Below are 243,793 nucleotides of genomic sequence, written 5' to 3' on the forward strand. Positions count from 1 at the left end.
TATTTCTGATTAATTTAATGTTATCTTCATTGAAAAAAACTGTGCTTTTCTTGCAAAAATAAGGAAATTTCTAAGTGACCCTAAACTTTTGAACGGTAGTGTATACACAGCGATAGTCTCCACCTAAAAAAATATATACAGTTTACTTACCTTAGCCCGTGGTGCCTGCTCCAGCTGGACGCGTGTGAATACTTCGGACTAGACGCATGCACAGACCGGCGTGATACAGTATCACACCGGCCTACGCAGGGAGTCTTCCCAGCGCCTTATAGGCTGCAAGCCGAACGTGACCGGCTGCAGCCTATAGTATTAATTTGTCTCTAAGTCCTGAGGACTCAGATACAAATTAATGTGACTGCCGTTAGCACCGGGGCCCTCTGGACGCCATCGGGCATGAGGGGCCCGTGCGATCATGTGCGGTTTGGCCGGCCATGGGCCCCCGGGGAGCCTTGGGCCCCGGGCAGCCGCCCGAACCGCACTAATGATAATCCGCCACTGCACGCCTGTCCTGCTACACCACGCCTGACGTCCGCCTGCTGCCTAAGTCCCAGCCGAGACTGTCATTGCTTTTGTCTAAGCTGAACTATACGAACTATACGAACTATAGCCTGTGACATGCGCCCTGTTGGCCAGCTGCCATACCGTCAAGGTGGTACGGCCCAGTGGGTCCACGCACCCAACGTGACAGTGCATAGGTAGGGAGGATGCTTGAAAAGCAAGAAACCAACATGTCTGTGTGTCAAATTCTGCAGTGACGAGTCGTGGCTGGAATAAGTCGTCACAGTGGTCTGGGCTGGATGGAGAAAAAAAGGGAAAGTGAATGATTCTAATCAGAGAAAACATCACCTGTGAGTCACTAGATATAAACGTGCTGTAATCACTTATATTGTCTGCAGACCTCCTGTGTATAACTGGCACCTACCTACATAGTGGTAATATTGGTCTTTGTATAGTGGTTTTTTATTCAGTACCAGTACGGGGGTATTATTCTGTCACTATGTGGTTATGGTGTGGCAGTATTATTCAGTAACAATATGGGGGTATTATTCAGTAACAGTATGTAGGTAATATTTCATTTGGTATAGTGGTATGATTTAATAACTGTATATGTATATAGATCGGTTTTTTTGTGTGAGGGGGACATATGCTTTGGGTCTTGCAAGACTCCTGGACGCGCTAGAAATCAGTGATGAAGCCTCTGCACATCGCCTTCTAAATTGACTGCATTATTGATACAGTAGATCTGCATCAGGTTTCCATTCATGGGTTTTGTCAGACCTTTCTGTCAGGGAAACCCATGAACGCAAACCAAACGGAAACCATAGCCTTCCATTTGCATTACCATTGATTTCAATTGTAATGTTTCCATTGCAAATGGTTTCCATTTGTCTCCGTTCCGCAAATTATTTCCATGGTCTCCGTTCCATAAGGTTTGTTTCCACCAAAAAAAACAAACCTTATCGAACGGAGACCAAGGAAATAATTTGCAACGGAAACATTACCTTTGAAATCAATGGTAATGCAAACGGAAAGCTCTGGTTTCCGTTTGATTTGCTTAAATGGGTTCCCCTGACGGAGAGGTCTGACGTAAGCCATCAATGGAACCCTGATGCAGATGTGAACAGGCCCTAATTCAGCATTTGGGGCCCCACTTTTAACTTTGGCCAGGGCCACACTTTGTCTAAAACCGGCCCATCAGTCTGAACTGTTGACACCTGACATAAAGGCTTCATTAATTCATTCTCTGTGCGCCAAATTCTTACCGCCCATCAGCATGGTGCAATAGAAATCTAGCTTCACCTGAGAAGGCAATGTTTTTCCATGGCTCAGTGATCCATTTTTTGCGTTCTTTTGCACACTCAAGTCTTGCCTTTCTGTTTCCCTTAGACAGCAATGACTCTCTAATGGGTTGTTTGCCATTACAGCCCATACATGTTAAAGAATGCAGAGTTTTGCGTTCGGACATACAGTGGATATAAAAAGCCATCACACCCTATCAAAATGCCAGGTTTTTGTCATGTCAAAAAATCAGTACAAGATGAATCATTTCAGAACTTTTTCCACCTTTATTGTGACCCATAATCTGTACAATTCCATTGAAAAACAAACTGAAATCATTTAGAGGGAAAAAATTAAAATAACAAAACTACAATAATGTGGTTGCATAAGTGTGAACACCCTCTTATAATTGGAGATGTGGTTGTGTTCAGAATTAGCCAATCACATTTAAACTCATGTTAAATAGTAGTCAGTACACAAATGCCATTATTTAAAGTGATTCTGAGTAACCCCGTATAAAGTTCAGCTGTTCTATTAGGATTTTCCTGACATTTTCTTTTTTGCATGTGACAGCAAAGCCATGGTCCGTAAACAGCGTACAACACATCAAAGGGATCTGATTGTTGAAAGGCATCAGTCAGGAGATGGGTACCAAAGAATTTCTAAGGCTTTAAATATAGCATGGAACACAGTGAAGACGGTCATCAAGAAGTGGGTTACATTAGGCACAACAGTGACATTACCAAGAACTGGATGTCCCTTAAAACTTGATGAAAAGACTAGATGAAAATTGGTCCGTGAGGCTACCAAGAGGCCTACAGCAACATTGAAGGAGCTGCAGGACTTTCTGGCAGGTACTTGTTGTGTAGTGCATGTGACAACAACCTCCCGTATTCTTCATATGTCTGGGCTGTGGGGTTGAGTGGCAAGACGGAAGCCTTTTCTAACAAAGAAAAACATCCAAGTCCAGCAATGTGTTGCAAAGACCTACATCAAGTCTGCCAAAAGGATGTGGGAAAACGTGTTATGGTCTGATGAGACCAAGGTTGAACTTTTTGACCATAATTCCAAAATGTATGTTTGGCGCAAAGCCAACACTGCACATCACCAAAAGAACACCATACCCACAGTGAAGCATGGTGGAGGCAGCATTATGCTTTGGGGCTGTTTTTCTGCAGCTGGAATAGGGGCTTTAGTCAAGGTGGAGGGAATTATGAACAGTTCGAAATATCAGTCAATATTGGCACAAAATCTGTAGGCCTCTACTAAAGAGCTGAAGATGAAGAGGAATTACACCTTTCAGCACGACAACGACCCGAAGCATACCGTCTGAAAACAGCTCCGTAACATACCCTAAGGCTGTGCATATTTATGCAACCACATTATTTTTTTTTAATTTTTTTAATTTTCCACGCTAAAAGATTTCAGTTTGTTTTTCAATACAATTGTACAGATTATGGGTGACATTAAAGGTGTAAAAAGTAACAGGGGTGTGTAGACTTTTTACATCCACTGTATTAGTTGGAAAACCAGCGTTATGTTCGGTTGCAATTTGCTTGACAGTGCACCGCCTGTTCGTCAGAAAGATTCTTGACATCCTCCTCTGACCCCTTTCTTCGATGAGTTGTTGTCCACAGGATAACTTTTCACACCATTCTCAGTATATCAGAGTAACAGAGAAAGAATGAGAGAAAGAATGAGAGAAAGAATGAGAGAGAGAATGAGAGAGAGAATGAGAGAGAGAGAGAGAGAGAGAGAGAGAGAGAGAGAGAGAGAGAGAGAATCAATTAAAAGGGCCTCCCTAAAATTTTTCACAGAAACAGTGCCACTCTTCTCTATGAGCTTTGTCTGGCATTGCAGTTCATTCCTATTCACTTGAATGGTGCTAAACTGCATTAACAAGCACATCCTATGAAAGCACAGTGGCATTATTCTTGGATTTTTAAATTTTTTTTTTATTTCCTTTCATCTTAAATCAGGAAAATTAAGGACTCCTTGAGACTAGTAGATTTTGGAATATAAAAAAAAAAGTGTTAAAGTATTTGCATGATCATTTGTGCAAGATAATAACATTTTCTTTTTGAGCTGTATGAAGTGGATGAAACATTCTTTGCTAGCAGGACAGATTTGAAGCAGATGTTCACTTCCTTCTTATTCATTCCTCAAAGATCAAAGAGTCTTTTTAGATCAACAGAGTCATCAAATATGAGAGGAATGATTCAATGGACCTCAGAAATTGTTCTAACTAAAGCCTTTGTTTTGTATATGACACAAAGAAATACGTGGTGTCTTCTATATCATTTAGATTACTCCAAAGGAAATAACATTCAGTGTGTCAAAGAAACATTGTGAATTGTTTTGCAAGCCTTAGCCTGACATAGAGCACAACTAATTCCATTTTTGTTAACTGCATTGTTGTTATTGCATATATTAATAAAGAAGACTTAACTCAGGTCACTGCGAGTAATAAAAAGAATTATATCAAATCTCCCAAAATAAGCCATGCCCTATACAACCAACATTGTAAAAACAAATTGTAGAAAAGGACTAGATTGTTGTAATATTGTCCTATATTAGTGGGCATTCAAGTAATTTTGCACCTAAAAACATGGCACAATGAAGATGCCCATACACAGAAGATGACAGTCGGCCAAACCCGCCAATTTTGGCAGTAACAGCCGACTAGCTGATGTGTATGGGGCTGCCCTGAATTTCCCCTAACGGCAAAAGGAAGGGGAAAGAAAGATCAGGCATGTTGGATTTCAACATGCCTGATCCACTACTCTTGAAGGAGACAGAAATGTCTGGCAGCGGTTTATTGCCCTCTCCCCATTGAATACACATGCATGTTCAAACGTTCCAAGCATGTATATGGAGCAGTCGGGAGAAATAGCTATCGGCCGAATGAGCGTTCAGCGATAGATATGTTAGGTGTATGTGGAAGATTTGCTGCAGAAATTTCTGCAACTTTTCCATTTGTCTGAATGCGTTAGTAAAAACCCACATAACAAGTAGCAACCCACGTGTATAACCAAAAAGTCCAGCATCGGAGTGAATTTCCAAATAAAAACAGCACTTTATTTAAGCATGTATAAAAGATCCATTTGACGATAGCCGGACAGCTTGGCTGTGCATTTTAGACGTAGTCCTTTGTCATAGCCTATAGCTGTTCTTAAAAACACACCGTTTGGATCACGTGATCCTTAATACTTGTAACAAACCAGTTGCAATACAGACAAAAAGACAAATAGAAAATAATATCATAATAAAACATTAACAAAAATACCAGATTAATATCATAAAGTTTTATCATTATTACAATTATATTTTATACATAATATCTGGTTCAAAGTAAGAATCATTTAATGAAACCCTAATAATAATTGAAAGGGAAATATTGCTGCAAGGTGTCTTAAAGGTACAGTAACCTAACATAAAAAAATCACTTCATTACAATTGTCCCACATAACAAAATCAGTAGTGATATATCAGATCTGTAAATTAAAGGGGTTTTCCATCAGGGACTTTTATGACATATCCACAGGACATGTCATAAATTTCAGATGCGGATCCCACCTCTGGGACCTGCACCTATCTCTAGAATGGGGCCCCCTAAACCCCGTACTACCTTTTTCTCCTCCTGTTGCCTCCCAGCCACTTCCTGACTATATGGTCGGGAGTTACGAAAACAGAGTAGCTCGCTCCCATCATCCCCGGATGTCAGCTGTATCCTACAGCTGACATCCTGCTGTATTTGTGGCGACCGAAGTTAGCTTCGATCCCTGCCATTAACCCCTTAAATGCAGCGGTCAAAAGCGATCGCTGCATTTAAGGTGTTTTGCAGCTCAACGGCACCCCAGCAATTAAATTGCTCGGGTGTCGATGGCTGGAACGGCAACTGGAGGCTTATTAGTGGCCTCCTGGTCTGCTTAGTATGGAAACCTTCCAGGTCCCACCCAGAGTCTCAGGAGCTGAGCCGGCGTCATCAACGGTGGATGTCAGCTATAAGTTACAGCTGACATCCACCTGTAATGGCAGAGACCGGAGCTAGCTCCGATCCCTGCCATTAACCCCTTAGATGCAACGATCGAACGCAATCACTGTATCTTAGTGGTTGGCAGCAGATGGGCAGCTCTGCCCTGCAATCGCCTGGCTGTTGACTGCTGCTATGGCAACAGGAGGCCTAACAATGGCCTCATGCACTGCCATTACGGAAGCTGATTAGGCTCCAACCGGAGGCGAAGCCTAATCAGTTTGCTGTCAGTGAATGATTGACAGATCTAATACATTGCACTACATAGGTAGTGCAATGTATTAGAAAAAAATCTGACAGTTGGACCTTCAAGTCCCCTAGTGGGACTAAAGAAAAGTGTAAAAAAAAGAAGTAAAAAAAAAGAAGTAAAAAATATGATAAAAGTTTCAAGTGATATAATAAAACACAATCGCCCTTTTTCCTTTATCAAGTCCTTTATTTTTTTTAAACTCGTTTGATTGAAAGAGGTACATAAACACAAATGGTAAAAGAAACTTCTGGGCCCCCGCACAGCGGACATGCCCAATAGAAATACAAAAGTGTGTGTTACAATATCATGTCAGCAATGCATGGCATTACATTAAATCTCAAACTTATACAAGAAATAAACTAAAACATAGCATATAAAACATATCACATACATATGCAGTGCATGACATTCCGTATTCGCTTGGAGGCAATGATACATTACAATATGCAAGAGATATAGAACCAGCAAAATCCCGAGCCCATCCGGGTGACATAAGGTAACAATGAGGTCGTATCCCAACCTAAACCATAAATTACCCAAAAAGACAGCATTTTTGCAGAGCCCCTAAGTAGGGATTGCTCTAAGAGCCATAGATAATGCATTGTTAGAATAAGATGTGAGCAGAATTACACCAACGATCCCACACCCGATGAAATTTATCAGGGCATCTTCTATTAATGTAAACAGTTCGCTCATAGGGTATCATAGAGTTAATCAGTTCTATCCACATAGATTTAGTAGGAGATCGAGGATTCATCCATCTAATAGCTATAGCATTCCTAGCCATAAATAACGTCTCCCGAAGGCACGTACGAGTAGGAACAGAATACTTCCCATCTTCCGCTAATCCAAATAAGCAACCCCTGGATCCAGTCTAACTGGGACCTCAAATACCCGGGATAACAGGTCAGTAACGTCGGTCCAGAAAACTTGAAGCACTGGACATTCCCATATCATGTGATGAAAATCAGCAGGTTCATAGAGACACCTGTGACAACTGGGATTAGGTCGTCTACCCATTTTATAAAGGCAGATCGGGGTAAGATAGCTCTGGTGTATGATGTAAAGCTGTATAAGCTTATTGTTAATAGCAGGAGATACGAATCTATGCGACTCCAAAAGATCCGATCTGGAGTCCTCATCTAGGGATGGGATCAAGGACTGCCACCTATCCATTGCTGGGAAAGCTGCTTTATTTGCCTTCGCGTGGAGAAGATAAGAATAGATGGATGAAATCAACCCTCCAGGGCCCTGCGATCTAATAATGCCAATCAAGGGATAGGTGGAGATAAGTACTTCTCTTCCCCTAAACTGGGTCATAAAAGGCTCATCTCGGAACCTGATAATTCTCCTCAACCTGGGTAAAGGAGAGCAGCACATTATTCACAAATAGATCTCCCACAGTATTCACCCCCAGTATCGACCAAAATGCATCATCCTGTGAGGAAGTTAACTGATCAAGTATCGCATTCTGCCATAGGGGTGTTTCCGCTATTATTTGGTCATCCCATGAGATCTAAAGTGCCGCCAGCCAGACATTACGAGCAACCTTATGTACCGGTAAGGATCTCCTACTAAGGGAAAGTAAAGGGTCTAGTGCAGACCATAATTTAGGAAGGCCCAAATAGCTTGCCAGACATAGTTCCAATCCCTCTGGTGCGTCAGGTGACACCCAGGCGGCCATATATTTGAGCTGACTCGCCGGGTAGTATAGATATAAGTCAGAAAGGGCCAATCCCCCTAAATCTCTAGGTCGTTGCAATTTTGGCAGTTGTAATTTAGGTCTAGAAGATCCCCATATAAATTTAATAAGTTGCGATTCCATCTCCTGGAAGAATGACCTGGGAATATATACAAAAATGTGCTGCAGAATATATAGACATTTAGGCTGAACCACCATCTTGATAAGGTTGATACGACCTGCTACGGAAAGAGGCAACCCCGATCAAATCTTAAATTTATCCCGAAACAGCGGAATTAGGGGAGCAACATTTGCCTGTACCATGTCAGCGTCTAATCTCGTGATTTGAATTCCCAAATATTCAAAACTAGAAACCACCCTCAAGCCATACACCAAGGACCCCACCATAACGTTTCTGGGCGGAGAAAAGTACATCAGACATGACTTGTCCCAATTAATAGACAGACCAGAGAATTCTCCACACTTATTATTTATGGTCATTGCTGTATCTAAGGACTCATCAGGAGATGACATGAATAGCAACAGGTCATCAGCATACAATGCCACTCGGTGCTCCGCAGAGCTTAGGGGTATGCCCTGGTAAACCACATCAGATCTAAGAAAAATAGCTAGGGGTTCCACAGCAATAGCAAATAATAAAGGTGAAAGCGGACAACCTTGTCTGGTGCCCCGAGCTAAATTAAAGTATGGAGAGAGCTGTCCGTTTAAAAACACAGCCGCCCTGGGATGTAAATACAATAAGGAGACCCACTGACAAAACACAGGACCAAATCCAAACCCACGCAGAATATGGAGTAAGTGTGGCCACTCAATGGAGTCAAAGGCCTTGGCTGCATCCAAAGATGCCAAGGCCCAGTCCGCTCCCTGTCGCGATGCAATCTGGGAGACAATTTGGACTCTGCGTAGGTTGTCTGACGTACTTCTCCCTTGTATAAACCCAGCCTGGTCAGGGTGGATAATAGAAGGCATAATACCATTAAGCCTATTTGCCAATACCTTGGACAATATTTTATAGTCCACGTTAAGTAATGCTATGGGTCTTTAGGAAGAACAATCCAGTGGGTTTCTTTATCCGGTTTAAGTATCACCACTACTGTGGCCTCATAAAATGAGTCAGGCAGGGACCCCGCTAACAAAGATTTATGGTAGGTATGAAGGAGTTCTGGGAGTAACTGCTCTTGGTATCTCAAATAAACTTCCAAAGGTATGCCATCTGGCCCCGAGGCTTTCCCCATAGACATATCCTTCACGGCCTCATTTAGCTCTTCTATCGTGATCATGCCATCAAGTAGGAGTCTCTGTTCATTAGTTATAGAGAGGCAGGTGATAGATTCACAGTATAACCGTAACTCTTCTGCAGACTTCGTAAACCTAGAGACATATAAGTCTTTGTAGAAATCAGAAAATGCAGAAAGCATATCCGACGTAGCGGTGAGAATAACACCATTAGGGCTTCTAATTTTCAAAATAGCTGGGGAGGAAGTGTTCTGATGGACTAAGTGTGCTAACAGGCTGCTTGATTGGTTTCCCTGTTCAAAATATTTCTGATTTGCAAAGAACAATCTACGCTTGCTTTTTTCAGTCAAATACAACAAATATTGCCTACCCGCCTGTAACCAGCTGACCCTATTATTTTCCGATGGGTCTGAGACGTAGGTGGCTTCCAGTACTTTGCAGGAGTTAGCTAGGTCCTGTTCCCTTTTAACCGATTCCCTTCTTATATAGGAAATGGAGGACTGAAGACAGCCCCTCAGATAGGCTTTCAGTGCATCCCAGTAAGCTGAGTGGTTGTGCCATTCACGATGCCCTGTGTGTATATGTGAATTTGATCAGGAATGCGATCCTGCTGGGTAAATTGAGTTAACCAAAATGGATGTATTTTCCTGCATATGTGGCTTCAACTTTGGGACGTGGTCAACCTAACCATTATAGGGGAGTGATCAGAAAACGCCCGGGGAAAATGCTCTACAGAAGAAAGCACCGAACACGCCCGCACATTACCGCAGATGTAGTCAATACGGGACAGTGTATTTCTCCCCGGGGTATAACAGGTATATCTAGGACATCAGGCCACATATACCTCCAAAGATCATACCAACCAACCTCTTCCAGGTATGACAATAAAGGAAGGGGCCTAGATACACAGGGAGGATCAGTCCCCACACCCGGTCGAAATCTGTCCAATGTAGGGTTAGCTACAGTATTATAATCTCCCATGCAGATGACCTTAGCTTGGGGATACGCTAATGCAAAATTGGCTGCCTCATATAGTATCGCTAGGGATTGGGCAGGAGGAATATAAACACCCAGGAGGACAAAAGGTTGACTCTCTATCCAGGCATGCGCAAAAATATATCTCCCGTCTGGGTTCTCCTTCATGATTCCCGGCTCCCATCTCAGGGATTTATGAATAAATAGGGAAACCCCCCTGGAATATGAGGAATACGTGGAATGTGCTGACCATTGTATCCATGGCTTCCTCATAAATTTAATGGTGTCTGGCATTAAATGCGTTTCTTGCAAACATATTACTTGTGGGCCTCGTGCTCTGATCTGGGATAAAACTTGATTGCGTTTACGCGGCTCTCCCAATCCCCGCACATTCCAAGTAGAGATGAGCGAACCGGGACAACCGAACCTGGTTTCGGTCCGAACATTGGGAAAAGTTCGGTTCGCAGCGAATCCGAACTTCACCGGGTTCGGCCGAACCCGTTTTGACCGAACCCGGCGACATTTTGGCGCCTGCCACATGTTAGATGTAAAATGGAGGATTTCACAATATCACCTGACATCAGGCTACCCCATAATGCCTTGCAAACTGCTCTCCCAGCCAATCGGGAGGCAGCATAGGGGCGGGCTCAATCCTGCAATAAAAGTCTATGCACGGAGCTCAGCGGCCATTTTAGAGACAGGAGCTGTAGGGATAGCATCTCTGTGCAGTAAGGGAAAGCGTTAGGAATCTAAAAGGCAGGAATACAGCAATCGAAGGGGCTCATCCACTACTCACTACTCAGCCAGTGTGTGAATACGCTTTTATAAGGGGCTCATCCCCGTTGCATCCAATTTGCAATACAGGCAGCCTTTGTAGTACTACAACGCCCAGCATTCCCTGAGTCAGTGCACAGTGGCTGATAAAAATTCTCATTCATTGCCATTTGCCAAGCCAGTGTCAGTGTGTGAATACGCTTTTAGAAGGGGCTAATCCCTGGCCGTTAACATAACAAACAAATAACAATCCAACTTGCAATACAGGCAGCCTTTGTAGTAGACGTAGTACTACAACGCGCAGCATTTCCTGAGTGCACCGCGGCGTGGCTGATAGAAATTCTCATTCATTGCCATTTGCCAAGCCAGTGTCAGTGTGTGAATACGCTTTTAGAAGGGGCTCATCCCCGGCCGTTAACATAACAAACAAATAACAATCCAACTTGCAATACAGGCAGCCTTTGTAGTAGTACTACAACGCCAGTGGCGTAACTACCGCCGTAGCAGCAGTAGCGGCTGCTACGGGGCCCGCGGCATGAGGGGGCCCGTGACGCCCGCCGGCACGGGCCCCCACCATGGCCGCAGGCTCCGCTAGCAGCCGCTATGGCTGCTACAGCGGGACGCCACTGAACAGTACGGCAGAGCAGGGAGGTATCTCCCCGCTCTGCCATTAAACAAAAGACATGTATCCCCTATCCACAGGACATCCACAGGATAGGGGATTCATGTGTAATCGCTGGGAGCGATAAGGAGAACAGGGGACTGAAAGTCCCCTGACGTTCTCCATTACAAACCTCGGACTTCCGGGGTCTGTGTCGGCAGCTCCGGAGAAATGAATGGAGCGCCGGTCCCACTTGTGCGCATGCGTGACCAGCGCTGCTTTCATTTTTAGTGAGCTGCCGACACAGACGCTGGAAGCCCGAGGTTAGTCATGGAGAACTTCAGGGGACTTTCAGTCCCCTGTTCTCCTTATCGCTGCCAGCGATTACACATGTATCCCCTATCCTGTGGATAGGAGATACATTTCTTTTATTAGGACACACTGCAGGTCGCATTTTTTTGGGAGGGGGGATGCTGTATGGCGTTCCCTACAGGGGGGGGGGCTGTATGGCGTTCCCTACAGGGGGGACGACGCAGTATGGCGTTCCCTACAGGGACGACGACGCTGCATGGCGTTCCCTACAGGGGGGCGACGCTGTATGGCGTTCCCTACAGGGGAGGACGCTGTATGGCGTTCCCTACAGGGGGGGACGCTGTATGGCGTTCCCTACGGGGGGACTGTATGGCGTTCCCTACAGGGGGGACGACGCAGTATGGCGTTCCCTACAGGGGGGACGACGCTGTATGGCGTTCCCTACAGGGGGGGCGACGCTGTATGGCGTTCCCTACAGGGGGGGAAGCTGTATGGCGTTCCCTACAGGGGGGGGCTGTATGGCGTTCCCTACAGGGGGGGGCTGTATGTCGTTCCCTACAGACCCCCCCCTGTAGGGAACACCATACAGACTCCCTGTAGGTAACGCCATACAGTCCCCCCTGTAGATAACGCCAGACAGCCCCCTCTGTAGGGAACGCCATACAGCCCCCCCATAGATAACGCCATACAGTCCCCCCTCTAGATAACGCCCTACAGCCCTCTGTAGATAGCGCCATACAGTCCCCCATGTAGATAGCGCCATACAGTCCCTCTGTAGATAGCGCCATACAGCCCGCCCCTGTAGATAGTGCCATACAGCCCGCCCCTGTAGATAGCGCCATACAGCCCCCCCCTCTTTAGGGAACGCCATACAGTCCCCCCTGTAGGGAACGCCATACACCCCCCCTGTAGGGAACGCCATACAGCCCCCCCCGTTCCGCCATACAGCCCCCCCGTTCCGCCATACAGCCCCCCCGTTCCGCCATACAGCCCCCCCCCCGTAGATAACGCCATACAGCCCCCCCGTAGATAACGCCATACAGCCCCCTCTGTAGATAGCGGCATACAGCCCCCTCTGTAGATATCTACAAAGGGGGCTGTATGGCATTATCTACAGGTGGGCTGTATAGCGTTATCAAAAGGGGAGGTTTGTAAAAAATGCATTATCTACAAGGGGGGGGGTTGTGTGACACCCAGGGGAGGGGGGGCCCCAGTCAAAAGTTTGCTATGGGGCCCAGTCTTTCCTAGTTACGCCCCTGTACAACACCCAGCATTCCCTGAGTGCACCGTGGCGTGGCTGATAGAAAGTCTCATTCATTGCCATTTGCCAAGCCAGTGTCAGTGTGTGAATACGCTTTTAGAAGGGGCTCATCCCCGGCCGTTAACATAACAAACAAATAACAATCCAACTTGCAATACAGGCAGCCTTTGTAGTAGACGTAGTACTACAACGCCCAGCATTCCCTGAGTGCACCGTGGCGTGGCTGATAGAAATTCTCATTCATTGCCATTTGCCAAGCCAGTGTCAGTGTGTGAATAACCTTTTAGAAGGGGCTCATCCCCGGCCGTTAACATAACAAACAAATAACAATCCAACTTGCAATACAGGCAGCCTTTGTAGTAGACGTAGTACTACAACGCCCAGCATTCCCTGAGTGCACCGCGGCGTGGCTGATAGAAATTCTCATTCATTGCCATTTGCCAAGCCAGTGTCAGTGTGTGAATACGCTTTTAGAAGGGGCTCATCCCCGGCCGTTAACATAAGAAACAAATAACAATCCAACTTGCAATACAGGCAGCCTTTGTAGTAGTACTACAACGCCCAGCATTCCCTGAGTGCACCGCGGCGTGGCTGATAGAAATTCTCATTCATTGCCATTTGCCAAGCCAGTGTCAGTGTGTGAATACGCTTTTAGAAGGGGCTCATCCCCGGCCGTTAACATAAAAAACAAATAACAAACCAACTTGCAATACAGGCAGCCTTTGTAGTAGTACTACAACACCCAGCATTCCCTGAGTGCACCGCGGCGTGGCTGATAGAAATTCTCATTCATTGCCATTTGCCAAGCCAGTGTCAGTGTGTGAATACGCTTTTAGAAGGGGCTCATCCCCGGCCGTTAACATAACAAACAAATAACAATCCAACTTGCAATACAGGCAGCCTTTGTAGTAGACGTAGTACTACAACGCCCAGCATTCCCTGAGTGCACCGCGGCGTGGCTGATAGAAATTCTCATTCATTGCCATTTGCCAAGCCAGTGTCAGTGTGTGAATACGCTTTTAGAAGGGGCTCATCCCCGCCGTTAACATAACAAACAAATAACAATCCAACTTGCAATACAGGCAGCCTTTGTAGTAGACCTAGTACTACAATGCACAGCATTCCCTGAGAGCATCGCGGCGTGGCTGATAGAAATTCTCATTCATTGCCATTTGCCAAGCCAGTGTCAGTGTGTGAATACGCTTTTAGAAGGGGCTCATCCCCGGCCGTTAACATAAGACACAAATAACAATCCAACTTGCAATACAGGCAGCCTTTGTAGTAGACGTAGTACTACAACGCCCAGCATTCCCTGAGTGCACCGCGGCGTGGCTGATAGAAATTCTCATTCATTGCCATTTGCCAAGCCAGTGTCAGTGTGTGAATACGCTTTTAGAAGGGGCTCATCCCCGCCGTTAACATAACAAACAAATAACAATCCAACTTACAATACAGGCAGCCTTTGTAGTAGTACTACAACACCCAGCATTCCCTGAGTGCACCGCAGCGTGGCTGATAGAAATTCTCATTCATTGCCATTTGCCAAGCCAGTGTGTGAATACGCTTTTAGAAGGGGCTCATCTCTCGGGTTTTTATTCAACTTGCTGCACTCCAGCAGTGAAATGTCTGGTAAAAAAAAGGTTGTGAAAGGACTGGGTAGAGGAAAAAACACCCATGCCGTGTCCTCTTCCAGTCCAAATGTTGGATCTGTTGGTGCCAGACCCAGTACCAGCATTTGTGGCACAAGATATGTGCCCAGTTCCACTAGTAGCAGCAGCCATGTGCCTGCTGGTAGTAGTAGCAGTATCAGCAAGCCACAGACTTGTCCATCTCCTCCGGTGGGCGGGTTACTTTAGACAATACGGCCATTGTGGACTGGTTGGCTGGCTCGCGGTCATCTCAGCAGGAAGACTCTGACGATCTGGCTTCAAGCCAGGTTTCGTTGGATTCCAGATCCTCTACAGTTCCTTGGCACAGTGACAGTAGTAATATGGGTATTTCTAGCGTTTCCATTCCATAATATTTGTCTTCACTCCCCCTTCCTAGCGGGAAGCCATCTTTCCTGAGAGTCCTAAGAGACATCTCCTCGGGTGCGAAGGAAGAAACTGAACAACATAGTGATGATGATTTGTTTTCCGCGAGTCAGCCAACGGAGTGTGTTGCGGCGGTGGTGGAGGTGGAAGCGGTGTCCGAGACGCATAGCTGTGGTAGTGGGGGTGTTGGTGGTGGTAGCCGTGGTACTACCTCTTTACGGTACTCTGGCGTGTGGCAATTTTTCTGTACCTTCCCGGAGGACGAAAACATGGCACAGTGTCGTATCTGCAAGCATAAAGTAAGGCGTGGGCAGGGCAGCAATGTAGGAACTACCGCTCTACGTAAACACATGGAGCGGCATCACAAGGCCATGTGTGAAAATCGACATGCCCCACCATCATCATGTACATCTAATGAAGACCCCTCTGCCGCTGCTGCTGCTGCTGCTCCGAGTCCCTGTCATCTAAGTAGTAGCCAGGCCTTATCCACCATGTCGTTGTTTTCATCATCATCATCACTGTCATCTAGTGCTCCTCCTACGTCCCGTCAGTTATCCATTACGGAATCGTTGTCCAATAAGCAACAATATATACCCAGTCATCCACTTGTCGTGCGGCTTAATTCACACCTGGCTAAGTTGTTGGTGGTGCAGTCGCTGCCGAGCCACCTGGTCGACTCCGCCGGCTTCAAGCAATTGATGGCGTGCGCTCAGCCTAGGTGGCGAATACCTAGCCGACATTACTTCTCCAAAACAGCTGTCCCTGCCTTGTACAAGCACGTGGAGGAAAAGGTGGGCCAGTCCTTGCAATTATCCGTGTGCTGCAGGGTACATGCCACCGTCGACACATGGAGCAACAACTATGGGCAGGGACAGTACATGTCTTTCACGGCCCACTGGGTCAATATTTTGCAGTCCGATGCACCACCGCAGCAATGCCAGGCATTACCACCTCCACGCTTGTATCTTTCTAGTTCAACTCCGGACACCAGGCGCCTACCATCCTCCTCCTCCTACTCCTCCTCCTCTTCCTTGCCCTCCTCAATGGAGGTCTTCCCGTCCCCGACAGGACACAGCGTATCTTCCACTCCTCCTCCCTCCTCTTTACATAGGTGCAAGGTGAAGCGCCACAACGCTGTCTTACACCTGCTGAGCCTGGGCGAGAAAAGCCACACAGGGCAGGAGCTGCTGCTGTGCATCAAGGAGGAAATTGCACGCTGGCTGTCTTCTCTGAAACTCACACTGGGCAATGTTGTCTGCACTGCGTCTAGGTCACCTGACACACGCTCCTTGCATGGCACATGTGATCAATCTGGTCATAACACGCTTCTTAAAGTCATATGTTGGTTTGAAGGGTGTGCTGGCCATGTCCAGGAGGGTTTGCGTTTGCTTTAGACGTTCGTCTGCATTTAAGCACACCCTCCTGGACTTGCAGCGTCAAAACAATCTCCCAGAACACAGCCTGATTTGCGACGTTCCAACACGCTGGAATTCCACACTGCACATGTTGGACCGTCTGTACGAACAGCGGAAAGCCGTGAATGATTTCCTGATGCAGCAGACGGGCAGCGTTTGGAGCCAGTGTATTTTCGAGCTCAGGCACTGGCAGCTGGTTAGAGACGCATGTCGCGTTTTGAGGCCCTTTGAAGAGGCCACACGATTTGTGAGCCGTGACGCTAGCGGAATGAACGATGTTATGCCGCTGATATTCATTATGGAGCAAACGCTCACAGCGATGATTCAGCAAAGGATGGAGGAAGGATCACATCTGGCTATGGATGTTGAGGGGGAGGAGGAGGATGAGGATGAGGAAACAGGACCTGAAGAGGAGCTGGATTTGGAGATGGAATCACAGGAAGGGATAGGGGACGAGGCAGCCGCACAACATGACAGTGATGGTGATGACGAGTCTGACGACGACCTTGATGATGGACAACCATGGCAGTATGGGGCGGAGATGGAACCAACCGGGCCCTCTGAAACGCTGGCCAGGATGGCGAGCTGTATGCTTCGTTACTTGCGCGCTGACTGTCGTATTGTTAGCATGAAGCAAAGAGATGAGTACTGGATAGCCACACTTTTAGTGTATAAAGCCAGAATGGGGAGTTTTTTGCGCCTTCCGAGAGGGAGGCAAAATTGGCTTATTATCGAGAGAAGCTATGCAGCCAGCTTGTCACGGCTTTCAAACGGCAAACACCTGCTGCAAGCATGTCTGACCGGGGGGCCACTCTCCGCTCCCCACTGTCTCATCGTTCCACCGCCTCTGGCAGAGCTACCTCTGCAATAGGCGGCAGCAGCAGCAGCAGCCAATTCAGTTTGGAAAATATGATGACAACATTTTTACATCCAATACCCCGACCTGACACACATCGTAGTCACCAAAGGGATGTTCATCATCACCAGGTGCAGCACCTAAACAACCAGGTTCACTCGTACCTGGACTGTGCCCTTTCTCCGTCAGAAATGCTGATCCCAGACCCCATAGACTTCTGGGTCAGCAGATTGGATCATTGGCAAGAACTGGCCCAGTTTTCCATGGGTGTACTGTCTTGTCCACCCTCCAGTGTAGCGTCACCCCTAAGCGAACAAGATTGTCCGCCAACAGCTTGGAAAATCTCACGTTTCTGAAAATGAATCAAGCGTGGATCGGTGAGGATTTTAAAACCCCTTTGCCTGATGCCACTGATTAGATCTGACATTGCTGCTGCTGCTGCCGCTGCCGCCTGCTACTGCCGCCTGCTACTACGGGATTCTGTCCTGTCCACTCTTTTTTTAATGTGCCGCTGTTGGTGCTGCTACTACTTCTACCACCAATCCACCCCCAGTGCCGTCTACTACAAGCAGGCCTGCCCCACCACAGGGCTTTGTCCTGTGATTATCCAGTATCTTTTAATGTGCTGCCACTACTACTACCACCCTTGCTTTCCGTTGCCTACCTCTACTACCACCAATACACCTCCACTGCCGTCTGCTACAAGCAGGCCTGAGGCCTGCCCCAACACAGGGCTTTGTCCTGTGACTGTCCAGTGTCTTTTAATGTGCTACTACTACTACTACCACACTTGCTGTCCGTTGGCTACCTCTACTACCACCAATACACCTCCACTGCCGTCTGCTACAAGCAGGCCTGAGGCCTTCCCCACCACAGAGCTTTGTCCTGTGACTGTCCAGTCTCTTTTAATGTGCTGCTACTACTACTACTACTACTACTACTACTACTACTACCACCCTTGCTGTCCGTTGGCTACCTCTACTACCACCAATACACCTCCACTGCCGTCTGCTACAAGCAGGCCTGAGGCCTGCCCCACCACAGGGCTTGGTCCTGTGACTGTCCAGTCTCTTTTAATGTGCTGCTACTACTACTACCACCCTTGCTGTCCGTTGGCTACCTCTACTACCACCAATACACCTCCACTGCCGTCTGCTACAAGCAGGCCTGCCCCACCACAGGGCTTTGTCCTGTGACTGTCCAGTCTCTTTTAATGTGCTGCTACTACTACTACCACCCTTGCTGTCCGTTGGCTACCTCTACTACCACCAATACACCTCCACTGCCGTCTGCTACAAGCAGGCCTGCCCCACCACAGGGCTTTGTCCTGTGACTGTCCAGTCTCTTTTAATGTGCTGCTGCTACTACTACTACTACAACCCTTGCTGTACGTTGGCTACCTCTACTACCACCAATACACCTCCACTGCCGTCTGCTACAAGCAGGCCTGAGGCCTGCCCCACCACAGGGCTTTGTCCTGTGACTGTCCAGTCTCTTTTAATGTGCTGCTTCTACTACTACTACCACCCTTGCTGTCCGTTGGCTACCTCTACTACCACCAATACACCTCCACTGCCGTCTGCTACAAGCAGGCCTGCGCCACCACAGGGCTTTGTCCTGTGACTGTCCAGTCTCTTTTAATGTGCTGCTACTACTACTACCACCCTTGCTGTCCGTTGGCTACCTCTACTACCACCAATACACCTCCACTGCCGTCTGCTACAAGCAGGCCTGCCCCACCACAGGGCTTTGTCCTGTGACTGTCCAGTCTCTTTTAACCCCTTAATGACCAGCCTATTTCGGACCTTAATGACCAAGCTATTTTTTACGTTTTTCAATCGTCGCACTCCAAGAGCTATAACCTTCTTATTTTTGCGTCTACATAGCTGTATAAGGTCTTGTTTTTTGCGGGACAAGTTGTATATTTTAATAGCACCATATTTAGGTACATATTATTTATTGATTAACTTTTATTAACTTTTCTTTGGGGGGGGGGTAGAAAAAAATCTGAAATTTCGCCACTCTTTTTTGCGTCCTAAATCTACGCCGTTTACCGTGTGATATTAATAACACAATAACTTTATTCAGCGGGTTGTTACGATTGCAACGATACCAAATTTGTATAGTTTTTGTATGTTTTACTACTTTTACACAGTAAAAACGCTTTTTTTTCAAAATTATTTGTTTTTGTGTCTCCATATTTGAAGAGCCGTAACGTTTTTATTTTTTCGCCGATGCGGTTGTATGAGGGCTTTTTTTTTGCGGGGCGACTTGTAGTTTTTATTGGTACCATTTTGGAGTAGATGCGACTTTTTGATCACTTTTTATTAAATTTTTTTAAAGTCAGTATTCACAGAAAACAGCAATTTTTCCATAGTTTTTTATTATTTTTTTTACAGCGTTCACCGTGCGGGTTAAATAATGTAATAGATTTATAGTCGGGGTCGTTACAGACGCGGCGATACCAAATATGTGTAACTTTTTAACTTTATTTTGTTTTTTTAATAGTAAAGCAGTTTGTAAGGGGAAAAGCTGGGTTTTTCATTTTTTTTTCACATTTTTTTTTTAATTAACTTTATTAAACTTTTTTTTCACTTTTTTACTAGTCCCATTAGGGGACTATAATATGCGATTCTGCGATCGCATTTATAATACACTGCAATACTTTTGTATTGCAGTGTATTACTGCCTGGCCGTTTAACACGGACAGGCATCTGCTAGGTCATGCCTGCGGCATGATCTAGCAGGCATTCCTTACAGGCAGACCTGGGGGCCTTTATTAGACCCCCGGCTGCCATTAGAGACACAGACTTTCGGCGATCGTGTCGCCGGCTGTCGGTGGGGGAGAGAGGGAGCTCCCTCCCTCTCTCCAAAACCACTCAGATGCGGTGCTCGCTATTGAGCACCGCATCTGAGGGGTTAAACGTGTGAGATCGATACTAATATCGATCTCACACGGCAGAGCAGGGACGCTCCCAGCCCTCAGCTGCCTCTAGCAGCTGAGAGAAGGGAGATCTGACAGTTCCCTGCTCTGTTTACTTATTCCGATGCCGCGACGTAAAAAGTCTATGGCATCGGAATAAGGCCCGTTAGTGACCGACGTAGAAACACGATGGGCCGGTCACTAACGGGTTAATGTGCTGCTACTACTACTACTACCACCCTTGCTGTCCGTTGGCTACCTCTACTACCACCAATACACCTCCACTGCCGTCTGCTACAAGCAGGCCTGAGGCCTGCCCCACCACAGGGCTTTGTCCTGTGACTGTCCAGTCTCTTTTAATGTGCTGCTACTACTACTACCACCCTTGCTGTCCGTTGGCTACCTCTACTACCACCAATACACCTCCACTGCCGTCTGCTACAAGCAGGCCTGGAGGGCTTGTGAAAAGCCATTGCTTGTTGCTTTTACATCCATGTATGGATGAACCCCGGCAGGCATCTGCCAATAAAAAGGGTCAATTTTAGGAGGGCTTGTCAAAAGCCATTGCTTGTTGCTTTTACATTACATCCATGTATGAATGAACCCCGGCAGGCATCTGCCAATAAAAAGGGTACATTTTTGGAGGGCTTGTGAAAAGCCATTGCTTGTTGCTTTTACATTACATCCATGTATGGATGAACCCTGGCAGGCATCTGCCAATAAAAAGGGTATATTTTTGGAGGGCTTGTCAAAAGCCATTGCTTGTTGCTTTTACATCCATGTATGGATGAACCCCGGCAGGCATCTGCCAATAAAAAGGGTAAATTTTAGGAGGGCTTGTCAAAAGCCATTGCTTGTTGCTTTTACATTACATCCATGTATGGATGAACCCCGGCAGGCATCTGCCAATAAAAAGGGTAAATTTTTGGAGGGCTTGTCAAAAGCCATTGCTTGTTGCTGTTACATCCATGTATGGATGAACCCCGGCAGGCATCTGCCAATAAAAAGGGTAAATTTTTGGAGGGCTTGTCAAAAGCCATTGCTTGTTGCTTTTACATCCATGTATGGATGAACCCCGGCAGGCATCTGCCACCATAAGGGGTCAATTTTTGGAGGGCTTGTCAAAAGCCATTGCTTGCTGCTTTTACATCCATGTATGGATGAACCCCGGCAGGCATCTGCCACCATAAGGGGTCAATTTTTGGAGGGCTTGTCAAAAGCCATTGCTTCTTCTTTTACCACCTTATATGTATGAACCCTGGCAGGCATCTGCCTCCAAAAATGGTTAATTCTTGTACCTTTTTTAACAATGCATTAAGCATACAACATGCACAAGTGCAGTGGTTTCTGTTAGTTATCACCGTGTCCCATCCGTTTTCCTATAGCCATACATGTTGGCGTAACTTTGACACTAACTTTGCCTTAAAGACAGCTCAAAAGTACTTGGATACACTCATGGGTGACCTAAGAGTGTTATACAGAGCTTCTAGGGCTTTTAAACAGTGTTATACACGATTTTTAGGGGCTTTCTTGTATTACAGGTTCGGTCAGAACTATTACGGTCTGAATCTAACTTTTTCATGAAATTCGGGAAACAGCCAAACCGAACTTTTCATAAGTTCGCTCATCTCTAATTCCAAGACAGAACACATAAAGACATCATGCACCACTAAATGAATGATCCTTAAATAGAAATAGAAGATTTAACATAACGACAATAAAGAAGGAGGGGGAAATCAGTCTCCTTGCCAAGCTAGAAGACACGTCGAACTAGGGGAATAGTATATCCCCACTGATACACGGGGGTAGTCTGTGTGAAACTGGAAACTCTGCACAGACTATTGTTCCACCCTCCAGCATCTCCAACCCACACAAGACAAGTATATAACCCGTCATACAAGAACCCGCAATAATAGAACTGGGACCTCCCAGTCATGTAAAACTCAGTGCACAATGATCATCGCATTGGATGTGGGACAACAAGTCGCCCCAGGACGGGCCAACAGCCCGTCCAGGGACAACTCAGGGCCCCCAACGAGAAACAGCAATTCGATCAAAAGGAAAAAATACAGTGGTAAGAAAGAGTATACACACAGTGAAGTCATGTCAGATATGCATATAGTATACCACAGAGCAGCAAACTGGATCGACGTCAAAAAAGAAGAAATTCCGATAATGAAGTCCCAAAGGCAAATCGCAGCTCCACGAAAGTCACCGAGTCACCGTGTCCACGGCTCAAGAGGTCAGGTAAAAAAACAGCAATCACGGTCTTAGATCCGGAATATTTTGGCTATTCAGCCATTCGTCAGCCTCCCCGGAGTGTTGAAAAAGATAGATCTGTCATGATGAACAACTCGGAGCCATGCTAGGAAGACCATGGAGTATTGAATCTGAAGATCTCTCAACCATCGTTTAACTCCAACACAAGAAGCCCGAGCTTTCTGAAGTGATGCAGAGAAATCTGGGAAAATCGTCACCGTGGCGGTGTTGTGAGTGATCCGGCCCTTTTGGCACGCAGCTCTCAAAATGGCGTCTCTATCTTTACTGCTGAGTAATTGAACCAACATAGGCCTAGGCATGGCCCCCGGCGGGGGTGGTCTGGCAGGAACGCGGTGTGCCCGTTCAACCGCATAAGCCACAGATAGTGTAGCATAAGGCAACGTATCTTTGAGCCATTGCTCCATAAATGTCCCCGGATCCTTGCCTTCAGTACGTTCTGGCAAACCCAGGATACGAACATTATTCCTGCGCATCCTGTTCTCGAGATCATCCGATCTTTGTGCCCATGCATCTGCCGCCCTTTCCAGGACCCCAATTTGCCGTGCCAGCGGGGCAGAATCATCCTCTATTTGAGAGTTCCGATTTTCGGTATCTCGTACCCGATCTCTTAGTTTCTGGAGGTCCTGATACATCAATCCAAGGTCCACCTTAACCTCATCAATTTTCCCAGTAAGAGAAGTGGTAGACTCACGTATAGCAGTCAGGAGCTGTGCTGTGACTTGCTTCAGTAATGGTTCCGAATCCTCATCTCATGGAGGGTCCCCCTCCTCATGCTGCTGTCCAGGAGTAACGGCGCCATGATGGCTACTCGATCTGGCGAACTCTTTGAGACAGTCAGCGGCCGCCAAATGGCGTGTCTTGCTCATTTTGAGCTCTCCTCTGCTATGCCTGTGATTGCCCCGAGTTCAAGGAGTATTTGCGGGAAGTTTTACGGCAGGATTAGTGTAGAAACACTGAAGCCGGGACGGCGCTCTTACAGCATGCGACTGCTCGCGGTGGGAGTTAGCCACGCCCCCTCTATCAAGTCCTTTATTATAAAAAAAAAAAGAATAAACCATACATATTTGGTATCACCGCAACCCCAACGCCCTGAACTATAAAAATCTTATGTTATTTTTTTATGCGGTGAACGGCATGGTAACTTTTCCCTACAAAAATTTGAATAAAAAGTGATCAAAAAGTCGCATGTATCCAAAAATGGTACATATAAAAACTATAGCTCGTCTCGCAGACATCAAGCCCTGATACAGCTCCGTCTATGAAACATTTAAAAGTTATGGTTCTCACAACATGGCAACAGAAAAAATACATTATTTTTACAAAAGTAATTTTATTGTGCAAAAAGTTGTAAAACATAAATTTGGTATCACCGGAACCATACTGACCTGCAGAATAATGTTATTTAGCTTCATTCCATAAGCATAATAGGACCACATATGGGATATTTCCTAAAACTGCAGAACCTGGGCAATAAATATTGAGTTGCATTTCTCTGGTAAAACTTTCCGTGTTAATTGAATTGATTTGATTGAATTGATTGAAAATGAATTTCTGCAACAAAAAAAAAATGAAATTTGTAAATTTCACCGCTACTTGAATACTTTTCTAGCATGGGGTGACTTATTGGGGGTTTCTAATATATAAGGCCCTAAAAGCCACTTCACATCTAAGCTGGTTCCTGAAAAAATAGCCTTTTGAAATCTTCTTGAAAATGTGAGAAATTGCTGCTAGTGTTCTAAGCCTTGTAACATGCTAGAAAAATCAAAGGAAGTTAAAAAAAGATGCCAATCTAAAGTAGACATATGGGGGATGTTAATTAGCAACAATTTTGTGTGGTATAACTGCCTGTCTTACAAGCAGATACATTTAAATTTAGAACAATGCAAATTTTTTGGGCAACATTTTTGTGTTTTTTACAATTAAATACTGAATGTATTGAGCACATATTGCCAGTAACATAAAGTCCAATGTGTCACGAGAAAACAATCTCAGAATCGCTCGGATAGGTAAAAGCATTCCAAAGTTATTACCACATAAAGTGAAAGGGAAGGGGTTAATAGCTTCTTACTGTGATCTTCTACTCGTATAGGCTAAAAAAAACATTTTCTACCCTGAAATGAAAAGGTAGAAGTATCTACACCATAAATACCCCTAAAATATCACAACTTCCTAAATATATTTGCTGCGTTAAAGTTGTCAATCTGATCCTAATGCAAATTTTAAAGGGTCTGTAGTGCATCCAACATATTGTGTGTTGCAACTCTTACGTAGTATCTTAAATGTTTTTTTTTTCACGTTTTGACAACTGATGACCTATCCACTGTATAGGTCATCAGAATATGATTGGTGAGTGTCTGGCACCTGGACCCTGCACTGATCCGCCACTCCGGCTGCCTCTGGGCACCGGACGATTTTGGCGGAAGCATATGGCTCCGGTCAAAGAATAGCAGCCGAGCTGCAGTACTGCAGCTCTGCTCCTATTCAAGTGAATAGGAGCAGAGCTGTAGTTCTGACCAACGGACGTTATGCATTGGTCGGAGCCAACTACTTCCGGCTCCAACTACTGCATACCGTTCCAAACGTCCGATTCACGAAGGCGGCTGGTGTGGCAGATCGGTGTGGGGTCCAGGTGTCGAACAGGCACCGATTATATACTGATGACCTATCCGGTGGATAGGTCATGAGATGTCAGAAAGTGGAAAAGCCGTTTAATGTAAATAAACTTATAACACAGCATTAGTATGGGTTTATGAGGTTTTGTTCCTGTCAAAACAAATCTGATCAGCTTCTATGAGGAGGTAAGTTCTAGACTGGACCTAGGTAAGGCTGTGGATGTGGTGTATATAGACTTTTCAAAGGAGTTTCATACTGTGCTGCATAAACGGTTGGTGTATAATATGAAGATGCTGGGACTGGGGGTGGTTTTTAAAGGTACATCCTCAGAGTGGGTCACAGTTGGGTTCCACAGTGGTCAGTAATGGGCCCTCTTCTTTTTAATATGATTATTAATGACCTTGTAGAGGGTTTACAGAGTATAATTTCAGTATTTGCAGATGATACTTGTAATGATGGGGGTAGGGAAACAGACAAGTGAGCCCTAATCTACCCGCCACTCAGTCCCTGCCTACTTGCAACGACCCACCCTAGGCGACGGGGTACAACTGGGCGACGGTCCCTACACTCAATAAGTGCACGACAGACAAACAGACAAGGGATCACAGAACCTAAGGGAAACGGGGCAGTTACCCACGGCAACACCGTGAGCAACAAGAGTAGTAAACGAGCCGAGTCAAACCAGGAGAGTACGGGGCGCCAAACGCAAAGCAGGAGAATAGTGAACAAGCTGAGTCAAACCAGGAGAGCACGAGGTACCAAACACAGAGCAGGAGAGTAGTCAGCAAGCCAGGGTCAATACGAAGCAGGGACAAATAGTACAAGAAGCTGCAGCAGAGCCAGGAAACCAACAGAGAAGATTCACAAGCAAGGAGGAACAGGAAAGGCAGGTATAAATAGACAGAGGGCGGGAGCTAGCTCCGTCTGGCCAGGCTGTGATAGGCTCTCCCACTCCTAAGCCTGCCATCCTGAGTGGTGGAAGATGGAGTCAGTCTCACAGACCTAGAAGCAGGTTCAGACTGATTACCTATGGGCGTTGATAAAGAAGCTGTGCCTGGCAGATCCTTTACAGTACCCCCCCTTTTATGAGGGGCCACCGGACCCTTTCTAAGAGGACCTGGTTTATTGGGGAAACGAAGGTTGAACCTCCTGACCAATATCCCAGCGTGAACATCCCGGGCGGGTACCCACGTCCTCTCCTCAGGCCCGTATCCTCTCCAATGGACCAGGTACTGGAGGGAGCCTTGGACCATCTTGCTGTCCACAATCTTGGCCACCTTGAATTCCACCCCCTCAGGGGTGAGAACAGGGACCGGAGGTTTCCTCGAGGGAGCCAAGGACGGGGAGCAGCGTTTAAGGAGGGAGGCATGAAACACGTCGTGTACTCGAAAAGATGGGGGCAACTCCAGTCGGAAGGAGACAGGATTGAGGACTTCAATGACCTTGTACGGCCCTATAAACCGGGGAGCAAACTTCTTGGACGGGACTTTCAGGCGCAAGTTCTTTGACGATAGCCACACCAGATCCCCGACCTTAAACAAGGGGTTAGCAGAACGTCTTCTATCTGCCTGAGTTTTTTGTATGCTCTGGGACGCCTATAGGTTCTTCTGAACCTGGGCCCAGACTGTGCACAGTTCCAGATGAACGAATTCTACCTCGGGATTGTTGGAACTACCAGGTGAAACTGAGGAAAACCGTGGATTAAACCCAAAATTACAGAAAAAGGGGGAGACCCCTGACGAGTTACTGACCCGGTTATTAAGGGAAAATTCGGCGAGGGGAATGAATGAGACCCAATCATATTGACAGTCAGAGATAAAACACCTTAAATATTGTTCTAGAGACTGATTAGTCCTCTCAGTTTGGCCATTAGTTTCAGGATGGAAGGCAGAGGAGAAGGACAGATCAATTTCCAACTTTTTACAGAAGGCTTTCCAAAACAAAGAAACAAATTGTACCCCTCTGTCAGAAACAATATTGACAGGGACCCCATGGAGACGCAGGATGTGTTTGACAAACAAGGTAGCTAACATCTTAGCATTGGGTAGTTTCTTGAGGGGCACAAAGTGGCACATCTTACTGAAGCGGTCTACTACAACCCACACCACCGACTTGCCTTGAGATGGAGGCAAATCGGTGATAAAATCCACGGAGATATGGGTCCAAGGTCTCCGGGGAATGGGCAAAGAACGTAGTAAGCCCGCTGGTCGGGACCTGGGAGTCTTGGACCTAGTACAAACTTTGCGGTGACCCAGGCCACCAATAGTTTCTGGCAATGAGGTGCTTGGTACCCAGGATGCCTGGATGACCATATAGTGCGGAGTCATGATTTTCCCTAAGTACCCTTAGCCGGAATTGCAGGGGAACAAACAGCTTGTTCTCAGGAAGGTTCCCGGGAGCTGAACCTTGATCAGCCGCAATCTCAGAGACTAAATCAGAATCAATAGAGGAAATGATTATACTTGGAGGCAAAATACAAGCAGAATCTTCCTCCGAAGGAGGGATAGCCATGAAGCTACGCGACAGTGCATCAGCCTTAATATTTTTAGACCCTGCCCTATAGGTAACCAAAAAGTTGAATCTGGTAAAAAATAACGCCCATCGAGCTTGTCTCGGGTTTAGCCTCCGGGCAGATTCTAGGAAAACCAGATTCTGTGGTCGATAAGGACCGTTACCTGGTGCCTAGCCCCCTCCAGGAAGTGGCACCACTCTTCAAATGCCCATTTAATGGCTAAGAGTTCGCGGTTGCCAATATCATAGTTACTCTCCATGGGCGAAAACTTCCTGGAGAAGTAGGCACAGGGACGGAGATGGGTGAGGGACCTGGTACCCTGGGACAAGACAGCCCCCACTCCCACCTCGGACGCGTCAACCTCCACGATAAACGGCTCCATTTGGTTGGGCTGAACCAGCACCGGGGCCGAGATAAAGCACTTCTTAAGGACCTCAAAAGCCTGGACAGCCTCAGGAGGCCAGTGGAGGAGATCAGCACCTTTGCGAGTGAGATCCGTAAGAGGCTTAGCGATGACCGAGAAGTTAGCAATAAATCTCCTGTAATAATTAGCGAACCCCAGGAAGCACTTTAACGCCTTCAGGGAGGCAGGTTGGACCCATTCCGCCACAGCCTGGACCTTGGCGGGGTCCATGCGGAATTCATGAGGAGTGTGGATTTGACCCAAAAATTGTATCTCCTGCACCCCTAACACACATTTTTCGGTCTTCGCAAACAGTTTGTTTTCCCGAAGGACCTGGAGCACCTTCCTGACATGCTCAATGTGGGAGGACCAGTCCTTGGAAAACACAAGTATGTCATTAAGGTACACTACAAGAAATACCCCCAGGTAGTCTCTTAAAATCTCATTTATGAAATTCTGGAAGACCGCGGGAGCATTACACAACCCAAAGGGCATGACGAGGTATTCGAAATGACCTTCGGGCGTGTTAAACGCAGTCTTCCACTCATCCCCCTCTTTGATGCGGATAAGGTTATAAGCCCCCCGTAGATCAAACTTAGAGAACCATTGGGCCCCCTGAACATGATTAAAGAGATCAGGAATCAAAGGAAGGGGATACTGGTTCCTCACAGTGACCTTATTCAAGTTTCGGTAGTCAATGCATGGCCTAAGACCACCATCCTTCTTCCCAACGAAGAAGAAGCCAGCACCTACCGGAGAAGTAGAGGGGCGAATGTAACCCTTGGCCAGGCATTCCTGGATATACTCTCTCATGGCTTCACGTTCGGGACAAGAGAGATTAAATATCCTACATTTAGGGAGCTTAGCTCCTGGTACCAAATCGATAGCGCAATCGTATTCTCTATGAGGGGGTAACACTTCGGAGGCCTCCTTAGAGAAAACATCAGCGAAGTCCTGAACAAACTCAGGTAGCGTGTTCACCTCCTCAGGGGGAGAAATAGAATTAACAGAGAAACATGACGTCAAGCATTCATTACCCCATTTGGTAAGATCCCCAGTATTCCAGTCAAACGTGGGATTATGCAACTGCAACCAGGGAAGGCCTAAAATCAAATCGGACGATAATCCCTGCATTAACAGTACAGAGCACTGCTCCAAATGCATGGAGCCAACAAGGAGTTCAAAAACAGGGGTATGCTGTGTAAAATAACCATTAGCAAGAGGAGTGGAGTCGATACCCACTACCGGGACAGGTTTAGACAAATCAATCAAAGGCATAGCTAGAGACATAGCAAATTCCACAGACATGATATTAGCAGAAGACCCTAAATCCACGAAGGCACTGCCGGTAGCAGACCTACCACCAAAAGAGACCTGAAAGGGAAGCAAGATTTTATTAAGTTTCATATTCACGGGAAATACCTGTGCGTCCAAGTGACCTCCCCGATGATCACTTAGGCGCGGAAGTTCCTTCGGCTGCTTATTCTTACGCCCAGGACAGTTGTTTACTTGATGCTTGTCATCCCCACAGTAGAAGCAGAGACCATTCTTCCTGCGGAACTCTCTACGTTGTTGGGGGGACACGGAGACCCCGAGTTGCATAGGTACCCCCGAGTCTTCCGTGGAAGAACGAAGCAACGGAACCTCGGGAGGCATCATGGGGGATTCAGAGGAGAAAACACCAAGACGTTCAAGTCGTCGTTCCCTGAGACGTCGGTGAAGTCGTACTGCTAAAGCAATAACCTGGTCTAGGGAGTCAGAAGAGGGATAGCTAACTAGCAGGTCTTTCAGGGCGTTCGACAGGCCCAACCTAAACTGGCACCTTAAGGCAGGGTCATTCCACGATAAGCTACGCACCATTTCCTAAAGTCAGAGCAATACTCCTCAATAGGTCTCTTACCCTGACGTAAGGTCACCAGCTGACACTCGGCAAAGGCAGTCTTGTCAGTCTCGTCATAAATGAGTCCGAGAGCAGAAAAGATCAACGGAGGAAAGTTCAGGGGCGTCAGGAGCCAAGGAGAAGGCCCATTCTTGGGGCCCCTCCAGGAGCCGGGACATAATTATACCCACCCGCTGGCTCTCAGAACCTGAGGAGTGGGGCTTTAAGCGAAAATAGAGCCTACAACTCTCCCGAAAGGAGAGAAAAGTCTTCCGGTCCCCTGAGAACCGGTCAGGCAACTTGAGGTGGGGTTCAAGAGGTGAGTTGAGGGGCACTACCATGGTAGCATCAGGCTGGTTGACCCTCTGAGCCAGGGCCTGGACCTGTAGGGAGAGACCCTGCATTTGCTGAGCCAGGGTCTCAAGGGGGTCCATAGTAGTGTCAGGGACTTGGGTAGACTAGGTATATAGGCTTGTGAATATGTAATGATGGGGGTAGGGAAACAGCCAAGTGAGCTCTAATCTACCCGCCACTCAGTCCCTGCCTACTTGCAACGACCCGCCCTAGGCGACGGGTTACAACTGGGCGACGGTCCCTACACTCAATAAGTGCATGACAGACAAACAGACAAGGGAACACAGAACCTAAGGGAAACGGGGCAGTTGCCCACGGCAAAACCGTGAGCAACAAGAGTAGTAAACGAGCGGAGTCAAACCAGGAGAGTACGAGGTGCCAAACGCAGAGTAGGAGAGTAGTGAACAAGCCGAGTCAAACCAGGAGAGCACGAGGTACCAAACGCAGAGCAGGAGAGTAGTCAGCAAGCCAGGGTCAATACGAAGCAGGGACAAATAGTACAAGAAGCTGCAGCAGGGCCAGGAAACCAACAGAGAAGATTCACAAGCAAGGAGGAACAGGAAAGGCAGGTATAAATAGACAGAGGGCGGGAGCTAGCTCCGTCTGGCCAGGCTGCGATAGGCTCTCCCACTCCTAAGCCTGCCATCCTGAGTGGTGGAAGATGGAGTCAGTCTCAAAGACCTAGAAGCAGGTGCAGACTGATTACCTATGGGTGTTGATAAAGAAGCTGTGCCTGGCAGATCCTTTACAATACTAAGCTCTGTAAAGTAATCAATATAGAGGAGAATAATATAATACTACAAAGGCATATGGAGAAGTTGGAGCTGTGGGCAGAGTAATGGAAAATGAAGTTTAATGTGGATAAATGTAAGATTATTCAATTGGGCCGAGAAAACAACTTCTACCATTGTGTATTAAACACTCGGTAAAACTGCCACTGAAAAATATTTGGGGATATTGGTGGACAGTAAACTTTTCTTTAGCAACCAGTGCCAGGCAGCTTGTGCCAAGAAAAATAAAATCATGGGATGAAGCAATAGAGGCATAGATGCTTATGACAAGAACATAGTTTTTCCTCTATACAAATCACTACTCAGACCACACATGAAATATTGGGGCAGATTTATTAATACAGTCTTAAATTCAGACAGTTTAGAATTAGACTACATGTGCCAAATTTATCACAGTGGCTCATACTGGATGATAAATTTGGAGCCCTTTATAACACTTCTGTCTAACTTTATACCACATCATGATTGGCTTATTTTAGTCCATTCTTTTGTGCCAAAAAGTTTGGCGCAATTTGGCATATTGCAAAAATCAGCAGGTTTGTGGACCCACTGGGTTACACCCCCGGTTTGGTTTAGGGCCAACTCTAAGGGCATTGTCTAAGCAGCCTCCCTGGTTTTCACCCTTTAATCCCTATACAGGGATCTGGCCTTCGCTGCGGGGAGACTGACAGGTCGCTACCTCTTGAGGTAGTCCCGGTGGAGTAGCTGCTGGCCAGATAGATGCAAGACAGGCATAGGTAGATGGTACCTTGATGGATGGAGGCTTGACTGCGGATCTCGGATAAAAGGTGGACAGCAGACAGTGGAAAACCAGCAGGTAGTTGCCAGCTGGACACAGGCAGGTAGTGGATTACTGAATGCAGGCTGGTAGCAGATTACCGGATGCAGGCTGGTCGCGGATAACTAGATGCAGGCTGGTACGGATTACTGAATGCAGGATGGTAGCGGATTACCGAATGCATGCAGGCTTGTAGTAGATCACCGGATGCAGGCTGGTAGCGGATTACTGCATGCAGGCTGGTAACGGATTACAATATGCAGGCTGGTAACGGATTACTGAATGCTGGCTGGTAATGGATTGCTGGATGAAAACTGCTAGATAAGGCTGATAACTGGTAGATAAGCAGACAGGATCAGGTGCAAACAGGAACCTTTGCAGGATAACACTAAGTTTCTCAAATATTGCTATGGTACCAAGTCCTGGCGGGAGAGGCAGGGGTGATTGGGTGATGTATGAATTGTGCGCTATGCCCCTTTAACCCCTTTGCTCTCAGCGAAGTACTATTTTGTCGTGCTAAGTTTATCGTTCACGCTCAGCGCCAGAATAGTACGTCGCGGGAGTAACGGCCATTTCGGCCGTCTTCCCGAAACATACAGGAGCTGTGACAGCTGCTGTCTCGTACAGCAGTTGCCGCAGATCCTTCAGCGGGGACCGATCACTGTGTCCCCACTGACTAACCCCTTGGAAGCTGCGTTCAATAGCAATCGCGGCTTCTTAGGGGTTAAGCTACCATCGTCACCCCGCTACATGATAGCGGCTGGCGATGGTGGCTATTGCTATAGCAACCGGTCGCCTAACAATGGCGTTCGGCTATGTCATCTTCTGAAGACTAAGTCAGGACCCACTATGCTTGCTGTCAGTGAGTAGCTGACAGCTCTAATACACTGCACTACACATGTAGTGCAGTGTATTAGAATAGCAATCAGGGCCTCCAGCCCTCAAGTACACTAGTGGGACAAAGTAATAAAGTTAAAAAAAAGTTGTGTAAAAATAGGAAAATAAAAGTTTTAGAAGTAACAAAAGTAAAAATCACCCTTTTTCCCTGATCAGTCATTTATTATTAATAAAAATAAACAAATAAACTATACATAATTGTTATCGCCGCGTCCGTAACGGCCTGAACTACAAAAGTATTTCATTATTTATACTGCACGGTGAACGCCAAAAAAAGAAAATAATAATAAACCATACCAGAATCCCAATTTTTTGGTCACTTCACTTCCCAAAAAATTGAATAAAAAGAGATCAAAAAGTCGCAGGTACCTAAAAATGGTGCTGATCGAAACTACAGTTTGTTATGCAAAAAACAAGTCCTCACACGGCTTTCTTGATGGGAAAAAAAACTGTTATGGCTTCTAGAATAAGGCAACACAAAAAGTAAATGATTTTTAATAAAAAGTGTATTTTATTGTGCAAACGCCATAAGACATAAAAAAAACTATAAACATATGGTATCACCGTAATCGTATCGCCCGCAGAATAAAGTCAATGTGTCATTTATAGAGTACAGTGAACGCTGTAAAAAAAATAGAATAAAAAACAATAGTGGAATTATTAGACACACACGCCTCTTAAAAATAGAATAAAAACTGATCAAAAAGCCGCATGCACCCCATGAAAACTACAATGAATTCCTCAAAGGGTCTAGTTTCCAAAATAGGGTCACTTTTGGGGGGTTTCCAGTGTTTTAGCACCACAAGACCTCTTCAAACTGGACATGGTGCCTAATAAAAAGGAGGCCTCATAATCCTCTAGGTGGTGCTTTGCTTCGGAGGCTGGTGCTTCAGTCCATTACCGCACTAGGGCCACATGTGGGATATTTCTCAAAACTGGAGAATCTGGGCAATAAGTATTGAGTTGCGTTTCTCTGGTAAAACTTTCTGTTTTACAGAAAAAATTTAATAAGAAGGATTTTCTGACAAAAAAAATGAAATATGTAAATTTCACCTCTACTTTGCTTTAAATTTCCGTGAAACACCTAAAGGGTTAATAAACTTTCTAAATGCTGTTTTGAATACTTTGAGGGGCATAGTTTCTAAAATGGGGTGTTTGATAGGGGTTTCTAATATAGAGGCACCTCAACACCACTTCAGAACTTCTTATACCACACCCCGATGTACCGCATGGCCGTGTCCAGGATGTGTTATGAGGCAATACTTCGCTTCTTACATTATACTGAAAATGAGCAGTGCCCACCCTAAGATGACCACAGTTTTGACTGTTTGTACAAACGGAGACCCCTATTAGACCATTTCAGTGCCCGGTTTTCCAAAGCATACACCGCTGAGAATTGTATTTCTATTGATGAGTTCTTGGTACATTTTAAAGAGAGGCTTCTATTCCGCCAGTACCTTCCGAGTAAGAGGACAAGGTATGGCGTGAAGATGTATAAGCTGTGCGAGAGTGCATCAGGGTATACCTACAAATTTAGGATATATGAAAGGACACCAGTATTCAGCCTCCATAATGCCCCCCCCCCTTACTGGGAGGTAATGCAAAAATTGTGCCACCCCTACCTGGATAATTTTTATACCAGCGTCCCACTCTTCAAGTGCCTCGCTTCCAGAAGTAGAAGAAATCTGAGAAGCCTACCTAAGACTCTGCTTGGGCAAACACTCAGAAGGGGTGAGAGCTGGGCACAATCTAGAAGCAACATATTGTGTGTCAAGTACAAGGACAAAAGAGATGTCCTTGTATTGACAACAATACATGCCCACACCAGTACCCATGTACCTGTACGAGGTACCAGTACAGAGACCCCCAAATCAGACTGCATCCTGGACTACAATAGGTATATGAGAGGGGTGGAATTTCAAGTGGTGGTTATCAAGAACCTAATCTTTAGGGACCAGGAAGGGGGGGCGCCCAGTACTTCTGGAAGCGAGGCCACACGCGTCGTACCAGGGCAACACTTTCCAGGACAAGTTCCCCAAACTGACAAGAAAGGAAAAAGAGGTGCAGAGTCTGCTATAAGAGGGGGATAAGGAAGGACAAAATATACCAATGTGACACGTGTCCCGAAAAACCAGGGCTCTGTATGAAAGTGTTTTAAAATGCATCATACATCCCTTGATTTCCAATCTACCCCAGTTTTGCTTACGTTGATGCACTCCGCACAGTTTATCCCCCTCATCTTTCCCCTCTGGGCCCTGCTGTGTGCCCAGGCAGCTGTTAACAGCCACATGTAGAGTTTTGCCGTACTCGGGAGAAAACACATTACAATTTATGGGGTGTATGTCTCCGGTGGCGCATGCTGGGCACAATATATCGGACACTGAAATGGCATATACGTATTGAAAATTGCAAATCTCACTCTGCACCATCTGCTGCGCATTATCTTTTACACAGTTACACAGTACCTGTGGGGTCAAAATGCTCACTACACATCTAGATGAATGCCTTAAGGGGTGCAGTTTATAAAATGGGGTCCCTTCTTAGGGGTTTCAACTGTACTGGTAGCTCAGGGGCTTCTGAATACATGACTTAGCACCAGAAAATCCCCAGTAGGCCAAATGGTGGTCCTTTCCTTCTGAGCCCTCCCATGGGCCCAAACGGCAGTTTATCACCACAAATGGGGTATTGCTGCACTCAGGACAAATTGGGCAACAAAATTGGGTATTTTATTCCTTGTGAAAATAAGAAATTTTGAGCCAAAACTACATCTTATTGGAAAAAATTAAAAAACAGTTAGAATTCACAGCCCAATTCAAATAAAATATCTTTTACACAGTACCTGTGGGGTCAAAATGTTCACTACACATCTAGATGAATGCCTTAATGGGTGAAGTTTTTAAAATGGGGTCACTTCTCAGGGGTTTCAACTGTACTGGTAGCTCAGGGTCTTCTGCATACATGACTTAGCACCAGAAAATCCCCAGTAGGCCAAATGGTGGTCCTTTCCTTCTGAGCCCTCCCATGGGCCCAAACGGCAGTTTATCACCACAAATGGGGTATTGCTTCACTCAGGACAAATTGGGCAACAAAATTGGGTATTTTATTCCTTGTGAAAATAAGAAATTTTGAGCCAAAACGACATCTTATTGGAAAAAATAAAAAATTGATAGAGCTCACAGGCTCCCTAAGCTGAAATTGCTACCCCCTGATATACCTCGAGATGTCATTGCGTGCATTCATTTTTTCCAGATAAAGGAGTCTCTTATGTCAGTATCTCGAAGATCCGGAACACTACCAAACCCGTATGAGAAAATTCAGTTATATGCGGATCTATCCCAGCTGACTCTACAAGCAAGACGTCGCCTTATCCCTATAACTACGACCCTGAGGAAGAATAATATAGCTTATAAATGGGGCTTCCCGACTAAGCTCCTGATCCATAGAAATGGGGCACTACATGTTGTGACAACGATGGATGAAGGTGAGGATCTGTTGGCACGATGGCAAGTGTCTTTGAGGACCCCTCCTAAACTGGATAGAATTTCCCCGGTACGAATTTCGCAGGAATGGAATGATGGACCAACTCATCGTTGAACTGTCATGTACCCTAACATCAATATGAGGTCATAGGAGTCTTCAGACTGACTTTTTCACCCCGTTTTTTTTTCTAGGAAACAGTCCGCCAAGGAATTTGGTGGAATAATATTAGTTTAAATATTATTGAGAATGTTTTTTATGTTTATGTTTCCATCTTTCCCTTCCCTTTTTCCCTATTTACCACTGAAGAATATGTATTGGGTCTTTGAGGTAATTGTTACTGGAGATGAGATAGGGGAGATACTTGTATACACCCTTAGCTACATTCAGCTATTTTTAATATTAAAGCATGGAGCTTAAACTTATGTCCTTAAATGTTAAAGGCTTAAGTTCCCCATTCAAGCAATCATTGATGTGGAGAGATGCGCTTTCATCTCAGGTGGATGTGCTTTGTATTCAGGAGACGCATTTCTCCCAACAGGCTAGTCCTAGATGTACGCACCATAAATATCCTCTTATCTATAAGGCTAATGCATCTCAAAAAAAGGCGGGAGTCATGATTGCCTTCCGGGATTCTGTATCCTTCCATTTAACTAAATCTATTGAAGATGAGGGGGGCAGATTCATTATATTGGTGGGACTTCTTAATAATGTCCAAACAACGCCTGTTAATATTTATGCTCCCAACTCCGCTCAAACCCGTTTTTTAAACAGACTTAGAAGATGATTTTAAAAAATTGCGTGTGGACAAATTATTATTTGTGGAGATTTTAATCTTATACCAGATGCCCAGTGGGATACTACTAGTCAGAGCAGGAGATTTCCTTCTACATTATCCCCCTGGTTACATAACACAGAATTATATGATACGTTCAGGTGTTTAAATTCCTCATCTAGAGAATATACATATTATTCACCAAGACATCAGACATTCTCTAGAATAGACCTCTTCCTGGTAGATAGAGAAACGTTACGGTATATTAGATCATCGGGTATAGGAGATACAACCTGGTCCGATCATGCTCCTATATATATACAAATAGAACTCTCACAAGCCAATCGTCCTATAACAACATGGCGAATCAATAATTTTCTTCTTAAAATTCCTACTTATAGAGATAATATTGCAATCAAACTGCAAGAATATTTTCAATTTAATGCGGTCGAAGACATCAGTCCTTGTTCAGTGTGGAATGCTCATAAAGCAGTGTTAAGGGGAATTTTGATTCAACAAGGAGCTCGTTATAATAAACAAAAACTAGCTAAATTTACTTCCCTAATGGACCAGATACGATCTCTTGAGATACAACAACAAGAGAAAAATCCCAGTCTGGCCATGAGGATCTCATGTCCTTAAGACGTCAACTCAGAGCCTTATTACTAGATGACTATGATAAAAAAATTACTTCCCTTCGGATGACATACTATACTTCATATAATAAAGCTAGTAAATTAATGGCCCAGAGAATTAAGGGTAGACGCCTAAAATCTGCTATCCCTTACTTGATTTCACAGGAGAATGGATCTAAGATTACACATCCACAAGATATAGTTAACCAATTCGGCGCCTATTATTCTACACTATACAATCTTAAAGAGGATTTGTCTACCTACCAACCTACCGACCTGGATATTAATGCCTTCTTAAAATCTGTACAACTTCCGTCCCTCGGGCAGGATCAATTATCCCTAGTAAATGCTAATGTCACCCCTTTAGAGGTTGCTAAAATGATTGGGGTATTAAAATCGGACAAGGCACCAGGTCCAGATGGGTACTCTAACGAGTATTATCGTACTTTCTCACCTATTCTTTCCCCTTATATGACAGCAGTATATAACTGGGCTTTAGAAAAGGGAAATCTTCCTAATGAAATGCTACAAGCCACGATAGTTACTATTCCCAAACCAGGAAAACCCCCCACTACCCCAGCCAACTTCCGTCCAATTTCTCTACTTAATTGTGATACAAAAATTTATGCAAAAATTATAGCTACTCGATTGACAGATATTCTTCCTACCCTGATACACCCTGACCAGGTTGGATTCATGAAGGGGCGTCAGGCCTCTGATGGCACTAGGCGTATTGTTAACCTCCTAGCAAAAATAGGAAATAGCAGGACGCCTTCTCTCTTCCTTACTTTGGATGCAGAGAAGGCGTTCGATAGAATACATTGGGGATATATGTTAGCGACGTTACGGAGATTTGGCTTTGGGGGACCTATATTACAGGCTATTCAAGCCCTTTATACACCATCTTCAGCTAGGGTGTTTTCTGGTGGTTCCCTATCTACGCCTTTTAATATTACAAACGGGACTAGACAGGGATGTCCACTATCACCGCTGTTGTTTACGTTAGTCATAGAACCTTTTGCGGAAGCAATCCGTTCTAATATAAATATAAGAGGGATATCTGTAGGTTTTCGTCAACATAAATTGGGTCTATATGCGGATGATGTCATCCTGATGATTACTGACCCTCTATCTTCTCTCCGGGAAATAATGCAGGTAATATTAAGGTTTGGGACAGTCTCATATTATAAGATCAACACTACGAAATCCCAGATGCTAGGGCTTTTTATTAACCATACATTGAGAGAATTTATTCAGGCTGAATTCCCTTTTAAATGGGAGGATATATCTATCCCTTATTAGGGGATCCAAGTGGGGTTCCCACTTTCTTTGATGCCTAGGTTGAACTTAGATCCCTTGTTATCCTCTATTCAAGAAGATCTTAATAGTATTTCTAAATATGAACCATCTTGGTTGGGGCGTAATGTCTGTTATAAAATGTTTATTTTACCAAAAATACGATATTTTTTACGTACTATATCGGTTCCTATACCTTCCCCTATCCTTATGAAGTTTCAAAAACAACTGAGAACATTTATTTGGGGAGGTCATCATCCGAGGATAGCTGCATCTACACTGATCATTAATAGACGTAGAGGGGGGTTAGGGATGCCTAATATTGTAATTTATCACAAAGCATTAATTATCAAGCAAACAAGTGCCTGGATCTTAAAGACATCCTTGCCTAATTGGATCTCCATTGAGCAAAATCTTATGGCCATTAATTCTCTCAGAACCGTTCTATTAGCTTATGCGGTAAAACCATCCTTGCCCTTGCCAGTGGCCCCCACAGTAAAGGTCTCTGTACAGGCCTGGTTGTCTCTCTTATCGGCCACCTCCTCTATTGAAAGAGGAGAGCCAGTTCCCTTACCCTTGAATGTTCTTGAATTGATGATACCAGGTCTGAGGGTAGAGAGATGGGTAAGAGGTGGTATACAGCTTATATCTGATTTATATTACCAAGATAGTCTTCGAACTTTTTTAGATCTTGCAGATAAATATCAGATTCCAGGTAGGAATATATTCCAGTATATGCAGATTACATCCTATCTGAAGAAATTCCCTACTACTACGGCCTCCCTACCAAGATTTATAAGTGATCATTTCTCTAATCCTAGTAAAGGGGACCTGAATTTTACAAAACGCATTTATGATTACTTTAATGGATATGTGGAGATTGCCAAGCGGGCTCACTTTTTGAAATGGGAGCAAGATTTTGGACAGGCATTTACTATTGAACAGTGGCCAGCAGCTATTAAGTGGACGATGAAAGCTTCTCTGTGTATGAACCTCTTAGAGGTCTACCATAAAGTGTTAATGAGATGGTATTACACTCCATTCAAATTAGCAAAAATTTACCCCCATATGACAGGCCTGTGCTGGAGAGGATGTGGCCAGATAGGTTCTATTTTTCATGTTTTCTGGAGGTGCCCTAATATAGTGCAATTATGGGAGGAGGTATTTTCTCTTATCTCTTCGGTGCTGGGAATCCCTATCAATAAAGATCCTGCGTTAGCTTTATTGTCCATAGGATTGGAAGATTTTCCACGAGATTTTAGGTATTTGGTGGGACATGTGCTTCTCACTACCAAACTTCTAATAGCTAAGGCTTGGAAATCCTCCACATCTCCCTCATGTCAGGAAGTAATAGGTAGGGTATCCAATCATTGTATTTATGAACGCCTTTTTTTCTTAAGGAATAATAGATATAGCGTTTTTTTTTAATACATGGGGCCCATGGATGAACAGATTTGCGGACTGCAGAGACCAATTACCTACTTTAGCTTGAAAGCTTTTCCTTTTCCTCCCTTCCCCTTCCTCCCCAAGTTAAAAAGACAAGCTTGATTACTATTTCTTTATGTGATTTGATGTACATTTCTTAGATTTTTACGTATCTGTATTTGATATTTATGCAACACATATGTATAGTATTGTACTGATTAATGTTGGAAAAACTTAAGTCGTAAAAAAAATAAAAATTAAAAAACAATTAGAATTCACAGCCCAATTCAAATAAATTCTGTGAAAAAACTGTGGGGTCTAAATGGTCACAACACGCATAAATGAATTCCTTGACGGGTGTAATTTCCAAAATGTGGTCACTTCTGGTGGGTTTCCATTGCTTTGATACCTCTGGGGCTCTGCAAATGCGACATGGCACCTGAAAACCAATCCAGCAAAATCTGGACTCAAAAGAACACATAGCGCTCCTTTCACTCTGAGACCTCCCATGGTCCCAAACAGCAGTTTATCACCACAAATGGGGTATTGCCACACTCAGGACAAATTGGGCAACAAAATGGGGCATTTTATTCCTTGTGAAAATAAGAAATTTTGATCAAAAATTACAACTTATTGGAAAAAAAATATTTTTTACATTTTACAGCCCAATTCAAATACACGCTGTGAAAAAACTGTGGGGTCAAAATGCTAACAACAACCATAAATGAATTCCTTGAGGGGTTCAGTTTCCAAAATGTGGTCACTTTTGTGGGATTCCTACTTTTTCGGCACCTCAACACCTCTTCAAACCTGGCATGCTGCCTAAAATATATCCTAATAAAAAAGAGGCGCCAAAATGCACTAAGTTCTTCTTTGATTCTGGGGCTTGTGTTTTAGTCCACGAGCACACTAGAGCCACATGTAGGACATTTCTAAAAACTTCAGAATCTGGACAATACATATTTAGTAGTTTTTCTCTGGTAAAACCTTCTGTGTTACAGAAAAAAATACAATAAAATTGAAATTCAGCAAGAAAAATGAAATTTTCAAATTTTGCCTCCACTTTGCTTTAATTCCTGTGAAATGCCTAAAGGGTTAAAAAAAACTTTTCTAAATGCTGTTTTGAATACTTTGAGGGGTCTAGTTTTTAAAATGGGGTATTTTATGGGGGTTTCTAATACATAGGCCCCTCAAAGTCCCTTCAGAACTGAACAGGTACCTTAAAAAAAAGCCTTATGAAATTTTCTTAAAAATATGAGAAATTGCTGCTTATGTTCTAAGATTTGTAACGTCCAAGAAAAATAATAGAACGTTCAAAAAAATATGCAAATCTAAAGTAGACATATGGGAAATGTGAACTAGTAACTATTTTGGGTGGTATAACCATCTGTTTTACAAGCAGATGCATTTAAATTCAGAAAAATGCTATTTTTTCAAAATGTTCTCTAAATTTTGCAATTTTTCACAAATAAACACTGAATATATCGACCAAATTTTACCACTAAGATAAAGCACAATGTCTCACGAGAAAACAATCTCAGAATCGCTTGGATAGGTTTAAGCATTCCGACGTTATTACCACATAAAGTGAAATATATCAGTTTTAAAAAATGGGCTCTGAGCCTTAAAGCCCAAACTAGGCTGCGTCCTTAAGGGGTTAAGAGACAGCAAGGGCATGAGCGCACTAGGAACACAGCGGCCAGTTGAAGGCAGAGGATGTCGGCAGCCTCGTGGGAGCAGAGGCCGCTGTGGAAGGTACGGGACCCGGCGGCGGGGACCGCTGGCAGGAGAAAGACTAGCCACTGGCATTACACACATCTTAAACCATGCCCCCTTTCCACTAAGCCCATCCCCTTGTTGTGTCGCAAATGTGCACATGTGTCTTTTTTAAAGTTATCAACTATGTAACTATATCTAAGTATGTAAGTATAATACATAAATAGTATTGCAGTTGATATAGCTTCCTATTTTGTAGCTTGTTTTAGTAATAATTGATTCAAAGCTATCTGCATCTTTTACATAGTTACATAGTTACATAGTTCGTACGTTTGAAAAAAAGACACATGTCCATCAAGTTCAACCAAGGGATGGGAAAAAGGGAAGGGATGAAACAAAAATTATATACATTCACATAGGAGCTGATATTTTTTCATTCTAGGAAATTATTTAAGCCTTTTTTAAAGCCATCTACTGTCCCTGCTGTGACCAGCTCCTGCTGCAGGCTATTCCAGAGATTCACAGATCTCACAGTAAAGAAAGCTTGTCGTCTCTGCAGGTTGAACCTTTCTTTTTCCAGACGGAGGGAGTGCCCCCTTGTCTTTTGGGGGGGTTTTACATGGAACAGGTTTTCACTATATTTCTTGTATGGGCCATTCATATATTTATATAAGTTAATCATGTTCCCCCTTAGTCGTCTCTTTTCAAGGCTAAATAGATTTAATTCAGCTTTGGGATGGATACTGTATTGTTGTTAAAATGTTGGAAAATTGAATAAAAACTATTTAAAAAAAAAAAAAATCAGTTTAATTCATTTAATCTTTCCCCATAACTTAGATTCTCCATGCCCCTTATTAGTTTAGCTGCCCTTCTTTGTATTTTTTCAACTCCAGGGCGTCCTTTCTATGAACTTGAGCCCAGAACTAAACTGCATATTCGTTATGAGGCCCACTAATGTTCTGGAGAGTGGTAATATTATATCCTTGTCCCGCAAGCCCATGCCTCTTTTAATACAGACAATATCTTGCTGGCCTTAGAAGCAGCTGATTGACACTGCATGCTGTTATTTAGTCTATGATTTACAAGTACACCCAGATCCTTCTCAACAAGTGACTCTCCCAGTGAAGCTCCCTCTAAGACATATGGTGAATGCAGATTGTTTGTATTCAGATGCATAACTCTACATTTATCCACATTAAATCTCATCTGTCAAGTGAATTCCCAAACACTTAGGGTAAGGCCAAGTGTTTGGCCTTGCGTTTTTTTGTCTCTGTAATACTGCAGTTTTGTTGCGTTTTTAAAGGACATAATTGATGGACACAGTTTTCACCCGTGTTGAAGTTTGTTAGGTGCTTCCTGTATATAGTTTATTATAATGCATTGTACAACTGTTAGCAAAAACGCAAGCAGTTCAGCAACATCTTTGGCAGCGCGGTCATTAACTGCATGCAGTCGGACATTATGAAGATGCATTCAACCGCACAAAAAACACATTGTAATATAATAGCAGCAGACTGTCCATAACAAAAATTTCACCATTGACTTCTATTGAAAAATGACTTGCTGCAGTTTAAAAACGCAACATAAACGCGCCGTGACTGCACCGTGTGGCCTTCCCCCTAGGCCTCATGCACACGACCGTAGCCATGTCACCCGCGGGCCGTGCACATGGCCGCATCCATTATTTTCTATGAGCCTTAATGAGATTCAGGCTCCTGGCCCATGCATGGACCGTGAAAACAATGGTCGTGTGCATGGGCCCATAGAAATGAATGGGGCCGCAATTCTCCCGTGGATTTTTGGGGGAATTGCAGCCGCAAAACCACGTTCGTGTGGATGGGGCCTTAGTGTGTCCAAATCAGCTTGCAATTTACGAACATCTTCCATAGACTGAACAACACTACATAACTTGTTACATCTGCAAAAATAGAATCAGTGCTATTAATCCCATCCTCTATATCATTAATAAATAAGTTGAATAATAGTGGTCCCAGCACAAAACCTTGGGGTACACCACTTATAACCAGGGACCATTCAGAGTAGGAATCATTGACCATGACGCTCTGGATACGGTCCTTGAGACAATTCTCAGTCCAATTACAAACTATACTTTCTAATCTTATAGTACTTAATTTACCCATTAGAAATCTATGAGGGACAGTGTCAAATGCCTTTGCAAAGTCCAAAAACACTACATCCACAGCGACCCCTCTGTCTAGGCTTCTGCTCAACTCTTCATAAAAACAAATCAGGTTGGTTTGACAACTTCTGTCCTTAGTAAAACCGTGCTGGCTGTCACTTATAATACTATTTTTTTGTCACATAATCCTGTATATAGTCCCTCAATAGCCCCTCAAACATTTTCTCCATGATGGATGTTAAGCTTACTGGTCTATAATTAACCGGGGAAGACCTAGAGCACTTTTTGAAAATAGGCACCACATTTGCCCTGCGCCAGTCCCTTGGCACTATACCAGTCACTAGAGAATCTCTAAATATTATGAAGAGAGGGACAGAAATAACTGAACTAAGTTCTTTAAGAACTCTAGGGTTTAACTTATCTGGTCCCGGGGGCCTTGTGCACATTTATTTTATTTAACTTAGCTTGGACCATATCTACATTTAGCCAATTCAGTATATTAATTGATGTATTAACAGCACTGGCACTGGCTACATCAGCTGCTTTGCATTTACGGTGGCCACACTTATGTGATTCTGGATAAGAGGTCCAGGTTTTTTGCAGTTACCCAAAAAAGACTGGGTGAAAGGGTCAAATTTAGCGTTGAAGCCCTTTTTGAGATATATTTAATCCCAGGTGTTAGAATTTTATGTAATATCTCACCCTAATGTAGAATAGGAACATATTTGTAAATAATTCTCTTCACTTGATTAAACTGTCTACTATATGTAGTGACAAGTAGTTACCACTTCTGATTCTTTTTGCATGATGTCTGCTTTGGTCAAAATTCATTGCGGCTAATTTCTGTCTTTAATACCTCTTACACACGAGTTCGGGCCGTGAAAAACGGTCCGTGCTTCTGCCGCATTTTCCGACCTGACCGTAGTACAGATGAACAGGACTCCTGGCATCATAGACATTTTAGGATGCTAGAAGTCTCTGCTGTTCTATACTGAGAAACCTATAGAGGAAGTCGTCAAATATTAACCCAGACGTAATAAGTAATATAAATACATTTCTATTGACAGACAGATACAAATACAATTAAAAATTGAGTCATGCAATGTTTAAAAAGGTGTCAACCTATGCAGGATATACCTTTGCATCTCTTTGCTTCAGAGCCCGGACTACTTGCTGCTCATGCCCTGCATACATGCTACACTTTTACACAAAATAATGGTGTTTTATACATAGGAAGCACTTTATATTGCACATAAGCACTTTATATATGCACTAATCCATCATTTCATGCTAGGTGCAGTGAGCATACAATTCATATATATGTATTTATCTCATATGTCTATAATACATTTGTTCATACCTTGTTAGTACTACAAATATATCCTGCATAGGTTGACGCCTTTTTAAACATTGCATGACTCAATTTTTAATTGTATTTGTATCTGTCTGTCAATAAAAATTTATTTCTATTACTTATTACGTCTGGGTTAATATTTGACCACTTCCTCTATAGGTTTCTTTGTATGTTTTCGGTCAAAGTACCAAGCTATACTTGGTTTATTTATATGGCTATCTCTTAATGGTATACAATTGTTATCTAAATCTACATATCAGATATTTTATACTGGTATAGATACATCCACCTCCATTTATTGATATAGCGTATTAGTGCTGCATGTGTACAAATTGGTGATTTATATTTGTTCCATACTGAACAAAATGATACAGTATGGAACAGCAGTTCTGAGGTGAGGCAGGGACACCTAGCATCATAACATGTCTATTTTGCCAGGAGTCCCATTTACCTGAACCGTGGTCAGGCCGGGAAATCCAGCCGACTCTCGGACCATTTTTCACAGCCCGAACTCGGTCGTCTGCAAGAGGTGTAAGTCTAGAGCAAAGTTCCTGACACTACATAAAATGTGTTATTATTAGTGCAATTCTTATGAACCCTTATTTCCCCAAATGGAATTTTATTATCCACTTGGTGATGATATAAGGATACCAGTGGAATTCCCTGCAATGGAGTTACTATAAGGAAAAATATTCAACACTATTATTAGACCCATACAAAATTATATCCAAAATTGGAATCTAGAATCCATAAAAGCTTTACAATAAGACAGGGAGAACTTGGTCCAAATGGTTGCTCCTTTGACCTGTAAGTAATATTCCCCATTAAATGTAAAAAAGCTTTAAAAGCAATTTCATGGCCAGCAGCAGAAATACTTTAGGTTCTGAACTATATGCACTATACGTGTTAAGATGGTAAGTGAGGAATTCCAAACCCAAGACAAAAGGGATTGTAGAATATAACTCTGTGACATCACACGTTGCTCAACTATAATTTTCATCCCACACCTTATTACTCGTGAGCATTAACACATGTTTGGTGTTACAGATAAAGCTAGGAACATTTATTCTGACCAAATCAGGTTCCACCCAGGGGCCCAAATGGTGCCAAAGCCTGCAACGATGAGTCTGAGAGGAGGGGGAAACCTATTTTTGTGTACTTTGGGTAACGAATGGAAAATTGAAGTAACTGGAGTTTCCACATAGAAACATTCAGCTATTTTTTTGTCTAACAATGCCAAAGTCAAGCTGCCCAGGTATCTTGTAATGCAGAGGCGTAGCTAGGTTCTCCAGCACCCGAGGCAAAGATTCAGGTTGCCCCCACAACCTCTTTCCCGACATCTCCTTCTCCCTCGCCATGTTTGTTATTCTCTACCAATCAACGAGGTGTAATTTTTTTTCTCCAAATTTTTCAATGTAACACGAGCATAAAGCCATTTGTACATTCCACAAGCAATATAGTTCTATATACAAAACCAGAATCAAAGCTCATTACATATATACAGCACCAGAACGAAGCTCATTACAAATATACAAGATCAGAACCAAGATCAGTATATATATATATATATATATATATATATATATACAGTGCCAGAACCAAGCTCAGCACATATATAAAGCTCCAGAACCAAGCTCAGTACAAATATACAGCACAAGAAGCAAGCTCAGTACATAAATGCAGCACCAGAAACCAATCTCAGTACATAAATACAGCACAAGAAGAAATACAGCTTAATTTAGTGCAACCCCTGCCATATAGGTTTGCACTAAACTGTATACAGCTCCCAGCATGGCCCAAAGAATGGTAAGGATATGCTGGGAGATGCTGTTTCACACAAAAAAAATAATACCACCACTATCTCGCTGCAGATCATACAGTGACTACAGTGCTGATTAGAGGCAGAATAAACATTTACATTAAGTGACTCACATGTAACGATCTCAGATTCTAGTTGTTCTTTTTCTCTTTTCTTCTCCATCTGGTCCAGACCTCTGTGACGACTTCTCCCGGCCACAGCCCATTTCTGCAGTTTGCAACTCAGATGTCTTCAGTTTCTCACTTTTCAAACATTTCTACACCTATAAACAAATCTAAAGCTCTTATGGTGCCAGACACTGTGCCCCTAAATGTAATAGCACCATACACTGTACCTGTAATTATAATAGTACCGTACACTGTCCCTGATTATAATAGCACCATACAATGTGTCCCTGATTATAATAGCCCTTGTAGATAGTGATGCCCATAGTGCCCCCTGTAGGTAGTGCCCTACATAGATCCCCCTGTAGATACTGCCCTACATAGATTGCCCTGTAGATAGTGTCCCACATATAACCACCGCTGTAGACAGTGTCCCACGTATAGACACCCCTGTAGATAGTGCCCTACATATAGACCCCCTGTATATAGTGCCCCACATATAGCCCCCTCTGAAAATAGTGCCCCACATGCAGTCCCCCTGTATATAGTGGCCCACATATAGCCCCCTCTGAAAATAGTGCCCCACATGTAGCCCCCCCTATAGATAGTGCCCCACATATAGCCCCTATAGATAGTGCTCCACATGTAGCCCACCCCTGTATATAGTGCCCCGCATATATCTCCCCCTATAAATAGTGCTCTACATAGAGCCCACCCCTGTACATCGTGCCTCACATATAGCTCCCCCTATAGTGCACCACTTATTGCCCACCCCTGTATATAGCTCACCCCTGTATATAGTGCCTCACATATAGCTCCCCCTATAGTAATACACATATAGCCCACCCCTCTATATAGTACCCCACATGTAGTCCTCCTGTATATAGTGGCCCACATATAGCCCCCTCTGAAAATAGTGCCCCACATGTAGCCCCCCCTGTAGATAGTGCCCCACATATAGCCACCCTATAGATAGTGCTCCACATATAGCCCACTCCTGCATATAGTGCCTCACATATAGCTCCCCCTATAGTGCTCCACATATAGCCCACCTTTGTATATAACTCACCCCTGTATATAGTGCCTCACATAAACCTCTACCTAAAGTGCTCCACATATAGCCCACCCCTGCATATAGTGCCTCACATATATGTCCCCCTATAAATAATGCTCTACATATAGCCCACCCCTGTATATAGTGCCTCACATATAGCTCCCCCTATAGTGCTCCACATATAGCCCACCCCTGCATACAGTGCCTCACATATAGCTTCCCCTATAGTGCTCCACATATAGCCCACCCCTGTATATTGTGCCTCACATATAGCTCCCCCTATAGTGCTCCACGTATAGCCCACCCCTGCATACAGTGCCTCACATATAGCTCCCCCTATAGTGCTCCACATATAGCCCACCCCTGTATATTGTGCCCCTATAGTTCTCACCCCTATAGTTCTCCACATATAGACGACCCCTGTATATGTATATAGTCCCCCTGTAGTTAGAGACAACCCCTGTAGATAGAGCCCCCCTGTAGATAATGTCACTCACATTTTTATTAGGATAAAAAAAAAAAACGTTACATACTCACCTTAATCCAATTCTCAGGCCGTCCAGTGGCAATGCAGACCTGCTCTCTTTTGAGCAGTTCTACTGGGGTTGAACAACGCAAATGGGCGCAATGACGTCATGGCGCCGCTTGTGTCATTGAAAGGCGCTGATTGACAGGGCAAGTCATTCTGCACTGCCAATCAGCACCTTTCATAGACGCAAGTGGCATGATGACTTAATCGCGCCGCTTGCATCTATGAAAGGCACTGATTGGCAGGGCACTATGACTTGCCCTGTTAATCAGCACCTCTCAACGACGCAATCGTGCTGCTTATGTCGTTGAAAGGAGCTGAATGGCCGGGCACGGAGTGGTGCAGGAGTTAGTGGCGGCGGCTAGTTTCAGTGGAGCCGCCACCTCAGAGAGGCAGCTGGCCGCCGTTATGGACATTGCGGCCCTGGCACACCTCCACCTTCCCTCTTAGTTGCGCCCGGGGAACATTCCCTGCCTGCCCCCCCTAGCTACGCCCCTGTCTAATATACAATTTATACATGCTTCAAGGAATTGCTGTTTTTATTTGGACATTTACTCTGATGCTGGAATCTTTAATTCTATTTGATAGTCGGGCATTGTCTCCAGCCAATCCGAGCATAAGAGGATTTCCCTGCCACATGGAAGGGTGAGCTGACTATATTAGTTGTTTCCATTGAAATGTGTAGGATGGATTTTCAGCAACAAATCTGCCGCATGTGAACATACGCTAAGGCTACATGCACACGTTGGGTACTATGCTGCGTAAAATGCGCACTAAAACCGCAGGAAATTTGCAGGTAAAAAACGCACATAATAGTGCATTTTTCGATGCGCTGTTCAGTGCGGTTTTTACATTTTTATGCGTAAATCTGTGCATTTTCATGCTGCGGGTTTTGGTGCGTTTTTCCTTAGAACTAGGCAGAAACAATTCGCAAGCGGAAACGCAAGATAAATTGGCATGCTGCAGATTTGAAAATACGCACCGCAGGTCAATTTATGTGCCGAAAAAACACTTTGCTGGTACTGTATCACGCTTCAGATTTTCCGCACGCAAAAACGCGTGGCAAAACATCACGTGATATGCATCGTCTGCATTGAGCCTAAGGGTGCGGTCACACGTGGCAGATTTTGTTGCAGAAATTTCTGAGACTGAAAATCAGTACTATTCATATGAATGGAACTTGCAGAAACCCTGCACCTGCAGCAGAAACAACCACATTCAGATAATTAGATCTGATGTTTAGTTGCACAAATTCCGGCACCAAATCTGCCATGTGTGACTGCACCCTAAGGCTGGGTTCATATGACCTATTTTCAGACGTAAATGAGGCGTATTATGCCTCGTTTTACATCTGAAAATAGGGCTCCAATACGTCGGCAAACATCTGCCCATTCATTTGAATGGGTTTGCCGACGTACTGTGCCGACGACCTGTCATTTACGCGTCTTCGTTTGACAGCTGTCAAACGACGACGCGTAAATTGACTGCCTCGGCAAAGAAGTGCAGGACACTTCTTTGCAACGTAATTTGAGCCGTTCTTCATTGAAGTCAATGAAGAGCAGCTCAAGATTTACGAGCATGTCAGACGCCTCACATAATGCGAGGAGGAGCTTTTACGTCTGAAACGACGCAGCTGTTTTCTCCTGAAAACAGTCTGTCTTTTGAAACGTAAAAGGAAGCTAGCGTGTGCACATACCCTAATACTATCTAGTGCTGTCATACATTACAAGATGATGTAAGAACAAAAGCTGCCAGTATGAAATGTCTAATTTAACATGCAGATTTCACAAAGATTTTACTAAATGGCAAAAGATCAAAGTGACCTTTACTAAATCAAACCTTCAGATTTTTTCTCTAAATTGATAACTAATTATATTATCTAACTTTAATTAAATGGCTCAGCTTAAAGAAAGGGAGTGATAAGTAATTTTATTTTACTTAGCAATCGCATTGCTTTCAATTATACACTAATTAAAATATAGTATGTGCTCAGCTGTGTTTAGAATTTATTGATTGCTAATTTCATACACAATGTATTTTCTATATTTTATCAAGAATGACTGGTTAGCAAGAGGCACCGTGAGTGGAGGTAGCTAGAGGTACATAATGTGCCTTAAATTATTTATCCACATCTCCAACTCCCCAAGAAAACAGCTATGGACTCTCTACCCCAAGTTTTCATTCCTTCCCCCGCATACCGGCAAGTTATACAGCACGCTACTGCACAAGGGAAGTCACCCACTAGTGCAGGTACTTTTTAATGCAAAAATAACTGCAGACACACTGAACACTCACACTCCACTAGCGGACTAAGGCACACTGTGATGGCGCCGGCTCAAACAAGATGGCGCCAACTGCATCTTCATGCCAGGAAGAGGCTAACAAATTTGCAGATTTGCAGGACAGGGGATTTTTTTCTCAGGCAATTTCCAAACAAACCAGTTTGGATTACAAGCAGCTGGCCATAGAAGTGGCCAAGTATGTAGTCCTTGACATCAGAGACACTTTGGTTGCCACAGTGCAAGCCATGCTGCATAGCATTCATGAACAAGTGTCGCAATATAGCGTGTGTTTAAATAAAGCAGAAAAATGCATCTCCTGTACAGTAGACCACATGGCAGATACACAAACAAAGTTTGGAGATCTGTTGAAAATTACTTAAGTATTTAATGATTGGATAAACAACCTAGAAAGTAGGTCTTGTAGGAACAATCTACGGCTGGTTGGCCTACCAGAAGATGTCCTGGCCGGAATCTTAAAACACATTTTGTAAAACGGACCTGTTTCAAGCTCTAGGTCTCATGGAGCTGAGAAAGGTAGAAAAGGCTCATCAGGTGGGACCACCCAGAGATGCATCACTTAACCTCACTTAACCGCTCCCAACGCAATTAACCGCCCTCGCCAGGATGGTGAATGAAGTAGCTTGACTATAATATTAAGGAAGACATCTTGCGGGTTTACCACAATCACCTCTGCTTTTGAAGGGTCAAAAATCCTCCTATTTATTTGGACACTATTCAATGGATGTTACTAGAAAACGTTGAGCCTTCAGCAAGCTATGCTCCACTTTATACAAACGTAACATTAAATTTGACATAGCCCTGCTAAGGGAGTGTAAGCATGTTAAGTACCAGAAAAAACTGAAACTTCTAGGCTACCGGTAATATGTTACAGTTTACATGTTCATATTCATGTTTAATGGTATAGACTTACTGTCTAGCTTTATGTTTTATTTATGTTTTTACAATCTATCCCAAGCTCATGCTGCAAATCATATGCTATTACATATATAAGGATGTACTTGCAGGTTGTTCACAGGTAGGGGCGACTCAAGGTAATCATTTCAGTGTGGTAAAAACACCTTTCTTTATAACTAGACTGATCTCTATATTTACTATAACCATACCTCCCAACTTTTGAATTCGGAAAAGGGGGACATTTTAAGCCACGTTCCTAACCACGCCCAATATCCGGCATAAACACATCAAATCGCGGCCAAATCCTTGTGCAAATAACACACGCACATTCTCACTGCGGATCTCTAGACTGTCTGGATATCACAGATATTATGGATCCGGTTATATCGTCTTTATGTTACTTTTCCTATCTTGGGTATAACATTTGCTCATCATGGCGGCAGCTGCAGGACAAACCAAAAGGTTGAGAACAATGAAAGTCAAGAGGGAGACCCTGTGGTGGATGACTTTTCAATTGACAGGTAGCAGAGTTACATGATGGGGATTTATTTTTTCCAGTTGTGTAACTCTGCTACCGGTCAATGGAAAATCATCCACCAGAGCCCTGTAGATCGCTCCACACACAGCCCCCCTGTAGATTGTGCCACACACAGCCCCCCTGTAGATAGCTCCAGTTGCAGCCCCCCTGTACATAGCGCCAGATACAGCCCCCCTGTAGATTGCTCCACACATAGCCCCCCTGTACATAATGCCAGACACAGCCCCCCTGTAGATATTTCCAGATACAGCTCCCCTGTAGATAGCTCCAGATACAGCCCCCCCGTACATAGTGCCACACACAGCCCCCCTGTAGATAGCTCCACACACAGCCCCCTGTAGATAGTTCCAGACACAGCCCCGATGTAGATATTTGCAGATACAGGTCCCCTGTAGATAGCTCCAGACACAGCCCTCCTGTACATAGCGCCAGACAGATACAGCCCCCCTGTAGATAGCTCCAGACACAGCCCCCCTGTAGGTAGCGCAACACACAGCCCCTTAGGCCTTATTCACACGACAGGGTCCGAGTGTCGGCCGATAAAAACGTCCGTTTTGGGCCATTTTTCCCGCCCATTTTGCCTCTGTTCCGATTCCGTTCCGGGCCGTGTTGCCGTTTTTAACGGCCGATTTTGACCCGTTTTGCATCCGTTTTTTTCCCTGTCCATTTTAAAATCGGATGAATTTCATTTAAATTTGTTGCCACACACTTTCCTCTGTAGATAATGCCACAGCCCCCCTGGTAGGTAATGCCACCCAGTCCCTTGTAGGTAATGCCACCCAGCCCCCTGTAGGTAATGCCACCCAGCCCCCTGTATGTAATGCCACCCAGCCCCCTGAAGGTAATGCCACCCAGCCCCCTGTATGTAATGCCACTCAGCCCTCTGCAGGTAATGCCACCCAGCCCCCTGCAGGTAATGCCACCCAGCCCTCTGCAGGTAATGCCACCCAGCCCCCGGCAGGTAAAGCCACCCAGCCCCCTGCATGTAATGCCACCCAGCCCTTTGCAGGTAATGCTACCCAGCCCCTGGCAGGTAATGCCACCCAGCCCCCTGTATGTAATGCCACCCAGCCCTCTGCAAGTAATGCCACCCAGCCCTCTTCAGGTAATGCCACCCAGCCCCCGGCAGGTAATGCCATCCAGCCCCCTGTATGTAATGCCACCCAGCCCCCTGCAGGTAATGCCACCCAGCCCCCTGTAGGTAATGCCACCAAGATCCCTGTATGTAATGCCACCAAGTCCCCTGTAGGTAATGCCACACAGCCCCCTGTAGGTTGCACCCATCCCCCCCCCCCCTTCCAGGAGAAGTCACTGACTTCAATGTCCATATATGGACAGTGTATGTCACTGACTTCTCCTGGAGAGGAATTCCCGGCTACAGGGTCGGGGATTCCGCTTCATAAGTGAGTGACGTCACTGTGTCCATATATGAACAGTTTGGTCACCCAGTTCTTCTGTAGCGGAATCCCCGGCCACAGGATCGGAGATTCCGCTTCAGAAGTGAGTGACGTCACTGTATCCGTATATGGACAGTGTAGTCACTCACTTCTCCTGTAGCGGAATCGGGATTGGGGATTCTGACTTCTACAGGGAGCAAAAAAAGACCCTCCTCCTCACATGCACTCTGCTTTCACTCACCGTCAGAAGAAGGCAGGAGTCTTGTAGCGGCGTTCTCACTGGTGTCGATGCCAGCCCGGGAGTGGACCAGTCCAGTCACCTGACCGGTGAGGTCAGATGACAGGTCAGGTGACTGGACTGGTCCTCTCCTGGGCCGGCATCGATCCCAGTGAGAACACGCCCCAAGACTCCTGCCTTCTTCTGATCGCTGCTGCAATCAGCAGCGATCAGCTGTTTTGATGCAGCGCCCAGCGGGACATTTTGAAGACTGGCCGGGATGGCGGGACAGCGGTGAGAAACCGGGACTGTCCTGCCGGAATCGGGACGGTTCGGAGGTATGACTATAACATGAGAAATATCACTTGGAATTAAGTGTTTATGTTCCCCCAATAAGCATATGAAGACACTCAAAGATGTAAAACAATTTTTATAGCACTATTACAGGAGACTTATTTACTAGAACCTTATTTCAGTAGGTGCGTTTTCTGGGTTTGTGGTGGTAAACATGAAAGCTGGGTATTGATCTTAATTCATAAGTATCTGCGTCACTCAGTCTTGTCCCAGAAAAAGGACATAGAGGAGCTTCATATCACTAGTTTAAATGGAAATATGAACAGTTTTAACCCCTTAATGACCGCCGATAAGCCTTTTCACGGCGGTCATTAATGGGCTTTATTCTACAGCGCCGCCATTCTACGGCGCTGCTGTAGAATAAAGTAAACAGAGCAGGGACCCGTCAAATCTCCCTGCTCTCAGCTGCCAGAGGCAGCTGAGGGCTGGGGGCGTCCCTGCTCTGCCGGGTGAGATCGATATTAGTATCGATCTCACCCGTTTAACCCTTCAGATGCGGTGCACAATAGCGTGCACCGCATCTGAATGGTTTTGGAGAGAGGGAGGGAGCTCCCTCTCTCTCCCACCGACACCCGGCGATAAAATCGCCGAGTGTCAGTGTCTTCTATGGCAGCCGGGGGTCTAATAAAGACCCCCAGGTCTGCCTGGAGCGAATGCCTGCTAGATCATGCCGCAGGCATGACCTAGCAGATGCCTGTCCGTTTTAAACGGACAGGCAGTAATACACTGCAATACAAAAGTATTGCAGTGTATTACAATAGCGATCGGAGGATAGTGAAGTCCCCTAGTGGGACTAGCATAAAAGCAAAAAAAGTTTAACAAATTTAATTTTAAAAAAAAGTGAAAAAAAAAAATGAAAAACCCACTTTTTCCCCTTACAAAATGCTTTACTATTAAAAAAAACTACAATAAAGCAAAAAAGTTACACATATTTGGTATTGCCGCGTCCGTAACGACCCCGACTATAAAGCTGTTACATGATTTAACCCGCACTGTGAACGCCGTAAAAAATAAAATAAAAAACAATGGAAAAATTGCTGTTTTCTGTTAATCCTGACTTTAAAAAAATGTGATAAAAAGTGATCAAAAAGTCGCATCTACTCTCAAATGGTACCAATAAAAACTGCAAGTCGTTCCGCAAAAAACAAGACCTTATACAGCTATGCCGACGTAAAAATAAAAAAGTTACAGCTCTTCGAATGTGACAACGGAAAAATGTAAAAAATGGCTTGGACATTAGGGCCCAGAATGCAAGCAGGGGGAAGGGGATAATGTGCATGCTCCTAATTACAAACAGAAGCCTTTATTATGACACATTGAAATCAAAGGTTATAACAGATCCTCTGCCCAACAAAATATTTGGTGAAGACTTTCTGCCCAGGAAGATCAGAGATCCCCAGTGATAGTCCCTAGAGTCTTCCAAATTCAATTTTCTCTCAACATCATTGTTGACTGACAGTTGGAGTTTTCGTTACCCATATGGTCGTGAATAAACGGACTACTCGTTTCCACATTATTCTTGGTCAAGAATCAATTATCTTCTGGATAGCAAACTTCTTCTTTCTAAAATCACAACTATACAGATAGAAAATCTGGTTATTTTAGATCATGTCCCAGTCACACTTGATCTATTAGATTCCTGCAGTGAGACCTCTTGTCTCTGACTCCACTGGTTAAAAAAAAAAAATGGGTCTTAGCTAAGATAAACTTAGATTTATGGGCAGATAGAGGGGAATCTTTATTAGAACAGATATGGAGGAAATGCTTCATAGATTTGGAAATAAATCTGGGAGATTGGCGGCCAATCTGCCTAAGGGCAGACTTCCTAATCATATTTTACAAAAGTTTAGAAATACAGAGGGGCATTTAACCCCTTCAGGTCCATACTCATTTTGGCCTTCAGGGCCAGCCCCATTTTTAAAATCCAACATGTATTACTTTATGTGGTAATAGCTCTGGAATGATTATACTTATCCAAGTTATTCTGAGATTGTTTTTTCGTAACACATTGTTCTTAATGTTAGTGGTACATTTTGGTCAATATGTTTACTCTTTATTTATAAAAAAAAAATAATCAAAAATATAAAGAAAATTTAGAAAAATTAGCATTTTCCTACGTTTGAAATCTTCTAAAATGGATAATGTTACCACACAAATTAGTAAATAAATAAGGTTTATTATATGTATTCCTTATGTGTAGGCATAATTTTTTTATTACATTTTTTTCAAGACGGAATAAGGTTTATACGTTTTTCAAATATTCAACAAAATGTCCAAAACATATTTTTGTAGGCCCCACTTCAGGTTTGAAGTGGTTTTGAGGGATCTATATATATTAGAAACCCCTCATTGCTTACCCCATTTTAATAACTGCACCCCTCAACGTAATCAAAATAGAATTTAGGAAGTTTGTTAACCCTTTAGGTGTTTTACAGTAATTAAAGCAAAGTGGAGGTAAAATTTACAAATTTAATTTTTTTCGGGCAGATTTTCAATTGAATCCATTTATTTCAGTAACACAGGCAAGAGTTAACAGAAAAACACTACTCAATATTTTTTACACAGATTCTGCAGTTTTCAAAAATATATCACATGTGGCCTTAGTGTGTTACTGGACTCAAACACAGGCGTCAAAAATGAAGGAGCACCTACTGAATTTTGGGGCCTCCTTTTTAATAGGATGTTTTCCAGGCACCATTTTGAAAAGGCCTCGAGGTGCCAAAACATTAGATACACCCCAAAAAACACCCCATTTTGGAGACTACACCCCTCAAGGAATGTATCTAGGGGTGTAGTGAGCATTCTGACTCCACAGGTTTTTCATAGAATTTATTAGAATTGGGCTGTGAAAATTAAAAATATATATATTTTCCCAATAATATGTATTTTTAGCTCAAAATTTTCCATTTCCACAAGGAATTCAGGAGAAAAAGCATGCCAAAAATTGTTAGGGAATTTCTCATGAGCATGGCAATACCACATATGTGCTTGTAAACTGCTGTTTGGACACATGACAAGGCTCTAAAGGGAAAGGTTCTAGTTTTTGGACTGAAGATTTTACAAAATTGTTTTATGACGCCATGTTGCATTGCGCTGAGGTACCAGTACAGCGAAAACCCCTGAGAAGTGACCCCATTTGGGAAACTAAACCCATTTAAGGAATTTATTATGAGATGTAGTGAGCATTTTGACCCCACACGTTTTGCAGAAATTAGTACATAATGAATATTCCATTTTTCCACAGATATGCTATTTCAGTGCGCAATATGTTGTGCTCAGCTTGTACCACTGGAGACACACTCCCGATAAATTGTTAAGCGGGTCCTCCGGAGTATAGTAATACCCCATATGTGGTCATAAATTGCTGTTCAGGCACACTTTCGGGCTCAGAAGGACCACCATTTAGCTTTTGGACAGCAGATTTTGCTTGGTAGTAGTTTTGTTTTGGGTTTTACTGGTGTTTCAGTTTATAATGTGGGAGCATATGTAAGCTTAGTGGAGTATATCAGCGTATAATAAAGGGGTATATAAATAATAAAATAAATTATCCATGGATAGTGATGTATGTTTTGGAGTAGCTCTTATAAAGGGCATCCTTGGTATTGTACAAAATATCCGCACTTCACTATTGCCTAATCTTTGACTTCTTAACTTTTTTATTTTTAGCCGACAGAGTGGAGTGAGGGCTTGTTTTTTGCGTGAAAACTGCGGGATAAATAATATGATATTTTTATAGTTAAGGCCAATATGAACGTGGCGATACCTATTATGTATAGTTTTTTTTATTATTTCATTTTTTTTATAATTATAAAGGACTTGATCATAAAACTTTTATTTATTTATTTCTCTAAAACATTTTTTTTTTTACTTTTCTTTTTACACTTACTAGGGGAAATACACGACACTACTTATGTAGTACAGTGTATTATAACTGTCCTTTTAGAACTGACAGCCAGTCTATTAGGTCCTGTCTTTGGCAGGACCTAATAGGCTTCTGTACTCGGCCGGCCAGTAGGCCATTGACAGGCTTCCTGTTTGCCAAAGCAATCGTCAGCACCCCATTCTTTTTTTTATGTTTTCCCCTTTGCTGGCTCTATCTCTATTTCTTAGCTGTCTTGGAGGTAGTGGGCGAAGCCTAACTTCTACCATGCCTTATTTACACTGCACACATAGGAGAGGAGAATCCTGCTCTAATATATATATATATATATATATATATATATATATATATATATATATATATATATACACCGCATTCCAAATTATTCTGCAAATGTTATTTTTCGCTGATTTTCCTAATTAGTCGATGCAAATGACAGTCAGTATAATCTTCAAGCCATCAACCGTTGGAGTATAATGCAAATTTTATTGAACAAATCTCCTAATGATAACAGATTTTTTTTAGAAGTAAAAAACTCAAAATGCACTGTTTCAAATTATTATGCACAACAGGGATCAAAACATTTTAAAGGTTGTAAAGAGAACTAAAATGGTAATTTGTTGAATTTGCAGCATCAGGAGGTCATATTTACAGAAATCAAAAGCTCTTTCAATCAAAAAAAACTTAACAGGCCAAGTTACATGTTAACATAGGACCCCTTCTTTGATATCACCTTCATAATTCTTGCATCCATTGAATTTGTGAGTATTTGGACAGTTTCTGCTTGAATATCTTTGCAGGATGTCAGAATAGCCTCCCTGAGCTTCTGTTTTGATGTGAACTGCCTCCCACCCTCATAGATATTTTGCTTGAGGATGCTCCAAAGGTTCTCAATAGGGTTGAGGTCAGGGGAACATGGGGGCCACACCATGAGTTTCTCTCCTTTTATGCCCATAGCAGCCAATGACACAGAGGTATTCTTTGCAGCATGAGATGGTGCATTGTCATGCATGAAGATAATTTTGCTACGGAAGGCACGGGAAGTTGTCAGTCATAAACCCTACGTTTTTTGCAGAGGTCATTTTCACACCATCAGGGACCCTAAAGGGGCCTACCAGCTCTCTCCCCATGATTCCAAACCAAAACATGACTCCGCCCCCTCCTTGCTGACGTCGCAGCCTTGTTGGGACATGATGGCCATTCACCAACCATGCACTACTCCATCCATCTGGACCATCCAGGGTTGCACGGCACTCATCAGTAAACAACACGGTTTGAAAATTAGTCTTCTTGTATTTCTGAGCCCACTGCAACCATTTCTGCTTGTGAGCATTGTTTAGGGGTGGCCAAATAATAGCTTTATGCACACTTGCAGACCTCTGGAGAATCCTACACCTTGAGGTTCGCGGGACTCCAGAGGCACCAGCGGCTTCAAATACCTGTTTGTTGCTTTGCAATGGCATTTTAGCAGCTGCTCTCCTAATCCTATTAATTTGTCTGGCAGAAACTTTCCTCATTATGCCTTTATCTGAACGAACCCGTCTGTGCTCTGAATCAGCCAGAAATCTTTTCACAGTACGATGATCACGCCTAAGTTTTCTTGAAATATCCAATGTTTTCATACCTTGTCCAAGGTATTGCACTATTTCACGCTTTTCGGCAGCAGAGAGATCCTTTTTCTTTCCCATATTGCTTGAAACCTGTGGCCTGCTTAATAATGTGGAACGTCCTTCTTAAAGAGGCTCTGTCACCAGATTTTGCAACCCCTATCTGCTATTGCAGCAGATAGGCGCTGCAATGTAGATTACAGTAACGTTTTTATTTTTAAAAAACGAGCATTTTTGGCCAAGTTATGACCATTTTTGTATTTATGCAAATGAGGCTTGCAAAAGTCCAAGTGGGCGTGTTTAAAGTAAAAGTCCAAGTGGGCGTGTATTATGTGCGTACATCGGGGCGTTTTTACTACTTTTACTAGCTGGGCGTTCTGACGAGAAGTATCATCCACTTCTCTTCAGAACGCCCAGCTTCTGGCAGTGCAGACACAGCCGTGTTCTCGAGAGATCACGCTGTGATGTCACTCACTTCCTGCCCCAGGTCCTGCATCGTGTCGGCCACATCGGCACCAGAGGCTACAGTTGATTCTGCAGCAGCATCAGCGTTTGCAGGTAAGTAGCTACATCGACTTACCTGCAAACGCCGATGCTACTGCAGAATCAACTGTAGCCTCTGGTGCCGATGTGTCCTCGCTCGTCCGACACGATGCAGGACCTGTGAGTGATGACACAGCGTGATCTCTCGAGAACACGCTGTGTGTCTGCACTGCCAGAAGCTGGGCGTTCTGAAGAGAAGTGGATGATACTTTTCGTCAGAGCGCCCAGCTAGTAAAAGTATTAAAAACGCCCCGATGTACGCACATAATACACGCCCACTTGGACTTTTACTTTAAACACGCCCACTTGGAATTTTTGCAAGCCTCATTTGCATAAATACAAAAATGGTCATAACTTAAAACGTTACTGTAATTTACATTGCAGCGCCGATCTGCTGCAATAGCAGATAGGGGTTGCAAAATCTGGTGACAGAGCCTCTTTAAAGGAACAGTGTCATCACAATTTTTTTTTAATATGTTAAAGATGTTAGTGTTTTACTTTTTCTTATTTTTACACTTTTTCTTCCCTATGGGGGCTGCCATTTTTTTTTCCATTTCTGTATGTGTCGATTAACGACACATACAGACATGGAATACGGCAGCCACAGTCCCATAGGGACTGCGAACGGGGCCCGTTCCATCCACTAACATGTACGCCGTCTGTGTGGGAACTGCGCATGCGCCGCTCCCACACAGTCCAATTTGAAATGCGCGCCGTCCGGCGCCATTTTCCTGTGGACCGGAAGTCGCGGCCGGACAGTAAGATTACTACTTCCGGTCGCGGCTTCCGGACTTGTGCACTTGGACCAGCGGCAGCAGACGGAGCGGATGGGCCGGAGGGAGCCGCGGCGGCAGGAGCAGGTAAGAGATTTCTATGTATGTTTGTGTTTGTGTACGTTTACTACTGTATGTAAACCTACTACACTGTGTGTTAGCTCAAAAAATGGCGACACACAGTGTAGGAGGTTAGACCGTTCAAACTCCTCGTTTATCCCGGCACTAGCCAGGATAAAGGAGGGGGGGATGCTGAGAGCTCACTAGAGCGAGGGCTTTTTACCCAATTTTGCAATGCTGCAATTTTGGGAATAGCTCCATCTAGTGACCAGCAATGGGAAATATTATAAATTAGAATTAATTTATAATATTTCCTGACTCGTGAAAAAAATAAAAACAATTTGAAAAATGTTTAATCACCTACACACTAAATGTTTAATTAAAAAAAAAAACATGTTTTTCTGGCAACACATTCCCTTTAAGTAGTTTTCCTTTGATAAGGCACACCTGGCAAACTAATTATCACAGGTGTCTGCGATTGATTACAATGATCCAAGGAGCCCTAAGACACAATACCATCCATGAGTTTAATTGAAAAACAAATAATTAAATGTTTATGACACTGGCTAATAAAAGGAAAAGATTAATATGGGCAAAAGCACACAGACATTGGACAGAGGAAGATTGGAAAAAAGTGTTATGGACAGACGAATCGAAGTTTGAGGTGTTTGGATCACACAGAAGAACATTTGTGAGACATAGAATAACTAAAAAGATGCTGGAAGAGTGCCTGACGCCATCTGTCAAGCATGGTGGAGGCAATGTGATGGTCAGGGTTGCTTTGGTGCTGGTAAAGTGGGAGATTTGTACAAGGTAAAAGGGATTTTGAATAAGGAAGGCTATCACTCCATTTTGCAACGTCATGCCATACCCTGTGGACAGCGCTTAATTGGAGCCAATTTCATCCTGCAACAGGACAATGACCCAAAGCACACCTCCAAATTATGCAAGAACTATTTAGGGAAGAAGCAGGCAGCTGGTATTCTATCTGTAATGGAGTGGCCAGCGCAGTCACTAGATCTCAACCCCATAGAGCTGTTGTGGGAGCAGCTTGACCGTATGGTACGCAAGAAATATATATATGTGTGTATATATGTATAAATATATATATATATATATATATATATATACAGCTAAGTCCAGAATTATTTAGACAGTAACACAACTTTTGGCATTTTAGCTGTTTACCAAAACTTATTGAATATACAGTTATATAATCAATATGGGCTTAAAGTGCAGACTCTAAGCTTTAATTTGAGGGCATTTACATCCTAATTTGAGGAAGGGTTTAGGAATTACAGCTCTTTAATATATTCAGCAGCTGCCTCTTTTTCAAGGGATGAAAGGTAATTGGACAATTATCTCAAAAGCTATTTAAGGGCTGCATGGCCTATTCCCTCATTAATCCATCATCCATTAAGCAGCTAACAGGTCTGGAGTTGATTCCAGGTGTGGCATTTGGTCATCTTCCGATTTCAAAGGGAATTAAGCATGATGCATCTTTCATCTGCTGCACTAAGTTTCCTTGGCCGACCACTGCGTCTACGGTCCTCAACATTGTCCATTTCTTTGTGCTTCTTCAAAGGAGCTTGATCAGCACATCTTGAAACCCCAGTCTGCTTTGAAATCTTTGCCTGTTAGAAACCTTGCTGATGCAGTATAAAGACCTTGTGTCTTGTTGCTGTGCTCAGTCTTGCCATGGTGGACTCCACAACCTTATCCGTGTAGCAGAGTTTGGCTGTTCCTCACCCGGTTTTAAGCCTCCTACACAGCTGTTTCTCTTAAGGTTAATAACTGTGTTTCAACCTACATACTGTATGAAAATGATGATTATTATCACCTATTTGGTATAATTGGTTAATTATACACCTTACTATGATTACATGAAATTGTACCTGAAAGAAATGATGCTGTTTCGAAGGCAAATAGTGGTCACACCAAATATTGATTTGATTTAGATTTCTCTTCTGTTCATTCACTTTTTATTTTGTTGATAAATAAACATTAACATTTCTAGTTTTGAAAGCATTCTTACTTTGCAGCATTTTTCCACAACTGCCTAAAAGTTTTGCACAGGGGCTATTCCCTCGATAATCCATTATCAATTAAGCAGGTAAAAGGTCTGGAGTTGATTTCAGGTGTGGCATTTGTATTTGGAAGCTGTTGCTGTGAACCCACAACATGAGGTCAAAGGAGCTCTTAATGCAAGTGAAACAGACCATCGTTAGGCTGAAAGAAATTAAGAAATCCGTCAAAGAGATAGTTCAAATGTTAGGAGTGGCCAAATCAACAGTTTGGTACATTCTTCAAAAAAAAAAGCACACTGGTGATTTTGTGAACTCCAAAAGGCCTGGACGTCAACGGAAGACAACAGTGATGGATGATTACAGAATCCTTTCCATGGTGAAGAAAAACCCCTTCACAACATCTACCCAATCCTGGAAGTAGGTATATCAGTATCTAAGTCTACCATAAAGGGAAAACTTCATGAGAGCCAATACAGAGGGTTCACCACAAGGTGCAAACCATTAATGAGCCTCAAAAATAAAAAGGCCAGATTTGACTTTACCAAACAACATCTAAAGAAGGCAGCCCAGTTCTGGAACAGCATTCTTTGGACAGATGAAACGAAGATCAACCAGTACCAGAATGATGGGAGGAGAAAGTATGGAGAAGACTTGGAACGGCTCATGATCCAAAGCACACCACAGCCTCTGTAAAACATGGTGTGTCACGATCTGTGGGTATGTGGACCCACTGGGCCGTACCGCCGTAGCGGTATAGCAGCTGGCCAAACAGGGTACAAAGTCACTGTATATTGTTCAGATTAAGTTACCTGTGGCAATTCAGACAGTTCTGATGGTTTAGGCTCAGATGGTACTCTGGCAGCAGGCAGACAACAGGTGCGGAGAAACACAGCGGGTGTAGTAGGCGACTCAATACAACTCCAATTCAGTATAGCACAGGAACACGGTAGCATGGGAAACAGGATACGGGTAGCAGGAACAGGAACACTGGAACGGGAAAACACTCAAGGAAACACTTGCAAGACAGACACGGGTAGATACAAACACGCTCAGGCCAAGCAGTGAGGGGCAGAGCCATTATTATAGTCCAGGGTGATCTGGGAGCAGATTTATAGAAAAAGCTGAAAAATTATCCAATTAAATCACCTAGAAAAAAATGCAACAAACGATAATATGTACGGTGCCGTCCAAATTGATAGTATGGCAAAAAAAGAAAAAAAAATTATTGGACAGAAACCAGCACACTCTAGGTAGAATCTTGATATTAAATAAATACAAATTTATTAATGAATTAATTCAAAAAATTAGAGTTGAGTCCATTCACTATATAGATAACACATTTATAGACTAGAGGACAGAAATCTATGACATACAATATAAATTACTAAAAGGAGACCATGAAACAAGATCAACTGAGAAGATAAACATATCACGATAAGTACTGTTGATTAAGGATCCAAGACAAGGTTCATAATACAAGAAAGTTATATCTAAAGACCACTTACAAAGTGGACATAAATTGGCTACAGATACAAATGTACTTATCTATATCTTGACGTGATCAAGGGGCCCCATTGATATGTAGATTGTAGATTCGGCCGAATAGATGTCCTTAAAGGGGTTGTCCAGGAAAAAAAAATAATTCTAAAAAATATCCCCCAGCTTTGGTTTGCCTTCCCTAATACCCCCCTATTAACCTCCTAACCAGTTTCTGTTTGATCTCCATTGTCACTGCTGCTCTTTCTGTTTGTTTACATCCCTTGCTTCTGGTCCTGGCTGTTTCCTGTCTTGTAACCCACCATACCCATGATCCCCTGCTGCATCTGAGGAGACAGCTTGCATCCCGCCCCCCCCCCTCCGCTTCCTCCAAAGCAACTTAGCTATTTGCATACTGCCACGCCCCTCTATGTTCACAGGTCCTTCCCTGCTCTAATTCCAGGCAGCTCCCTCCCTGCGCACTGTCCTACACACTAGAATAATCATTATCCTTTGTGCCTCCATCTATCCCTGATCCAAGTACAGGCACCCATCTCACTCCCCCACCCGTTTCACAGCCTGATAAATGTAAGTGCCCACTCCACCTATGTCAGACATCTTGGTACACACAATCCAGTCAGCACATTTTCCTCACCTGCTGCTGGATCTGTTCCAAGAGATCCTGTTCACACTGAGTTTTTTTGCAGGCAGAAATTTCTGCCTCAAAATTCTGTCTGGAATTCCGAGGCAGATTTTGATCTGCCTGCACGCCGTTTGCCGCGTTTTTCGCAGCATTTTTGCCCGCGGCCATTGAGCACCATGGGCAAAAACAGAGCGAAAAACACTTTTTCTGCCTCCCATTGATGTCAATGGGGGGTCAGAGACGTAAACGCCCGAAAATAGGGCATGCCACTTCTTTGGCTTCCAGAAGGCTCTCCCACAATTTGGATTGGCTTGATGGGCACTTCTTGCGTACCATACGGTCAAGCTGCTCCCACAACAGCTCTATGGGGTTGAGATCTGGTGACTGCGCTGGCCACTCCATTACAGATAGAATACCAGCTGCCTGCTTCTTCCCTAAATAGTTCTTGCATAATTTGGAGGTGTGCTTTGGGTCATTGTCCTGTTGTAGGATGAAATTGGCTCCAATCAAGCGCTGTCCACAGGGTATGGCATGGCGTTGCAAAATGGAGTGATAGCCTTCCTTATTCAAAATCCCTTTTACCTTGTACAAATCTCCCACTTTACCAGCACCAAAGCAACCCCAGACAATCACATTACCTCCGCCATGCTTGACAGATGGCGTCAGGCGGGTTTTATTTAATGAAGCTGCCAGTTGAGGACCTGTGAGGCGTCTATTTCTCAAACTAGAGACTCTAATGTACTTGTCTTGTTGCTCAGTTGTGCAGCGAGGCCTCCCACTTCTCTTTCTACTCTGGTTATAGCCTGTTTGGGCTGTCCTCTGAAGGGAGTAGTACACACCGTTGTAGGAAATCTTCAGTTTCTTGGCAATTTCTCGCATGGAATAGCCTTCATTTCTAAGAACAAGAATAGACTGTCGAGTTTCACATGAAAGCTCTCTTTTTCTAGCCATTTTGAGAGTTTAATCGAACCCACAAATGTAATGCTCTAGATTCTCAACTAGCTCAAAGGAAGGTCAGTTTTATAGCTCCTCTAAACAGCAAAACTGTTTACAGCGGTGCTAACATAATTTCACAAGGGTTTTCAAGTGTTTTCTAATCATCCATTAGCCTTCTAACACAGTTAGCAAACACAATGTACCATTAGAACACTGGAGTGATGGTTGCTGGAAATGGGCCTCTATACACCTATGTAGATATTGCATTAAAAACCAGACGTTTGGATCCGGAATAGTCATTTAGCACATTAACAATGTATAGAGTGTATTTCTGAGTAATTTAATGTTATCTTCATTGAAAAAAACTGTGCTTTTATTGCAAAAATAAGGACATTTCTAAGTGACCCTAAACTTTTGAACGGTAGTGTATTTATATATATATATATATATATATATATATATATACATATATATATATATATATATATATATATATATATATATATATATGTATATATATATATATATATATATATATATATATATATGCTTCAGCAGCATAGAGGCGAGTATACAGCAGTAATGAGCAGTTTAGCTTAGAATCCAGCACTGGGTGAGATAAAAATCTTGCCAGCACATCTGTGTTTCTCACTCTTCTCCTGCTACCTCTCCCTGCTCACCACTCCCTTCTCCATAGACAATTATGCAGCATGTCTGTGTGACTCTCTCTCTGTTCCCTTCTACTGCTCCCCCTCCCCTCTCCATAGACTTATATAGGCAGGCAGTGAAGAGAGACGCCCCCACCTTCTGCAACCCGTCTTTAACCTGGGACGGACTTTGCTTGACAACAGGAGTTGGACAGCAGATTACAGGAAGGGAGATACCTAGAGGAAGTAACTTCACACATAATTTGCATGGATAAAACAACTACATTTTAAGGCTACATTCACACGAGCATATCAGATTCACGCACGTGAAAAATGCGCGTGAATCTGGTCCGTGTGTGTAGCATTATGCATTTGTGCTTTGTGAGTGTGGTTTTCGTGTGGCATGCGTTATTTACTCACTCGCAAAGCACATCTTTTTTAATTTTATTTTATTTTTCAATATAATTGATACGCATATCATGTATCGCACACGGATGTGCATCCGTGTGCGGTGCGTGTGATTTTCACGCACCCATTGACTTCAATGGGCGCGTTCAGATGTAGCTGTCTTTATCTTGACTTTTAACGCATTAAATACACAGTGGAAAGATCCTTTATCTTGACTTTTTCAATGACTTTTCAATGGCTTTTGTTGTGTGATATCACGCTAAAGCAAGTTATCAGAGTCAAAAAAAAGATGGCTACATCCTTAGGTGTGTGAAAACGCACCAGTGTAATACATGCAGTGAGTTTCACGCAGCGGACTCTCAATGCTTGAAAACTCAAGCATGGTGAATGGCACCATTGAAATCAATGGGTCCGTGTGCTGCGCATGATTTTAATGCGCAGCACATGGACGTTGTTCATGTTCGTGTGAATGGGCCCTAATAATAAATATATTGCAAAGTTGATCTATACCAGGTATACTAGGTATACATATAAGAAAAGAGTTGGCTTGCAGACCCTCAGAAAACAAAAACTTCTAAGTAAATCATCAGTAACAAATTTTCACATGCATTAAATCAGATAAATAAAGATGAGCAAGGTTCAATTCAGTAAATCATACAGTAATTTATTAAAGTATCAAAGCACACTTATCATGTATCTCTAATCTCCTATATGACTGCTATTTGTCTCATATCACCTTCAGTCGACCCAGACGATCAAATTTTCTAATAAGGGTGTCGATAATTATTTTATCCCTTCTTCATCAAAATAATATGTAACAAATGATTTTGGGTGTATTTTCCCTTGTTGATTCATTTATTAATGAATCATTGCTGAGTCTACAATAAACACGTATTTAGGAATAATTATAAAACAAACTAAATAAAATCCTGCAGAATTGAATTATATCTTATTTTTCCTCGGCTGTGTGACATCATCGACTGGGGTTTTCTTCATGATTGGAAGAAATCCTTACAAAAGGCACCATTCAGACCAGGTCTCCCAGATACTCTGTAGTTTGTGGTAATTCTAACCAGTAGTACCACGGTTTTGGAACCTGTCAAAAATTATCATGCAGAAAGCATGATCATGATATAATGACTTTAGAAATCCAAAGAGAGATTAAAGGAGGCTCTTTTTTTTTCCACAGCAGAGGTCATAACAAGGTACCAAAGTAAGGAATGCTTATAGGCTGTAAGGTTGATCAAAGGGGCGTAACTAGGAAAGACTGGGCCCCATAGCAAACTTTTGATTGCCCCCCCCCCCTCCCCTGGGTTTCACATAACACCCCCTTGTAGATAGTGGCTCCCTATATACTCCACCACACAGCGCCCTTATAGATAGCACCATACAGCCCCCCTGTAGTTAACGCCATACAGCCCTCCCCTGTAGATAACGCCATACAGCCCTCCGCCTGTAGATAACGTCATACAGCCCTCCCCCTGTAGATAATGCCATACAGCCCTCCCCCTGTAGATAACGCCATACAGCCCCCCTGTAGATAACGCCATACAGCCCCCCCTGTAGATAATGCCAGATAGCCCCCCTGAAGATAACGCCATACAGCCCCAAACCCCCCCTTGAGATAACGCCATACAGCCCTAAACCCCCCTCTAGGTAACGCCATGCAGCCCCCAACCCCCCACCCCTAAAAAAGCCTATAGAATGTATTACAAAATAGATGTATCCCCTATCCACAGGATAGGGGATACATGTGTGATCACTGGCAGCGATAAGGAGACCGGCGGACCGAAAGTCCCCCGAAGTTCTCCATGACAAACCTCGGACTTCCTGGGTCTGCGCAGTTCAATAAAAATGAAAGGAGCGCTGGTCACGCATGCGCACAAGCGTGACCGGTGCGCAAGTCATTTATATGGAGCTGCAGACAGAGCCCGGAAGTCCAAGGTTTGTCATGGAGAACTTCGGGGGAGTTTCGGTCCCCTGTTCTCCTTATCGCTGGGCGTCCCAGCGATCACATATGTATCCCCTGTCCTGTGGATAGGGGATGCATGTCTTTTGTAGGAACAAACCCTTCAGTGGCGTCGCGCAGTAGCAGCCATAGCGGCTGCTAGCAGAGCCTCCGGCCATGGGAGGGGGGCCCGTGCCTGCGGGCGGCACGGGTCCCCTCATGTTGCAGGCAAAGTATGAGTAGAAGTGAAGGTCAGAGCAGATATGCATAACTAGGCAGATTAGTGGTTCAGGAGTTTGGAAAAGCAGGGACAAACTCTAGAATTTACATTCATTGGCAATTTTTTATTTGTTTAGGCAAGATGTAACAGTTTTGAAATGATAGCACTCTGTTAAGAGGGAAAAAAAAACATTAAATGCCATAATATGTTCTGTTTGCATCAAGTACATCCATACAGGACCAATAGAGGTATAAATTAAAAAAAAACTGGGGCCATTTATAGAAAATAAATGCATACTTCAGAATTTTAAAAAAACAATTCCCTTAAATTATAGAATTATGGAATTAAATATTGTACACAGAATCCTGACATTTAAACGTGGACATATATGATTTATATCTCAGAATTACTACTCGTGTATTATTATTTTTAGGTGCCCTAGGGATTTTACATAGGACTGCTACTAGAACTATGACAGAATAAGAATGTCAAATTTGATTACATTTACTATATATGAATATACACACATATATCACGTTTGAGAGCGAGAGTATAAGATTAGAAGTATAAGATATTTTGTGGCTTTGCCAAGGATTACAATGTGAATACAAAACTGATTTCTGAATAATAAAGTAGAAGAAATGAAAATTTATCTACTGAACTGAACAGTTCACAGTGTATTTTATTCATACACTGCTATCAAATATGCAAACTAAATAAGGCTGTGTTCACACCATATTTTTGCCCCACATCTGACATATACATTTTATACTATAATTAATTGTGCAGAGGTATACTGTAAGGTTTCTTGTGTGCTGACGTATGGCATAAGTATGTGCATTTGACTGGATTCTATTTGGGTCCCATTTTTTGAGTGCTGAAATGAGCTGACTACAATACTTATCAGAATTCTGAAATAAAATGTATATAATAAAATATATGCTTCATAGAACAGAAATTAATGGCAGACAGAGAAAAAAGTACAGATATACATTACATTTGTTAAAAAAAATATTTCACCTTTAACAACAAAAAAAAAACAACAAAAAAAACTGTTCCGTCAAATGGATATCAATTGCATGCAACTGTATACCAACTGCATACATTTAGTATATGTTTGACCGCAGAATGTTTTGGTTTTTTTTCCAAAAGAAAAAAGTGTACATTTGACATTGTGAACATATGTGGTGTGAACATTTATTGACACAATAGTAAATGACTTCATATTTCTGGTAATCATGATGTAATTTCTCAGAAAATAGTTTTTTAGTACATATACAGAAATACACAAACAGGTGTTCAATTAAAAACTCTCCTTGTTATAATGGAAATGGACTCCTCTTGGATCAGATGATGAATGCAAACGGCACACACTGTTAAGTATTTTAGAAAGAGATTTTGGTCCACAGAAGAACACACCGATACTTGTTCTGGATAAAGACAATAAAAAGAGTAAGGAATACATTTTAGTTTAGTAAAAGTCATTTATTAAATTCTCCCCATCATATTCAAATAAAGCTATTAGAAAACTATCAACCCATTTGTCAAAGAGGTTGTCTCATCACTTCTTTATATATTTCAGCCAGCCTGGGAGAAGCTCCTCCTACAGGAGAAATTTATTATTACATGTAGGCTTTTCAAATAAATAGCAGACGAGCTGAGTCCGCCAGAGCAAGCATTGTTGTTTGCAGCAGCTCTTAATTCTGGTTAACTGAGGGTGGTCCCATATGACATTCATATGCTCTATCGCTTGATAAGACAACCCCTTTAACTTCTCCCCACAAATTGCAATGCTATTTTTATTTTTTTGTGAACACTAATTCACTAAATTACCATATCACATGAGTACTGGCACTTGTATCTTCTTACTGGCATTAGATTTTTTTTATATTCTACGCTAGGTTTAAGGTAGCCAAATCTATTGATAAATCGTATTCTGCAATACTGACCATAGACACTTTAACCAGCGACCTGATATTTCTTTTTTTTGTAATGATCTTTTAACATGCTCAAAACATGCTTGGCTATTGCTTATTTTACCAACACTTTTCTATTCAATAGGAACATTTGAACAAGAATATCAGCGGGCAGGACAGAAACTATGCAAACGATTCAATAATAAAATAAACACACCACTAAATTTCCTTCCATAACACAGGAAGAAGTGCAGATGCATCTTAACCAAAAGAAAGAGAAAATACCACATGTATAGCCTACACAGGGGCCACCACCTTAGAAAAAATACCAAGCTTACTGGTGTCTCCTTGATGGCATGTAAAGGACCGTTAATGATTGTCATAGCTTATACGTACTAATGAATTGCAATGCACTAGAGTAGTTAGCACATCACTGAAGAACTAACTAGAAGGTACACTATGAAGAGCCCCTCACTCTGGACAAACTAGCTGTTACATAGCAAATGGGCCACATATTTTTCTTGAACATGGGCCCTATGCTGTATATGTCAACCCCTAATCAGTATTATATATTTTTTCCAATATACAGTACTGTGCAAAAGTTTTAGGCCGTTATGGAAAAATGCTGCAAAGTAAGAATGCTTTCAGAATGTTTTTTTTTATCAATTAACAAAATACAAAGTGAATGAACAGAAAATAAATCTAAATCAAATCAATATTTAGTGTGACTACCCTTTACCTTCAAAACAGCATCAATTGGGGCTTCAAAATGTGCTGTTTAAGCTCTTTTGACGAAGCACAGAGAAGCGGGCAACGTTGAGGACTGTGGACTCAGTGGTCGGCCAAGGAAACTGTTAGGAAAACACCTTTTCCCTTAAGGTCGTTATGACTTGAACCTATCTCTCTTCTCTGTCCTTCTGCCAATCAGCCATGGGGTTGTATTTATGCCTGTCTTTTTCCACTTGTGTTTGCTTGTGAATTTTCCTATCTCCTGGTTTCTGATCAAGCTCCTGACTGCTCCTGCACTTCTATTTTCTGGACCTCGTGTATAGTGACCTCGGCTTGTCTCTCGCTAACCCTCTGCTTACCGATTCTGATTATCCGCTCCTGACTGTTTTTGACCGTGGCTTGTCTGATTACCTCTACTCCGTTTAGGGAATTTCAGTTAGCCTATTGGCTGTCTGGTTTCCAGCTCAGGTTTTCCTCTATTGCACCTCTTATCCAAAACTATACTCTGTTAAGACAACCTGGGTTCTAAGCAGCAAAATACATCCCGCCTTGTGGTCGGCTCTGGCGAATGCCTTAGAGTAGCCTTAGACACTGTTAATCCGAGTGGTTACGGATTTGAGCTTGCGAGTTTACGTGCATGCTCTTTCCCCGCAGACCCCAGCAGCCTTGAGATATCGCTCCACTTGCATTTTCATAACAGAAACTTAGCTTTGCGGATCAAACACGCTTCATGCTAACTTCCCTTCGAAATCGGAAGATGTCCAGCAGTGCCATTGCCATCAGCTCAAAACTGGCAGAAACCAGTGGGAACCAGGTACACCCATCTACTGTTTGGAAAAGTCTGGCCAGAAGTGGTCTTGATGGAAGGATTGAGGCCAAAAAGCCATACCTTCAACGTGGAAACAAGGTCAAGGCACTCAACTTTTCACGAAAACATAGGAACTAGGGAGCAGAAAAATGGCAGCAGGTGCTCTTTTCTGATGAGTCAAAATTTTAAATATTTGGCTGTAACAGAAGGCAGTTTGTTCCCGGAAGGTCTGGAGAGCAGTAAAGTATTGAGTTTCTGCAGGCAACATTGAAGCATGGTGGAGGTTCCTTGCAAGTTTGGGGCTACATTTCAGCAGATGGAGTTTGGGATTTGGTCAGGATTAATGGTGTCCTCAATGCAGAGAAATACAGACAGATACTTAGCCATCATGCAATACCATCAGGGAGGCGTCTGATTGGCTCCAAATTTATTCTGCAGAAGGACAATGACCCCAAGCATACAGCAAATGTCATTAACTGGATCCCGATTGCCGGCTGTATATAAAAATCTGGCAGTCGGGGTCCTTAAAACCCGTGCCATAGTGTATTTACAGCGCAGGTTTTAGCTGCCCGACCGATCAGTCAGTGACTGCCGGGGAACCTGAGGAGAAGATAAAGGCAGTTTTCGCTGATTCTATCTTTTCTGTTCTCTTGCAAACAGAGCTCAATGAGCGCTGTGTATATGAATAGAGGTAGCAGCAGCGCCGCTGACTCTATTGGTCCCGGTGATCATGTGACTGGTCACATGATCGCGGGGTGCCGTTAGTTGCAGGCTGCTGCTGAGTCTAACCAGACCCAGCACAGCCCTATTAGTGACAATAGTCACTGTAAGAGGGCTGATTTCCCCTATAACTGGGGCTGCTGAGCAGCCTCGTTATAGTGGAAGAATAGGGTGTAAAAGAGGAAAAAAATAAAGTCCCCCAAAGGTCTTTTCTGACCTTTGAGGGACAAACCATAATAATAATAAAAAAATAAAAAAAGTGCAAAAATACATAATATTAAATACCCATAAAATACCCACCCAAAACCCCTCCCACCAATAATTGTCTTAACGCTAGCCCTGAACAAATTACCCTAAAATAGACATATTAACATATTAAAATTTACGTTAGACAATGACGATCACAAATAAAAGGTCTATTTTAGGGTAAAACTATATTATTACCAGAAAACAATTGCTGAAAAATAAAAAAGCATATTATTTTACTATTATTTTCAAACTTCAAGCCTAAGAATTCTGAAATAGCAAAAAGGATATGTATAAAAATAATTAAAAAAAAAAAAAAGACTCTATTGACTATGAAAAAGAAATCACAAAAATCATGTCTTCTAGCCCAACAGATAAAAAAGTAATATCCGTTTAACTAAGGCGTGATAAAAATGGCTAAACCGTGTCTGGTCCTGAAGGCACAAAATAGCCCCATCCTGAACTGGTTAAGCGCTATCTTCAGCGTAAAGAAAAACAAGGAGCCCTGGAAGTGATGATATGGCCTGATCTCAACATCATCGAGTCTGTCTGGGATTACATGAAGAGACAGAAGGATTTGAGAACACTTAGGGCGGGTTCACACATGGCGGAATTGCACTTAAATTCCGCTGCGGACACTCCGCAGCGTTAATCCGCAGCGGAGCCGTTTCTACATTGACTTTCACTTTAATTTAGCAGTGTTCGTTTACACGATGCGTACAATTCCGCTGCGGAGCATAGGCTGCGGAGCGGAATTTGGTGTCCGCAGCATGCTCTGTCTGTTGCGGAGCAGTGGCGGACTCATGGCGGAATTTCTCCATTGACTTCAATGGAGATTCAAAGTTCCGCAATGAAGTCCGCAGCTGTCATGCACATGTCATGTGTGCTGCGGATGCGTCTTGCTTTTTTTACTTGACATTTCTTCATTCTGGCTGGACCTATGTATTTCTAGGTCTACAGCCAGACTGAGGAAGTCAATGGGGCTCCCGTAATGACGGGAGCGTTGCTAGGAGACGACTGTAAATAGTCACTGTCCAGGGTGCTGAAAGAGTTACGCGATCGGCAGTAACTGTTTCTGCACCCGGGACAGTGACTACCGATCCCAATATACATGTATCTGTAAAAAAAAATGAAGTTCGTACTTACCGAGAACTCCCTGTTTCTGTCTCCAGTCCGGCCTCCCAGGATGACGTTTCAGTGTAAGTGACGGCTGCAGCCAATCACAGGCAAAGCACAGGCTGCAGCGGTCACATGGACTGGCGCGTCATCCAGGGAGGTCGGGCTGGATGCCGAAAGAGGGACGCGTCACCAAGACAACGGCCGGTAAGTATGAAAATCGTTTCCTTTCACTAGGGAAAGTGCTGTCCCTTCTCTCTATCCTGCACTGATAGGGAGAAGGGAAGCACTTTTCCCGCAGTCCGCAGCAGCTAGTCCGCATCAATTTTCTGCACATTTTGTGCAGATCCGCAGCCGTAATCCGCAACCCGGATTAGGTGCGGCATTGATGCGGACAGTTGCGGAGGAATTCCGCCATGTGTGGTCATGCCCTTACATTTACAGATCTGTGGTTAGTTCTCCAAGACGTTTGGAACAACCTGCCTGCTGAGTTCCTTCAAAAACTGTGTGCAAGGGTACTTAGAAAACTTTATGCTGGTTTGAAGGCAAAGGGTGGTCACACCAAATATTTATTTGATTCAGATTTCTCTTCTGTTCATTCACTTTGTATTTTGTTAATTGATTTAAAAAAAAAAAAAAAAACAACTATTAACACTTCTAGTTTTTTAAAGTACTCTTACTTTGCAGCATCATTTTCCAACTGCCTAATACTTTTGCACAGTACTGTATATTGCAAAAAAAACCATACAAATGTCTAACCAATCCAGAATTTTTTTGCAATGCAGTCTATCTCTCTCAAGATTTCAGACTGTGCATTCGCATAGCACAGCTATATAAAGTCATCACCTGGGTCAAAGTGAAATATCTATTGGCTTAAGTGCCTATAATTTCAGTTCCTATATTGTACAAGTAATAAACATGAACTTTTAAGTAGAGGTAATGTTCAGTAAACGTATTCTTTTTATTTTATAAGTCCCGGATAAAAAAAAATCTGTATAGCTCAAAAGAGTGCACAAACAAAGTCGCTTGTCTGTGTTTTACCTCGAATGTCTTTCTGCTATATATTGGAATTCTTTATTCCAGTTGGGTCTTCCAAAATTTGTTTTATGCCTTAGTCCTGTGATAACATCGAGGTCATTATCACAATGGAAAGCTATGTGTGCAGCCTAAAAAAAAAAGATAGATAATTTGTTAATAAAATAAGATTCAATCATGAAACAAACTTATTGGCCCCATGCCTGAGCTGGATCATGTCCAAATAGTATACAATAAGGGGATGTTCACACGCAGTGATTTCAGACGTAATTCGGCCGAAATACGCCTGAAAAAACGGCACCAATACGCCTCCAAACATCTGCCCATTGCTTGCAATGGGATTAACGGTGTTCTGTTCCCACGAGGCGTAATTTTATGCATCCTTGTCAAAATACGGTGTGTAAAATGACGTTGCGTCAAAAGAAGTGCAGGTCATTTCTTGGGACATTTTTAGAGGCATTTTTCATTGAAAAACAGCTCCAAAAATGGCCGTAAAATACGCAGCGAAAAAAGCGAGTTGCTACAAAAACGTCTGAAAATCTGGAGCTGTTTTCGCTTTTTTTTTTGCTAAGCGTGTGAACATACGCTAACCGGTATTTTGTGTTCAGACCCTCTCCCAAAACCTCAAATGCATGTCAAAGTTTCAAAAATATTGTCACTTAGTTTAAATTCTGAAAAACAAATATTAACTTTTATATCTCCTTGTTCGCTTTTTAGGCTCTGCTCACATTAGCACTTTTCCTGTTTCACCGGGATTTAGTTGTTCTTTCACAACAAGAATAGTGTAGTCTGCACAGCTACTATTCCTGTGAAAACACCAGAACCTTAATGGAAACTTTGACACCATAAGGGTATGTTCACACGCTTAAACAAAAACGTCTGAAAATACGGAGCTGTTTTGAAGGGAAAACAGCTCCTGATTTTCAGAGTTTTTTTTAGCAACTCGTGTTTTTACGGATGTTTTTGGAGCTGTTTTTCTATAGAGTCAATGAAAAATGGCTCCAAAAACATCCCAAGAAGTGACATGCACTTCTTTTTCACGGGCGTCTTTTTACGTGCTGTTTTTTTAAAACGAGGCATAAAACAACGCCCCGTCGCAACAGAACGCTGTATTTCCCATTGAAATAAGTGGGCAGGTGTTTGGAGGCGTTCTGCTTCCAATTTTTCAGTCATTTTTTGGGACGTTTACGGCCCGAAAAACGGCTGAAAATAGACGCGTGAACATACCCTTATAGAATCTGTCAGGATTTGATGGGATCCATTTGAAAATGGATCAGTCATAGGTGTCATTTTTCAGTCAAAAACAGAGCCTTATCCTCTCTATGCTTACTAAAAACTGCACAGATTTTGATACCTAAACTCTCCCTATGTCCAAATAGACCTGTGCATAATTCAGGCCATAATACAGAAGATACATCACATTTTGTTTTTTATACTTAGAGCAATGGTAAATATTGTTATAGAAATGTACTATTTCCACATTAGAGTACACAACATTTTGAATATAAATGGTATCATATTCTTTATTTTTGTATGCATTAATATAATATAGACTTTATAAAATATATTCTATTGATCAACATTGATTAATCTGTGGCATGCATTTCCCTGTATAGCCCAAAAAAATAAAAAAAGAATATACATATAAAATACAAAAGCAAAAATTTAAGAAAACATCTGCAGTTTTAAAAGCTGCAGGTCTAGGTGTGACATTTGTGCGCCAATTTTTCCCTTATTTTCTATAATGGACTTGTGTATAACTGTATATAATCCTTCAAACATGTGTGCCATTATGTCACTATGTATTATGAATGTATGGCTAGATTGCATATGTAATTAAGTTGATTGCTCTCTTGTGAGTGACGTTTCATAAATTTTTTAATTGCATTTTATGATTATTATTTTTATTTTTTTAATAAAGATGATAGAATTGCAATATGAATTTTGGTTTAGACTGTGTACCTTTTTGTAATGATGTGTAATTTAGGCTGGTATGACAGCATAAATTTAATGACCATTTTTAATCTCTCCTTTCTCTCTAAAAACACATTGGGTCACGTGACGCTATGGTGACCCCCGTGTTTCACTATTCTTTCTGTAGTAGCTCTTCCTTTCTGAGCTCTTTAGTCCACACCTCTATACTGACATAAATCCCACAAAATTGTGCAGCATGTCATGGGTTGAATGTATTCACCAGCCACAACTCGCATACAGGAACGGTGACTGATTATCTGTTATAAAATGTTTGAGCAGCACAAAAGAAAGCCAGCAGGAATGGGACCTACTAGAGATGGTGACAAGACCTAGAAATAGACTCTCCCCAATCATATTTTGTTTTCTAGTAATAAATAGACTATTGCATAAATATTGAGATATATATTGTGTTTATTATTTATGAAATAAATTTTTGGCAGTAAAGATAAATGAAATATTATTTATAGCGTACCTCCACTTTCATTGAAAAACTATTATAGTGCCGGAGTGTGCACAATATTGATTTCTCTAAATAACTTATATTACCGTTTCTGCTTCTAACAGCAGCGCGGACTGTCTAGAATCCTATAGCACTGGTGACCATTCTGCATACAAGAGCCATACAGATGAGCAGGGTGCTCTGTCTCTAACTGCAGAGTTATGAGCTGCCGGCAACACAGTCTATAGACAATCCAAGCTGCTATTAGAAGCATAATTACAAATACAAGTTATTGTTTTTTTTTTTAAACAATGAATTTTGTGCACACTCTTGCACTATAATCGTTTTTGAGTGAAAGTGGAGGTATGCTTTATTTATAAGGTGGATGAATTTAAAGGGTATATACACCATTGAATGAATTATTTTTTTTTATTCAATATATGTTTCTAATTGACTTTTATTCAATTTCTTTTACTTTTTACAATACAGCTTTTATGTATCCTGTATAATTATATTACTGAATATCTAACGAACTTTCCAAATAATAAACAACATTAAAGCTTAAATATTGAATTGATCTGCTTTAAAAAAAAAAATTACAAAAAATTACAAAATAAAAAAAAATAAAAATATATATATATATAAAAAAATATATATATATAAATAAGTATCCTCTATACATAAAAGCTGTATCTTTCTCTCCCAGCCGATTCTGACAGTTTAGCTGAACTGACGGCTCGTTTTCTCGTGACATATTGTACTTTATGATAGTGGAAAAATTTGGTCGATAAATTCAATATTTATTCGTGAAAAACACGAACATTTTGAGAAAGTTTGCAAAAATTTGAATTTTTCTAAATTTAAATGTATCTGCTTGTAAAACAGATAGTAATACTGCACAAAATAGTTACTAATTAACATGTCCCATATGTCTACTTTATATTTGCATCGTATTTTGAACATCCTTTTATTTTTCTAGGACGTAACGGCTTAGAACTTTAGGTAGAATACCTAGGTAGTGTAACGTATTCCAACTGTCAGGGTGACGTCATAGTCACAGTTAGTCTACGAGGACCAGCCAGAGGCTGATCCTCATAGGCTTGCATACATGGCAGACCCGGAGGCCGTTGTCTGGCCCCCGGGTGCCATCACAAGCATCAGCAGCCCCCACAATTGCATGGGGGCTGCTCATGTGCTACAAACCCCCTACATGCGGAGATCGCAATCGAGCCCCGCATGTAACGGGTTAATAGCCACAATCAGCGGCAATGAGCCGCTGATCGGCAACTAGTGGAGTGTGAGCTGTCAGGGACAGCTGACGTCCCAGTTCCCGATGCACACTGTCGCCAACACTGTCACATCGACAGTGTGCAACGCGAACGGCAGTGACGTCCTGTCACTTTGACAGGAAGTCTATCAGGAGGCTGATCCTGATAGGCTTCCGTATATGGCAGACATGGGGGCCGATGATCTAGAAACCCCTGAATGCGGTTATTGCAATCGATCACCGCAATCAAGGAGTTAATTGCCGAAATCAGCGGAAATAAGCCGCTGATCGGCATACACTGGAGTGTCAGCTGTCAGTGACAGCTGGCCTACCGGTTTCCAGTGCACACTGTCGCCGACAGTGTGCACCGGGAACCACGCAGTAACTGTACGTCCCTGTGCCTTAAGACAATGGCTACATGGACGTACAGTTGCGTCCTGGTGTGCCTAGGGGTTAAAAAAGTCAAGTTAAAGTTTCTTGACACTGTGTATTTAACCGGTTAAGGACTAGGCTGTTTTACAGCTAAATGACCAGAGCAAATTTCACAATTTTGCTATGCGCTTCTTTAGATGACTATAACTCAGCAGGTGAATAAAGTTCATCTTTGAATTTTACACTCTTTTTATAGGACAGATAGGGCTTTGTTTTAGTGCCATTTGTCAGTATATATCATTTTTATTTTTTTCTCTAAAGTGGTCAAAATTGGAAAAAAATGCAAGAATTTAGCAATTGCGCCAGTTTATGCTAGCATTTTTCACACACGGTATGGACCACGGACAAAATTAATCTCCTTTCACATTCTTCCACTTCTCCCGTGCATGGGGATACCAAATATGTGTGCCTTATTCACTGTGCGGGCATGTGCCAGGGCTTGGCATAAAAGGAGGCTTTTTGGCCTTTTCGGTCCAGGAATTTAGCATTTTACTTTATAGCCGCATACTGTTTTCTGGGGGGCGTAATGCTGCTGAAACATTAGAATCACCCCATAAATGACTTCATTCACACAAGTAGACCCCACAAGGTTTCCTTCAAGGGGTTTATCATATTTTTAGCAAGTCCAGTTTTCTTCTGAAAGTTTCTTGAATAAGATGAAACAAAATAAAATCAGCGCTTTTTTAGCAAATGTGTCAGTTTAGGCTAGTATTTTTCACACACGGTATAGACCACGGACAAAATTCATCTCCTTTCACATTCTTCCACTTCTCCCGGGCATGGGGATACCAAATATGTGTGCCTTATTCACTGTGCGGGCATGTGCCAGGGCTTGGCATAAAAGGGGGCTTTTCTGCCTTTTCGGTCCAGGAATTCTGCACTTGACTTTATAGCCGCATACTGTTTTCTTGGGGGCGTAATGCTGCTGAAGCATTAGAATCACCCCATAAATGACTTCATTCACGCAAGTAGACCCCACAAGGTTTTCTTCAAGGGGTTTATCATATTTGTAGACAGTCCAGTTTTCTTCTGAAGTTTCTTGAAAAAGATGGGTCAAAATAAAATTAGCAATTTTTTAGCAAATGCATCAGTTTATACCAGCATTTTTCACACACGGCATAGACCACGGCCAAAATTAATCTCCTTTCACATTCTGCCACTTCTCCCGTGCATGGGGATACCAAATATGTGTGTCTTATTTATCACATAGAGATGTAGGAGGGCGGACGATAGAAGAAGCTTATTTCACAAATCGCTTTTTTTCAAAGCTGGTTTTACAAAACTTAACAGAGTTTCTATAACACTTCCAAAATATCTGCTCTTGAAGCAGAAATCCCAAAATATTCATCTAGGGGTATAATGGGAATTCATTTTTTGGGGTTTTCTAAAATAAGAAATTGCAGGTTTATGCAAATGGAGCTCTCCAGCAGATGAACTTTAGAGAATATGCAAACATGACATCCACCCCCCACCCATTCCCTCCCTCACCCTTGGAGTAAAATCAGCAGAAAAATAAAAACGTAATGTAGGGCAAATATATTTTCAACGAATTAACTAAAATCTAATAATGCAGAACAGTGTGGTATTTTTTAAAACATGGCTCAATGCACAGGCCTGGTTGCGAGGGACATGAGGGACAGAAATATCGGGAATCTTTGCGGTGCCCGTCTTTCTGCAGACGCGGCACTTTTTCTGAGGGTTGCTTCTGGTTGGTGTTGGGGGAATCCGACTGATGAAGTGTCTTTCAGTCAGTCGCGTGACATCCTCAGACTGGGGGCATTCTCGGGTGTCCTGAACATCAAAAATGAGGCCTTCAATAATTTTTTCCTGGAAATCCAGGTATGTGTCTCTGCCTCTGTTTTTTTTGTAGAGCAGAAATGAGTTGTGGATGGCCACCTGTAACAAATAAATGGCCACTTTTTTGTACCAGGTTTTAGTTTTGCGTTTTACTAAATAGGGCTGTAAAACCTGGTCGCTTAAATCCACCCCCCCCCCCCCATGTACTTGTTATATTCGGACACGCTCACTGGTTTGTGCTTGTCTGATGTTGCCCCCCTTTCCCTCACTGCCACTGTTCCTGCGGTATGAATCGTGCTTAGCACATACACATCTTTGCGATCCCTGAACTTGAGCGCCAGCAATTTTTCAGATGCATAAGCACAGGAGTCCCCCTTTACCATGCGCTTCCCCACTAATTGCTGTGGAAAACCAATTCTGTTTTTGCGCATGGTACCACATGCCCCAGTCCTTGCAGCATGCAAATGCCTAAACAGGGGCACACTCGAATAAAAATTATCACAGTACAGGTGGTACCCCTTATGAAGCAGAGGCTGCATTATCTCCCACACGATCTTACTGCTGGTGGAAAGATCAGGGGGGCATCCAGGAACATTTATTGTGCGGTCCCGCCCTTCATAAATCCTGAAGGCAGTGGTATATCCTGACCCGCTTTCTCACAATTTGTAGAGCTTAACGCCATATCTTGCCCTTTTTGAAGGTAGATATTGGCGAAAGCTAAGTCTGCCATGAAAGTTGAGGAGGGATTCGTCCACACTTACATTCTGCTCAGGGGTGTAGAGTTGCAGAAATAAATTATTCAGGGAATTTATTAGCGGTCTTATTTTGAACAACCAATCCCGGTTTGCATCGGTACTTGGGGGGGCCTGTGCGTTGTCGTTGAAGTGGAGGAACCTCATTGTCTCATAACGAGACCTGGGCATTACTGCAGAATATACTGGGGTGGCTTGGGCGGGTCTTGTTGACCAGTAAGACCTAATGGAGGGCTTTTTGACAATACCCATATTTAGGGTGAGCCCCAACATTTTTTTTAATTCCAGCAAATTGGTGGGCGTCCAATCTCTGGCATGGGTGGGTGAAGGTTTCTGCCTTATATATTGAGTGACATATAAATTTGTTTCGTGGACAATCTGATTTAGGATGTCGTCCGTTATAAATAAATGGAAGTAATCCATTTGGACAAAATTTGTATTGTCCACGGTTATGCCAGGAGTGGCAGTAAATCCGTGGATTCTAGGCCCAAAAGATGGGGCAGGTGCCCATACAAGAGCCTGGACTGAAGGGACCAGGCTGTCCCGTGCTACAGCGCTACTTGGCCCTGCGCTTTCATGTTCTGCAGTTTCAACTGCATCAGGGACAACGTCCCCTGAAGATGAACCTGAAGTGACGCTGTCATCGTCACTACCTAAAACAGGTTCCATCTCGGACGCCATCTCTGATGCGGTCTCCGACTCAGACCACAGCATGGCGTATGCCTCCTCGGCGCTAAACAACTTCCTCGCCATAACGTAACTAACACTAACAAAACAATTTTTTTTTATTTTTTTTTATAAAACACACAAACTAACTGCTATATATATCTACACTACCGCTAACAAAAAAAAATAAACCGCTATTGCTATATATATATTATATATATATGTGGATATATATATATAATTATATACTCCCACCCTGCCTATTCTAATAGAATAAAAGATAGAAAGGTAGATATATAGAAAAAAAGACAGATGGATAGATAGATTGTATAGATAGATAGAAATCTATCTATACAGAGAATGTTTTAGAGTGTAACTGTATTTTTTGTGTAACTGTATTCTTCTGGCAGCAATTCTCCCGAGTCTCTTCTTCTCCTCAAACTGAAACAATGTTTGAGGAGAAGAAAAGAGGCAGGAGATTTACTGCCAGAAAAGTCAAAATAAAACAAATGTGGTCGCTGTGATAGGTTTTCACAGCGACCACATGTTCAGGGACCATCAGATTGGTCCCTGATACTCTGCCCAGTGCCCAGAGCTGTTGGTAACAGCGTGGGCACAGGGCTGTTTTCTATGCAGAAATGCATGTGATCGCTGTGATTGGTTGTCACAGCGATCACATGTTCAGGGGCCAAAAAATTGACCCCTGACATTCTGCCCAGTGCCCATGGCTGTTAGCAACAGCCAGGGCATAAAGCTGTGTGCACGCGATTGCGCGTGCACAGTCTCTGAAGTGCCGCCGTAAATAGTCTATACGGCGGACTTCAGAGACCCTGACCGCTGGCCGTATAAATACGGCCAGCGGTCGGGAACCTGTTAATGCATTAAAAATCAAGATAAAGAAGGCTACATCTGTATATACTGTACACATGAATAATGCCACTATATACATTGTACACATAATTAACCTAGGACACATGTCGCATATGTGTCACTCACGCCTAGAACACATGCTGCACATGCACCACTCAAACTTAGGACATTGACTTACAATGGAGTTTATCGGGCTAGGGCAGGTGTTCTCCATTATGACATGAAAAGAAAAGGCAACAAGTAGAATTTTTTTTCAGTCAAACTGTCTAATAAGCATCCACTTACAAATAAGCTTTATCAAACACCCAGTTTGAATAGGCTTCAGTCCGCAACTTTAATTAAAAAGAACGGTGTGGGTGGCAGCCAACCAGCCCACTATGCACCAGCCCATCTGGCATTTGCCAAAAGTGCCAGATGGCCAGGCCGGCCCTGACAGCTAGAATCATTGAAAGAATGATATTATTTTATTACACTACCTGTGTAGGATTTATGGGGCTGAAAAATTAAATCACTGGAGTACTTCTTTAAGAAATGAATAATTCACCAAATTATAGAAAAGTGGGAGGTTGGTTCTAATTTGGTGCTATAATAAAGAACAATCTATTCAGCAGACAAATTAAAGGACAAAATGCAGACAAATACTATTCCTCTTTAGAATATAGTAAAAAGATACAAAAAGATACAGTTTCCTCATCAACAAACCTTTAGGCTATGTTCACACGCTTAACAAAAAACGGCTGTGAATACAGAGCTGGTTTCAAGGGAAAACAGCCCCTGATTTTCACCCCGTTTTTTAAGCAACTAGCATTTTTGCTGTGTTTTTTATGGCCAATTTTTACGACTCAAGAAGTTACATGCACTTCTTTTTATGAGGCATTTTTCCCTGTGGGAACGGAACGCCGTTTTTTCCATTGAAATCAATGGGCAGATGTTTGGAGGCGTTCAGCCCCCGCATTCTAAGCTGTTTTTCAGGGCGTTTACAGCCCGAAAAACGGCTGAAAATAGCCCATGTGAACATACCGTAAAAGCACTCTTGTTAGGGTATTTTCACATGCTTAACAAAGAACGTCTGTAAATACGGAGCTGTTTTTAAGAAAAAACAGCCCCTGATTTTTAGCCATTTTTTAATCAACGAGAAATCAATAGGCAGATGTCTGTAGGAGTTCTGCTTCAGATTTTTCAGACGTTTTTCGGTACGTTTACGGTCCAAAAAAACGGCTGAAAATAGCCCGTGTGAACATATCCTGTGGAAGCAATTAAATATACGTCCTGTTATCACATATCATGTGAATCCCTAGAACTGAGCTGTGAAATATTTTACATGCAAGGTTCATATAAAACAGGATATTTTGCTAAAACCCACTGCAAAACAAAGATACAGTTGCATATTACATATAAATTGATATTTTACCTGGTTTTCATTCCAGCCAGTGAGAAAAAGGTGATAACTAAGAAAGTCTATTTTGCTTTGCTCTGACATTTGTTCTTCTAATGAGTTGAGGAGATCAGCAAACCATTCAAAGGAACGAGTGTCCCGACAAAGCCAATAGAAATATACCTAGAACACAAAATTAAGCTTGCATTTTTATCTGCATTTAATTATCCCCTACCATCCACAGTAAATTATACCCTAATATGAGAATAAGCTCCACTCTACAGAATTATATATGGACAAACTGTAATTGTTTAGAATTTCTGTTATTATGAATGTGAACTAATTATTTTTAATAAATTACATGCGATTTTCATGAAAGTCACAGTAGCTATTATTTGCAATAACACATCTCACAGATGATCTACGTAGGAGGACAGAGATTTCACTAAGTGACTTATTGGAATGGGAACATCATATTACAGTACCATGCTGGAATTCAGTGAGTTTTTAAAATAAATATATTCTTTCACAAATATTTGATATATATTTAATGTACGGGTACACTGAGGGAAGTGGTGGACTGCATACTCCCTTCCTTCTGATGGATTCCGGTCTGCTGCTAGGAGAGAGAAAATGACGTGCAGGGGTTGTGATAGGGCAGGAGTGGGCCTTAGTGGTAAACACTGCTAGTCTCTGAGCATGCGTGGTTTCTACACTAGCAGTGTTTACCCCGCATGCCCACTCCTGAGCTATCACAGCGCCTGCGCGTAATTTTCTCCCCCCTAGAAGCGGACCAGAAACTATCAGAAGAAATGATGGCAGTGATGTCAGGAGCCAGTAGCTAGTTGCTAGTAGCGCTCTGACAAGGACTCAGGCGCTGGGGTTAGGTGATTCCACAGTGTCCTGGAGCATAGCCTATACTGGCGCTCTGCCCAGGACTCCGGCTCTGGGGAAGCCCCTAATCACACTGTTCATATATATGGACAGTGTTGTCGGGGATTCCACAGAGTCCCGGAGCATAGCCTATACTAGCGCACTGCCCGAGACTTCGGTTCTGGGAAGCCCCTGACAACACTGTCCATATATAAACAGTGATGTCAGGAGATTCCACAGAGTCCCGGAGCAGAGCCTAGACTAGTGCTCTGCCCGGGATTCTGGCTCTGGGGAAGCCCCTGACAACACTGTCTATATATGGGCAGTGATGTCAGGGGATTCCACAGAGTCCCGGAGCAAAGCTTATACTAGCACTCTGCCCGGGACTCCGGTTCTGGGGAAGCCACTGACAACACTGTCCATATATAGACAGTGATGTCAGGAGATTCCACAGATATCCAGAGAAACGCCTATACTAGCGCTCTACTCTGTTTGGGGACTTCGGCTCTGGGGTCAAATTAAGTTTTTTTTTTACCATTATGTAAGAGAGTGTTGTTTGGTACAGCACTTATATGTTGCACGTTTATCGTTAGCTCTCGCTGATCTAATGAGAGCAGTAAAATGGCAACAGAGATTAGAAAATGTTTATAGCTGAGTGTAGTAGGCATGATGAGTCCCTGCTGCAAGCGCATTGCATGCTGGGACACAAGCGGTGCATGTCGGGAACTGTATGACTGGAAGAGCAAGATAACGAACACACAGAGGTAAACAAACCTCTGAATGTAAACAAAAGAGAATAATGGTAAATTAAAAAAATTAAAATGCAGATAACGATATTTAGGGGGCATTTATAAATAAACTGATTAAAAAAAAAAGTATTGGAAAACCCCTTTAACACTAAAGATAAGCGAATTTCCCAAATAGAATCAGCCCTAAAATTTGATTTGGTCAGAATAAATGTGCCGCGAATCGCATGTGCCTTGATGGCCCTGCCTAACTCTCTGATGTCTTGGATACAGTCGTAGAAGACTTCAGAGAGTCAGACAATTGGGGCACTTGTGATACCACCCCTAAAATAAAAAAATATCACACTCACCCTTTCCTGGTCTTCCGTAGCAACACCTTGCTGCCAGCCTCCTGAGATGGCGTTGTTTTGTCCCACGTGACCGCTGCAGTTAATCGCAGGCTGCAGCAGTCACATTGGACACGAGGGACAAAACTAGTCACCTCAGGAGGCCGGCAGGGAGGTGTTGCTATAGAAGACCAAACGAGGTGGAGAGTATGTGTTTTGTTTTTTGTTTTTAACTCCTCTTCTACCCCCTCCCCCCCCTAATCTGTGAAATAGCGGCCGCCATTTTGCATATTTGTGTAATGTGTACCCCAAAAGCTTCGGATTTTGTTGCCTCTGAATCTTTGGGGAAATTTGGACCGTGTTTGATTTGCGCTGAAGCAGTTTCCTTGTCTCTAGTTAACACGTAATTTATTCTGCACGGAGAACAGCGTAAAAAAACCTGACAAAAAACGTAACTGCTTTTTTTTCCATTCCTTCAAAAAAAGTTAACCTATAAGGCCTATATACCCCAAAACAGTGTTATTAAAAATACAACTCATTTTGCAAAAACAAGCAATCACTCATACAGCTACATAGTTAGAAATATAAAAATGTTACGGATCTTGGAGTGCGGCAATGTAAAAACAAAATATACGTGTGTTCCTCAACGCCAAAAATTGGCTCGGTCCTTAAGCGGGTTATTTTGTTCATCACTAAAAATAAATTTGGTCTTAATTGTAATAACTTGGGTCGTTACTATTATGACAATACCAAATATTTTTTCTATTACTATTTTTTTCATTATATCCTCACATCAAAAACACACTTTCCAAGAGCTATAACTTTATTATTTTTCCATCAACAAAGCTTTAGGATGACTATGTCATTGTGATACAAGATTTTCAATGCTACCATTGAAATGGTAGCATTATTTTATTTTTTTAACACTGCAAATCTTCTGCAGTGCAGTGCATTAAGCCTGTATTATACTAATAGGCACGCCAATGGGCTTACTGGGGGAACTTCTGTAAAACCACTGAGGTGCTTTGGTCGCTATTGACTTCGGAATCTACGTCAGTTCAACGGCAGGGATTGGAGTAATCTCCGACCCCGGCTGTTGCTGCTGGGTGTAACTTGATCTATTCCCCAGGCCGATCATTTACGACGCCGTACAAAAAAGGTGTTAACAGAGAAATATTATGTTTTTTTATTTGTTTATGAATATGCTGTCCGGTTAAATAACATAGGTTTACACATTCATAGCTAAACAAATTACCCAAAAATTATAATCTAAGACAAGCTGAATCCAATTAGCTTATTATTGAAGGCTTACATTAGTTCTTTTATAATTGTGGTAAACAGATAGTGCCCCAAACTGTAATAGTGTCCGCTTAGTGCCCCACACAGTAATAGTGCCCCATTTTGTGCCCCACACAGAATTAGTGCCTACCATTGTGCAGCACAAAGTAATAGTGGCCCATATAGTTATTGTGTCCCCATTGTGCCGCACATAGTAATAGCATACCCCTATACAGTAATAGTGCCACCCTTTGTGCCCTGCACAGTATTAGTGCCCCTACACTTTAATGCTTTCCCTATACCGTAATAGTGCAGCATGGTGAGACTAGAAGAAATAGGGTTGAATCCAGCACGGACAGTTGTTTAAAATGGAAAACTATTTCCAAGTTTAATGGGCCAATGTTTGGCGGATTAAAAATCAGGAATGGAGAACACGGTGTGACGTCCTGATATAGTGGGGAAAAGTTTGTGGTAGTGGTAGATAAAGAGCCTACGCGTTTCAGACGCTCCAAGCGTCCTTAGTCATGACTAAGGACGCTTGGAGCGTCTGAAACGCGTAGGCTCTTTATCTACCACTACCACAAACTTTTCCCCACTATATCAGGACGTCACACCGTGTTCTCCATTCCTGATTTTTAATCCGCCAAACATTGGCCCATTAAACTTGGAAATAGTTTTCCATTTTAAACAACTGTCCGTGCTGGATTCAACCCTATTTCTTCTAGTCTCGTCTAATGTGTGCCGACACAAGGATCCGTGCATGAACTTCCCTAGAACGACATCTGCATATCAAGGTGAGCTGGAGGTGCTTCTCTTATCTACCTGTGTACAGTGCAGCATGGTGGTACTGGTGTGGCTGTATTATTCAGTAACAATATGGGTGTATTATTCAGTCACTATGCGGTTATGGTGTGGCGGTATAGCCCACCCACTAATCAGAGAAAACATCACCTGTGAGTCACTAGATATAAATGTGCTGTAATCACTTATATCCTCTGCAGAGCTCCTGTGTATAACTGGCATCTACCACTATATGGTCACTACATAGTGATAATTTTGGTCTTTGTATTGTGGTTTTTATTCAGTAACAGTTTGGGGGTATTATTCAGTCACTATGTGGTTATGGTGTGGCGGTATTATTTAATAACATTATGGGGGTATTATTGAGTCACTATGTGGTTATGGTGTGGCGGAATTATTCAGTAACAGTATGGTGATATTATTCAGTCACTATGTGGTTATGGTGTGGAGGTATTATTCAGTAACGGTATGGTGGTATTGTTCAGTCACTGTGTGGTTATGGTGTGGCGGTATTATTCAGTATCAGTATGGAGGTATTATTCAGTCACTATGTGGTTATGGTGTGGTGGTATTATTCTGTAACAGTATGGGGGTATTATTTAGTCACTATGTGGTTATGGTGTGGTGGTATTATTTGGATCTTATAATGTAAGATCCACCGTGTCCACATCCTGACACCATGGCTACATCAATTATGGATCAACTTAAATATAGACTGATACGTCAAAAATAAGACGTTATCAGTGTGTTTGCAGTTGGTCATGATGGGAAGAAAGAGACACATTCTGATGAATTACACATGGAAGATCTTCTTAGGAAATTCAAGAACCTACAAATTAGACAGGTACAATCAACATGGACAAAGTCAAAACTTGACCAGTACTTAGAACAAGGACTTATATCTAGGGGCCTACGTATTCCACTTTTTCCCTCATACAAACTATCAAAACCTTGGCAGATAAAGGACAGATGGGAGACAGCCTTGTCAGAGTGCTCCAAAACACTTATGGGCATTCTGATAGGAGATGAAACCCACATCCTCAACATAGTGGAGAAGGACCTTGTAGCCCTTACACCCAACTTGGAAAATAATGAGAGTTCAGTACAATTTACAGAGGCATTCAAAAAGGCAATGGACCATATTGATTTGTTAGAAACAAAAATAAAAAATAGAAAGAGGAAGAAATATTTCCGTGATAAGTCAGATTACTCCATGGGCGAGGTTTACGATTGGGGCAAGAAGAGATCCCTGAGGTTAAACAATAGTCAATATAACAACTTGCAGAACAACTTAGAACCTGGTCACCAGCATGATTTCTCAGATACAGGAACTGATGGTACAGACCACTCAGATTCTGATACAGATCTGCGACATCCCCAGGGCAGATACCCTGGGAAACACAAAATTCTATCTAAGAAACCAGATAACCATACTGAAGTCCCTTTTTTATGGGACAAAGGGAGGTGGGGATTCAGGGGCTTCCAGAAGGGGCCATCAGAGGACTTAGAAAAAATAAACAGTAGTAGTAATGATACACACGAGGATTGCCTTAGAGTGATTAATCTCTCAAAGCATCAGATCGGATTGATACATGGGACTTAGATTCCCTCTCAGAATTAGAATTAAACACACTGGGAGACTTGAAGGAATTACTACTCGAGAACTTCCCTTTAAATGAGGGGACCGGATTAGGACCTTTGAAGACTAGCAACAGTAAAAAAATATTCTAATCTAAACCCTCAACCATGCCCCACTAGACAACTGTCCGGCAATTAAAGTGTTCATTGACTTGGTGTCAAATGACTTACTGTCATTTTCTGGCCAACGTCTACATGATAATCTCAGATGAAGAGAGGGCCCTGCAAGACATGAAAATGTGGGACGATGTTGTTTTTAAGAACTCCGATTAGGGGGGAAACGTATACAAACAAATAGAAGAGTGTGAAGCCGGGTAACTCTGCTATTCTATATTATAAGGTCCTGTTCATACTGAGTTTTTTGCAGGCAGAAAAATCTGCCTTAAAATTAAGTCTGACCTGCCTGCATGACGTTTTCCGTGTTTATCTCCTGCGGCAATTGAGCGGCGCGGGCAAAAAACGCAGCGTAAAATTCTTTCTCTGACTCACATTGATGTCAAGGGGAGGTCAGAGACGGAAAAACCCACAGAAAGGGCATATCGCTTCTTCTCTCGCGTGCGTGTTTTTCCGTTTGCGGGAAAAACACCTCCGCCCCCCTTTGAAATGAATAGGAGGCAATTTCAGCCATTTTTTGCAGCGGTTTCCAACCCAAAAGCCGCAGCAAAAAACTGTGTGAACAGGGCCTAAAAGTGAATGTCTGTTTGTCTTCTATAGGCATCCAAACACCTGAACTATTTGACCCCAAATTTGGCACATAGGTTCCATGGGTTCTCAGGAAGGTTTTTGTAAATGTCCCGACCTTGTTGTTGTTCTCTGTTATCAGCCATTATCAAATTATCACGATCCAATACTATAAAAGCGAATACAGACATGCACTTTTATAGTAAAGATGTTTTTAACTGGCAGTAGCAGGTAGTGCACTTTACAAGATAATCCTAGTGTAATGATAGGGGTAGGGAAACGGACAAGTGAGCCCTAATCTACCCGCCACTCTGTCAACGCCTACTTGCAACGACCCGCCCTAGGCGACGGGGTACAACTGGGCGGCGGTCCCTACGCTCAGTAAGTGCACGAGACAAACATACAAGGGAATATAAAGCAAAGGGAAAGGGGCAGTTGCCCACGGCAACACCGTGAGCAACAGAGTGGTGAACGAGCCAAGTCAACACAGGAGAGCACGAGGTACCAAACGCAGAGCAGAAGAGTAGTCAGAAAGCCTGGGTCAGTATGGAGCAGGATCAAATAGTTAGGAGCTGTAGCTGGGCCAGGAAACCACACGGAAAGAATCACAAGCAAGGAGGAACAGGAAAGGCAGGTATAAATAGACATAGGGCGGGAGCTAGCTGAGTCTGGCCAGGCTGCGATAGGCTCTCCCACTCCTAAGCCTGCCAGCCTGAGTGGTGGAAGCTGGAGTCAGTCTCAGAGACATAGACTCAGGTGCAGACTGATTACCTATGGAAGTTAAGCCCGAAGCTGTGCCTGGCAGATCCTTTGCAGTACCCCCCCTTTTATGAGGGGCCACCGGACCTTTTCTAAGTGGACCTGGTTTACTGGGGAAACGAAGGTGGAACTTCCTGACCAATACCCCAGCGTGAACATCCCGCGCGTATACCCAAGTTCTCTCCTCAGGCCCGTATCCTCTCCAATGGACCAGGTACTGGAGGGAGCCTTGGACCATCTTGCTGTCCACAATCTTGGCCACCTCGAATTCCACCCCCTCAGGGGTGAGAACGGGAACAGGAGGTTTCCTCGAGGGAGCCAAGGACGGGGAGCAGCGTTTAAGGAGGGAGGCATGAAACACGTCGTGTATACGAAAGGATGGGGGTAACTCCAGCCGGAAGGAGACAGGATTGAGGACTTCAATGACCTTATATGGCCCAATAAACCGGGGAGCAAACTTCTTGGACGGGACCTTAAAACGCAAGTTCCTAGACGATAACCACACCAGATCCCCGACCATAAACAAGGGGTTAGCAGAACGTTTTCTATCAGCCTGAGTTTTTTGTACGCTCTGGGACGCCTCTAGGTTCTTCTGAACCTGGGCCCAGACTGTGCACAGTTCCCGATGAACGACCTCTACCTCGGGATTGTTGGAACTACCAGGTGAAACGGAGGAGAACCGTGGATTAAACCCAAAATTACAGAAAAAGGGGGAGACCCCAGACGAGTTACTGACCCGGTTATTAAGGGAAAATTCAGCGAGGGGAATGAATGAGACCCAATCATATTGACAGTCAGAGATAAAACACCTTAAATATTGTTCTAGAGATTGATTAGTCCTTTCAGTTTGGCCATTGGTTTCAGGATGGAAAGCAGAGGAGAAGGACAGATCAATCTCCAACTTCTTACAGAAGGCTCTCCAAAACAAAGAAACAAATTGTACCCCTCTGTCCGAAACAATATTGACAGGGACCCCATGGAGCCGCAGGATGTGTTTGACAAACAAGGTAGCTAACGTCTTGGCGTTGGGTAGTTTCTTGAGGGGCACAAAGTGGCACATCTTACTGAAGCGGTCTACTACCACGCACACCACCGACTTGCCTTGGGATAGAGGCAAATCGGTGATAAAATCCATGGAGATATGTGTCCAAGGTCTCTGGGGAATGGGCAACGAACGTAGTAAGCCCGCTGGTCAGGACCTGGGAGTCTTGGACCTAGCACAAACCTCACAAGCGGCGACGTAGGCCTTAACGTCTTTAGGCAACCCAGGCCACCAATAGTTTCTGGCAATGAGGTGTTTGGTACCCAGGATGCCTGGATGACCAGATAGTGCGGAGTCATGATTTTCCCTAAGTACCCTTAGCCGGTATTGCAGGGGAACAAACAGCTTGTCCTCAGGAAGGTTCCCGGGAGCTGAACCTTGATCAGCTGCAATTTCAGAGACTAAATTAGAATCAATAGAAGAAATGATTATACCGGGAGGCAAAATACAAGCAGGATCTTCCTCCGAAGGAGGGCTGGCCATGAAGCTATGCGACAGTGCATCGGCCTTAATATTTTTAGACCCAGCACTATAGGTAACCAAAAAGTTGAATCTGGTAAAAAATAGCGCCCATCGAGCTTGTCTCGGGTTTAGCCTCCGGCAGATTCTTGTGGTCGGTAAGGACCGTTACCTGGTGCCTAGCCCCCTCCAGGAAGTGGCGCCACTCTTCAAATGCCCATTTAATGGCTAAGAGTTTGCGGTTGCCAATATCATAGTTACTCTCAGTGGGCGAAAACTTCCTGGAAAAGTAGGCACAGGGGCGGATATGGGTGAGGGACCTGGTACCCTGGGACAAGACAGCCCCCACTCCCACCTCGGATGCGTCAACTTCCACGATAAATGGCTCCATTTGGTTGGGCTGAACCAGCACCGGGGCCGAGATAAAGCACTTCTTAAGGACCTCAAAAGCCTGGACAGCCTCTGGAGACCAGTGGAGGAGATCAGCACCTTTGCGAGTGAGGTCCGTAAGAGGCTTAGCGATGACCGAGAAGTTAGCAATGAATCTCCTGTAATAATTAGCGAACCCCAAAAAACACTGTAACGCTGTAATGGCCGGAAGGAGGTGAAGGGAAAGTGAGCCCTAATCTACCCACCGCCCTGTCCCTGCCTACTTGCAACGACTCGCCCTAGGCGACGAGGTACAACTGGGCGGCGGTCCCTACGCTGTCTAAGTGCACAGGAAAACAAACAGGGAACATGCAAGGGAAGGGGCAGTAGCCACGGAACGCCACGAGGAAACGGAGCGGCGAACGGACAGTCAGGACCAGGACGAAGTGAGTACACCCAAGCGGGCAAGGAGACAGAAGCAAGCCAGGGGCAAAGCAAAGCAGGTCAAGCAGAACTGCAGCAAGGCAGAAGCACGGCAGAAGCAGGCTGGAGCAAGCAGCAGTGGGGCCAGGAATCCAAAAGAATTACAAGCACTGAGGGAGAGAACAGGGCAGGTAATAAAGGACAGGGGGCGGAGCTAACTCCGACAGACCAGGCCGCGATAGGCTCTCCCACTCCTGAGCCTGCCACCCTGGTTGGTGGGAGATGGTGTCAGTCGAACAGGTCTGGCCTCAGGTGTGGATTGATTAATCCCAGGAGTATACCTAGATGAAGTACCTGGCAGATCCCTAACAGTACTCCCCCTTTTATGAGGGGCCACCGGACCCTTACTAAGGGGACCCGGTTTAGTGGGGAAGAGAAGGTGGAACCTCCTGATCAATACCCCAGCGTGAACATCACGGGCAGGTACCCAAGTCCTCTCCTCCGGCCCGTATCCTCTCCAATGGACCAGGTACTGGAGGGAGCCCTGGACCATCCTACTGTCCATAATCTTGGCCACCTCGAATTCCACCCCCTCAGGGGTGAGAACGGGAACAGGAGGTATCCTCGAGGGGGACCAGGACGGGGAGCAGCGTTTAAGGAGGGAGGCATGGAAGACGTCATGTATGCGAAATGATGGGGGGAGCTCCAGACGGAAGGATACAGGGTTGAGGACTTCAATGATCTTATAAGGTCCAATAAATCGGGGAGCAAACTTCCTGGACGGGACCTTAAGGCGCAAGTTCCTGGACGACAACCAGACCAAATCCCCGACGACAAACCGGGGGTTAGCAGAACGTCTACTATCCGCCTGAATCTTTTGTGCGCTCTGGGACGCCTCTAGGTTCTTCTGAACCTGGGCCCAGACGGTGCACAGTTCCCGATGAACATCCTCTACCTCAGGATTATTGGAACAACCAGGGGAGACGGAGGAGAATCTTGGGTTAAACCCGAAATTACAGAAAAACGGGGAGACCCCTGACGAGTTACTGACCCGGTTATTCAAGGAAAATTCAGCAAGGGGAAGGAATGAGACCCAATCGAATTGACAGTCAGAGATGAAACACCTTAAATATTGTTCCAGGGATTGGTTGGTCCTTTCCGTTTGGCCATTAGTTTCGGGATGGAAGGCGGAGGAGAAGGACAGATCAATCTCCAACTTTTTACAAAAAGCTCTCCAAAATAAGGAAACAAATTGTACCCCTCTGTCAGAAACGATATTGACTGGGGCCCCATGGAGACGCAGGATGTGTTTCACAAACAAAGAAGCTAACGTCTTGGCGTTAGGTAGCTTCTTAAGGGGCACAAAGTGGCACATCTTGCTGAAGCGGTCGACTACCACCCACACCACCGACTTGCCCTGAGATGGAGGCAAATCGGTGATAAAATCCATGGAGATATGGGTCCAAGGTCTCTGGGGAATGGGCAAGGAACGTAGTAGGCCCGCAGGTCGGGACCTAGGGGTTTTGGACCTAGCGCAAACCTCACAAGCGGCGACGTAAGCCCTAACGTCTTTAGGCAACCCAGGCCACCAATAGTTTCTGGTAATGAGGTGTTTGGTGCCCAAGATGCCAGGATGACCAGATAGAGCGGAGTCATGGTTTTCCCTGAGTACCCTCAGCCGGTATTGCAGGGGAACAAACAGTTTGTCCCCAGGGACTTTCCCGGGAGCTGCACCCTGATCAGCCGCGATATCAGAAGCTAAATCAGAATCCGTGGCAGAGACGATTATACCAGGGGGTAAAATACAAGCAGGATCCTTCTCAGAAGGAGGATTGGCCATGAAACTACGTGACAGAGCATCAGCCTTAATATTCTTGGACCCAGCCCTATAGGTAACCAAGAAATTAAATCTGGTAAAGAATAGTGCCCACCGAGCTTGTCTAGGATTAAGCCTCCGGGCCGATTCTAGGAAAACCAGATTCTTGTGATCCGTAAGGACCGTTACCTGGTGTCTGGCCCCCTCCAGGAAGTGCCGCCACTCCTCAAAAGCCCATTTAATGGCTAGAAGTTCGCGGTTGCCAATATCATAGTTACTCTCCGTGGGCGAAAACTTCCTAGAGAAGTAAGCACAGGGGCGGAGATGGGTGAGGGAGCTGGTACCCTGGGACAAGACGGCCCCCACTCCCACCTCGGAAGCGTCAACCTCCACAATAAATGGCTCCTCTTGGTTGGGCTGAATCAGCACGGGGGCCGAGATAAAGCACTTCTTGAGGGTCTCAAAGGCCTGGACTGCCTCAGGGGGCCAATGGAGGACATCAGCACCCTTGCGGGTAAGGTCCGTAAGAGGCTTAGCGACGACCGAGAAGTTGGCAATAAATCTCCTGTAATAGTTGGCGAACCCTAAAAAACACTGTAACGCCTTAAGGGAGGCAGGTTGGACCCATTCCGCCACAGCCTGAACCTTGGCAGGGTCCATGCGGAATTCATGAGGAGTGAGGATTTGCCCTAAAAATGGTATCTCCTGTACCCCAAAGACACATTTTTCAGTCTTAGCAAATAGATTATTCTCCCGAAGGACCTGGAGCACCTTCCTGACATGCTCCACGTGGGAGGACCAGTCCTTGGAAAACACCAGTATGTCATCAAGGTACACAACAAGAAAATTACCCAGGTACTCTCTCAGGATTTCATTAATAAAATTCTGGAAGACAGCAGGGGCATTACACAACCCAAAGGGCATGACCAGGTATTCGAAATGACCCTCGGGTGTGTTGAACGCAGTTTTCCACTCATCCCCCTCTTTGATGCGGATAAGGTTATATGCCCCCCGTAGATCGAACTTAGAAAACCATTGGGCTCCCTGAACCTGATTAAAAAGATCCGGAATCAAAGGAAGTGGGTACTGGTTCCTTACGGTGACCTTATTCAGGTTACGATAATCAATGCACGGCCTAAGACCACCATCCTTCTTCCCCACGAAGAAGAAGCCAGCACCTACAGGAGAAGTCGAGGGGCGAATGAAACCCTTGGCCAGGCATTCTTGGATATATTCCCTCATAGCTTTACGTTCAGGACATGAAAGATTAAATATCCTCCCCTTAGGAAGCTTGGCACCAGGCACCAAATCGATAGCGCAATCGTAATCTCTATGGGGGGGCAACACCTCGGAGGCCTCCTTAGAAAACACATCGGCGAAGTCCTGAACAAACTCAGGAAGCGTGTTTACCTCCTCCCGGGGAGAAATAGAGTTAACAGAAAGACATGACATAAGACATTCATTACCCCATTTGGTGAGATCCCCAGTATTCCAATCAAACGTGGGATTATGCAACTGCAACCAGGGAAGGCCTAAAACCAGATCAGACGATAATCCCTGCATCACCAGTACAGAGCACTGCTCCAAATGCATGGAGCCAACAAGGAGTTCAAAAACAGGAGTATGCTGAGTAAAATAACCATTAGCAAGGGGAGTTGAGTCGATTCCTACTACAGGGATAGGATAAGGTAAATCAATACAAGGCATCTTTAGAGACATAGCAAATTCCGCAGACATGATATTAGCAGATGACCCTGAATCCACGAAAGCACTGCCCGTGGCAGCCCGGCCAGCAAACGAGACCTGAAAGGGAAGCAAAATTTTATTGCATTTCACATTAACGGGAAATACCTGTGCGCCCAAGTGACCTCCCCGATGATCACTTAGGCGCGGAAGTTTTCCGGCTTCTTATTCTTGCGCCTGGGACAGGTGTTCAGTAGATGCTTGTCGTCCCCACAGTAGAAGCAGAGACCATTCATTCTGCGAAACTCCCTACGTTGTCGAGGGGACATGGAGGCCCCGAGTTGCATAGGTACCTCCGAGTCCTCCGTGGAGGGGCGAGGAGACGGGACCTCGGGGGGGATCGCAGAAAAGTCAGAGGGGAGCACACTGAAGCGTTCTAGCTGACGTTCCCTGAGACGTCGGTCAAGTCGTACTGCTAGGGCCATAACCTGGTCAAGGGAGTCAGACGAGGGGTAGCTAACCAGCAGATCCTTCAGGGCGTCAGATAATCCTAACCTAAACTGGCACCTTAGGGCCGGATCGTTCCACTGAGAAGCTACGCACCACTTCCTAAAATCAGAACAGTATTCCTCAACCGGTCTCCTACCCTGACGTAAGGTCACCAGCTGACTCTCGGCTAAGGCAGTCCTGTCAGTCTCGTCGTAAATGAGTCCGAGGGCAGAGAAAAAACGATCAACAGAGGAAAGTTCAGGGGCGTCAGGAGCCAAGGAGAAGGCCCACTCTTGGGGCCCTTCCTGGAGTCGGGATATGATGATACCCACCCGCTGGTTCTCGGAACCTGAGGAGTGGGGCTTTAGGCGGAAATACAGTCTGCAACTCTCCCGGAAGGAGAGAAACGTCTTACGGTCCCCTGAGAACCGGTCAGGTAACTTGAGGTCGGGTTCTAGAGGTGAGGTGAGGGGTACTACTAAAGCAGCGTCACCCTGATTGACCCTTTGGGCCAGGGCCTGGACCTGTAGGGAGAGGCCCTGCATCTGCTGGGCCAGGGCCTCAAGGGGGTCCATGATAGAGTCAGCGTAGGAGAAATGGTAGACTAGGTAAGGGCTTGTAATTATGTAATGGCCGGAAGGAGGTGAAGGGAAAGTGAGCCCTAATCTACCCACCGCCCTGTCCCTGCCTACTTGCAACGACTCGCCCTAGGCGACGAGGTACAACTGGGCGGCGGTCCCTACGCTGTCTAAGTGCACAGGAAAACAAACAGGGAACATGCAAGGGAAGGGGCAGTAGCCACGGAACGCCACGAGGAAACGGAGCGGCGAACGGACAGTCAGGACCAGGACGAAGTGAGTACACCCAAGCGGGCAAGGAGACAGAAGCAAGCCAGGGGCAAAGCAAAGCAGGTCAAGCAGAACTGCAGCAAGGCAGAAGCACGGCAGAAGCAGGCTGGAGCAAGCAGCAGTGGGGCCAGGAATCCAAAAGAATTACAAGCACTGAGGGAGAGAACAGGGCAGGTAATAAAGGACAGGGGGCGGAGCTAACTCCGACAGACCAGGCCGCGATAGGCTCTCCCACTCCTGAGCCTGCCACCCTGGTTGGTGGGAGATGGTGTCAGTCGAACAGGTCTGGCCTCAGGTGTGGATTGATTAATCCCAGGAGTATACCTAGATGAAGTACCTGGCAGATCCCTAACAAACGCCTTCAGGGAGGCAGGTTGGACCCATTCCGCCACAGCCTGAACCTTGGCGGGGTTCATGCGGAATTCATGAGGAGTGAGGATTTGACCCAAAAATGGTATCTCCTGTACCCCAAACACACATTTTTCGGTTTTTGCAAACAGTTTGTTTTCCCGAAGGACCTGGAGCACCTTCCTGACATGCTCAATGTGGGAGGGCCAGTCCTTGGAAAACACCAGTATGTCATCAAGGTACACTACAAGAAATATCCCCAGGTAATCTCTCAAAATCTCATTTATGAAATTCTGGAAGACCGCCGGCGCATTACACAACCCAAAGGGCATGACGAGGTATTCGAAATGAGCTTCGGGCGTGTTAAACGCAGTCTTCCACTCATCCCCCTCTTTGATGCGGATAAGGTTATACACCCCCCGTAGATCAAACTTAGAGAACCATTGGGCCCCCTGAACCTGATTAAAGAGATCAGGAATCAAAGGAAGGGGATACTGGTTCCTTACAGTGACCTTATTCAGGTTACGGTAGTCAATGCATGGCCTAAGACCACCATCCTTCTTCCCTACGAAGAAGAAGCCAGCACCTACCGGAGAAGTAGAGGGGAGAATGTAACCCTTGGCCAGGCATTCCTGGATATACTCTCTCATGGCTTCACGTTCGGGACAAGAAAGATTAAATATCCTACCCTTAGGAAGCTTAGCTCCTGGTACCAATTCGATAGCGCAATCGTATTCTCTATGAGGAGGTAACACTTCGGAGGCCTCCTTAGAGAAAACATCAGCGAAGTCCCGAACAAACTCAGGTAGCGTGTTCACCTACTCAGGGGGAGAAATAGAATTAACAGAAAAACATGACGTCAAACATTCATTACCCCATTTGGTAAGCTCCCCAGTATTCCAGTCAAACGTGGGATTATGCAACTGCAACCAGGGAAGGCCTAAAACCAAATCGGACGATAATCCCTGCATCAACAGTACAGAGCACTGCTCCAAATGCATGGAGCCAACAAGGAGTTCAAAAACAGGGGTATGCTGTGTAAAATAACCATTAGCAAGAGGAGTGGAGTCGATACCCACTACCGGGACAGGTTTAGGCAGATCAATCAAAGGCATAGCAAGAGACATAGCAAATTCCACAGACATGATATTAGCAGAGGACCCTGAATCCACGAAGGCACTGCCGGTAGCAGACCTACCACCAAAAGAGACCTGAAAGGGAAGCAAGATTTTATTACGTTTCATATTTACGGGAAATACCTGTGCGCCCAAGTGACCTCCCCGATGATCACTTAGGCGCGGAAGTTCTCCGGCTGCATTCTTACGCTTAGGACAGTTGTTCACTTGATGCTTGTCATCCCCACAGTAGAAGCAGAGACCATTCTTCCTGTGGAAATCTCTACGTTGTTGGGGGGACACGAAGGCCCCGAGTTGCATAGGTACCTCTGAGTCTTCCGGGGAAGAACGAAGCAACGGAACCTCGGGAGGCATCATGGGGGAGTCGGAGGAGAAAACACATAAACGTTCGCGTTGTCGTTCCCTGAGACGTCGGTCAAGTCGTACCGTTAAAGCCATAACCTGGTCTAGGGAGTCAGAAGAGGGATAGCTAACTAGCAGGTCTTTCAGGGCATTCGACAGACCCAACCTAAACTGGCACCTTAAGGCAGGGTCATTCCACCGAGAAGCTACGCACCACTTCCTAAAGTCAGAACAATACTCCTCAACAGTTCTCTTACCCTGACGTAAGGTCACCAGCTGACTCTCGGCAAAGGCAGTCTTGTCAGTCTCGTCATAAATGAGTCCGAGAGCAGAAAAGAAAAGATCAACGGAGGAAAGTTCAGGGGCGTCAGGAGCCAAGGAGAAGGCCCATTCTTGGGGCCAGTCCTGGAGCCGGGACATAATTATACCCACTCGCTGGCTCTCAGAACCTGAGGAGTGGGGCTTTAAGCGAAAGTAAAGCCTGCAACTCTCCCGAAAGGAGAGAAAAGCCCTCCGGTCCCCTGAGAACTGGTCGGGCAACTTGAGGTGGGGTTCAGGAGTTGAGGTGAGGGGAACTACCAAGGTAGCATCAGGCTGGTTGACCTTCTGAGCCAGGGCCTGGACCTGTAGGGAGAGACCCTGCATTTGCTGAGCCAGGGTCTCAAGGGGGTCCATAGTAGTGTCAGGGACCAGGGTAGACTAGGTATATGGGCTTGTGATTATGTAATGATGGGGGTAGGGAAACGGACAAGTGAGCCCTAATCTACCCGCCACTCTGTCCCTGCCTACTTGCAACGACCCGCCCTAGGCGATGGGGTACAACTGGGCGGCGGTCCCTACGCTCAGTAAGTGCACGAGACAAACATACAAGGGAATATAAAGCAAAGGGAAAGGGGCAGTTGCCCATGGCAACACTGTGAGCAACAGAGTGGTGAACGAGCCAAGTCAACCCAGGAGAGCACGAGGTACCAAACACAGAGCAGAAGAGTAGTCAGAAAGCCTGGGTCAGTATGGAGCAGGATCAAATAGTCAATAGGACCTTGAAAGTCTCCTATATGAGAATGAGTTTGGACCCATTACTGCAGTAGGCCCTTTTTCGTCATTACGTCCGAAATCCAAACTCACTCCACCCTTTGCACAATACGCTCACCTAGACGTTTTTGTGAAGTTGGTATGTGCTGACTTGAAAAAAATCAGACCAAACAAAAAGAAAGCACTCTCTAATCTTAGTAGAATGGAAATAACAGCATTGGACGAATTACGTAATAACCAATATATTACCATCAAACCCTCTGATAAGGGGGGGAATATTGTGATTATGAACCAGGACGAATATGTGGCCATGGTCCATAGATTGTTGGATGACACCACTACGTACTCGATCTTAGACAAAAATCCTACCGATCTATTCTTAACTGAACTACACCTACTACTTGACACAGCTAAGATACAAAATATGATCAGTACCGAGGAATTTAAACGTATATATAATCCCACCCCTACGCTAGCAACATTCTATGCTTTGCCTAAGATTCACAAGATGTCACATCCAATACCAGGTAGACCAATAGTATCTGGTAATGATAGTCTCACCCAGGGCATAAGTATGTACCTTAACCCCTTAGTGACCACCAATACGCCTTTTCACGTGATTCACTAATGGGCTTTAGGCTAGGCTGACGCCTTTTCACGTCAGCCTAGTCTAAGTCCTGCACGGGTCTCCCGTGCAGGCAGGAGCCGGGGCTCTGCTGTCTGATGACAGCTGAGCTCCTGCTCCAACGCCCGCGATCGAAGTTTACTTCGATCGCGGCCGTTTAACCCGTTAAATGCCGCCGTCAATAGCGACCGCGGCATTTAACTTTGTTTACAGAGGGAGTGCGCTCCCTCTGTCACCCATCGGCGGCCCGCGAATGAAATCGCGGGTCTCCGATGGGGTGTCATGGCAGCCGGGGGCTTGATAAAAGCCCCCAGGTCTGCCCTGGACATATTCTTGTTAGGACGCGCCGGAGGCACGTCCTAACAGATTGCCTGTCAGATTTACACTGACAGGCAATAATGCTCTGGTATGCGAAGTATACCAGAGCATTATAGCAGCAATTGGAATATCGCACAGTAAAGTCCCCTAGTGGGACTAATAAAATAAGTCATCAAAGTGAAATAAAGATTATTAATAAAAAGTACAGTAAAAAAATAAATAAAACCATTTTCTTCCATAAAAAGTGGTTTTATTTAGTAAAAGTGTAAAAAAAAAAAAAAAAGTACACATATGTGGTATCGCCGCGACCGTAATGACTCCATTAATAAAGTTAATAGGTAATTTAAACCGCAAAGTGAACACCGTAAAAAAAAAAACGCAAAAAACCATGGCGAAATTGCAATTTTTTTCCATTGCCCCCCAAAAAAGTCATAATAAAAATGAATCAATAAGTCCCATGCACCCCAAAACAGTACCATTCAAAACTACGTCTTGTCCCGCAGAAAACAAGCCAAAAAAATCACTACATTGATGGAAAAATAAAAAAATTACGGCTCTTGGAAAGCGACGATGCAAAAACAAATAATTTTAGTTCAAAAGTGTTTTTATTGTGCAAAAGTCGTAAAACATAAAAAAACCTCTACATATGTGGTATCGCCGTAATCGTACCGACCCATAGAATAAAGGTAACATGTTATTTACGTCGCATAGTGAACGGCGTCAATTTAAAAACGCATAGAGCAATGGCGGAATTTCAGTTTTTTTTTATAATCCCCCCCAAAAAGGTTAATAAAAGTTAATATAAAAATTATATGTACCCAAAAATGGTGCCATTAAAAATCACAACTAATCCCGCAAAAAACAAGTCCTCATACAGCTATGTAGACGAAAAAATAAAAAAGCTATAGCTCTTTGAATGCGACTATAGAAAAACGAATAAAATAGCTTGGTCATTAGGGCCTAAAATGGGCTGGTCACTAAGGGGTTAATGAAATTCTCTCGCCATTCGTCACCTCTCTTCCCTCTTACCTAAGGGATACCAAGGACACCATCAACAGGATCCAGGAGATACATGTCACTCCCTCCACTTTCATAGCCAGCATCGACGTTGAATCACTTTACACCAACATCCAGCACCAATTTGGACTCACAGCAGTTGCACATTTTTTGGGTACTAAGGGAATTCAATTCCATACTCATAATCAATTTCTTTTATCACTATTACGTTTCCTTCTGACACACAATTATTTTTTATTTGATCACAAATTCTATCAGCAAATTAAAGGAACGGCAATGGGCACCATCTGTGCACCCACATATGCAAATTTATTTTTGGGGTGGTGGGAGGACACGATGGTCTTCACCGACACACTGGCAATATACACATGCCACATCCTATTCTGGGGGAGATATATTGATGATATTCTCCTCCTGTGGGATGGTGACATTAACACTTTCTATGATTTCATGCACGCACTTAATACCAATCATATTGGTATGAAGTTCACTTATGTAATTCATCAAAAAGAAATCACTTTCTTGGATCTTAAAATCTCCTTGGACCCTGTTGGTGGTGTCCATACTGACATCTCACGTAAGTCTACTGCGACTAACAGCCTCTTGCACTGGGATAGTTATCATCCTCCTGCCCTCAAAAAGGGAATCCCTATCGGACAATATCTCCGTGCCAAACGGAACTGTTCCGACGATGAGGCTTTTGAACTGGAATGCAATGGTCTATTTACTAAATTCTTGGCTCGTGGCTACCCCAGAAAATGGCTACATAAAGCCTATGCCAGGGCTAGAGCCACCGAAAGAAAAGAACTACTATATGAACATAAACCTATAACCAGGCATCATCCAACCATTGCTGCCCAATCTAGTGGCACAACCAGTATTAGATGTATAGGCACTTTTGACACCGGCTCACAACAGGTCCGTGAGATCCTGGATCGCCATTGGCCAATTCTTTTGTCCAACCCTGATCTTCAGGGAGTCATACCATCTATCCCTTCTATTACATATCGTAGAGGTAGGAACTTACGCGACTACCTAGTGCATAGCCATCACACTGGACCGATCACTGCATCTAAGAATTGGCTGAGGACGTCCGTCATTGGTTCCCACTCCTGTGGCCGTTGTTCCTTCTGTCATTTAATGCCTACCATCAAACAATTTACCAATCCAGTCGATAATAGAACATACCAGGTTAGACAATTCATCAATTGTCAGAGCAAGGGGGTTGTTTACATTGCTAAATGTCCCTGTCCCAAGTTCTATGTGGGTAAGACCATACAGGAACTGAGGAGAAGAATATCAAAACATCTAAGTACTATAAATAATAAGGAAGATACATCCCTATCTAGGCATATACACAACGTTCACGGAGGAGATACTCGCTCGTTACAATTTTGGGGTATCACTAAGGTCAAACTCGGTCCCAGAGCTGGTAACCTGGACCGCAAACTGTTACAAGAGGAAGCACGCTGGATCCATCGTCTGGGATCCCTCAGCCCAGGGGGCTTGAATGAGGGATTTACCTATACAGCGTTTCTATGAACCTCATACGTGGCCACTATATACTATTATCAAGATCAAAGGACACTATATTCTATTATTCAGTCACTAATGCATTTGACCACTATGGAACGAATGTCCTTTATATGTCTCATTACATTGATCCTTCTGTTATCAAACCTTACCTGTATGTCGTCTGACATGCAGTCTTTACTATTTGACCTATTGACTATAGATAAGATATATTTATTGCTTAGCCTAGTCTAGACTACACTGATAATTGACACATCGGCTTGTCCGTCACTCCGTCGGACATATCTTACTCTATAGATGGCTACTTGAACTGTGTCAGTACCCTAAACTGTCTAACATTAAATGTGCCGTGCGGGCATAATGGGCTTGGTACTTCGGCTCCGCTGATTGCCGGCCTCTTTTGCCTAAGACGACCCACTGTGTTATCATCACTAAATAGCTCCACTCATTTCCCACCACATAAATATTTTAATATTGTCACTATGTCAGCCCCTGACATCTGGGAATTTGTCTATCACTTTATTTCTTCCCACTACGCATGCGCATCGAGCTTAATAGCTCCACGGCAAATTACTCTATCACTCGCCTTTGCCCTCATGCGCATGCGCGCTTTGCTATGCCCTTATTGGTCACATAGAGTGGCCGCTTATTGGTGGTGTGGCATGCCTGTCACAGAACGGGGGGCTCGTTCTCTGCTCACTCTGTGATTGGCCCTCGGCCAATCAATAGAACGTGTGGAGCAACTCCATTACATATTTAAACAGGGCCATCTCGCCGCGCGCTGTCATTAGCCCCGATACCCGTGAAGACGCTACTTCGTAGCGAAACATGTCGGGGGGGCTTCTAGTCTGAAATTTTAAACACGTGTCCTGCTGACTCTTGGAATTGAACGTTTGGTCTGGTGCTGCGTGCTGCAGCCGTCAGCTCCAGGCTTTCTGTACCTTGCACTAAGCTGATTGCAGTCAGCAATGGACTCTAATTTTTAAATTATATGTAGTCTGTCTTCTCTTTGCAATAATTCAATAAATACTTTGTTATTTTCTAATTGTTAGTTGGAAAACAGGGCTTCTGTTGCCGGCAGGCAATAAATTTATTTCAATTTAACCTATACGCCCACCAACTATAGGGGTCCTCCCCTTTGTGTGTATCAAATAGTTAGGAGCTGTAGCTGGGCCAGGAAACCACACGGAAAGAATCACAAGCAAGGAGGAACAGGAAAGGCAGGTATAAATAGACAGAGGGCGGGAGCTAGCTGAGTCTGGCCAGGCTGCGATAGGCTCTCCCACTCCTAAGCCTGCCAGCCTAAGTGGTGGAAGCTGGAGTCAGTCTCAGAGACATAGACTCAGGTGCAGACTGATTACCTATGGAAGTTAACCCCGAAGCTGTGCCTGGCAGATCCTTTACACCTAGATGGGAAGGTACAGGGGAGCGGTTACCCATATCAACCAATCATATTAATGATGGCTAGGAGGAAAGCGGCATTACTAGCTGCAGAGTCTCCTCTTGCCCAACTGCAAGCTGATCAGATGTGTCATACTGCTGCTCGAGCTGCTGAAACTCCTCAGCAAACCTGGGCTCTCTCAGCAACAAATCAGACAGGTGGCTCTCAGAAGCCAGGCCAGTCAGCAAGCTGAGCACATCCTGTTCAGCATGCTAATGAGTGGGCTTTCACGCATGATGCTATTTTCAATTATGATCTAACCATAGTCTATGTCCAATTGGTAATAAAACTGCCAATGTTGTTAATCAACAGGCTCTGACTCCATTTCCTACCAGTTTAGCTGTTAGGTATTTAAGAAGTTACAATTTAAATAAACAGTGTGTAACTGCCGGGATTATATAGGGCTACTAGCGATTTTCCCGTAAACCAAGAAAATATGAGGGCATGGATTAGACTTCTGGGCACATTTGGAACAAATCCAATGAACACACAAACAGACAGACTGACACGTTATACCCGGGCATCACCAGGTACTTTTTCTTATGTCATATAAATGGTCTAAAAATATAAAAAATAAACTTTTTAAAGCGGATGTGAGTGCAGCCAGGAAGACGATACAAACATTTTTAGGCACTAAAAAGATGGGATTCTTCCCATGCTTAAATTGCGTGAATTGCACATATATGCCTAAGGGGGAGACTTTTGTTCACCCATTAACTGGAAGAGAATTTCAGATTTAACATTATCTGACTTGTTTATCAGGATATGTTACAATGTCCTTGTGATCTCATTTATGTAGGTGAAACTACACTGGCTTGTAAAACATGGATAAACAATCATAGATTCACTATCCGTAATAAAAAAAACTAGACCTAAGGGTAAGGCCACACGGTGCGTCGTTTACGCGGTTTTGTTGCGTTTGAAAACCGCATGTGGTCAATTGCATGTGTTTTTGGTCTCTGTAATGCTGCAGTTCTGTTGCGTTTTTTAAAGGAAATTGTTTTTGGACACAGTTTTCACCCGTGTTTATTAGGTGCTTTCTGTACATAGTTTATTACAAGGCATTGTAGAACTGTTAGCCAAAAACACAAGCAGTTCAGCAACAAATTTGGCAGCGCGGTCATTAACCGCATGCGGTCGGACATTATAAAGATGTGGTCAACCGCACAAAAACTACTTTAATATAATAATTGTACTTATTAAGTGATTGTAGTAGTGTTCACTTAACTGATTGCCCTGCTGGGCTAAATAATATACAAAAGTGGCAGGACGTGACCCTTAATCTACAACGTAACCTTTATTGGATTTGTTTAAAAAGATACAAAAAAATAAAATAATAAAACCCCCATACTGTTACTGAATAATACTGCCACAACATAACCACATAGTGACTGAATAATACCACTATACTGTTACTGAATAATACCGCCACACCATAACCACACAGTGACTGAACAATACCACCATACCGTTACTGAATAATACCTCCACACCATAACCACATAGTGACTGAATAATATCACCATACTGTTACTGAATAATTCCGCCACACCATAACCACATAGTGACTCAATAATACCCCCATAATGTTATTAAATAATACCGCCACACCATAACCACACTTCTGACCAGAGCTGAAGTCTCAGAACTGTATCCACTAGTGTCACATTCTTTTTGTGTGCACTAGGGACCGACTAACATCTATACAATTCCCACACTAGCCTGGTCCCTGATCACAAGTCCTCTTGTTTATGTGGGAGTTGAAGTCCTTTCCTTTGTATATGTTGAAGGCTGCTGGTTTGCTCTGACAAGAGCGGCCTCCAGACTCACAGAGATTCTATACTATTCTGGTAGATAGTCGCTATATTAGTTTCACTGCTCCAACATGTTTCACCAGCCTTTTTTACTGGCTCTTCAGGGAGCAAACAAGCAGCATAATAGGACAGCTTTGATAATGGTAGTGGCAACCGGATCACAGCATTGCTGCTGCTACATACTTATAGCCACGGCCCCTTCCCTGTTTTAACCCCTTTATGACGAGCCTATTTTAGACGTTAATGACCAAGCCATTTTTTACGTTTTTCCATCGTCTCATTCAAAGAGCTATACACTTTTTATTTTTGCGTCGACATAGCTGTATAAGGTCTTGTTTTTTTGCGGGACAAGTTGTTCTTTTTAATAGCACCATTTTGGGGTACATAGAATTTATTGATTAACTTTTATTAACTTTTTTTGGGGGGGGAATAGAAAAAAAAACAGCAATTTCGCCACACTGTTTTGCGTCCTAAATTTACGCCGTTTACAGTGGGGTATAAATAACACAATAACTTTATTCAGCGATTTGTTGCGATTGCAACAATACCAAATTTGTATAGCTTTTGTATGTTTTACTACTTTTACACAGTGAAAACACTATTTTTTCAAAATTATCTGTTTTTGTGTCTCCATATTTGAAGAGCCATAACGTTTTTATTTTTTCGCCGATGCAATTGTAGGAAGGTTTTTTTTGCGGGACGACTTGTAGTTTTTATCGGTACCATTTTGGAGTAGATGCGACTTTTTGATCACTTTTTATCGCATTTTTTTTAAGGCTAAATTCAAAGAAAACAGCAAATATTGCATGTTTTTTTAACTTTATTTTTTACGACGTTCACCGTGCGGGTTAAATGATGTAATAAGTTTATAGTTGGGGTCGTTACGGACGCGGCGATACCAAATATGTGTAACTTTTTTACTTTATTTTGTTTGTTAATAATAAAGCAGTTTGTAAGGGGGAAAAAGTGCGTTTTTCATTTTTTTTTTTCACTTTTTTTTTTTTCACTTTTTATTAAACTTTGCTTTTTAACTTTTTTACTAGTCCCACTAGGGGACTTCACTATGCGATGCTCCGATCGCATTTATAATACACTGCAATACTTCTGTATTGCAGTGTATTATGCCTGTCCGTGTAAAACGGACAGGCATCTGGTAGGTCAGGCCGCCGGCATGACCTAGCAGGCATTCACCACAGGCAGACCTGGGGGCCTTTATTAGGCCCCCGGCTGTGATCGGAGAAACAGACACTCGGCGATCTTATCACCGGGCGTCCGTTGGATGAGAGGGAGCTCCCTCCCTCTCTCCAAAACCACTCAGATGTGGTGCATGCTATTGTGCTCCGCATCTGAGGGGTTAAACAGGTGAGATCGATACTAATATCGATCTCACCCGGCAGAGCAGGGACGCCCCGAGCCCTCAGCTACCTCTGGTAGCTGAGAGCAGGGAGATTTGACAGCTCCCTGCTCTGTTTACTTATTCCGATGCCGCGACGTAAAAAGTCTATGGAATCGGAATAAGGCCCGTTAGTGACGGACATAGAAACACTATGGGCCCGTCACTAACGGGTTAAACATTTTCACACCAGGGTGTTTATTTATTTATTTTTTTGTATCTTTTTAAACAAATCCAATAATGGTTACATTGTAGATTAAGGGTCACGTCCTGCCACTTTTGTATATTGTAATATAATAGCAGCAGTCTGTCCATAACAAAAATGTTAATATTGACTTCTATTGAAAAATGACTTGCTGCGGTTTAAAAACGCAACATAAACGCAACATGGCCGCACCGTGTAGCCTTACCATAACAGTCTCTAAACATTTCACAGAGGCCAAGCATACTGAAAGGGATTTACACTTTAAGATCATAGATCATATGGCTAAACCAACACGAGGGATTATCATTGCTCAAAAAAAAGAATTGCAATGGATTTATAAGCTTAAGGGTATGTGCACACACACTAATTACGTCCGTAATTGACGGACGTATTTCGGCCGCAAGTACCGGACCGAACACAGTGCAGGGAGCCGGGCTCCTAGCATCATACTTATGCACGATGCCAGGAGTCCCTGCCTCGCTGCAGGACAACTGTCCCGTACTGTAATCATGTTTTCAGTACGGGACAGTTGTCCTGCAGCGAGGCAGGGACTCCTAGCATCGTACATTAGTATGATGCTAGGAGCCCGGCTCCCTGCACTGTGTTCGGTCCGGTACTTGCGGCCAAAATACGTCCGTCAATTACGAACGTAATTAGTGTGTGTGCACATACCCTAATACACTACGTCCTTATGGTCCCAACATTGATTTCAAATTGAGGGGTAGCAGATAGGGGGTAATTTGCCTACTGCCTTGCTGATCTTTTATCCATATCTAAGTTAGGTTGATTATACGACATATGTGCATTTACAAAATTTTTATTCTCTCTCTTTTTTCTATTATAGATTGGATTTGATCTTATTAAGAAATGAAGACTCACCTAATGGATCCCTTCATCACTTTTTTACTTTTATGTCCAGTTAGGTCCAGAATTATTTGGACAGTGACACAATCTTCATGATTTGGGCTCTGCATGCCACCACATTGGATTTGAAATGAAACAACTAAGATGCAATTGAAGTGTAGACTTTCAGGTTTAATTCAAGGGGTTGAGAAAAAAATATTCTGTGAAACGTTTAGGAATTTTAACCATTTTTCTACACAACCTCCCCTCCTCATTTCAGGGGCTCAAAATTAATTGGACAAATTAACATTAGGTGATTCACCGTATAATAGATATAAAAATGTCGTACAGTATATTGTTGAATGTAAGTTCACCGCCTGAAAGAACGATTAAAATAAGTTTTTATTGATAATTCAAATAAAATATGGCTCAAAAGGCCACTATGTCCAAAAACAGGCAAAAGCAAGTGGTCAGCGAAAAGAGAAAGCGTCCAGGGGTGATGGTACAAATATTCCACCCAAAGACCACTTTCCCTAATTATGTAATAAATATTCACTGCACCCCTGCCAAGGATTTTCAATTGATCCTACGCGTTTCAGTATCACCAGCAGTGTGATACATCATCAGGGATTCATTGAAACATTGAATTAAAATGCCGGATAGCACTGTATATGTGCTGATTTAGCCTCCTGGCGCGTGCACGACTTGGATGTAATGGCCACACGACAAATTAAAATTACCATAAATAAAATGTTTTTTTTAATACTTTGCAGGGAATCCTTTGCAGACAATGACTGCTTGAAGTCTCGAACCTATGGACATCACCAAACGCTGGGTTTCCTCTTTTGTGATGCTTTGCCAGGCTTTTACTGCAGCTGTCTTCATTTGTTGCCTGTTTGTGGGTCTTTCTGTCTTAAGTTTTGTCTTAAGCAAGTGAAATGCATGCTCGATCAGTTTGAGGTCTGGTGATTGAGTTGGCCATTGCAGAATATTTCACTTCTTTGCCTTATAAAACTCATGGGTTGCTTTCGCAGTATGTTTTGGATCATTGTTCATCTGTACTGTGAAGCGACGTCCAATCAACCTTGCTGCATTTGGTTGAATCTGAGCAGAAAGTATATCCCTGAATTCATCCGGCTGCTTCTGTCTTCAGCCACATCATCAATAAACACTAGTGACCCAGTGCCTTTGGCAGCCATGCATGACCATGGCATCAAACTGCCTCTAGCATGTTTTACAGAGGATGTGGTGTGCTTTGGATCATGAGCGGTTCCAAGCCTTCTCCATACTTTCTTGCTCCCATCATTCATGTACAAGTTGATCTAATTTCATCTGTCCAAAGAATGCTGTTCCAGAACTGGGCTGTCTTCTTTACATAACAAACTTAATTAGAACCAAAAAGCCAAAGAGCCACAAGATTAATAGAAAATATAAATAGTTTATTGGACATACAACATAAGAATTGCATTAAAATACAAGGAGATCTAAAAGGAACAATGTGGGATATAGCATCAGTGGGTTAAGGGTACAATGCTGTTCTGCCTTAGCATGGTTGTACATGACAAATGCACATAGTTATGTCAGTAAAATCTCAATGGTGTAAAGAGCATATCTGAAACAGTCCAATATACAGGCACATTAAGTGCAACATACAATAGGTATAAGGCAAGTGCCCGGGGTCATAGGGTTATAAACCCTGTGCTGCCCAGATGAGAAATAAGTGTAAGATTTTACTGACATAACTATGTGCATTTGTCATGTACAACCATGCTATAGCAGAACAGCATTGTAGGATACCCTTAACCCACTGATGCTATATCCCACATTGTTCCTTTTAGATCTCCTTGTATTTTAATGCAATCCTTATGTTGTATGTCCAATAAAATATTTATATTTTCTATTAATCTTGTGTCTCTTTGGCTTTTTGGTTCTAATTAAGTTTGTTCAGTATATGTGAAGCTTGCCTATCATACATATTGGAGGTGCATTATATACCTCATAGTAGCACCTAACCCGTTACGTAACCTTTTGAGTCTTTGTATTTAAAATTTGTCTTCTTTACATGTTGTTTAGCAAAGTCTAATCTGGCCTTTCTATTTTTGCGGCTGATTAATGGTTTGCACCTCGTGGTGAACCCTCTGTATTTGCTCTCAAAGTCTTCTCTTTATGGTGGACTTAGATACTGATACACCTACTTCCAGGAGAGTGTTCTTCACTTGGGTAGATGTTGTGACGGAGTTTTTCTTCACCATGGAAAGAATTCTGCGATCATCCACCACTGCTGTCTTCCGTGGATGTCCAGGCCTTTCGGAGTTCATGAGATCACCAGTGCGCTCGTTTTTTTCAAGAATGTATAAAACTGTTGATTTGGCCACTCCTAACATTTGTGCTTTCTCTCTGATGAATTTCTTCATTTTTTTCAGCCTAACCATGGTTTGCTTCACTTGCATTGAGGACTCCTTTGACCTCATGTTGGGGGTTCACAGCAACAGCTTCCAAATACAAATGCCACACCTGGAATCAACTCCAGACCTTTTTCCTGTTTAATTGATAATGGATTAACGAGGGAATAGCCCATGCAGTCCATTAAATAGCTTTTGAGGTAATTGTGCAATTACCTTTGGCCCCTTGAAAAAAAAGGCAGCTGCATATTAAAGAGCTGTAATTCCTAAACTCTTCTTCAAATTGGGATGTGAATACCCTAAAATTAAAGCTGAGAGTCTGCACGTCAAGCCTATATTAATTATATAACTGTATATTCAATATGTTTTGGCAAACAGCTAAAATGCCAAAACTTGTGTCACTGTCCAAATAATTCTGGACCTAACTATATATATATATATATATAGGAGACTTTACAATGCAATTGTTTGATCGCCATTATAATGCTTTTGTTTACTCAGTATACCAAAGCATTATTGCCTGTCACTGCCTAATAGGCAGAGAGCCACGGACGGCCTGGGGGCCTTTGTAAGGACCCCTGCTGCCATGGCAACCCATTAGCTCCCTGCGATCACCGATGGGGTGACAGAGTGAGTCCCCTCCCTCTGTAGCTGCTTGGATGCATAGTCAATGTCTAACATAGCTAAGTGGTTACATAGCTGGGATTGACGTTACCTCGGATCCAGGCCATTGCAGCGTTAAATCGGCTTTCTATTACAGCCAGCAACCGCTGCTGATGGCGTGGGCACAGCTCCTGTGCCTGTGCCATCTACTGGACATACTATAATGTCCTAATGCAGTAAAAACACCACAATTAGGACGTGATTCCACATCTAAATGCGGGAAGGCATTAAGATCATCTGTCACCATAATTTGCTGCCCTAGTTAGGGCTAGTATATTACAGCCACAGGTTCGCTGTACAACTGCTAAACGCTCAAACTGCACAAAAAAATATTGTGCCGTTTGATTAACAGCACCTAACAAATAATACGGCGGATAGTTATTAGTCCACTGAATTTATGAGGGGAGCATTAACTTTGAGTCCGTTTCGTTCTTTGTTAAGTGCTATAAGCCAAAGGGCCCAATATTTTTGTACAGTTTGGGATGATAATACAGAGGTCCTCTCCCTATATCATGCTTCGCTTATACTGTATAGTACAGCATAATACGGTGATGTATCCACTTTAGAGAGCCCCTATGCTATGCTAGAAAAAAAAAGGCAGAATGCTGCTCATGCCGACAGGCTCATCATATAGCAAATTAATATAAACTTGGATAAATGGTCACCAATAAAGCACCATTAAAATGAATGGCTCTATCACATAGTAGAAATTACTAAAACACTATAAAAAAGTACAGAAACAGAAATTTTAATAAAGTAACTCTACTTTATGGGTAAACCAACTACCTTTTTCAGTTCCCAATCATTACTTGGAGAGCAGTATTTATACCATATAGATTTTAGCACAGATGCAAATGGTGTCACTCCAATCCCTGCTGCAATGCATACACTAACACGATAGTGGAATATGTTAGTCGCAGCTGATCCATAAGGTCCATCAACAGCCAATCTAGAATAAAAAAATAAAACCATGTAAGAGAATACAAAAATGCAAAGTAATAGTACTTATTAAGTGATTGTAGTAGTGTCTAACTGATTGCCCTGCTGGGCTAAGAAATATACAATAGTGGCAGGACGTGACCCTTAATCTAATACGTAATCTTTATTGGATGTGTTGGAAACTATACAAAAAAATAAAAAGAATAAACACCCTGGTGTGAAAGTGTTTAACCCCTTCCCTACATTTGTCGTAAGTATACGTCATGGAAAGCCATTGCTTCCCGCAAAATGTCGTATACTTATAACAAATGCATGGCACCGGCTCAGAAACGGAGTCGGTGCCATCGGCCCCGGATGTCAGCTGTATCTTACAGCTGACATCCTGCTGTAACAGAGGGGACCAAAGTTAGCTTCGATCCCCACCATTAACCCCTTAAATGCAGCCGTCAAAAGCGATCGATGCATTTAAGGTTTTTGCAGCTCATCGAGACACCCCACCAATGAAATCGCCGGGGTGTCGGTGGCTGCAATGGCAACCGGGGGCCTAATACTGGCCTCCCGGTGTACCTAGCATGTAAAACTTCCAGCTCCCGTCCGGAGACGGGGCCTGAAAGACTTCCGTAGCCGCCGTCAAAATGGCGCCAGCTCAGGAGATGAGCCGGCGTCATCAGCGGTGGATATCAGCTGTATGTTACAGCTGACTTCCACCTGTAATGGCAGGAACTGGAGCTAGCACCGATCCCTGCCATTAACCCCTCAGATGCAGTGATCGGATGCAATCGCTGCATTTTTGTGGTTGCTAGCAGATCGCCAGCTGTGCCCTGCAATCGCATGACTGCCAACTGCTATTATGACAACAGGAGACCTGTTTGCCATTACGGAAGCCGATTAGGCCCCCCCGTAGGCGAAACCTAATCGGCTTGCTGTCAGTGAATGACTGACAGATCTAATACATTGCACTACATAGGTAGTGCAAATTATTAGAAATAAAATCTGACAGTTGGACCTCCAAGTCCCCTAGTGGGACTAAAGTAAGGTGTAAAAAAATGAGAAAAAAAGTTGTAAAAAATATAATAAAAGTTTTAAGTAATACAATAAAACACAATCGCCCTTTTTCCATTATCAAGTCCTTTTATTATTGAAAAAAAAACAAAAAACATACATATTTGGTATCGCCGCGACCATAATTGCCTAAATTATACAAATACTATGCTATTTATTCCACGCAGTGAACGGCATAAAAAAAACGTAAAAAATAATGACAGAATTTCTGGTTTTTGGTCACTTTGCCCTATAAAAATAGAAATAAAAAGTGATCAAAATGTCGCATGTATCCAAAAATGGCGCCTATAAAAACTATGGCTCGTCTCACAAAAACCAAGCCCTCATACAGCTCCGTCAACGAAAAAATTAGAAAGTTATGGTTCTCAAAACATGGCGACAGAAAAAATACATTCTTTTTACAAAAGTTATTTTATTGTGCAAAAAGTTGTAAAACATAAAAAAAGTGCTATAAATTACACTACCGTTCAAAAGTTTAGGGTCACTTAGACATTTCCTTATTTTTGAAAGAAAAGCACAGTTTTTTTCAATGAAGATAACATTAAATTAATCAGAAATACACTCTATACATTGTTAACGTGCTAAATGACTATTCTAGCTGCAAACGTCTGGTTTTGAATGCAATATCTACATAGGTGTATAGAGGCCCATTTCCAGCAACCATCACTCCAGTGTTCTAATGGTACATTGTGGTTGCTAACTGTGTTCGAAGGCTAATGGATGATTAGAAAAAACTTGAAAACCCTTGTGCAATTATGTTAGCACCGCTGTAAACGGGTTTGCTGTTTAGAGGAGCTATAAAACTGACCTTCCTTTGAGCTAGTTGAGAATCTGGAGCATTACATTTGAGGTTTCGATTAAACTCTCAAAATGGCTAGGAAAAGAGAGCTTTCATGTGAAACTCGACAGTCTATTCTTGTTCTTAGAAATGAAGGCTATTCCATGCGAGAAATTGCAAAGAAACTGAAGATTTCCTACAACGGTGTGTACTACTCCCTTCAGAGGACAGCACAAACAGGCTCTAACCAGAGAAGTGGGAGGCCCCGCTGCACAACTGAGCAACAAGACAAGTACATTAGAGTATCTAGTTTGAGAAATAGACGCCTCACAGGTCCTCAACTGGTAGCTTCATTAAATAGTACCCGCAAAACGCCAGTTTCAACGTCTACAGTGAAGAGGCAACTCCGGGATGCTGGCCTTCAGGGCAGAGTGGCAAAGAAAAAGACATATCTTAGACTGGCTAATAAAAGGAAAAGATTAATATGGGCAAAAGCACACAGACATTGGGCAGAGGAAGATTGGAAAAAAGTGTTATGGACAGACGAATCGAAGTTTGAGGTGTTTGGATCACACAGAAGAACATTTGTGAGACGCAGAACAACTGAAAAGATCCTGGAAGAGTGCCTGACGCCATCTGTCAAGCATGCTGGAGGTAATGTGATGGTCTGGGGTTGCTTTGGTGCTGGTAAAGTGGGAGATTTGTACAAGGTAAAAGGGATTTTGAATAAGGAAGGCTATCACTCCATTTTGCAACACCATGCCATACCCTGTGGACAGCGCTTGATTGGAGCCAATTTCATCCTACAACCGGACAATGACCCAAAGCACACCTCCAAATAATGCAAGAACTATTTAGGGAAGAAGCAGGCAGCTGGTATTCTATCTGTAATGGAGTGGCCAGCGCAGTCACCAGATCTCAACACCATAGAGCTGTTGTGGGAGCAGCTTGACCGTATGGTACGCAAGAAGTGCCCATCAAGCCAATCCAACTTGTGGGAGGGGCTTCTGGAAGCATGGGGTGAAATTTCTCCCGATTACCTCAGCAAATTAACAGCTAGAATGCCAAAGCTCTGCAATGCTGTAATTGCTGCAAATGGAGCATTCTTTGACGAAAGCAATATTTTAAGGAGAAAATTATTATTTCAGATAAAAATCATTATTTCTAACCTTGTCAATGTCTTGACTATATTTTCTAGTCATTTTGCAACTCATTTGATAAATATAAGTGTGAGTTTTCATGGAAAACACAAAATTGTCTGGGTGACCCCAAACTTTTGAACGGTAGTGTAGCTTTAGCTTAAAATTTGTCATTTTCTCAACAAATAAAGGAAAAAAAGAACCCCAACATTTGTAAAGCAACTTGTATGGAAATACCCCATATGTGGTCACAAAGTATGTTAGCCCCGCATGTGTTTTCCATAAATTAGAATTCGATGTTGCAGAGTGAAAATGGGAATTTTTTCATAGATATGCCAATACGTGGTGCCCAGCTTGTGCCCCTAAAACAAGACAGCTCTCTAAATATTATGCTGTATTTCCCGGTTTTAGAAACACACTACATGTGGCCTTAATCTTTTGCCTGAACGTTCGACAAGGCTCGGGAGTGAAAAAGCACCATGCAAAATTGAGGCCTATTTTGGCGATTTACAACGTTTTGGTTCACAATTGCAGGGCTCTGAAAATGAAACCTCTGAGAAGTGATCCAATTTTGGAAACTACACCCCTCAAGGCATTTATTAATGGGTGTAGTGAGCATTTTCACCCCACAGGTCTTTTCCATAAATTAATGCGCTGCGGATGGTGTAAAGTAAAAATGGCAATTTTTCCATAGATATGCCATTTCAGTGGCAAATTTGTCATGCCCAGCTTGTGCCACTAGAGACACACACCCCGAAAATTGTTAAAAAGGTTCTCCCGGATAAGGCGATGCCATATATGTGGAAGTAAACAGCTGTTTGGGAACACTGTGGGGCTCAGAATGGAGGGAGCGCCATTTGGCTTTAGGAGCGTGGATTTTGCTTGGTAGTAGTTTTGTTTGCGTATTGCTGGTGTTTTCAGTTATATTTGGGGGTATATGTAAGATGGGAAAAATAAATGAGGGGCATAGTTAGGTGGTATAATAATGGGGTAAAAAAAACAATAAAATAATCCGTAGATGTGTGTTACGCGGTTAAGCAATCCCTTATGCATAGGCCAGTGTGATAAATGGTATCCTTTCTTACACACTCTGCACCTTTGCAGTTTGCTGGGAAAGTGTTGTCCTGGTATAATACGGGCACCCTCACTTCTAGCAGATATGTTTGAGCCGTACCCTTACTGGTTCCCTAATTTTAGGGCCTTGATAAATCACCTGTTGAAACAGAATTAATGTTCCCCTCGGTCCTGCACAACTGCATATTTTTTCTTTCTTGACTTATGGGAGCCTTAACTAATTTTATTTTTTCATAGACGTAGTGGTATGAGGGCTTTTTTTTTGCGGGACAAGCTGTAGTTATTATTGGTACAACTTTGGGGGTACATGCGACTTTTTGATCACTTTTTATCCTATTTTTTGGGAGGCAAGGTGACCAAAAAGCAACAATTCTGGCATAGTTTTTTTTTTTTTTTTTTATACAGCATTCACAATGCGTTATAAATTACATGTTAACTTTATTCTGTGGGTCAGTACGATTCAGGTGATACCAAATTTATAGCACTTTTTTATGTTTTACATGTATTTTTTCTGTCGCCATGTTGTGAGAACCATAACTTTTTCATTTTTTTCATCGACGGAGCTGTATGAGGGCTTGATTTTTGTGAGATGAGCTATAGTTTTTATAAGTACCATTTTTGGATACATGCAACTTTTCGATCACTTTTTATTCCAATTTTTGTAGGGCAAAGTGACCAAACAAAAGAAATTCTGGCATTGTTTTTCACCTTTTTGTTTTACACCATTCACCACGTGAAATAAACAACATAATATTTTTATAGTTTAGGCCGTTATGGACGCGGCAATACCAAATATGTATGGTTTATTTATTTTTTTCAATAATAAAGAACTTGATAAGGGAAAAAGGGCGATTGTGTTTTATTTTATTACTGGAAACGTATTCTTTTTTACAACTTTTTTTTTTTTCACTTTTTGTTTACACTTTGTTTTAGTCCCACTAGGGGACTTAAAGGTCCAACTGTCAGATTTATTTTCTAATACATTGCACTACCTATATAGTGCAATGTTTTAAATCTGTCAGTTGTTTACTGACAGCAAGCCGATTAGGCTTCGCCTCCATGCGGGGCCTAATCGGCTTCTGTAACGTCAGAGCAGGAGGCCATTGTTAGGCTCTAAATCTGGGTTTGGAACCCCTGTTCTCAGGATCGGTGGGGCCCCAGTGATCAGAAAATGATCACCTATCGTGTAGATAATTGATAATTTATGATTCTGGGAAAACTCTTTTAAATAGGTTGCAATTAATAAAATGATCAACTGCCCATGTGGAATTTATCCTGTGTAAGAGGATTTAGGGGGCAGCAATCCCTATGTGGTGGGGAAAAAAACGCGGTATTATCAGTGTATGAGGCACAAACGAGGGCACTATTGCTATTAAAGGAGGCATTATGATTTTGTGGTGGGGGCACTATTAATTTGTGGTGAGGCAATATTACTTTTTATGGCACAAAAGGGGGCACTAGTACATTCAGGGGAACAAAGGGGACACTGTTACAGTGTGGGGCACAAATGGGGCCACTATTATTGTATAGGGGCACTAAGAATGCCAAAGGGGTAGCAGCATAATGTGCAGTTTGTGCACAGAGACAATTCATGGCTGGCAGAAGTCATCATGGCGGTCTGGACCTGGATAGAGAAGAAAAGGGTAAGTGAGTCACTGGATATAATTGTACTGTATTGATTTTTCTCTTTGTAGAACTGGTATATGACCATTACTTGGTGAATACATTATTTAGGTATACTATCATACGTAAAGCTGCACTGCTGTATCTTAGCCAGCCGTGTTATAAAAGTATATTTTTGTGTATTGAGTGGGGGGCAAAACATATGAGTTGGGGCTTGTGCCATTGATCTTTTAAGACTCTACCAACATCTCTGGCGGCTAGTGCTGCATCAATGGGTTACTTAAGAGATACAGCAATGCAGTTACGCCCCTGGGTAGAAAGCTGTACTCCATTGCTTCTGAAGACTGTAATAATCATTGACATTTCTCAGTCAATTAACTTTCAACTTCTATAAAGCACCCATACCCTGCTGCACTGTCTGTACAGACAATACAAGAAGAAAGCGTGTGTCTACAATATGGCAACCCCAGGGTTATTTTTTATTAACAAGGCATAAATAACTACAACATTAAAATAAGAACAAACATTATTTCTCTTCTGCATACTTACATTTACTTAAGTACATTTAAATTAAATACGTGAGACACTCCCTTGGAAGGGATTTGTTCTTTTATTGCCAGGATTAGCTTTCTCTGCATCATAATGTTGGATTATACTGCACCCGTTTAAATAAATGTATTACAAGGTTTTGTCGAGTCGTCCAGAACAGGTGCCACTGTTTGTAGCGTTTTCACTCTCTGGCTAATAGAGTAGGGTCTTATAGGGCATATACAAATATATATTTAATAAATAAATAAATAAATAAATGCTTGAAAGTGACAGATATTCACTTGTAATTTCAGAAAAACTGTATAAATTCAAACGTTTAGCATAAAAAAACAAAATCCTTTCTCTCAGAATTCCCTACTTTAAAGGGGTTGTATGAGATTTAACAAAATTTAAATAAATTCTCATTTTGTTCAGAATGGGACTGATATGTAATACCAGACACAACTCGTGGACAAAAGTGATACTGTTTCTGGGGGGAAGGGAAGCAGACCTTTTTTTCGAATGTCATATAACCCTTTTAAGCTAGGAGTTAAAAGAAGAGACGGGGACACTAAATCACTAGGAACCAGGTACTAGGGCACTATACAGTCGGCTTGCAAAGCAAAACAGCCAAAAGTATTCATCCAAGGAATGTTTCGATATGCCATACAAACTTGAATTACTGCCACTAAAATTGTGCTTAAATTGGCTTAAAAAATACATGCAAAATCTTCCGCAAATCTGCACTGTGAGAACAAGGACTTAAAGTGTATTGCTTTTCTCTATTACACAGAATCTGGCTCCAATGTATCTTTCTTTAAAATTTAAACCACTCATTTGTCCTCCTCAGATTAAAGCTTAGCTATGTCCTTGTATACTACAGCCAAAATGTATACCCTATATCAGGAGTCTCAAAAGAGTGGCCCACTGAGGCTGTCATATGGGGCCCGCGGGGCACAGTAGCTCCCTCGGGAGAGGAGAGAGCAGGCCGAAGGAGGAGTGTGCTGGCACTCCTACATGACGTCCCAGAGCAGAGCTTATACTAGCGCTCGGTTCCGTGACTTCTGCTCTGAGGAAGCATCTGACATCACTGTCCAATATCAGGACAGTGATATCAGGAACAGAGCTGGAGTCCCAGTCAGAGTGCTAGTAGCGCTCTGCCCGGGACTCCGGCTCTGGGCTGGCCCCTGACATCACCGTCCACATATGGACAGTGAGGTCAGGAGCTTCCCCAGAGTTCCAGAGCAGAGCCTATACTAGTGCTCTGCTCTGGGACTCCAGCTCTGGGTTTGCCCCTGACATGACATTCCAGTCCAGGAGGATCCCCTGACGTCACTGTCTATGGACAGTGATGTCAGGGGCCACTCCAGCAGAGGAATCCCCGGCCTAAGCATCGGCAATGCTCTGGCTGGGGATTCCACTCCTAGCGGGAACCCCAATGGGGCTATCTACAGGGAGGTGTGTGTGTGTGTGTGTGTGTGTGTGTGTGTGTGTGTGTGTATGTATGTGTGTGTGTGGCACTATCTATAGGGTGTGTGTGTGTGCCCCCCTATCAGAGGGCACTGTGGCATTATTTACAGAGGGCACTGTCCCATTATTTATAGAGGGCAATGTGGCATTATCTACAGAGGGCATTGTGGCATTATCTAGGGGGTGTCATTATCTACAGATGGCACTGTGGCAGTATCTACAGGTTTCACTGTGGCATTATCTAAGGGGGGTGTGGAATGATCTACAGAGGGCACTGTGGCATTATCTACGGGTGGGTGTGTGACAGTATCTACAGAGGGCACTGTGGCATTATCTACAGAGGGCACGGTGGCATTATCTACAGAGGGCACTGTGGCACTATCTAAAAAGGGGCTGCCCAATCTTGATATTCTTTTGTCTGCCAAACGCTGCCAACTGAGCAGCTAGACTGCATTTAGCGACACTTAAACTGGATTGTTAAAATAAGCACGTGGAGTAAACACACAAATTTCTGTTAAGTTTAAACCTAGCTCTATTATTATAGTAATGTAGTAGTGTTATAGTAATGCAGTATTATTATAGTAATGAAGTATTGTTATAGTAGTTCGAATAACTAATTGATTAACAATACTTTTGTATTGTATCAAATCTGAAAGTAATGCGGCCCGTCAACTTCACATTTTTTCTATGTGCGGCCCATTTACCTGGACGAGTTTGAGACCCCTCCCTACAATATACTGTAGATATGGTATATATAAAACAAACTAATATAAAAAAAAAACCATCATTTTCATAATGTTCATTCCCTTTGTATTTCTCAATATTACAATGCTATTATCTTTCCCCAATTAAAACGAGCTGACCCTCAACCCGGAGACATTTTATTATACGCACTCCTCTCCCTCAAAGGGAAGACACACAGTCCAATGCTAAGCAGTTTAAAATCTAGAAGGATATTTTTCTTAAAGTGGTGGCAATTAATAAAAACTGTCTTTATAAAATGTATTGAAAAAAATGCCACAAACCAAAATGCACTGTGTTAGGATGTTCATATTTTCTAGCAGCAGCTAAGGAAAAAAATCTGAAAAATCTAACTAAAAGCACTATGATAAATGGACTTAAATGCTGTGTGTGATTGTAGCATTTACATAGATATACATGTCTGCAATATAATTACGTTGCAGTGGGTCGTCTCAGCTATACAGATCTGCAATTCCCTGTCCTGGCTTGTAGGCCGACTTCAGATCTTGTGCACTGCTTCTTTTTTTCCTACAGAAGTCTTCTGAAAAGGAACATACTGAACTACTGAGCCATGATAAGGCCTGGAATACACACGCAGTATTAATGCAGTTTTCGGTGCAGTTTTTGGCTCAGGGTTTTTTTTAGCTGAAGCCAGAATGGGAAACAAAAGGAAGGAAAGGTATAAAGTAAGGACTGATGCATCTTATTTCATTTATGTCCACTCCTATGCTTGGCTCAACAAACTAAGTCAAAAACAGCATCAAAACTGTGTTTTGATCCTGGCCTAAAGGCAACATAACTGAGGGAAAGAAGACAATTTTACCTTCAATCCAGGACCAGAGCATCGTTTAACAATATAGCTGTAACAACCCAGCTCCCATTGCAGCATAAATATATTACTCATGTATTCCCTGCCTGTTTTTCACTTTACATTGACTGCTTTGTTATGCATTCCTCAACCTTATGAGGCTTTAAAACAGCTACCTGTCCCTAACTGCTGCATTTTATTTAGATATCTATTACAATTCCTGTTTTTTTACATCGAAAGTGTACGTACCATACAAGGTATTAGGGTATCGTTTTACAGCCTGTTTTTATATATATATTAAATGTCATCTGCCATTGTTCATTTTAATTTCCCAAATCTTTACCTTTTTCTGTGTTGATAACCTTACATAGCTTTATATAATACAAACATAGAAACTGTAGTATTTAGCGTACTACTCTATAAATTATTTATTTTTAAAAGCAAAGGGCAAAATTCAGCATTGTCTATCCCTACAACTATGTGCACCTATTTTCCCAAAGTCGCAGTCTTTACATGCATTTGTTTGCTATATACAACAACATTACATGTTTTTATATATATATCACATACAAGAAAGTACTAAGAATAAGCTTACAAAAGGGAATAGTTGTCTTAATTAAAAGTTGAAACAGATGTTAAAATAATATAATTGGTGTGTGGGCATGGCGGGTCTTATGAACACATCATAAAAATGTGAAACAGCTGACAAACTAACAAAGTAATAGGGGAATAATATATTTGATTGGTGCTGCATATCACATTATTTATAGCATCTCCTTAAATCATAACTGAATATTTTACTCACTCAGCTGTCATATAAATTCTGTTATAAAGGAGTCCTTAGCCTAATCACAAAATTCAGTTTTGAGAGCAGTTATATGAGTATGCCAATTGTTTTACTTTTATTTATTTTTAACCAGACCTACAAAATATATAAAACTGCAACTGAAGAGGATTCTAAAATACTGTAAGGGTACGGTCCCATGTAGCGGCCTCCGCTAACTACAGCCTCATGTGTTAGGCGGGTTTTCAAACAGACAGTTAATTGGCCGCACGATGTTGTACAATTTTTTCCCCGCATAACTGTGCGGCCATTAAGATTGAATGTTAATGACCGCATGGTTTTGCGTATAATATAAAATGTCCACCATAATTTCATAATATCCCTTTATAAATGCTAGGGTGCTCACACATAGAGATCCAGATTCTCTGCTTCTCTTCACACATTCATGGTGTTAAATAAAAAAATCAGGCTGCCAGCAGCCACTAGTAGGGGGGCAAGAAGAACCACTGGTAGTGTCATTCACTAGCAGGACAGTCAGTGAGATCACTCACAAAAAAAAAGAGAGAGACAAAAAAATCTGGAGCTCTAGATGTCTAGTATATAACTCAGCGGATGCTGTAAAAATCTGTATGCTGTAATCTTCCCCTAGTGGTGGCTGCTGTAAAAAAACTATGATTGTGTGACAGGAAGTAGTTCAGTGCCGGAACACCTCTCCCCACGGGCCCCTTAGCAGTCATGTGGTCTTTCTCTATGGCAAATACACCACTGAGAAAAGCCAATAAAATCTATACATAGAGGTCTAGGTTTTTAATTTATTTATGTAAGAATTAGGAAAACAAAATGCTGATGGAGTAGTCAAAATGCATTTAATAATAAATTCACTAAACCTTGGCAGCTGCCATGGCTCCAGACACAGATTCCTGTTTGCCCCACATTCTGCAAGGAGTCCTTGTGTCCAGTCTCCAACAGCCCTCACATGCACACTAAAAAATGGTTCTTCTGGTGCTGAGGTTAATGTGAATGGATGCCACTCTAGCCACGAAACAGCAGGGCATTGAAGGAAAATATATTGGCCTGGTTCCATAGCAAAACCGCTTTTCTTCATTTGAATTTCTAGAACACCAGATGAGTGAGTGACAACCTAAATGAGAAAAACTTATATTTACTGGAAGCAGTCAGTAACCAGGTAAAAGGAAAAACTACTTCAGAGACTTCAAGTATGGTGAAAGACAAAGCATGAGAAAAAAAAAAATCATGTTTTTAAGTTCTGCTGCTTTAATCTTGGCACCATGATTGTATCCAACCTACCGTGTTTCCCCGAAAGTAAGACAGTGTCTTACTTTCTTTTTATCCCCAAAAGCCCCACTATGTCTTACTTTCGGGGTATGTCTTATATTGGAAAAAAATTGTCGAATTATTATTATTTTTTTTTTCACAAACTTTATTTAACTGTTTTACATTTTTTGTTTTAGTCCCACCAGGGGACTTCACTATGCGATTTGCCGATCGCATATATAATGCTTTGGTATACTTAGTATACCGAAGCATTATTGCCTGTCAGTGTAAAACTGACAGGCAACCTATTAGGTCATGCCTCCGGCATCGCCTAACAGGCAGATGCTGAAGGCAGACCTGGGGGTCTTTGTTAGACCCCCGGCTGTCATGGAAACCCGACGGCGACCCGCGATTTGTTTGCGGGGGCGCCGATCGGGTGACAGAGGGAGCTCCCCCCTCTGTCAAACACATTAAATGCCGCTGTCACTATTGACAGCGGCATTTAATGGGTTAAACTGCCGGAATCGGCGCGCGCTTCGATTCCGGCAGTTGCAGCAGGAGCCAGGCTGTGTATAACAGCCGTGCTCCTGCCGCTGATCGCGTGGGTACAGTCTCAGTACCCGCGCCATCACAGGACGGATATATCCGTCCTCCTGCGCGAACTAGCAGCTGCTGAGGACGGATATATCCGGCGCGGTGACGTATGGAGAGGGGGGCGGCGCGGAAGTGGGCAGGAGGCGGCAATACCCCCGTGTTTCCCCGAAAGTAAGACATATGTCTTACTTTCGGGGTACGGCTTATATTAGCCGACCCCCCTGAAACCCCCGATACGTCTTACAATCGGGGGTGTCTTACTATCGGGGAAACACGGTAGTACACAGTAAAAAGGGAAATGTTGATAGAGATTTTGTCAATCTTATTATAATTGTTACCTTTGTGATGACAACTTCTTGTTTAGATCTCCAAAATCTAGTTACCCTTTCACATGTATACAATACCAAAGGAAGAACAACCCATTTCCATGTCTAAGTAGAAAAAAAAACATTGTTAGTGCAATGTGTAAAAGCACAAGTATAACCCATTATTCTGTTAAAACTAAATGATGAAGGGCAGCGACATTTGCCACTTACAGATAAAGAGTAACAACTGTATCATGTCTAACAGGGCCGGATAACAATCAGCCCTGGCTCATAAATAGCAGCCCATACGTATGAAGTAAGTACATACACTTGCTATATACAAGGATATATGCACACAATTTATTACTTACATGTATATGCACATTAAAGAGGCTCTGTCACCAGATTTTGCAGCCCCTATCTGCTATTGCAGCAGATCGGCGCTGCAATGTAGATTACAGTAACGTTCTTATTTTTTAAAAACGAGCATTTTTGGCCAAGTTATGACCATTTTTGTAGTTATGCAAATGAGGCTTGCAAAAGTCCAAGTGGGTGTGTTTAAAAGTAAAAGTCCAAGTGGGTGTGTATTATGTGCGTACATCGGGGCGTTTTTAATACTTTTACTAGCTGGGCGCTCTGAAGAGAAGTATCATCCACTTCTCTTCAGAACGCCCAGCTTCTGGCAGTGCAGACACAGCCGTGTTCTCGAGAGATCACGCTGTGACGTCACTCACAGTTCCTGCATCGTGTCAGACGAGCGAGGACACCGGCACCAGAGGCTACAGTTGATTCTGCAGCAGCATCAGCGTTTGCAGGTAAGTAGCTACATCGACTTACCTGCAAACGCCGATGCTGCTGCAGAATCAACTGAAGCCTCTGGTGCCGGTGTCCTCGCTCGTCTGACACGATGCAGGACCTGTGAGTGACGACACAGCGTGATCTCTCGAGAACACGCTGTGTGTCTGCACTGCCAGAAGCTGGGCGTTCTGAAGAGAAGTGGATGATACTTCTCATCAGAACGGCCAGCTAGTAAAAGTATTAAAAACACCCCGATGTACGCACATAATACACGCCCACTTGGACTTTTACTTTTAAACACACCCACTTGGACTTTTGCAAGCCTCATTTGCATAACTACAAAAATGGTCATAACTTGACCAAAAATGCTCGTTTTTTAAAAATAAAAACGTTACTGTAATCTACATTGCAGCGCCGATCTGCTGCAATAGCAGATAGGGGCTGCAAAATCTGGTGACAGAGCCTCTTTAAGTACACATACATACTTACTACATACACGTATCCATAAAAAAAAGTAATACATATGTACACAGACACATAAATACTGTACACTCACACATTCAAGATTCTAACCTGATCAGTTGATTATAGGTCTGAAAATAGCCCTCCTGAACACATCAAAAGGTAAAAAATGTTCCGCCCATACAATCATACAATCATGTTAAAATGTAAGGACACGCCATGAAAAGTTTTTCCTTTTTTTGTAACATATAGGACATATCAGTTCTTAATTTTAAGGCGAAATTCACAGGAATGTGAGCGTTTTGCACGTGCAAAAAACGCAGCGTCTTGTGCACGTTGCAATTCCGTGTGTCATCAGTGAATGGTGCGTGGCTGCGTGATTTTCACGCACATGGCATCCTTATGACACGCGGTTTCGATGCTGCAATGAATGTGGTGCTTTTTTTTTTCCTTCATTTATTTTACTGTAGCGCGAATCATTCGCGACACACGGAAGTGCTTCCGTGTGCTGTGCGTGATTTTCATGCACCCATTGACTTCAATGGGTGCGTGATGCGCGAAAAACGCTCAAGTATAGGACATGTCGTGCGTTTTACGCAGTGGACACACGCTGCGTGAAAATCATGGAATGTCTGAACGGCCTCATTGACTTACATAGGTCCGTGCGACGCGCGTGATTTTCACGCACCTATCACGGACATTAAATACTCTTGTGTAAATAAGGCCTTATTTAAACAGTACATAAAGATTAACGTAATGGAATTGAACAAAATAAAAAACTGTTACAAATTGACTTTGTAATAATTTATTACACACAGATATGTGATTATCTTCTGACGTTCATTGCTTTAAAGATCTATAATTAAAATCCTATGCACCAAATCAAATCTCATTATTTGCCGCAATTCCTTGCTGTTTCACAGTGATTTTGCAAAAATTGTGGCAAATAATGCAAATTCACTGTGCTATGTGAACACAGTCTTAGGCCGAATTCAGACAAACCTGGGGAAACTCAGACGTGAAAAACGGTTTTCACGGATCCCCATAGACTTGAATCTATCGAGGGATCCGTGAAAATGGAACAAATTAGAACATGTTCTATTTTTCAACTGACCCTTCACACGGTCTGTTGAAACAACGGCCGTGTGAACACCCCCATTGAAATACATGAGTCCGTGTGATGGCCGTTGTTTTAACGGCCGATACACTGACATATACTATGGTCGTCTGAGTTTTGGGCGCTGTTTTTGACTCGGAAACTGCAACGTAAACCGTGCCAAAAAAACAACAAAATCGCCTCCCTTTGATTTAAATGGAAAACAGAACAGAAAAAAACGCTCGCAGGAAAATAAGCGACATGCTCTTTCTCTAGGCGTTTCTGTCTCTGCCCTCCCATTGACATCAATGGGAGGCAGAGAAAGCAATTTTTGCAGCATTTTTTGCCCGCAGTGCTCAAAAATTGCAGCAAAGAGAGTGCAGGTAGGTCAAAATCTGCCTCAAAATTCCTTCTGCCGGCAAAAAAACTCTGTGTGAACATACCCTTAGGGTATGTTCACACGAGGGCGTACGTTACGGCTGAAATTACGGGGATGTTTCAGCCTGAAAACATCCCCGTAATTTCAGCTGTACCGGCATGTGCAGGCGCTTGAACGCCGCGTCAATTACGGGCGTAATTAGCGCTGCTATTCATTGGAGTCAATGAATAACGGCTCTAATTACGGCCAAAGAAGTGACAGGTCACTTCTTTGACGCGGGCGTCTATTTACGCGCCGTCTTTTGACAGCGGCGCGTAAATATACGCCTCGTGTGAACAGACAAACGTCTGCCCATTGCTTTCAATGGGCAGATGTTTGTCAGCGCTATTGAGGCGCTATTTTCGGGCGTAATTCGGGGCAAAAACGCCCGATTTACGTCCGTAAATTGGCCGTGTGAACATACCCTTAGAGAGGATCTTGGCGAAACCTATCTTCAGAGGTCTTTTGGAGTCCATGCCTTTACAGGTCAGAGCTGTTTTTGTGGCAGAAGGGGGGCCTACACATTATTAGGCAGATGTTTTTAATGTTATAACTGAACTGTGTTTATACAGTCATTTCAGATTTTAAACAAAACAGTCAAAATGTGATTGAAGTGTAGACTTTCAGCTTCAATTCAAGGGGTTTAACAAAAATATTGCATAACCGTTTAGGAATTACAGTAATTTTTTTTTTTTTTTACATAATTTTCACACACTCAAAAGTAGTTGGACAAAATTACATAAATATACTTGAATGCAAATCCTTTGCAGTCAATGACTGTCTGAAGTCTGGCAACCATCACTAAATGCTGAGTTTTCTCCTTTGAGATTCTGTGCCAAAAATTAAGTGCAGCCACCTTCAGTAGCTGCTTATTTGAGAGTCTTTTTTACTTCAAATTTGTCTTTCTTATGTAAATTGGGTTGAAATCAGATGACTGACTTGGCCATTGAAGGGTATTCAATTTCTTTGCCTTATAAATCTTTTATTGAGCATTCCAATGAACAGCTACCAAATGTAAATTTAACACTTAGATTTAACTCCAGGTCTTTAATATGACATGACATAAAGGGCCGTGAAAACGAGCGTCTATCAACGGGACTGCTCCTTTGTTCCATTCACAAGGAGCAATGCTTAGTTATAAGCGATTGTTACTACGTACTACGTTACAAAGTTATTTACGTTACTATGTAAAAAGTTCCAGAATGCCTAAACGGTTAATTAAATATTTCCGTTAAACCCCTTGAATTAAAGCGAAAAGCCTACACTTCAATCACATCCTTATTGTTTTGTTTCAACCCTATTATGTATATATATATATATATATATATATATATATATATATATATATACTATTAGGTCCAGAATTATTTGGATAGTGACACAATCTTCATGATTTGGGCTCTGCATGCCACCACATTGGATTTGAAATGAAACAGCTAAGATGCAATTGAAGTGTAAACTTTCAGGTTTAATTTGAGGGCTTGAACAAAAATATCCTGTGAAAAGTTTAGGAATAGCAACCATTTTTCTACACAGCCGCCTTATTTCAATAAAGTAATTGGACAAATTAACATTACCATAAATAACATGTTTTTTGTAATACTTTGTAGAGAATCCTTTGCAGGCAATGACTGCCTGAAGTCTGGAACCCATGGACATCACCAAACGCTGGGTTTCCTCCTTTGTGATGCTTTGCCAGGCCTTTACTGCAGCTGTCTTCAATAGTTGCTTGTTTGTGGGTCTTTCTGCCTTAAGTTTTATCTTAAGCAAGTGAAATGCATGCTCGATTGGGTTGAGATCTGGTGATTGACTTGGCCATTGCAGAATATTCCACTTCTCTGCCTTAAAAAACTCATGGGTTGCTTTCGCAGTATGTTTTGGGTCATTGTCCATCTGTACTGTGAAGCGACGTCCAATCAACCTTGCCGCATTTGGTTGAATCTGAGCAGAAAGTATATCCCCGAACACTTCAGAATTCATCCGGCTGCTTCTGTCTTCGTCACTTAATCAATAAACACTGGTGACCCAGTGACTTTGGCAGCCATGCATGCCCATGCCATCACACTGCCTCCACCATGTTTTACAGAGGATGTGGTGTGCTTTGGATCATGAGCCGTTCCAAGCCTTCTCCATACTTTCTTCCTCCCATCATTCTTGTTCAGGTTGATCTTAGTTTAATCTGTCCATAGACTGCTGTTCCAGAACTGGGCTGGCTTCTTTAGATGTTGTTTGGCAAAGTCTAATCTGGCCTTTCTATTTTTGAGGCAGATTAATGGTTTGCACCTTGTGGTGAACCCTCTGTATTTGCTCTCGTGAAGTCTTCTCTTTATGGTAGACTAGGGTTGTTTTTTTTTACCATGGAAAGAATTCTGCGATCATCCACCACTGTTGTCTTTCGTGGACTTCCAGGCCTTTTGGAGTTCACGAGTTCACCAGTGCGCTCTGTTTTTTTTAGGAACGTACCAAACTGTTGATTTGGCCACTCCTAACATTTGTGCTATCTCACTGATGGATTTCTTCTTTTTTTCAGCCTAACGATAGTCTGTTTCACTTGCATTGAGGACTCCTTTGACCTCATGTTGTGGGTTCACAGCAACAGCTTCCAAATGCAAATGCCACACCTGAAATCAACTCCAGACCTTTTACCTGCTTAATTGATAATGGATTATCGAGGGAATAGCCCCAGTGCAAAACTTTTAGGCAGTTGTGGAAAAATGCTGCAAAGTAAGAATGCTTTCAGAACTAGAAATGTTAATGTTTATTTATCAACAAAATAAAAAGTGAATGAACAGAAGAGAAATCTAAATCAAATCAATATTTGGTGTGACCACTATTTGCCTTCGAAACAGCATCATTTCTTTCAGGTACAATGGCACAAAGTCATGGATTTCATGTAATCATAGTCAGGTGTATAATTAACCAATTATACCAAACAGGTGATAGTAATCATCATTTTCATACATTATGTAGATTGAAACACAGTTATTAACCTTAAGAGAAACAGCTGTGTAGGAGGCTTAAAACTGGGTGAGGAACAGCCAAACTCTGCTACAAGGATAAGGTTGTGGAGTCCACCATGGCAAGACTGAGCACAGCAACAAGACACAAGGTCTTTATACTGCATCAGCAAGGTTTCTAACAGGCAAAGATTTCAAAGCAGACTGGGGTTTCAAGATGTGCTGTTCAAGCTCCTTTGAAGAAGCACAAAGAAATGGACAAAGTTGAGGACCGTAGACGCAGTGGTCGGCCAAGGAAACTTAGTGCAGCAGATGAAAGATGCATCATGCTTAATTCCCTTTGAAATCGGAAGATGACCATCAGCTCAGAAATGGCAGAAACCAGAGGGACCCAGGTACACCCATTTACTTTTCAAGGAAATCTGGCCAGAAGTGGTTTTCATGGAAGGATTCCAACCAAAAAGCCATACCTTTGACATGGAAACAAGGCCAAGCATCTCAACTATGCATTAAAACATAGGAACTGGGGTGCAGAAAAATGGCACCAAGTGCTGTGAACTAAAGAGTCAACATTTGAAACATTTGGCTGTAACAGAAGGGAGTTTGTTTGTAGAAGGGCTAGGGAGCAGTACAATAATGAGTGTCTGCAGGCAACAGTGAAGCATGGTGGAGGTTTTTTGCAAGTTTGGGGCTGCATTTCAGCAAATGGAGTTTGGAGTTTGGTCAACATTAGTGTATTAATTAATTAATTAATTAATTAATTAATTAATTAATTAATTAATGCTCACTACATATTTTATTTCACATCAAGCTTTACATTTCATATAGATGTTAACAGTTACATTGTGCTGAAAGATTTATCTTGATCCAAACATACCCCTGTATATTTCGTAACAAATATTCTTACCGCAGGTTTGTTGCCAGAAAACTGTGGCACAGGACATTGTGCAGTTTCTCCCCACTCATAATAATGGTCTTTACAATATGAAAGATTATGTAATAACATACTTTGTGGTGTCTGGCCACGAACTACCTGTCTATGAAGAAAACACAAATGTTAAACTTTAACTATGATAACGGACAAACTAATAACAGGCAAAATAATTTTACTGTCATTGTATAATGTTTATTATTCCAAACCTTGTTCGGTGAGGAAATGTTCACTATGAAATATGTGTCTCTTAAAGAGTTTTGTCTCAGAATTGCAACACCTGTTTTAGTGCCCTATAAAGAGTATATGGACAATTTAGAGGGTAGTCTTTATGTGCCAGAACAGATAGCCGCTCTATAAGAATGGCTCCCGCTCTGGCAGACCTTGTGCATCCATGCATTACATGGATGGCCATCCAATGCGATTTAATGCTACCTTTCCCCTGTAATTGCCTAGAGGCAGCTGCATTTTAAAAAAAGTCTTTTAAGCACCATCTGTTGTGTAGAATGTAAATTCTGTAAAATATGCAAGGTCTACCAAGAAACTTGCCATTGATATGGCCAAATGATTTGCACTCATCAGCATAAAGCGTACACTATTTTGCAGAACCTTAATAAGGTGGGACCCACTGACTGAATAAATACACATAAAATACCCACCCCCAAAAAAAAACATTACCCCCGCCAATAATTTTCGTAACGCTAGCCCTGAGCCAATTAACCTAAAATAGACATGTAATATATTAAAATTGGCGGTATACAATGACGATCATAAATAAAAGGTCTATTTTAGGGTAAAACTATGTTAGTACCCGAAAAAAATAGCTAAAAAGTTAAAAAGCTTATTTTTTTACTATTATTTTCGAACTTTAACCCCAAAAATTCAAAAATAAAAAAGGGATGTGTATAATAATGATAAAAAAATAAACCTGCATTTTCTACGGAAAAAAACAACGTGAAAATCACTGGCTGCAGCGGTCACATGTACTGCGCGTCATCCAGGGAGGTCGGACTGGATGTCAAGAGAGGGACGCGTCACCAAGACAACGGCCGAGTAAGTATGAATTTCTTTTACTTTTATTACGGAAAGGGCTGTCCCTTCTCTCTATCCTGCACTGATAGAGAGAAGGGCTGCCGATTACTGCAGTGTAATTTTGCAGAGAAAACATGCCCGTAAATACGGGTGACACCGGACCCGTATTTACGGACACGGGTCTGTAAATACTGGTGCAATACTAGTCGAATACGTGTGACCAAGGACCCGTATTTACGCCAGTATGTACGGGTGGCCAAAAATACGGTCGTGTGCATGGGGCCTTAGAAGGAAAGATCCAGATATTGTGCACATCTATGGCTGTATCCACCAACACCTGTCCCTCATGGCTGCCTGAGTCCTTCGCGCTTGCTCCATGCGCAGTGGCCCATGGAAAAAAGATGGCTGCTCGTACAGGCCACAGTGCTCCAGTCCAGCCAGAATTACAATGTTGTCCACCTCTGGGGATGAAAAGCAAGTCAGTCGGTATGTACTTGGCACTAACCTGCGCCTTTCAAGCTTTTGTGAATCAGGGCCGTATTTGGAGTTGGTGCAGCACTTGGCACTTTTAGTGCTGACGCCCCCAATAACGCAGATTTTCTGCCGCAAAAATCCCAACATGTGCTAATTGTTGCAGGTTTTATCTCCCCAATAAATTCAATGGGGAAAGCCTGCAACAGAAAACCAGTGATCCCGCAGCATAAATTGACATGCTGCAGATTTTTTCTTTTAAAAAGGCACCGCAGGTCAATTTCTGAACGTTTTTCTCGGTGGGTTATTCATACAGCGTGTGGATAGGATTTGTTAAAATATCAACCACTTTGCTGCTACTGTATTATGCTGCGGATTTTTTGCAATGAAATCCGTTGCAGAAAATCAGCAGTGTTTACGTTACGTGTGAATGTACCCTAAAATAAAAGCTCAGTGCTACCCCATTAACAATCCCTCCACTGCCCCCCACATGAACACTGAGGCCTATTAGCCCTATTACTGATCAGGTCACAGTTTATTATGTTTTAGAAAAAAAAATCTTGGGTGATCTTGCGCCACTTTCAAGGCTCAGTAAACTAAGCAGTGACAGCTCTAAGCTGTCATTGGTTAGTTTACATCACGTGGTGACCAGTTACCTAAGTTCATTGACCTACTTTTAAAAGTAGGCCAATGAACTGAGGTAACCTGGGACCATGTGATGTAAATTACCCAATGACAACTTAGAGCTGTCACTGCTTAGTTTACTATCACAAACCTAGGAAGGTAAGTATAATAATGGTTTTGCTTTTTTAGCTATTAGCTTTACTAGGGTCAGATTCGAGGACTACTTAGATTACGGCGTTTTTATTTTCAATAAAATGGTTAACAAGGATTTTGTGGGGAGTTTTATTTCAATAAAATCTTTTTTCTGTGGTGGTGTTTTTTTTAACTTCATTACTACTGCCTTAGTAATGGTGGCTGTCTGATAGATAGTGTTTGCCGGTGAAGATGCTAACACTAACCCCCATTATTACCCCGGTACCAACCGCCACCAGGGGTGCCGGGAAGAGTTGGGTACAATACAGTGAATGCCCCTTACACCCCCTCTTTAAAGGTCCAGAGCATGAGAGGAATTTCGAAATGAGAGCTGAAGTATTCACATTCTCTTCAGGCTCCCATGACCTATCCTCAAGACCAAATCCTTTCCAGTCCACCAAGTAGAAGGACCTCCCTCCTACCCTTTTGTAATCCAGAAACTCTTTTACTTCACGGATGTCAGAAGAATAACTGTAGACCCAGGGGATTTTCTGAATTGGTTCAGGACCACAGGCTTTAGAAGGGACACATGAAATGAGTTGGGGATTTTGAGGATAGGAGGTAGCCGAAGCTTATAGGATACAGGGTTTATCTGTTGCAAAATTTTGAAGGGACCAAGAAATCTGGGAGCGAATTTGTGGGAAGGGTTCTTCAGACTAATGTTTTTGGAAAACGACAAGTTTGCTGCCAGATGTGAAGGAAACCTCCGAAGGAAAAACTTGGATGCAGGCACTGAGATATAGCTGGCGCACGAAGAGAAACACGTGGATGTTGACTGTACACAATGAAGAACGGAGAATAAGCACGGGAATTCGGCCAATGGCAGAAGCTGTACCTAATTGTCTTGTTGAACTGAAATTAAATGACAAAGATAATTCTTAAAGGGACAGTGTCAGGATTTATTTTTATTAATTTATGTGTTTTTATTTAATAAAATATTATATTGACTTTATTTATTTTTTCACACACAATGTTTTTTTTTTTTATTAACACTTTCTTACTGTACTGGGGGCTGCCAAGTTTTATTTCATCTGTGTATGTGTCTCTTAACGACACATACACAAATGGAATACGGCAGCACAGTGCATGGGACACAATGAACGGCTCCCATCCTTTGCATCTGCCATCTGTCTCTGTACTTCTCATAAGCAGTTCAGAGCGACTCAGCAGAGAAGCTGGTTTGTAGGGAGATAGAAGGCGCCATTATGAAGACCGGCCACACTTGCGGTAAGGTGTGTCTCTGTTTGTTCCTTTCTCTCTCACAGCCCCCTCGTGCTCCCCCCTTGTGACCCCACCTCGTGCCCCCCTCTCTTGACTCCCCCTAGCAACCCCCCGCACACATGCTGTAACTGTGTGTGTCTGTGTGTAGCAGAGCTGTGTGTGCGCATGTAGTAGCACTGTGTGTGCGCGTGTAGCAGCGCTGTGTGTGCGCGTGTAGTGGAGCTGTGTGAGTGCGTGTAGCGGAGCTGTGTGCTCGCGCAGCAGAACTGTGATTGTGTGATCGCGCAGCGGAGCTGAGTGTGCTCGCGCATTGGAGCTGTGTGTGTGTGCTCGCAAAGCGGAGCTGTGTATGCTCGAGCAGCAGAGCTGTGTGTGTACTCGTGCAGCAGAGCTTTGTGTGTGTGCTCGAGCAGCAGAGCTGTGTGTGTGTGCGCAGCAGAGCTGTGTGTGTGTGCGCGCAGCAGAGCTCTGTGTGTGTGCACGCTCAGCAGAGCTCTATGTGTGTGCGCGCGCGCAGCAGAGCTGTGTGTGTGTGCGCGTGCAGCAGAGCTATGTGTTTAGTGTGTGCAGCAGAGCTGTGTCCTATTTTTGTGCAGCGGAGTATGCACGAGCGCCGCTGATCCTTCATAGCCGTTTATCAGCAGTTTTAAACAATCAGCGGTGAGCACACTCCCACACACACACACACACAAACCCCCCAAACCTGCAACTGCACCACACACAACCCCACCCACTGTTCTTTTTTACGCAACACGTTTTGTAAATGGGAAGCTTAATCAAGCATTTGACGCTTTTTTCGCGTGTTTTTTGGCGCATTTTGTGTGGGCTTTTTGGCACATAATTAGGACTCCCATTGACTATGGGAACATTTGGTAAATTTTACGTGCAAAGGAATTGACTCGACACTTCTTTATTTACACAACGCGTTTTTTAAAACGTGTGTGTAAAAAAGCGCGTTGTATGTGCTAACAGCGCACTTTACCAATTATGTAAATGAAAAGCATAATCAAGCGTTTTTTGAAGCGGTTCTTGGCATGTAAAATGCGCCAAAAAAAACGTGTCAAATAAACATGTGAACCGGTCATCTGAAAAGTCATTCACTTCACTTTGATCATTCTTAGGGTATGTGCACACACACTAATTACGTCCGTAATTGACGGACGTATTTCGGCCGCAAGTCCCGGACCGAACACAGTGCAGGGAGCCGGGCTCCTAGCATCATACTTATGTACGATGCTAGGAGTCTCTGCCTCGCTGCAGGACAACTGTCCCGTACTGTAATCATGTTTTCAGTACGTGACAGTGGTCCTGCAGCGAGTCAGGGACTCCTAGCATCGTACACAAGTATGATGCTAGGAGCCCGGCTCCCTGCACTGTGTTCGGTCCGGGACTTGCGGCCGAAATACGTCCGTCAATTACGGACGTAATTAGTGTGTGTGCACATACCCTTAGGGTATGTATGTGCACACACGAAATCAAAATCAAAAACGTCTGAAAATACGGAGCTGGGGAAAACTGGAGTAGGGAAAACTGCTCCTGATTTTCGGACATTATTTTTAGCAACTCCACATGGGAACATAATGCCGTATTTCCCATTGAAATCAATGGGCAGATGTTTGGAGGCGTTCTGCTTCCGATTTTTACGGCCTGAAAAATGAACGAAAATAAGCAGAATGAACATAGCGTTATGGTATGTGCACACGTAGTGTTTTCAGCAGTTCTTCGGGCAAAAAACGTCCCAAAAGAACGCCTGAAAAATCGGAAGCAGAACGCCTACAAACATCTCATTATTGATTTCAATTGGGAATACGGTGTTCTGTTCCAACGGGGCGTTTTTTTACACCTCATTTTAAAAAAACGGCACGTAAAAAGACGCCTACGAAAAATAAGTGCATGTCACTTCTTGGGCCGTTTTTGGAGCCGTTTTTCATTGTCTCTATAGAAAAAGAGCTCCAAAAACGGCCGTAAAGAAAGCCACGAAAAACGCGAGTTTGATTAAGAAACTTCTGAAAATCAGGAGCTGTTTTCCCTTGAAAACATCTCCATATTGTCAGATTTTTTTTTAGTAAGCGTGTGAACATACCCTTAGCCTTTTGGTGTGTCCTATAGCTTCTGCCAGCTGCTATTTGTACAATCACTCCCAAAATGGCAGCCTGACAATGCTTAGCAATTTGAAGACACCTTTTCCAGCTTTGAGTCAGGTTGCTTTGCCTTATTCACCTTTAATTCTGGGAAGTGCTCCCTCTGGTGGTCAACATAGGAAAACATGTCAAATTATTATTTAATTTTGAATACTTTCCACCATGTGGAAGAAAAAATAAATAAAGCAAAAAACGTAAAAAATATAATAGAAATAAGTAACTTGCTTAGAAAAAAAGGTTTAATTCGCGACATATTCCAATTAAGTACCTGGTTGATTCTTTCAACTTGGCCATTAGACTGATGGTGATGATCAGAAGAAAAGTCCAATTTCACATCTAAAAGTCTACATAAGGCTCTCCAGAACTTAGATGTCAATTGTACACACCAATCTGACTCAATATGGAAGGGGAGGCCATGCAAACAAAATGTGCCATCTTGGAAAAGCAGTCCACCACAACCCAGAGCGTAGTACATCCAGAAGAATAAGGGAGATCAGTAATAAAATCTATGGCGATGTGTTGCCAGGGAGCATCAGGAACTGGCAGAGGTAGGAGCAGGGCCAGCAGGTTTAGACTAAGTAGCCTAGTTTTGGCACAGTTCGTACAGGAAGAAACATAGTCCAGAACATCTTTCGGTAGTGTGGACCATCAGTAGTGACGAGCAATAATGTCCCAAGTTTTACGAACACCAGAGTGACCAGCCAGTTTTGAATTACGTCCCCAGCGTAGAATTCTTCTCCTGTCAGCAAGATGGACAAAAATCTTTCCAGGAAGAATGTCCCTGATTTGCAGAGGATAAACAGAAATAATCCTAGAAGGGTGAATAACATATTGTGGACTCTCTTCAGAGAGTCTGGCTTGACGAGTGTTCAGTAGTTGTGCAGACTGTAGATAAGTAAGATTTGTGATCTGTGTAATGATGATGGGATGAGCAGGTGTCCAGCAGGTGTCTACACTCTTCCAAGACCAACTTGACGGCGAGTAAATCTCGATCCCCAATACAATAGTTGCGCTCTGCAGGAAAGAAGAGTTTGGAGAAAAATCCACATGATACTGCCTTATCTTTGGAAATGTTTTGAAACAGGAGTGCTCCAGCACCAATGGAAGAGGCGTCAACCTCCAATGAAAACTGTCGTGTCACATCAGGATGATGAACGGAAGCAGAGGTGAGAGGCACTCTTGAGATTGGAGAAAGCCGTCTCTGCTTCAGGGGTCCAGTCCTTAGCATTCACTCCCTTCTTGGTAAGGGCTGAGATAGGAGCAGTTAGAGATGAGAAATTTGTGATGAACTATCAATAATAATCCTAGAAATCTCTGTATGGCTCAGAGACCTTGAGGACATGGCCACTCCAAGAAGGACTTCACTTTCTCTGGGCCCATTTGTAGACTATGATCAGAGATAGTATAGCCCTGGTAAGGGCAAAGATTTTTTTTCAAATACGCACTTCTGAAGTTTAGTATGTAAGCTGTTACCCCTTAACCGTGACAGGACTTGGCGAACATGCTTCCTCACAGACATACAAAGATACAAAGATCACAGACAGTGGCGTAGCTATAGGGGTCGCAGCGGTCGCAATTGGGAATTGGGCTTGCGGCCCCCCGCACCACATAAATGAAAAGTTACTATAGTAACTAGGGTCAATGTAATAAACTGTACGGGCCCTACAGTACTTACACTATATACGGGCCCAGTACTTACATTCCTCCTTCCGGAGCGCAGCGGCGGTCGTGACGTCACCGCGCTGTGTGCATCGCATGACATCTGTAATGACCGGGGGGTTGGGAAACGGACAAGTGAGCCCTAATCTACCCGCCACTCTGTCCCTGCCTACTTGCAACGACCCGCCCTAGGCGACGGGGTACAACTGGGCGGCGGTCCCTGCACTCAGTAAGTGCACAACAAACATACAAGGGAATACAAGCAAGGGAAAGGGGCAGTTGCCCACGGCAACACCGTGAGCAACCAGAGTGGTGAACGAGCCGAGTCAAGCCAGGAGTGTGCGAGGTACCAAACGAAGAGCAGAAGAGTAGTCAGTAAGCCAGGGTCTGTATGGAGCAGGAACAAAATAGAAGGAGCTGTAGCTGGGCCAGGAAACCACACGAAAAAGAATAACAAGCAAGGAGGAACAGGAAATGCAGGTATAAATAGACAGAGGGCGGGAGCTAGCTGAGTCTGGCCAGGCTGCGATAGGCTCTCCCACTCCTAAGCCTGCCAGCCTGAGTGGTGGAAGCTGGAGTCAGTCTCAGGGATGTAGATTCAGGTGCTGACTGATTAATTAAGGGAGTTAACCCAGAAGCTGTGCCTGGCAGATCCTTTACAGTACCCCCCCCCCTTTTATGAGGGGCCACCGGACCCTTTCTAAGTGGACCTGGCTTACTGGGGAAACGCAGGTGGAACCTCCTGACCAATACCCCAGCGTGAACATCCCGGGCGGGTACCCAAGTCCTCTCCTCGGGCCCGTAACCTCTCCAATGGACCAGGTACTGGAGGGAGCCTTGGACCATCTTGCTGTCCACAATCCTGGCCACCTCGAATTCCACCCCCTCAGGGGTGAGGACGGGAACAGGAGGTCTCCTCGAGGGAGCCAAGGACGGTGAGCAGCGTTTAAGGAGGGAGGCATGAAACACGTCGTGTATACGAAAAGACGGCGGTAACTCCAGCCGGAAGGAGACAGGATTGAGGACCTCAATGACCTTATACGGCCCAATAAACCGGGGAGCAAACTTCTTGGACGGAACCTTGAGACGCAAGTTCCTAGACGACAACCACACCAGATCCCCGACCATAAACAGGGGGTTAGCAGAACGTTTTCTATCAGCCTGAGTTTTTTGGACGCTCTGGGATGCCTCTAGGTTCTTCTGAACCTGGGCCCAGACTGTGCACAGTTCCCGATGAACGACCTCTACCTCGGGATTTTTGGAACTACCAGGTGAAACGGAGGAGAACCGTGGATTAAACCCAAAATTACAGAAAAAGGGAGAGACCCCTGACGAGTTACTGACCCGGTTATTAAGGGAAAATTCGGCGAGGGGAATGAATGAGACCCAATCATATTGACAGTCAGAGACAAAACACCTTAAGTATTGTTCTAGAGATTGATTAGTCCTCTCCGTTTGACCATTGGTTTCAGGATGGAAGGCAGAGGAGAAGGACAGATCAATCCCCAACTTCATACAGAAGGCTCTCCAAAACAATGAAACAAATTGTACCCCTCTGTCCGAAACAATATTGACAGGGACCCCATGGAGACGCAGGATGTGTTTGACAAACAAGGTAGCCAACGTCTTGGCGTTGGGTAGTTTCTTGAGGGGCAAAAAGTGGCACATCTTACTGAAGCGGTCTACCACCACCCACACCACCGACTTGCCTTGGGATGGAGGCAAATCGGTGATAAAATCCATGGAGATATGTGTCCAAGGTCTCTGGGGAATGGGCAACGAACGCCGTAAGCTCGCTGGTCGGGACCTGGGAGTCTTGGACCTAGCACAAACCTCACAAGCGGCGACGTAGGCCTTAACGTCTTTAGGCAACCCAGGCCACCAATAATTTCTGGTAATGAGGTGTTTGGTACCCAGGATGCCTGGATGACCAGATAGTGCGGAGTCATGATTTTCCCTAAGTACCCTTAGCCGGAATTGCAGGGGAACAAACAGCTTGTGCTCAGGAAGGTTCCCGGGAGCTGAACCTTGAGCAGCAGCAATTTCAGAGACTAAATCAGAATCGATCGAGGAAATGATTATACCTGGAGGCAAAATACAAGCAGGATCTTCCTCCGAAGGAGGGCTGGCCATGAAGCTACGCGACAGTGCATCAGCCTTAATATTTTTAGACCCAGCCCTATAGGTAACCAAAAAATTGAATCTGGTAAAAAATAACGCCCATCGAGCTTGTCTCGGGTTTAGCCTCCGGGCAGATTCTAGGAAAACCAGATTCTTGTGGTCGGTAAGGACCGTTACCTGGTGTCTAGCCCCCTCCAGGAAGTGGCGCCACTCTTCAAATGCCCATTTAATGGCTAAGAGTTTGCGGTTGCCAATATCATAGTTACTCTCAGTTGGCGAAAACTTCCTGGAGAAGTAGGCACAGGGGCGGAGATGGGTGAGGGACCTGGTACCCTGGGACAAGACAGCCCCCACTCCCACCTCAGATGCGTCAACTTCCACGATAAATGGCTCCATTTGGTTGGGCTGAACCAGCACCCGGGCCGAGATAAAGCACTTCTTAAGGACCTCAAAAGCCTGGACAGCCTCAGGAGGCCAGTGGAGGAGATCAGCACCTTTGCGAGTGAGGTCCGTAAGAGGCTTAGCGATGACCGAGAAGTTAGCAATAAATCTCCTGTAATAATTAGCGAACCCCAAAAAACACTGTAACGCCTTCAGGGAGGCAGGTTGGACCCATTCCGCCACAGCCTGAACCTTGGCGGGGTCCATGCGGAATTCATGAGGAGTGAGGATTTGACCCAAAAATGGTATCTCCTGTACCCCAAACACACATTTTTCGGTTTTGGCAAACAGTTTGTTTTCCCGAAGGACCTGGAGCACCTTCCTGACATGCTCAATGTGGGAGGACCAGTCCTTGGAAAACACCAGTATGTCATCAAGGTACACTACAAGAAATATCCCCAGGTAATTTCTCAAAATCTAATTTATGAAATTCTGGAAGACCGCAGGGGCATTACACAACCCAAAGGGCATGACGAGGTATTCGAAATGGCCTTCGGGCGTGTTAAACGCAGTCTTCCACTCATCCCCCTCTTTGATGCGAATAAGGTTATACGCCCCCCGTAGATCCAATTTAGAGAACCATTGGGCCCCCTGAACCTGATTAAAGAGATCAGGAATCAAAGGAAGGGGATACTGGTTCCTTACCGTGACCTTATTCAGGCTACGGTAGTCAATGCATGGCCTAAGACCACCATCCTTCTTCCCCACGAAGAAGAAGCCAGCACCTACCGGAGAAGAAGAGGGACGAATGTAACCCTTGGCCAGGGATTCCTGGATATACTCTCTCATGGCTTCACGTTCGGGACAAGAAAGATTAAATATCCTACCCTTAGGAAGCTTAGCTCCTGGTACCAATTCGATAGCGCAATCGTATTCTCTATGAGGAGGTAACACTTCGGAGGCCTCCCTAGAGAAAACATCAGCGAAGTCCTGAACAAACTCGGGTAGCGTATTCGCCTCCTCAGGGGGAGAAATAGAATTAACAGAAAAACATGACGTACAACATTCATTACCCCATTTGGTAAGCTCCCCAGTATTCCAGTCAAACGTGGGATTATGCAACTGCAACCAGGGAAGGCCTAGAACCAAATCGTACGATAATCCCTGCATCAACAGTACAGAGCATTGCTCCAAATGCATGGAGCCAACAAGGAGTTCAAAAACAGGGGTATGCTGTGTAAAATAACCATTAGCAAGAGGAGTGGAGTCGATACCCACTACCGGGACAAGTTTAGGCAAATCAATCAGAGGCATAGCAAGAGACATAGCAAATTCCACAGACATAATATTAGTAGAGGACCCTGAATCCACGAAGGCACTGCCGGTAGCAGACCTACCACCAAAAGAGACCTGAAAGGGAAGCAAGATCTTAGTACGTTTCCTATTTACTGGAAATACCTGTGCGCCCAAGTGACCTCCCCGATGATCACTTAGGCGCGGAAGTTCTCTGGCTGCATTCTTACGCTTAGGACAGTTGTTTACTTGATGCTTGTCATCCCCACATTAGAAGCAGAGACCATTCTTCCTGCGGAATTCTCTACGTTGTTGGGGGGACACGGAGGCCGCGAGTTGCATAGGTATCTCTGAGTCTTTCCTGGAGGAACGAAGCAACGGAACTTCGGGAGGCATCATGGGGGAGTCGGAGGAGAAAACACATAAACGTTCATGTTGTCGTTCCCTGAGACGTCGGTCAAGTCGTACCGCTAAAGCCATAGCCTGGTCTAGGGAGTCAGAAGAGGGATAGCTAACTAGCAGGTCTTTCAGGGCATTCGACAGACCCAACCTAAACTGGCACCTTAAGGCCGGGTCATTCCACCGAGAAGCTACGCACCACTTCCTAAAGTCAGAGCAATACTCCTCAACAGGTCTCTTACCCTGACGTAAGGTCACCAGCTGACTCTCGGCAAAGGCAGTCCTGTCAGTCTCGTCATAAATAAGTCCGAGAGCAGAAAAGAAACAATCAACGGAGGAAAGTTCAGGGGCGTCAGGAGCCAAGGAGAAGGCCCACTCTTGGGGCCCTTCCTGGAGCCGGGACATAATTATACCCACCCGCTGGCTCTCAGAACCTGAGGAATGAGGCTTTAAACGAAAGTAAAGCCTACAACTCTCCCGAAAGGAGAGAAAAGCCCTCCGGTCCCCTGAGAACCGGTCGGGCAACTTGAGGTGGGGTTCAAGAGGTGCGGTGAGGGGAACTACCAAGGTAGCATCAGGCTGGTTGACCCTCTGAGCCAGGGCCTGGACCTGTAGGGAGAGACCCTGCATTTGCTGAGCCAGGGTCTCATGGGGGTCCATAGTGGTGTCAGGGACCAGGGTAGACTAGGTATGGGCTTGTTATTATGTAATGACCGGGGGGTAGGGAAACGGACAAGTGAGCCCTAATCTACCCGCCACTCTGTCCCTGCCTACTTGCAACGACCCGCCCTAGGCGACGGGGTACAACTGGGCGGCAGTCCCTGCACTCAGTAAGTGTACGACAAACACGACAAACATACAAGGGAATACAAGCAAGGGAAAGGGGCAGTTGCCCACGGCAACACCGTGAGCAACCAGAGTGGTGAACGAGCCGAGTCAAGCCAGGAGTGTGCGAGGTACCAAACGAAGAGCAGAAGAGTAGTCAGTAAGCCAGGGTCTGTATGGAGCAGGAACAAAATAGAAGGAGCTGTAGCTGGGCCAGGAAACCACACGAAAAAGAATAACAAGCAAGGAGGAACAGGAAATGCAGGTATAATTAGACAGAGGGCGGGAGCTAGCTGAGTCTGGCCAGGCTGCGATAGGCTCTCCCACTCCTAAGCCTGCCAGCCTGAGTGGTGGAAGCTGGAGTCAGTCTCAGGGATGTAGATTCAGGTGCTGACTGATTAATTAAGGGAGTTAACCCCGAAGCTGTGCCTGGCAGATCCTTTACAAGTATCACCACACTACAAATGAATAAAGTACTGATTACACACACAGTCAAAGGCGACATAAGCAATTAAGCCAGTAACTCACAAGTCCCTGGTGGTAATTTCGGCACTCCTGTACTGTTTTTTACTCAGCAACAGTATGGAGGTATTATTCAGTTATTATTTGGGGGTAGGTCTAATCTATATATATATACAGATTCCTGATTCTTGTACAGCATAGTGCGGCCTGTATTTCCCAATAGAACACATGACACTTGGGGAACACAGTCCATACCACTGAACACAAGGACCTAGCTGTGCACTGGTAAGCAATCCCTTGTGTAAATGTCACTGAGATGGAATAATCATTTGCCAATTGCGTCACCAATAACATTATTTTTATGACATCAGAATTGCTGATCAGCGATAAACAAAAGTTTTTTCGTTGATCTTCTCCTTTGTTAACACTAACCAATTACCATTATGGTTGCTCAGAAACCAGCCACTAATGGTGATAATGAAACTTTAATAGGGGCGAATTCAGAATTGTAAACTGTAAATACAGCCCTGTCAAATATACTGGGGGAGATTTATCACAACTCATGCAAAGAAAAGGTTATGTGGTTGCACATGGCCACCAATCAGGTTGCTGCTTTCATTTTATACGGGACCTATGAAAAATGAGAGCTGGAATCTTATTAGTTGCTATGGGCCACTCCTCCATTCTTTCCTTGCGCCAGTTTTGATAAACCTCCCTTAGTGTATCTTCAAGACTCTTACATCTGCACTGCTGTATAAGCAAATTTGTAAATGTCTCTTTTGTACACCAAAATAAACAATCATATAAATGGCAGTATAGCCGTTTTGGTCTTACCCTGCACCATGTATAACAAGTCCAATGAAGAAAATTATAAATAGGTTATGGGTATACCAGAAGACTTCATAAAATGACCTTCTTATGAGTTCTGTAGATGTTGTTACGATTAATACAAGAGCCAATGTGATGACGAAGCCAGTGATGCCAGCTATGGAGACAAACACTTCCTTTATAATATTCTAGAAAAAAAAAATGATATCGACATGAGGAAAGGAAATGTCTATTTATATCTTTATATATGTTGATCTCCCCCCCCCCCCCCCCATAATTGCCTCATCTCAAGGATGAATTAATGACATTCTGTTAAGCTGGCAAAACACGTAACGATAAAGTTTCTATGAAACATGCAGTATTCTTGTACTTGAAATGGTATAAGCAAGAATTTCTCATCATCCACAGTATCAAATATCTGTTGAAATGATGTAAGAACATGTTTGATTTCTATGGCCGTCAAAAATCTTCGTCAAAGGCCAGATTAATGTGATTTGATGCGGAAAATCTACATCAAAACCGCAGGTATACGCACGTAATTCCGCAGCTAAAACCACACTAATGATGCGGAAATAGGTGCGTTTTTATGCTGCGTATTTTGGTAGGTTTTACTTTAAAACTATTCAGATACAATTCGCAAGCGGAAACGCAAGATAAATTGACATTCTGTGGATTTTAAAATACGCACCAAAGGTCAATTTACATGCAGAAAAATCTGCACCGTGTAGATGAGATTTCTTGAAATCTCATTTACTTTGCTGGTACTGTATTACTCTGCGGATTTGGCACAGAAAAGTAAGCGCGGATAATCAGCACGTAATACGCAATATGTGCATTCAGCCTAAGGATCAATGCACACAATGCATATTACGTACGGTTTTGTCGTGCATATTTGCGTGTGGCATAACCGCAGCGTAATACAGTACCAGCATAATTAATGAGATTCCAGCACATCTCATGTACACGCTGCAGTATTTTTCTGCACGTAAATTGACCTGAGTTGCGGATTTTAAAATCCACAGCATGTCAATTTATTTTGCTTTTCCGTTTGCGAATTGTATATGCCTAGTGCTGAGTAAAATCACACCAAAATCCACAGCATGAGAACGCGCCGAAAAAAGCATCAAAACGCAAAAACGGCATAAAAAACCGCACAATTAAGTGCATATTTTGCCTGCACTTCTCCTGCGTATTGCTGCGGTTTTGGTGTGTATTTTCCTCAGAAAAATATGCAATATGTGCATGTAGCCTAAAGGTGTTTTCACATGTACTGTTAATGTACCGCGCAGTCAAAAAATGTATTGAAAAATTATGATAATTTGTGGTAAAAATGTATGCGGTTTTGCCATACATTTTAGACCACACAACACACTACCGGTACCTGTGAATGTCCCTTATAAATAAGTTGCAAGGTTGTGTGTGTCTTTCCTTCGGAGGCCTATGTAGCGTCCATGGCCGCTGGCCGTCGGGTTTACTCACCTCCCGACGCCCGCAGCCATGGATCCGTGAGCGCTGGACCCCGTCTCCCTCCTAGGAGACGCTAGCGCTCACTTCCGCTCCATTCGGCTGTGTCCCGTAGGGTGCGCGTGCACGCTCGCGCCCGGCCTTAAAGGGCCAGCGCGCGCAAATAGGAAGTCGTCATCATCATCAACTGCCACGATTTCCTGGTCTATAAGAAGGCCCCAGGCCTTCTAATCCTTGCCTGAGCGTTGTTAGTCTATCCCAGTCTGTCTCGCAAATGGTCCCTTAGTGTTTCCCGTTCCAGCTGTTACCCGTGCCCTGTTACACGTTCCTGTAATCCGTATTGTTCGATTTCCTGTGCCTACCAGCGTTGGAGTCGTATCTTCTGCCACGTCCAGAGTCGTTTGCCACGTCCAGTGTCGTTTGCCACGTCCAGTGTCGTTTGCCACGTCCAGTGTCTTCTGCCACGTCCAGTGTCGTCTGCCACTTCCAGTGTTGTCTGCCACGCCCAGTGTCTTCTGCTTCATCGCATACTGCCCGCCACGTCTGGCGCCACCTGCCGCACCAGCCTCCATTCGTGCTGTAGCCACAGCCACTGTTCGGACTATTTCAGGTACCCAAGCATTACTGTCTGCCATTGACTTTCGCATAGACTGTGACCTGGTCAGCTGCCTCCCCGCTACGGTGGAGCGGCCTAGTGGGTCCACATACCCTGTGTCCGTGACAGTACGCTCAGGCCATGGAACCCGCTGGCCAGCCCAAGACCACAGTCCAGAAGATTCAGACAGAGATGCATGACCTACACACACGTCAGGATCAACTCCTTGAGGCGGTGAATTCTATCATGGTCCGCCTGGATCGACTCGCTGTTCCACCTCCGGTTCTTCCTCCTCAAGCTGTTGCTGTGCCACTGCCTGTTGCTCCTCCTGTTTGTCCCGGATCCACAGTTCCTCTGCCTCTTCCTCCTCGCTACGACGGTGACCCCAGAGCATGTAGAGGATTTCTCAATCAATGCATGGTGCATTTTAGGCTACGGCCTCATCTCTTCCCCTCCGAGGAGGCCAAAGTGGCGTTTATTATCTCCCTCCTCGCTGGCAAGGCCCTCGCATGGGCAAACCCAATCTTGGAGCAACAAGGACCTGTATCCTCGGACCTAGCCTTGTTCCTGCAGTCCTTTCGGGCCGTGTTCGAGGAGCCGGGTTCGAACATCCTCTGTCGCAGCCACTCTGTTGACCCTCAAGCAAGAAGGCTCCACTGTAGGGGAGTATGCGATCTCCTTCCGTACCCTAGCAGCCGAGCTGGCATGGAACAATGAGGCACTGGTGGCGACCTTCTGGCAGGGACTGTCCTCTCACATCAAGGACGAACTGGCAGCCCGCGACCTTCCTTCTACCTTGGATGCCCTCATCCTGTTAGCCACCCGGGTTGATATGAGAATCCGGGAGCGCTCTCAAGAGGTTCGACAGGAGAGCCGGGTCCACAGACCAGCACCATCAGTCCAGAGACCACTATTGTCCACTCCTAGTGCGCTACCTGAAGAACCCATGCAGGTAGACAGAGTCCGGTTATCTGAACATGAGAAGCAGCGCAGACGCTCCTCTGGACTATGTATGTATTGTGGCCTCAAGGGTCATTTTGTGCGCCAATGCCCACAGAAACTGGGAAACTCCAGTACCTAGGGTAGATTGGAGAGGTAACTCTAGGTGGAACGTTTCCAAACCTTAAAACCTCTTCCAGATTATCGATTCCTGTGGACATCGTAACCGGAGAGACATCACATCCTTCCTCCGCCTATCTTGACTCTGGAGCGGCTGCCAATTTCATCCAGCAGGATCTAGTGGATCGTGTTCGTCTACCCACAGTCCGTCTGGAGAGACCCCTGGCTGTTGCCTCCGTGAATGGTCTACCATTGCCTGATCCGATCATGCTCATCACAGAGCCGTTGACTCTACGGGTCGGAGCTATTCACTCTGAACAGATCACCTTCCTGGTACTACCCAAGGCTATCAATCCTATCCTGCTGTGTCTACCATGGCTCCGTCTACACGCCCCGACACTTGACTGGAATTCTGGAGAGGTTCTTCAATGGGGTTCCAGATGCCATAGCCATTGCCTGTCACAAGTCCGTCCAGTTGTGCCCCCTCTGCCTCAGTCACTTTCCGGTCTACCATCTCAGTATGCCAGTTTTGCGGATGTCTTTTGCAGGCTGAGACGTTGCCTCCTCATCGGAATTATGACTGTCCCATTGAATTGGTCCCCAATGCTTCTCTTCCCCGTGGACGAGTATATCCTCTCTCTCCTTGCCAGAGACTTTATCGATGTCAGCCTATATCAAGGAGAACTTGGAGAGGGGTTTTATTATAAAATCTTCCTCCCCGGCCGGGGCAGGCTTCTTCTTCGTTAAAAAGAGAGATGGATCTCTTCGACCCTGCATTGACTACCGTGGTCTCAATCTTCGATCGCATATGAGGAGCCCAAACATTTTCTAAGCTAGATCTGCGGGGGGCTTATAATCTAATCCGGATTCGCCGGGGTGACGAATGGAAGACGGCATTTAACACCCGTGATGGGCACTACGAATACCTAGTGATGCCCTTAAGACTGTGTAATGCTCCCGCAGTTTCAGGAGTTCGATAATGATATCTTCCGAGATCTCCTCTATATGTGTGTTGTAGTTTATCTCAATGATATTTTAATTTTCTCCCCAGATTTGATGACCCATCGGAGGCATGTTCGTCAAGTTCTTCTGCGACTAAGAGAGAATTGCTTGTATGCCAAGCTGGAAAAGTGCACCTTTGAAAAGAGGTCTTTGCCCTTCCTGGGCTACGTCATCTCGGATCAAGGCCTTAAGATGGACCCTGAGAAACTAAAGTCTGTCCTGGAATGGCCACATCCTCAAGGCCTAAGGGCCATACAACGGTTCCTGGGATTCGCCAATTTCTACCGGCAGTTTATTCCGAACTTTTCTTCTCTGACGGCTCCCATCTCTACCCTTACCAAGAAGGGTGTGAACGCCAAGGTGTGGACTCCAGAGGCAGAGTCCGCATTCATTAGCCTCAAGAAAGCCTTCACTTCAGCTTCAATCCTCCATCACCCTGACGTGTCTCGGCAGTTCTCACTAGAAGTGGACGCCTCCTCTGTTGGTGCAGGTGCACTTCTGTTCCAGAGGAGCTCCAAAGGAAAGGCAGTGGTATGTGGCTACTACTCAAGACTGTTTTCTTCTGCTGAGCGCAATTACTCCATTGGAGATCGGGAGCTATTGGCTATCAAATTGGCCCTGGAGAAGTGGAGACATCTTCTGGAGGGCCCTGCTTACCCCATCCTGATCTTCACCGACCACAAGAACCTCACCTACCTTCAGTCCGCTCAAAGACTAAATCCCCGTCAAGCCAGGTAGTCGCTGTTCTTCACCCGTTTCCAATTTCTGCTCCACTAGCGTCCCGCTGACAAGAATGTGAGGGCCGATGCCCTGTCCAGATCATTTGAGATGGAAGACACGTTGGAGTCCCTTCAGACTATCATAGACCCATCCTGCGTTGTTACCGCTAATCCTCTGCAGCTTAGAGATATCCCTCCGGGGAGGACTTTTGTTCGGTTGGCAGACAGAAGAAGAATTCTCCGCTGGGGACACAGTTCTAAACTAGCTGGGCACGCTGGTGTCCGTAAAACCCAAGACCTGATTGCCCGTCACTTCTGGTGGCCCACGCTACCTAAAGATGTTCTGGACTTTGTCTCCGCTTGCTCTGTGTGTGCCTCTAACAAAGTGTCTCACTCCAAGCCTGCCGGCCTGCTTCAACCTCTGCCTGTACCCAGTGCCCCCTGGCAGCACATCGCAATGGACGTCGTCACAGACCTTCCTCCCTCAGCAGGATGCAACAAAATCTGGGTGGTGGTGGACTGGTTCTCTAAGATGGCACAATTTATCCCGGTGACCGGCCTACCTTCTGCTCCCCGACTGGTGAGTCTCTTCATTCAGCACATCTTTCGCTTGCATGGCTTGCCTCTTCACATTGTGTCCGACCGGGGGGTTCAGTTTACCTCTAAGTTCTGGGGAGCCCTCTGTAAACTCCTGGATGTGAGTTTGGACTTTTCCTCTGCCTATCACCCCCAATCCAATGGGCAAGTTGAGAGGATCAACCAGATCATGTAAAATTATCTCCGCCACTTCATCTCTTCACAGCACGATAACTGGGTACAGCTTCTTCCATGGGCCGAGTTTTCATACAACAACCACACAAGTGAGTCCACCACTTCCACTCCGTTTCACATCGTGTACAGTCAACATCCCAGAGTCCCTCTTCCTGTGTCGACTTCATCTCAGGTACCCGCTGCTGACTCTGCATATGGGGACTTCCTGCAAATCTGGCAACAGACCCAGTCCTCTATTTTGCTGGCAGTAGATCGCATGAAGCGAAAGGCAGATACTAAGAGAAGAGAGCCGCCTCAGTATATTCCGGGGACTAAAGTCTGGCTGTCCTCTCGGAACATTCGCTTGAAGGTACCCTTACAAGTTCGCCCCCTGGTTCCTTGGTCCTTTCGAGATTCTGCAAAAGATCAACCCTGTCTCCTATAAACTGCGGCTGCCTCCTACCCTCAGAATCCCTAACTCCTTCCATGTGTCCCACCTGAAACCAGTGGTCCTGAACCACTACAGCAAGACTTCTAGTTCCACAGTTGCCCCCAGCGGTCCTTCTGATGTATTCGAGGTAAAAGAGATCCTGGACTGCAAAAGGGTAGGAGGAAGGACTTTCCAATTGGTGGACTGGAGAGGGTTTGGTCCTGAGGAGATGTCCTGGGAGCCAGAAGAGAACCTCAGCGCTCCTGCTCTTATTAAAAAATTCCTCTCTCGCTCTGGCCCCAAGAAGAGGGGGCGTAAGAGGGGGGATACTGTAGCGTCCATGGCAGCGGGCCGTCCGGTTTACTCACCTCCCGACGCCCGCAGCCATGGATCCGTGAGCGCTTGTCCCTGTCTCCCTCCTAGGAGACACCAGCGCTCACTTCCGCTCCATTCGGCTGTGTCCCGTAGGGTGCGCGCGCACGCTCGCACCCGGCCTTAAAGGGCCAGCAAGCGCAAATAGGAAGTCGTCATCATCATCAACTGCCACGATTTCCTGGTCTATAAGAAGGCCCCAGGCCTTCTAATCCTTGCCTGAGCATTGTTAGTCTATCCCAGTCTGTCTCGCAAATGGTCCCTTAGTGTTTCCCGTTCCTGCTGTTACCCGTGCCCTGTTACACGTTCCTGTAATCCGTATTGTTCCAGTTCCTGTGCCTACCAGCGTTGGAGTCGTGTCTTCTGCCCCATCCAGTGTCGTTTGCCACGTCCAGTGTCTTCTGCCACATCCAGTGTTGTCTGCCACGTCCAGTGTCGTCTGCCACGTCCAGTGTCTTCTGCTTTATCGTATACTGCCAGCCACGTCTGGCGCCACCTGCCGCAACAGCCTCCATCCGTGCTGTAGCCACAGCCACCGTCAGGACTATTTCAGGTACCCAAGCATTACTGTCTGCCATTGACTTTCGCATAGACTGTGACCTGGTCAGCTGCCTCCCCGCTACGGCGGAGCGGCCTAGTGGGTCCACATACCCTGTGTCCGTGACAGCCTACAGCATAAAACATTCATACTGAACTACCTATTCAAGAACAATATCTAACATTCTAAAAATATGATTTCACCAACATTCCAAAAATACATAATTTTAACCTCACTCCTTTTAAAGAAACACTCCAGGCAAAATAGAATTATGCCTAGTGCAAGACCTGAGGGGAAAGTGTATGACAGAAATTCTTTTTGATATTCTTTAAATCGCTGTATCATGCATCATCCCCCCAGGCCCTGCACTGGGCCCTAAACGGTTTCTTTAATACCAAGGATTATTTTACTGTTTATACTCTATATTATGGCCCTCAAGTTATTACAAGTAGTTTTATTAGCAAGCAACCATTTGCCGTATCAGAAATATGTGAGGCAAAAAGAACTTACCATATTGTAGCTTCTAATTGGATTTAAGTAGTTTTCATTCGAGTGGTTCCCAATATTTCCTAGTATGTTACATAGCTCCCCAGCCTCTACTGTCTGACTCATATGGTAGCGTTCTATATTAATAAAATGCGCGATAATGTGGATTGCTGCAAAAAATGTTAATAGAAATCATAAATCATATATCAAAATTATAATAGACACTGAGATGTAATATGGTTCGTCAAAGTTTGATGCCACACAAAACGAAAACAAACATTGCTTCCTCCATCCATTTTGATTATAGCTGATAAATAGAGATTTATAGTGGGTTTTTAGGATGTTATATATCAAAATAAATAAAATGAATTTAAAATTAGTGATATAAAAATTCTAAAGAAATTCCTCTGTTCCAGATAAAACTGTAACTGAATGGAAAGTGATGGAAAAAAAGACATAATGAGCATTCTTCTTTACGTACAGAACTGCAGAAAACACCTAGCATCATAAAAGTGGTAGAACAGCTTCCTGCACTACTTGAAGGATGTGGCCTTTTCCAATACTGGAAAAATCTCCTCTGATCACGTCTTCTTGTTGGCAGTGCAGCCGGCTTCTCTGCCACCTGCTGCCCTTGAAATTATAATTTTCCTTGGGACGACAAGAATTAAAATAGCTCCAAGGGGATTGCTATGTTGAGAAGGAAATGCATTACTTCAATTAGGTAGAATTTTACCATCATTCTTAAGTCAATTCCTTTGTGAAGTCTCTTTAAGTAGGTCACATTTTTCAAGAGAGTAGAGAAGGAAATGACATAATATAACATGACAAATTAATGTTGCAGATATTTTGTTACAACAGACATCATCAATTGATCAAACCACATCTCAATATAGTAAGAAGCATTAAGGGGAATTTATTAAGCACTCTACGCCAGTTTTTTAGCGTATAAAAGTGGCAAATTGCGCAAAATCTCTGCGACTTAAGATGCGGCATGCGGCTCTGCATGCGCAATTTACTCCAGCCTCTTTTATACGTAGGCTGGCATTTGAGTAAATCTCACCCACAGTATTGCTTTTTTTAATACTTTCTACCGTTAGACAAAACTTTAAAGGTATGTTCCCACAGGTCGCATACACTGCAGATTTTTCGCAAAGGATTAAAGTGGGGAAAATGCACAGCATTTACTGTAGCAGCAAAGTGGATAAAATCGTAACAAATCTCATGCCCCATGCTGCGGCTGAAATCTGCACATAAGTTGTGTGCAAATTCAGCTGCAGTGCAACTTTATTATCCGCAGCATGTTAATTTAGGCTATGGATTCGGAGTGGAGTTGGTGCGTTTTTTCCCCAAAAACTATTATGGGGAGCATAACATCCGTTGTAAAAAAAATCACAATTTGTATTTTGTTGCGGTTTTTACAGCATTTTGATGCAATTCTGCAGTTAAAACCACAGTAAATTCACAGCTGCTAATAAAGTCTTCCACAATCAATGCTTCTCACTATGCTTCAGGGTATGTTCACACGCTAGCTGGCTTTTACGGCTGAAATGACAGCCTGTTTTCAGAAGAAAACAGCTGCGTCATTTCAGCCGTAAATGCTCCTCCTCGTAATATACGAGGCGTCTGTGACGCTCGTATATCTTGAGCTGCTCTTCATTGAGTTCAATGAAGAACGGCTCAAATTACGTTGCAAAGAAGTGCCCTGCACTTCTTTGCCGAGGCAGTCAATTTACGCGTCGTCGTTTGACTAGTGTCAAACAACGACGCGTAAATTACAGGTCGTCTGCACAATACGTCGGCAAACCCATTCAAATGAATGGGCAGATGTTTGCCGACGTATTGTAGCCCTATTTTCAGACGTAAAACGAGGCATAATACGCCTCGTTTACGTCTGAAAATAGGTCGTGTGAACCCAGCCTCACACTAAATCTGCTTGTAAAACCGCTGTGGAAAATCCACAATGTTTTGCGCAGTAAAAATGAGCACTATTTGCTGTCGATTTTCGTTGATAAAATCTGCAGTTTATCTGGCCAGTGGGAACATACCCTAAATAATTTAATATTTTTCTTTCCATTTTAAGGAGCTGAGGTGATTGCGAGAAATATTTAATAATGCAATTTAGACTGTTCATATAATAATACAACTTTAAATTAATTGTAAATTAAATTAACATATGAAGGTAATATATGCTAAATGGTTTGTGACCATAAGAGATGCAAATTCTCCTCTGTGAAGTTATATGCAACAGCACTATTTTGTCTGCACGGGAGAGATATTGGCCTAAAACAATTAGGGCAGTTCCAGATAAGCACTTTTGCTGTCGGCTAGCAGTGCTCCTAATATAACTTGTCTATTATCTTTTCTTAATTATCAGAATCCATATTGTATTAGTGCATGGAGCAAGGAGCAAGTATATACCAATTAGCGGATTTCTTGCCTAAAGACTCTATTACATCAGATGATTTTGGCTAGTGCAGCGAGCGCCGATCAACGACACAGCTCGTTGATCAGCACTCGTTTGCTCCAGTCACAAGGAGATATGTATGGGGACGAGCGGTCATTACTCCAATCACTCGACCCGATACGTTATTAACATGTCGGCAGCACGTCTCCGTTTACTCAGGGAGATGTGCTGCTGACAACAATAATATTAACATTTTTATAACGATACGATCAGCAGATGAACGCGCGTTTGCTCGTTCATCTGCAGATCACAGGGCAATTATGCTGCGGAATTTCTCAAGGAAAATCTGGTCGGAAATTACACAGAGTATCTGGCCCTTGGGAAGTCCACTAATGACAAGTGTAATCTAATGGTCAACAAATACCTTTATCTGACAATGGTACATTCTGCAAGATATATATATATATATATCCAGTATAACTATATAATAAAAGTTAAGTAACCTTGTATATAATGTACTGAGTACGCATATAATTGTGCCTCCGTGTTGCCAGCTAATATTGTTGCTATTGTCTTAGGCGCGATTCACATGGCAGGGATAGTCAGCTGAGTCACACGGCTGCAGTAAAATCAATAGACCCCAAATAGGGCTATTTACACGCTCGATTTTTTGATGGCCCGGTAAACTGGGCCATCAAAAAATGGAGCATTCCCTATTATGATGTGAAGTGATCTGAGTGACGGCCGTGCTTTCTGCCACTCCCTCTCACCTTCTCCCCACAGTGTGAAGTGCATGTGAGGAGGGGGATATTTTTTTGCTGTAGTTAGTGTCACAGCCCCCTTGTAGATAGCACCCCCCGTAGATGACAGCCCCCCTGTAGATAGCACCACTGTAGCTCCCTATAGGAGTGGAATCCCTCTGGCCGGGTATTCCACTCCTAGATAGAGCCCCTGACATCACTATCAATATACGGACAGTGACACCAGGGGCAACTCCTGAAGCGGAATCCCTGGCAAACAGCGTTGCCGCTACTTTGGCCATGGATTCTTCTCCAGGAGGAGCCCCTGATGTCACTATCCATATATGGACAGCGACATCAGGGGAAAATCCTGAAGCGGAATCCCCGGTCCGAGGGATTCCGCTCCTACTGGGAGCTACAGCAGCGCTATCTACAGGGGGTGCCATCTACAGGGGTGATATCAACAGGGGGCTGTGTGGCACTACCTACAAGGGGGCTGTGTGGCACTACATACAAGGGAACTGTGTGGCACTATCTACAGAGGGCTGTGTAGCAGTATCTACAGGGGGCACTGGGGCACTATCTACAGGGGGCACTGTGGCACTATCTACAGAGGGCATCAACATATGTGATTGCCGTCCGAATTGCAGAGAAATCGGCTGAGAAAGTCTGAATTGCCGAGAAAGCTGCAGTACACGGTTCATTGGTTGTGAGGACATGATAGAAAGTAAAAAATAGCAGAGAAAAAGCCAGAAACCAATGCAAAGAACCTGAGGGATCAGGCAAAGCTCTCTATACTCTGAAAGCAAGAGAAAATGGTGACTGGGCGATCTTGTGACCTTCCTGTGGGTGTTTTTAGTTGGTTGGGACCCAAAAAATTGACGAATGAAATTCCTCAGTTTTTAAAATGTACAGTGAAAAAAGGATGCTAAACGGCCTGGAAAGGAAAAGGAACGGAAACAAAACAGCGAAGAAAAATTTACCAAAATGGCAGTTTTTTTGGCCAACACCCGGACTCTGTCATGTGAATAGAGCCTTTCATTGCCAGAAACTTGTGCATCCACAGACATAGGAACCGGTTTCTGACTGCAACCCCTATTGGCAATATGCTGTACTTAGAAATGTGTACACCCCTTACTGTAAAATGAAAAATAAATCTGCTAACATGATCATGATATTCCGCTATAGAGGTAATTTGTTTCCATTCCATATACATAACTGATTTTATATAAAACAATTTGTGCTTAAAATAAGAAATTCTTTAATTATGTGCATCATAATGTTCATGGCACCTACTCCAGCAGATGAAACAAGTGTGAGAACAGTTATGTGGTGCCTGACAGACAATTCTCGCTTAATTTCTTTCATATACAAGATTTAGCACCGCAAAACATCCCGTTATGTGAAAGATGTATCTGAAGGGAACTTATATTAATTAACCCAGGCAAGTGTGAAAATGAGAAATGTTGATGTATGTCTGCTAGGATGCTTTAATAATGGGATGCTGACAGCGAAGCTGTATTCATTATACACAGGCATGTGTGAAGACGAGAAGGCAGCATAAGCACAGATCCCTGGAGTGGATTTTCAATTGTGCTCTTGATTACAGATAACATTGTTGTGTATTCCTCTTTCAACATGCTCCGACTCCAACAGCCTCTAATTACATCCTTTCCAATTTTAGCAATTAAAGCTCGCATTTGAAGTAGTGTGAGAACCGAGGAGAAATTAAAGGTTGGCATGTAAACATAGATCTAAATGCACTTCTTTCAAGGTTGCTAACCTCTATTAAAAAAAACCTGTTATTGACGCAGCAAGATAATGGCTGATGCTAATAAAGTAGGCTTTGTATATTTTAAGCTCAGTAGAAGCCGCTTATATGAAACAATGCTTGAAAAGCAGCAGTGGGTACTTTTAACAGTATAATATAAGACTTTTTGAGCTCCTTACTGCAAGATGTTTTCTTTTCAGAATTGATTATTTTCACTCAAATCTTTATTTTAATATTAAGAGATAAGCTTTAATATGTAATTCGTTCAATATATACCTCATAGTTTATACATTACATACTTGGAATAAAAGATAGCCTGATAAGACTGAAACACTATGGCACTTAGGCTGGGTTCCCATTCTGCTTTCTTTTTTTGCGTTTTTGGAACGCTTCCAAAAAGACATTAAAAAAGCATGCGTTTTTTTTATATTGCTCTAATTATCCACGCAATTTTACAAAGCGTTTCAGCTGTAAGTCTATGACGCTGAGGGTATGTTCACACGCAAAACTAAAAATGGCTGTAAAATACGGAGCTGTTTTCAAGGGAAAACAGCCTCTGATTTTCAGCAATTTTTTAAGCATCAAACGTTTTTTGATGCGTTTTTTTGCGGCCGTTTTTGGAGCTGTTTTTCTATTGACACAATAAAAAACGGCTCCAAAAACGACTCAAGAAGTAACATGCACTTCTTTTGATGGAGCCGGTTTTTCAAACACAATTTTTCCCATTGAAATCAATGGGCAGATGAATTAAATTTTTCCAGGCGTTTTTCGAGGCGTTTAGGCCTCGTGCACACTTACGTCACCGTTTTCACGGCCACTTTTGACGGGTCCATGAACCCGTTTTAGCGGCCGTGTGGTGTCCTTGTGGACTCCCGTGTGCACTCCGTGTTTCCGTTTCCGTGCGCCGAGCATGGTACTGTCCAGGGTGACCGTACCATGCTCGGCGCGCGGAAAATACAATTTTAATGTAATAATAAAAATAAGTTCATACTTACATTCCTCCTGTCGTTCAATCCATGTCGCCGCTGCAGCCAATCACAGGCTGCCGCGGCCTCGGCAGCCAATCACAGGCTGCCGCGTCACAAAAGAAGGTCGGACTGGAGGAAGAAGAGGGACTCGTCACCAAGACAACGACCGGGTATGTATGAAAGGCTTTTTATTTTATTTTTAATCAGCAGCCTCTTTTCCCGATCAGTTATTGATAGAGACAAGTGGCTGCCGATTAGTGTAATATTTTTCTAATGTTTTTCTGCCCGCCCGGCGGTTGCTAGGCAACGGCTCCGTCACACACGGACGGCACACGGATGCCTTCCGTGTGCCTTCAGTTTTTTTGACGGCCTCATTGACTTGCATGGGCCTCACGGTCACGGATTCTCGGACCAAAGTAGGACATGCTCTACTTTAGAACGGAACGGAGCAACGGACCGTCAAAAAAACTGAAGTGTGCATGGCCCCATTGAAATTAATGGGTTCAGGGTGCTATCAGTGACAAAAACGGAAAGCACCCTGAAGGAAAAAACTGAAGTGTGCATGAGGCCTTACACCCTGAAAATGGCCTGAAAACACTGCCATTGAACATACCCTTAAATTGAAAACCAGGTTACAGCTGAAATGCTTTGTAAAAATGTGTGGGTAATTACTGCATTTTAAAAAAAATGCATGGATTTATACAGTGCTTTTTCTGCATTTTTCCTTGGTGTTTATTAGTGTGGCCAGATGTTACATTAACCCCTTCCCTCTTTAGCTACTTTTGACCTTCCTGACCGAGCCTCATTTTTCAAATCTGACATGTTTCACTTTATGTGGTAATAACGTCGGAATGCTTGTACCTATCCAAGCGATTCTGAGATTGTTTTCTCGTGACACATTGGACTTTAAGATAGTGGTAAAATTTGGTCGATACATTCAGTATTTAATTGTGAAAAACACCAAAATATAGTGAAAAATTGCAAAAAATAGCATTTTTATCAATTTAAATGTATCTGCTTGTAAGACAGGCAGTTATAACACACAAAATTGTTGCTAATTAACATCCCCCATGTGTCTACTTTAGTTTGGCATCGTTTTTTGAACATCCTTTTATTTTTCTAGGACGTTACAAGGCTTAGAACTTTAGCAGCAATTTCTCACATTTTCAAGAAAATTTCAAAAGGCAATTTTTACAGGGGCCAGTTCAGTTCTGAAGTGGCTTTGAGGGCCTTATATATTAGAAACACCCAAAAAGTCACCCCATTTTAAAAACTGCACCCTCAAAGTATTCAAAACAGCATTCAGAAAGTGTTTTAACCCTTTAGACGTTTCACAGGAATGAAAGCAATATAGAGGTGAAATTTACAAATTTCGTTTTTTTTTGCAGAAATTCATTTTGAATCCATTTTTTGTGTAACACAGAAAGTTTTACCAGAAAAACGCAACTCAATATTTATTGCCCAGATTCTGCAGTTTTTAGAAATATCCCACATGTCGCCCTAGCATGCTTAAGGACTGAAACACAGGCCTCCGAAGCAAAGGAGCACCTAGAGGATTTTGGGGCCTTGTTTTTATTACAATATATTTTAGGCACCATATCCGGTTTGAAGGACTCTTGCGGTGCCAAAACAGTGGAAACTGCCCACAAGTGACCCCATTTTGGAAACTACACCCCTTGAGGAAATTATCTAGGGGTATAGTGAGCATTTTGACCCCACAGGTTTTTTGCAGAAATTATTGGAAGTAGGATGTGAAAATGAAAATCTACATTTTTCCCAATAAAACGTAGGTTTAGCTAATTTTTTTCATTTCCACAAGGACTAAAAGAGAAAAAGTACCACAACATTTGTAGAGCAGTTTGTCCCGAGTAAAACAGTACCCCACATTTGATCATAGACTGCTGTTTGGACACACGGCAGGGCTTAGAAGGGAAGGAACGCCATTTGGCTTTTGGAGCTCAAATTTAGCAGGAATGGTTTGCGGAGGCCATGACGCATTTGCAAAGCCCCTGAGGGGACAAAACAGTGGAAACCCCCCACAAGTGACCCCATTTTGGAAACTACACCCCTTGAGGAAATTATCTAGGGGTATAGTGAGCATTTTGACCCCACAGGTTTTTTGCAGAAATTATTGGAAGTAGGATGTGAAAATGAAAATCTACATTTTTCCCAATAAAACGTAGGTTTAGCTAATTTTTTTTCATTTCCACAAGGACTAAAAGAGAAAAAGTACCACAACATTTGTAGAGCAGTTTGTCCCGAGTAAAACAGTACCCCACATTTGATCATAGACTGCTGTTTGGACACACGGCAGGGCTTAGAAAGGAAGGAACGCCATTTGGCTTTTGGAGCTCAAATTTAGCAGGAATGGTTTGCGGAGGCCATGTCGCATTTGCAAAGCCCCTGAGGGGACAAAACAGTGGAAACCCCCCACAAGTGACCCCATTTTGGAAACTACACCCCTTGAGGAAATTATCTAGGGGTATAGTGAGCATTTTGACCCCACAGGTTTTTTGCAGAAATTATTGGAAGTAGGATGTGAAAATGAAAATCTACATTTTTCCCAATAAAACGTAGGTTTAGCTAATTTTTTTCATTTCCACAAGGACTAAAAGAGAAAAAGTACCACAACATTTGTAGAGCAGTTTGTCCCGAGTAAAACAGTACCCCACATTTGATCATAGACTGCTGTTTGGACACACGGCAGGGCTTAGAAGGGAAGGAACGCCATTTGGCTTTTGGAGCTCAAATTTAGCAGGAATGGTTTGCGGAGGCCATGTCGCATTTGCAAAGCCCCTGAGGGGACAAAACAGTGGAAACCCCCCACAAGTGACCCCATTTTGGAAACCACACCCCTCGAGGAATTTATCTAGGGGTATAGTGAGCATTTTGACCCCACAGGCTTTTTGCAGAATTTATTGGAAGTAGGCCGTGAAAATGAAAATGTAAATTTTAACCAATAAAACGTAGGTTTAGCAAATTTTTTTTTCATTCCCATAAGGACTAAAGGAGAAAAAGTACCACAACATTTGTAGAGCAGTTTGTCCCGAGTAAAACAGTACCCCACATGTGGTCATAAACGGCTGTTTGGACACACGGCAGGGCTCAGAAGGGAAAGAACACCATTTGGAGTTCAAATGTAACTGGAATGGTTTGCGGTGGCCATGTCGCATTTGCAAAGCCCCTGAGGGGTCAAAACAGTGGAAACCCCCCACAAGTGACCCCATTTTGGAAACCACACCCCTCAAGGAATTTATCTAGGGGTATAGTGAGCATTTAAAAAAATGTTTCAATTAAAATCCATGGATGTGTGATAAACTTTGAAGCACTCTTTTATGCACAGGCCAGGTTTGTCGGGATAGGTTTCACAATGATAAGTTGTGTCTCGTCTTCTCCCTCTGTTGTAACACACTTTACACCTTTTTTGGCTCCTTCCCTTTTTACCAGTGGAGAGGATTTCGCCAGGAAAGTGTTGCCCTGGTACAATACGTGGACCATCGCTTCTAGAAGTACTGGGGCTCTCCCCTTCCTGGTCCCCAAATACAAGGGCCTTGATAACCGCTTCATGAAACTGAAGGAATATCCCTGTCCGGCCTGCACATCGGTATAGCACGTAAACGTTATACAATGCCATCTGTACCACGTGCACGGCCAGCTTTTTGTACCACGCCTTTGTTTTACGCATGGCACTGTACGGCTTCAGTACTTGATCAGAGAGATCAACACCTCCCATGTACTTATTGTAGCCGAGGATGCAGTCTGGCTTGGGGGTCATTGTGGTGCTACCTCGGACAGGGACAGGGGTGCTGCCACTACCGTGTATTGTGGTCAACATAAGGACGTCCCTCTTGTCCTTATACTTGACCAGCAACAAGTTATCGCTGTGTAGTGCCCTGCTTTCTCCTTTTCTTAGGGGTTGCCCAATCAGATTTTTACAGAGGCCTCTCTGAATTTTGCGCACGGTGCCGCATGCTACAGTACTTCTGGTGGAGAGGCATTTAAATAGTGGGATGCTGGTATAGAAGTTATCCACGTAAAGGTGATAACCCTGGTCCAGCAGTGGGTGCATCAAGTCCCACACTATTTTTCCACTAACTCCCAGGACAGGGGGGCATTCTGGAGGTTCTATCCTGGTGTCCTTCCCTTCATAAACCCGAAACCTGTAGGTGTACCCTGAGCTGCTCTCGCACAGCTTGTACATTTTAATTCCATAATTCGCCCTCTTGCTTGGCAGGTATTGACGTTATTTTAGTCTCCCCTTAAAATGTACAAGGGACTCGTCTATTGCTATGTTCTTTTCGGGGGTGTACACTTTCTGAAATTTGGTGCAGAAATAATCAATCATTGGCCTGATTTTGAATAGGCGGTCGTATGTGGGGTCATCACGGGGCAGGCACTGTGCATTATCATTATAATGCAAAAATTTCAGAATAATTTCAAATCATGCCCGGGTCATTGCCATGCGGTATAATGGGGTGCTGTATAAAATGTCCGCACTCCAGTATTGCCTAATCTCTGGTTTTTTTACTAGGCCCATATGTAGGACAAGGCCCCAAAATTTCATCATCTCCGCTGCCTCTATGGGGGTCCACCTAGCAAATGATGACGTGGGGTTTTGGGCTAAAAATTGTTGGGCATATAAATTTGTTTGGGCCGCCATTACATTAACAAAATCCTCAGTGAAAAACAGCTTGAAATAGTGAATTTCTGCGAGGCCTACAGTCTCAAATAGAATTCCGGAGCTCCCTGTGAAATCTGGAATGTGAGGCTCATAATTATCAGGGGGTGGGTTCCACAGGGTATCGCTCATTTGGGGGGTTGCCTCAGCTGATGTCCTGGGGCGTCTTTGCGGGGGTTCCTCATCACTGGATGAGGATGATGAGGTCAAGATGAATGGGGCAATTTCCTCTTCTCCCTCGCTGGCCGATTCAGTGTCAGAGGCCAGGATGGCGTATGCCTCCTCAGCGGAGTAGAGCCTTTGAGATGATTGGGCCATTTTTATTAGGGGGCTATGTAGTGCTTCAACACATGTAATACTCTTTATAGAGGTGGTTTTGTATGTTGTGCTTTTACACGTGTAATATGAAATTTATAGGAAAAAAAAAAGAAAAAGAAGAGAAGAATAAGAAAAATGTAGGAGAAAGAAATTTATTGAACGTTCAATATAGAACTGTAAAAAAAACTGAGCTACAACTGTGTCGCTACGCTATCAAAAATTTAGTGAACAAATTTCAGTTAAAAAAAACTGAATGTCCGTCACTAAACGGACGCTGACTATAACGCTATAAATTTATACTAAATGTCGCTACGCTATCAAAAATTTAGTGAACGAACTAAATGTCCGTCACTAAATGGACGCTAACTATAAGAAGTAAATTTATTCAAACTGTATAAAAAAATATATAGCTAGAACTTCTGCTATATATCTTTTTTACAAAACGGACGTCAGTAAACGTCCGCTACTCTAATGCTACTCTTTTTTTTTTACAGTTTTATAAAATGAAGAAAAAAAGGCCAAAAAAAAACCTGCGTAAACAAATTACCACTGAGGCCGATTATTAGACTCAGCACTCAGTAGCCGCAGGGCGCACGCAAAAAAAAGGTGCAGTAATAAAAAAGGCCAAGAAATAAAATAAATTACCACGTATGCTGATCAGTGATGGCGGTCACTGATCAGCACTCAGTGGCCGCAGGGCGCACACAGGGAGGTGCAAAAATACAAAAAAAAAGGAAGTCCTGTGCCAAAAATTGGCGGTCAGTGATGGCGGTCACTGATCCGCACTCGGCGGCCGCAGGACGTAAAAAGGGAAAGAGGGGGAGGGATGGGGGGGAGAGTACAGGGATAAGAAGTTTAGGAAAAAAAACAAGTGCTGCTGCTGCTAAAAAAAAAAAATCAGCAGCAGCACAGTTGATGATGATGACGGTTCACTCTTCTGCAGGAAGCAGTCGGATGAAGACATCACAGCAGGATCGCAGCACAGAAGGCCTCAGATTCGGTAAGTTGGCTTCACAGACGGTCACACCAGCTCTGCTCACCGTTCCTAACCGGAATGAGGTGGGCAGGGCTGGTGTAGGGTGTTTCAAACACCCGCCATGGCTGCGATTGGTCGGTCGGTGCTGACCGACCAACCATAGCGATCTGGGGGCTGGCATCACCGCCATTTTTTATATGGAACATGGTAGTCATTGGTGCTGTCCTAGACAGCACCAATCACCACCATATCACTGTGCCCTGTGGCACAGTGATTGGCAAAAGCCGCAAACAGCCGCAATTGGCCGGTCTGAATTGAACGGCCAATGGCGGCGATCGCCGATGCGGGGGGGAGGCGACACCCCCCTGGGCATCGTGTACAGATGTCCTGCTGTTATGAACAGCAGCCATCTTTACTTTAAAACTTTTATTTTTGATACGGTAACCCCTTCTGCATTTGGCGTACATGTACGGCAAGATGCGGGAAGTCAATGCTTTCCATGACGTACATGTACGGCAAATGTCGGGAAGGGGTTAAAGTCTATGGTAAAACATCAAATGCAGTACACACAACTGTGTTTTGGTTTGTGCCATTTTTAAGGCAATTTTGTGGTTAGTGGTGGTATTTTTCTATACGTAGCAAGCTCTGGGTATACTGTTTTTCAGGTGTTTTTCCCATAGTCTTCTCTAAAGAACTTCAAAAATACCAGAAAAAAATGCATATTAGATTTTAACCCCTTCTTGCACCACAACGTAATAGCACGTCCTGGTGCAGGGGGTGATGTATGGAGTGGATACGTGAATACGCTGCCGGTGTTAGCTGTGTATTACAGCTGAAATCCGGGACTAACGACCAGTAACAGCGATCGCGCTGTTCCTGGCCGTTTAACGACTTAGATGCCAAGGCATCTAAGGCATTAGAAAGAGGGGAGCTGCCCTGTCTGGCAGCCCAGCGCCCTCCCTGCGACGCGATTGTGTGGTGTCGATGGATGTCATGGCAGCCCTGGTGCCTAATGAGGACCCTTAGGTCTGCCTTCTCTCTGCGTCTGTTAAGCCCCTTAACAGAAGCCTGTAAAAAAAAAACAATATAATGCAATACTTTAGTATTGCAGTGTATTGTACAAGTGGTTCAAGTCCCCTAGGTTACATAGTTACATAGTTACATAGTTAGTACGGCTGAAAAAAGACACATGTCCATCAAGTTCAACCAAGGGAAGGGAAAAGGGAAGGAAAAATTTCTACACATAGGAGCTAATATTTTTTTGTTCTAGGAAATTATCTAACCCTTTTTTAAAGCCATCTACTGTCCCTGCTGTGACCAGCTCCTGCGGTAGGCTATTCCATAAATTCACAGTTCTCACTGTAAAGAAGCCTTGTCGCCTCTGCAGCTTGAACCTTTTTTTCTCCAGACGGAGGGAGTGCCCCCTTGTTTTTTGAGGGGGTTTTACAAGGAACAGGATTTCACCATATTTTTTGTATGTGCCATTAATATATTTATATAAGTTAATCATGTCCCCCCTTAGTCGTCTTTTTTCAAGGCTAAATAGGTTTAATTCTTTCAATCTTTCCTCATAACTTAAATTCTCCATGCCCCTTATTAGCTTCGTTGCTCTTCTTTGTATTTTTTCCAACTCCAGGGCATCCTTTCTATGAACTGGAGCCCAGAACTGAACTGCATATTCTAGATGAGGCCTCACTAATGCTTTGTAAAGTGGCATTATTACATCCCTGTCCCGCGAGTCCATGCCTCTTTTAATACACGACAATATCCTGCTGGCCTTTGAAGCAGCTGATTGACACTGCATGCTGTTATTGAGTTTATGATTTATAAGTACACCCAGATCCTTCTCAACAAGTGAATCCGCCAGTGTAGCGCCCCCTAGGACATATGATGCATGCAGGTTGTTGGTACCAAGATGCATAACTTTACATTTATCTACATTAAACTTCATTTGCCAAGTGGACGCCCAAACACTTAGTTTGTTTAAATCTGCCTGTAATTCATGAACATCTTCCATAGTCTGAACTATATTACATAGCTTGGTGTCATCTGCAAAAATAGAAATAGTGCTATTAATCCCTTCCTCTATATCATTAATAAATAAGTTGAATAATAGTGGTCCCAGCACTGAACCCTGGGGTACACCACTTATAACCGGTGACCATTCAGAGAAGGAATCATTGACCACAACTCTCTGGATACGGTCCTTGAGCCAATTCTCAATCCAATTACAAACTATATTTTCTAAACCTATAGTCCTTAATTTACCCATTAGGCGTCTATGGGGGACAGTGTCAAATGCCTTTGCAAAGTCCAAAAACACTAAATCCACAGCGGCCCCTCTGTCTAGACTTCTGCTCACCTCTTCATAAAAACAGATTAGGTTAGTTTGACAACTTCTGTCCTTAGTAAAACCGTGCTGGCTGTCACTTATAATGCTATTTATTGTCACATAATCCTGTATATAGTCCCTCAATAGCCCCTCAAACATTTTCCCCACGATGGATGTTAAGCTTACTGGTCTATAATTACCCGGGGAAGACCTAGAGCCCTTTTTGAAAATAGGCACCACATTTGCCCTGCGCCAGTCCCTTGGCACTATACCAGTCACTAGAGATTCTCTGAATATTATGAAAAGGGGGACAGAAATAACTGAACTAAGCTCTTTAAGAATTCTAGGGTGTAACCCATCTGGTCCCGGAGCCTTGTGCACATTTATTTTATTTAATTTAGCTTGGACCATCTCTACATTCATCCAATTCAGTATATCAACTGATATATTAACAGCACTGGCACCGGCTACATCAGCTGCTCTTTCTTCTGTTGTATATACAGAGCTAAAGAACCCATTTAGTAACTCTGCCTTCTCTTGATCCCCTGTGATCAACTCCCCATTACCATTATCTAGGGGTCCTACATGTTCAGACCTTGGCTTTTTTGCATTTATATGCTTGAAGAATTTTTTAGGATTTGTTTTACTATCCTTGGCCACCTGCCTTTCATTTTGTATTTTTGCTAATTTTATTACATTTTTACAGATTTTATTAAGCTCTTTATATTTTACAAAGGCTACAGCTGTACCCTCAGATTTGTATTTTTTAAATGCCCTTTTTTTGTCATGTATTGCCCCTTTCACAGAAGGTGTAAGCCATGTGGGGTTTAATTTGAGTCGTTTATACTTATTACCTGTAGGAATAAATTTTGCACTATAATAACTCAAAGTAGATTTGAAAATCTCCCATTTATCATTTGTTCCATTATTTGACATTAGTTCTTCCCAGTCTATATCCTGAATTGCAGCCCTCATCCTGGGGAAATTGGCTTTCTTAAAATTAAATGTTTTTGCCCTCCCAGCCTGCGTTTGTTTTTTACAGTATAGGTAAAATGTAACTATATTGTGATCACTGTTACCGAGGTTTTCACGAACATTGACATTCCCAACAAGATCTGCATTATTAGAAATGACCAGATCCAACAGAGCTTCACCTCTAGTCGGGTCTTCCACAAACTGGCCCATAAAATTTTCCTGCAACAGGTTGAGGAAATGTCTCCCCTTTGCAGTTGAAGCCGAACCATGACACCAATTAATATCCCGGAAATTAAAATCTCCCATTATCACTACAGTACCCGCCTGTGCAGCCCGCTCCATCTGTTTATATATCTGACCTTCCATCTCCTCAGTTATATTGGGGGGTCTATAGATTACACCAAAAGTAATTTTTTCAGTGTTTACCTCCCTTTCTAGTTCCACCCACAAGGTTTCAACCTCCTCACAGTCTTCACCCACTATTGTCTCTTTCACACTCGCCTTCATATCACTTCTCACATACAGACATACACCACCACCTTTCCTATTTGTCCTGTCTTTACGAAAAAGTGTAAAACCCTGTAGATTTACAGCCCAGTCATGTGAAGAGTCCAGCCATGTTTCAGCAACACCAACTATATCTATATTTTCTTCCAGTATCAAGGCCTCCAGCTCCCCCATTTTGCTTGCTAGACTTCTGGCATTTGTGAACATACACTTTAACTTGCCTGTCAGTTTTTCACTTTTATTATCAGAAATGTGATTTGACATTAATCGGTCCTTTTTATTTACACTGATGTTTTGTAACGAAAGGATCTCCTTATCTTGTTGTCTAGTCCTCTCCCCACATTCTGTTTCTCCCCCCACCAATATAGTCTGACCCCTCTCTAACCTGGCTACCCCTTTTTTTTCTACATTGACCTCCCTCCTCAGCCCTAGTTTAAATACTCCGCCACCCCAGCTAGAATTCTCTCCCCCAGCACAGCGGACCCCCTTCCATTTAGGTGCAAATCATCTGCAGAATACAGTTTGTACCCCAATGAAAAGTCAGCCCAGTGCTCTAGGAACCCAAATCCTTCTCCTCTACACCAAGTCTTCAGCCATGCATTTAACTCCCTAAGCTCCCGCTGTCTTTCCTGTGATGCGCATGGCACAGGCAGTATTCCTGAGAATACAACCTTGGAGGTCCTTCCCTTCAGCTTGTAGCCTAGTTCTTTAAAATTATTCTTAAGGCTCCTCCACCTACCATTTATTCTGTCATTGGTACCGACATGGACCACGACAGCTGGATCATCATCATTAGGTTGACTAATAAAATGTGGAAAGAAAACGTTTAACCCCTTCATGACCCAGCCTGTTTTGGCCTTCAGGACACAGCCAATTTTTTCAAATCTGACATGTGTTACTTTATGTGGTAATAACGTTGGAATACTTTTACCTATCCAAGCGATTCTGAGATTGTTTTCTCGTGACATGTTGTACTTTATTAGCATTTTTCTAAATTTAAACGTATCTGCTTGTAAAACAGATAGTAATACCACACAAAATAGTTATTAGTTAACATTTCCCATATGTCTACTTTATGTTTGCATAGTTTTTTGAATGTCCTTTTATTTTTCTAAGACGTTACAAGGCTTAGAACTTTAGCAGCAATTTCTCATATTTTAAAGAAAATTTCAAAAGGCCATTTTTTCAGGGACCAGTTCAGTTCTGAGGTGGCTTTGAGGGCCTTATATATTAGAAAATCCCCAGAAGTCACCCGATTTTGAAAACTGCACCCCTCAAGGTATTCGAATCAGCATTCACAAAGTGTTTTAACCCTATAGGCGTTTCACAGGAATTAAAGCAAGTAGAGGTGACATTTTTATTTTTTTGCCGAAATTCATTTCTAATACATTTTTATTTTGTAACACAGAAGGTTTTATCAGAGAAATGCAACTCAATATTTATTGCCCAGATTCTGCAGTTTTTAGAAATATCCCACATGTGGCCCTGGTGTGGTAATGGACTGAAACACATGCCTCAGAAGCAAAGGAGCAACCAGTGGATTTTGGGCCTCCTTTTTTTTTTTAGAATATATTTCAGGCACCTTGTCAGGTTTGAAGAGGTCTTGTGGTGCCAAAACAGTGCCATTTGGATTTTGGAGCACGGATTTTGCTGGATTGGTTTTCGGTGCCATGTCGCATTTGCAACACCCTGGAGGGACCAAAACAGGGGAAACCCGCCAAAAGTGACCCCCTTTTGGAAACTACACCTCTCAAGGAATTTATCTAGGGGTATAGTTAGCATTTTGACCACACAGGTTTTTCGCTAAATATATTGGAATTAGTCTGTAAAAATGAAAATCTACTTTTTTTCTGAAACAACATAGAAATTTGTAATATTTACAAGGAACAATAAATAAAGTGCACCCCAACATTTGTAAAGCCATGTCTCCCGATTACGGAAATATCCCATATGTGGTAATAAACTAATGATTGGACCCACAGCAGGGCTCAGAAGGGAAGGAGCGCCATTTGGATTTGGAGCACAGATTTTGCTGTTTTGGTTTTCGGTGCCATGTCGCTTTTGCAACGCCCTGGAGGGACCAAAATAGGGGAAAGCCCCCAAAAGTGACCCCATTTTGGAAACTACACCTCTCAAGGAATTTTTCTAGGGGTATAGTGAGCATTTAGACCCCACGGGTCTTTTGCAGAATTTATTAGAATTAGGCCGTGAAAATTAATATCACAATTTTTTTCAAATAAAATGTTGCATTTTCTCATTTTCACAAGGGATAAAGGAGAAAAAAACAACCAATTTTTGTAAAGCAATTTCTCCCGAGTAAGGAAATACCCCACATGTGGTCAAAAGTTTTTTTCATCAGAAATGAATTAACCCTTTCAGGACTGATCCATTTTTTACTTTCTTATTTTCGTTTTTCACTCCCCGCATTCCAAGAGCCATAACTTTTTTATTTTTCCGTCAATAGAGTGGTGTGAGGGCTTGTTTATTGCGGGAGGAATTGTAGTTTCTATTGACACCATTTAAAGTACCATAAAATGTACTGGGAAACTGAAAACAATAAGAAAATATAGGAAAAAAATCTGAATCCATTTTTTGGGGTTTTCATTTCTACAGCTTTCGCCGTGCGCTAAAAACAAAAACTACAGCGATTTTGGCGGTTTAAATTATTTCAGTTTTTTACGGTGTTCACCGTGCAAGTTAAATAATGGTATATTGTAATAGTTCGGCCTTTTACGGACGTAGCGATACCAATTTAGTTTAACTTTAAACTTTTTTCTTTCTCACTACTAATAACTTTAATTCTTCTACAAATTTTATTAGTCCCCTTAGGGGACTTGAACCAGCGATCATTGGATCGCTGGTAAAATATACTGCAATAATATATTGCAGTTTATTGTTATTCTTACAGGCTTCTGTAACCGCACGGTCGCTGTTCATGTCCGTTAGTCCTGGGTGTCAGCTGTAATACACAGCCGACACCTGCAGCGTATGGAGCGGGCTCAGCATGTGAGCCCGCTCCATACATCAAACCCCGCACCATGGCGTGCTATTAAGTCATAGTGCGCAAAGGGGTTAATGCACAGCGGATGGTGTGAATATTGCAATTTTCCACTGATATGCCATTTTAGTGCATAATATGTTGTGCCCAGTTTGTGCCACTGAAGACAAATACCTCATAAAACATTAAGCGGGTTCTCCCGGGTATGTCAATGCCATATATGTGGGCGCACACTGCTGTTTGGGCACGCTGCAGGGCTCAGAAGGGAGGGACGCCATTTTGCTTTTGGAGCGCAGATTTTGCTTGGCAGTTGTTCTGTTTGGGGTTTTGCTGGTATTTCAGTTTATAATGTGGGGTCATATGTAATCTGTGCGGAGAACATCAGGGCATAATAAGAGGGTATAATAATGTGGTAAATAATAATAATTCATAGATGTGTGGCCGGTGTCGCACTGATAAATGGCGCCCGATCTTATCCGCTTTTGGAACACTCTGCATATTTTGCATCGCCATATTCTGAGAGCTAGAACTTTTTTATTATTTCACCACCGGAGCTGTGTGAGGTCTTATTTGTTGCAGGACAATCTGTACTTTTCATTGGTACCATTTTGGGGTACATGTGATTTTTTTGATCACTTTTTATTCAATTTTTTTTGGAAGCCGGGTGACCATAAACAAGCAATTCTGACAATGTTTTTTCGTTTATTTTTTGCGGCGTTCACCGTGCACTATAAATGACAATTTTACTTTATTCTGCGGGTCGGTATGTTTACGGCGATACCATATGTATATAGGTTTTTTTATGTTTTGCAGCGTTTATGCATTAAAATCACTTTTTTATAAAATAATTTATTTTCTGTGTCACCATATTCTGAGAGACATAACTTATTTTATTTTTCAGTCAAAAAAGCTGTGTAAGGACTTGTTTTTTGCGGGATGGGTTGTAGTTTTTATCGGTACTATTTTCGGGTACATTTTTTATCACTTTTTATTCTCTATTTTGGGAGCGGTGGTGACCAAAAAATAGCGATTCTGGTGTTTTTTTTGGGCTGTTCATTGTGCCGGAACAAATAACATTACAGTTTTATAGTTTGGGTCGTTACGAACGCGGTGATACCAAATATGTGTACTTTTTTTTAACGTGTTCATTTTTTTCCTATAATGAAAGTCTTATTTTTGGTTTAGATAACTAATAACTTTTATTTTTACACTTTTTTTAGAACATTTTTATTACGTTTTTTTACTTTTTTCACTTGTCCCACTGGGGGACATTTAGACTTGCATCTTTGATCGCTGCTAGAGTACATTACATTACCTACGTAGTGTAATGTATTCTAACTGTCATTGTGCTCCTCCGAGGGTTCCGTACATGGCAACCCGGAGGTCATTGTCTGGCCTCCGATTGCCATGACAAGCATCGGCAGGCCCCACAATCACTTTGTGGGGGCTGCCAATGTGCTTCAAACCCATTAAATGTGGCGAACGCAATCTGTCGCCGCATTTATGGGGTTAATTGCCAAAATCAGCGGCGATGGTCCGCTGACCGGCAAGACTGGAGTGTCAGCTGTCGGGGACTGCTGATCTCCCGATTCCCGGACACTGTCCGTTAAGACAGTGTGCCCCGGGAACTACTCCGCAACTGTACATCCTGAGAGAAGCAAGCCCTCTGCAGGACGTACTGTTGTGGCGCAGCGCGTGAAGAGGTTAATAATATTTTTATTAGTGTTCTAATAATAAGGCGGAATTCACACAACAGGGTTTCCCGGCCGGGTGCCGGCCGTTCAAAAATCGGCCGTCACCCGGCTGCATTAGGAACAATAGACCCCTAATGGGGCTATTCACACGACCGATTCTTTGACAGGCTGGGAAAACAGGCCGTCAAAAAATGGGACATGCCCTATTTTCGGCCGAGTACCCGGCCGCCCGGCTCCCATACAAGTCTATGGGGCCGGGTAATACACGGCCATCACCGGAATGTGTCCCGAGTGATGACCGGGTCTACTGTCGCTCGCGCACTCTCTCCTCCTCCTCACAGCGCAGAGTGCATGTGAGGAGGAGGAGGGTCTTTTTTTGCTCCCTGTAGGAGTCGGAATCCCCAATCCCCGGCCGGGGACTAGGGATTCCGCTACAGGAGAAGTGCGTGACTACACTGTCCATATATGGACCCAGCGAAGTCACTCACTTCTGCAGCGGAATCCCCGACTCTATGGCCAGGGATTCCGCTACAGGAGAAGTGCGTGACTACACTGTCCATATATGGACATAGCGATGTGACTCACTTCTGCAGCGGAATCCCCGACTCTATGGCCGGGGATTCCGCTACAGGAGAAGTGCGTGACTACACTGTCCATATATGGAGACAGCGATGTCACTCACTTCTGCATCGGAATCCCCGACGCTATGGACGGGGATTCCGCTACAGGAGAAGTGAGTGACTACACTGTCCATATATGGATACAGCGATGTCTCTCAGTTCTACAGCGGAATCCCCGACACTATGGCTGGGGATTCCGCTACAGGAGAAGTGAGTGACTACACTGTCCATATATGGACACAGCGATGTCACTCACTTCTGCAACGGAATCCTCGACTCTATGGCCGGGGATTCCACTACAGGAGAAGTGCGTGACTACACTGTCCATATATGGACACAGCGATGTCACTCACTTCTGCAGCGGAATCCCCGACTCTATGGCCGGGGATTCCACTACAGGAGAAGTGCGTGACTACACTGTCCATATATGGACACAGCGATGTCACTCACTTCTGCAGCGGAATCCCCGACGCTATGGCCGGGGATTCCGCTACAGGAGAAGTGAGTGACTACACTGTCCATATATGGACACAGTGACGTCACTCACTTCTGAAGCGGAATTCCCGACCTGTGGCAGGGAATTCCTCTCCAGGAGAAGTCAGTGACTACACTGTCCATATATGGACATTGAAGTCAGTGACTTCTCCTGGAATGTGGGGGGAGATGGGTGCAACCTACAGGGGGCTGTTTCGTGGCATCACCTACAGGGGACTTGATGGCAACCCCTACAGGGGACTTGGTGGCATCACCTACAGGGGGCTGGGTGGCATTACCTACAGGGGGCGGGGTGGCATTACCTACAAGGGGCAGGGTGGCATTACCTACAAGGGGCAGGGTGGCATTACCAACAGGGAGCTGGGTGGCATTACCTACAAGGGGCGGGGTGGCATTACCTACAAGGGGCAGGGTGGCATTACCTATAGGGGGTACGGTGGCATTACCTATAGGGGGCAGGGTGGCATTACTTATAGGGGGCAGGGTGGCATTACCTGCAGGGGGCTGGGTGGCATTACCTACAGGCGTCTGGGTGGCATTACCTACAGGGGGCTGTGTGGCATTATCTACAGAGAGCTGTGTGTGGCAACAAATTTAAATGAAATTCATCCGATTTTAAAACAGACAGGGAAAAAAACGGATGCAAATAGTGTCCAAATCGGACGGTAAAAACGGCAACACGGCCCGGAACAGAATCGGAACGGATGCAAATCGGATGCAAACCGGCCAAAAATGGCCGATTTTCCCAGCCGACACTCGGACCCTGTCGTATGAATGAGGCTTAAGGCCTCATTCACACGACAGGTTTTCCCGGCCGGGTGCCGGCCGTTCATAAATCGGCCAGCACCCGGCTGCATTAGGAATAATAGACCCCTAATGGGGCTATTCACACGACCGATTTTTTGACGGCCGGGTACCCGGCCGCCCGGCTCCCATAGAAGTCTATGGGGCCGGGTAATACACGGCCATCACCGGAATGTGTCCCGAGTGATGGCCGGGTTTTCCGTCGCTTGTGCTCTATCTCCTCCTCCTCACAGCGCAGAGTGCATGTGAGGAGGAGGAGTTTATGCCATTCGGACAAATGGCTGTACTATGTACACTGTGTGGCAGGGCCGGGGTGTACAGCAGGTGGAAGGGAGCGCTGCGCTGGCTCACTTCCCCTGCTTGTTTTAAAAGTGCCCTGGCCCGGCGACACCTTCCATGGCGCCGCTAGCAGCTGCTGCTGCTGCGGCTGCTACTACTGTAGCGACGCCACTATAACAGAGCAGGGAGGTATCTCCCCGCTCTGCTATGTGCTAGCCCCACTTTAGCTCCTTGAAGGAGCGGAATCCCCGTGTGTTCGGGGATTCCGCTCCTGGACAGAGCGCTTGATGTCTCTGTCCATATCTGGGCAGTGACATCAGGGGAAACTCCTGAAGCGGAATCCCCGAACACATGGGGATTCCCCTTCAGGAGTTGCCGCTGATGTCACTGTCCAGATCTGCCCGGCCCGGAACGGATGCAAAACTTTATGCAAACCGCCGGGCAAAATGGCCGATTTTACCGGCCGACACTCGGGCGGGACCCTGTCGTGTGAACCCAGCCTAAGGGTAAGTTCATACATAACGTAAATATTGTGCTGCTTATTTGTTGCGGGTTTTCCTCATTGAAATAGCAGATGTTGCTTTTTTTTGCAGAGGAAAAGCAGTGATTACGCCATAAAAAACGTAACTCAGGAAAAAAAATTCTTATACTTAGCCAAAATTCTGTGTTTCTTCATCCAGGCCGGCCTCCTGGGATGACTTTTTTTCCCATGTGACCGCTGCAGCCAATCACAGGCTGCATCGGTCACATGGAATGAAATGTCATCCAGGAGGTCGGCCTGCAGGATGGCAGATGGAAACGTCGCGATGGCTACGTAAGTATGAGGTTTTTTTCTATGTGCAGTCTTCCTCTGAAGGCATTCCGGCCGAAAAACTGCACCACAATTTGGTGCGGTCTTTCGACCAGAATTCGCTGCAGCGCACAGAGTGGATACGCTGTCTGCTTTTACGCAACATATCTACCCTGTGTGAACATACCCTAATAATGAAAAGTTAAAAAAAAAAACCTTTTCCCATTTTTCCTCTAAAGTAATGTCAAAAAATAAACAACATTTGTACACCAATCGAAATATTAAAACATAACATTATTTAACTCCCACGCTGAACGACATAAAAAAATTATTAAAATAGCAAAATCGCTGTTTTTTGGTCACCTCAGCTCTCCAAAAAATGTAATAAAAAGTGATCAAAAAGTTGTAAGTACTAAAATATGGTACCAATATAAACTACAGCTCGTCCCGCAAAAAATAAGCCATCGTACCTCTACATCGACGAAAACATTAAAGTTATATGGCTCTCAGAATATGGTGAAACAAAGCAAAACAAATAGTTCTTTCTTTGTAAAAGTAGTGAAATATAAACAAAACCTATATAAAATTGGTACCACCATAATCATATTGAGCCGTTTTAAATTTAAGTAGATGTTTTTACTGCATGGTGAAAGCCATAGAAACAAAACCTAAAACACAATGGAGGAATCACAGTTTTTTCTAATACCTCCCCACAAACAAATTATTTTTTTTCTGTTTCCCAGTACATTATGTGGTAATTAAATGGTGCCAGTAGAAACTACAACTCCTCCTGCAAAAAATAAGCCTTCAAATCACTCTATTGACGGAAAAATACAAAAGTTATGACTCGTGGAAGATGGGGAGTGAAAAACCAAAAAGCAGAAAATGACTTAGTCCTGAAGGGGTTAATAATGGCAGCAGTTTTAGAAGCATTTTTTGATGCAGTTTAAATTACCAGAAAAATTGTGTGTGTGAAGAAGGTGATGAGGTGCTTTTTTTAACAGCGTTTCAAAAAAAATGCAGCAGTCACATGGGCTGCAGCATCACCCCAGGAGGCCGGCCTGGATAAGAACAGAAGAAAGTGTCGCTATGACAACGGAGACAGGGATAAGTATAAGCTTTTTTCAACCACCGTTTTCCGCTGCTGAGATTCCGCCCAAACACTGTGGGTTTCAGGAGAGATGCACTGTTTTATGCAGCGTATCCACCCTGTGTGAACATGGCCTTTAAGTGAATTTACCATAACAACTTCCTCTGGCAGAGCGTTCCATAGTGCTCTTACAGTAAAGAATCCCCTTCTATGTTGGTGTAGAAACCTTCTTTCCTCTAGATGTAGAGAATGCCCCCTTGTTATAGTTACAGTCCTTGATATAAATAGATCATGAGAGAGATCTCTGTACTGACTTTTGATATATTTATGCATAGTTATTAGGTCACCCCTTAGCCTACTTTTTTCTAAACTAAACCACACTAATTTTAATAATCTTCCTGGGTACTGTAGTCCACGCATTCCATTTATTTATTAAGGCAAAGCATTTTGAGCTAGTGATCAGATTTATAAGCATACTGATACATAGTGAACCAACTAGTAATTGACTGTCTGACCTCTTACAGTAACAAGTTTCTACTGAACAAGGTAGATTTCTAACATTGGTGATACCCAGGTCAAGAATGTTCCCAGCCTTGTCTGTATGCCCACAAGTGGAGATTTTTACCAAAGCGGATCTCAACAAATAAACAACAGGATAATTTGACAGCAGTCCAATGTGTATCCCTGAGAGAGTTACAATCTTATGATGATGTAGTCTACAAAGCAGCAGACAAGAGTGGGAACGTTGTGATCTGGCCGATATATAAATATGAACAGGAAGCCTTTTGTCACTTGAGAGATAAACAAACATATAGTAAATTGACATATAATCCAGTGGGCCTTTTTTCAACAGAGTTATATAGGATCCTAAATGTAGCCCATGAGGGAGGGATAATTTCAAAAAAATATTTTAGATGGTCTGATGGTCTGATGGTCCAGTATCCCAACAATATTCTTTCTCCCCAAGGTAGATGGAATTTCTCTTGATCCTGATATGATTCTAGTCTCGGCTAGTCAATCATCTGAACCTTTAATTGACCTAGACTTTTGATAAACACAAGGTGGATTTTTTGGATGTTGTCATTGAGGTGGATGAGGAGAGATGCCCACAAACTAATGTATTTAGAAAAAAACACATCTGTAAACTCTACTGCTACACGCTACATCGGCACACATGCAATCCACAATTAAAGCTGCCCCAATTGGTCCATTCCTCAGGATGAGATGGATATGCTCGCCTGGGATTAAGTTTGAAAATCAATCTAGGGATCTGAAAGAGAGATTCTTAGAGAGAGGATATAGCCGCAGATATATAAAACAGGGGTATAGACCTGCAAAGACAACTGAACGTAAGTCACTCCTACATCCATTAGGAAACAAAAAAAAATGGGTGAGAAATACAATTAGGTTAATTTCTACATTTAACAACCAGTGGCAAACAATGTAATCCATATTAACTAGGCATTGGCCCATATAAAAAATTAACCCACCGTGGCAATAAACCTATAAAAATAAAAAAGAGCCTAATGACAGTTAGGAGAAGTAGGAATCTCAAAGACATGTTGGTGAAAAGTCACTATGTACCCACACAACAGAACCCATTATTTTCTATGGGTCCTACCTGGGTTTGCTACCCTTGTGGTGACTGTGTTTCATGAGCCAGCATAATTTGTACAACCACCTTTGAATCAATGAGTGATGAGCAGCAATTTAAAATCTATCATTAAATATATATATGGCCCTTTGTGATATATTACGCAACCTGTGGTTGCTCAAAATTATACAAAGGCTTAAAGAGGCTCTGTCACCAGTTTATAACTGCCCTATATTCTGCCTAATCTAATAGGTGCTTTAATGTAGATAAGTAATGTGTTGTTTTTTGTTTTTTTTTTAAACTTTTATTTTTGACAAAGTTATGAGCATTTTAAAGAGGCTCTGTCACCAGATTTTGCAACCCCTATCTGCTATTGCAGCAGATAGGCGCTGCAATGTAGATTACAGTAACGTTTTTATTTTTAAAAAACGAGCATTTTTGGCCAAGTTATGACCATTTTTGTATTTATGCAAATGAGGCTTGCAAAAGTACAACTGGGCGTGTTGAAAAGTAAAAGTACAACTGGGCGTGTATTATGTGCGTACATCGGGGCGTGTTTACTACTTTTACTAGCTGGGCTTTCTGACGAGAAGTATCATCCACTTCTCTTCAGAACCCAATTTGCTGAGAATCCGCTCTGGTCGTCAATTCAGACGCTCGGCACCGTCTCCCTAGTGACGCGTCCGGGGAGCTGCGCATACACGGTAGCGTTTGATGGCCCGAGATGGTATTCTCGCGCTGTCTTGGATCTCGTGCATGCACCGTTGACCTGACATACCATTGGCTTATACCATACAACCTGACTCACTCAGTGTCCTATTTAAAATGTAATATGAACATTCTCATAGTACCCCTTGATAAAGCTAATTACGCAAAACGCATGTCGGGGCGCTTCATGGGCATACAGACTACACTATACCAATGGTAAGACACTTGGCTTTTGATACCTCGTGGGACTGTTCTTTTCTGAATGGTGGTTGGGAGTTTCTGCCACTTGGCACTTTAAACTACAAACTTTATGTTACTTCATACTGACTTATAATCTGTTTGCTAGCCATTTATGCATAGCAAGCATTACCCCCTGCCTGCTTTCCTCTGTGGATATACAAAGATTCTTGTTGCAATGTTTACCAATGTCATCTGCTTTTGTAGACTCACTTGTTTGCATTGACTTGCAAAACTTGTTCCATATAAGGTACCCTACAACCTTTGGACTATGCAAGTGACATCATATTCCCTGTTAACTGTGATGTAATCTTGCATATGACATATACTGATGTGACATTGATGTCCTTTTTCTCTGTATGGCCCTTATACAGTTAATCTTGTTTGGATCTCCTGTATATTTTATAGTACCCAATTTTGGGATTTAATAGAATTGAGATTTTTCTAATTTTATACTATTAATAGTGCATGACTCCTTGTTCTATTTCATATGTATAGTCATTGACAATGTAAATCCATATAAGGCTCATATTGTCATTGCTTCCATTCTTAACAGAGTCATGACAGGTATGATGGATCCATTTTCACACAGAACCCAATGAATCCTGACAGATTTAATTTACATATAATGGGGTTTGACAGGTTTCTGTTGGGGTTTTAGTGTTTTATGGCACAGTGCAGATTTGCTAAAGATTTTGCATGAATTTTTTAAGCCAAAACCAAAATTGGATCGAGAGGAAATACTTTAGGGGTATGTCCACACATAGAATAAATATTGCGGATTTTCCGAAAGTTAAATAAGAAAATCTGCAGTGTAATACAGCAGCAGAGTGGATGAGAGTTGAACAAATCTCATCCACACGCTGCATAAAACAATCAGCTGAAAAAACTTTCATAAATTGACCTGCTCTGGTTTTTTAAAATTCGCAGCATGTGAATTTATGCTGCTTTTCTGATGCGGGTTTTCTCCATTGAATTCAATGGGGAGGTAAAACCCGCAGCAAATAGCAGATGTTGCAATTTTTGCAGTGTAAAAGCTGCGATTCCACTGCAAAAAACGCAACTCAGAAAAAAAAAAAAGATTATACTTACCCATATCTCTCTGCTTCTGCTTTCAGCCCGGCATCCAGGGAATGGCGTTTTATCTGATGTGACTTCTGCAGCCAATCACAGGCTGCAGCAGTCACATGGGATGAAACATCATCCCAGTAGGCAGGGCTGCAGGTCGTCAGAGGTTGGCGCGTTGCCATGACTACGGGTAAGTATAGGCTTTTTTTTTACATGCTGTTTTCCACCTGAAAAACTGCACCACACCAATTTGGTGTGATTTTTTCAGCCGGAACTACCTGCGGCGTCCAGGGCGGATACACGGTGTACATTTACGCAGCGTATCTGCCATTTGTTAAAATACTCTAAGGCTTTCATTTATAAAAAAAAAAGTTCTGTTTAGATTTCGCTCCTGGTTTTGGCTTAAAAAATACATGCAAAGTCTACATCAAATCTTCACTATATATACAGTTGCAGAAATTTCTGGAACTGAAAATCAATTTCATCCGAATGAGGTATTTTCTACAGCAGGTGCATGGATTTGTGCAAGTTCCATTTAGATGAGTGGAACTGATTTTCAGTTGTAGAAAATTTCTATTACAAAATCTGCTGCGTGTGACTACACCTTAAGAATAGTGCTGCAGTCTACACCATTTTGCTGTCAAAAACACCAGAACAGATGTGGTGATAGATTTAACAGAGCTTTAAAGGCTATGCACATACATTCTATCAGTGTGTTTTGTGCAACTTTATAATTCGTTTTTATTAAAAATACATTTTACTTTTTGAGATACAGCTGCTCTGTATCTTGTATACAGAGCAGCTGCATCTTACACTGATTTCTGTACCCATCGGGTCTGCAGGATTGAAGTTCGGAACTTAGATGTGATCGGTTACAGGTGGATCCTGCGTGTCAGACACACAGGACTCGCTGACACTGAACCCGTTAGTCCCGCAGACCTGACGGATTGAGGTCTTAGCGCACGATACAGAGTACAAAGCAGCTGTGTCTCAAAAAGTAAAAATCATTTTTAATAAAAATTATTTGTAAAGTTGCACAAAATATACTGATTGACCTCTTTATTGGAAAAAATAATAATAATTGCTTTAGAAGGTTTACATAGCCCTTACGGAATACTTTATGTATATGTAGAAATATGCTACATAAAAATACATGTCCTTAGTATGAAAAGCAATTGAATTGATGAAACTGAAAAATATCTAGAAACTATTTTTCTCAAATAAATACAGTGACGGTATGTTCACACAGTGCGTTTTCAGGTGTACTTTGTGGTGTATCTGCCTCAAAATATGCCTGAAAAAACAGTAGCTGAACACCTACAAACATCTGCCTATTGAATTCAATAGGAAAAACAGAGTTTCGTGCAGACGGGGCTTTCTTTTACGCAGCTGTTTTAAAAAAAAAGGCCCATAAAAAGACACTTTGTAAAAAGAAGGAGCATGTCACATCAGGAGACGTTTTTTGGAGCGTCAATGGAAAAATGGCTCCAAAAAAAATGCCTGACAAAAAATTTTCAGTTTCAAAAACGTTTTTTCTCTGAAAACAGCTTCGGAATTTTCAGCCGTTTTTGACTCAGCATGTGAACATACCCTCATATATACAAAATAATATTTCTGGTAATTCAGAAATTCAGATTTGTAATTTTTAAGAAATATCATAGAATTACAATTAACATTATTTTTTTTTTCTTGCTTAATTTAAAAATATACCTGCATGAAGTGTGATCATATAGCCAACAAGCCTATGAAATGTAATGTTTTTATCAAGCAGCCTTCTCAGATTTCCCCTGCAACACTAGATAAAAACAAGGAATTATTGATTGTCATACAGTTTATAGAGGGCTATGAACAAGAAACTAATATTGCTATACTTATTTTATACTTACTGCACTAGTTCCTCTGAGGAGGGACACAAAGTTACGACAGACTGGTAGTATTATCAGCATACAGTTGAAGTTCAGACACATTGCAGAAGCTCTTGCCCATGCTAAAGTAGACTATAGAGAAAGTCTTAAGACAAACATGTTCAGAACCGCACAAACAAAATATTCTTTCAGAGTGAACTCCTACAACTAAAAAGAAATAGGTGCATGGCACTTTGTGTACATATGATGGGACAGATGTTTTTTTGGCGCTGATTTTGATGCGGAAATCGCCTCCCATTGATTTCAAAGGGAAGCAGAGGCGCTTCTTTTCCCAGGCGGAAAAAAAAACGGCATGTCCTTTCTTGCAGCTGTTCCGCCTCAATGGGAGCAGCGTTTTTTGCCCACGGTCCTCAACGGCCTGGGACGAAAAACACAGCTAAAAACAAAGTGAAAACCATGGCAAAAAGCTCAGGCAGGTCAAAATCTGCCTCAAAATTCCTTCAGATATTTTTCTGCCTGCAAATTACTCTGTGTGAACTAGGCCTTGAAATACAGCTGTCTCCATAGAAATAACTTTAATAACACAGATGTCTCCATAACCTATCATTACAACTCTAAACAATACCGTTAAAATGTATTTGTTTCTAAAGGGGTACAATGAAACAGTCTTAAATTTCCGATTTCCTGTTTTAAAATGCAACACATCTGTGATCCTTTCAGTCCAATCTGAAGGTAACCTGTCAGGTGATTTCTGCTGCCCTATTTAAAAGACAACGTATGATAGAGGGATAGATGTTGAGCTCTTGGATATCTAAGTTTATGTGATTTGGTGCATTCTTTCTCAGTAAAAAGCAGAGTAAGGCTATGTTCACACGGAGTATTTTGCAGGAGGAATATCTGCCTCAAAATTCAGTTTGGAAGTTTGAGGCAGATTTTCCTCTCCCTGCACGCCGATTATCGCGGAGTATTTAGCTGCGTTTTTCGCCCGTGGCCATTGAGCGCCGCGGGCATAAAACACTGCGAAATACGCTTTCTCTGCCTCCCATTGAAGTCAATGGGAGGTCAGAGGCGGAAACGCCCGAAGATAGGGCATGTCGCTTCTTTTTTCCGCGAGGCAGTTTTACTGCTCGCAGGAAAAAGACGCCGACACCTCCCATTGAAATCAATGGGAGGCATTTTTGGGCCGTTTTTGACGAGCTTTGTGATGCGGTTTCCGTGTCCAAAAACTCGTCAAAATACTCTGTGTGAACATAGCCTAAATCCTGCAGGACTCCTAAGAGAAATATTGAGGATCCTGCTTACCCCACCCACACACAGTGATTGACAGCTTTCCCTGTATCAGTGTGTGCATAGAGAAGGTTGTCAATCACTGTGTGTAAGTGGGGTAAGCAGGAATCTCATTGTCCTAGGGGTCCTCTCAGGATTTACTCTGCTTTTTACTCTGAAATCCCGCTTCAAATCATATACACTAAGGGCGGGTTCACACATAGCGGAATTTCACTTAAATTCCGCTGCGGACACTCCGCAGCGTTAATCCGCAGCGGAGCCGTTTCTCCATTGACTTTCACTTTAATTTAGCAGTGTTCGTTTACACGATGCGTACAATTCCGCTGCGGAGCATAGGCTGCGGAGCGGAATTTGGTGTCCGCAGCATGCTCTGTCTGTTGCGGAGCAGTGGCGGACTGGTTGCGGACTCATGGCGGAATTTCTCCATTGACTTCAATGGAGAGTCAAAATTCCGCAATGAAGTCCGCAGATCTTATGTGTGCTGCGGAGCGTATTGTTTTTACTACCATGAGATTTCTTCATTCTGGCTGGACCTATGTATTTCTAGGTCTACAGCCAGACTGAGGAAGTCAATGGGGCTCCCGTAATGACGGGAGCGTTGCTAGGAGACGTCTGTAAATAGTCACTGTCCAGGGTGCTGAAAGAGTTACGCGATCGGCAGTAACTGTTTCTGCACCCGGGACAGTGACTACCGATCTCAATATACATGTATCTGTAAAAAAAAATATAAGTTCATACTTACCGAGAACTCCCTGCGTCTGTCTCCAGTCCGGCCTCCCAGGATGACGTTTCAGTGTAAGTGACGGCTGCAGCCAATCACAGGCCAAGCACAGGCTGCAGCGGTCACATGGACTGGAGCGTCATCCAGGGAGGTCGGGCCGGATGCCGAAAGAGGGACGCGTCACCAAGACAACGGGCGGTAAGTATGAATTTCTTTGACTTTCACTAGGGAAAGTGCTGTCCCTTCTCTCTATCCTGCACTGAATAGGGAGAAGAGAAGCACTTTTCCTGCAGTCCGCAGCGGCCAGTCCGCATCAATTTTCTGCACATTTTGTGCAGATCCGCTGCAGAATCTGCAACGCAGATTCTGTGCGGCATTGATGCGGACAGTTGCGGAGGAATTCCGCCATGTGTGGTCATGCCCTTAATACTGTATATCAGAGAGCTTAGCTTCTATCCCTATGTCACATGATGTCTATATATAGGGCGACAGAAATGCAAATTCCAATGCTGATTGCCGAGAATGGCACAGTATGTGATAACTTTATCCTATTTCTTCATACTTTGGTGGGGGAAAGTTATTAGGGGGATGGACAGCAGTGCATGACTATGGAGGATATAAGTAAGTTGTATTATAAAAGCACTTTAGCTAGCACATTTTTATCTGTACTGCTCTGGCCAGTACATTTGTATGAATATTGCACTGGCTAGCAGACTCTGTGGGCATGTTATAAAAAAAAAGTTACTTTTTTTGGACACAGCTATGGGCCTAGCTCAAAATTGTGGATAATTCTGTGGTGGGTACAAAGGTGTAGGTTATTCTATGTTGAAATGTTATTACTGTGCTGGCATTAGTGTTTATCACCCATTGTGCATGTACTACGTGAGGAAAGTCTATAATTCTGGTGTGTTGTGTGCAGGGCCGGCCTTAGGGTAGATGGCGCCCCGTGCAAAATTATCTATCGGCGCCCCACGCCATTATAAAAAATTCCCCATAAAAATGCATAATTCCTCCCCACAGTATAATGCCCTATATAGTGCCCCCACACAGTGTAATGCCCCTTTAGTGCCCCACACGCAGTATAATAATATTTAATAATGTAATATGTTATAACGCCGTCAAGGACACAGTATTTTGTCCTCTAATTGTGCCCACACAGTGTTATGCCGCCTAAGTGCCACACACATTATATTGCCCCCTGTAATGCCCCTACACAGTATGATGTCCGCTTAGTGGCCTCCACAGTGTATAATGCCCCCACAGCCCCCCTTGTAGAAAGTGCCCCCTGTAGATTGTGACAGTGCCATGATCCCCCACCTCCTCCTTGTAGACAGTGCCATACAGCCCCCACCTGCCCCTTGTAGAGTGTCATACAGCCCCCACCTGCCCCTTGTAGAGTGTCATACAGCCCCCATCTGCCCCTTGTAGAGTGTCATACAGCCCCACCTCCCTCTTGTATACAGTGCCCCCCACCTCCCCCTTGTAGACAATGTCATACAGCACCCACCTCCCCCTTGTAGAGAGTGACATACAGCCCCCACATCCCCCTTGTAGACAGTGCCCTACTGCCCCCCACCTCCTTGTAGACAGTGCCATACAGCCCCCCACCTCCCCCTTGTAGACAGTGCCATACAGCCCCACCTCCTTGTAGACGGTGCCATACAGCCCCCACCTCTCCTTTGTAGACAGTGCCCCCAAACAAAAAAAATTGTACTCATCTAGGCCCCGTTCCCACGACGAATGGAGCTGATCCACATGCTGATGACAGGATCCTTGCGTAGGCCGGCTTGATCCAGAGATGTCATCACGCCGACTGCGCAGGGATCCTGTCCCTGTACCTCATAGGCTGCAGGCGCCTCTGTAGCCTGGTACAGAGTTTCCCAACCTTTTCAGAATTGAGGCACCCCTGGAAAAAAAAAAATCCTCAGGGCCCCCCTACCAAAAATTGTTTAGAGAAAGACAGAAAATAGCTAAAAATAAGCACTACATTCTTAGGATATGTTCACACAGGGTTTTTTGTAAGGCAGAAAAAAATCTGCTTTTGAATTGACAGCGTTATTTGATGGGGGTTTTTTTGCGTTTTTTTTTAAGCCGTTGAAGCGAATGCAAAAGACGCAGCAAAAAAAAGCTCCAAACGAGCGCCACAGCTATTTTATTCCTACTATTAATTTCAATTGGAGGTCAGAGGTGGAAACCACTTGAAGACCATCAGCCCCCCACTCACAGTGAAATAACCATCTGCCCGCCACTCACAGTAAAATAGCAAAAAGAAAAGGATAGAAAAATGTATTTTCCCTCTGGCGCAGCCTTAGTTGATGGATTCACTCGTATGGAGAAATAGGTAAAAACGGGCTTTATTTGAAGTACAATTACAACAAAAAGTTTTGAGATCGAACAGATCTCTTCCTCAGGTAGTGTACGAGTGTTTGACATTAAAAAACAGTCTCTGCTTTATATCACAGACGGGGAGTTAACTGTGGAATAGCTACCGCGTTAACTTTAACAGGTCAAACGGTCGTAAAAAGAATAGGGATGTATAAACATATTAATTTGTTATTGCTGGTTAAAAACAGAGTTGATGCATTTCAATAAAATAGTAGAACCAAATACAGTGTAAGCAAATTATTTTTGTCATATATTAAAACATAAACATAAAAATAGTTAAAAACAGACGAAAAAAATGCTGATGTTAAAAATTACAAAAACAGTTTCTCATATCAAAGGAAGTCATATAAACATTATGTACAATCATCTAAAATTTGATAGATAGAATTGTAGCATTGACTATGGTGTGGAAAGAGATGAAAGTTGATTTTTATGATACTTCGACAGCTTTATAATGGATGAATAATTATTTATTTGTGTAAAAAAGACTATAGAAGCAATAACAATATTTTTTTGTATTATAATTCGTTATTAGTAGTGAACTACTTGGTTTCTATTATAATTGTTCGTTATTTGTACAAAAGATTAGTTTGCCATATTTTTGCGCTTGTGTATGATTGAAGAGGAGATATAAAAAGTCGAGATAAAAATGATACATTATTATTAAAAAATGAATAATATATTTGTAAGGGTATGTTCACACGAGGGCGTCCGTTACGGCTGAAATTACGGGGATGTTTCAGCCTGAAAACATCCCCGTAATTTCAGCCGTACCGGCATGTGCAGGCGCTTGAACGCCGCGTCAATTACGGCCGTAATTAGCGCTGCTATTCATTGGAGTCAATGAATAATGGCTCCAATTACGGCCAAAGAAGTGACAGGTCACTTCTTTGACGCGGGCGTCTATTTACGCGCCGTCATTTGACAGCGGCGCGTAAATATACGCCTCGTGTGAACAGACAAACGTCTGCCCATTGCTTTCAATGGGCAGATGTTTGTCAGCGCTATTGAGGCGCTATTTTCAGACGTAATTCGGGGCAAAAACGCCCGAATTACGTCCGTAAATAGGCCGTGTGAACATACCCTTAAGGTTCAATGACAGTTTCCATTTTTTCATTAAGTCCTTCTTTTACTAATGTTTTTAATTTATAGATCCAGAAGTTTTCTCTATTACACAAAGACGCAAATCTATTTGTATTGCATGTGGTTATTTGTTCAATGGGGATAATTTTGAAACAATTAAAATGACTACTGTGTAACAGCGTACAATGTCTGGAAATACTGTGTAATATAAAATTATTCTTGCAATTTGACCGATGTTTATTTACACGGCAGTGTAATTGCTGTGTAGTTCTGCCTTCATATTGTAAGCCACAGTGGCAATTTATTAAATAAATGACATATTGTGACTGGCAGTCTAGGTGGTTTTCAATCCTATACGTAATGTTGGTTTGGTTTGATGTAAAAGTATCAGTTTCAGTAATCAATTCACAACATAGGCATCTTGAATTGCTGCATTTCAAACAGCCTTTTTTATTTTGTTTTACAATAGCTGATAATTTGATTTCATTTTTCTTGTCTTGAAAAATTACCCGACTAGGTGCTAGTATGTTTTTAATAGTTTTTGCCCTCCTAAAAGTGATTTGTGGCTTTGTTGGTAGGCTCTGTTTCAAGTAAGGGTCTCTTTGTAGGATGTGCCAGTGTTTACCGATGATATTCCTGATTTTATTGTGTTCACAATTGTATTTTGTTATAAAATTGAAAGAAAATTTGTTTGTTTCTTTACTGTTTATTATTGCTTTTTGTGGTTCAGCAATTTTGACACAATCAAGTTGTTCTAGATCTTTTGTTTTTTTTTATAGGCATCGGATAGTAGGGTATGAGGATAGTTTTTCTCTCTGAAACGTTTGTAGATAATGCGACTTTGTTTGTTGAAATCAGTATTTGATGTACAATTTTTTCTGATGCGCATTTATTGGCTGTAAGGTATGTTATGTAGCCATTTGTGATAGTGGCCACTTTTGTAGTCCAAATAACTATTACTATCTACTTTTTTGAAATGGGTACGTGTAATTATGTTTTCTTTCGTTTTTGTGATCACTAGATCTAAAAATTGGATCTCCTTCTCTTGGATATTAAATGTAAAACTAATGCCCCATGTATTATTGTTCAGTGAATTACAGAAAGACAGAGTAGAGGTAATGTCTCCTTTCCATATAATAAAAAGATAGTCTATAAATCTTCTAAAAAAAAGTAATATGTCTGGTTGCCCATACGTGTTGCCAAATATGTATCTCCTCAAACATGCCCATGAATATATTGGCATAGCTAGGTGCTACTCGAGTACCCATAGCCGTGCCTCTTATTTGGTGGTATACTCCACCATCAAAAGTGAATATATAGTTTTTAAGAATGAACTCCATGCTATCGATTAAAAACTCATTTTGTAATGGTAATAAATGGGGTCTCTATTAAGTTTAGTTTTCAGGTTTTTCAGACCTATTTCATGCTCAATATTTCTATAGAGAGAATTAACGTCTAGGGTAATGAAGAGCAAGTTGTCTATAGCAGTAATAGGACTAAGTTCCCTTATTAATTGTGTTGAGTCCTTCAGATAACTCGGAAATTCTATGACATATTTCTGGAAGAGTAAGTCCAAATAGTGGGACAAGTGGCAGGTGGGTGATTGGATCCCTGAGATGATAGGTCTGCCAGGTGGTTTTCTAGTAACTTTGTGTATTTTTGGCAGATGGTAAAAAAATGGCATATTAATATTAGTGGGGATTAGATAATTTTTTTCTTTCTGATTTAGGATTTTATTGGAAAAGGCTCGATTGATCAGAAGCTTAAGTTTTTCTATTATTGTTGAAAGGGGATTGTGAGTTAGTTTTACATAATAGTTTACGTCTGATAAAATTCTGATAGCCTCAGAATGATAATCTACGGTATTTTGTATGATAGTGCCTCCTCCTTTGTCTGCTGATCTAATAACGATATTATTATTCTTTTTTAAAATTTTTGAGGACAGTTATTTCGTTTACGGTTAGGTTACTTTTCCTAACAGATTTGTCACAGTCAAGGCTTTCCAGGTCCGTAGAAACCAGGTGGTAAAAAGTATTGACAAAATTCCCTTGATTACCTATAGGATAGAATTGACATGAGGGTTTTAAATCAGTGTGTATAAAAGGATCGATTACTGTGGTTTCTGAAGTGATCTCTTTGTTTAGAGAGGTAATTTCGTTAGACAGTGTAGTCTTCGTGGCTAGGATTTCAAAGTTTCTATGTATAGTCAGTTTTCTGGTGAATTTGTGTAGGTCTAGAAAAGCTCAAATCCATTGCTGTTAGCGATGGGGCAAAATGATAATCCTTTATTTAGGAGAGTTGTTTCTGCACTGTTTAAAATATGATCCGAAAGGTTGAATATAGAGGTAAATTCTAAAGTAGGGGTTTGTGTTACGGTTTTTATTTTTTTATTTTTGCCTCCCCTAGTTCCTCTGAAACATTTTTTCTTTTTTCGGATGGAAGAAATGAGTGATGGTCAGTGGTTGTGGGTCTTTGACCTTCAAACAAAGGGTTTGTTGTGAGGTAGATGGTGGAGAACCTTCTGTACTCATATTAGAAGGGAATGCTGAGGTTAGAAAAGGGACAGACATATTTGTGCCTGCTTTAGTGTTATCTATGATAGTATTAATTATATTGTCTGGGAAGTTTGTGGCTTACCAGGGGCGTAACTAGGAAAGACTGGGCCCCATAGCAAACTTTTGACTGGGGCCCCCCTCCCCTGGGTGTCACACAACCCCCCACCCCTTGTAGATAGTGCCTTTTTTACAGCCCCCCCTGTAGATAACACCATACAGCCCCCCTCTGTAGATAGCGCCATACATCCCCCTGTAGAGAACGCCATACATCCCCCTGTAGAGAACGCCATACAACCCCCCTGTAGAGAACGCCATACAGCCCCACTGTAGATAACGCCATACAGCCCCCCCTGTAGGGAACGCCATACAGCCCCCCCTGTAGAGAACGCCATACAGCCCCCCCTGTAGGGAACGCCATACAGCTCGCTCCCTGTAGGGAACGCCATACAGCCACCCCCCCCCCTGTAGGGAACGCCATGCAGCGTCCCCCCTCCCAAAAAAATGCAACCTACAGTGTGTCCTACAAAATACATGTGTCCCCTCTCCACAGGATCTCCACAGGATAGGGGATACATGAGTGATCGCTGGCAGCGATAGGGAGAACGGGGGACTGAAAGTCCCCCCAAGTTCTCCATGACTAACCTCTGACTTCCGGCGTATGCGCAGCTCAATATAAATGAAAGGAGCACTGGTCACGCGTGCGCACAAGCACGACCGGCGCTCCATTCATTTCTACGGAGCTGCCGACACAGACCCCGGAAGTCCGAGGTTTGTGATGGAGAACTTCAGGGAACTTTCAGTCCCCCGTCCTCCCTATCAATGCCAGCGATCACACATGTATCCCCTATCCTGTGCATATCCTGTGGAGAGGGGATACATGTCTTTTGCTCTATTTTGCGCCTTCAGGACCAGACACTGTTTAGCCATTTTTAGCACGTGTTATTTAAATGGCTATAACTTTTTTATTTGTTGGGCTAATGACGTGATTTTTGCGATGTTTTTTTCCGTAGATAATGCAGGTTTCTTTTTTTAGCATTTTCATACACACCTTTTTTGCTATTTTAGAATTTTTATTTATAGAGTTTGAAAATAATAGTAAAAAAATAAGCTTTTTTACATTTCAGCTATTTTTTTTGGGGTAATAACATAGTTTTACCCTAAAATAGACCTTTTATTTGTGATCGTCATTGTCTACCGTAAATATATTACATGTCTATATTAGGGTAATTGGGTCAGCGCTAGCGTTACAACAATGATTGGCGGGGGGGAAAGTTTTTTTTGGGGGGTGGGTATTTTATGTGTATTTATTATTTTAATTTTTTTTGCACTTTACTTTATTATTTTTTTATTACTATGGTCTGTCCCACAAAGGTCAAAGAAGACCTTTGGGGAACTTTATATATATTTTTTCTTTCTTTTACACCATGTTTTTCCACTGTAACTGGAGCTGCACAGCAGCCCCAGTTACAGGGGAAATCAGCCCTCTCATAGTGACGATTGTCACTAATAGGGCTGTGCTGGGTCTAGTAAGACCCAGCAGCAGTCTGTCAGTAACGGCACCCGGTGATCATGTGACCAGTCACATGATCACCGGGAGGAATAGAGACAGCGGCGCGGGGCCGCTGTCTCTATTCCTATACACAGCGTTCATTGAGCGCTGTGTAAAAAGACATCGGAGAAGACAGAAGCAGCTAAAGCTGCTTCTGTCTTCTCCTCAGGGTCCCCGGCAGTCACTGACAGCCGGAGACCCGACATTCAGCTGCCCGATCGCGCGGGCAGCAAGTTAAAACCCGAGCCATAGAAAGTCTATGGCTCGGGTTTTAAGGACTCTGCCCGCTGGCCGTAAAAATACAGCCAGCGGTCGGGAACCAGTTAATGGCAGAGCGGGGAGATACCTCCCTGCTCTGCCGTAGTGTTCAGTGGCGTCCCGCTGTAGCAGCCATAGCGGCTGCTAGCGGAGACTCCGGCCATGGTGGGGGCCCGTGGGGGCCCGTGCCGGACATAATGTTTATATGACTTCCTTTGATATGAGAAACTGTTTTTGTAATTTTTTAACATCAGCATTTTTGTCGTCTGTTTTTTTCTATTTTTATTTTTATGTTTTAATATATGACAAAAATAATTTGCTTACACTGTATTTGGTTCTACTATTTTATTGAAATGCATCAACTCTGTTTTTAACCATCAATAACAAATTAATATGTTTATACATACCTATTCTTTTTACGACCGTTTGACGCGTTAAAGTTGACCCGGTAGCTATTCCACAGTTAACTCCCCGTCTGTGATATAAAGCAGAGACTGTTTTTTAATGTCAAACACTCGTACACTACCTAAGGAAGAGATATGTTCGATCTCTAAACTTTTTGTTGTAATTGTACTTCAAATAAAGCCCGTTTTTACTCACCTATTTCTCCATACGAGTGAATCCATCAACTAAGGCTGGGCCAGAGGGAAAATCCATTTTTCTATCCTTTTCTTTTTGCTATTGACACGTCAAGCCTGTTCTCAGTCCTCGAATTGGATCCCAGGCTGCACCTCATTCTAGCTGTCATCGTCACAGAAAGATCTTCTTTTCATACGTCTGTGGATGTTATGCTCCTAGCATAACTCGGCAAGGTGAGCATAACCTTACTACCCTACATTGAATCAGTAATCCCACTGGTTCATGCACTATTGTGCACTTTGTGTTTTTCTTTTGTATTCTATACTCACAGTAAAATGACCATCAGCCCCCCACTCACAGTAAAATTACCATCAGCCCCTCCACTCACAGTAAAATGACCATCAGGCCCTCCACTCACAGTAAAATGACCATTAGCCCCCCACTCACAGTAAAACAACCATCAGCCCCACACTCACAGTAAAATGACCATCAGCCCCCCACTCACAGTAAAATGACCATCAGCCCCCCACTCACAGTAAAACGACCATCAGCCCCCACTCACAGGAAAATTACCATCAGCCCGCCACTCACAGATGCCCCCTGTAGATAGTGCCACATAGCCCCCTTAAAGGTAGTGCCACTCACAGATGCCCCCTGCAGATAGTACCACACAGCCCCCTGTAGATAGTGTAACATAGCCCCCTTGTAGGCCGTGCCACACAGACCCTGTAGGTCGTGCCACAGAGCCCCCTGTATGTCGTGCCACACAGTCCCCTTGTAGGTAGTGCCACACAGCCACCTGTAGGTAGGGCCACAAGGCCCCCTTGTAGGTCGTGCCACACAGCCCTCTTGTAGGTCGTGCAACACAGCCCCCTGTAGGTCATGCCACACAGCCCCCTGTAGGTCGTGCAACACAGCCCCTTTGTAGGTAGTAGGGATGTCACGATACCTGAATTCGGACTTCGATACCGATACTTCGTGTAGTATTTGCGATTTCGATACCAAAACGATACTTTGCCAACAGTAATAAAAAAAAAAAAAGTTCTTCCATTTTCTGATGTGAGGCACGTGGTGTGATGCAGAATTTAACCTCCATTTGCCTCACATTAATTGTAAATAACCCCATCATGTTTCTCAGTCATGATGGGTTAGTGTGTGAGGTAAATGATGGGGTTAATTACTATTAATGTGAGGCACATGGAGGTTAAATTCATCACATCTTGTGCCTCACATTAATAAGTGAAAGAAGTTTTTATTTTATTTTTTTACAGCGTACACATCATAAATGTTATTTTAATGTTTATTGTAAAAAAAAAGGCGTATATGTATTTTTTTTAATTTAATATTACTTTATGTTTTTGCTTTATTTTGAAACTTTAATATACTGGCATATATCAGATATATGCCAGTACATTAGCTTGTGTATGTATAGTACACAGGCAGTTGCTAGGACATACCTAAGTATGCCCTTACAACAGGAAATATGGTAAGACGGCCCTGGGGTCCTTCAATAGACCCTTGGCTGTCTGCCCATATATGGTATGGCCCTCGATCGCATCACAGGAATTCCCTGTGACGCGATCCAGGGGCATCCCCCCTCCTCACTTTCCCCTGAATGCTGCAGTCAGATGTGATAGCAGCATTCAGGGGAATAGCGGCGGATATGAGAGGTTTCTCTGATCTCCGCCGTTATAGAGCGGGACTGCGGCTGTGTAATACAGTCATTGCCTCGCTCCTGACATTAAGTGCACGCGCGGTCAGCATGAGGTGATGCGGCCGGCGCTGCACTACTGAGCGGTGGCGCAGACACCGAAGGCAGAACACGGGGGTGTTTTGCAGTGCGGCTACCATGTTCTGTCTTCAGTGCCGCCGCTCATTAGTGCAGCGCTAGCCGCATCGCATCATCCTTACGGTGTGCTCTTGTCAGGACTCAGGGGTGGGGCAATGGCTGTATTACACAGCCGCAGCCCCGCTCTCATTCACCATGTATTACTATACTTAGCTGTGTGGCCGCACAGCTTAGTATAGAAATACATGAAACAACGGTATCGAACCATTTGGGGATGCACAGTTTCGAAACCGTATCGAAGTTTCAATGAATTGTGCATCCCTAGTAAGTAGTGCCACAAATCTCCCCCTTGCTGCACAACCCCCTTGTAGGTAGTGCTACACAGATCCCTTGTAGTGCCACACACCCCCTTGTAGGTAGTGCCACACAGCCCCCGTGTAGGTAGCACTCCCTTCCTATAGATAGCACCACTGTAGCTCCCTGTAGCTGGGGATTCCGCTCCTTGACAGAGTGCTTGATGTCTCTGTCCATATATGAACAGTGACATCAGGGGCAACTAACTCCTGAAGTGGAATCCCTGTCCACAGCGTTGGCGACGCTGTGACTGGCGATTCCACTCCAGGAGAAGCCCCTGACGTCTCTGTCCAGTTAGTCAGGGGGTGCTATCTACAGGGGTTCTGCAAAAAAATCTCCTCCTCCTCACATCCACTTCGCGCTATGAGGAGGAGGAGAGAAAGCACGTCCGTGGCAGTTGTCCAGAGGAGTGTCACGGCACCCCTGGAGGGTTCTCATGGGAACCACCAGCCTAGTAGATCACAGAGCAGGGAGATACCTCCCTGAACTGCTATAATGTTCAATAGTATCTGCGTTTTTAGCAGGGCCGTATTTACAACTCACGCTGCCCTAGGCACTAAGCCTGAATATACCCCCATTAAAGGCCTATTTAGTTTAGCCAATTATCATCATGATTCGCTAGTTTCTGACCAATTATAATGATATTTGTTCAGTGTTAACAAAGGAGAAGATCAATGATAAAAACTTTGCTTATCGTTAATCTCAAATGAGAAACAAAAAGGTAATACACCTGGCCGTAGTCATAGCGATGTGTATTCTGTTCTGAGCGTAGCCCGGCCTCCAGGGATGATGATTCATCCCATGTAACAGCTGCAGCCATTCAAAGGCTGCAGCGGTCACATGGACTACAGCGTCATCGCAGGAGGACGCTCAGAGAGAGAGAGACTACGGCTAGGGAGTATTAGATTTTTTTTTTTATTTATTTCTGCAGTCTTTCCGCCCAAAAAACTGCACCAAAATTTGGTGCCGTTTTCCAGGTGAAATTCCCTGCGGTCCTCAGGACGTATACACTGTGTAGTTTTACGTGTCCACCCTGTGTGTTCCTACCCTTATAATCAAGTTGCTCTCCCCCACAAATATTATCTCTAAGGGTTAGGCCACACGGAGCGGCCCTAACACGGTCGCAACGCAGCTAACAACCACGCCGGAACCATGTTCGGTGCGGCTGTCAAACAGCCTGTTAGTGGCCGTACGTATTGCAGTTGCATTTGCATGCGCTCCATTCATTCTCTATGGAAGCGCCGGAGATAGCCGAGTGTAGTGTTCGGCTTTTTCCGGCGCTCCCATAGAGAATGGATAGGGGGTAAGCTGTTGTAATTTCAAAATCGTGCGGCCATAAAGGGTGTATTAATTCACAATTTTGCAGATAAAGGGACGGTTTACCCGCGTTAACGTGCGGCCATGAATTAATACACCCTTTATGGCCGGACGATTTTGCAAATTACAACAACTTACCCCCTATTCATTCTCTATGGGAGCGCTGGAAAAAGCAGAACACTGCACTCGGCTATCTCCGGCGCTCCCTTAGAGAATGAATGGAGCGGCAGTGCGCATGCAAATGTAACCGGAATACCCCTTAACGAGGTATTTGACAACCGCACCTACATAGTGCCAGCGCAGTTGTTGGCCGCGTTGCGACAGTGTGATGGCTGCTCCGTGTGGCCGTACCCTAAAGAATCCTTTCTCCCCATACATAATGCCAAGTTCCCCTCCCCATGATTCATAATAAGCTCCTACACCACGAAATAAACTATACAGAAGTCCCCCTCCTCCCAAAATAAATTTATAAAGAATCCCCCCACACTCCTATAGCATTTAGGGCAATGTCCCCTCACCTTCAATATCGATCTGTAAAAAATACACACACACAAAGCACCTATAATCTAGTCTCCCCTCCCCCACAAAATCGATCTTTGCAAAAAAAATAATAATCCTGTTACACATCACTTAAAGCTCCCTCTTTCCTCCTCCCTCACACAGCACATAAATAAACATGGATTAACCTAAAGCTGCTGCTCGTACCTGACACCGGAGCTCCGTGGAGGAGTCTTCACTGTGGCAGCAGCACAGAAGGAAGGAGCTGCGGGAAGCTCTGAGTCTGTGTGACTGTGCAGTACAGACTGTGCTGATTGGTGGAGCAGACAGAGGCCCCTGGTGCTCCACCAATCAGCGCTAACTTCACACAGCAGTGGAAAGGAAGGAACAATTCTCCTCTCTGATGTGCGGCTCGAACCCGCTGGCGCTCCCCTTACAGCATGGCGGCCGGTGCCCTGTGCGACCGCACGTGTCGCACATAGCTAAGGTTGGACATGGTTGTGTGTCACTAGAACTGTCTTGTAGTTATAAACCGGGCTTGTTTTGGCTGAGTGACCAGGATAATTAAAGGTGGATTATAAATGCTGTGGTAAGTGCTTCTGTGCTTCCATAATTGAGGCTCCTGAATGGTAGCTATCCAGAAACCCCTAGTATATAATATATAGTCATCATGTTGCAAGAATTCATCAATTCTCACCATATTTCTGTTTTCCATCAGATACAATGGTTTAAACTTTCAAAACCAACTTTCAAAAATATGCAGCTTTCCTGTCTTTTCTTAAAGAGGCTCTGTCACCAGATTTTGCAACCCCTATCTGCTATTGCAGCAGAAAGGCGCTGCAATGTAGATTACAGTAACGTTTTTATTTTTAAAAAAAGAGCATTTTTGGCCAAGTTATGACCATTTTCGTATTTATGCAAATGAGGCTTGCAAAAGTACAACTGGGCGTGTTGAAAAGTAAAAGTCCAAGTGGGCGTGTATTATGTGCGTACATCGGGGCGTTTTTAATACTTTCACTAGCTGGGCGCTCTGAAGAGAAGTAACATCCTCTTCTCTTCAGAACGCCCAGCTTCTGACAGTGCAGATCTGTGACGTCACTCACAGGTCCTGCATCGTGACGGCCACATCGGCACCAGAGGCTACAGTTGATTCTGCAGCAGCATCAGCGTTTGCAGGTAAGATCGACTTACCTGCAAACGCTGATGCTGCTGCAGAATCAACTGTAGCCTCTGGTGCCGATGTGGCCGTCACGATGCAGGACCTGTGAGTGACGTCACAGATCTGCACTGTCAGAAGCTGGGCGTTCTGAAGAGAAGAGGATGTTACTTCTCTTCAGAGCGCCCAGCTAGTAAAAGTATTAAAAACGCCCCGATGTACGCACATAATACACGCCCACTTGGACTTTTACTTTTAAACACACCCACTTGGACTTTTGCAAGCCTCATTTGCATAACTACAAAAATGGTCATAACTTGGCCAAAAATGCTCGTTTTTTAAAAATAAAAACGTTACTGTAATCTACATTGCAGCGCCTATCTGCTGCAATAGCAGATAGGGGTTGCAAAATCTGGTGACAGAGCCTCTTTAAATAGTAATTTTCTTAAAGCGCACCTAACTTTTCAGAGGACATTCATAAGAGACTGTCATATGTGTGTTCATGAGGAATAATACTATTTCCGGCCATCATATGACTTGTATTCTGCATTTTTCACCAGTTTTCCCTTATGCCGCCTCTATCTCTAATTCTTCATTGTCTCTGAGCCTGTGGGCGAAGCCTAACTGCTTTCATGTCTACACAGTACCTATAAAAGAGGAGAATCCTGCTCTCCTATCTCTATCTTTCACATATACAGTACTGTGCAAAAGTTTAAGGCAGTTGTGGAAAGATGCTGCAAAGCAAGAATGCTTTCAAAAACAGAAGTGTTAATAGTTGTTTTTTTTATCAGTTAACAAAATGCATAGTGAATGAACAGAAGAGAAATCTAAATCAAATAAATATTTGGTGTGACCACCCTTTGCCTTCAAACCAGCATCAATACTTCTAGGTACAATTGCACAAAGTCATGGATATTATAGACGTATAGTCGGGTGTATGATTAACCAATTATACCAAACAGTTGATAATCATCATCATTTTCATATGTAGCTTTAAACACAGTCATTAACTGTTGCAGAAACAACTGTGTAGGAGACTTAAAACTGGGTGAGGAACAGCCAATCACTGCTACAAAGGTGTGGTTGTGGAAGACAGTTTCATGTCAAAGTCCACCATGGCAAGACTAAGCACAGCATCAACACACAAGGTAGTTATACTGCATACGCAAGGTCACTCCCAGGCAAAAATTTTAAAGCATACTGGGGTTTCAAGATGTGCTGTTCAAGCTCTTTTGAAGAAGCACCATGAAAGGGGCAATGTGAGGACCAGAGACACAGTGGTAGGCCGAGGAAACTTAGTGCAGTAGAGCAAAGACACATCATGCTTGCTTCCCTTTGAAATCAGAAGATGTCCGACAGTGCCATCAGCTCAGAAATGGCAGAGACCAATGGGACCCAGGTACATTCATCTACTATTTGGAGAAGTGTAACCACCACTGGGAATGTGGACCCACTTGGCTGCTCCACTGGGCTAATCCACTGAATAGCCTAATAACTGCGTAGCTGCCTTACACACAAGTAAAGGACAGGCACTGCCAGATTGTACCTTGATGGCAGACTGGTGCCGGATTTCTGGATGTAGGCTTGTGCTAGATTCTCGGAAGCTGGCTTGCGCTGGATTAACGGAAGTTGGCTTGTGCTGGATTATCGGAAGCTGGTTTGTGCTGGATTATCATAAGCAGAACTGGTCATGGTCACCGGACTCGTCACAGATACTGGATATGGATACTAGACCCGTCATGGACACTGGCCACGTCACGGACACTGGACACGTATACTGGACTTGTCACGTTACACTGGACTCATCACGGACACTGGACACGGATACAGGACTGAACACAGATACTGTATAGTCATAGACACAAGTTACAGCGAACTGGATACAGAACCTTCGTAGGCTAACTCTCGGTTAGAACTAACATTCCTCAGGCACTGAGGAAGTGGGCAGAGTTCCTTAAAAAGTCCAGGGTGTACTGGGATAGACGGGGGGCAATATTCCTGATGCACACGCTGGCCCTTTAAGAAATGGGACGAGCGCTCGTGCGCACCCTACGGGCATAGGCCGGGGGGGAGAGCAGAAAATGCCTGCCTCGCTGGGCAGAGAGACGCCAGCGCTGAGGATGGGTAAGCTGGCGAACGCCGGTGCTACAAGAAGTTGTCTTCATGGAAGAGTTGTGGCTAAAATTCCATACCTTCGGCGTGGAAGTAAGTCCAAGCGACTCAACTATGCAGAAAAACATAGGAACTGGGGTGCAAAAAAAATGGCAGCACGTGTTCTGGCGGGATGAGTCAAACTTTTAAATATTTGGCTGTAACAAAAGGCAGTTTGTTTGCCGAAGGGCTGGAGAGTGGTACAATAATATATGTCTTCAGTAAGCAGTGAAGCATGGTCCTTGTAAGTTTGGGGCTGCATTTCAGCAAATGGAGTTTGGAATTTGGTCAAGATTAATGGTGTCCTCAATTCTGAGAAATACAGGCAGATACTTATCCGTGCAATACCATCAGGGACTCGTCTGATTGGCTCTAAATTTATGCTGCAGCAGGTCAACTAGCCCAAACATACATCCAATGTCATTAAGAACTATATTTAGTGTAAAAAAGAACAAGGAGCCCTGGAAGTGATGATATGGCCCCAGAGAGCCCTGATCATCGAGTCTGTCTAGGATTACATGGAGACAGAAGGATTTGAGGAAGCCTACATCCACAAAAGATCTGTGGAAAGTTCTCCAAAACGTTTTGAACAACCTCCCTGCTGAGTTTCTTCAAAATTGGTGTGCAAGTGTACCTAGAAGAATTGATGCTGTTTTGAAGGCAAACGGTGGTCATACCAAATATTGATTTGATTTAAAGTTCTCATCTGTTCATTCACTTTGTATTTTGTTAATTGATAAAGAAAAACTAATACTTATATTTTTGAAAACATTCTTACTTTGCAGCAATTTTCCACAACTGTCTAAAACTTTTGTACAGTACTGTATATATAGAAGCTGCAGCAGCATGGAGGACATTATACAGCAGTAATGAGCAGTGCAGCTGAGAATTCAGTACTGAGCAGTGGCGTAACTACCGCTGTAGCAGCTGTAGCAGCTGCTACTGGGCCCGTGGCATGAGGGGGCCCGTGCCGCCCGCCGACATGACTCCCAATATGCCTGGTGGCGCCGTTAGCAGCCGCTATGGCTGCTACAGCGGTAGCGATGCTACTACGGGGCCTGCTCCGCCAAGCCTCTCACGCCTGGTGGCGTCGCTAGAACTGGAGGGGGCCCCGGTGCTAGCGACAGCCACCCCCTCTTGCAGTAATTGTACCTGCTTCTATACCATGCAGTTACAAATACATGCATTATCGCTGAATGGCCAGGCACGTTCCGTGCCCGACTATTCTGCGCGTTACGATGACGCTGATTGGCGGGGCAAAATGACTTGCCCAGCCAATCAGCACCTTTCAACGATGCTACCGGCGCAATGAAGTCATCACGCCGCTTCCTTTGTTGAAAGGCGCTGCTTGATGGGGCAAGTTATTCTGCCCTGCCAATCAGCGGCTTTCAACGACGCACCGCTTGCGCCGTTCAGCTCCAGCAGACCTGCTCAGAAAAGAGCAGATCTGCATTGCCACCGGATGGCGCAGGAACAGGGTCAGGGTGGGTATGTAAAGTTTTGGGGTTTTCTTTCAACTAAAACTGCGAGTGCCATTATCTAAAGTGGGGGCTCTATCTACAGGGGGGTCTATATGTGGGGATGTGGAGCACTATATACAGGGGGAGCCATATGTAAGGCACTATCTATAGGGGGAGCTATTTGTAGGCCACTATCTATAGGGCTGGGCTATATGTGGGACACTATATACAGGGGTGGCTTACCTGTGGGGCACTATCTAGAGGGGGGCTATATGCAGGGCACTCTACAGCAGAGGGCTATATGTGGGACACTATATACAGGGGGGGCTATATGTGAGGCACTATCTACAGAGGTGGGGTATATGTGGAGCGAGCACTATCTATAGGGGGAGCAATTTGAAGGGCACTATCTACAGGGGTGGGCTATATGTGGGACCCTATATACAGGGCTGGGTTACCTGTTGGGCACTATCTACAGGGGGGCTATATGTAGGGCACTGTCTTCAGGTGTGGGCTATATGTGAGGCACTATCTGGAGAGGTGGGCTATATGTGGAGCACTATTTATAGGGGAAGCTATGTGTAGGGCAGCATGGTGACTCAGTGGATAGTACTATTGCCTTGCAGCTCTGGAGTCCATATATGGGACACTACACAGGGCTGTATGTGGGGCACTATATCCAGGGGCTTCTATGTAGGGCACTATCTACAGAGGCTCTATGGGGGTCACTATCTACAGTGGGATTTGGGGCATTATCTTCAGGGGGCATAGTGTGTGTGGGACACAGTGTATGGTCATATTTTAATGAGGGACACAGTGTATGGCGCTATTATAGTTAGAGGTGCAGTGTATGGCGCTATTATATTTAGAGGTGTTGAGAATTTTATCTTCGTTTATAGGTGCAGAAATGTTTTAAAAGTGAGAAGCGGAAGACATCTGAGCGGAAAACTGCAGAAATGGGTCGTGGCCGGGAGAAGTCCATCATAGAGGTCTGGACCGGAGTGAGAAGAAAAGAGAAAAAGAACTAGAATCTGAGAAGTCACCGGTGAGTCACTTAATGTAAATGTTTATTCTGCCTCTAATCAGTACTGTAGTCACTGTATGATCTGCAGCGAGATGATGGGTGGTATGATTTTTTTTTGTGAAACAGCATCTCCCAGCATATCCTTACCGTTGTATGGGCCATGCTGGTAGCTGTAGTTTAATGCCATACAAACCTATACGGCAGGGGTTGCACTAAATTGAGCTGTATTTGTTCTGGTGTAGTATATATGTACTGAGCTTGGTTCTGGTGCTGCATATATGTACTGAACTTTGTTCTGGTGCTGTATATATGTACTGAGCTTGGTTCTGATCCTGTATTTAAGTACTGAGCTTTGTACTGTTGTTGTATATATGTACTGAGCTTTGTTCTGGTACCGTATATATGTACTGAGCTTTGTTCTGGGGCTGTATTTATGTATTGAGCTTTGTTCTGGTGCTGTATTTATGCACTGTGCTTGGTTCTGATGATGTATATATGTACTGAGCTTGGTTCTGATGCTGTATTTATCTACTGAGCTTGGTTCTGGGGCTGTATATATCTACTGAGCTTGGTTCTGGGTCTGTATATATGTACTGACCTTCCTTGGTTCTGGTATTGTATATATGTACTGAGCGTGGTTCTGGGGCTGTGTATGTATATATAAAGCACAGAATATATATATGTATATATATATATATATATATATATATATATATATATATATATACTGTGCTTTGTTCGGGTGCTGTTTAAATGTACTGATCTTAGTTCTGATGCTGTATTTAAGTACTGAGCTTTATCCTGTTTTTGTGTATATGTACCGAGTTTGGTTCAGGGGCTGTATTTATGTATTGAGCTTTGCTATGGTGCTGTATTTATGTATTGAGGTTTGTTCTGGTTCTGTATATATGTACTGAGCTTGGTTCTGGCACTGTATATATGTATGAGCTTGGTTCTGGAGCTGTAATTATATAGGATATATTTCTAATAACAAAATTGCAGGGCAGATGAAATTGTTTACAATTCAGTGTATATTTAATTGGAACCCCTCAGGTAGTTTTAACCCCTTGAACCGCCACCATGTGGTAATACATGACCTGACAAAATTTTTAAATGTATGTTTTTTATAGATGCAGCAAAATCTATAAAATCAACTTTTAAACCGACACACACTATATGATAATTACTCATTAAAGACTTATGGCTCGGTGCCGTTATCCTGAAGAGTCACATAGTCCTGCCTTGAAACCCACCTTTCCATGTTTGATTGACATCCCCCTGGCTGATTCAACTTTCTCGGATGCGCCATTTCCTTGTACTACTTGGGGAGCTGTGTAGCACTATACACATGGGGAGCTGTGTGGCACTATATACAAGGGGCTGTGTGGCACTACTAAGGGGGGATCTGTGTGGCACTATATACTAGGGGGGCTGTATGCATGGCCGGCCTTTGATATGTTCGACCAGTGCTTTCTCACAGGGCGCCAGCCGCCACACTGGGCGCCAGCGGGTGTGTGTATCCCCACGCCGTTGCAAATACCAGCCGGTCAGGTGCCATTCGCTAACTGCACGCAGGGCCGGCCTTAGGCAGTCGCCTTTCCACCCGGGCGCTTCTTCACTTAGTGGCCGTCGCTACCGCTGTGGCAGCCATAGCGGCTGCTAGCGGCGACACTAGGCATGAGGGCGGTGGCGCCGCTAGCAGTCGCTGTGGCTGCTATAGCGGTAGCGACGGCACAATAGCAGAGCAGGAAGGTATCTCCCTGCTCTGCTATCTACTAGTGCCTCTGTAGCTCCCTGAAGGAGCGGAATCCACGTGTACCCGGGGATTCCGCTCCTGGAGCGCTCCTTGATGTCTCTGTCCATATATGGACGGTGGCATCAGGGGAAACTCCTGAAGCTGAATCCCCGGTCACAGCGTTGCAGACGCTATGACAGGGGATTCCACTCCAGGAGAAGCCAATGACATCATGGACACAGACGACAGGAGCTTCTCCTGGAGTAGAATCGACGGTCACAGCGTCGGTAACGCTGTGGATAGGGATTCCGTTTCAGGAGTTTCCCCTGATTTCACTGTCCATATACTAAGGGGGGGTCTGTGTGGCACTATCTACTAGGGGGGCTGTACGCATGGCCGGCCTTTGATATGTTCGACCAGTGCGGTCTCACAGGGCGCCAGCCGCCACACTGTGAGAGGGGCGCCAGCGGGTGTGTGTATCCCCACGCCGTTGCAAATACCAGCCGGTCAGGTGCCATTCGCTAACTGCACGCAGGGCCGGCCTTAGGCAGTCGCCTTTCCACCCGGGCGCTTCTTCACTTAGTGGCCGTCGCTACCGCTGTAGCAGCCATAGCGGCTGCTAGCGGCGACACTGGGCATGAGGGCGGTGGCGCCGCTAGCAGCCGCTGCGGCTGCTATAGCGGTAGCGACGGCACTATAGCAGAGCAGGGAGGTATCTCCCTGCTCTGCTATCTACTAGTGCCTCTGTAGCTCCCTGAAGGAGCGGAATCCCCGTGTGGCCGGGGATTCCGCTCCTGGAGCGCTCCTTGATGTCTCTGTCCATATATGGACTGTGGCATCAGGGGAAACTCCTGAAGCTGAATCCCCGGTCACAGCGTTGCAGACGCTATGACAGGGGATTCCACTCCAGGAGAAGCCAATGACATCATGGACACAGACGACAGGAGCTTCTCCTGGAGTGGAATCGACGGTCACAGCGTCGGCAACACTGTGGATAGGGATTCCGTTTCAGGAGTTTCCCCTGATGTCACTGTCCATATATGGACAGAGACATCAAGGAGCGCTCTAGGAGTGGAATCCCCAGCCACACAGTGGCGCTATCTATACTGGAAGGGGGGGTTTGCTATCTACAAGGGGGCTGTGCGGCACTACCTACAAAAAAGGACAACTGTGCAGGAGAACACAAAATACCCAGCATTCCCTGCTATCAAATAAATGTGTGGAAATAAACTAAGATATAACATTTACTTAATCTAGCTAAAAGGATTAATCCTTTAGCTAGACTAAATAAAAGTTATATCTTAGTTTATTTCAACACATTTATTTGATAGCTGGGAAAGCTGGGTATTTTGTGTGCTCCTGCACAGTTGTCCTTTTTTGAATGTCTATTGGCCGCCAGCTATCAGGGTCATTTCGTAGTCCTTGCACTACCTACAAAGAGGCTGTGGGCAGTGTGGCACTACCTACCAGGGGGCTGTGGGCTGTGTAGCACTACCAACCTGTGGGCTGTGTGCCACTACCAACCAGGGGGCTGTGGGCTGTGTGGCGCTACCAAACAAGGGGCTGTGGGCTGTGTGGCACTACCAACCAGGGGGCTGTTGGGCACTACCAACCAAGGGGCTGTGTGGCGCTCCCTACCAGGGGGCTGTGGGCTGTGCGGCACTCCCTACCAGGTGTCTGTGCGGCACTCCCTACCAGGGGTCTGTGTGGCACTCCCTACCTGGGGGCTGTGCGGCACTCCATAGCAGGGGGCTGTGCGGCACTTCCTACCAGGGGGCTGTGTGGCACTCCCTACATGGGGCTGTGTGGCACTCCCTACAGGGGGCTGTGTGGCACTCCCTACAGGGGGCTGTGTGGCGCTCTTTACAGGGGGCTGTGTGGCGCTATCTACAAGGGGGCTGTGTGGCGCTATCTACAAGGGGGCTGTGTGGCGCTATCTACAAGGGGGCTGTCTGGCGCTACCTACAAGAGAGCTGTGTGATGCTACCTACAAGGGGCTGTGTGGTGCTACCCACAAGGGGGCTGTATGGTGCTACCCACAAGGGGCTGTGTGGCGCTACCTACAGGGGGAATTTGTGAGTGGCGGGCTGATGGTAATTTTACTGTGAGTGGTGGGCTGATGGTCATTTTACTGTGAGTGGGGGGCTGATGGTCATTTTACTGTGAGTGGGGGGCTGATGGTCTTCAAGTGGTTTCCGGCTCTGACCTCCAATTGAAATTAATAGGAGGCAGAAAATACCTGTGGCGCTCGTTTGGAGCTTTTTTGCCTGCGTCTTTTGCATTCGCTTCAACAGCTTAAGAAAAAACACAAAAAAAATGTCAAACAACCCTGTCAGTTCCTGAAGGAATTTTGAGGCAGATATTTTTTGCCTTACAAAAAACGTGTGTGAACATACCCTACGAGTGTAGTGCTTGTTCTAAGCCATTTTCTGGCTTTCTCGAAACATTTGTTGGTAGGGGGGCCCTGAGGAAATTTAATTTTTCCAGTGCTGCCTCGAGTCTGAAAAGGTTGGGAAACTCTGTACTAGGCTACAGGATCCCGTCTTGGAGCAGCTCAGTTCATCATGGGAACGGGGCCTAGGCGAGTACAATTTTTGTTTTTGTTTGGGAGCACTGTCTACAAGGGGGAAGTGGGGGACTGTATGGCACTGTCTACAAGGGGGAGGTGGGGGATTATGGCACTGTCTAATGGTAGGCTATATGGCAAAATCTACAGGGGGCACTATACTGTGTGGGGGCCACTAAGCGGACATTATACTGTGTAGGGGTACTACAGGTGGCATAATACTGTGGGCACAATTAGAGGACAAAATACTGTGTCCTTGAAGGGGTTTTTAATATATTATATTATTAAATATTATTATTATACTGTATGCGGGAACTAAAGGGGCATTATAATCTTTTTATGGGGCTTTTTTTTTTAATGATGGGGTGGGGCGCCGAAAAAGATCATTTCACACAGGGCACCATCTATCCTAGGGCCGCCCCTGGCTGCATGACACTATGTACAAGGGGAGGGCTGTGGCTCTTTCTACATGGGGCTGTGTGTCGCACTATTTACTAAGGGGGCTGTGTGGCACTATCTAATAAGGGAGGCTGTGTCGCACTTTATACAAGAGAGGGGGCTGTGTGGCACTATATACAGGGGGAGCTGTGTTTGGCGCTATATACAGGGGGGACTTTATGGCGATATATACAGGGGGCTGTATGGCACTATCTACAAGGGGAGGTGGGGGCGCTATCTACAAGTGGGGTGTGACACTGTCTAGATGCGGGGCTGCATACCACTGTCTACAGGGGGGCTGTATGGTACAATCTACAGGTGGCACCATCTAAAAGGGGGGCTGCGTTTGGCACCTTGGGGGGCCCAGTCAAGAGTTTGCTATGGGGCCTAGTCTTTCCTAGTTATGCCCCTTGCACTGTGGTGACATAGAAATTAGCAGCCTGTATCTTTCTCACTCTGCTCCTGCTTACTCCTTCTGCTCACCACTCTCCTTTCCATAGACTTGTTTTAAGAGTGTCTGTGTATTTCCCACTGCTCCTGCTTCCTCCTCCTGCCCCTCCTGCTCCCCTACCTCTCCATATACTTTTATGCAACGTGTCTGTTGCTCACTCACTCACTCTGTCTGCTGCCTCCTCCCGCTCCCCTCTCCATGGACTTTAATGGACAGGCTGTGAGGAGACACACCCCCACCTTCTGCAGCTGTTTTCTCTGCTCTGAAACCAGTGTCGGCCAATGCTTGGCAACAGGTGGTGGACAGCAGATTACAGGAAGGGAAAAACCTAGTGGCAGTAACTTTACACAAAATTTGCATTGATAAAAGAACTACATTTTAACAGTAAATAAATGACAAAGTTGATCTATATCAGGTATACGGTTAGATCAGCAGAAGTTGTTTGAAAAATTTGTGTCCATTTAAGCTCCCTAAAGCAATTATTTTGTTGTGTAAAACTGAATAGCCTAATAACTGCAGTAGTTTTCATGATTTTTCATGCATAACTAAACTTGTGACAGTTAAAAGGGTTTGTCAAAACTAAACTGCTGTGGCAATGAGAGGATCTAGACAGGTCTGGCTTTTTTAACCACGCTTCTCTCAGCGGTCGCACCTAGCTAGTCATTTAGACTGCTGCAAGGTAAATGTATTAAATTAAATGGCCATCCATGTAACGCATGGACAAGCTGGGTTTGCCAGAGCCACACAGATAAGCTCTCCATTCAGGTTCATGTGTGGGAAATCCTTGCAGGGGGGGGGGGGGGGGCAATTTTCTTTGAAGTCCATATACCCTATTAGGGCATGTGCACAGGAGTTTTCATAGTTAGTCAACCGCTTTAAACATTACATAAAATTGTCTCATACTTACCCCCAGTATCACTCGTGTATAGTGGTATGAATCAGCTTTTTCATACCAGATAAAGGTCTCAATGAATAAATATGCATTTAATCCCAGCCAGGTTACCTACAACAGAATATTATTATTATTATTATTATTATTATTATTATTATTATTATTATTATTATTACCCCCATCATTACCTTTTATTTATATGGGGCTAATATATTCCATGATGAAGTACAATCACAGAATACAGTGCACTGATTTATGGTCAAGGGGTTGTCAAGGATTTTAAAAAATTAGCTTTTTTTCCCAGCGCCAAATTTGTTAATGGGCTGTATCTTGCATGGTTCTGGGGAAAAAAGCAGATACTTTTTTTTCTGATCCTGGACAACCCTTTTAAAACGGAAAAATATGCTAAGTAGCCTTGCTTAGCCTATATAAAGATTTTAAATAAATAGCTACCTTCACTGATGCAGAAGAATTGTTGCAGGAATTAAAAAGCACACTATTACCATACCACATATTATTATGTAATAATTTAATATTGATATAATTTGAATTAAGATATGTCCTAAATGAGAACATATTCAATAAGTTACTGTAGTAGAACATACGGACTATCATGTTAGCATATGGACAAGATATGTAACTGTAATCCCTTGCCAAGCCTTCCCGCATTTTGCATTTTTTTTTTAAGGGGAAACCAGCATCAGAAGGGAAGCCCCATTTTTGTTTCAAAAAAGCCCCCTTACTCTGTACACTTATGTATAAAGCTATGTAAGACTGCGTTCGGATTTTCCGCTGTTCTGCTCTGTTATAGGAGCAGAACAATGAAAAAATGGAGCCGCCAGATCTGTCACATGATGTTGTCCGTCCCTTTGCCGGACAAAATGGCGCAAAAACAAAGGAATCTGCCATGGTGGACCCTAACAGAACCGCCGACACATATGTAAATGGAGCCTAAGCTAACTGTTTGATTTTGGACATGCATTCTCCGTTTTACTGCTCCTCTCATTTCACTGCTCGATCTCATCTTTGATGGTGTGGAGGGATCCCCCTCCTGGTAAACAGGATGTTTTATAATCTTCTGCTATTTCTCTTCTTTTTAGAGTAGGAGAATGCCATTGTTAATGCTCAGCATTTCCTCAGACAAGCAGAGTAGACTATGAAGATTTAATTTTCCTCCTGAGCTATAATGAATTTATAAATGTAATTACATAGTTACATAGTTTGTACAGTTGAAAAAAGACACATGTCCATCAAGTTCAACCAAGGGATGGGAAAGCGGAAGTAAAAAAAATTCTACACATAGGACCTAATATTTTTTTGTTCTAGGAAATTATCTAAGCCTTTTTTAAACCCATCTACTGTCCCTGCTGTGACCAGCTCCTGCGGTAGACTATTCCATAAATTCAATGTTCCCACAGTAAAGAAGGCTTGTCGCCTCCGCAGGTTGAACCTTTATTTTTCCAGACGGAGGGAGTGCCCCCTTGTTTTTTGAGGGGGTTTTACATGGAACAGGATTTCACCATATTTTTTGTATGTGCCATTCATATATTTATATAAGTTAATCATGTCCCCCCTTCGTCGTCTTTTTTCAAGGCTAAATAGGTTTAGTTCTTTTAATCTTTCCTCATAACTTAGATTCTCCATGCCCCTTATTAGCTTCGTTGCTCTTCTTTGTATTTTTTCCAACTCCAGGGCATCCTTTCTATGAACTGGAGCCCAGAACTGAACTGCATATTCTAGATGAGGCCTCACTAATGCTTTGTAAAGTGGTAATATTACATCCCTGTCCCGTGAGTCCATGCCTCTTTTAATACACGACAATATCTTGCTGGCCCTTGAAGCAGCTGATTGACATTGCATGCTATTATTTAGTTTATGATTTACAAGTACACCCAAATCCTTCTCAACAAGTGACTCCCCCAGTGTAGCTCCCCTAGGACATATGATGCATGCAGGTTTTTCGTACCCAGGTGCATAACTTTACATTTATCTACACTAAACTTCATTTGCCAAGTGGACGCCCAAACACTTAGTGTGTTCAAATCAGCTTGCAATTCACGAACATCTTCCATAGTCTGAACACCCACGTCTGAACACCCATAGTCTGAACCCATAGTCTGAACACCCACGACACCCATTTACATAGCTTGGTGACATCTGCAAAAATAGAAATAATACTATTAATCCCATCCTCTATATCATTAATAAATAAGTTGAATAATAGTGGTCCCAGCACTGAATCCTGTGGTACACCACTTATAACCGGGGACCATTCAGAGTAGGAATCATTGACCACAACTCTCTGCATACGGTCCTTGAGCCAATTCTCAATCCAATTACAAACGATACTTTCTAAACCAATAGTCCTTAATTTACTCATTAGACGTCTATGAGGGACAGTGTCAAATGCCTTTGCAAAGTCCAAAAACACTATAACCACAGCGGCCCCTCTGTCTAGTCTTCTGCTCACTTCTTCATAAAAACAAATCAGGTTGGTTTGACAGCTTCTGTCCTTAGTAAAACCGTGCTGGCTGTCACTTACAATACTATTTATTGTCACATAATCCTGTATATAGTCCCTCAATAGCCCCTCAAACATTTTCCCCACAATGGATGTTAAGCTTACTGGTCTATAATTACCCGGGGAAGACCTAGAGCCCTTTTTGAAAATAGGCACCACATTTGCCCTGCGCCAGTCCCTTGGCACTATACCAGTCCTATACCAGTCACTAGAGAATCTCTAAATATTATGAAGAGGGGGACAGAAATAACTAAACTAAGCTCCTTAAGAACTCTAGAGTATAACCCTTCTGGTCCCGGGGCCTTGTGTACGTTTATTTTATTTTATTTAACTTACACCATATCTACATTCATCCAATTCAGTATATCAACTGATATATTAACAGCACTGGCACCAGCTACATCAGCTGTTCTTTCTTCTGTTGTATATACAGAGCTGAAGAACCCATTTAGTTACATAGTTTGTACGGTTGAAAAAAGACACATGTCCATCAAGTTCAACCAAGGGATGGGAAAGGGGAAGTGGGATAGGAAAGGGGAAGTAAAAAATGTCTACACATAGCAGTTAATATTTTTTTGTTCTAGGAAATTATCTAAGCCTTTTTTAAAGCCATCTACTGTCCCTGCAGTGACCAGCTCCTGCGGTAGGCTATTCCATAGATTCACAGTTCTCACAGTAAAGAAGGCTTGTCGCCTCTGCAGGTTGAACCTTTTTTTCTCCAGACGGAGGGAGTGCCCCCTTGTTTTTTGAGGGGGTTTTACATGGAACAGGATTTCACCATATTTTTTGTATGCGCCATTCATATATTTATATAAGTTAATCATGTCCCCCCTTAGTCGTCTTTTCTCAAGGCTAAATAGGTTTAGTTCTTTTAATCTTTCCTCATAACTTAGATTCTCCATGCCCCTTATTAGCTTCGTTGCTCTTCTTTGTATTTTTTCCAACTCCAGGGCATCCTTTCTATGAACTGGAGCCCAGAACTGGACTGCATATTCTAGATGAGGCCTCACTAATGCTTTGTAAAGTGGTAATATTACATCCCTGTCCCGCGAGTCCATGCCTCTTTTGATACACGACAATATTTTGCTGGCCTTTGAAGCAGCTGATTGACACTGCATGCTGAAACTTAGTTTATGATTTACAAGTACACCCAGATCCTTCTCAACAATTGACTCCCCCAGTGTAGCTCCCCCTAGGACATATGATGCTTGCAGGTTTTTCGTACCCAGATGCATAACTTTACATTTATCTACATTAAACTTAATTTGCCAAGTGGACGCCCAAACACTTAGTTTGTTTAAATCTGCCTGCAATTCACAAACATCTTCCATAGTCTGAACTATATTGCATAGCTTGGTGTCATCTGCAAAAATAGAAATAGTGCTATTAATCCCATCCTCTATATCATTAATAAATAAGTTGAATAATAGTGGTCCCAGCACTGAACCCTGGGGTACACCACTTATTACCGGTGACCATTCAGAGAAGGAATCATTGACCACAACTCTCTGGATACGGTCCTTGAGCCAATTCTCAATCCAATTACAAACTATACTTTCTAAACCTATAGTCCTTAATTTACCCATTAGATGTCTATGAGGGACAGTGTCAAATGCCTTTGCAAAGTCCAAAAACACTATATCCACAGCGGCCCCTCTGTCTTGGCTTCTGCTTACCTCTTCATAAAAACAAATCAGGTTGGTTTGACAACTTCTGTCCTTAGTAAAACCGTGCTGGCTGTCACTTATAATACTATTTATTGTCACATAATTCTGTATATAGTCCCTCAATAGCCCCTCAAACATTTTCCCCACAATTGATGTTAAGCTTACTGGTCTATAATTACCCGGCGAAGACCTAGTGCCCTTTTTGAAAATAGGCACCACATTTGCCCTGCGCCAGTCCCTTGGCACTATACCACTCATGAGAGACTCTCTAAATATTATGAAGAGGGGGACAGAAATAACTGAACTAAGCTCTCTAAGAACTCTAGGGTGTAACCCATCTGGTCCCGGGGCCTTGTGTACATTTATTTTATTTAATTTAGCTTAGTAACTCTGCCTTCTCTTGATCCCCTGTGACCAACTACCCATTACCACTATCTAGGGGTCCCACATGTTCAGACCTTGGTTTTTTTGCATTTATATACTTGAAGAATTTTTTGGGATTTGTTTTACCTACCTTGGCCGCCTTCCTTTAATTTTCTATTTTTGCTGATTTTATTACCTTTTTACAGATTTTATTAAGCTCTTTATATTTTACAAAGGCTACAACAGTACCCTCAGATTTGTATTTTTCAAATGCCCTTTTTTTTTGTCATGTATTGCCATTTTTACAGAAGGTGTAAGCCATGTGGGGTTTAATTTTAGTCATTTATACTTGTTACCTATAGGAATAAATTTTGCACTATAATTACCGAAAGTAGATTTGAAAATCTCCCATTTATCATTTGTACCATTATTTGACATTAGTTCTTACCAGTCTATATCCTGAATTGCAGCCCTCATCCTGGGGAAATTGGCCTTCTTAAAATTAAGTGTTTTTGCCCTCCCAGCCTGTTTGTTTTTTACAGTATATGTAAAATATAACTATATTATGATCACTGTTACCGAGGTTTTCACGAACATTGATGTTCCCAACAAGCTCTGCATTATTAGAAATGACCAGATCCAACAGAGCTTCACCTCTAGTCGGGTCTTCAACAAACTGGGCCATAAAATTTTCCTGCAACAGGTTGAGGAATTGTCTCCCCTTTGTAGTTGAAGCCGAACCATGACACCAATTAATATCCCGGTAATTAAAATCTCCCATTATCACTACTGTACCAGCCTGTGCAGCCCACTCCATCTGTTTATATAGCTGACATTCCATTTCCTCAGTTATATTGAGGGGTCTATAGATTACACCAAAATTAATTTTTTCAGTGTGTACCTCCCTTTGTAATTCCACCCACAAGGTTTCATCCTCCTCACAGTCTTCACCCACTATTGTCTCTTTCACACTCTCCTTCATATCACTTCTCACATACAGACTGTAACGTCCGTGACTACGGGCTGTCAGCTCCAGCCTCCCGCTGACAGCCGCAGCCATGAGTCGGCAAGCGCTGGCCCCAGCCTCCCCCTCAGGAGACGCCAGCGCTTGCATCCACTCACCTTCGCCGGAGCCCGCAGGGTGCGCGCGCACGCTCGTCCCCGCTCTTAAAGGGGCAGCGCGCGCATCGGACATCTTGAACGACCTTTGACCCGTGAGTAACCTGGGCTATAAGAGGGGTCCAGCCCCCTAGTTCGATGCCTGAGCGTTGTTAGTTTTCCCAGTCTGTCTTGCAAATGGTCCCTTAGTGTTTCCCGTTCCTGTTGTTACCCGTACCTTGTTCCCCGTTCCTGTTTCCGTGCTTTGCCCTAGTATCTAGTCGTGCCACGTCCAGAGGAATCTGCCACGTCTGGAGGAATCCGCCACGTCTAGAGGAATCCGCCACGTCCTGTGTCATCTGCCACGTCCGGAGGAATCCGCCACGTCCTGTGTTATCTGCCACGTCTGGAGGAATCCGCCACGTCTTGCGCAACTTGCGGCTCCTGTGTCATCCGCCACGTTTGGCGCCATCTGCTGCACCCATCTCATCTGTGCCAGAGCTGCGGCCACCATCTGGACTATTCAGGTACCCTTGTGCGGGACATTGTATTTCTGGGGTGTCCTGTTGTTTGGCCAGCTGCCTCCCCGCTGCGGCGGTACAGCCTAGTGGGTCCACTAACCCGCTTCGTGACAGTACGCTCAGGCCATGGACCCCGCTGGTCAACCTGCGACGTTGTCTACACAAGCCATGCTGGCTGAGATGGAGGATCTCCAGTCACGACAAGAACAGCTCCTCCTGTCGGTGAATGCCATAGCCCATCGGCTGCTTGCTCCGTCCACAGTCATCACCGCACCCGTTCCTGCGGTTCCGCCTGCTACACTTCCTGTCTGTACCGGTACCAACCCCCTGTGTTTCTTGCCGCTACCTCAACGCTATGACGGAGATCCGAGGTCCTGCAGGGGATTTTTGAATCAGTGCCTGATCCATTTCAGACTATATGCCAGGTCCTTCTGTTCGGATGACGTCAGGATCGCCTTTATCATCTCTCTCCTTACCGGCAAAGCCCTGTCATGGGCCAATCCTCTGTGGGAGCATCAGGGACCAGAGACCCGGGACTTGCAGTGCTTCTTACAGACCTTCCGCTCGATCTTTGAGGAACCTGGGAGAGTTTCTTCGGCTGCTGCATCCTTGCTGACCCTACACCAGGGAGACCTCTCCGTGGGCGAGTATGCCATTCAGTTCCGTATCCTGGCTGCTGAATTGACCTGGAACAACGAGGCTTTGGTGGCTACATTCTGGCAGGGACTGTCTTCAGGGATCAAGGACGAGCTGGCTGCTCGCGATCTGCCATCTACCCTGGACGATCTTATCCTACTCGCCTCCCGTGTCGACATGAGGATCCGGGAACGTTCCCAAGAGGTTCTCCGGGGAAGAGAACTTCCCAGGCTGGATTCTGCTGTCTCGCAATCCTCCTCAGTCGTCCCACCAGAGGACCCGATGCAGAGTAATTATGTTAAATTGTCTACCCAAGAGAGACAACGCAGACGCACTTCTGGACTTTGTTTGTATTTCGGCCATGGAGGCCATGTTGTGCGTCTGTGCCCCCAGAGGCCGGAGAGACCCCATTGCCTGGGATTGGTTGGAGAGACAACACTAGGTGGAACAGAATCTAACAGAGGATTCGCTTCCAAACTGACTATTCCTGTGACCCTGGTATCCGGCGACAGGACGCATCAAGTCTCTGCCTATCTTGACTCTGGCTCTGCTGCAAATTTCATCCAGAAAGAGCTTGTGGATCATCTTCAGCTGCCCACAGTTCCCCTGGAGACATCTTTGGCTGTTGCCTCAGTTAATGGACTGCCTCTGCCTGATCCCATTACCTCTAGAACCAAGCCGTTGAAGCTCCAGGTTGCAGTACTTCATTCTGAATTTATTTTGTTCCTTGTTTTGCCCAAAGCCATCAATCCTGTTCTGCTGGGCCTGTCTTGGCTTCGACTACATGCCCCAGTCCTGGACTGGAATTCTGGAGAGGTTCTCCAATGGGGCTCCAAGTGCCATGGTCATTGTCTGCTGCAGATCCATCCTGTCAAGCCTTCTCTGCCTCAGTCGCTGTCGGGACTGCCTCCCCATTTTGCTCAGTATGCAGATGTTTTCAGCAAAAAGGAGGCTGAGACGCTGCCTCCACATCGCACCTATGACTGCCCCATTGAACTGGTTCCTAATGCCTCTCTTCCCCGTGGACGGGTATATCCTCTCTGCCTGCCTGAGGCTCTATCAATGTCAGCCTATATAAAGGAGAATCTGGAGAGGGGTTTTATATGAAAATCTTCCTCCCCGGCCGGGGCTGGATTCTTCTTCGTTAAAAAGAAGGATGGATCCCTTCGTCCCTGCATTGACTACAGGGGCCTCAACCTGATCACAGTCAAGAACAAATACCCGTTGCTACTCATCTCTGAGCTATTTGATCGCATACGAGGGGCCAAAATGTTTTCTAAGCTAGACCTGCATGGGGCTTACAATCTAGTCCGGATTCGCCGGGGTGACGAATGGAAGACGGCATTTAACACCCGGGACGGGCACTACGAATACCTGGTGATGCCCTTCGGACTGTGTAACGCTCCCGCAGTGTTTCAGGAGTTCGTTAACGACATCTTCCGAGATATACTCTATGTCTGTGTTGTTGTTTATCTCGATGATATTTTAATTTTCTCCCCAGATCAGATGACTCATTGGAGGCATGTTCGTCAGGTTCTACTACGATTGAGGGAGAATCATTTATAAGCCAAGCTGGAGAAGTGCTTCTTTGAGAAGAGTTCTGTAATGGCAGGAAGGAGGTGAAGGGAAAGTGAGCCCTAATCTACCCACCGCCCTGTCCCTGCCTACTTGCAACGACCCGCCCTAGGCGACGGGGTACAACTGGGCGGCGGTCCCTACGCTGACTAAGTGCACGGGAGAACAAACAGGGAACACGCAAGGGAAGGGGCAGTTGCCCACGGAACGCCGAGGAAACGGAGTGGTGAATGAGATGTCAGGACCAGGATGAAGTGGAGTATACCCAAGTGAGCACGGAGGAGGAAGCAAGCCGGAGGCAAAGCAAAGCGGGTTAAGCAGAACAGCAGCAAGGCAGAAGCACGGCAGGAGCAGGCTGGAGCAAGCAGCAGTGGGGCCAGGAATCCAAAAGAATTACAAGCACTGAGGAGGAGAACACAGCAGGTAATAAAGGATAGGGGGCGGAGCTAACTCAGACTGACCAGGCCGCGATAGGCTCTCCCACTCCTGAGCCTGCCACCCTGGTTGGTGGGAGATGGTGTCAGTCGAACAGGTCTGGCCTCAGGTGTGGATTGATTAATCCCAGGAGTATACCTAGACGTAGTACCTGGCAGATCCCTAACAGTACTCCCCCTTTTATGAGGGGCCACCGGACCCTTACTAAGAGGACCCGGTTTAGTAGGGAAGAGAAGGTGGAACCTCCTGATCAATACCCCAGCGTGAACATCACGGGCAGGTACCCAAGTCCTCTCCTCCGGCCCGTACCCTCTCCAATGGACCAGGTACTGGAGGGAGCCCTGGACCATCCTACTGTCCATAATCTTGGCCACCTCGAATTCCACCCCCTCAGGGGTGAGAACGGGAACAGGAGGTTTCCTCGAGGGGGACCAGGACGGGGAGCAGCGTTTAAGGAGGGAGGCATGGAAGACGTCATGTATGCGAAAGGATGGGGGCAGCTCCAGACGGAAGGATACAGGGTTGAGGACTTCAATGATCTTATAAGGCCCAATAAATCGGGGAGCAAACTTCCTGGACGGGACCTTAAGGCGCAAGTTCCTGGACGACAACCAGACCAAATCCCCGACGACAAACCGGGGGTTAGCAGAACGTCTACTATCCGCCTGAATCTTTTGTGCGCTCTGGGACGCCTCTAGGTTCTTCTGCACCTGGGCCCAGACAGTGCACAGTTCCCGATGAACATCCTCTACCTCAGGATTATTGGAACAACCAGGGGAAATGGAGGAGAACCTTGGGTTAAACCCGAAATTACAGAAAAACGGGGAGACCCCTGACGAGTTACTGACCCGGTTATTCAGGGAAAATTCAGCAAGGGGAAGGAATGAGACCCAATCGAATTGACAGTCAGAGATGAAACACCTTAAATATTGTTCCAGGGACTGGTTAGTCCTCTCCGTTTGGCCATTAGTTTCGGTATGGAAGGCGTCCATAATATGGTCAAGGGAGTCAGAAGAGGGGTAGCTAACCAGCAGATCCTTCAGGGCGTCAGATAATCCTAACCTAAACTGGCACCTTAGGGCCGGATCGTTCCACCGAGAAGCTACGCACCACTTCCTAAAATCAGAACAGTACTCCTCAACCGGTCTCCTACCCTGACGTAAGGTCACCAGCTGACTCTCGGCTAAAGCAGTCCTGTCAGTCTCGTCGTAAATGAGTCCGAGGGCAGAGAAAAAGCGGTCAACAGAGGAAAGTTCAGGGGCGTCAGGAGCCAAGGAGAAGGCCCACTCTTGGGGCCCTTCCTGGAGTCGGGATATGATGATACCCACCCGCTGGTTCTCGGAACCTGAGGAGTGGGGTTTAAGGCGGAAATACAGTCTGCAACTCTCCCGGAAGGAGAGAAACGTCTTACGGTCCCCTGAGAACAGGTCAGGTAACTTGAGGTCGGGTTCTAGAGGTGAGGTGAGGTGAGGGGAACTACTACGGCAGCGTCACCCTGGTTGAGCCTCTGGGCCAGGGCCTGGACCTGTAGGGAGAGGCCCTGCATCTGCTGGGTCAGGGTCTCAAGGGGGTCCATGATAGCGTCAGCGTAGGGGAAATGGTAGACTAGGTAAGAGGCTTGTAATTGTGTAATGGCAGGAAGGAGGTGAAGGGAAAGTGAGCCCTAATCTACCCACCGCCCTGTCCCTGCCTACTTGCAACGACCCGCCCTAGGCGACGGGGTACAACTGGGCGGCGGTCCCTACGCTGACTAAGTGCACGGGAGAACAAACAGGGAACACGCAAGGGAAGGGGCAGTTGCCCACGGAATGCCGAGGAAACGGAGTGGTGAATGAGATGTCAGGACCAGGATGAAGTGGAGTATACCCAAGTGAGCACGGAGGAGGAAGCAAGCCGGAGGCAAAGCAAAGCGGGTTAAGCAGAACAGCAGCAAGGCAGAAGCACGGCAGGAGCAGGCTGGAGCAAGCAGCAGTGGGGCCAGGAATCCAAAAGAATTACAAGCACTGAGGAGAACACAGCAGGTAATAAAGGACAGGGGGCGGAGCTAACTCAGACTGACCAGGCCGCGATAGGCTCTCCCACTCCTGAGCCTGCCACCCTGGTTGGTGGGAGATGGTGTCAGTCGAACAGGTCTGGCCTCAGGTGTGGATTGATTAATCCCAGGAGTATACCTAGACGTAGTACCTGGCAGATCCCTAACAAGTTCTCTGCCCTTCCTGGGCTACATCATCTCGGATCAAGGCCTCAAGATGGATCCTGAGAAAGTGAAGGCTGTCCTGGAGTGGCCACGTCCCCAAGGCTTAAGGGCCATACAGCGGTTCCTGGGATTCGCCAATTTCTACCGGCAGTTTATTCCCAACTTCTCTTCTCTGACGTCTCCCATCTCGACCCTTACCAAGAAGGGTGTGAATGCCAAAGTGTGGACTCCAGAGGCAGAGTCTGCATTTAATAGCCTGAAGAGTGCCTTCACTTCAGCCTCGATCCTCCATCATCCTGACGTATCTCTGCAGTTCTCACTGGAAGTGGACGCTTCCTCTGTCGGTGCAGGTGCTCTCCTGTTCCAGAGGAGCTCCAAAGGAAAGGCAGGAGTATGTGGCTACTACTCTAGACTGTTTTCTTCTGCTGAGCGCAATTACTCCATTGGAGATCGGGAGCTGCTGGCCATCAAATTGGCTCTGGAGGAGTGGAGACATCTTCTGGAGGGCGCTGCTCACCCCATCCTGATCTTCACCGACCACAAGAACCTCACTTACCTTCAGTCCGCTCAAAGAGTTAATCCTCGTCAAGCCAGGTGGTCGCTGTTCCTCACCCGTTTTCTGTTTGCGCTCCACAACCGTCACGCAGACAAGAACGTGAGGGCCGATGCCCTGTCCAGATCATTTGAGACGGAAGACACGGTGGAGTCCCTCCAGACCATCATAGATCCGTCCTGCATCGTCACTGCTAATCCTCTGCAGGTTAGAGACATCCCTCCTGGGAGGACTTTTGTTCGGTTGGCGGACAGGAGTAGAATTCTCCTCTGGGGACATAGTTCTAAACTTGCTGGGCACGCCGGTGTCCGTAAAACCCGAGACCTAATTGCTCGTCACTTTTGGTGGTCCACGCTACCTAAGGATGTTCTGGACTTTGTCTCAGCTTGCACGGTGTGTGCCTCTAACAAAGTGACTCACTCCAAGCCTGCCGGCCTGCTTCAACCTCTGCCTGTACCCAATGCCCCCTGGCAGCACATTGCGATGGACTTCTTCACAGACCTTCCCCCCTCAGCAGGATGTAACACTGTCTGGGTGGTGGTGGACCGGTTCTCTAAGATGGCTCATTTTATCCCGCTGACCGGCCTACCTTCTGCTCCTCGTCTGGCAAGTCTCTTCACTCAGCACATCTTCCGCTTGCATGGCTTGCCTCTTCACATTGTGTCCGACCGGGGGGTTCAGTTTACCTCTAAGTTCTGGAGAGCCCTCTGTAAACTCCTGGATGTGAGATTGGACTTTTCCTCTGCCTATCACCCCCAAACCAATGGGCAAGTTGAGAGGATCAACCAGATCATGGAAAATTATCTCCGCCATTTCATCTCTTCACAGCACGATAACTGGGTACAGCTTCTACCATGGGCCGAATTTTCTTACAACAACCACACAAGTAACTCTACCACTTCCACTCCGTTTCACAACGTGTACAGTCAACATCCCAGAGTTCCTCTCCATGTGTCGACTTCATCTCAGGTTCCCGCTGCTGACTCTGCATATGGGGACTTCCTGCAAATCTGGCAACAGACCCGGTCCTCTATTTTGCTGGCAGTAGATCGCATGAAGCGAAAGGCAGATATTAAGAGAAAAGAGCCGCCTCAGTATCTTCCGGGGACTAAAAACTGTCTGTCCTCTCGGAACATTCGCTTGAAGGTGCCTTCATACAAGTTCGCTCCCAGGTTCCTTGGACCATTCGAGGTCCTGCAGCAGATCAACCCTGTCGCCTACAAGCTTCGGCTGCCTCCTACCCTCAGGATTCCCAACTCCTTCCACGTCTCCCTCCTAAAGCCTGTGATCCTAAACCGCTATTCCAAGACTCCCAGCCCTGCGGTTGCTCCCAGCGGCTCCTCGGACATCTTTGAGGTAAAGGAGATCTTGGACACCAAGAGAGTGAGAGGAAAGACCTTGTATTTGGTGGATTGGAGGGGGTTTGGTCCCGAAGAGAGGTCCTGGGAGCCAGAGGAGAACCTCAATGCCCCTACTCTTCTAAAGAAGTTTCTCTCTCGCTCCGGTCCCAAGAAGAGGGGGCGTAAGAGGGGGGATACTGTAACATCCGTGGCTGCGGGCTGTCAGCTCCAGCCTCCCGCTGACAGCCGCAGCCACGAGTCGGCAAGCGCTGGCCCCAGCCTCCCCCTCAGGAGACGCCAGCGCTTGCATCCACTCACCTTCGCCGGAGCCCGCAGGGTGCGCGCGCACGCTCGTCCCCGCTCTTAAAGGGGCAGCGCACCGGACATCTTGAACGACCTTTGACCCGTGAGTACCCTGGGCTATAAGAGGGGTCCAGCCCCCTAGTTCGATGCCTGAGCGTTGTTAGTTTTCCCAGTCTGTCTTGCAAATGGTCCCTTAGTGTTTCCTGTTCCTGTTGTTACCCGTACCTTGTTCCCCGTTCCTGTTTCCGTGCTTTGCCCTAGTATCTAGTCGTGCCACGTCCAGAGGAATCTGCCACGTCTGGAGGAATCCGCCACGTCCTGTGTCATCTGCCACGTCTGGAGGAATCTGCCACGTCTGGAGGAATCTGCCACGTCTGGAGGAATCCGCCACGTCTAGAGGAATCCGCCACGCCCTGTGTCATCTGCTATGTCCGGAGGAATCCGCCACGTCTGGCGCAACTTGCGGCTCCTGTGTCATCCGCCACGTTTGGCGCCATCTGCTGCACCCAACTCATCTGTGCCAGAGCTGCGGCCACCATCTGGACTATTCAGGTACCCTTGTGCGGGACATTGTATTTCTGGGGTGTCCTGTTGTTTGGCCAGCTGCCTCCCCGCTGCGGCGGTACGGCCTAGTGGGTCCACTAACCCGCTTCGTGACACAGACATACACCATTACCTTTCCTATTCGCCCTGTCTTTCCGAAACAGTGTAAAACCCTGTCGATTTACAGCCCAATCATAAACATGTGAAGAGTCTAGACATGTTTCAGCAACACAAACTATATCTATATTTTCTTCCAGTATCAAGGCCTCCAGCTCCCCCATTTTGCTTGTTAGACTTTTGGCATTTGTGAACATACACTTTAACTTGCCTTTAAATGTTTCACTTTCAGTATCAGAAATGTGATTATTTGACATTTGGGCATTTTTATTTTCACTGCAGTTTTGTAATGAAAAGTTCTCCTTATCTTGTTGCCTAGTCCTCTCCCCACAGTCTATTTCTCCCCCCACCAATATAGTCTGATCCCTCTCTAACCTAACTAACACTTTATTTTCTACATTGGCCTCCCTCCTCAGCCTCCCCCAGTTTAAATACTCCACCACCCCAGCTAGAATTCTCTCCCCCAGCACAGCAGACCCCCTTCCATTTAGGTGCAAATCATCTGCAGAATACAGTTTGTACCCCAATAAAAAGTCAGCCCAATGCTCTAGGAACCCAAAGCCTTCTCCTCTACACCAAGACTTAAGCCATGCATGTAACTCCCTGAGCTCCGGCTGTCTTTCCTGTGATGCGCATGGCACAGGCAGTATTCCTGAGAATACAACCTTATAGGTCCTTCCCTTCAGCTTGTAGCCTAGTTCTTTAAAATTATTCTTAAGGCTCCTCCACCTACCATTTATTCTGTTGTTGGTCCCCAAATGGACCACGACAGCTGGATCATCACCAGCCCCTCCCAGCAATTTGTCCACCCGTTCCACCACATGCAAAACCCTGGCACCAGGGAGACAGCAAACCATTCGGTTGAGGAGGTCTTGGCGACAAATTATTCTATCCGTCTTCCTGATTATAGAATCCCCTACAACTATCAATTGTCTTGGCTTACCTGCATTACCATCCCGCCGACTACTAGCTGGGCTGTTCTCCCGGCTGTTAGGGAGATCAGTACCCACTAGGGCAGCCATTTATGAGACCAACACCCTCGGTAATATCTCATCCTTGAATTAAAAAAAAAAAATATGTTTCAAGGGGGAGCAAAAGTAGGGGGAGCTGCTGGAAGGAGACAGAGGAGGGAGACACAGACAGACATTTTACTAGAATCCATCACTGGGGTAGGACAGTAAAACACTTACTAGAAGCAGCAGGGAGGACATTACACAGCAGTAAGTGGGAGTCCAGCTGAGAATCCAGCACTAGAACAAGATAAAACCCTTAACAGAAGCTGCAGAAACATGTCTGTGGGTGTCTCTCTCCTCCAGCAGCTCCCCACATTTTGATTTCTTTTTTTTACACTGCATTTACCGTGCCGGCTAAATACTGTTATATTGTAATAGTTCAGACTTTTACAGATGTGGCGATGCCAATTAAGTTTCTTTCATTATTTTTTTACATTCAGGTGAAATGGTAAAAAGGAATTTTTTTTTTAACTTTGATTTTTCTTTTTTGTACATAGAAGACAAACTTATTTTACTGTATTTTACTTTTATTTTATTAGGGGACTTTAACCAGCAATCACTTGCATGTTATACTGCAATAGTAATGTATTGCATTATATCGTGATTTTAACAGCCTCCTATTAAAGGAGAACAAAGATGGCAGACCTCGGGGCCCCCGGCTGTCATGACAATCATTGGCATCTGGCGATTGCATCATGGGGGGGCAATGAGCCATCAGAGGGGACTTCCCCCCTCTGACAGTTTAGATAATCTAGCTATTGGCTGCAGCAAATAAGGGATTAATAGAGTCGGATCCCCATTGTTGCAGTGGAGAATTGGCTATAACATACAGTCGACACTCGCAACTTATGGAGCGGGCTTAGAAAGTGAGCCCGCTCCATACTTTCCCTCCCGGCCTCTGTCGTATATATAACACGGGTGTCGGGAAGGAGTTATAGGGGTTTTCCACTTAGCTTAAATTGTTGGCCTATCCTCGGTTGGTGTCCAACACTCAGCACACCCGCCCATCAGTTGCTTTGAAAGTGCTGCAGCGCTTATGCAAGCACTGCTTCCTCTTTATTCCTGTCACTGCTCGTGCTGTGAATCGACAACACACTAGTAGCAGCGCTTCACAGTATTACAGCCTTCTCCCATTCACTTGAAGGCTACATTTATGTCTAGGATTCACAGTACTAAGCAGATAATAAATGAAGGGGAAGCAGCGCTCGCATGAGTGTTGTTGCCCCTTTAAAATAGCTGATTGGTTGCCAAGAGTCGGACCTCCACTGATCAAATATTGATGGATTATCCTGAGGATAGGCCATCAAATTCTTCTAACTGGAAGCTCCTTTAATTTGGAGAGGTAGAAGATTAAGGGTAACTGCTTAAATGTATACAGTGAAGGAAATAAGTATTTGATCCTTTGCTGATTTTGTAAGTTTGCCCACTGTCAAAGACATGAACAGTCTAGAATTTTTAGGCTAGGTTAATTTTACCAGTGAGAGATAGATTATATAAAAAATAAAAAAACTGAAAATCACATAGTCAAAATTATATATATTTATTTGCATTGTGCACAGAGAAATAAGTATTTGATCCCCTACCAACCATTAAGAGTTCAGCCTCCTCCAGACCAGTTACACGCTCCAAATCAACTTCGTGCCTGCATTTAAGACAGCTGTCTTAAATGGTCACCTGTATAAAAGACTCCTGTCCACAGACTCAATTAATCAGTCTGACTCTAACCTCTACAACATGGGCAAGACCAAAGAGCTTTCTTAGGATGTCAGGGACAAGATCATAGACCTGCACAAGGCTGGAATGGGCTACAAAACCATAAGTAAGACGCTGGGTGAGAAGGAGACAACTGTTGGTGGAATAGTAAGAAAATGAAAGACATACAAAATGACTGTCAATCGACATCGATCTGGGGCTCCATGCAAAATCTCACCTCATGGGGTATCCTTGATCCTGAGGAAGGTGAGAGCTCAGCCGAAAACTACACGGGGGAACTTGTTAATGATCGCAAGGCAGCTGGGACCACAGTCACCAAGAAAACCATTGGTAACACATTACGCCGTAATGGATTAAAATCCTGCAGTGCCCGCAAGGTCCCCCTGCTCAAGAAGGCACATGTACAGGCCCGTCTGAAGTTTGCAAATGAACATCTGGATGATTCTGAGAGTGATTGGGAGAAGGTGCTGTGGTCAGATGAGACTAAAATTGAGCTCTTTGGCATTAACTCTACTCGCTGTGTTTGGAGGAAGAGAAATGCTGCCTATGACCCAAAGAACACCGTCCCCACTGTCAAGCATGGGGGTGGAAACATTATGTTTTGGGGGTGTTTCTCTGCTAAGGGCACAGGACTACTTCACCGCATCAATGGGAGAATGGATGGAGTCATGTACTGTCAAATCCTGAGTGACAACCTCCTTCCCTCCACCAGGACATTAAAAATGGCTCGTGGCTGGGTCTTCCAGCATGACAATGACCCGAAACATACAGCCAAGGCAACAAAGGAGTGGCTCAAAAAAAGTCGATCTTACCTGCAAACGCTGATGCTGCTGCAGAATCAACTGTAGCCTCTGGTGCCGATGTGGCCGACACGATGCAGGACCTGTGAGTGACGTCACAGATCTGCGCTGCCAGAAGCTGGGCGTTCTGAAGAGAAGTGGATGATACTTCTCTTCAGAGCGCCCAGCTAGTAAAAGTATTAAAAACGCCCCGATGTACGCACATAATACACGCCCACTTGGACTTTTACTTTTAAACACACCCACTTGGACTTTTGCAAGCCTCATTTGCATAACTACAAAAATGGTCATAACTTGGCCAAAAATGCTCGTTTTTTAAAAATAAAAACGTTACTGTAATCTACATTGCAGCGCCTATCTGCTGTAATAGCAGATAGGGGTTGCAAAATCTGGTGACAGAGCCTCTTTAAGGTCATGGAGTGGCCTAGCCAGTCTCCAGACCTTAATCCATAGTTACTACAGGTGGTGCACACCAATGTGATCTGTTTACAACATTGTGAGATAGGTGGTCTTCCACTAGTTGCCTTACATATTTCGTGTCCTGCTTGGACATACTTTGACCAACAAGTCCACAAAATAAAAAATTGTATATTTGTTCATTATATTTTTTATATTTGACCATGGCTAAAATTATGGACCAGTTGAAATTTAGAATGCAACGTCAAAAGGAAGACGTTACGAATGTCTTTTCAGGCAATCAGGATCATAATCAGGGTACACTATCGGCAGAATTGCATATAGATGATCTTCTGAAAAAATTCAAAAATTTACAAATTAGACAGGTCCAATCAACATGGACTAAATCAACGCTCGAACAATATCTAGAGCAAGGTCTAATATCGAGGGGTCTTCGTGTACCACTCTTCCCTTCATATGAATTGTCCAAACCCGGGTTAAAGGATAGATGGGAAACGGCATTGTCGGAATGCTCTAGAGCTCTCATGGGCATTTTGATTGAGGATGAGACCTACATACTCAATACAGTAGAGAAGGACCTTGAGGCCTTAACCCCCAGCCTAGAGAGCCATGAGAGTTCTGCACAGTTCACGGAAACATTTAAGAGAACAATGGATCATATTGATCAGATAGAGACCAAGATTAAGAACAGAAAGAGGAAGAAATATTCACGTGATAAGGCAGATTATTCTAGAGGGGAGGTTTATGACTGGGGCAAAACTAAATCTCTTAGGCTCAACAAAAGTCAACATAACAGGGTACACAACAATGCTGAACCCAGCAACTCACATGACTTCTCTGATACTGGGACTGATGGTACGGATCTCTCGGATTCCGATGCAGACCCACAACAGTCCCAAGGTAGACACCCTGTAAGACATAAAAACCTGTCTAAGAATTCCGATAATCATACCGAGGTCCCTTTTTTACGGGACAGAGGGAGATGGGGTTTCAGGGGCTCCCAATCAGGGAGAGGGGGTCATCAGAGAACCCACAAAAAATGAATGTCAACCCTGATGATACACGTGAAGATTGCCTCAGAGTCATTAACCTTTCCAAACATGTATTGACCAATTCACAAGTCTCAGTCCTTAAAAAAGGTTTTAATTATTGTGTAACCACAAGACTGAATAAATTTACAGTTATTAAGGACCTTCATCTGTTCGGACGAAAACTTTATTATCAGAAGCTCTATAATAAATCCACTACCCACATACATGATGATTTAACCACTACAGGGAATATGGAATCTCTATCGTTTGTAGAACAGAACACTCTCAGAGACCTGGAGGAATTACTTGCTGAGAATTCAACAACATTGGAAGGGAATGAGACAGGTTCCCTGATCCCTAATAAATTTAAAAAGAAACTTCAATCTAAAAACCGTGTAATGCCTTCACTAGACAGCTGCCCAGCAATCAGAGTGTTTATAGATTTGGTCACACATGATCTAATGTCATTGCCTGCCATATGCCCATTTAACAACATCAGCCCAAATGAAGAAAGGGCCTTACGGGAGATGAAAAAGTGGGAGGATGTGGTTTTTAAAAACTCCGATAAAGGGGGCAATGTGGTCATATGGTCTAAGGATCAGTATCTCCATGAGGCGAAGAGACAATTGATGGATAAGGCATGCTATCGCCCATTATGGGGTGACCCCACGTCACAGTTTGTCACCGATTACAGTATCATGGTCTCAGAGGGTTTTGAAGTAGGGGCTATTACTGCGACTGAGAGGGATTTCCTCAAAGTACAAGATCCTCGGATCTCAACATTTTACCTCCTACCTAAGATCCATAAGAATTCCACCAATCCCCCTGGGAGGCCCATTGTCTCTGGTGTGGGAAACCTGACTGAAAATTGTAATCATTGGTTGGATCAGGAGCTGCGTGAATTTGTTTACCAGTTATCTTCCCATACCAGGGACACCATGCAGATCCTCAAGGATCTGGATGGTAGCTCCCTTGAGGCCAATGAATGGCTGGTTACCTGTGACGTGGAGTCCTTGTACACCAGCATTGACCATGATACGGGTTGTAGTGCTGTGGAATTCTTTCTATTAAGGAAGGAGGATTACAGTCCAATACGCAGGACTTTTGTTTTACGTGCTCTTAGATTTATCCTCAAGCACAACTACTTTGTGTTTGATGGACGGTTCTATCTACAAGTGCGCGGTACGGCTATGGGAGCAGCAGTAGCACCAACCTTTGCAAATCTCTATCTGGGCTGGTGGGAGGAAACATCTGTTTTCTGCCCCTCTATGGATCAATTTACAGTCAACATCAATATTTGGCGGCGTTATATTGATGACATCATGTTTATTTGGAACGGTTTCGCCAGTGATCTGGAAAATTTCATTGCAAATTTAAATACCAATAATTTCAACTTAAAACTGACCATGATATACGATCAACAATCAATCCCATTCTTGGATGTGAGGATTTTTGTAAATGAACATGGAACCATTGAGACTGACCTTTTCCGTAAAGACACGGCCACAAATAGCCTTCTAGATGCCACGAGTGCTCATTCTATCAATACTATCAAAGGGATCCCTAAGGGGGAATTTTTGCGTCTTAGACGGAATTGCTCAACTTTTCAGCTCTTTAAAACAAGGGCAGCTGAATTGAAAAACAGACTGTCAGTTAGAAATTATTCGAAAAAAAGCATTAAGAGGGCATACAATTGGGCTTTGAGAACAGATCGTCAAAAGCTGTTGGTCCCAAAGGTGAAAGTAGATACAGGACGAGAACAACCACGTTTCATTACCGATTTTCATGAAAACTGGGATGAAATGAATAACGTCCTTAATCGCCATTGGAAAATTTTGCTCAGTGATCCGACACTGAGAAACCTTTTGGACAACAGAGTCTCTTTGGGCTATAGAAAGGGTCAGACTATTTCAAACGTGCTAGTACGTAGCCATTTTTCAAGGGCGAATAGTGTCAAGACTACTTTGAATCCTGGATTTTATCCTTGCAAAATGTGCAGGGCTTGTAGAATCCTGGTACAGAAAAGACACTTTATAGACGCATATGGAAACAAGCATAACATCAGGGACCACATCAGGTGTGACACACCTGGGGTGATTTATTGCCTTGAATGCCCTTGTGGCCTTAAATACATTGGCAAAACAGTGAGAGAATTACGTATCCGTATCAGGGAACATATCAACTCCATCATCAATTACGATAAAAATCTGAGTGATTGTCAGTCTAGAAATAGACCATTCTGCCCTACCCCAATAGCCAGACACTTTAAAATTAAACATAATCTGAATTGGACTACTCTTAAAGGCTGGGCTATATGCCAAGTACGATTGGGCATTAGAAGGGGAGATTTAGATCTGGCACTCCTCAAAAAAGAAAGTGAATGGATATTTAATCTCAATACAGTCAATCCATCTGGACTGAATGAGAACTTTGGGTTCGGTAGTTTTCTTTGATACTGGTTTTGCTCTGAATATGTTATTTCTTCATAGGACCTTCTGATAATTTGAGTAACACATATACATAACTCTTGCGATAAATGTGACAATTTGGTAATTTCTAAATATAGAGAATTATTCTGTGCTGGATATCTTGACAATGAATTTTTAATTTGTTGGAATAATTCTTCCCTTACTATTTACTATTGTTGCTGATAATAAGAATTATTTTCTTTTAGTTAATCATTTCTTCCATTGCAAGGAGATTCTCTCCGGTAGAGATTTTTTCTGGCCCCTTTAAATCTATTTTACTCCTATTTGGATAATTGACATTGATACTATTGTCTGAGAATTGTGAGCATTTATAATCCACTGCTCCTTATTCAAGTGGTTATTTAGTTAACATCACTATTGCATTCTTTCCCAGGCTCAGGATTGGCTGGCCTGGATGTCAATCAATTTCAGTCCTATTAATAGGACGGTTTAATAGCGGTCCCCCACCCCTAGAAGAAGCCAGAATGCTGGCGAAACGCGCGTCGGGTGCTCAATCCTTTTAATCCTTCCCTGGTGTAACACATGGCCATATATGCCTGACAGGCTAATGAATTATCAATGCTTCCTACCTGGTTGACAGCAGCTTATTCAGCCGACAGTTAACAGTGCGGCTGTGCTATTCAGCCTAGCGTATCCTGCTGTCATATACGAGCGGCTGGTTGTACGCTTCTTCCAGCCGCCGTTCTAATCTGACCGCCGGTGCAATTGCCGTGCGGCTCCCTCATCACTGCTTACCCCGGTCACCCACGGGGACAGGGCTGCACAAATAGCTCAGGTCCACTCACAGTGGATCTGCGCTCTGGCACACTATCTGTGCCGCGTCTGAGCTCACACTGGGCGCGAGCACAGCAAGGGAGATACAGCTGGTCTCCACGCTACTGCTCTGATCCACAGAGCGGCGGCGTGAGAGTGCAGCTGCTTGCTCAATACTCACACCTTCTGCGGCAATTGTGCTTGTAGGTACGGCAGGATTTCACCCTGAATCAGCCGTGTCCTACAGCAACATCACGGGGATGAGTGGTTTTCACTACTCTGACCCGTGTGCTTTAGTGACAGTGCTGCTCAGCACAGCGCATTCTGCTGTCACACATGAGCGGCTGGCTACACGCGTCTTAGTTCGGCACAGCAGGGGATATAGAGCTTATCTCCAGGCTACTGCTCTGGCACACAGAGCGAAGGCATGACAGCGCAGCTGTCTGCTTACTATTCACACCCTCTGCGGCAATTGTGTGTATGGGTGCCGCAGGACATTCATCCTGAACCAGGAACATCACGGGCATGAGTGGCTCCCACTACTCTGACCCGTTTGCTTCAATTCTTATAAGGTTGCCGGCATCCCTACTGAAACCGACTAATTCAGTTCATAATAAATAATTCATTTACTACACGGTTTCTTATATAACAAGGACACACACAAGGTCTTTGCATATCACAGCAGCACAGCCTGAGTGGCTGTTTGTGCTCCTGGTCTGGCACACATCATACCTATGAGAGGGTTAGTCTCTAGACCCATGTTCACACTTTGCTGTAGTGCAGCTGCATGGTGGTGACACTAGCTACCCTGCTTTAACACTGCACTACCGCAGACCTGAGAATACAATTGCTGGTTTGGAAGCATAGTCACACGTGTTCCTTTTTGAACACTTTGTCATGAATCACAAACAATGACATCTTCAATATATATGGCCTAGGTATGTGAGTTTGGGGGTCACTCACACATACCTTTTACACCATCGGATATTTTACTGTTTATTTTCATTTCATTTAATGCATATTAATAAAAGTTACATATTAATTTCAGATCACATACTTCTTCTTCTTCCTTCCCCAAATACATGGAATGGGCTACAAAACCATAAGTAAGACGCTGGGTGAGAAGGAGACAACTGTTGGTGGAATAGTAAGAAAATGAAAGACATACAAAATGACTGTCAATCGACATCGATCTGGGGCTCCATGCAAAATCTCACCTCATGGGGTATCCTTGATCCTGAGGAAGGTGAGAGCTCAGCCGAAAACTACACGGGGGAACTTGTTAATGATCGCAAGGCAGCTGGGACCACAGTCACCAAGAAAACCATTGGTAACACATTACGCCGTAATGGATTAAAATCCTGCAGTGCCCGCAAGGTCCCCCTGCTCAAGAAGGCACATGTACAGGCCCGTCTGAAGTTTGCAAATGAACATCTGGATGATTCTGAGAGTGATTGGGAGAAGGTGCTGTGGTCAGATGAGACTAAAATTGAGCTCTTTGGCATTAACTCTACTCGCTGTGTTTGGAGGAAGAGAAATGCTGCCTATGACCCAAAGAACACCGTCCCCACTGTCAAGCATGGGGGTGGAAACATTATGTTTTGGGGGTGTTTCTCTGCTAAGGGCACAGGACTACTTCACCGCATCAATGGGAGAATGGATGGAGTCATGTACTGTCAAATCCTGAGTGACAACCTCCTTCCCTCCACCAGGACATTAAAAATGGCTCGTGGCTGGGTCTTCCAGCATGACAATGACCCGAAACATACAGCCAAGGCAACAAAGGAGTGGCTCAAAAAAAGTCGATCTTACCTGCAAACGCTGATGCTGCTGCAGAATCAACTGTAGCCTCTGGTGCCGATGTGGCCGACACGATGCAGGACCTGTGAGTGACGTCACAGATCTGCACTGCCAGAAGCTGGGCGTTCTGAAGAGAAGTGGATGATACTTCTCTTCAGAGCGCCCAGCTAGTAAAAGTATTAAAAACGCCCCGATGTACGCACATAATACACGCCCACTTGGACTTTTACTTTTAAACACACCCACTTGGACTTTTGCAAGCCTCATTTGCATAACTACAAAAATGGTCATAACTTGGCCAAAAATGCTCGTTTTTTAAAAATAAAAACGTTACTGTAATCTACATTGCAGCGCCTATCTGCTGTAATAGCAGATAGGGGTTGCAAAATCTGGTGACAGAGCCTCTTTAAGGTCATGGAGTGGCCTAGCCAGTCTCCAGACCTTAATCCCATCGAAAACTTATGGAGGGAGCTGAAGATCCGAGTTGCCAAGCGACAGCCTCGAAATCTTAATGATTTACAGATGATCTGCAAAGAGGAGTGGGCCAAAATTCCATCTAACATGTGTGCAAACCTCATCATCAACTACTAAAAACGTCTGACTGCTGTGCTTGCCAACAAGGGTTTTGCCACCAAGTATTAAGTCTTGTTTGCCAAAGGGATCAAATACTTATTTCTCTGTGCACAATGCAAATAAATATATATAATTTTGACAATGTGATTTTCTGTTTTTTTTTTAAATATAATCTATCTCTCACTGGTAAAATTAACCTAGCCTAAAAATTCTAGACTGTTCATGTCTTTGACAGTGGGCAAACTTACAAAATCAGCAAGGGATCAAATACTTATTTCCTTCACTGTATTTCCATTTTATTTATTACTACTCTTTCAAGTGTTTATCCAGTTTCATAACATTAGGCTTAACTTATTTAAGTCTTAAAAATTATGAAACATTCCCTTATATATTCCCCTTCCATTTCTCAACATTTTTTTTAAGATCTCAGCTTGTACAGATGTTGCCGTCTTTATCTTGACTTTTAATGCATTAAATACACAGTGGCAAGAAACTTTAACTTGACCTTTTCAATGGCTTTTGTTGTGTGATATTACGCTGTAGCAAGTTATCAGAGTCAAGATAAATTTGGCTATATCCAGGGCCGGACTGGTCGTCTGGCAGTTCTGGCAAATGCCGAACGGGCTGCTGAGCAGTGGGCCGCCTGCTGGCCGTACAAACAATCAGTTTCGGCTCAGACGGCAGGGTACAACATTTGTAAGGGGACGGCCGGCATAGCAACTAAGAACTGCCATACGACTGTAATAGCAGCCGTGGTCTGTGCTGCTATTACTAAATCTCCCTGTGTAAAATCTCCCCCTCCGGCCTCCCTTCCCTGCTCTTCACACAAGCTCTCCTCCTCCTGCTGCTGCCGGCATTACCAGTCGGGACATGAGGCATGGGGAGGGGAGACTGTCGGCAGGCTCTGTGTCGGGCTGTGAGCTGAAGTGCTGGAGTGAAGAATCCCCCCCATCAACTGCTGAACTCCCTTCACAATTATCCTACACAAAAGTAAGTGCTTGTGTGTTTACAATGTGTACTTTATATGTGTATAATGTGTGTATGTAATGTGCATATTTGTGTGTCTGTGATGTGTACATGGGTGTATATATATATATAGTGTGTGAGATGTATATATAGTGTATGTGATCTGTACGTGTGTGTGTGTGTGTGTGTGTGTGTGTGTGTGTGTGTGTGTGTGTGTGTGTATATATATATAGTGTATGTGATGTGTACATGTCTGTGTTTGTTTATATATAGTGTATGTGATGTGTACGTGTGTGTGTGTGTGTGTGTGTGTGTGTGTGTATATAGTGTATGTGAAGTGTACAGGTGTATATATATAGTGTGTGTATCTAGTGTGTATCTAGTGTGTTTGATGTGTATGTGTGTGTGTGTGTGTGTGTGTGTGTGTGTGTGTGTATATATATATAAAGCTGTATTTATTTGACTCGTAGTTTAAATGCTGCAGATTTTACCAATGGATTTTGTTGTGGTAAGGGCTCGTCCACACGCTCCTGAATTGCTGCGTTTTTTCCGGACAGAAATATGACGGAAAAACGCAGCAGAATACAGTAGCAGCATAGTGGATGAGATTTAACAAATTTCACCCACGCGCTGCATAAAATTTCACAGCCGAAATTGACCTGCGGTGAGTAATTTAAAGCATGTCAATTCGCACTACGGAAAGTGTGCAGAATTGCTGCGTTTTTCATAGGAGACGTCTCCATCTCCTAACATTGAGAAAAACGCAGCAATTTACGCACCATTTTCTGTCGCAAACACCGCAGGAAATGGTGCGTTTTTGCCACAACGGAAAGCCTTTGACTTTCAAACGGAATTGCTGCTGAAATTTTCTGCAGCAATTCCGTTGTGTGTGGACAAGCCCTAAATCCACAGCACAAGGGCTTCTCCACACGTATTGGAATTGCTGCAGAAAATGGAGTGGATTTTGGTGAGTTTTTCTCAATGTTGGGGGATGGTGACATCTCCTCTGAAAAACGCAGCAATTCATTCCACTTTCCGCAGCAGGAATTGACATGCTGCAGTACGAAAAATACGCACCGCATGTAAACTTCTTGTCAGAAATTTTACGCAGCGTGTGGATAGGATTTGATAAGTCTCACCCACTTTGCTGCTACTGTATTCTGTGTATTTAACTCCGGATGGAAAATACGCAGCAATTCCGTTACGTGTGGACAAGCCCTAATGCAGTAGCAGCAGAGTGTGTGAGATTTGAACAAATCCACACGATGAGCGGAAAAAACAGCTCAGAAATTGACCTGCGGTCCGTTTTTTTAAGCATGTCAATCGTATTTGCATAAACGCTGCTTATTTGTTTCTGGTTTTCCCCATTTAATTCAATGGGGAGGTAAAACCCGCAACAAATAGCAGATGATGTGTTTTTTTGCGGAAGAAATGAAGCGATTCCGATGCAAAAATCGCAACTCAGCAAAAAATTTAATCTTATAGTGACCCAGAATTCCGTTTTTTTTGTCCAGGGCGGCCTCCTGGGATGACGTTTCATCCATGTGACTGCTGCAGCCAATCGCAGGCTGCAGCGGTCACATGGGATGAAACATCATCCCAGGGCTGCAGGATGTAGGAGGGAAGCGTTGCCATGGTAAGTATCCATTTTTTCTGCTCAGTTTTCCGCAGCGGCCATTCCTGGCCGAAAAACTGCACCACAATTTTCAAATGAATGTTAATGTCCATTGAGTTTTTTGCAAACCATAACAATCATTTGAAAACCGCACCGACTTTTGGTAAAACTGCATATGCTACGTGTTGTACTGGATGATGGTTGTTAGTAAAGATCTGATTGTTTGCATTAAAGGCTGTGTACCCCTTTGAAGTGGATTTTTTTATATATATATATATATATATATATATATATATATATATATATATATATATAAAATGTCACTCAGTGTGTTTTGTGCAACTTTATAATCCGTTTTTATTAAAAAATCTTTTTACTTTTTGAGATACAGCTGCTCTTTATCCTGTAAACAGAGCAGCTGTATCTTACGCTGTATCCTGAAGATGTCCGGTACCTGGGACTGACAGGTTCAGTGTCAGCGTGTCCTGTGTGTCTCTGACACGCAGGATCCACCCATAATAGATCACATCTAAGTTGCTTAAAGAGGCTCTGTCACCACATTATAAGTGCCGTATCTCCTACATAAGGAGATTGGCGCTATAATGTAGATGACAGCAGTGCTTTTTATTTAATAAAACAATCTATTTTCACCACTTTATTAGTGATTTTAGATTTATGCTAATGAGTTGCTTAATGCCCAACTGGGCGTATTCTTACTTTAGACCAAGTGGGCGTTGTACAGAGGAGTGTATGACGCTGACCAATCAACATCATGCACTCCTCTACATTCATTTAGGCAGCGCATAGGGATCCTTTTAGATCGCTATGCGCTGTCTTATACTAACACATTAACAATACTGAAGTGTTTAGACAGTGATTAGACATTCCACGGGATGTCTATTCACAATCTCTGCACTTCGTTACTCTGTCTGTGGTAGTTACAACAGAGGAAGCGTAACCTCGCGAGATTACGCGGTAAATAACAGGTTACAGCGAGATTACGCTTTGCTCTGCTATAACTACCACAAAAACAGTAACGAAGTGCACAGATTGTGAATAGACATCCCGTGGAATGTCTACTCACTGTCTAAACACTTCAGTATTGTTAATGTGTTAGTATAAGACAGCACATAGCGATCTAAAAGGATCCCTATGCGCTGCCTAAATGAATGGAGAGGAGTGCATGACGCTGATTGGTCAGCGTCATACACTCCTCTGTACAATGCCCACTTGGTCTAAAGTAAAAACACGCCCACTTGGGCATTAAGCAACTCATTAGCATAAATCTAAAATCGCTAATAAAGAGGTGAAAACAGATAGTTTTATTAAATAAAAAGCACTGCTGTCATCTACATGATAGTGCCGATCTCCTTATGTAGGAGATACGGCACTTATAATGTGGTGACAGAGCCTCTTCAAATGTGATAGATTACAGGTGGATACAGTCGTCTACTCTATTGATTCCGCAAAAAAAAATTAAACCTTGCGAAACGGAGACAAACGGAAACCATTAGCAATGGAAGAATTACCATTGAAATCAACGGAAAGCTATGGTTTCTGTTTGGTTTCCGTTCGTGGGTTCCCCTGATGGAAAGGTCTGACGGAACCCATGAACGGAGCCCCGATGCAGGTCTGAATGAAGCCTAATTATTACTGTATGATCTGTACAGATGATGAAGGGTACTATTTTTTGGGGTATAAGCAACTCCCACACTGGAAGCTGCTAAACTGAATTTGCAAATGATCTCTGTACTGAAATGTATTTGTACTGAGCTTGGTCCTGGTGCTGTATATATGTATGAGCTTGGTTATGGTTTTGTATATATGTACTGAGCTTGGTTCTGGTACTGTATATATATAATGAGCTTGGTTCTGTTGCTCTATATATATGTACTGAGCCTTGTTCTGGTGTTGTATATATGTAATAAGCTTGGTTCTGGTGCTGTATATATGTACTGAACTTTGTTCTGGTGTTGTATATATGTACTGAGCTTGGTTCTGATGTAGAGCAGATGGCATTGTTGCAATTCATTGTATGTTTAATCAGAACCTGTCTGGTAGTTTATACCCCTTGAACCGCCCCCATGTGGTAATACATGACCTGACAATATTTCCAAATGTTCCCCTGTATGTTTGTTTCAGATGCAGCAAAATCTTTAAAATCAACATTTAAAATAGTGCACGCTATATGCTAATTACTATATAAAGGGTCATGGGTCGGTGCCGCTATCATGTAGAGTCACACAGTCCTAACTGCAAACCCACCTTTCCATGCTTGGCTGACATCCCCCTTGGCTGTTATACATCACTACCAGTCTCCTCCAACTTTCTTGGATTCGCCATTGCTTTGTACTCCATCAACGTGCACCGTTCAGCGAGTTGTACTCTGCCCGGCTTCATCACTGCACCGCGCATGCCAGGGGGGTACAAGGCAAAGGAGAAGGCTGGCAGTAATGTAGAACAGTTAGGGGGATGCCTATCAAGATCTGCGGGGCACCATTTCAATTTTCACCTCAGGCAGCAGAAAAGCTAGAATTGGCCCTGGGGCGGTGGCGCCACTGAAACCAACTGCCGCCACCCCCTCATGCACTAATTGTATCTGCCTTACAATGACGCTGATTGGCAGGGCAGAAATACTTGCTCCGCCAATCAGCACCTTTCAACGATGCTAGCGGCGCAATGACGTCATCGCACCACTTCTGTTGTTGAAAGGTGCTGATTGACGGGGCAAGTCATTCTGACCTGCCAATCAGCGCCATCGTTCAGCCCCAGCAGACCTGCTCAGAAAAGAGCAGGCCTGCATTGACATAGGATGATGTGGGAATGGGATCAAGGTGAGTATGTAAAGTTGTGGGGGTTTTTTGTCTTTTTTTTTCCACTTAAAAGTGTGAGCGGCATTATCTACAGGGGGAGAGCTATATGTGGGGCACTATATACAGGGGAGCTATATGTGGGCCACAATCTACAGGAGTGGCTATATGTGAGGAACTATCTACAGGGGGGCCATATGTGGGACACCATATACAGGGGAGCTATATGTGGGGCACCATCTACAGGGGGGCTATATGTGGGGCACTATATACAAAAAAATCTTCTAGAATATCGAGCATGTACATTATTCTCGTGGAAAAGCAGTGAATTAGTTGGAGTTGGGGCTATCAAGAACTATTCCTCTTTTCATTTACACCTGTTTTTATAAATCTCGCCATGTCTTGTATAGATGAAAGGTGGTCCCATGTACTCCAGCCCAACACTGGTGGCTGTGTATGGCCTCCGGTGGGCCTGTGTGCTTAAAAATGCCAGGGCTGATTTTAAGTCCCAGTCCGGCCCTGGCTACATCTGTAAGTAAATGGAAAAATCTTTACAGTCAGATGCTGAAACCATGTACTGATCATATCCAAATTGCATAGGTGTATAGCTCATTCAGTATCAGAGATCTCTTACAATGAGCCATGCACCTGTCTCTAATGGACATAATAAGGATGGATTTTAACCTCTGGATGTCAGCAAGAATGTTTCAACTCATCACCCGATCTATAAAATGTTGAATACGTGAAACACAATGTATATTAGAAAAGTGCATACCTTTTCATTATGCTGTAAATAAGCTTTATTTCCATGACTGGGCAAACTCCTTTCAAATTTGTATGATAAAGCTACTTCGTCATGAAATCCCCCTATTTTAATCATTAGTACAATATTTAGTCACTTGTACTTGTGACACACATTTTGACCCCATTCATCACAAGTCCTTAGTATGCTCCAAGTTTCTATTAACATAAAAATGAATAATAGACAGGCTCTCCCATTATTGCTGGCCATTAAGATTAGAAAATAATTCACTAGTATTTTTCCATGGCATTACCACCTAATGGGAACAGAGTCAATTAATAATTATACAAGTTCTAAAGCGTCAGTAAGTTTTTCATCATTATTAAATAAAGATTTATGCCTGTTATGCAGAAATGGAGTAAGTAGATCAGTGCTGCGTGTAGTCCCATGAATAACACCCTCAGCAGTATCAGAGGGGGGGGGAGAGTTTTTTTAATGAGGTTTGACAGAGCATTCAATTATGTACACTGACATGACTATGCACTTGAATCTCTATAAAAGCCTTACTTTGGAACCCATGATAATCTGCTGGTGCTCATGTAACAAGACATAAACACTCGCACACAGAGACCAGGAATAAGAACAGCACATTTTTATCTACATTATGAAATATCTGAAGCCTGCTTGGGTCTTAATTCACTAGCAGCCGCTTAATGTTGAAATGATTTGTTGCCTGTAAAAGCCAATGCATTTGACAGCACTTTCCAGCATAAAAATTAGCTTAATAAATTTCACAAAGTAGTTATTTAGCTTTCTTGTCACTATAAACAATACAGTTTCTTTCATATAGAAATAAAGTA

At 43.8% G+C, this 243,793-nt stretch overlaps 1 protein-coding gene across 1 annotated transcript; it reads right to left on the reverse strand.

The window, feature by feature from the left end:
- Positions 1–71,111: 71,111 nt before the first annotated feature.
- Positions 71,112–230,290, reverse strand: NOX3 (NADPH oxidase 3). The gene is made up of 15 exons (XM_075863737.1): positions 230,267–230,290; positions 220,689–220,748; positions 216,960–216,965; positions 212,358–212,453; positions 186,116–186,226; positions 185,940–186,024; positions 156,208–156,353; positions 148,775–148,956; positions 135,096–135,225; positions 128,491–128,583; positions 127,171–127,424; positions 116,124–116,286; positions 86,031–86,177; positions 76,429–76,553; positions 71,112–71,282 (listed from the first exon to the last, which is right to left on the reverse strand). Exons 1-15 carry the CDS (start codon positions 230,288–230,290, stop codon positions 71,156–71,158), a joined length of 1,749 nt encoding a protein of 582 aa, XP_075719852.1. The 3' UTR covers positions 71,112–71,155.
- Positions 230,291–243,793: the final 13,503 nt, after the last annotated feature.

Source organism: Rhinoderma darwinii, chromosome 4, assembly GCF_050947455.1.
Source record: "Rhinoderma darwinii isolate aRhiDar2 chromosome 4, aRhiDar2.hap1, whole genome shotgun sequence".
Lineage (NCBI taxonomy): Eukaryota > Metazoa > Chordata > Amphibia > Anura > Rhinodermatidae > Rhinoderma > Rhinoderma darwinii.

What these genes read in the sequence shown, in the direction of transcription:
- NOX3 (XM_075863737.1), bottom strand. Translation starts at nt 230,290, where the DNA reads ATGTCCAAGCAGGACACGAAATAT. An exon ending in AAGAAGTTGTCATCACAAAG is followed by an intron (nt 127,425 to 128,490) that starts GTAACAATTATA and finishes TTTCTCATTTAG; the next exon opens with GTTGTCACTCACTCATCTGG. An exon ending in ATAGCAGAAAGACATTCGAG is followed by an intron (nt 71,283 to 76,428) that starts GTAAAACACAGA and finishes GTCTTTATCCAG; the next exon opens with AACAAGTATCGGTGTGTTCT.